Below are 284093 nucleotides of genomic sequence, written 5' to 3'. Positions count from 1 at the left end.
AATAATTTATAGCCTCCTTTTAAAATGCTCTCAGATTTATGAATGAAGCAATCCTCCTTCTCTTGCTATTGCATTCCTGCAATGGCTTTTTGTTGGAAACAAAGGATGTCGTGATAGAAGGGTGACTAATAAGCAACCTAACACCCAAAGGAATCTAGTACTAGGACAGCATGACCTGCAGTTATTCTGCTCCTCTTAGACACACACCCAGGTTTAGCAGTCATCCTATACAACTCCCTCGACTATCAGAACAATAAAAAAAAGGAAAAAATAAATAAATAAGGCATGTATTTTTTCCCAAGCTTACAGCTCAAAGGACACAAAATAATAAATTAATTCCTAACTTACAGAGCATTTATTTGGAGGAAACTCTGGGAAGGAATCCTATGGAAATTAACCCTTGCTTCTCTGGATGTTATTATTACATGCAGAGCTTCCATAATTCTCAAAAATTTCCTAGTCCTTAGAAGTAGAAAGTGCCCTGATTAGTTTCTCACATAAAAATCCAACCCATAAATGCTGGAGCCAGGCTGGAGGGAACAGTTATGCAACAGAGGCCATGAAAGAGAAAAAACTGCTTGAGGCCAATTGGCTGCTTACATCATATATTTTCATGCTCTGTTTACAACCTCTCTGTGTAGGCATCTCACAATTCTGCTGTATAAGTTCTGGGTGAATATCTCTTGATAAAGTAAGAAAAAACCAAACAAACAACTTATTGAATGTTCACATCAAATTTCAACTCAACAGTCTTTTAAGTGTCTCATGTTGAATGAAGGGTTTGCTTCACTGATAGGCTGAGTAGGATGAGTGAGGATAGGTTCTATATAACTCCTGGGAATTATTTTTTGAGACCACAAATCACACCAGGTTCTTCTTAACTCTTTGTATGTATTCTTGCTTGGTCTAGAACCAGCAGCTCTCTGTAGGAAGTGTGATGGTGTGACTGCTTCTCTCTGTGATTTCTCTCTGTGCAGCAGAGCCAGGTGAAGAATATTTTCCCTTGCTTTTCAGAGCTGCGTATCAAGGTTTTGGCACCAGAGTCAGATGGAGAAATGTGCATTGGGGAAGCTTCATCCCAGCTATGTCAGAGCCCTTCACAAGAATGAAACCTTTTACCCTGTTTGTAGGACAACAGTACTAAAAAAAAAAAAAAGGAAAAGTAATGGAAATTTAAAGTGAACTTCATGTTCAGTACCTGAAAGTATTTCCCCTTAACTTATGAGACTGCACATGAGAGAGGGAAAAAAATCCTTGTATGGGCATCACAGTGCCTCAAGAAAGCAAAAATAGCACCAGCAGCTGGCTTTAGGATTGAGTACAGAGGACAGAGATCTTGTGTTACCCACAGGATGTTGCAAACCTGGACGCTGCAAGCAAACAGCGCTGCTAGGTTCAGGCTGGTTTTCAGGGAATAAATGCAGGGCAAGGAAGATATAAAGGCTTAACATTTAAACATTAAAATAGTCTCCATTACATAAGAAAATCTCCACTGAGATTAAAGCTTGTGCTTTATGGATAGGACCACATTCATTCAGAAACAGTTCTGAATATTTGAATTACACCCACAGGCAGCAATAATGATCCGAAGGTTTGGTATAAGAAAGTTGTTGAGAATTTTGTTCAGTTTAACTACAGTGTATCCTCTTGGGCTGCAGTGGAACTTTGGATCTCTTGCCTTTTATAAGCAGCACGTCAGTCAACAAGAATTTAGCTTGGAGGAATGCATTACAAATGTAGAACAAATCAAATTAGCTCTCAGATGTTATCTGTTGATATCTCATTTCTTCCTCAGACTTCTAACCACTGGAACACATCTGGGCAGTTGGGGGAGGCAACTGTTTTACTAAAAAGTACTAAATATAGGTGCTATAGAACAAATTACAACATGCTGCATTGCCACTCCACCTCCAGCACAGGATGAACTGGGAACAGTTACCTGCTGGAAAAAGATAATTCAGTCTAGCTAACATGTCACCTTTACAGCATAAAAAGGCAACTTAATAATTGCAATTATATGCTAAGGATGAGTGACAAAGTCATCTGTTGCAGCAGTTATTTAAAGAAATCAAGATTTGGAGCACCATTTACTTGTTTCAAATTTTCCCTGCTAGAAATTTGAAGGCTCCTGAAGAATTCAATAATGCATTCCATGAAGAAAACTACAGGATTTATCCTTAATATCCTACATACTTTAACATAAATTTAGAGCAGCATTTTTTCTTCTTTTTAAATGGAAATAGTTTGCTTACCTGAAAGTTGTGATGCCCCAAGAATAGACTGGGAAAGGAATTATATTAGTTGCTTGGTCGAAGTTTTACACAGCGTTTCACCCTGATCAGCATTAAGTGATGAGCTCCAGTGACACACACTTGATGCATCAGACTGGAGGTTTTACTGCCCAACACTTCAGTGGATTCAAGAAGAGCAAATGAAAATTTACTGAAGCAGCAGTGCCACAACTGTGAGTTCTGCTAGGTAGCAATTAGACTAAGAATCACATAATAAACTGTGCTATTGATAGCAAAAGCTTTGCAGCCTCCCTTATCCACAAAGATGGTAATTTTTCTGTGCCATAGCTGAGTGCTGTGAGAAAGGAACAGGAGTAAGTTGCCTGCAGCACTAAGGTTTCCTTTAGAAGCTAAAACTTATCCACTATTGCAGAAGAGTTTAGGAAATTCAAGCTTTGACTTGCCAGTTTAAAGCCCCTGGTGAAAGTTCCTTGCTCAAGTCACCCTGAAATAGGCTAGAGGACTACATCATCTACTGCAGGCACTGACATGGGCTTTGGGGGACATGAACCAACAGACTGAGACCCAAGGCCACCATGTTTAGCCAGCCCAGGTGTGTAAAACATAATTCCTTATCAGAAAATTATTAAATAACTAGTTCTAAAAGTCTAGAGCAATTTTCATGATTAAAACCAAAGAGAAAGTCACAAAATATGCCTGCATTTGAATATCCTGATGCCTTCCCTGCGCACCTTGAGGAAGTAAATGTTCATGTTGACCATGTGCCACCCAGAGGAACACTTTGCTAAAACCCCTCTTTGTGGTGAGTCATTAGCCAGCTCCTCCTAAGGCTTGTGCAGTGCTCTCTGCAGCAGCCTGTCCACCCAGCCAGACAGCGAGCACGCCTGCCTCGTCCCCTGCTGGTGCAGGCAATCACATCATAAACTGATCAAATACCATTGTACAACTCAATAGGCTTTTTGGAATAAGTTTCCAAAATTTGGGAGTGGGCCTTTCTTCCATTCAAACTAATTTGGGCAACAATGAAAAAATTCACTCATGAACAAGGCTTCTGACTACATCTTTTTCCGTCAGTGGTTCTTGTTTTCCGCTCCAACCCACATCATCTATTCTCTTCCTTCCACCCATTCTTCCCCCCAAAAAAGGCTGGCTTGGACACTGTGCTTCAATTTTCTGCAGAACTTTCTATTTTTCTTTCCCATTCTTTTTGTTTAGCATATGAAAGGAGCTTCCTGTTTAGAAACATGGGAGTCCTACACCCTCAGTAATGATGTATTCAGCCCATCAGTGATCTTGGCATGAATGCCTTAAAACCTTAATAAGTCTGATGGGATTTTCTGTACATGTCATCATCATCAGTTCAAAAAACAATGCACAGCATTTGTCATCTTGAACTGAATCAGCTCCCTTCCCAGTCCTCTGGTTCTAGTAAGGAAAATCTAGTAAGAGGGCTTAGTAGTTTTTTTCTCTTAAGTATTTCAGATGATAGATTTCCAATGAAATCTACAGAACAGAAACAGAAGCACCAAGAGGAGAAAGTGCTGTTGCAGAATTCCCAATATGATCAATACTGTCCTGCTTTTCCAGCCCTGAATCCCTGCAGCAGCCTGCCAATGCTGACACTGATCAGGGCTTACTATAACTGAATTGTCCAAATCCCGGGCTTGTCCTGTGCTAGGGAATAGGAATGAAATATGTAATGTAATCCCTGTTCAACTTTTTATAAAACCAAACAAAACACATTCCCCCAAAACCCTACATGGCCTAGAACAAAATTATATATATTTTAAAATATGTAGGATGGATTCAAAATCTATTTATGTGGGTCAAAAAAAAAGATGGCACCAGTGGTGACTTGAAATAAACTAAAATATTTGTCTCTTCAGGAGTTTAATGTACAGAAACACCTAAGTGCAGGCAGTTCCCCTGGGCTGAATTTGAACAGCAGTGGAGTTCTCCAGTGAAGGCAGTGGGCAGCACTTGAATCAGTGGGTGCAGCAGCAGCCACCTTGTGAACCAACACAACAAGGGCTGCTCCTCTCCAAGCAGGGCTCAGCAGTGCAGGGGCCAAGCTCAGTTTATCCTATATGGTGCAATTCTTCAGCTAATTCTTCTCTGAGAAAAGCTGCCAGCCTGAAGCTCGTGCATCTTAACCTCTGACAAAGCAAGGCACATGCACTGCTTCACTTTAACTCTTGTGGGGACTTGCTCTGTGCCTACATAAACATCAAAACATATTTTGATTTTTACTTCTGGGTGAGCAGCAGAGTTAATTTAAAACTGTCGGCAAGTGTCATCCTAATTAAAAACAAATGACTAATTGTACAAGTACAGGGCCTGTTGACACAGGCTTCAAATATCAAAGCCAACAAAGCCTGAATTTGAGGAAAAGCAGCACCATCTAGTGCCCTGCAGTAGTCAGATCCTAAAATCAATTTCACAAGCCCACAGAGAAATTTCAAGATAGCAAACACTCACAAAAACAGTAGGACACCAGAGGTTTAACTCTATCAGCACTTCTGATATAAGGAATTGTGTAGTAATAAGTCTCGTTAAAAAAGAGCTCCCAACAGTGAGATGTTTTCAGGAAGAACAGAAATTCTTTAAATTCAAACTAAGAAATTCAAACTAAGAAATTATTCTGCCATCTATAAAAGAGATGCAGTCCAAAGGCTACAACTTACCAGAAGGCTACTAGTGTCTATAAAAAGCTGCTAGAAATAGAAAGCCAAGCTTCAAGAAGTTCAATAATATTAAAAGTTCTAGCAGACTGAAAACATAAGACAATATGAAGAGGCCTTGAGATTGAGAAAACTTGAGAAAATATAAAATGAAAATTAAAATAAATTATTTTTCAAACTCACCAGGAATAGATATCTTGACAAATGGTTAATACAGCAAACACATGATCAAAAAGTAGGAAGAACAATATGAAAGAGACCAGACTGCAAAAAACTTTTCAAATGCTTTGGATTTTTTAAATTTTATTTGGGGGGTTTGTTGTTTGGTTTTTTCAGGAGTTCATTTAGGGTGATGTTCTTCTGTTGTTGTTTTCTTGTTTGTGGGGGTTTGTTTGTTTGGGAAGGGATGTTTGTTTTCTTCTTTTTTTTTTTTTAATCCACATTTATGATGGAGGAGAGACTTAGACTGGCTCCTGCTCCAGATAGCTCATTTCAAATCAGAGGATCAAGGATGCTACTGGCCACAAAACAGTAACAGATCTTTATAATGAGGCAGTAAATACCCAAGAAATCAATTAGACAATAATTGAGCTGCCAACCACCATGATCTCTCACTTAAAAAGTAGCAGGTAACAAATGAGACAATTTTTAATGAGTTTTCCAGAGATTTATGTAGGTGAGCTGACTTTTCCACTGTGCTGATATCCTGTGATATAAAAATATTGTACATACAGATAATTGTGTTATGCAGGCAAATATGGCTCAAGTAAAGGGTATGTGGGACTCACATCCATTGTCATTCTCAGAGTCTACCAGTGTTATTAACAGATATGAATTCTAAAATTGATTAAGGTAGAAATTCCTGATTTGCCAGCATTTTGAGTATCATGCCAGTCCTCCAATACAAAAATCCAAGTACAAAAAGGAATGGAGAAAAAAAATTATTGGCAGACCTTGCATTCCTCACCACTGCCTCAAGCTCCAGCCTTTTATGAAGATTTCTAACTGTAGGAGAAAGTGCCAGAGTAAGCTGCTTTTGCTAACCCTACAGAGAACCTAAATAATTAAGTTTAAATCAAAAGTTAAGCTTTGTAGGAAGTGGAGACCTACATCTCTCATATAACTCTAAAACATAATTATAGCAGAAGTGTCCTTTTTTCACACAAGAAGGAAAGTAAACTGCAAACAAGGTGGGCATGGGAAAGGAAGTATTAAAAAAGAGCTTTGTTCAGGTCCTAGTGCACCTTCACTACAGATAATTTATGAGCATCCTTAGGCATCCAGCAGAATTTCATGTCTTCAAGAACTGAAACATGGTACAAACAGTGGGAAATGAATGCAGCAGGCAACTCAACAGCATGTGAACAACAACCTCAGTCTCTACTTATGGCCTTACAAACTGCAACTGTTAACAAAGCCACAATGAAAATATCTGAAAACATTGCACTGAAGCCCATCTTCCTTATCTTAGGTGGAAGATTCATATAAACACCATTTCCCTACAATGAGGATACACATCACAAATTTGAACATAGAGCCATAAATTGCAGCACCATTGATTGATGTAGTGGTGTCCCCAAAACCAGTAATCTGCAAGACTTGGGTATTAGTAAGGACAGAAGTTAAAACAAGCCACTGAATATATTGCTTTCTTTGACTGTGAGGCTGATACTACAACCTAATAAAGCACTAGCTCTAAGGAAGAACATAGACCCCCAGCAACACAAAAAACATGACAAATCAAATCTCAAAGACAAACCAAAATTTATTTAAAACAACAAAAAAAAGACAGTGCTACTGCCAAGATAGAAAAAAATTAGGGATTCTTTTACTGAATGTGACAAGGAATGCAATTTACAGCAGTTTACATTAATTCTGAGATTAGGTGGGGTTTTACACTGCTTCAATTGAAATGTACTTTCTGCAAGACAAACTGGCTCCCCTTCCCCTCCCCTTTTCAAAAGAACTGACAAAAATATCCTATAAAAAACATTTACAGAATTTTGAGACATGATTGAAACATGAACCACTGTCCAAAAATCTGGAACTTTCCAAGAAGGTTAAGTCCTTTGTTGCTTCAACCAACCCTCAACGGGGGAGCAACAAGCACAACGCCATCGCCTCTGACAAAGAGCATGGGAATATTCCTCTTGGTAGACTGTGAAGAAGGAAAGAAAAGTTTACATTTACAAAACATTCATTTCAATCATAAAAATACATCTGAAACAACTCCAACAAACACTCAATGTGCTGGCATGCTGAAGAGAACAAAACAATAACACCAAGTCTCTACATATCCTCTGTACTTTCATAATAGTTTGTCCAAATCCTGTTAGAGCTTGGTTCAAAAAACAGTCAGCAATAAACTACTTTAACAATATAACACAATGTAGTTTTAAATAAAAAAAATCTGTGAGGATAAATTAACTCCTTTTTCAGTCCTTACTTTATAAATCTCTTCATAGGTTTCTTCATCAATCTCTATTGTAGTCACAGTTTCTTCCACATCACCCAAAATCATATTTAAGTGCTGATCATATGCCTGCAGAAATTAAGTTTAGTTTACTATGTTTTCCAAAATTCAAAAATGAGTTTATTAAAATGAGAATTTTATCAAGACTTTGAGACATAAATAGTTTAGTCTGATTTTGACCAAAACATAGCACTATCAGTTCTAGTTACAATTCAACACAAACATAAACAAATGAGAACTCTGCAGCAGGAAAAAGAATGCACGACATTTACATTCACTGAAACACCTGCAGGAAATAGCTCTGAAGCATTCTATGAGATCACTTACAAGATTTCAGAGACAGACAGACTTTGTTAACATTAAACCAGCTCCACACTGCTGCCAGTCCAGCCTCCTGGAATTGACTGCCCTGGGGCAACTTACAGGGTAAGCAGTGCTACAAAACCTTATACACATGTCCCAAAAGCCTCACAAAAACACGGTGCAAACTACCTGTGTCCCTCATGGATCTCTCATTATCTCTGTGTTTCCAAAGGAGTTGAGGCCCAGTTAATTCATGGGGCAACTGGTTCTCTGCCCCAGCAGAGCACAGCACTCAGGGAGGCTGACTTAACAGAAAGCAAGAACCTGAGAACCCAGATGAGCACCTGTCCCATCACACCTCCCAGGGTGTGCCCCCAGGGATTCTTCTTTGATAGTGATGACCTCAGTCTAGAAGAGGCCTCAGGGTACATCACATGAAGAGGCCTGCAGCATTAGTGCTTATTTCACAGACAGAGAAATAGATGCCAAAAGCAGTGAATCAGTTGCTTGGTATCATTCAGGAGATAGGAAAAACAAAATACATGTCTTGATTTTCTAGGGTAGCAGTTAACAGCTGACAAAGTACTGAGGAAATGAGATTTTTCCACCAATCACATTACAGTTATGGTAACTAAGACAATTCTTAACCTACTTCCTCCAACCACTTCTGCATTTTCAAGCATGAGATGCAATTACTCATGTTTTAAAACTATTTTTTTCAGCAACCAGTGGAATATTACAGGTAAACTTGTTTAACAGACTGTTGTACATAAAGAAAAGCTGCCCGGTGCTTAGCTGAATGAACATGACAATGTTGTGAAAGTTTTACTTACATGTAATCTGCCTCTAAGCTCTCTGTCATTCCTCATTTTGACATAGATTCGCTCATCTAGACTGAGTCTGATGAGATCAAGTGGCTCCTCTACAGTATTTGTTGTTTGTTGCTAAAAAAAAAAAAAAAAAGCATTATTTGTACAGAAGCCACCTGTAAACTTTTCCATTCCTCAATGTTTGTGAGACACAGAAAACAAAGGAGTGCAAATACTTGAAATCATTCCATCACATCCTGGTGAATCTGAGTGCTGCTGATTTACCACTCCACTGACACTCACCAGCTCTGAGCAATGTGAGTCAAAAGATTTCAGTTTAGTCTGCAGCAAATCCTTCTTCACACACAGGGGGACTGAAACAAGATGATCTTTAAGGTCCCTTCTAACACAATCCATTTTATAACTCTGTGAACTTTTTTTCCTACCAGCAGCCAAAGTTTACACTGCAGGAACCAGCAGCACAGCTATGCCATGGCACAGTGCAGCTGAACGAGCAGAACCCAGGCTGACAGTGGTGCCAGCACAGGGCAGTACCCGGGTGATAAAAATGGGAGCAGGCTCTCGGTACTAAAGTGATTTCAGCATTTATGATAAGAAGAAGAAAGGCCTAAAGCAAGGGGGCCCGTGGGCCGAGCAGGAGCGTTCCTGTCAAGGATGCTGCAGCGCCAGCGCTGGGGCTTCTTTTCAGTCCCCGATGTCCCAGATGGAGAGGCACGGCTTCAGTGGGTCAGAAGCCCCTTTTTATCCTGTTTTTTGTCTCTTTGGATGGGCTTATTTTTGGATCCTTCATTTGCATGAAGGTTTAAGGCTCTTGATTAGCCCATTACAGTGCTGTCCAGGCTGGCTTGTTTTGCTTGGGGGGTGCTGCACTTCACTTACGTGTAATATAGTACTTTGAGTACCGTATTTCTTATAACTATTCTTTTAACACCTTTTACCATAACCAAACTAACAGTACATGCTTAACGATCTATTAACTATTTTACAACAGTTTCTAACCTATTTTTAACACTCGGGGGCTCGCACACCCTGCCCTGCACACTCCCCGCTCCCGAGCCCTCGCTGGGGCGCACAGCAGCCAGGCCGGGCCCCGAGGCTGCCGTGAAACCTCAACACAGGCCCCTTGCTGTGAGAAAGGCGCACTGCGAGGATCACAACGAAAAAAGGGTGAAGACCTCCTCTATATCTTCCATATGTCATGTATATCTCATATTTCCGTTCTAGCTACCTCCATCCTTCAGAGCCCAGCGCATTGCCCTCAGCAGCTTTCCCCCTTTCCCTCCCCCAGCAGTGCCCGGGGTCAGCGGGCCCGCAGCGAGCCCTGCCCGCGCCCCGGCAGCGGCACAAGCCCCGCGGCCGAGCGGGGATTTCCCCTCGCTCGGGAAGCGCTCCCGGGGCCGCGCCTCCCCTGCAGCGGCCGAAAGTGCCGAGAGTTGCTCACCTGGTCCACCTCATCCGCCATCTTTCAAACCAGCTCCCGCGCCCGCCCGCGAGACTTTATGGCCCGGCCCCTTCCCCTTCCCTCCCCTCCCCAGCGCGGGGCCGGGCCGGAGCTGCCCGAGCCCGCAGCGCCATGGCCCGAAAGCGCCGAGCATCGCCCCGGCCCGCGGTCACCAAAAAGAGGCGCTCTGGGAGGATACCAAAGGAGGACAAGGACGAGCAGGAGGAGGAGGAGGAGGAGGAGGGTGAGTGCGGCAGGGAGGCCGTGGCGGGCCGGAGCTGCGCCACCGCCGCCGCTCGAGCCGCTCCGGCCGCGGGGTCGGGGGGCAGCGGTGCCAGCGCGCCTCGGGAAGGACGAGCATGCCGGGCTGGAGGGGAGTGGTTATCGGCTGTGTTATCGGCTGTGTTTGTTATCGGCGGTGGGATCAGTGCCCCAGATCCCGGGCCCCGCACGCTGCAAAGGCTGAGCAGCCCGTGCACGGTTGTTTCATCTCGGCCGCGCTCTCCTGAGCAGCGTCACGCCCCAATTAGTTGTTGTGAGTGGCAAGCACGATGCTTGGTTTTCTGCCGATTCTATCGTTTGGACTATAGGAATCGTTAGGTACTGCTTGTGAGTTACGTAAGTATTTCCCTCCAAATAGTCTCACTGTTCACATCCTGCCTATTTGTAAACAATGACATGCTCAGCATTGTGAGTGCTCACGTTCTTCTGAAGCTGCCTCTAATGAAGTCGATGGAGATGTTGTTTCAGATTGCCATGGAGATGAAACTCCATACTTTAACATTAATCTTCATTTCTTTTGTCATATGCAGATGATTTTGAAGAGAAAAAGCCCAGTATAAAAAAGACCTCAAAAGCTTCAGCTAGGAAAAAGGGAGAAGACTGTGATACTGAAGTTTCCAACTCAGCAAAAACTTCCAAACCTTCAAAACGAGTAGAAGCAAAATCACAAATAAAAGAAACTAAAAAGAATGCTAGAAATAAAGAAAATTGTATCAAAGAGGAAACATGCAGGTGAATTTATTTATCATTCAAGTCTATAAGATCTTTTTATTATTATTTATTTCTGTGGTTTGATTGTCAAATACTCAATCTGTTGTTACTGATGCAGAGGTCATGCTTGATTTATTTCCCTATTTTTAGTCTTTGATAAACAAGCACCTCTGTTTCCTGATGCTACCACTGTTTTGATGATTTTAACAGTGACTCACTGAAGCATCCTCAGAAGGAGATGAAATTAAAGACAGAATCTCCTGTTAAAAAAGAGATGGATGAAGACAATACTGACAAGGATGATGAGGATGATGATGAAAGTGAAGATGAGTGGGAGGATGTGGAAGGTAACAATTGCATTTTTTTTCATGTTAAGCACTTTTTAAGAGCTTGTGATTCTTCAACAGCAGGTGACAAGCATCCCACAGTTATTTGAAATAACTTAGCACACACAGTGTTATAGAAGATCCAAGAGCTCATAGTTACTGGATGTGTTCTATTTAAACTTGCTTGAACACTTGAGAAGGAAAACGTAAGTTTTATCCAGTCATTAGGCTTCCCTGGTAATCTATCTCATGTTTACGTATAATTTATTATTTTATTTTTACAGAACTTCAGGAACCTGCTACAGATAAGTTAGAAGAAGCTGCTGTTCTTCCATCAGTGGGGCTGCCAAGCAATCCTGTTGAGATAGAGATTGAAACCCCAGAGCAGGTGAAGAAAAGAGAAAGGAGGTAAGAACAAGGAGGTGATAGAGGGCTGCTAAAGGCTGAAGTTAAAAATACTCCAAGTCTTGACTGTCACTGACTTGCTGTGTTCAGGTGAAAATCCCCACTTGGTGCAGACCATTGAGTTGGAATGATGGAGGGTTGTGGGATGAAGAACAGTTTACACACTGACAGTTCTATCAAAAAGCTTCAGTGGAAGTTGGCAGGAATGGAGGAGGCTTTTCAGCTTCCTACTGTCTCCATTTCCATGAAGGAACAGCAGGAGATCTCTGCAAGGAGAGCTGTGGGTGAATGACATTGTGTTACTGTAAAACTTAAACAGCCTGTCACTAAACCTTTCCTTAAATGTGCACAGAAGATTCTCTGGGATGGATTCTCTCTGTGAACTGATCCCGTTCAGGAACCAAGAAAGGCAGGTCCACAGAAATCCCACAACATCTCTTTTCTTTTGTAATCTTCTGCAGAGAAAAAAGAAAAGCTGAGTTTGAGATGTACCTTCGGAGAATGATGAAACGTTTCAGCAAGGAGGTTCGTGAGGACACGCATAAGGTATTTGTCACAGAGAACCATGGCAGGGAAGAAATTGAGCATAAAGGTGTCTGAACTGATTTGTAATCAAAAGAAACTAATTTTTATAAAATAGTTAGAATGGCTAGAAGTGAAAAAATAAAGTAGTTGTAGTCCTGACATGCTCATTAAGCTTCTTCCTAATTTGTGAATTGGAAGCACCAGTGCCTGTGTTAGTAAAATTCTAATTCAAAGCACATGAGTAGGATGTATGTTTCTCCATAGAGGGATATCTTCTCATTCTGTTGGGATTTAAACTGCCAGTCGTTTAGAGTGGGAGACACTTGCAAAGACTTCAGTGCTTTGCTGTCTTCTGAAGACAGCACTGAGAGTGCTTGGGAGGCTTCATTGTTACCTCTCTATTAAAAGGACCAGTGAAGTATTCCTTGTCATTACCACGGGCAGTAGTTTCAATAAGGAAAATCTCTTTCAAATTCACTTTTAAACTCTTCCCTCTCAGGTTCACTTGCTGTGTTTATTAGCAAATGGTTTCTACAGGAACAGGATCTGCAGCCAGCCAGATCTCCTCGCCATCGCTCTGTCCATCGTCCCTGCGCGCTTCACCCAGGTGCCTGCAGGCCAAGTGGGCCTTGTCTACCTTTCCAACCTGGTGAAATGGTAAAACTCCCTTCTGATGGAATGTAGAGCGAGGGTTCAGGGAGAGGGGTAACTGTAACTAGCAATTTTCTATTGCCTGTTTCAGTTTTTTTAATTTTACAGGGTTTTTAAATGTTACAGGGTTTTTTAAATTTTGTTTACAAGGGTGAGAGGGGCTGTCCTTTTAGAGAAGAAGAGGGTGAACTCAGAAGTTTAAGAATACAGTCAGAAACACTGGATAATAAGCAGGTGTCTTGTATTTCAGGTTCGTTGGAACCTTCACTGTCAATGATGAGCTTTCCACTGAAAAAGGAGAGCCCCTTCAGTCAACACTGGAGAGGAGGTTTGCCATCTATGCTGCACAGGATGAGGAGGAGCTTGTTCATGTAAGAGACTGGGAAGTGCAGGGTTGGTTGGTGAGTTTGGATGCTGTGTGTCAGGTCATACACAAAGTGGTGGGGCGGGTTGGATTTGAAGAAAGCAGATTGGTGAATTAAGTGGTTCTGTAGCTTCTTATTTTTCTTGCATTTTTGAGACCTCCTGTGATTAAATTACTCCATTTAAATTGTTTTGCAGATATTTTTAATTATTCTGAGAGCTTTACAGCTGCTGTGTCGCCTCGTGCTGTCTTTTCAGCCTATTCCTCTGAAGGAGACAAGACCAAAGGTAGTTTTTGTTGTTTGTGTGGAATAAGGAATAGGTCACTGATTAAGTAGGATTAAAAAAACTTTCTGGCTATTACAGCTTGCAGTGAATCACTTACTGCATGAACCAAGGTTCTGTCTACATTGCAGAAAATGCACACCCTTAATTTTTAATTTTCTTCTTTAAAAAAGCCACTCATTTCAGTGTTTCAGCAAAGATTGCTTAACATTTCAGTGGGTTTACATTTCTTTAAAACTTATATGGCAACTGTTGCTGCATGAATACACCTCTCTTCAGCCAGTTGCCTGAGGTTTTCAAGTGAATTGACTGTGTCTGCCAGCCTTTGGTCTGCATGAACCTTGGGCTGATTTCAGTCTTTTTTTTAACCATATTCTTAGCTGTGGTGATAAAAGTGACCTGGTCTGTTTCCCTGCAGGGAAAGAGCTCATCCAAGAGGCTGTCTCACAGCAGCACCTCTGAGGGACAGGAGAGTTCTGCCAAAACACCCAAAGCTGTGGCAAAAACGTGCCCCTGCAAAAAAGCCAAGCAGGACGAGAAATCCTCAGAGAGCAAAGAAAACAACAAGGAGCCAAAGAAACCTAAAACTGCCCAGGCCGAAAGGACATACAAGTCAAAGCTGACTAAAGGTAGCCAGGAACAGAAGGAATCAAATAATGAGAACAGTTCAGCAGAAAAAGATGTGCCAGTCAGGCCCAAGAACGACCGCCGGAGACGAGTGGCTTCCAAAGTGTGTTACAAGGAGGAGAGTGGAAGTGATGAGGGCAGTGCTTCAGACTTTGAGCTTTCAGAGGAGGAGAGTGATGTCTCTGATGAGGATTTTGAAACTGTCCCTAAGAGGCGGAGAAGCTCACAGGCCTCCCAGAATTCAAAGCTGACAACTGTGAATAGGTCAAAAACCGAGACTTCAGAAACAAGGCAATCAGAAAATTCAAATGGAGCTGAGACTAAGCCAGCAAAAAGTAGAACTCCAGCCTTGCCTCAAACACAGAGGAAGAGAAACAAAATCATTTCTAGTGATGAGGATGAAGGACAGCAGGAAGTGAGGAAAGCCATGGGCACAGACCAGTGGCTGGAGGTTTTCCTTGAGCCTGAGGACAAGTGGGTTTGTGTAGACTGTGTTCATGGCAATGTGGGCCAGCCCCAGCTGTGCTTTGCACATGCCACAAAGCCGCTTTTCTACGTCGTGGGATTTGACAATGATGGGAGTGTCAGGGATGTGACACAGAGATATGACCCAGTGTGGATGACCTCAACAAGGAAGAGCCGTGTGGACCCAGAATGGTGGGAAGAGACACTGCAGCCCTATGAAAGTCCCTATGTGGAGAGAGACAAGAAGGAAGAAAATGAGGTAAATGGCAATAGGTTGTTCAGGACATGCATTAGCAATCTCTTCCCATGAGGAATGAGGTTTGTATTTGAACTTGAAATGTTGAGATCGAATATAAGGGTAAATTGAAATAATATGAAAGGATGGAGGCTGTTCAGACAAGTTTGCATAGCAGAAGTACTGCACAGCTTGTGCTGGAAACTAACTAGTGAGGTTCATGTAGTGTTTAGCATTACTCTTCTCAGAGAGAGTTTTTGAAGTACATAGGTCAGGGTACACATCTAAGTACTTATTTGCAGCAAGAGTGTTTTGGTCTGTTGGCTCCTCTGCTAAGTTTCTGGTGTTTTTTTCCTTTTATTCCCGTTATAGTCATTTTCTTACAAAGGGTAGTGAAAAAGTTGTGAAATTACTCTTTTCTCTATAATTCTTACAGTTTCAAGTGAAGCTTCAAGATCAGCCTCTACCAACAGCAATTGGAGAGTACAAAAACCACCCTCTCTATGCACTGAAGAGGCACCTGTTGAAATACCAGGCTATCTATCCCGAGACAGCTGCTATCTTGGGGTACTGCAGGGGAGAGGCTGTCTACTCCAGGTGAGTTGTGCACCTAAATATCACTTGCATCTGTGATCTTTGTAACAAACTGGAGAGCTAATTTGCATGATGGTATCAGCAGTAGTCTCAGGCCACATGCATAAACAGGTGAGGCATTTAGCTGCTCTGACAGCATTTGTGTATCACTAAGATACAGCTTTTTTATTATTCCTAGTATAAGTTTATTGTGGATCTGTTTGGGATGACTTGAAAACTCTTGACATTTGCTTCTTTCTGGCCTTTTCAGAGACTGCATACACACTCTGCACTCCAGGGACACTTGGCTGAAGCAAGCTCGAGTGGTGAGGATTGGAGAAGTGCCTTACAAGGTAAGAGGGTTTGACTTCCTCCTGTGCAATCCATCTGCCCTCTAAAGCTCAAGCTCAGCTCTGTTTTGTTTCTGTCTTCTGTGGATTTCACACATGCTCTCATGGTTTATGGTAGCTGTGCTGTCTGCCTGCTGTGCCTATAGTTCCTACATCCTACCCAAAGCACAGCTTTCTTTTTTTCCCACCTCGAGGGTATCTGGCAGAACTGTTCCCTTTTCACCTTCTCCAGAGGCATCCCAGTGTTTTATAATGCACTGCTGGATCTCTGGCTCTTGCATGCAGGTGCCATGGGTTGTCATTTGTATGCAATGGATATTGAAGCTAGGAAATAGCATTTGTGGTCTCCTAGAACCTTCTCCTTCAGTGTCCTAGGAAAACCTGAAACCGCTGTCAGCTTCTTGTGATGTTCCAGGCCTGGTTGTTGCATTTGCAGATGGTAAAAGGATTTTCCAACCGGGCGAGGAAGGCGCGCCTGGCAGAGCCGGCGAACCGGGACCGGGAGGACCTGGCGCTGTTTGGCCGCTGGCAGACAGAGGAGTATCAGCCTCCCATAGCAGTGGATGGAAAGGTAGCTGGGGAAGCAGAGGGTTGGTGCTAGAGGAGGGGGTTTATGTGGAGCTCTGGGTTTTTTTTCCAGAAGTTTTATGTTTCAGATGTGAGATCAGCCAGTAATATCTGGATTCAGGATTAACAGTTTATAGGTAAATGTTCACAGGAAGAAATAAATAGTCAAAACTTTACTGAGGCCTTTCTTTTACAAGTACTCACTCACAAGATAGTGAGTGTAGACTACTAAAGTCAACATTTTGTTGATCTGATCTTCCTAGCCCATGTTTTGCCTTGCTAATTCTCTGCGTTACAGCCTGAGTAACAAAGCTTGGGCAGAGGACATAGCTAGGAAATAACCATGCAGCTAAAATCTAGGCTTGTACCTTGTCATGTGAATATTAATTGAATACTGGAGTGGAATACAGCAGGTCAGGAGGGGAGAGTCCCTGAGTTGCAGCAGGTATTTTCAGCTCTCTCCAGAAAGCAGAATTATCACCATCTGTCTTTAATCTTGCCATAACAGGTTCCTCGCAATGAATATGGAAATGTCTATCTCTTCTTGCCATCCATGTTACCTGTGGGCTGTGTGCAGCTGAAACTGCCAAACCTGAACAGAGTGGCACGGAAGTTGAACATTGACTGTGCCCAAGCCATCACTGGATTTGATTTTCACGGTGGCTACTCACACCCAGTGTATGTAAAAGCTGCTTTCTTGCACCTGTCAGATGTTGATGTCCTGCAGAATTTGTGTATCTTGTGTTAGGGGAACATGTGACCTGTTGCAGATCCTTTGAGACAGACAGTAGCTTTTGGGCTGGGTCAGCAGGCATTTGCTCCCTTTTTTTGCCTTCTTATAGCTGACAGAGAATTGTGTTCTCCTTCCTAGTACTGATGGCTATGTGGTGTGTGAGGAGTATAAAGAGGTCCTTGTTGCTGCCTGGGAGAATGAACAAGCAGAAATAGAAAAGAAGGAGAAGGAGGTGAGAATTATTTTTTGCCACTTCCTTATTGTTACATTTACAAAGTAAATTTCATTGAAAGTGGGCAGTCAAACAGGGTGTGCTGTGTAAGCAACTAGCATGAGGCTTTATTGGTGACAGTTTAAAAATCTTAAAGCTTTCCTTTTCCATGTGCATAAATACATTGAAATGCACAGTAGTAAATTTTTATCTCCCATAACAATCCCTCACAGAAACGTGAGAAAAGAGCTCTAGGCAATTGGAAGCTGCTGACAAAAGGACTTCTCATCAGAGAGAGACTGAAGCAACGCTACTCCATCAAGGTACCCTTCATTTCTATTAGTCATTTCTTTTTCTAGAGGTTATTTTAACTGTAGAATAAAATTTCCAGACTGTAGTTGCTTAAAAAGCAACTTAAAAGCACTTTGGCTGGGAAGCTCAAAGCAGAGCAACCAACTTCTGTAGGTCATTCAGTGTCACTGTGACCGAAGACAAGCCCTCTTAGAAAGGGGCAGTTACAAGTGATTCTTAAGAGTGATTTTCTGATTTTCACACCTGTTTTTTCCAGACTGAGCCATCAGCACCTGAGACAGAGAAAGGAGGGGGATTCTCCTCTGATGAAGAAGGAGCTCCAAGCTCAGAGAGCACAGTGGGGAGCACAGCCATGTATTGGCCCCAGAATCGCCAGCTAGAGAAACAAGAAGAGATAAAAACCAAAAAGAGCAAGCGAGAAAAGAGAGGAGAAGCAGCTCAATTGTTCCCTTTTGAGAAATTGTGATCACAAGCTTTTCTTTGGTGTTCTCAGATGCAGGAAACGTAGTCATTATAAAAGCATCCTTTACCAGTTAGGGCCTTAGGCCCTTCCTCTGCACTTGTATTTCTGAGCAGGCAGGGACCAGCCTAATTCAGTGTCCAGTTTCCTTTGAGATCACAGGTATCACTTAGCTATCAGATTCTTCCTTTTGTCCTTGGGAGAACAGCTGCACCTCCCAAGATCACTTTGCTTCCTTGGGGTTTTTGCTCTCTTTTGTGTCACTCAGCACTAATAGTTGAGTTTCCTGAGGCACTCCTGTCATCAACAGTCTCATTTCCCATTTTTCTTGTTTTCATTTTTCCTGCTTGCTCAGAACTAAAGCATCCAGCTGATTTTTATCTGTGTGCAGAGAGGTGGCCAAAGGAATGCTGATGCCTGCTTTGATCCATAGCTTACCCAAATCAGTGGTGAGGTAGAGTTCTGGCCTTTCTGTCTCAAGGGGGAAACACTTCCTTTAATGTTTAAAAAAAACCCCGAAAATCAGAATATGGAAGAATTAGTATTTTCTAAAGAGTACTTGCATTTTGTGATGTAAGTTTGGCTTTTGAGCCTGCCATCTTTATTTACTCTCAGAAATCTTGTGCTGTGGAAGGGAGAAGCCCTGTCCTTATTACCAGCTTAGGCTTCAGTATGTCTTCTTAAGCAATTTGAATATATACATATTTGCTTCTGTTGCTTATCAAGATCCTGTTCTGGAGCAAAACATGTAAAACTGGCTAAATCTCACTGATGGAACAAAATTCACTAGAACCACAGAATTCTTGTTCTCCAGTACCATAACATTAAAACTCTGTTGAGAGAGAGAGGAATATTAAATCTACATAAGCTTTTGTTGCACTTTTGTAGTAGAAATACTGATCTGTCTTTGGCAGTATGTATCTAAAGACCACTGACACAGTCTCTTCAAAAATGGAGGGGAAAACAATTTAGTCATTGCTGGACATTGTCACAGAGTAGATGTAAGAAAATGGCTTTCATGTAACTATGTTCAGAAGAAAATCTATTTTTGTACTGTATTTGTAGATCAAAATAAAGTTTGGCAAAAAGAGTATGTTGTCTGTTTTTGGAATGCACAGGTAACCCCCAGTCTCCTTGAAATACAAGGGGCTGTAACGGTCAGGTTGATTCATTATATTTTTCAAATTATCTTAGAGAGGCAAGGAAGCAACTGACTTCTTTGGTCAGTAGTGGGGAATAAACCCATGGCAGGCTGGCAGCAGTACGCAGACAGGAGTAGCTTCCCAAAACAGAAATATTTGCAGGAAAACAAAACCCAACAATAGGAAACTAGTTCTTGTGGAAGCTACAAACTACCTGGACATTACATTATTCCTGGATATAAAACATGCAATACTTGAATTTAATAATAAAGCCTACAGACCAACCTTTTGAAAACAGTATTTTATTAAATATATAAAAGCTCAGCACTTCTGTAGAAAATTGTCACTTCATTTCCAATAAGTAATGCTGGTTAGTGTTCTGCAGCATGGGCAAAACAGCAGCAGTTCAAAAACAGTTTCTCTCCCCTGTGGAGCACAATTCCTGACTGCTGGAGCATGAGCAGGTGTTGCTGAGCAGCAGGAAAGCTGTGCAGCACTAGTGCCATGTACAGGGAGGCACAAGGCCAGCTCCTGAACCTGCCCTTTCACTCCCTGCTCCTGCTTTACCAGGACAGAGCTGTGAGACCAAATTGACAATATTCAAATACTAAAAGAATGAAAGTAATTAGGACTAAAAAAGTCATTACAAATTCTCAAAACATTTATGATTTCTAACTCAGATTTCTATTTCAATATCACTTCTAGCAAACGTTTGCTTCTATGTATGTTCAAGTCAAATTCCTTTGGTACAGAGAACACTCCTCTGATGGTCATGAATAGATTTCATAATAGAAAACATTCTTTTTGTACTGAACTGTGTATACTTACAAAAACCCCAAAACAGTAGTGTAGGGGGCTCCATCTGGAAGCCAGACTGGAGAGACTTAAGGGTGTCTCTAACCTCAAGTACTGGTTACAGCAGATAAACATGAGCCATCACAACACTACAAGGCATTCCTCTAACAAGATACAAAACTACCAATTTAGGCTACTAAAATCTATGAAAACTAACCAGGCAAAAATGTTTCCATTACTTAATTTCACAGAGTATGTTCATTGTCCTTACTAAGTGAAATTAAAGCAAGGAACAGTATACACAGCAAAAAAACCCCAACTATTTCTAGACTACATGTTCAGTTATAAAAGTCAATGTTGTTTCAAGGCAGTAGGTTTTTATTTACACGCGAATGACCTGTGAGTATCCCTTTAAGTGCAATGTGAAGTGAATTTTTTGAAACAGTTCTGATATAGTCCAGGCTATAATTTTGGATGCTTAACCAAGAACAAGTTCAGACACTTAAAACCTGGGGGAAATCAATGTGTCCTGATAAATCTGCCCAACCTCAGAGCACTGCTAACCTGGCCACTCATTGCATCAATGACTTTGAAAATCCTCAGTCCAAAAGCAGAAGGTTTACATGAGTATTCTGTGGAATTCACCTAAGCTATGTTTTCCCTTTGAACACATGCACTGCCAAACACATCAGCCAAAGGAGTGTTCCTGACTGTGCAAACCAGGAAAGGCAGCAGAGGGAGGGTTTGTCAGAGGCAGGCAGGCACACGCATTTCCCAAGGACATCTAACAAGAGTCCATGGGATGCAGCTGGCACTTTCTCCAAAGCACACAAGGTGCCCCACCCAGCAAGGACTTGCCAGTTCTCAAATCAGGGGGAATTACTAAGCAGAAAGAGGTATAAATCTGCTTGTTCACTAACTTACCATCAATACCCACACCTAAAATGCTTTTTTTCCCCAAAGCTGGTGTCACTGACTTCCCACAAACAGCATCCCATAGTCCTGTGGATAACATGTACCAATAATCACATCCAAGCCCCCTCCCCAGCTTTCAGTGCTCGCTGCTGAGCTGTGATTTGCTGTAAGCTTGCTGCAGGAACCGGGCAGAAATGCACTTGGGAAGGTTCTAACCAGGATTCAGCTCAAGACCTGAGCACCTCCTTGTCACTGCTGCTTCTTGGGCAGAACACGGGATCTGGCCACCAGGATGGGGACAGCAGAGAGCAGCATCAGGAGCAGGGCCCAGAGCGGGCGGTAGAAGAGCCAGCCCACAGAGATGGTCAGCAGGGACAGTGAGCTGGCCACACACACTGCAAACACCTTCAGGCCAACGCTCACCAGGTCCCTCACAACAGGAAACCAGTCCACTGTAGGGAGAATTAAACATGGCAGGCAGCAGTTGGCAAGATGAGTTTAAAAAGAAGTCTGATTCATGCCTAGGATCTGCACCCTAACAGCTGCAATCATAAGACAGACTCAAACTATTTATCAAGAGCACTGGATTAGGCATTTCAGCAGAGCATCATCAAGACACTTGATCACTGAGCAACACCTAAACATATAAGGCAATGCTATCCTCATCTCTTCACATAGGAAATAATCCAAAATGAAGTCTGAAGATTTGTCCAAGGCTTGAGAGGTAGAGGAGACAGACAACCCTGCAGCTGTAGAACAAGTCTAGGGCAACTGACACAAGCTGCTAGCACAAGAATTCCTTTCTGGCAACAATAAATCTTGGAGCAGCATATATATGGATAAATAAATCAGTAAAAAAAATGGTTCACAGCTGCAAAGTGAATGATGTCTTTGATATCTGAAGTTTATGCAAGTTTGAGGCATTGTCCTGTTTTTCTGGTTTTACTCCAGCATCTCCTATAGTAAAAGAATTTATATTTATATTTTTTGCTGTTTGTTTACAATAGTGTAGAATAACCAGACACAAAAATGTATTTCAATACAACTTCAGATTAGGACCTGTTGAGGGGACCAGTTGTGTGTGGGTGCAGAAAGTATTTGTATTGCAGCACCTTGAGTTAGATTTGAAAGAACCAGCCCAACACATGCCTCAGCTTTTCATTTTGGTAAGCACTGGGCTGGGATCTTCTGAGACTGGTAAAAGATATTTGTGTGGGCTTTTCTTAATGTTTGCAAAGCAACCACTTGGTTTTGGGGTCCAGTTTACCTGCAGTTGCCTACAGTGACTTTTCAGATCAAATCAAATCTGAGTTCAAATCAGGTTTTTTCTGATCTCCAAATGAATTAACCCTCTGGAGGTTATGATCTTGTTCCTAGATCATTTTACCTGTCTGTGAAAAACTTACCTAAAGTGTAAAAGATCCTGGTCATCAGGCTGATGCCCACAAACATTGAGAGCCAGCCAGCTGCACGGAGGGCCCAGGTCTTCATGGTGTTACTCTCCTGCTCCTTCTGAAACACCTCCTGAAAGCAAACACCATCACTTGCAGCCTGTTTCTTGCTCTTTTTCAAGATCCTCTTAATTCCAGTACATTATGAGCCAAGCAGAGCCAAGAGCATTTTAGGAGCACAATTTCTCTTGCAGAAAATACATTGCAGCTCATTCTGTAAGGTCTGTGCAATATGGCAGTACACTGCAATAGATTGAACAGTGCAGCATAGGGGAAACTGGCACTTTTCATAATTAAAACAACCTAAAAAGCACCATTCAACACTACCCACAGGCAGAAAGCACCCAGGTTTTGCTACAATTGGACACATTCTCCTTACTGTGGAAAAGAAGACACTAATAAGTAACTGTCATAAAGAAGGAAGAGTCTGACTTCACTCTGAAGGAAGAAAGAATAGGCAATATCCAACTGATGGCTGAGGGCAAGGTGTGTGAAAGAGAGCAAGCTGGATGCAGGGAAGAAATCTAAAAGGCATGTGTGCATTTCATCAGGCAAAGCAAAGCATCTCTGCACAAATTCTGATTGATTATTTGCACATACAAGTACTCAATGCATTATTTGTTTGTAACCAGTTCATTTTCAATGAAATAAAAGTCTGTCTAATGAAGATTTGGAGCTTACAGCAGAGGGTTGATTCTACTGCTACTCTTTCAAGTCAGAACAAAGGCTTTCTAACTGCTTTTGGAAGCACCTGTAAACTCCTGACATCTGCTTTTCTTTGCAGCAGGGCATGGAACAATCATTAACGGAAACAAACCTACTAAAAGAAGTAAATGAATCACCAAATTGCTGGAGCATGCAGGATTTATTGAAGCATAATGCTCTGCCTGAAGGTTCTTTCTCAGCCAGAATAGTAATAAACATTTCAAACAAGCCTAAACTCCTGTTATTAGGAGCTGAAGAGAGAATAACTCTAATGGTTTATTTAATTAAACCCTGATTTTTACTATTTTTACATGTGACCTGTTCAAAAGTGTGTGCTTGCATGTGTAAGTGGGAAACAATCAAGGAGCAAATAAAAACAAAATGAGAGGGCACAGAAACAATCTTTAAAGAAAACAGTCAGAATGTGCTGAAACCTGGAAGCAGACATGGTCTACAACCTGTTGTCCAAGAAAGAGAGAGAAAAACCAATGTTTATATGAGTATCTCCTCCTCTGGAGCAGGTCTGAAGGAGACCAAGAGCTTCATCCTCTGCTGCTTCTGCACTACCTCCTCAAGTTTTAAGCCCTCACTAGAAGAGTGTGGTATCTCACCTCCACAGAGAGGTCCCCAGGGTACAGAATCTCCAGAACATCTCCAGACTTGGTATGATATGGAACCAGCTGATCACCTCGCTGCCGAGCAATCACAGTCACCTTGGAAGAGAGGGAAAAATATTTACTGATTTCTGAGTTGGAAAAGAGAGTTGCAAAATACAGAAACAGCTGAAGACTCACCCTATCAGCAGAGCCCAAATGGGGATCATCTCCACTCAAACCTGCATAGAAGAAAGAGACACGAAGGTCTCCCACCTACAAACAAGAGAAGATTGGAGTCAAAAAAGAGTGAGGGGAGTCACAGGAAAGACAACTCAGCACAGGAACATCCTTTATTTATCAACACTTTTTCTGAAAATTTATGTCAAGCAAGAGATATAGCCAGAATGATTTCCAAGCTGTCCTTTTTTCAGGGCTAGCTGGCCACTGAAACACGAGAGCTCAAATGTTGTTTTGTAATATCCCCTCTGATTAAGCTGCAGGAGCACATGATATGCTTTATTCATCCCTCATCATTCCATCTTTTGGCAAAACAAGCTGTTTGTACTCCTCAATACAGCAAAGCAGAGGTGGAACCCACCTCCCTGCACCATCCCTTTCCAGTTAAAAGCATAGCAGACTTGAGAAGACAGAGAATCAAGGAGTGGACTGGAAGCTTTCTGCAAGAGAAGCACTCATTCTCTAGGGCTGCACTAAGGGAGTCATCCTATGTGATGGTCTGCACTCCATTTTCTATACATTTCAACAGAAATGAGACATGCCCCAATTCCTTTGTCACACACAGGTAATCACTGCTTTAGTTTATCTTTGCCATCTTACTTCTGGACGCCTGGGGTTGTCGCTGTGATAGAAATAATTTTCTCTTCGGGTAACATCAGCATGGGGATCCTCCAGGTGTGACAAGCTCAGCTGCTTGAAATTATCAATTTTATCCACGAGACCTAAGCAGAACAAAGCACCAAGCTGAGGCCCAGTGTCTAACCTGGAATGGCCAATTTACTGGCTGGCTTCCTGATTATCACTAGACATGACAGCTATTGTGGAAAGAACCAAAGTCCACTGCTGATGCAACAGCAGACACAAAGCCAGTACAAAACAACCCTTACCCTTGGAAAGAACAAAGCTGCCAACCTGGACGTTAGGAGAAACAGCAGTGAAAGACTCCACAGCCATGGCACTGAGGAACAGAGAGAGTCCCTGATTAGTCCCAGAATTATGATCAAATTCTTGATTGGCAGTATGTAATATATAGAACAGAAAAGGTACTGTGGCAAATATCAGGAGAAACTCAAAGAGCTAAATGACTGTCATGGGAAACTCAAAGAGCTAAATGACTGTCATGATGTGAAAACAAATCCATCAAGAGACTGTCTAGACTGCGTACTGTTGGAGCCATTAAAATAAGTTAAGGCATCATTCTTGGAGCTGCTCTAATTTCTTTATGCCTTCCTTCTCCCAGCTATCAAAAGAACAGCAGTTTCCATCTACTGCACTCTGTTATGAAATCAGTCATTTAGCTCTCATACTTGATCAGATCCAGTGAGAGAATTCAGAGGGACTGTGCCAGATGGGACCTCCTCACCTCGGGTTCTTGTGTCCAATTTCTCGATCAAAGTTTCTGCTGTTCACAACTTCTGATTTCCACTCTGTATCTAAACAGGATGATAAGGTTGAGTAAAGGACACTCAGATCTCAGTTACTGAAGACACCTCTCAATCATTCAGTTCTAGGTTACACTTCTAGTAATACTGTCTACATCAATGTCTGTCATAGTCTGTACTGATACATAGATCCCTCCTCCTAGCATGTTAGCAGGGAATGGCAGGATTTAGGATGAAAAAAGGTATTTTTGGGATAAAATTGTAACTCAGCTTTGCTCAGCTTTTTTGTTGGCATCTTCCACGATCAGGCTTTGATTCCTAGCTCCGCTCTTTGGGAACAAGCTGGCTTTGTGATAACAAGGAGCAGGGGGAAAAGGGAGAGGAGTCTGGAGTGAACTTGAGCCCAGGAAAGGTTCCGTCCAAATGTGTTTTGCCAATACCCAAGTCAGTAATTAAATATTTATTTTAACTGACGATAAACTTTCCCCAAGGAAAATCTGTTTTGCCCATAATGGTAATTGGAAAGCCACCTCCCTATCTTTCTTTCAACTTGTCCTTCACTCTTGTCATTCCCAATTTCTTGCCCAGTCCTGCTGAGGGGAGAGTAATCAAGCAGCTATGTGGGTCCATGGCTGGCATACATAGACATTTATGGGACAGAGTCCATCAGTCTTGAGAAGACAGCTGATTTTTTAGATGGCATTTCTTTTTGTTCCCTATCACTGTGAGCCTGTTTTTCATGGCTCACAACCACCAGCTTTGCCCCTTATGTGCCTCCATGGCACAGGGTCCCCATGCTTCACGCAGCTGAGTAGTTTTATATGATCACACCCAGAAACTGCTGCACACCCACATACACATCCATGTGCTTTGATCAGAGATAAATGAAGCACAGAGACCAATCTCCAAACACACAATGACTCAGAGTGCTTTTCTGCCACTGGGTAGATCAGAATAACGCACTCAGTTCTGCTCCTGCCAAAAAAGCACTTGGCAAAAGCCACAGGGCACATCAGAAGGTGCTGGTGGTTTTCACTGGCTGGTATCAACATCTAAACAGGCTCTCAACAGGCTCCCTTCCAGGCTGGAGCTAACCTGCTTTTCACTGTCTATTCTCCTCTGCTCACAGCTGACATATTCCCAATTACTCCATGCCTAAAGTGTAATCTCAGGTGTAGCTTCAAACATACTCCCATCACTGCCCATTTCTGGTCACTGAGGACCTTATGGGCCCTATTTCTGAAGCATCCTATCTCTGGATGTTCCTCTGAACTTTTAGGGGTTTCAAAACAGTCTAAGATTTTCTGTAGCCCTTGCTTGCTGACAGCACATCTCTTTTCACCTCAGTTACCTCAGGAAAGGGAGGTTCTGTCATTTGTTTAGAAAAGAGAATTTCTGCTTATTTCTTCACATTCCTTTCTTTCCCAAGAAGAAAATAAAGGTTTTACAAAAATAAACAAAGTACACACACACATAAAAGTTCAAAGTTACATGCATAAAAGGGACTTTCTGTTGATCAACTTACTGTATGAATACTTTGTCTCTTTCTTAATCTCACCATCCTCCTCATATTCCCTGCAGAGAAAAAGGGCTGGGATGAGAACCAAACCAGTGCACACACACCCCTGCTCAGGGCAGAATACACTTCACCAATGAAATGCACAGACAGATCTCTGGCAACATAGATGTATCTTTATACATCACCTAACTCTTCTCTGAACTACCTGTTCTGAAGACAGAGATTTTTCTTTACCAGGAAAAAACTGTACACAAATGCTCAACAGCCACAGCCTTTTTATTCTCACATTTTGAACAAGGAGGTGCCAACTAGATTGATGAGGAACAACCAGAATTAAATACAGTGAGATAAAATGGCCAAATCAAGTCTCTAACAGATGCTGCACCATAAGCATGCTAAAACTGAGAAATTATTTTTCACACCTTCACTACCTCTGACCTTTTTTTTTTTCTATGACATGAAAGACATTTGGAACATAAATTCTGTGCAGTCACACCTACATAATACATACTACCATCAGTGGAATTATTAGCAATAGCAAGAAGGTTTTCCCTATTTGGGTTGCAACTATTAGCACAGCAGTTAACATCTCTCAAGGAAATTAAAGTGATTCTCTAAAGGAAAAAAAATCCAAGAGCTCTAGAATTCTCTGGCTATGAAGAGGGATTTTTATTTGGTTTCTTTTTTCCCCTTTGGTATAAGGAAAGGAAAAAAATTGTGATAGGATCTTGGTAACACAACAGCCTCAAACTACTTTTAAAGATTACTTTCACTTACTTGGAATCTTCATATTCAACCCACTGGTACATTTCCACGTTACGCTTGAGTTTGACAGCTTGGATGGAGAGCCCATAGCTGGGGTCAAACAAAGGCTGAACAAGAATTCAAGAAAATGCAAGTCAGTCTAAATGCTGTACCTCACAACCTCAAACACTGCACTTTTACTACTGAACCTATTTACATATCTCACAGTTACTATTTACATGTGTCACAGCTAGCACTATCTCACACACAGGTGAACACAGTATAAATGGTATGAAAGACAAAAAGGAATGTCTCTGGCAAATCTGACCTGAAGAATCAAAATCAAAAGTTATTGTCATAGTGAAGAATGAAACTAGAACTGCTGACTATGGGTTTACAGTTCTCAGTGTTTTTGCTGAAAGGTGCTGTGTTACCTTCAGCAATGTGGGTGGACCATGGAAAATGTCACCACTACTGAAAAGTAAAAACTTGCAGAGCTCCTGTGCTGCAAGAGCCTGAAGACTTAACAATATCATAACACACAACAGGTTCCCTCCACAAATGGCAATTGAAATTATCCACAAAAGGCAGCTTGAGGGTAAACACAGCTAGAGCTTGGCTTGAAGAAGGGGGTGCAAGGCCGTTCAGCATCTCCCTGGTTCCAGGCCAAGAACCAGAGCTTGAGTAGTAGCTGCCAATGCATAGAGGAGGGGAAAAGCCATGTGTCTTTTCCTGGATATCAAACAAAACTTTATTGGCAAAGACTTTTCCTTCCCTCCAAGCTTGAAATACTCGTATCTTCAAGATACTATTTTCTTTACCTTGGATGTACTCAGAGCTCCAGCCAAGTGCACCAGTCTCCCCTCATTCTGCTGAGAGATGCTGTGGATGCTGTCAAGAGGGACCACAAGAGAAAGCCCCTCATCAAGAGACTTGGCTGTCCTTAAAGCTCGTCCCTGCAACAAAGAAAACAGAAATCAGCTTGTGGAGAATCAACATCACAGTAGCATTTTGTGAACCAGGTTAGCAGACAAGTGAATTGATGACTACAAGGAATGCTTGTATATTCAGCCCAAGGCATATTTTGGAAACACACTTGTACTTCTCCATTCTCTGTCTGAGCCAGTTTGGGGCAGTACTTCTTAGCCAGGCTGCAGGACCATTAACATCAACTAAGCTTCTCAAACAGACCTAGATTCTTCCTACATGGATCCAAACTTACTGCTCTGCAGCTCTTACCTTGTTCATCATTCCTGCATAACTGCAAAAAATTATACAAATTGCGGTTCATTTTCCACACACCTATATTGACTCCTTGGCAGTCTTCCCTGCCTCACCATCATATCCCAATGGGCTTTTTTTCTGCAAAGTCATCAAAATTTGAAGTAGTTATTTTTCCTCTTGTAGAGGTATGAAAAGAAGTCTCTAAGTGAAAATCCACAGAATTCTGCTCTCCACTCCAAAATTGCCAAAACAAGCATGTTTTCAATGGTAGGGTCTTAAGATTCCTGGTTTACTTTTTTTTAATTGTATCTAAACCCAAGAAATAATACTGAGAAAAAACAAATAAATAACTACTCCAATTTTGCAACATGGGGTATGTATTTCTTTAAAGTACTTATAACACCACTAGAAATGAGGACCTTTTGTTATCTCAAGAAAAAAGAGGGCTGGCTCATGCAACCCTCTTACCACAGGCTGTTTCATCATCAGTTTACAAGCTTTGGATCTTATCTCTCATCACACACTGCTACTGTCTCTACTCTGCCTAGTTCCAGAGAAATACTACCTGTGGCCTGTGATTTCACTTTTCTGTTATATCCCAAGCATAAGCACCAGGTCCCCAGACAGAACCTCCTCCTCTCATGGATCAAGTAAAAATGCTGTGCACAAACACTGACAGTATTGCACTTACTTCATTGGTAAAAAGAACATAGAAAGCCAGAAGAAATGTCACAAGTCCAATCAACATGCCTCCAGAAGTCTCACTGAGCCGCTCCAGGAACCCTGGTTTGGGCTCACTTGTGACTTTAACATGCTCTTTTCTGCTGCCTGGGTCAGAGAACTGTTGAAAATAAACCAAAAGTGCAATATTGGTGTGAAAGGGGAAAGGATTCAGTTTCAAAACAAGTCTTCTAGCTTTGTTAGTACTGCTGCCCTACAGCGCAGAACCTCTTGCCTTGGACAAAAACTTTCCCACACTTATAAAATACCTTATCACACTTTTGATACCAGAAACACATTCAATAAATAAAATTCCAGCCTGCTAGGAAAAAACCTCAATTTCTATTATAGTGCTTCTATATGTTCAAGCTTTCTTCGGTCTGCATCCAGGTTCTGTATTTGGAGTCCACACCCTGCATTCAGGCCATGACAAATTGAGTAATAGCCCTGAATTCCTTACCAGCTAAAACACTGCTATAAATAACAAATTATGATTCACCTCACCAGTAAAAAAAGTGCCTGCACAGTCTAAAATAATTATATCCAGGGTAACAACAACTCAAAACAAGGCACGGGGCTAACATGAGAGCCCAGGGGTTTATCTGTGCATACACAGCTTGTGGGGAGTTACCAAATCCAACTTCAGCGCACGCACACAGCCAAGGCAGGGCATGGCACTTCTCTGTGTACGGAAAATCACGCTACAAAAAGCCAGTGTTCACAGAGGAAGCAGAGAAGTCCTGCAATTTTATTCGAATAAAGGGAGAGAGTCCACTGGGGCACACACTCGCGGGGTTTTCTCTCTCGAGGTTTCGGAGGGCACAGTCTCCTTCCGTCCTACACTCGCAGCCGCACGCTGCCCTCTTCCTTTCCCCATCGGCTGAGGTACTCGGAAGGCAGACAGAGCCTTGCCGAACCACCTCCCACAGATCCCCCTCTTGAACCTACTGTTTTACCCCAAAGTTCGGAAGTTCAGGCTTGTGGACACCCACTTTCTGTTTCACGAGTTAGGTTGTCTGGGCTCTGCAACAAACCTGCTGCCTAAAGTTCAGAAACTCAGGCTTGTGCAGAGCCACTTTCTGTGTCAGGAGCCAAGCTGTCCCAGCTCGGCAACCAAGCTGCTGCCCAAAGCCAGTAGACATTAAGACCCATTTCAAAGACATTAACACCCATACTTTACTCATCGAATTATTAGTAAAGCCATTAGCACACATCGTCCCTCTCATCTAGCTCATTTGGAGATGCCTGGCGGGCTGCGACCGGCACAGGGCCCTGGCCGCAGCCCGGGCACATCGGGGGCGAACGGGCCAAGCCGGGCGGACGCCGCACGGAGCGCTGAGCAGCGGCGGGGCCCAAGCGAGCAGCACTTACGTTCCTCGACATCCTGAGCCTCTCACTCCCCCGGGAGCCACAACTCAGAGACCGCCAGAGCCACGCACCAGCCGCGCCCTCATCCGCCTCAGGGCTCCCCCGCCCCCGAGCCGCTCCCCGCCCGCAGCAGCGCACGCCGGGACGCGTAGTTCCCGCCGCGGCGGGGAAGCCCTTCCTTCCTCCTTCCCTTCCCGCCTCCCTGTCTCTCCGCCCTGCGGCCGGGCGCGGGGCAGGCGGGAGCTGTAGTGCAGCGGGGCCGGGCCTGGCGGAGCCCCGCGGCCGGCAGGAGGTGCGTCAGCGGCCGCCTCAGGGCCGGGAAGGCGCTTCCGGAGGCGGGAGGTCGCGGCGTGGAGCGGCGGCGCGGCGCTGCCCGAGCGGTGCTGGCGGGACGGCAGGAGCGGAGCGGCGGGGCCCGTGTGCGGCGCGCTGCGGAGGAAGGCACCGGCCGGCTCCGCCATGTCCTACTGCAGGCAGGAAGGTGCGCCCGAGTGCGCTCCCAATGTCACCCCGCCGGGCGGGCTCGCCGTGAGGCGGCCGGGGGTGGGTGCGCCGCGGGGTGACTGCCCGCTCCCCGCAGCCCGTGAGGGGAAGGCGCAGCCGGAGTAGAGAGGAGGCGCGGCAGCCGCCCGCGGTCCGTGCGTGGCGGCGGCAGCGCTGCCTCTCCTCCCGCCGCGACCTTTCTCCTCACGGAGGGCGGGAAGGGCGGCGGGGTCATGAGGCTGCAGCGCGGTCCCGGGTATGGGGACGGCGAGGCCCCGCAGCGGGCCGGGAGCGGCCGGAGGTGCCCGCAGGGACCGCGTGTGGCCGCGGAGCGGCTGAGGCGTGCGGCCAGGGCAGCTCCCAGCCGCGGAGCGCCTGCTGCCCCCAGGGGTTACATTTATCCCAGCCTAGCTGAGTGGCCAGAGGTGTGGGGTTTTGCCTTTTGAAGGTTGATGGACAGGGTGCGTAGAGTGCGAGCTTATTTGTACCTGTATCATGTTGTACAGGTGGTGGTGTTTATGAGGCTTGACCACCTCTTAAAGTGGGAGCTGCGTAGATAAATGTCTGTATCTACAGATATATATATATATGGATATGTATAAAGATTCTTGCTCTCTTAAGTCATGCAAAGTGGCTGAATGTAAAATTTCAGGCTGGGAAAAAAGCGCCAATAGTTCTAAATGCCATTTGTAAGTTACAAACTTGGACATAGACTATGAACTGTATTGAGATGGTCATAACGTGTGTATCTCTTTTATGCTTTATGTTGTGCTTTGTTTAATTTTGTTAAGATCTGTAAGTTGCCTTATGCAACCCTACAATATGGCAGTGACGGGGTTAGAGTTCATGTGTTTCTCGCTCCTTTCATATAACAAATGACCGAACATTCTACATTGTAAACTTTGCTGGAGTACAATGCAGAGTTGTCAGAAAACTGTTTCTGTTTTTTAAAAGGTGTTAGGTTTATCTGTTTTTCAGACGTGTTTAAATGCATGGTTACCGAGCAAGGTTAAGTTACTGAACATCTGCTGGCTGAGGTCACACTGAGGGGCCAGGAGATTCTAATTTCTCATACGCCAAGTTACGATAGTGGCCTTTATTTGGAGAATTCTTGGGGAATTGTTAAGTACAGCAGTTCATTCTCAATATTATTGAATCACATTGAAAGTCTCATTACCTTGTGGTGTACAGCAGTTTTGTAAATGACTCTTTTCTGTCTCAGATTTCTATGAACTTTTGCTTCTTGTCTCCTCCATGGTAGGAAAAGACAGAATAATATTTGCAACCAAGGAGGACCATGAGACACCGAGCAGTGCTGAGCTGGTTGCAGATGACCCAGATGACCCTTATGAAGAACAAGGTCAGTAGTGAGCAGAAGAACAGAAGTAAGGGGTGTTACATCATACAGAAATCCAACAGAAAACAAACCCTGCATGAATTAGAAAAACTTAAGCATATTTAAAGACTGAGGGCAACAGGTTATGCAGTAAATACCCAGACCCTTGGTAGTTTTAACTGCCAGGTTAGGACATCACTAATGACACATTTTCTTCCAGTATTTATTTTTCTACACTTGTAATTTTTCTACACTTGTGATTTTTCTTAGTGGCCTGTTCAGATAATCAATCACTTGATGGCTTTTAGTTTTGGTTAGTGGTCAGAGATATGCAGGGCTACCTTTTCCTTAAGGTAAGCCTAATCAAGTGAAAATTATGATAGTTTTTCCTCTCTTTAAGAACAGCATGCAATTTTCAGAGAAGCTGGAGTGAGTTACATATCTCTGTCTTTGATGTGAATTGCTCACCTGCCTGAGAGCAGCTGAAATTGCCTAATATGGCAATCTCTGAATATCTGATTTAATATAAATTAAAATGTGGCTAATACTATAATGGTAGCAATATAATCAATATCTTTAAGTGCCACATGATGGGTAAGTTAAAATTATTGAGTTTTCAACTGTAATCATCGTGCCTTGAAAAGATAAAAGTTTTTATGAAGATTACAGTTCTTGTACAAAGTATATCTAGCCTGCAAATAGAGACTTAAGAGAGCAGAATACTTCTGAGGCCAAGACTTAGAATATTCTGGTTGTATATTTTAAATAATGGGTAAATGAAATATACTTCCAGTAATGATGATTTAATAAATGTTGCCCTGGGTTAATAATTATCATGAAAATGTGAGTTTAGGTTAATTTTTTTCTAATTTCCTCTGTGTTTGCAGATCTTTTGGTCTCTTTGCTTTGTGTAAAGGGATTTCATTGGTTTCAGCTCAACTGAAGCTGAAGACAATTCTTCAGACTCTTTGAAACTTAGTTAGAAAGTGAAAGTTAATCTTTCTAAAGTGTCTCAGAGACCTTTAGAGGGCAGCATTTAAGCAGTTTAGCAGCTGGAGCTCACAGGGTCTCATTGTTAGCTGATGTGGTGCGTACTGTAATTTGAACCACACCCTCCAATGTCATTAAAATTAACTTTTTTCGTACATAGATTTGTGTGGAAGGGTTACTGCATTTATCTGCCTGTTTTTCTGCCTTCATTACAACTGTATGTTGTCAGTTATGTATCCAAAAATTTTTCTCACTTGCACTGATAAGTCTGTTGGTCTCCTGGTGTGACATATATTTGGGTAATAAACTAGTCAAAATTAAAAGAACCACTTTATATTTGTTTAAATGCCATATCAGTTTATTGCTGTTATGTGTATTTTGCTGGACATGGAAGGGCTGTGGTCAGGAGGAGAGGGATGGGGTTTGTTTCCTAGCAGTCCTGTATTTACAGAATGTTAGGTCACTTTCTTCCTCAACTCTAGATCAGAGAAGAGAGGGGCAAAGCCAGGAGCTTTTATGTCACCTTACAGTGACAGTGTGTGTCTGTGGGATTCAAAATGAGAAACTATAAACTATCTTTAGGTACTGTCAATAGGTTTGGGTGGGGATTTCTTGTTGTGTGATTTTCTTTGTTAGTTTGTTGAGTTTTCTTCTTAGTATGTGGTAAATTACTGCCGTGTTTTAAAGTCTGAAAAACCTCTTGAATGACCCAGGGCTACAGGGCATTAGATCAGAAGAGAGAAAATGGACATATCACAGAATGTAGCAGTAGGGAGTGAGGTTTATGGGCAGGAAAGGCATGGGTAAAATGGTTTGGAATACGATGAAATGCTGAAGCTCTGGCTTGCATGGCTTTTATTTAAAAGAAAATTGGGAGGACTTTTCCTGTACCTGATGTAACATGTAGGCTTTTCTAATTTAGCTTCTGCTTGGAATAGAAGACTTGCTTTCCAGTGTTCAAATTGTGTTGTATAATTAACTGTAAGGACTCTTTTCATCTTTTCTGTTCTGCCAAAGAGAACCAGTCATATCTGGGAAAGAATAGATGCATTATATAGACCTGCCATAATCTGCATTGTTTTCTAATACACCTGAAACTTGTGTTTGAGGTTTTGTTTTGTTGTAGGGGCCTTTTTCATACTTGAGATAACCATCTAGTTTGGTATTTGGTAATTTTTGATAATTCTTATTTTGTCCCAGACATTAACAGACATTAGTCTTGAGCAGTCTACTTGAGTCAGTAGATTGGTCAGGAAAGCTTGTGTTCTGTTTCCCTTAGGATAAAAACCAGTTGTGTACTGCTCTTATTTCTGTCAATATTTTGTTGTTGTTGTTGTATCATCTGGGTGATTTTGGAAGGCAAAATGTCAATGACTCACTTTAAGCTAAAAAATTGAAAGAAAAAAGCCACAGGAAGTAGAAAGGCAGACAAACTGGAGTAAGTTCAGGTTAGGATTTCATACTGCAGTGAAGATCACAGTTCACTGTCTGTGCTTTTTGACAGCTGTGGCTGATGGAAACAAATTAAGAATTCATTTGCAGTGGTTTTGAAATAATATTGTTACTGTAAAGCATCTTTCTAGTCCTATGTGTTGCAGATGGTGGAATTTAAACATGAAAGATTCCTGGTTTTCACTGACATCTTGGCTGCCTTCAGTTCGAATAATTTTTTATTTTATTAAGCTTATATGAAGAAGGCAATGATGAGTTTTATGCATGCAAAGTGGTTTTTATTAGTGTTACAGCTGTGATGGGAAAGTTGGATAGAAGTACTTATGGAATTGGACCTCAAACACAGATTGTTGCTGGTCTTTCCCTTCAGTTTTTCCAGACTTGTTCCTGTCATCTTATTTTATAAACAGTTTTAAAGTGGTCTCAAGAGGGGACTGATGAAGCAAAACTCCATGTTCTTGTAAGGAAGAACTTGATGAATGATCAGATGTACAGGACTGTTTCTATGACTAATGATGTCCCTTTCAATCCTGCTTCCTGTCATCTTCCACTGTGAACCCTTGGCAGATAAACTTGTTATTGGATGTGTTTGTCATGTTACAGGGAAGAAACTCTTCCCAGAACAGCAGTGGGACTTCATCCCAGCGAGTCCAAAGACAAGTGTTGACACAGATGCAGGTGCTTAGATGCCTTTGCCCATGACATGAGCAGTTTCCATGAGCTAGGAGACTTTAGGTTGTGAGATGTCAGCAGTCAACTGCTCACACAAATCTTGATCTACAGTGATCTAAACAGGGTTATTTTTTCTTCCATGACTGCAGGTTCAAGTAGATTGTGACTCACTGGATCAGTGAGGTTCAGGCTGCATTTGAAAGACGTTTGAATTCAATTTTAATTAAAAATAGTGATCCTATCTGTTGCAGGCTTGCAACTCAGGAAGAGCAATGGATGAAATCTGTTTCCGATTTAATTGTGTTCTAAGCTTGCTGATAGACTTACTCATTGATGTGTGAATTCTGCTGTGATTATGAATGAGGAAATGCTTGCTTTAGTCATCTGTGTTTTTGTTTTGTTTTTCTAAAGCATGGTTTCTGTGCACAGAACTTCTGAAACTGGTGCTATTTCAGTGATAAAATAGGTGTAGGTCAATGATCTTGTGATACCGTAGAATGTATTGTTTATGGGATAGCTCACAGTAAGATTTGCATGTTTGCATGGGAGTGAAATATATGTCTGGAACTTTGTTAATCCACAGGACAAAGAGAAGTAATAAGTTTAGTGAGTTCTGTGGCACTATTTTAGGTAATGTCAAATTGTATCAAGTTTTAAATATAATTTCATATTTGAATCAGAATTAATTCAACTTTTTTACCTGCCAGTGGTATTTTCATACCTCCTTTCTAAAGGGAAGGTGCTTAAATTTAAGGTTTATGCACATGCTGTCAGCTTCTGCAGAAACTCAGCATGGAGATAAAGTTAGAAAAGTCTGCTGAAGAGGAGGAGAGCAAACTGTTCAAGTGGAGAGGAAACCAGCTTGGATCATAGCATAGTAGTTCTCTTGTTCTTCACAGATGAACATACTTGTGTATGTTCATCCCAGTAGAGAAAGGAAATGGAGATGTATTTATTGCCTTAGAGAAACGCATTAGAGGCTCTGGAAGCCCACAGGACCAAGTCTGTTATATTGAATTTCTGAAATCAGAGGAAAGGAGTTCTTCAACTTGTTGTTTGACCTTCTTTGTATAAATCAGTTGCCATCCAGAAGAACATATGCCATTAAATCTTCATCTTGCCAGTCCACCAGTGAAGTATTTCTGTCAGGACTTTAACTGTGCCAGAGCAGAGGTTTACAGCTGTTCCAGTTTAGAGTCTGAAGTGACACTTAACTCCTTTCAGTTGTGTTCTGAAGTACAATTTGGTTTCTGGCAGCCAGACAGGCAGGCTTGCTCTGAGGCTTGCTGTTCCTTGTGTTCTGTGGCACATGATTTAATCTTTACAAATACACTGATTTTTGTTTTTGCAATTCTGGTCTTCCAGTTGAAATCTGAAGGGGGAAAGTTGTGAGTTATTTTTCAGAGCTTATTTCAAACAAGAAGAAAAAAGCATCCATTCTATTTGATTTAAAAGGTTTCTAGTCTTAATACTGGATTTAAAGTCTTACTATTTGTATGGAATGATTTTAATGCTTGCTTGTTCCCCTGACAGTCTGGCAAATCGATTGACTTGACTTCCATCTGTTTTGCAGTTCCCTTAGAATATTCTCAGTGGTCTGTAGTCCAGGGAGAAGGACTTAATTCAGAGATGGATAGAGAACTAATCTCACTTGTGCCCATTAAAGGATTATACAGATCAGAGGGAGAAACAGACTGGCTGGGAAGTGAAAGGTGCTTATCAGCCTTGAAGCTGCAGAACTAAGATGGCATTATAAGTGCTTGAGTTCACACCTGCAGCCCAGCAGCTGTCACTGAGTGAAATCAATGTTTGGAAGGTGCATTAACTTTTCTTCTCTCTTGTTTGTTCAGGATTGATATTGCCCAATGGAGACATCAATTGGAATTGCCCATGTCTGGGTGGAATGGCTAGTGGTCCCTGTGGGGAGCAGTTCAAGTCAGCCTTTTCTTGTTTCCACTATAGCTCAGAAGAAATAAAGGGATCAGACTGTGTGGACCAATTCCGTGCCATGCAGGAATGCATGCAAAAATACCCAGATCTTTACCCTCAAGAGGATGAAAATGATGAGAAGTCCAGCAAGGATTTGGAAGCTGCCTCTGTGGAGGCCTCTGCTGCCAAAGAAGAGGAGGGATCCAGCTAATGAAGATGCAAGGAGGCTGTCGTCTCCATTTCTCATTTTCAGAGACATGGACTTCTGCACTGTGTCTGTCTTCTGAGTAGTGAGGAAATGTTTCACCATATTCTGTGCACTGTATCATAATAAATAATTTATTCCTGAAGGAGAAATCTCAGAGCTTCAGCCTTGGAGATAAATACTGCAAAAAGAGTGAGTGTGTGTATATACTGTGTAACCTGGTTTTGGACACAGTTAAAACTTTAACAGCTGTTCTTTACCCTCAAGTTTTCCTTGAGTTGTGACTTGAATAATGTCTTGAAGTACATAGCTTTCAATTAAAATTCCACTGGCACACCAGGTCTGTCTTCATTTCAGTATGTTCTGATCAGTAGCTGCTTTTTATTTAATGTATTCTGTTCTGTCAATAGAAATTACATTAAATGATTGTTTTTCCTTTAAGATTTCTTTTTTCCAAAGTGCTGCAAGACATTGAAAATAGTCTAGGTCTAGAATTTCTAAAATAATTTCAAATGGTCTTACTAGATTATGGTTGCATTTTACTACTGGCATCAGATCAGGACTGCCAGGAAAACGTTGAAATGCACATCTTTGATTTCGTTTACTTACTGTGATGCCTTTTGCATTTTTAAAAATGGTGTGTTGTGCAGCTGATGATTAAGATGAATGAAAAGAATGCTGGTCACTGGCTTTATTTTTGCTCTGAAAATACAGCTTTTGGGTTCCTTTGGTTATTACCTTCTCCTTCAAGGTATAGATGGGCACTTGTAAAATACTTTGAGATACATTAAATTGTTACCTGGTGTAATGATCTCAAAATAGATACTGTGACTTAAGTGCATATTAAAAAGAAAATACTTTTTACCCTCAATGGAAGTTCCTGTGTCTTTGTGGTGTGGTGTTTTGTTTGGTTGGTTTTTGGTTAACACTGGTTGGATTTGAGAACTGTTCTGTGCTGTAAGCAGATCTCAAATGAATTTGTGGCTTGTGAAGATTGGTTGCTCCAGCTTGTCAGTTTTTTATTCTTGTCTTATTCTTTTCTCCCCAGCCCGGGCAGGAAGGCATAAAAAACTTTTTCAGTAGCAGTGTTAGACTGGACCATGGACCAGCAAACAAACATGAACAGCTATTAAAATATTTGAAAATTACTTCAAAGGTACAAATAATTTAATAGTTCAGTATTGTTTAATTGCTGTAGATAAGCTATACTCCATTGTTTGTCTTTCTGAGCAAAAGATAGGCTGTGAGATTTTTTTTTTCAAATGAGATTGTGGCTGTGGTTGTTGGTTTTTTTTTCCCTTTCCTTGTGTTGGCTACCTCACCCAAAGCATAAAAGGTTGTAGTGTCAGTAATGCAGCCACAAAGTCCAGCAATGTTTAAACACTTGCCTTTCTCTGTGGGCAGCACCCTGGAGTGCTCAGCAGCATTAATTCCATATTGCACTCTCATGTCTTGCTTGCACAAGTGAATTCAGTGCCACTGATGTTTCTGAATGTTCCAGGTTCCTGAGGGGAATTTTTGTCAAGTATTACAGTGTCTTTGAGGTGTTTGTATTTCAGTGGAGCTGTTGGATCCTCAGAAAAAAGTTTGTAGGCAATTAAGTGGCTGACAACTCCTTTGTTCTGAGGGCAGTGATAGCAGGGACTCTGTGCATTGCTGCTTTCCAAAGAAACAAAGTGAGACAGAACTTCTCAGTGTGGCTCTTTCAGGGATAAGAAGCCAAGTGCCAAGTTAACCTGAGTAAACAGGCACAAAAGGAGCAGAGATAATCTTTGGCACTTAGGCAATAGATGAACACTGGGCACTAAATTAGAAAAATATCACATGCACCGAAGCTTCTGGTTGTTCAAATGGAAATCCAGTGCACTCTGTGAGGAAGCAAGCAAGAGCTGTTACTCAAGGGGTGCTCTGTTCTAACAAGTTGCCTCTTCTTTCTTTTTTGCTGTGCTTTTTTTTCCCACATTGCCTTTGTGCTCTGAAGTGTTTGGATTTATCCTCTACAACTGTATTTGTGGCATCTGTGTACAAAACATAAAATGTGAGAATCTTGGCCTACAGTGGGTAGGGACATGCACCTAATACTGACAGAGGGACTTGGGGCATAATCTGACAGTTGTGTAGGTGTGTTTAGGATGGATTTGCTGCTTTCTGACTGTTGTGGCTTGGTAACCTGTTGTGCTGCATCCAGTACAAATATAAAGTATGTATAAGGATCTTAGACCAAAAACTGTCAAAAGAACTGTGTAATGTGTTTGAAGTGTTTTGAGAAAGGAAGTCATAGCTTTAATCCTAAATAGTTCTTTGTGGAATTTTTTTTTTTGCTATGTAAACTGATGCAGTTGGGAATGCATAGACAATGTAACTCCTTGTTTCTGTTTCCCAGCATTTGCTTAATTTGATTTTCCTCTTATAGTTACATGCCCCAATTTTAGATCTAAAATCAATCAGTGGTTATTTTAATATATAATAAAGATGATAAAATGATCCTTGGCAATATGTGACAAGCTTGTGAAGTAAACAGATGGTAAGTTGCATTTTTATTGTGTGAATACAAAACTTAGAGCTGCAAATTTTTTGTTTTAATATGTTTCTTATTTAATATATATGTACTGCAGAGAACAGCAGAAAAACCACTGAGTAACTTTCAATTCTGAAAATGCAATACAGCCTGAAGATATTGCAGAGACCATACTTGAGCTTGTGTATAGTAACTTTCCTTGAGGTATGGCCTTGCTTCAGGAAAAAAATAACTTTTTTTTTTTCCTTTCTCTCTGAGAAAGGAATGATGAACAAAATGGTGGCTAGAAGGAGACGTTTATCTTGCAGGCCACTGTAGGGATCATTAGATCTGGGGATCTGGCAGGGCTGTTTTGGAAACAAGATCTATATCCTGAGCAGTTCTGACTGAGAGTGTCCTTGTTAACCTGACAGCAGAGTCTCCTGTTTATCTGAGGCACTGATCTGATCACATGTCAATGAACCTACTTATGCCTAGGGAAGTAAAAAAAGGAATTTCTGTGCTTCTAGACTCTTGTTTTACCTCATTAAAATTCTATCAGTGTTAGTGTGGGACAGTGTAGGGAAGCTACCAGCAGTTTATCATTTATTCCTAGTCAGCTCTCCTCACTGGACATGATTTCATTTTGTTGAACAGGAGCCTGTCTGCAGTTGTTTTTCAACTGCTTTTAACCCCTCTGGGGCTGATGTTTTGTTGGTGATGGTGGAGCTGAGAGAAGACACACCCAACAGAGGAAGAGTAGAGGAGTGCAGCAGTGATTATAGCACCAATGTTTGGTTTGAAAATGGCTTATTGTAAATCAGTATTGATGATCTGTGAGCAGACTGCTCAGGAAGGCCATAACAAGGAGCACAGGAGGATTTGTGGTGATTCCACAGTGCAGATTAACCCAGATGACACAACAATGATGTGAAGGGTAGGTGGATGTAGGATTTGGTGTACCCTGAATGACAGGTCCAGTTATTTGTTTCTGAATGTTACAAGTTCCTTACAGCTCCTAAGAAAGGTAAAGCATCCCCTCACAGTGCACTCATTCCCTTCATAGGATGCTGTGAGGAAATGGATGTTTGATTTCTTAATCTGTGGTTCCAAGATGTATTTCTACTAGCACTAGCTAGTAATGCTAGTAAATGAATGTGTCAAAAAATAACTTCTATTGACAGAGAAGAACTATGCAGATGTTTACCCTCCCCACAAAACCACCAGTCTGGCACAAAAAGTGGAATAGAGGTGTTTGCTTTAATATGGTGCTGACTATAAACCAACATGGAATATCCTCATTGTCATTAAATAAGATCCCCTACAGGTAAAATGGCCTCTGTTGAAAAGCACATTCCTTAGGTTAATTGTAAACCTACACTTGAATTTAATTTCTTGTGAGAGGCCCTTTGAGATCAGACTGTAAATTCATGTACAGGTCTTTATTGATATTTGAAAGAGAACTAGTTAATCTTTTTATTGTGAGACAATTTCTGGGGACAGTAAAGAAAGCAGTTGCTGGGCTCCTAATTTCATAAGGCTGACATTTCAAATTCTGCCAAATGCCTTGGTTAAAAAGTGTTTTATTGCATTAATTAAATAGCTTGTTGGAGATGCCACATTGTTGGATACCAGTTTAAGTAACAACAAATAAATTATGAAGTGAAAGGGGGAAAGCAGTGGAGGAAGGGAAATTTCCCAGAAAGGAGGGAGGAGGAAACACTAGAAACACTGTTTATATCCTGTTGAGAAACAAATTGGAGCTTTTTTCTTTCCTAAAGATCCGCCTGTCATCCATTTCCACATGAGCTGAGGATATTTCCACTGTTCAATCAATGTGAAATTCAAAGTAAAATAGCAGTAAATAGAATGGAAGAGGCTGAATTTTTACATTCTCATTGGTAAAGAGAACAAAATGATGGCTTAAGTTGTAGACTAGACTTCTGTTGTTCTGCATTAGTATTAGGGTTTCCAGGTGTCCCAGTTACCAGTCAGACAGAGCTAAATGAAAATATCTCCTCTTCCCTAGGAGCATTAAAAATTAGACATGGAATTGAAACATGCCAATGTAGCATGTGTGCTTCTCTTTCTCTGTAACTCCCTGAAAGAATATAGATTGATTCATTGGGATTGTTGCTTAGTTGAAGAGAGAGTGCTCCAACCAGCTTCATTTGGTTGTGAGTCGTTAAATGGGGGACACATCTCAAACTTCAATTTCCTCAAAATTCTGTGTTAGGGATTTAATTAGCTATCTCTTGATTACTATAGGGTAAAATTGATTGAGAAATAATGCTTCTGCAAAGCAGAACTATTTTTACCCGAAGTGCAGATGTTACCACTCCTGTACTTTTGCAGAGGGAGAAATAATCCTCAGGCACTATGAGAAGGAAGCAGAGCTTCAGCATCTTACCCCAAAGTGTGACCAAGAGAAATAAAGCACAATGAAAGCACTAAGTGCCATCGAAGGCCTGTGGTCTTGAGCACAGTTGGAGCAGCCAGGTTGCTCTCCCAGAACTACAGCTTACCTCATTTGATACATGCTCCAGCCAATCCATTTACCTCCTGTTTCTGCTTTGTGGCTTTTGTAGTGTCACAATTTCAGTATTAGAGCAGCTGCTAGTTCCTCACACTTTGGCTTTTTCCTATAATTAAGGCTTATTAGCAGTTATTGCTGTGAAACCTCTGTGGTGTTGCAGACTAAGTACTAGAGCACAGAGCTGGATTTGGAATGGAGTTTGAGCCAAGGTGGTTTCTGCAACAGAGCTCAGCACTAAGCATTGATGATACATGATGATACATGATGCACATCTCTAAAGGACACTGTCCCAAGATAAGCCACATATTTGTTTCTGTAGGCAGTGGGATAATACTGGCTTCTAGAAAGCAGCCCATTATATTGGCATAATTGCAGTCTGATGGTAAATCAGTTTGAGCTCTCTTATATGCTTATTTAGTATTATGCCACTTGTAAAGCTGAAAGAAATTGCTGCCTTTTAGTGGTCACTTATAAATAAAATTACACTCCAGTAATGGATGTATTATGAAAGCAGTTTATGCATATTAATATCAGACTCTGACCTGAAGTATGGAAACACTAGTCCATGTCTTTAGTTTGGCGTTGTAAAATGATTCTGGCTGGAATCAGGCTCAAGTGAAGAACTGACTTGTGATCTATATATGATGCACTAGGTGATTTTGTATTATAAGGCTGTGCATTTTTTTTAAAAAGTAGTCATGTCCCAAGTTTCCTGTCTAAGCACATGAAAGGAGGGATGGCAAGTCTGCTTTCCTTGCTTCAGCTAGGAGCATGTTGAATGGGAATGCTTGAACTAACTACACCTTTCACTGCAGTGTTACTAAAAGGCAAAGTCCAGCACTTTAATTTCTGAGGCAGAAATTATTTGCATCCAGTTCGAAGAATATCTGATACTTGTTTTCCCAAATATGCCTTCCAGGGTTTCACCAGGCTGTTCATGTTCACAAGGAGTTTGCCAGTCCTAGAGTCCTCCTGGCCTGCTATGAGATAGTCAGTACCTTGTTAAAAAAAAGAAAAAAGAAAAAGAAAAAGGGAAAGCCCTTAATTAGCATATAGAATAAGAAAGAACCAAACCAGAATTTCTCTATTTCATATGGATCTGGCATACAGCACCTTTGCCAATTTCCTCCAGCTCATGCATGTGCCATCTTATGTGTATAAATCCACGTGCATCCTGTCACTGCTGGCTCCTGGGCAGATTCACTGGTCAGGGCTCTGCTCAGGGGTTACAGCTACAAATTGATTTCATTCCACTGATGTTCTGCACACAGATCTGCTGGGATTTGGCAGCTGCTGCTCATGCCTTTGCCCCCCTCCTGCCTTTACCACCCTCCTTGAGCACTGTGAGCTGGAAAGCAAACATGCTTTGGTGGGGATGAATCAAAGGATGCTGCCCCAGAAAGGCTAATCACAGATATTCCTAAGCACTGTTTACAGGGGAAGCAAAACCCCCAGTGAGGATTTTGTCCTTACCAGGATTGAGAATGGGACATGTACAGCCTCTGTTGGTCCAGGATTCTGGGTAAATGCTTCTGTTGCTCCGGGCAATTTTCACTTTGCCTGATTTCAGGACCTTCTTCACTTTCACAACAACTTCTGCATGGGTCCCTTTGTCATGAGCAGACAGGATTCTTGCTTTTATTACTGCCAGAAAACATATCCAAATAGAAACCAACAATGAATTTCTAAATGAATTTTGGTTAATGCTGCTAAAAGGTAGAATTTTAACACCTTGAAAGAAGACATGAAAAATCCCCCAAAGTGCAGTTTTACAGAAAGTACAGTGCTTGTCCATTTCACTGATGGATCTTTTAAATAAATCTGAGGAATAAAAACTGGATTTTTCTTTTTATGTAGATGATGTTAACTCATCCTTTCACCATGTTATTTAGCAAATATTTTTAATGGGCTGATGTCAAACACCTGGAAATTCTAGGAAAGCATTTGTATGTGTACAAAAGGAAGGGTGAAAGACCCCAACCAGCAGCTACCAGTCTGATTTCAAGCACTATTTCTACACTTTATATTTCCAGTTAGAAAACATTAGTGTTTTGCTTTAACACTGGCCTCTCAGAAATTCTGTCCTGTGAGAAGGGACTGTCTACAGGTAGGAAGTCAAGAAAATTCCTATCAGCCACGTCACATGACTAAAACTCCATAATTGCACAACAAACCAGAACTATTTTTGTTTTGCGGTCCAACACCTGGTTGCCATGATAAATTTCTGTTCCTTTTAATTTAGTAGGATCCCATAACTTTTTGGCATGACAGGCTCATGTAGATCATCCCCTCAAGCAGGCTTTGTTGTCTCCTGCCACAAGAACCTCAAACCTCTGGATACCAGAGCTTTCCTTTCTTGCCTCATGTGATGGCATGAACCAGGTGTTTATCAACAACAGTTTTAAATGCAGTCTTGGTAAATGAGCATGGCTATTGGAACCTGCATAATGACTGCAAAAGCAAAGTTATTTCAGATGTGTTTTTTATAATTTTTTCTTGATGTAGAGGCAAATCATTCCACTGAGTATTATTCTAGCAAGCCTTGTGCTGTAAGAGGTAAATTAACTGGATGGGAAGGAGCTTTGTATGAAAAATGCTTTTAAGTTCTGATCAGAATTTGGACATGTCACTAGACAAAAAAGGCAGAAGAAATCCTACCTCTCAGGACTTAACCAATCCTGTCATTTTTCACAGCTATCAGCTAACAATATGCATAGCAGGAGCATTGTGAAATGATCATAGCTTGGGGGCATGTTGCCCACTTACCATAGGCATATTTCATTTGGCAGAAGTCACTGACACTCCCAAGCACCTTCTCTTTGCACACACACTTTTCTAGCAGGGAAACCCCAGAACGGAGAGGGTTGGAGAAGAGCCAGGACATGAGAGAGAAAAGAAGAGCAAACAATCATCAGTTGTGAAGTTAGATACCTATAGTTCCCATAATCTATATGAACCTTATGAATAAGTTGGAGAGTGAGCTCAGTTATTTGCAAATGTGTTTCTTGTTATATGATAAAATATTTACTCTGAAATCTGATCAGCACTGTCAAGTAAAATGCAGCCCACATGAGGTCTATTGTATAGGTAATAAACTGATCCTAATGAAGAGATCAGATCCAGCTGTAAATCATGTAAGTAATGAGACCTTTGTTTGATCCCATAAGCTAAGAAATGCTGATCCTTCCTGGTATTAAGGCAGTATCCATCTCAGAAAGGCCAAGTTATGCAGTAAGTGGCTCTGTTACCTCTGCCAAGCCACCAGTGATGGCAAGTGCTGATCTTTACAGGGCAGGCAAAACTGAGAACTATTTAAATACTACAGACAAGCTGGAAATAAGTGGGGCAGACCCAGTCAGGGTGGAGGGTTGAAAGAACTGGCAACCAAATGTTCCCAAACTCTGGGCTGTACCTGGGTGCCTCAGTGCAGAAAATCCCTGCTCGTGGTCGTTCCATTTCCACTCCTCTTCGCTCTCGTTGCTTGGCGCTTGGATGAGGTCGGGGATTCGTCCCCCGATGGGGACATTAAAGAAGGGCTCACTGTCATAGCTGGGGGACACACAAACCACAGCACTGCCTTAGGGCACTCAGGGGAGGAAAACAAACAAACAAACAAACAGCTGCCTTTGGCTGTGCCCAGACTGATGAGCTTGCTTTCTTCAGGTTGGGAGTGCAGATATGAGCGAGATTTCATGCCACATAGAGAGATCACAAGGTCTAGGCTTTTATTCAGGCCTCCCACTGCTGACTTAGCATTTTTAAAGTACCTATGAATTGGGCCTTTTTTGCTTATGTTTATTTGCTTTTAGGGAATTATGTAACTTAGTGACCACTTGTTGATATCACTGGGACCTGAGGACAGCTGCAGGACCTCTAGAACTGCAATTGCTCAGCAAATCATTTTACTCTGGGCACAGATGAGAGGCAGACTCTTCCATCTATTTCCAAAGCAACAATGTGTTTAAAGACCCTGCACATATTTCCATGGGGTTGTGGAAATGCCTATTATTACTGCCAAGATTCATCTGTTCAAGATTGCCTTGGATAATGCAGCGGACTTCAAGGTGTAAATGTAACCTTAAAAACCACCTATGATTTACAGCCACCTTTTCAAATTGTGCACCCTCCAATCTTTGATATTTCTGTAGAATTTGTTTCATTTCACAGAGTCCCATCTCAGAGTGACCCCAGAGCAGGGCTTCTTTACCCGTTGAAACACGTCCCAGTGCGCTGGTCACAGTCTCTGGCGCAGTCACAGGGCTGACAGCCGTTCTCTCCAAAGCCCCAGTAGCCCACCAGGCACCTGTCACAGCTGGGACCTGCCACTCCTGGTTTGCAGTAGCAGAATCCTGTCCGGGGGTGGCATCTCCAGCTGCTGCTGAACGTGGTGTTGGCTGAACCCATGGGCTGGCAGGCACAGGCTGTGGACACACAGCAAGAGACACCATTCAAATACATGGGGTACATAGGGTCAAGCTGCTTAAGTGACATTTCAGCAAGGCTGGTGAACTTGTACCTTCTTCCTCATGGTCAGTAGTTTTAAGTCAGAACTAGTAAACATTGCATTTTGGCCTACATTTGCATTTTTTATTTCTTTTTAATTTGTTAGACAAAGCAGAACAAGTACTACTGTGAGCATTTGTGTATGAAAGTCAGTTCTTCCCTGCTACACAAATTGTGATCACACAGGGTTTTCAAGTGATACCAGAAAACGTCCTCTGTGTGTTTATTTTTAAAGGGGCTTGAAGGTAATTCACTTTAAAAGTGTTTTGCAGAAAGTTTCACTAGCAAGGGCAAGGAAAAGATTTATAGCTATTGCCTACATTGCCTTTCCTGTAAACACAGAAATCACAAAACTGCTGTTTCCTCTGGGGTAGATGCAGATTATACAGGTGGTTCAGATGACCTGAAACACATTTTCAATTTCTGCCTCTAAAGAGTGCACAAATTTCCTTCAGTTCCTTTCTAAAGTGCTAAACATCACACCATGCAGCACTGTATGTGCCTAAAGAAGCTGATCATTTATTTTTTTTTACAAATGCATGAGCAGATTTTTTCAAGGATGGTTAGCAGAATGGGAGAAGACCTCTAAACTTACTAGATGTATTTTACATGTAGCTGAAGGAAATAGGAGGAAAAACCTTGAAATCTTTCAAATAGTGTTGCCAGTTTCACACCAGCCTATCAACTCAAGGCAATTTGGCAGGAAAACAGATAGTTACAGCCCCATGGGCATCTCTTCCTGCACAGACAATAAATTGTCATAATCCTACACCACTGGTACATTCCTGATGTGACAGCATCAGGGAGGGATTCACAGAGAGGTACAAGCCAGCACAGTTGACTCCTCTCCATCAGGGCAGAACCTGTCTGGGATGGCCAAGCCTCATGCCAGCAGCTCTGAAGTAAAATACAAGCAGTAAACAAGCCCACTCATCTCTGATGTTCAGACAAATTTGATCAAAATGAGAACTGAGCTGAACTCCAGGCCTTCATATTTCAGATCTCTTTTGTGTTAAGAAAGCGGCATGCCCTGACTTTTACTTGTAGCAGACTGAAAAGGTAATGCATCACTACTTCATCCATCTGGAAGAGGGCAGAAATAAAAATCTTGTGGCTAAGGCCTGCTTTTACAGAGATTTTCAGTTAAATGTTGAACACCCAAGGTGTTTAGATAGCTTGAATCAGAGGCCAGCCTTTTTGGATGCTTATTTGAACCAAACATGATCTGCAAAGCTTTTGAAGTTTGCCCATCATTGTTTCTGATCAAACTACTTTTCTTCATGAGCTCACAGATAAGAGACTAAATGAACACTCTGATCCCACACATCACTTTCCAAGGGGAAAGGGGCAAATATAGGACTAAAGAAAATTTAAAATGTAGCAGGGACAGATCCCCCTTCATCTGCAACCTCATATTTCAAACTCAGGAAAAGAAAATACCTTTTGAAAACAGTACAAGAAGAAGAGCGAGCAATTTTGTTTAAAGGGCATTTCACTTACAATCTGCTTACCATATAGTTATTTTTTTTCCCCCCACACCCTGTGTTCTTTATGCCAATAATTTCAATAATATTATTCTACTGCTGTGGATGGATCTGGGCCCGTTGTGCTCAGGGGACTCTAGCACAACAGCCTAGGGACAGAAAAGCCACGTGCTGTCATGGGCAATGTGCTGGGCACAAAGGGCGGGCTGGCGCGGGGCAGCAGCCTCGCCTGCTCGCCACAAAGCAGCCCCGACTCTGGGAGCAAACCCAGGGCTTGTGCTGTCACTGCTGGAGAGCAGGTGGAACACTGAAGTGCTCATTAGCCCTGACAGGTTCAAAGGAAGGTCTGATTTTTTGCTGCTGAACTTGATTTCAACCCCCACCCCATTTTTGCAGGGCTGACTACATCACCCTAAAAAAAGAGATTCTTAGTTTGTCAGTCACTGAAAACAATAGATGGCATAGATTTGGAGAGCAGGATGGGAAACACCCTTCCTTCATTACAGACAGGTTTGAGACACAAGGAGTAAGAGTTTGCCAACATCAGGGTCACTTGAATCCAGGATGGTTTTCACTGTAATATTGCAATATGGAGTGGAGTTTTCACTTAAAATGCCTTAGATTTCTGCAACTTCTGGGTCTGTCTTTATCCCTCTTATTTCTAGTTTTTGGGTTTCATCAGTGAGAGTCACTTAACAGATGGGTAACTCACATCATTAGACTACCCTATCCCCAGCTGAGACTGGAACCTGATTCAGAAGATGGGAACTTCTCCTACCCTATTCCTAAGGGAAAATGTGGCAGCACAGTGACTGAAAGCACTGGTAAAAGCTGATGAGGAAGCAGAAAACAAAAGTGCCTTTTTTATTTTGAGGCTACAGTTCAGTAAAAATAATGTTCCCAGATGGACATATTCTCCTGTTAGAAACTGGGACAGCTTCTGGTGCATCAGAAAGCAAGCTGAATCAGTACATGTACAACACTTTCAGATGAGTTATACAAGTGGCTTGCAAACTCTTTACTCAGTCTGTGTTTATTTAGCATTTCAGCTTGGGTGGGTACATTGTCTGGCTTCCAGAGTATTATGGCCAAAATCCCAGTTGTGATCTAAGGTAACTCCTAAAATAAGAGCCCACATGTCACATGCTGAAGGGGCAGCTGTGGATGACTGGGTTTTTATCTGTTTAACAGTACCATGGATTTGCAAATAAACCTCACTATTAAAGAAACATAAAAGCATGTTTCCAAAACCTCACCCTTTAACATTTTCCAATATTTGACAACCCTTTCCCAACTGGTTTTTGCTTCTTTTCTCTTGGCAAACCCTCATTTTCTCTCCATCCACCTCCCTGTCTAACAAAACAGCAGCCAATGCGACAATGGCCTTGTTTGTCAAAGGCATCATCAATTATGTTAGGGACGGTGTGCAGACAATCCTGGCTCAGAGCTGGGCAGTTTATTTTGGTTCTCCCTTTGACAGTAGCATAGTGAAAAACAGAATTTTACTTTAGAGTTGCCTATTGGTCACAGAGTGTCATGAATATCCTCTTGCCTTTTAGTCTCACTCCCATACCAAGTATTTGTCAGACACTACTGTAAAAGGGAGGAGACAAGAAATAATGAAAAATGAATAATTCATACTGCAATCCCCACTCAATTCCCTAATAAATCTGTCTGCCCTCAGCACAGCTGTCTTCCCCATGTAATTAGACACAGATGTAAAATATAATATTGGTTGTAACAGTATGGTCCCAGCTTACAGGAAAATATCAGGTGCTCCAAGTCAGTCAATGGCCTGTGATGTATCTTGTCTTAAACTTTTGTCTAATAATACTGCATAAGATATAGCTGTGAGCAGACTGGCTATTTGATTTAAAAAACCAGGCAAAATAAAAAAATCAAATAGTTTTTTGGGTCTGAAATATATACATGTGCATCTTGGAAGTATATTATCAAACCAGTGTGATTTTTAAAGCATGTCAGGTGTGGGGATTGACTCTGCCAATGATGTTTCTTAAATGAAGGAAATAAGATAGCTCTGTGTGTGGTCAGGGCTGATTAAGACAGACTTTGAACCAAGATGTGATGGGGCCTTTGTGATATTAGAATTAAAAGTTCACTCCCTCTGCTCAGAAGTAAAAGGATGAGAAGCAGAGCCTTTCAGACCATGTGTGTGCATGTGCATCTGGGCACATTTTAATTTTCTAGCCTCGTTCTTTGAGTAAAAAAGCTTGTTTTCCTGGAGACCCTTTTTAATGGGTCTACATGCCTGCATTACTTTTAAGCTAAGCAAAGGGTGAGTACAAAAGATGGTGCCATTTCAGAAGGATCCCTTAAGCCTTGGAATAAGCCACAGGAAAGAGCCAAGGATACAGCAGCTTTTCTAACCATTGGTTAGGAAACAATTAGGCTTTTGAATCAAAGCTCCCATACAAGTCTATATACAAACTACTTAATCCTGTGTTGTCACCCCCAATAACAGGCAGGTGTGTGCCTTACTCAGGGACTCTTTTCATGCCTTTTTTTCTTTTTAATATAGATCTAAGCAGTGTCCAAACAAGGCTCTGCCCATGACCCTGCTCTCATTCATCCCAGCTGGTAGGAACAGGAGAAGCAAAGGGATCAGAGGCAGGCTACCTCTGCAGACAAAAAGGAATAGCAGATTCACACTTCCATATCAAATTTCAGCAGATTTTTTTTTTTTGAGGGAATGTCTTTGCAGTCTCACACTGGAGGGTCAGCTAAGGGTGGTTTAGATAGTGCCAGGAGATCCAATTGTTATACAACTTTTTTTTTTTTCAGAGCAGATTAAGAGAGAATGCTATTCACTATTATGACTAATGCTTAAAGACTGTTTCTGGGCCTAAGCAGTGTCCTGTTAACTTTCTGGGAGCCTGAGGGGGATGTCACAGCTGAACCTAGACTTTGCTCTGGATGGCAGAGCACTCTTCAAGCGTGCTTTCTCAAAGGGATTAGCACAGCATTTCATTCAGCTTTTTCATCAGACTTCCTTTCCCAGCTCAGTATCTACTGTACACAAGGGTCAAGTTTTCATCTCCCATTGAAAGTTTTTTTTTCCTCTGAGCTCAAAATGGGAAGATGGGCACTAGGTTGCTCTCACCAACACCATCCATTCAGTCTGCTCTTTGCAGTTTATTACTGCTTTTCAACACTTTCTCATTGGGTGGGTCTTTCATTTAGTGTTGTTAGTCTGGCACTGTTTGCATGAATTTCTCAAAGTGAGATGATGCCTTGGAATTGGTACACTTAAATCCTAGAAACCATGTTAATCCAGAAATGGCAGCTCTTCACTTTGTAATCAGCAGGCTGAGGTATGACAAAAATCAAACTGGTGGTCTCATTGTCTAATACATTAGCAATGCTCAAAATAGGAACTTTTTTTACTGAGAAACCAGAGCTGATTTTAGGGTCACACAACCCGAACAACTCGGACCACACCAGATGAGGTTTACTGGCAATGCAAGTTTTCAACCTAAAGTATGGAGAAGAGGGCCTCTATCCTGCAGGAGGCTTTGCAGTTTAATGTTAGCTGATGATGGTCCTGGAAGAAAAACCTTCCTTCTATCAAACTGAGTCTGTTCTAACCAAAGCCTGCCTCCATTGGTGTTTCTGGTTTTGCTGTCTCTGGTAATAACCAAAGGAGGGAAGTGTTCCCTGAAAACTCTCTGCAGAGGTGCACTGGAACATGAAGTGCACACCTACACTCTGCCTGCAATCCTCATGGGGAAGTGTTCGGGGATCAGGTCTTCCATCATACAAAGTGCTACCCATTATGGGAATTGGTCAAATCTTATTGTGGGAATTCTCTTATTTGCCTTAAATTAAAGGCGAAAGGCACAGAGTAACCATCTCCTTCCCAGTTTTCTTTGAAGTCTGTAGTTATATCCAGAGTTCCTCCTGCTCCCACAGAGGTACAAGCATCGTGCACACAGCTGCTGTAAAAGCCAAGTGAGCTGCAATGCCCTTTCCTTATATCTTGATATGGCAAACATTCATAAATGCCTTTACACCCCTGGGAAAGGTCCCATTGAATCATTCACAGATAGGGTCGTGCTTACCTTTGCTGCTGAATCAAACCCATTAAATTCATCTCAGCTAAGAGAAACTCTAGTGCAGGCTAGTGACCCAGAGTACCTCTTAAGGAAATAGATATGCTTTAGAGGGCAATTCAGTCCATCTGTTTCAGGCATCTACCTTAGACTGCAATAAATAATTCCCCTGAGGTCCCTCTGTTTCTCCACTGACAGAACAAGGAGCCTAGAAAAGACATATAACTTTCAGTGACTAAAGCAGGATGGCAGCTCTCTAGGCCTGAGCATGCAACTCAGAGTGCAGACAATTGCATTTGGGGGCCTTCTGCTGGCAGCAGCACCTTCCCAGGTGAAAAGAACATTGTGCTTGACTGGCACAACGGGAATAAAGCTCTTTCAACAAGGTGAATTTCTGAACAGTTTTCTCTTGCTATGCAGAGTTTTGGCAGGGGTTACTGAGAGACCTGTAACCAGACCAGACAAGAGAGGCAGACGTAGAGTCAAGGTCTGATTTCATCTAGGCAAACAGTTCTAGGGTTTCCAGACAGATAGGCTGTATTTTCAAACAACGTTTTTTCCTCTTTGCTGCTCTCCAGTGCTCCTTGACTTTAGCAGTTATCTAGTATTACACATGATGCAGGTTACTGCACCATCTCCCTGCTGCTCAGTACAAGAGCTCATACCCAGATTCTTTCAGGTGCTATGAGATTGAAAACTAATCTCCTGGCATAATAATTTGTTCTCATTACTATATTTCCCTGTAGCAGATCTGCTCAGAGTAGAAACAGAACTGGAAAGAGGCCACTATAGAACACTACAGGACACAGGGTGAGCCAGATAAGCTCACCCTCTGCCTGTCTGTTGAGCCATGTTCTGTGATGAACACTGTGAAAATCAGAAGAAAAAGGTTGTGTAGAAGCAGTCTGCTGTCACCAAGTTCCAGTGGGAAGAAGGCAAAAGAGCAGAAACATTGGATATGTTGGGCACAGAAAGTTTAAGTAATATCACAGGACACACAATCCTAGGGAGAGGAGTAACCTAAACATTTAAGAGGAATCATGTTGAAGAACATTAAAAGGGTCAGCAAAGCTTCAAAAACTCATTATGTCAGTGGGCAAGAGGTCAGACAACAGAGGATGAAGTTCTCTATGTTGGCAACTCATGTTGAGCTATGGGGAAGGAAAATTATCCAAAGGGGAAAAAAGAAATTAAGTATATTGCTGGAAATAGCAACCTCTCAAACAGATGTGAGATAGAATCAGACATGTGAAGCCTGGCAGGATACTCAGGAAACATTTACTTTAAGTGAGGGAGATTTGGGCTGTTTGCCAGACTGGCTGGGTGCAAACTATCTTGATCCAGAGGTTGTACATCCTCTATGTGCAGCCATTAGTGCCTCTGTGCCAGAGACACACCCTGACACATTCTGCTGAAGTGTTAATTATGTAATTAATTTGGGCAGTGCACTCCATAACAGCTGTAGAGTCTGGAAATAAGTCTGAGTTCTGAGGTATTTGTTCCCAAGTGAATATGCACAGTTCCAGGCCTCCTGTATCGTCTGCATCTATTATATGTATTTATGTGCACAGATGTTGCACAAACAAATGGAAATTAACAGTAGCTTGCACATAGGCTCACACAGTCTTGGGAGGTACAGAACAAAACCCCAGGTAAATAAAAGGTGCCTCAAGAGAAAAGGAACCATATTAATTTAAAACCAAACACAAGAAGAATGTACCTCTCCCCAGGAGGCAATGCATTTGGAGAATTGAATCAGTTATCACAAAAAAGGTATCATAACATGGGGACAAAGAGACAAAAAAATCAGGATGATCACCTTTGATCAAAAGCCCCTGTAGCTTAGGAAAAGATACAAAGAAAATACAGTAATACTCATGAGTTACCTCTATAGGAATTACTGATTCTATAGAAATGATTTTGTTCTTTTACTGATTCTTTCACCATTCATTTTTCACCTCGTGTAAGGTGGTCACTTACGTTTGCAGACGTCTGGAGAAGACAAGGGCTTGCCTCTGTCTCTGTAGAAGCCAGGCTTGCACCTCTGGCAGCGATGCCCCTCGGTGTTGTGCTGGCAGCTGTCACAGACGCCCCCGCTGCGCTTCCCCGAGGCCAGCCACACGCTCAGGTCAAAGTGGCAGCTCTCGGCGTGGTTGTGGCAGCGACACTCTGGGGGGGACAGGGGAACGTCCTTCAGGCTGACACAGCTGACACAGTAATCATGGGAGCATTTCCCAAACCCTTCTGGCAGTGCTTTAAACCCTGCTAGAACCCGGAATGTGAGGGGGAGTAGCTACATGAAAATTCCACTCCCCAGTAGCCCCAGTGCAGAAGAATGACCTGCACACTGAAGTTCTCCATCAGTGATCAGCAATTTATCCCCAGTTTCTGTAATGGCACCATTACTGTAAATCACAGAAGTCTTTGTAGGGGAGCTTTGCCTGCTGTTATGGTGAGTGCTCACCCTGAGAGCCTGGGTCAGCAAACTCCCTTCCACTTACTTCTGCATTCATTAGGTGCCCCTGTTTTCCCATCTCCTGGCTTCCAAGGCTGGTCGTTGTAGAGCGGAGCACATTTCTCACAGTGGTCCCCGGCCGTGTTGTGTCTGCACACGCACTTCCCATGGACCTGCCAGGGAAAAGAGAGCACAGTCAAAGGGCCACAGCAACAGGTGGAGTCCCCAGCAGCTCATGAGGAGCTGGGACTTCTGCACAATTCCCACACAGCTGCCTGGCTCTCTTAGGAAACCCACAGAGCCTGCAGCTAAAACATGTAGCTCTCTCTTCTCACAGTTATTAATGATGTAGAATTTTTCCTATATCTTATAAAATGCACATAGCAACAATTTAACTCTCAGTTGGCTGACTAACTACTGCATTGATGAACAACCTGTAGACTCTAAATTTGGTGAGCTGACAGGTCTTATTTTGATTTAAAAGTTCAGGGCAAGAGCAGGCAAAGAGTATCAAATATACTCTGGGCTAGCAGAGCCAAGTCAGAGGAGACCACAGGCTAACAGAGCATGCTGGGCTCTGTCTTGATGTTAACACTGATCTGGAAGAGAGTCTAAATCTAGGGAAGTGAAATCACCATGAATTATGAAATTTTAAATTGTTAGATGAATGAGGAAATAGTCACGGACATCCTAGCACAGTTAAAAATGTAGCAAAAATATTAAAAATGGAAAAATACCAACCACAATGCTCCCACAGAAAAGTGGGAGAGCTTTGAGCCATTCCATGAGGAAGGTACTGATATTTTAACTTAGGTACAATAGGCACCAGCCTGCCAACTTACATATGACTATATATAAATTAGGTTAGTAGAAAAGACCCAATAAAATTTCGGGCTATGGAACTAAGAGCACTGTAACTCCAAGGGCACAAAAAATTGTACCTGCAATGCTGTGCTCAGTTTTGAACATCTTATTAGCAGATTAATTAGGAATTAGAAGAAGTTCAACAAAAACGAGCAAAAGCTGCCTGAAGTACAGGGCTGAAGTACATAAACCCAAGTAAGTTAGAAAAGAATACATAGTATTCGATGGGCAAATAAAGTGCAAAATGTCTTGACTAAGACATAGTTCTCTCCATGACTATTTGCTTGAGAAATTACTTGAAGAAAAAACTTGCTTCCTTTGTACTTACTTGCCTTCCTTGGAACACAATAATGATTTTTAGTCATGGAAATATTCAAATTTTGAAGCAGGTATTCACACCAGAAACCAAATCTTGCAAACTGAGCTAGTCCAGCCTTCAAAGAGAAAGTTACCATTGAAACTACTTCTGCTCTCAAGTAATTTTACACACCAGGAATAAAGCAGCCACTTCCACAATAAACGGTGATTTGGTGCACAAGATTCTGTAATATTAACCCACATTTATGAACAGCCTTATAGCAGGGTTTTTATGTTGTTGCTGGGTTTTGGTTGTTTGTTGCTTTTTAAAATAAATAAATAAATAGTAATCCAATATCTGTTTGCAATGCCTCAGGGAATTCACAGATAAATTTTTGGAGGCAATATCAAGCATAGGGTGTGAGAGAAAGAGAAGGGTGGTACCATAAGTCAAGTTCCACGTTTATCACAAGAGCAGCTGGTATTTTGCCAGGAGACGCTGGAACTAGAGCAGGAAATGTGCAGAAATCAGGGGCTAGACCCCTGTCCCTCCATGGGCTGCTGAGAATCCTGAGCTCAGCACATAACAAAAGCTACAGCACGTAACAAAAAAACCAGGCTGAAATTTCATTTTGACTGGCGTGTGAATTGACTTTAATCCTTTAACCTCCCCATTAACACGAGTTAGGTTTTTCCACGGTCTGTCCTGAAAGCCGGGCTCTCCCTGCAGCCCCATCTGGCAGAGCGGGTAGCCCGGGATCAGCAGAGCCGCCTTCCAAAGAGGAGTAGCAGGGATGTGCCCCCTGCCCCCAAACCCATGTGCCCGCAGCTCTCTGCCCTCCGCTGCCCGGGTGTCTGAGCCTCAGTGGTGCGGCCGGCAGGGACAGGAGCGGCTGCAGCTGAGCCATCGCCCTCCGCGGCCAGCGGGCAGCGCCTCCGCCCCGAGCGCTGGGCAGGGCTGCGGGTCTGCCCCAGCCTCTCCGGCCCCACACAGGAAACCCATCCGCGTTCAGGGCACGAACAGCGGGACAAAGGACAGAGAAAAAGGAGAAAATACTAATACAACAGCGTTGTGCTTTTCGCTATTCGGGTTTGACATTTCAGGCTTCAAGTTCTCCCCTGTGGTCACAGAAGCTGCTCTTCAAAAGGCAGAGAACAGGGGAAAGGTAAAATGAACCCGACCCCAAAATTCAGACTCCACCTGAACTTCACAGCTCATTCTACAATGGGTCAGAACAAAATCCTAGATCTCTTCACTTTCTTAGGAAATACTTCTTGAAATGTATTTCTGTGTAAAATCTGCAAGTTAGCCCATTTTATTGTTTAGAAATACATGTAATACTCCGAATACAGAATACTCTGTATTCACTATATTAAAAAATATATTTGAAAAGTGCTGAGACCATGTAGTTGGGAAATGATAGAATTAAACCATGCAATCTCATTTTAGCCTTGAATGACATGATCAAATATTCATTATTCCACAGGAGCCTGTGCTTACAGTGCACAGCACAGATGGTGTGAACACTCATGAACAATTATTCAGAAAAATAAACAGGAAAATTCAGTGAGAGAGGAAAGGAAAGGCTGAGCTATTCTTTGGAAAGTAGACGTGTTAGTTTGCTCATTGCCCACTGGTTTGTTTGAACTATAGTTTATGGCATGTTATGACCAGGACAGAGGCAGAGAAGAGGCTTCTTCCTACCTGTGATCCCTGCTGTGGAACAGCTCCCAAATCCACATGGAAGGGTGACTGGCTCTCCTGCTGGCTGTCTGCTTGGCTTTTCAGCCCTTTTGTCTAAGCCACTGAGCAGGCACAAGGAAACAGGGAAGCTGGCATGGAGCTTCTTTTACAAAAGGTTACATTTGGGTACTAACATTTTTGGCATAGGTTGAAGAAGAAGGCAAAGAGAATTGACTGGTATTGGTGCAAAGGTAAAGCAAAATGAAAGAGAAAGTAGTCTACCATGTGTATCAAGGAATATTTTTTCCATGGAGAATAATCTCAGATAGCATTCATGGGTGAAACAGCTACAGAAGAGAGCGCAACATGAGAGGACAATGAATTACAGAGAGGATTTGGTTAGGAGAACAGAGATGAACAGCTCACATTGACCACACAAGAAAAATGATTAATGGATATAAGGGGCCATCTCAGAAAGACTGGTTAGTGCAGGAAAAGCTGACCTGTGGAATAGACCTGTTACATTTGAGTGTAAGATGAAATAAGGTTAGCTGAAGTTGCTGTGAGTAAGGAGACAATTTGTTCTGTTAAAGAGGAAGAGATAGGAGAGGCAGCCAGAGACTAAAGTCCAGGAAGGAGCAAGAAGGAAATACTGGAAACTGTGAGATAAAAGAGGAAATGGGATACTGCTAAAAGACAGGAGGATATGAGAATCACATTCAACACCAGCACAAGAACAGGTGTGTCCCTGAGTTGTTATTCACTGCTAAAATAAGTCTGCACTTCTCTCACCAAAGTGTGACCAAAAAGCTGGAAAACTGCAATCTCTACCAAATGCAAGATCTCAGGATGCACTGGATCACAAATATCATACCAGGGAAGAGAAAATAATCAGACAAGTACAGAGCCAGGGCAACACCTTTCTATGCCCTTGAAAGCGGGGCAGATTTACATGGACATAATGATGATTAATAAGATTAATAAGAAGAGGAGTGTCAGGAAGCAACAAGGACCAGCTGCTCTTTAAGGGCCAAAGAGCTCCAAGCTGAGGTTTTCAACAGCAAAGGCTGGGCCCTTACTGAGGGGGCACCATCCCAAGCACAGAGGGCAGAGCAGGGAGCTGGCACCACAGAAACAAAAAGGAAAGGGACTGGGGTAATTCAGGAGCAGCAAGACACAGGCCAAGAAAAACACAACATAGATGCAAAATCTATTCAGAGGGCAGAATGAGAGACAAGCTACAGCACAGGCCAGGGAAAGGTACAGACCTAGAGCAGAGCCCCAACACCCTCCAGGAGGCTAGGCCAGAGGCAGGGATGCAAACAAGCACCAAGAGCCCAAGGCTGAGCTTAAATAGGACCCCCAAGCCAATGGACAGAGAGCACGGGTGAGAGTCCCAGGTGGGGCTGGTCAAGGATGTTAAAGTTCTATTAGTGCTTTCAGGACACTAATAATAACACTGATTTCCACTGGATTGATGTCATTGGCATCTTTAGGATATCTGACTACAAAGAACCACCTGATACTTTGAGGGCAAGAGATATTTCAGTCTTCATCTGGAGCTGGCAGTCCAGGTGGAGGAAGCTTGAAAGCAAGGTGTGAGCAACAGAGGCAAGATTCATGCCACCAGTTAGGAAATAAAACAGTTTTTAGCTAAAACCTCAGTAGTTTATGACACTGATTTATATGAATGCCTATAAATGTATTAGTACAGCAGATGAAAAATGAAGATCCAGGGGATTTCTGTATCAACTCTATATTTCACTTTGTCCTTTTGTTCCATAGGTAACACTTCATCCCTTATCCTGATCCTTAGGTACAAAAGTGTTTAGGCCTATATGGACTTCTCCACTGTGCTCACTGCTGCAATATTTGAAACGTTTGGAAACATTACGAAATTTATTTTTATGACACTTCCCTTCATCTGCTTTTCCTCATTACTCTGATAGCTGTCTTGTCTCTGAAGCTCTTTCCCCTCCATTGTATTGAGAGTTCAGTTGCTCTCACTAATTTTTTTGAAACTGGATGGTGTCTTCCGAAGTTATTGTGGGGAATGGATCTGAGAAAAAGATGCAGGCAGGCAGACTGTGATTATATAAATTCCCCATTTCATAATACCAGTCTGAAGTCCCATGTGCATCTCCTGGAATAGTTTGTGTTCTTGCACTCCTGCTCTCCAAGTGCATTCAGCTGGGGTTGCTCCTGTCACTAATGCAGGCTGTCAGCTTTGAAAGATGAAAACTGCTGCTTTAAATGCTGATATTCTGGCTTCCTCGTACTTCAAGTTTTTTAATCAATTTTGCAAAGGGTAGACATTTATAAACTGACATACTTGAATTTAGAGGGTATAATTAGTCCAGGAAAGGAAGACAAATGTTTTGCTATACTCAGTCACCATCACATTGGCTTTAATGGCCATGTGAAAGTGAGTTCTACTTTTGTGTTTTGGTATAGCAGCTGTGTTCTCAGACTGTGGGTTCGTGATCTAAACTTTTTTTGGACAATCTCAATTTGAGACATTTCCTTACTATTTCTTTCTATGCTATCACTTACATCATGCCCTGAGTTATGTATAAATTGGGCTGTAAAACCAAACCATGTTTGGAAAAAAGCTAAACTGAGAGGGTTTTTTCCCTTGGCACTAGTATTTTTAATCTGGATTAATTCCCTCATCTGTCTCACAGTACAGTCATGCTGTTACAAGTCTGGTGTTGCTGCCAAAGGCTTTGATTTGTACATCAACCACCTGAGCAGCTTTGGATCAGGACATAGAGGAGGTTATAGCTTTGTGCATTTTAATGCCAGGATGATCAGTTCCAACCATTTAGCTTGACCTGCTATACTCAGCTGTGAGTTTCATCCAGTAATTCTTCCATCAAGCTCTTCTGGTGGATTTGTAGCACATAGTACAGAACTTTATCCTGTTTTCATACAACAGTTCTAAGAAATTACATGATACTTGGTCATCTTTGCACAAAGCTTCTTCACCTGAATTCTGATTTACAGCTGAGAAAGTGAGAGAAAATTTTCCAGTTCTTTGTCCTGCAGTTTTAATTTTTTTTTAACTCTGTTCAGCTTTGTATAATACCTGAAGCCTCTTGCTTTTTCTCTGCCCATTTAGTTTCTTTACCTATTGTCCTTTCATTAAACATTGTGGTTGTTGCTCTTTCTCCTGGGCTACTCTCAGTCTGTTTGGGGGCTTTTTTCCTAATGAATGAAGGTTAAATTTGGAAGCCTTCCAGGTCAGAGCAACTGTTGCTGATTCAGAAAAAAAGTTTGCCTTCAGACTCTGTATTCACTCTGTAATGTCACCAGAGAAATTTGGGATACTGCAATTTGCAGTGACATCAGATGCTATCCCTTACCTGCTTGTAGTAAATTGACTCTTCCTGGGTCATTTTGCATGGTTAAATGAAACAGTGTCTGCTGTTCTGCTTTGTTTCTCTTACAGTTCAAATGGGCTCTGTGGTCTCTCTGAATGACATATCCATGCAGATTTATAAAAAATCCTTGAATATCAAGCCCTAAGGAGAGCACATACAACTTATAAGAGGCCAAACTAAAAATGTCCTTCAACTTTGAAAAAGTTACAAAGAGAATGGGTGATCTGGGAGGAAGTCCCAGATTACAGTGCCTGCTGTGGGCAGATGGACAGTTCAAATTCCTGCTCTAATCAGGAATGAGAAAAGCCATTATTGTCCTCTATCACTTGCTGTTTTCTGGGAGAAGGGCTAATACATGTATATGTCAGAAAACTACTACACATATGGGTGTCTTCTGAGGGAGCTCAGTTTCTGGCTCATACTTGGTGACTTTGGTAAATTAACTCTACCTGAACTTGACAGGGATAAGTAGAGCTGGGACACCTGTGGCAGGGCCACCTGAGCCCATGTGGGCTTTGATCTTCATAGTGAGTGAATGAGCTGCTGCTGGTCCCAAATTCACTGAATTGGTAATGGTGGAGAAAAACCAGTGATAGTGCTCTGCTGAACATTCAGACTGACATCCCTAAGAGCTTTTTGGACAGTAACAAGATAATATTACTCAGCCTGTAACAGTTTCAAAACACAGCTCTACCTTCTGCCTGAATTCACCTCCCTCAGTTCATACTTCATTCTGCTTGCTTATTGTCTCCTTTCTGAATTCTACCTTGATTATTATTGATTCTGGGGACTAGCTGTCCTCTTGTTTTTGCCTGCAGTGCCAGTAGCTCCATTATCAATCTGTAACAAACTGCACATGATGAGCAGCTGTCAGGCTGAAATGCAGCATCTGAGTTACAGTAGATCACCAGCTCTTGGTGAGTGTCTTAAGAATGGAGGAAGAAGAAAGAGGAATGAGACTCAGTATTCAAATATTGAGTGCCTGAATCATAGAGTGATGAGTAAGTACCACTGTTCAAATGTCCTGAAAGTGAGTGGCACCTCTTGCACCTCTGAGTTCTGGGCACAGCTGGAATCAGATAATGTGAAAACTTAGCTGGGGATTATGAATAGAACTGCACAAGATATCTGAAGAGGAGGTAGATAATATTTACAAGGCTTACAACAGCCTGGTCACCTAGAAAACTGATGTACAAAAGCAAGTTTTTCCTTATGTAACCCCCATTATGCCAAACAAGGAATCCTACTTAGAACCAGATCCTGCTCCCTTTGAAGTAAGGGGAAAACTTTCCATTTGCTTCATTGTGCAGGATCAGGCCCACAGGGAGTCTAGTTTGTCTCTGTAAACAGGATAAAGAAGCAAAAGAAACATCCGAGGCCACTTGTAAGAATTTCCTGGCACTGTAGGTACCAATAATTAACAAGTAAAAAAAAAAAAAACAAAACCAAACCCTAATGCTTTATACAAAAACATTTTCATCCACATTTGCTTTCCTCTTTCTGAACTTACTTCTCATGAGCTAGAAAGAGAATTGTGAAATGTTTGGCAAACAAAAAGGACTTTGGTCTAGATTCTGTGTTCTGTCCATGTGCACTTTCTGCTTTGTAAACTTTGTTCTGGAAGCACCTCTGGACTCACCTAAAATGAGCCATCAAAGCAGATCCTAAACCTGGCAGCTCTGTAGAAGCACACATAACTTTGTGCATCCTGCAGTGTCAATACCTGGGACAGGATTGTGTTCTGCTGCATCCAACCATAGAACAAGACTAGATGCATTCAGCTGGCTGGGTCCTGGCAGTTGTTTCACTTGTAACAGCATGTTAATAACCCCCATTAATTTAAAAAAATAAAAAAAAAAAAGACTGGGAAACTATTTGTAAGAGTTTGAAAAATGCAGGCTGTGATATTCAGACAGGAGAATTTTGCCATTAGCTACCATAGAAAGCTATTGAAGTTGGGTGAGGAATGACATCTCTGTGTCTCCTTTTATTTTTCTAATCCGAGGAAAGCTAAATAGAAACCAAGGAAACATTACTGTCAATAGCAACAGACCTCAAATTCAAGACATGTTTGTCCTGAAGTTTCTTGCCTACTTACAGTTCCCATCTTGATATCTCAAAGTTTTCCTCCTATCCAACATGATATTCTCAGTAGTTTTTGCAGGAAATGTCATCTAGATAAATTGTGTTGAGAGGGGTTCATGGCTTGTTAAAAAAAAAAGCCCCACAGAAAGAGTAAGTACTATTGTTTTGCTCCAAAATAAGAAGTCAGAGAATATTTTCATTGGATCCTATGCACCTATTTTGGATCTCACTGTATTTTCACAAACTTATGACCAGAAATATGCATGCAACTCTGTAGGATTTCAAAATATGAGGAATGATGCATCACTTGGACATTGGGTTTACAATCTGCAGCTTTCTCGTATCCATTTGTTGCTATGACACTGTGTCATCTGTGACATTGCTTCTCATGGAGCTGCATTTCTTATTGGCAGTCTCAGTGGAGAAGCCAGAAGCTGAATGGGTTGCCACAACTGAAGAGACATATCCACAATAAACTGATCATTGATAGATTATCCAACAGCCATAGCTCATCCAGTCCCTCCAAAATGGTGTTGAAAAATATTGGTTCCACAGTATCAAGAAATTTGCTTTAATTTTCTCCACTATTTAGCCTTCATGTAGTATCAGTTTAGCAGCATGAGGAGAATTACAAATGGAAGAGATATCTCTCAGAGTAGGAAGAGCAGACTTGCAACTTAACACAACAATGTATTTTCTAAGACCCAAGTGCAAAATGATCTCAGATTTTGGGCCTATCCCATATCAAACAATTACAGTTGTATTCTACATGAAATTGTTTTTGTCTTTGTTAAGTACAGAAAATAAATATATCATAGGAGGACTATGAGCAATTAAGAGGCTGAAACTCATAGTACTTAAGACTTTCTGTGGAGGTCTTTATTTTTTTGCAGCATTTCACTTAATTACCTAACAGCAGCCCAGGAAACAAAGCTGCTCTGCCTTCAATCTCTGGATGATGTACATTAAAAACTGTGTGTCTTGGGACTTGTTCTGCCCATGTGTACCTTAAATATTAGATGTGGCCTGTGGATTGAATCAGATTATTTCTGGATGTGCAGTGTTTGTAACATCTTTTCCACACCCTGTTTTATGTGGGTCACCATTACCATGTGACTGAAAGCAGAGCACTTTGCCAAGAAATTGCAAAATGGCAAAGAGTTTTTTGCAGTGTAGGTTGGCTGATGGGAACTGTATCATTGGTGTTGAACCCTCAACAACAAAAGCCTTTTCCTCCTGCTTGTAGGCAAGGAGATTGCTGTGTTTCAAGCCAAAAAGTTTCACACTTACATAAACTCCCTCATGCCAGCTGGGTAAACCAAACCTTGAGGTCTGGACCTATGTAAACTCTCCCCTCACCACTACAATATAATTATTGGCAAATATTAGTTAAAATGCAAAAGGATCCAAGGACCTGGATCTTTCAGGAATGGGTTTTCTCTTGTGTTTGAGAAAGGCTTGAGTTGTAATGTCCAAAGTACAGAAAAGATGAATACAGTAGCATGAGCATCTTTACTCCAGGCTTGTGTGATCCGGGAGTGGAATTTTAAATTTTTGCCACCCAAGGTTTCACACTTCTGTGGTTAGTACAGAAATAGAACCTAAGGAACCTTCCCATCATATCTGCAGAAGGAGGATCAACAGCTCCTTTTGGTTCTTGGGAAAGAGGAGACAAGGAGGAACCACCTTAATTTGCAGCAGAGATTATTTAGGCAGGCACTAAAGAAGAGCTTTCAAGATGTTAAAACCAGAACAACTACTGAAGGTTTGAATGTTCTTTGTCAGAAAAATCTCACTCAACAAGCATTCACTAGTGGATGGTTCAGGGGTGCTTGATCACACCTTTCAGTGAGGGCACAAACCACCCCACTTGTGGTCTTTTCCAGGCCACCTCTAGGATTCTAGAGATAGTTAAAACTACAGAAGGCTTTTCTTATTTTTTGCACAGCTGTGTTTGAATTCTTGCTTAGACAAAAACTTGATAATATCTGTGAGAATCATGTGCTGCATCCACCCTCTGTCTCCTGGGACATGAGTCACTCGTGAAGTGCATTTCATCAAAACTATTTCACCTTCTGCCCTGTGAAGTCATTGATGGCACAAAAAGATTCTATTCCCTTGTGACCAGTGGGAAAAATATCCAGTCATAGTTTACAGTGGTTATGCCAGTAACACACACAATTTTGTGTTTTCCTTTTCTGATGGGCAGAATGTTTATTTTTCTACCAGCTGCATTCACTTAGTGTGTTATTCATCTATTTGATTTCACTATGTGTCCATTTAACAGTTTGCAGTAAGGATGATCCACTCTCTAAACAGCTTTTCTCCACACAGTTATGATTTAAGTGGGTCTATATTATTTGAATCTGATAGTATCACATAGTATAGCTGAATCTTGGATTTGTACCACAGATGGAACAGATTCAGAAATGATTTGAAAGTCATACAGTCCTAATTATCTTACAACATCTACCTCTGAACCTAGGAAAGTTGAAAGGAAGACAATGAATACACGTTCCAAAATAAGAAAAACCAAAATGTCAAGTGTACCGTGTATCTAAAGGGACAGAAATTAGCTTATAATGTTTTTCTTGAGTCTTTTATGTCAGAGTGCACTGGGGGCTAGAGTTTTAAGGGTTATTTGGATTTTCAAAACCCAATACAGAGACAGAGATTTCTGGATCCAGGGGAGATATTGACTAGTTTAAAGTGGCTTGAATTCTATCTCTGATGTATGTGTGTAGATGTACCTGGATATTTGATTAGATTAAATCTCCTCATGACTGTTATTACAGTTCTCTACACAATGCTTGCAGCTAAATCAAAAAGGTGTCATCAGTCATTTCCTCTGAATTTCAATGTCTGAGTGTGCATTCAAACAACTCCTCTTGTGCACATCTAGAGTCAAATGCAGATAAAAGACTGAACAGGGAAGGGACACTCCAACCACAACAGAATAATTTTACTACAAGGTTTGGCTTTTTAAAAAAAAATTCTATCTTATTTTAAGATGCATGGATAAAAGAGTGGGAGAGCAGATGTTATTTTCACATCTTGAACGCTGCTGTCTATGTTGTGAAAGTAACAGAAGGTTGAAAGTCTAAAAGTGATGGCTGAAACCCTAAGCATGACAGAACTGCTCATGGCACACAGACTGAGAAAATCTGAGATCTGATGCTGAAATTCTGCCCAGGGCAGACTTTGTATCAAAGATATTATTTCAGTTCTGTGCAGGCATATAAGTAGGAGATTTCACTCACTATATTTGGGGTTGGATCTCTGTTCCAATTATGAAGACCCCTTTCAATTTATAGGTATCTTGAGGTTCATGGTTTTTAGCAATTTATTTGTGTTTAAGAGTTCCAGAGTTTTTAGCAGTTATTATACCTGAAACTATAGAAAGGAGTATAGGGAATATTTTTTCCAGAGTGGTGTAGGTTTCACTAATGTGGATTGACTGTGCTGCCCTTGTTTTTGGGTAAGCTTAGGGAGGCTGGGACAGGATCACACATAAAATGTACATTTAGGCTGAGGCAGCAGAAGCAAGTAGCAAGTCGAGTAAGCTGATAAATGTCTGGAACTCACCATGTTCTCCATGACTCCCGTCCTGTTGGCAAGCTCACATTCCTCTGCATGCCCATTGCAAAAGCAGCTTCCCCGGATGATCAGGTCATAAATAGCATAGTGGGCAAATCTTTGGGGTTTCTCTACCAATCCTGAGCCATGGCAGGGACATTCCTGTCTTTTCAACAGAAGCAGGCGGAGGTTGGTGAGCTTCAGGAGATCCTGGGCCTCAGGGCTGTAAGGGTCTTCAATCTTGTTGGCCGGACTTAAGGCACGATAAATAACCTGAAAGAGACAAAGTTCACACCCCAGAGCTGACAATAGTGCTCTGCATACACAGCAAATATCCCAAGATGATCTTTAGGAAAAAGCAGAAAGCCCTCACTTCTTGTAGTTCAGGCAATATGTCAAGGACAAGAGAAATCTACTTCCTTGTGTTTCTGAGCCCAGTGACACCAGTGTCACTCAGAGAAATCCAATAAATGCAGTGTTAATGCCGTCCCAATTTCTGGAAGCATTTTAGGAGCATGACTTGAGCGTGAGTTCTAGAGTCAGGTACACAAAGGCACTAAGGGCATCTATGAAAGAAGTGGAAACTGTGATCATACTTTTTTTCCCAGGTCACCCGAACTGTGGTGGAAACACAGCTTAGTTTAGGGCAAGTGAGCACTGAGGGAGCCGTGTCTGCACACACAGCCAGGTGGTTTATTACTCAGAAGCAGCTACAGAGCAGTGAGTTCACAGGACCCGAGGTGCTTGGTGCCTGCTGGCTCCCTGCAGGTTGTTACTCTTTTGTCACAGCATTTCTGCTGTTTGATAGTTCTCCAGAGCAGCAACAGCTGGGCTTTGAGCATCACAGTTCTAATCTGGTGTTTAACAGTGACTGTTGTATTTTAGCTCACCAGCACTCTACCCTTCTCTATATCTTGGGGTGTGCTTGTTTCTGATGCTTTTGGGAGAGGTTGATAATGGAGGGCTGCACCACAGTCCTGGCCAGTGAAATAGAGAACTGTTAGCACTGTTTCCAGGCTTAGATGTGCTAACTCCAATTTGACAGTAGTTTTCTCCTCTGCTTGAGTTTTTCCATCATGGCAGTGGTATTTACCCTTGGGATTCTTTGGCCCTGCTTTATAAGTGGTGACAGTGTCTGTCTGACTCACTCTGTTAGTATTAGCAGAGTGAAATATTTGTTTCCATAGGGATTCCCTTTTTCTCTCTCTCAGTTTTTCTTTTTCTTTATTCCTAGTGATCAGTTTAAATGGTTGCAGCATGTAGAGTACTTTTGCTCCTTTTTGCTTGCAGAAGCCACAAAAGAGCTTGTGGTACATGCCTAGGAGATAGTTCAGTTGCATGGTGATGGCACATGGAGAGACAAATACCCTTATTTAACAGAATCAGCTGCCAGGCTTTGCACTGAACCCAGCAAAGGCAGTGGTACCTCTCCCACCTGTCCACAGTGTTTTCTATTTTATTAACTCTGTTCTTTTTTTTCTTTTAATTCTCTTCTCTGATACTGTCAGCTACTTACAAAGCTGCAGACAGCCTTGCTTGGTGAGATCAGAGATGCTCATAGCTCCTTGTTTGATAGAGCTGTGGGCAGATTGCCCAGGCTGTGCAATGCAGGTGCCCACATTCCCCTGACCAATGAAGCCATGACAAAATAGCCCAAGCGTTTCCACCCTGGTGTCTGCATTCCCCTGGTCAATGGAACCATAAGCAAATGGCTCATTCTGTTTTGTCCAGGTGCCCAGCATTCCCCTTACTGGTGGATTCACAGGACAAAGACCAAATCTGCATATCTGTCCAGTTCCCCTAATCCAGGATGGGCTGATCTTTTGGTGGAAACCATTATATGAACCCTGTCTCTTTCCCAGTCCCTTGTGGATCACACAGAGATGGAGTGGATTCTCAGGGTCCTGAGCACCTGGTTGTGTATAGACACACACATATCTCCTTCCCATGTTATCAGCTAAACTAAGACCAAGGCAGGGAACTGGGTGGAAAAGTTCTGAAGAGCCTGCTGAGCTCAGAGATATCAAAAAATGGTTAAAAGTCCCTGTGAAACTGGGATAAACCATTTAAATTGGCATAAACCAGAGGAATTGAGGGTAAAGCAGTCTATTTAGCCACTAACTTTTCTAAGCTCACACTTTTTAAAGTGTTCTCACACTTAGCATTCTTGTCTATGGTTTCTCTAATATGCATGCTTAGTTAAGATGGTATCTCCTTTCAGACCTCCAGAGGATACCCACCAGATAAGTGGCTTGAGAACACAAATGCTAGAGGTACTTCACTCCATAAGATACACATCTGAAAGGTAATTGATAAAGCACTGGTTTCTGCAAGACCTGCTCTGCTCCTGCCAGTGACCTTCTTATACTTTCACATATAGGTAAAGCCTTATAAAATAAGGGCCTTGTTTCCCTTGTACAGTCGTGGCTCAGGCCTGCTCCTTAGGCTAAGCAGAAGGGAAATATGGGAGAATGACTCATCTGGAATAGAGGTAGAGAGATTTGAGAGCTGTGAGAGCTGTGAGAGCCGCGCTGTGGCTGCCGCGTGTCCACATCGCGGTGCTTGGTTGGCTTGGGCTTGTTGTGCCTTAAAACTGTGTAAACTGCTAAAACTGCTTAAAAAGGCCTGGTTCTTGCAATAAAGCCACTCTCCTCTGCACTGCCTGGGGACTCTGTGTCACTTTGCTTTGTACATTGTACAAGGCTGGGCAAGAGGCCTCATGTCTGTGCCAGAGATCCCAGCTGTGAACAGCTATGGGACTCCTCACAGGAGATAGAGAGGAAGGGAGAATGAGGTGAAGGAAAAGAGTTTTTACTGCATCTGTCTGAAAAAAATTGGCAGATAATGACCAAAATGTTTCTTTTTTCTCTCTGGCACTATACATCTTGATAGCATTAGTCTTGCACTGTATTATGGTAAGTGTGAAGAAAATCCTGTGCACTACTAGAAACCAATTTTGTACATGGTATGACAAGTTTGAACAGATGGATTCATATTTTGGGGTCTCCAGTCAATTATCCATCCTCCCCATGTCGTAATTGGCATTCTGAGAGCACTGAGGTCTTTAGGCAAGCAGCAGCTGTCAGGGGCTCTTCTCTCACCAAAGGGCCACTTGCTTTCACCAAGCTGTTTTGTTTCTCATTTCTTTGCTTGACAGCTTAGAAAAAGGTTTGGTTTCCTGTGGCTTTATTGTTTTGCAAATATTTTCATTTCTGGCCTTGCCTCTCTTGAGAGGAGTTACTTTGGCATTTTCCATATCCCATTAGAACACTGAACATCATTTGTGAGTAGAGACATTAATAGCTTGGAAGTCCCGTAGGGATTGTGGCATCCTTTTAAGAATAAAACAGTATTCCATTCCAGCTGAGGTACAAGAGTTTGTTTGTATGATTAATTCATGACACATTTCTGTCTGGGATAAGCTCACTGGTGAGACTGGATTTGCTTGTCCTTATTTCTCCCAAGGCAAGTCTTGTTAAGTGTTAAAGATCTGATTTGGGTGACATAACACTGCTGAGGTCTTCTGGGAGCTGCTTAAATGTTCTTCTAGGATTCAACCTCCAGTAAGGAATCAGCCTTCCTTAACTTTGTAAAAATCAAAGACATTTTGATTAGCAGATATATTGTGCCAATAGAAGTAGGTTTAGGTGAGCTACATTTTGCACAGAGGTAGCAATTTTATTTCATAATTAAACCAGTTTAGGTTTTATTTCACAAATGCATAAAACTAGAAAATGGAATTTCTCTCTCTTCTGGATGTCCCATTCTCCTTGAAATATTGGTGGTTAAAATCCTCATCTTTTGCCTCACTTTTAATATTTTGATTGAATGTTCTGTCTCACATGAAAGTGCCAGTCAGAAAGTGGTTCTTGAACATATTGATTGCTGTACTGTCAAGAAAAAGATGTTTGTACCTGTAATTTCTCCTCATTAGTCTACTACATGTATTGATTCAAATAATTCTAGATTGGGATAATTTTTTAAAAAAGAAATGGTATCTCACCTTACATCCTAGAATTATTTTTCCATAAATGTATAATTTAGCTAAAAATAAATAAATAAATAGCCAAACAAAACCAACTCTCCAAACTTTTTTCTGTGTTATGAATGCATGACTATATTTTGAATGAATGTGTTTGGGTTTATAATTCCCTAAGGAAAAATGGATAGTAAATTAAGAGAGATTGGTGGTGGCTATATATATAGGTTGACAATTTTATATGATTTAGGGAATAATTTTATTTCTTTAATAAAGGAGAAGGTATTGCTTTGGTAAAAATACAGAGTGGAGAATGCAACCATTTGGTCATAGTCCCAGCACAATTGCTCACTATAATGCTCAGCAAGTAACTGGGGCCTCATGCTCTTCTGGATTGATTTCAGTAGGAACTCAGTTTTATGCACTGTTTTCTTTCCATAAAAATGGAATATTGGTATTCAAGTACTTTGTGCAATGGGGGGAATATTAATAAACTTGTTTCTGGAAAATTCCCTAAGAATTCCTGGAGATGGATATCCATACATACAATTTTAATAATTACAGGCAAGAGATAAGAGTTTGGCCATCTCAACCATTGATGCATGAATGCATTAAAGATTAGACTATAAATGGATCTAAGTATTATTGAGCTCCTAGAGTCATGAGCTGTAAGAGAAGGCATTCCACCTTTTCACTGTTATTTGTTCCTTTTATTTCAGTTCACAGGGTTGGTAATTCTAAGGCCTATGAAGCAAGTTCCTTCTATACAGATAGACATTTGACTTCTGCCTTTTGCAGAAAAGCAGAAATATTTTTTTTTCATTTCCCAGAGATACTGTGTGAATTTTCAGTTTTCCATTACATTAATGTAAAAGATATGAAGAGAGTATAATGAAAAAGAAGTCTTTTCTTTTAATTGAGATGCAAGTTTTGAAAAGAGCTTCCCATGATTTTCACTGTAAAGCTATTTCTCATCTAATGAGATCTCTGTCTGGTAGCAAGCTCTGTTCTTTTTTTGCTGTAATGGACTGGTCTGAAATCTCCCAGTTGTTTCCCTAAATATCAGCGTGCAGCTGTCATGAAAGCAGCACAGGCACAGCTGCAGAAGAAAATCTGATGGTGACTGAGTCTGCTTAGGGACACCCTAGAAATCTTTCCATTGAACTGGGTGGAAGCTGAAGGTGTGCAGCACCTCTGTAATTTAACCCTTGGTGGAAATCCGTCCTAGGTCACGAGTTTCTCTTATAACCAGGAGCTGGCACTGGAGCTGAATGCTGAGTGGGATGTTCATGCTTATCTGCATATCTGCCATCGAGCGCATATTTGTCATTCTCATTCTCAAAAGTCAGTCAGCTGCGCCTCAAAAAGATGGTCCCTGTCCTCTCGTGACCTTCCTCCGAGCAAGGAAGTCTGGAAAATGCTGTAAGTGTGCAGAACTAAAAGGCAGCCACTGTTAGGTGACTGGTTTTGCTGTATACAAGTTGGCACTGCTTCACATTGTTTTATCAACAATCAAGAGATCATCTTCATTTCGGAGACAGTGTCTCAGATTTTTGATTTCTTGCCATAGGTTTTTCTTCTCCATTCCTGATGCATCTAATTCTGTTTTCTTAACATGATCTTCCAGACAGTATTAGCCAGAAGAGATGTGAACACAACAAATGTTCCCCCTTGCAAACTCATAGCCTAAGGTCAAGGAATATGAATCATAAATGGAGGGCAGTGCCAATGCGTGGCCTCCTGTAAAAGAGGATCTTTATGCAGAGCAAGAATTTGATATTACAAATCATCCTTAAGCTGTGTTCATCATGCTGCACACACTCAGGTTAATGAGGTGAGAAATGTCTGTGTGCTTATATTGGGTCCATCAGAAGGAAGCTGCAATAAAAACTCTCATCACTCCTAAATCCTCTTCATTAAGAGATTTTCATGTGAGTTGATTTTATTCTTAAAGGAACAGTAAGCAATTGTCTCAGAAATTTTCCTACCCAGTGACATATATCCTCTGTTTTATTTGATGGACTTCTATCTTGTGATACAGTAGTCTTTTTTCTGATTTACTGTTTGGAGCACAGAGAAAATCTAACTCTTTTCCCAGAAGGTCTATTCTCACAACTCATGGAATGGTGTTTTTTAGTCAAGATCTGCTGCTTTTCTGTCCTTCCAGAGAACAAAGCTTAGAAACCAGTATGAAATATGGTAGCTTGTTAAAGAAATAATTGTGCTTTTGATTTTTAAAATGTCTTTGATCTGGGTAAACTCAGCTACCACCAAGACAGTGGCATCCTAAATTCCTTCTGTATTCTCCTAATCAGAAAGGATGGATGTGCCTTCAGTTTGCATTTGCTTTGAGGTTATTCCAGTAATCCAGCTGATGTGGCATTTTAATATTAATATTTAGGCACAGCTGCTAATATGATTATGGCATAATTGAAGTCAGGCAAATCTAAGAGCCATGCAGATTTTTTCTCTTCTTCAAACAAATTGTATTCTGTAAGTTCAGGTTATCTGCAGATGTACATCCGTGCAGAAAGGCAAGGGTTGTAGGGAGAAGCAGTACCCTCTATGAGACAGGTAATGTAGTTGGAACACAAAATCTAGATTATTTGACAGAAAACCCTTCAGCTTTCAGTCTGTATATAGGGAATGGACAAAACTCCTTCCTTTCTATGTAGCAGCCCCTTGTGTGGGGATGTGAGAACATTTCCATGCTCCGACAAAATGCAATGTCCTTTTTCATTACAAGGGATGGTGCTTGCTCTGAAATGGCAAAGGGTGGCACAGGAGTTCTGTGGTGCAACAGCCTGGCTGGAAACTGGACTGAGAACAGGGAGACTCATCTCACTGTTTGCTGGATTGTCAGGGAAAGTTAAAACACCCCACCACCATCAGAGTCAGCCCATGTCAACCAAGCTGTGTTCTCATGGGAGAGCATCCATTTCTTGTAAGTGGAGCCATTTATATCTCTAGGTCTTGGCTGAAATCTTACACATGAACAGACTTGGCTAAATGTATAATCTCACCATGACAGTGATGTGTGGACAACTGTAGAGAAAATATTTAAGTATTCTTTTGCCTGGAGTTTGAAAATTACAACAATAAATTACTACATTTCATAGCATTTTAGGCAACAATTTTTTTCACACTTGAAACCTGGATAAAAAAAAAAAAGCAATGGCTGCAACTCCACTAAGGTTTTATAAAAAAAGGTGAGAAGAAAAAATAAGTTGGTATCTGCTGCCCTGTATGTTCAGAAGATGCAGAAGCAATGCTAAAAAACCCCACTGCTGTGTCCTTCTGGTTGATTTATAATGTTCCAAATGTTTCTGAAATGGTTCATTACAAACCAGGTCAGAGTAGGACACTTGGTGCCCTCCTCAAGTTCACTTGCCAGCGATGGGATTGCTGGGCTAGTCTCAGTCAGTTCAAATTCCCTTCAGAGACAAATCCTTGAGCCCCTTAATTCTTCCTCCAGGGAAGCAGGGCCTGGCAGTGCTATCAGCTTGTTTACACTGCTGCTGTTAACTGCTTCCTCTCAACCTGCCTCTGCATTCTGTCTGCTCTGCAGCTCAGGTTAAACAAAATGCTGAGCAGACAGCCCTAGTCATACCAGTCAGGCACTTACCTACACTAGTGACTAATCCCTCCTGGAATCCTTTCCAGCTGGAAGTTGGAATAACCTGAACATCAGGCAACTTTCAGAGGCCAGTCCTGGTGACTGTTGGATAATTGCACTTTCACTGAAGTGCAAGACTTTGAATCAATTCAAACACTAGTCTTTGAATCTCAGCTATTGGGAATTCAACCTTGTGATGTGCTGAGCAGGTTTCTTTCCACTGACCCCACTGCCATATGAGATCAGAACTCTAAGAAGTCACTGCAGCCTCAGTGGTGACCTCTTGAATTATTGATGTTGCCATTTAATGAGGGGTGTGGGGGTGTGTGTGTGCACAGGGAGTACTTCTTTGTTTATCAAAAGGTTTGGCATGAATACAGTAAAAGAGAAGCTTGGGAAACGACAGTGGGAAATGCAGGTCCTTGGAACAGGATCCATGCATCCCACACAGAGCCTTGTCCCTGGCCTGGTTTGGTGCTTGGGTGCAAGTAGTCCCCTGTGCCACAGCTATTGCTCAGGGGGTCCCCATGGAAGGAGAAAGGCAGCAGAGCTTCAGTGGCAGTGCAGAAGAAAAGACAGAGTCCACAGGGCTGACTCTGGCTTCTCCCTGGTGGCTTTTGAGGCAGACAGAACTGCACCCATCACAACCTGTCCTGGTCTGGCATTCACCAAGGGGAGTGTGTTTAGAAGAGTGATTAAATGTCTTTTAGCTACAGAGGGTCCACTCATCTTTGACAAAAGGCACTGCTGGGGACTTCTGTCCCTAAAGAGGTCACCACAGGATACAAAACGGAGAATGAACAGGTCTTCTGTGCAAGGCACACTTAACAGGTTGCCATAGAAACCAGTTCCTTAATTCAGGCATACACAATTCTTCCAGCCCCCAGTGAATTCCAGTAATGGGTTTATTATATCACACTTCATTGGTATCATCTGTCACACAGACACTCACATAAATGAACCAGCCCTTGATTCAGAACTCCCTTCCACTCACTAGACCCAGTAGGGGAAGGGTCTCCTTCTGGGCCTGGTGGTTATGAGCAGGTCAGTGTTCCACCCCACTTTGCATGCTAATGTCTTCCTTTCATGCAAACATCACATTCAATGCAGGAGAACATTTGTTTTCATTTCCTGATATTCCAGTTTATTAAAAACGTGCTCTTAATCTCTCAGATCCTCAAGTGCACGTGCTGTCAGGATGCAGGTTCAAACATTTCAGTCCCTTTTTCCCCTCACATGATGTTTGAACTGCAGCTCACTTTGATGCCTGATGCAATGCTCTGTTAATTTCTCCTTTTGTTTAGGCCAAAGTTTTGATTTATATTAGCTGACCTGGAGGCTCATTTTAGGCTCCATGACTATATAGTACAGTGTTTTTAAGTTAGAAGAACAGATGGATGGACAAGTGGGTACAAAAGGTCTCAATTGATTCATGAGACTCCATGCCAATATTGCCTATAGATGGACTTACAGATGATGAACAGACCTTGAAAATGTGATGTTGGTTTTAGTTCATGAACCAATGATGAGAATCCTAGGATTTCAGATAGATTCTATCTACTAAAGTGCTCTGGATCTGAGCAGGAGTAAGGGATTTAACAAATGCTTGAGTAAAAGAAAATGGAAAAGATGTATTAGAGAGTCATCTTCTTACATTTCTATATGAGGTGTTCCCCAGTGCCTTCTGTCTCAGATGTATCTTATCTGAGATGGAATGGAGATATGTGACCCTGTCAGAGGTGAAAAATAAGGGGCAATCTACCAGAGACAAGGGATATGCCTTAACTTACGTTCTGCTGTGACATTGTCATGTCACTCATCCAAATATCTTTTGCTCCATCCTAGTCTCCTAAAATTTTCTCTTATTTTTTTACAATTTTTTACCTTGCTTTTAGGAAGAAACTCTTTCTGGTCTTGGTGGCCAGAATGTGCTGAATGAGATGTATCTCAGTTTAAAAATGTGTGTAGGTTACTGCAGCTCTAGCACCTTCTCCTTTCATGCCTACATTCCCAGTTCTGGAAGCCAGTTGACCTGAAATCTTGTTTCATGATGTGTCCCAGCATGGGTTTAATTTTTTTTTATTCCTTTTGTGGCCTGTTAAAAAAGGAATTTGTGTCTGTTCTCAGAATGAATAGGACCCAAGAATAACCTGAGTCTCATGTGGTGAAAATGACTTCAAACCCCTCAGTAAAGAAAACTGGCATTTATGTCAGAGCATTAATTAGCACTTAAGTTGGAACAGTTTTGATCATTTCAGACGTGCTGTCAGCTTGTGATGTGAGCCCCTCAGCAATCCAAGGCTTAGCCAGAATCAGTAACTGGGTAGGTCAGAGTGGAGGTGAAAAAGAAGCAGAGAACACTGAAGGAAATCCTGGTGGGGATTCAGTCAGCTGCCTTCAAAGTCACTGGAGTCAGTGCTTGAGGGGATGCCCTGGTGACATTTGTGATATCTTCAAAACAAGGTGTAAAATTGCAGTTCTGAGGTGTGTGGGCAAAGCTCCCCTGAGCCCTGCAGTAAGAGCAGCAGTGTCACTCAGGCAAACCTGATCAGGTATCACTGTGAAGAGCTACACTCTGCCTTCCTTTATTCCAGTCCACAAGAGAATCTGCTGTGTCATACTGCTGACCTGAAAACTTGGTGCTTCTGCACCCTTGCCATAGGGACATTTCTTGGATTGATTAAGAGGTCTCTGTAAAGTCTGTCCAGAGCCTGACAACCCTTTTTGGTTAATGTGCTGTGAAGCACTATTTGTCTTGTCCTCTGTTAAGTTGCCGCACAGATTCCTGTGTGCTGCTCTAAAGCTTCAGCCCTTCTCCCATGGAGGGAGTGACCTCTGCACTGATTCAATTCATGAAAGTATTTGGGATCTGCAAGGGTAACCTGTAAATATAGGATTGCTCTTCTTATTACTATTGTTTCCTGACATCTCTTACCATGCCCTAGATTGATTAAGCACACACAGACTCATTTCAGTGTAGCTGCCACCCAAATTGACAGAATCACTTTGACACTTGACAAAGGCTTGCATTGGATGAATGTTTTATTATTTGATTTTCTGCCATCCACTTCCCAGATTTGTTGTAGCAGCAGCACATGGTCTCAATGATATTCTCCAAGGTTAAGCACAAAAGCCAGCCTAGTGCAGGGGATACTGTACTAGAGAGGGAAGGGTTATTTTGTATTTAAGGCCGAGGCATTTCCCTCAGACTCTGTATTCTGTCCCTAACTCAACCAGAATTGTCCTCTCTTACAAAACCCTTCACCTTCCTGTGCTGCTCTTTTCTCATCTGTGAAATGGCAGCAGAACCCTTGTGTGTGTGCTGAAGATCATTAGCTGGGTTTTGCAAAGTACTTCCAGATTTTTGATTGGAAGGCACACAAGAATGGAAAAATATATTACTTGCTGAGATTCTTACGTGGCAAATTGTAACCTCCCCACAGAAGACATTTGGATGCATTTGACTTGGACATGAAATGAATAATGGTAACTGACCAGCAGAATGACTACTCCAGATGATCTGTTCCAGGTTTCTAATAAGCAGAGATGTTTCTTAGCCTGTTACAGGCAGATGAATTCAATCTCTCCCTACTGCTGTGCCCCTGCCTCAGGTATAGTACCTTGGTTTCTTCTCATGTGCATTTTGAAGTGCACTGCTGAAACACTGGGTTTTCTGAAGCCTATCTGGACCATTCACCTCACAACTAAATTTAATTTGCAGATAAGTCTGAATCTGCTGACCACTTCCAGACACTGAAACCAAAAGGATTGTGACTTTTCTGAGGAAGAAAGAAGGAAGTGAAAGGACATGAAAAGATTCAAGCCTCTGTTGTGATTATAGGAATATCTTATAATCTTGCTTTGTGACTGTCTTCTCTGTAAAATGATGCCAATGATGTTTATGGTCTTTCCCATCCGAACTGTTTCAAGATTGTTGAATGAAAAGGTTCTAATCAGTAGTCATGGTCTTGTCAGAGGAACTTATCAGAACAACTGTACATTTATTTAAGAAACCCTCTTTGTGTATGATTAAAACCAAATCAGAGTATTCATACCAAGGGAGGGCTTTTCCCACCATTGAACAGAGAATCCTGGCTGCTGACTCCCACCTCTGCTTCCAAGCAGTTTTATTTCTGCAGCCTATGGCTTGATACAATCAGCCATAGTCACCACCAGCAAGAAAAGTGAAAGCAAGAAAACATTGACCTTGGAGGAATGATGTATTTAAAAGTTAGCCAATCATCTAAGATTGTTTTATATGGAGAAGAAAAAGAAGGATCATGCAGTTCATGTCATCCTAAAGTGAAAATGGTTTGGATAAATCAGACTCTACAGATCTGTGTTTTCCTACATCGACTTTGCTAGAATTCTAGTTCAGTTTTGGGCATCTGCAGTGTAAAATCAGGCAATGTTCATATTATCCTGTGAGCTCTCATAAAAGAAATTTTCTAAAGCATTTCTATCATTGATGTATATATAATTTCTCTTCTTCTTCCCCTTTATTTGCTTAGCACAAAGCCTTTAGGGATGGGATACCTTTCTTAATTTATATGCACAGTATCTCTTTGAGATACACTCTCTGGTTTTCTGACAGTCTTGAGCTGTTTGACATTAAACTTAGTCCAAACCTCAATTATTGCTTACCTCCCCTCTGGTGCAGGGCACTGCATCTGAATACCTGGAAGTGCACATGGAGCCTTCCTCAATGAGATCATCCTGGAGCCCAAAAGTAGCTGTGCAGTTGACAGAGAAATACTTGTAGGGCCTCCAAGTCTGCCCATAATCCTGGGATCTTTCCAACACCATGGCAGCTGGGCGAGGTGACTTGAACACAGCAATGACATGGGTCAGGTAGAACTCTGTTTCAAAGTCCAGTCTGATTTCTTCTCTGTGTACCCCTTGGGCAGACTGCCACCAGGAGATGGGGTTTGCAAAGAAATCATCTGTCATGTCAGCAGGGAGGTGGGAGTTATCGGGCTGGTTGATGTTGCACTTGGCACAGCGCGGCTGCCCACAGCCAGGGGAGACGTGGTGGAGGAGGTTCTGCTCTGGGTAGAAGCAGAAGAGCTCTGTGCTGTTCTGGCCACACGTGGTGCTGGTCACTGGTGTCCTTCCTGTGGCCAGGTTCCCCACGGGAGGGTTGCAGGCACGGCCGCTGCAACGGGAGGCTCGTGGCCTCGTGGAATCTGAAGGGAAAGGAGACACAAGCAGAATTTCTCAGTTCTCACTGTGTAACCCAGGTGACAACACAAACCCCCTCAATATGGGGACTGACATTTAAGGGGACACCTTTGAGGGAGAGCTGCTTCATCTTTTCACACCAGTTTTGGGACAGTGTCTCAATAAATCTAGTCCTTGTGTTTGGTGCCTAACTCAGAAACTGACCTTTAGAAAAACTTGTGCTTATGGTGCTTAACTCTGATTTCTGTTGAAAATGCAATTGTGCCAGTCTATTGAATTTTATGGTTAACCAGAGAAATCTTGTGGTTTTTACTTTCACTCTAGTAAAACTCCATATTGAAGGAGTGAATCTATTCAATGCCTTTATTTTCATGGCAATCAGAGGGCAAAGTCAAACTGGACCAGACACTGTCGATACATTAAGAAAAGGGATGATTCCTGCCTAACATTACAGACACTAATTACACATATGAACACATAAAGGAAGCCTGTATTTCTATGTTGAGTAGCTGAGTCCCTACTTTGTAGCAAAGCCGAAAATCAAGCGTGTCTTTTGTTTAAATACCTTGACATGGAGGTAGGTGATTACATTCTATTTGCAAGTTTGCAAATACTGATACGTTTTTGGTATCTTCAATGTATATATTTACTTATTTCTAAATTAGGAAATTGTAGGGATAACTACAAAATCTTAATGTTATTTGAAAATCAGTAGTGTCCTGTGAACTGGAATTAAAGGTCATTCCAAAACTTATTACTGCACTGGAGAAATCTGCATTTCCAATGACATAAAATGCTCTCTTTGCAACTTAACACTCTAGAGGAGTTAAAGACTGACCTTGCAAGGTCATAAATCTAATCCAAGAGGTCACAAGTCAGATGATTGGATTTAGGTCCTGCAGGAAATGACCCTTCCAATGATACATTGGATGGCTGTAAACCCTGGGTAATCCAGGAGCAGTTCAAAGGTCAGCTATAAGTTCAACATTCTAGGTCAAATTTTAAAATCCCTACTCCATTTATATTCAGCTTTTCCTTAGGTAAAATTAGTTTAAATATCAAGTCAGGTCAAAGAAAGGGGTCTCCAAGTCAGCCTTATGAAAGTACTCAGATTGTAAATGTTGTTGAATGAGATGGACATTCCTCTTTCCAAAAGGAAAATTTAAAGTGAAAAAATGCATTCAGCTTGCACGGTTTTGCTTCTGAGTTGATTCTGTCCTTAGTTCCTCAGTGACATCTCTGCACAGGCCAGGAAAAAAAGGTCAGACTTGAACACTGTTTTAGAAAACACCTCATGCATTTTGCATTGCTTGGTTAGGATGCAAAATAGTTATTGCATGTCCACTGAATCCTTTTGACCAATGGTTTGTACCATTTTAGCTTACATACAGTGTAAGGTAGTCTAAAACTTCAGATAGCAAGGAAGGAGATCATCCACAAATGCTCTTGTCTGCTCTTAGAAACAGGTGGAAGCCTGTTTTCCAAGGTAATTTGAAGTGTGTTGGCTGGCAATGATTTTCTTTTAGTATTGCAATGATGTCAGTCCCAGGAGCCTGGCAGAGCTCAGAGGGCAGCAGTGCCTGAATTACAAGAGCACATAACAGTCCTCAGACCAAGGGAATGGAAGAGTCCCTCCCCAGTCCCACCACCACTCCCTGTGCCAGCACAGATGTGAGGAGCTGCAGACCCATCTGGAGAGGAATGAAATGGGGATTTTTGGCTCTGTTGGTTCTGTTTTGTGCTCCCCACCTTCGGCTGAGCAGGTGATTCTCAGCACCACCAGAAGTAAGCAAAGATAGAATGAGCTACAAGTGCACACCTCAAGAGTGTCTTTGCAGGTGGCATTTAGCTTCCTGTCCAAACTGCTTGGTAAAAACTGCTGGAAATAAGGAAAGCAATTTCTGTATTGAAAGCAGATTCAGTATTAACTGATTTTGCCCAGTGCTGCACAAAGGTGTCATCTTTGCCTCCAGAGAATTTTAGTGGGACTGGTCTCACAACTGAGCTTTGAGCAGGCGTTAGTTCTGACTTAGAGTCAGGTTACTTAGTTTTGATTAATAATGTATCCGTGTTACAAATGTTACTGGATTATAGATGATTATGTATAAATATACCATGTAATTAAAAGAAAGTCCATCTCTATTGATGGATGACACCACTAAAGCTTTCATAGAAGAAATGGGATGCTGGAGTTCTAAATTAAGGAAGTTGCATAAGGGGGAGCTTTGCAGACAAGAATGTGAGAAAACAGAAAAGGAAAGATTTTCTAAAGGGAATGGCTGCTTTTTGTATTTCCCATAAATGGACTATTAGCTTTGTATTGAATTTTTAGCTGGTTTTTTCTGAGCCTTGAAAAGAAAGAAGGGTGTATTTTCTCCTGAACAGCAGTCACAAGAAGGTTTATCTGCTCTGCCTGCTAATGCAGCAACATCAATAAACAGTTCCTGTCTGAACTGCTGTGTCATTAGGAAAATGGGAGAAGAACAAAGTGCAAATTAGCAGAAGGGAGTTTGAGAGAAGGAGAGAGATTGGAAAACAAAATCTGCAGTCGATTAAAAGCTTTGTATTTAAAGAAATCAATTGGCAGAACATTGTTTGGCCACAAGGATAGGGCAGCCCGTCCATCACTCACTGGTTCTGTGGAAACAACATGAAATGTTGAGCCTGGACAGCAAGGGGAGACTGCTGCAGGAGAGAAACAGCAGCCAGGCAAACACACAACTTACCCCAACTGCCAGGAGGATTCACTGAATAATTCATAGAGAATTAAACAGTTTGATTACGCATGGGCACTGCATGTTATTATGAGGTTGATTAGCTTTTACTCCATGGAGGGTGGCTTGGCTCCATGAATGGTATGATTAATTTATTTGTTTGTTTTCTGGTCCCTCAGAGCTGTGCCACAAAGTGCAGGTCAATGGCACATGCCCAGCACGTGTTGTAACAATGGTGTTATCTGATGATTAGGGAATCATACAGTTCAGGGGAGGTCATACTATTGATATTCCTGGGACACCATTTCAAACAGAGACCTCTTACTTCACAGCCTTGTAATGCACTAAAACATTGTAGACATTAACTAAAACCAGATTCAATTATTTTTTTCTTCATTTCTTTTTCACCCTCCATTGGATACTCAACAGAAGAAAGGTCATATTGCAATTCATCCAAAACCTGCTGACATGTCTGGAAAGATGCCTAATATTTTCTGAGTGACTTGAATTAGAATTTTTATTTCTTTTCCATATGCAGATTTATGATTTTGTGTGTTCAAATCTCCTGCAGTGAGTCAGGGCAGTAAATTTCACATATCTCAGAAAGAGCAAAACTTTTGGGCATCTTCTGCTGTGTGTTTAATGAAACAATTTCAACATGTATGTCCAACCTGGATTTCACTTGTTATATATCTGTTCAACTTTATAAATGTTATTCTAAATCTAACCACCCTGGGGACTTAAGTTGCTCAAGTTTTTCTTAGTCAGACCTAGAATTTTGCCCTTTAACACTGGTTTCAACAGCTGTTCAACTCTTGGTTTGTCCGGGGCCAACATGCACTAAGTTTGGCAGGTCTTCATCCCCTTAGGAGAAGCCTGGTGTATTTCTGCACTAAAATAGTTCTGATAACTGGAGCTAATGAGCCTGGTGTCAAAATCCCTCTGAGGTGAAATGCAGAATGTGAATTTCAGTGTGTGAATGTGAAACCAAGCTGCCTCCATGACTTGAGGCATGGAGAGAAGAACAAGATCCCAGGCTGGGATCTGCCTGTCCCCATCCTTCCTGGAGCAGCAGTGGGCTCCAGCACCTGCAGCTTCACTGGCAGATGAGCTCAATAATCTCAGACAGATGAAACCAAGCCCTGCTAATAACCAGGTCCTGCAGCTGATTTTAAGCTTGATGGTAGAAGAGGCCATTTTTGGCCACATCACACCTTCTTTCCAAGGGCTCCCACTGGGATGAGACCTGGCCCAGGTGCTGCTCCCCAGGGCACTGCTCACATGGGGAGGGCTGGGGCTGAAGCCAGAGCCCAAGCTGTGGTCAGTTCCACTAAGTGTCCCTAATGCAGGAATTTCAGATCTCTGCAGAGGTGATTGGAGGGGAATAATGCCCCCCACCTACATCAGACAAGGGGAAGGATTGTCCAAGTGTCACATCTTGTGGTATAAACCCAAGCTGACTGCTCCAGCCTGATAAGCAAGGTGCTTGGTTTTTTGTTTGGGTGTTTTTTCCCCATTATGTTTAAAGGTCTAAGGAGTCAATGTTGACAACCCAGACTGTCTTTTCTGCACAGAGGCAGCAGAAGGGAAATACTGGATTGCCCACAAGTATCATGTGCCTTGTACTCCCCATAGGCTAATGAAATATGCCAAAACCATACTTCTCAAGAATGTCTCAGCACTAAATAAATAATCAAAAATTAACAGGCAACCTTTGTGCTTTGACAGGCTGACAGTTTGTGCAACCTTTTATTCAAACACCAAATACTCATTTAAGAGGACATCGAATCCTTAGCAGCATCACCTTCAATATCCAATTATTTTGCTGCTATCCACTATGTCCTATGCTATTATTTTCTGTGAGTTTATTTCCAAACGGAACACACCCCCTCCCTGCAAATTCACTTTCTAAGCAGCCAGCTGGAAGCTGCGCTTCCTTGAAGATTCATTTTCTCTTAGTGAATTGGATGCAGAACAGATTTAGGCTAGTTTGTAACAGGCTGCCTTCTGCAACAGTGTCAGCAGCTTCACAAGAGATCTCTGCAACCTTTCTGTGCTGCATGTCACCATATGGATCCTGGAGGGAGCCTACATCCGAGCCTGGGGAGCCAGGGAATGCCCAAAATAAGAGAATTAAGGCACAGGTACTCCCTCCCCTCATTCCTGTCACGCTGTGACAGCCCCTTCCCCAAATGAGTTACTGGGTCATACAGCAGGATGGTAAATTCATGAGCTGTTCAGTTATTAAGAAAATAACCCTTGCTCTTATGGAAATGTGCTGTCTGTTATCAGAGGGGTTCTGGCTAGGGAATCATCTGAGCTGAATCCACTGGAACTGGCAGGACGGCTGAGCCCTTTCAAACCTCTGCATGGGGAGTGTTGTTCCTGTCCCAACACTCTGAGCACACAGGTGAAATTTAAACCATTGAAGTGCTTTCCTGTACAGGAAGAGAAATTCCAAGACAGTATCTCAATGGAAAAGTCACCAAGGATGAACTGGTTTTTCATCAGTAATTGTTTCTATTTTTTCTGACCTGATTCCTGTAATTAATCCTTTTTGAACTTAAATATATATTAAACCACAACAGAAAGGACAAAAATCCAATGCTTTGCTTCCTTTCCTTTAAGGAATTTGTCTTCATCATAATCCAGGTATTTTTAGAACCCCATGTAAATACCATTACAGCTGCATCATTCCTATATATGTTTATTTGTACACCCACATGTATACACACAACGAATCAGTTTCTCTTTCTATTTTAATCTATTTTTCTCTAATGCAAATTTAATCCTGTCCTCTGCATGTTAAGATTTCCTAAACAGTATTCAGTTAAGATTTCCTAAACAGTATCTCTGATTTTTAATTATGCAATATTAAGTTAACAGAGAATAATTCAGATTCCTACACTGATGCTTTCCAAGGATGTTGTCATTTCACTCTTGTCCTGCCTAGGAAGGCAGTGTTTCATCCTCAAAACAAACAACCAGCATATCTCACTCCATCTATCTCTTTCTTTCTCTCTTATTTTTCTTTTGTTTTCAAAAATGACACACTGCTCTCTTTTAAGGGTGCATGAACCTGTACATCCTATGATAAGTCTTTGGAAGGACACTGACCTATAAAGCTGGGTATTGCAGGGAATAAGAGGCATTTGTATATATTGACTAACACAGATTCCTTGTAAAAATCAATCTAAAATAAAGATGTTGACACAATTTATTTTTCACAAACAGACCTGATTTCTATCCCTTTTCCCCTTGCTAAATTTAGGATAAATTGTTTCAGAATGGCAATATTGATTTATTTTGCTTACCTGCTTCTCCATGTCCAGAAATAAAATATTCCAAGAACACAATCAGCATGATGCCTTTATGCTGCATGGCTGTCAGTAAAATATTTGTCCTCAGTGAAACAAAAAAAGACCTGCAGTAATCTACAGGTTTGGTGCTTGCATGGCTTTTCTGTGTTTTCTTTCTTTCTGCTCACCTTCCTCTCAGTGTAGGGGTCAAGGCTGCTGTCTCATTCTCCTTCTTCTCGTTTGGGTCCAGAGGTGGTTTGATTTTTTTTTTTTTTTCAAGGCTCAGATGCCTTCTGGGTGTCACCCATACATTGCTTCCAATAAATAAATAAATAAGTAGCGAGGTGTTTCGGCGCCTTCACCCCTGTCCATGCAGCGGGCAGGGGACGCTCACATCTCTGACGCAGCCCCTGGGATGCACCATCGGGGGCTGATGCGAGGCGCGGAGCTCTGCTCGCTGCGCTCCTTGGCAGGAGCTCCCTCGGATGCTATTTCGAAACTTTCATTTCTGCTCCTCGCTTTCGGCGCAGTTTCGGCTCGGCTGTGCCCGGCTTGGCCCTGGCAGCCCTGCCTGGCCCGTCGCACGTCCCGGGGGCGGCGAGGGGGTGCGGGCAGCCCGGACCCCGCTTTGTTAGCAGCTGCCCCCCGGTGCCTTCTCTGCCTCCGCTCCCTGCAGCGTGGGGTCATAAGAAGAGTTGGCTTTGGTCCCTGAGAGATGATGAGAAGCAAGTGCTTTCTTGGCTCTTCTCTCTTTTTATTTTGGTTTGTTTTATTTTGTTTTATTTCCCTCCTCCCTCCGCTGTCACGGAAGCCGCTTCTCCCCCACCTCCGAGGGATTTGCTTCACACAGTGAGCGCCAGGGGAGTGGAAAACAAGCGCAGCGCCAGCTCTGCGGGGCCGGTGCCCGGGCAGCCCCCGGGGAGCGCTGCTGGAGCGGCCCGGGCAGGGACCGGGCGGGCCGGGGATGGAGCTGCGGGGCCAGCGTCACACCGGAGCGGGGAAAGGGAGAGAGGGCTGCGGAATCCTTCCTCGCTCTGCCACAGCAGGGCTCAGGGAGGGGAGTCCTGCCCTTCCCAGGGCGGGTTAGTTATCGGCAAGTTTTGTCTCTGCTCCCTTCAGCCTCTGTCTAGCACATCTCTCCGTCCTAACCGGGCACTTCTGCTCAGTTCTCCTCCTCTCTGGTCCTGTCTGGCTGTAAAGGGGATTATTAAAACATGTGATCTTTTTCCTGGGCTTTATATGTGCTGATTTTTTTTTTTTTTTTCTGCCTTAATTTAATTTTTTTTAAGGTCGGTTCCGCACCTCCTCTGGGCTGGGCTGGTCCTGGCTGGGCTCAGCCGCGGGCGTTGTTTTCCAGGCGCATCCTCTCCTCCCGCAGCCGGGCCGTGCGTGCGTGTCCCGGTGCGTGTCCGTGTGTGCGCGCAGCGGGGGCGCGCCCGCGTCCGTCTGTCCCTGCAGCACCCTCTGCCAGCCCGGCCGGCACATGGCAGCTGCCCCGGCACCCCGGGCACTGCGGATCGCCCCGGGGTCCCTGCACGGGCCGGGCAGCGAGGGGATGGCGGCTGCCCGGAGCTGGGGCGGCGCTGGCAGAATCCCGGAACCGGGAGCGGTGACTCTGGCACGCAGAGACACTCCCGTGAGACACCCCCCTTCATCAGGGGGTGAAAGTGCCCAGCCCGAGAAAACATCCTCATTCAGGGTGTTTGTGAGTTCCCCACATTTTCGTTCTCTCCTTCTTCACCAGTCTAACACCATTAACTTCTGCTGGTGTCATGGGAGAAGCAGGTCTGATGGGAGTGCAAATGCAGACAGGGTTATTCTTGTGCCCCCTGTGCGTGCAGGATCAGACCTTGAAGGGATTTGAAGAATGTAGGTTGAACAAAGAAGAATAAGGAAAGATTTATATCCCTTTGGGGTGGGAATGTTTATGTAAGGCAGGGTTATCTGGCTAGATTTTGGGGTAGAATTTTCTGACTTTAACCTTCCTTTTAAATTTTTTTGGTATGTTTTTAATATGAAATTTTTTGTATGTTTTTAATATAAAACTCAACAAAAAACTTTAAAATATAGAGGTTTTTCTGTCTCTTTTTCACCTTTGCCTTTTGTTAAGCAGCTAAAATACTGCATAATTACAAAACAAAATTCTCCTGCTGTAAATGACATTATCCTTCAGAGGGTCTGAGTCTGCTGTGTGCTCAGCTCCCCTGGGATGCTCCGAGTTCTTTCAACTTGAGCATCTTCACTGGGAGCTGGGGATGTGCAGGATATCCTAGAGCTAAAGCAGATCTGACATTAATGAGAGGCTGTCATTTAATAATTGTGCTTTGTTGTCACTGCTTGTTGATTGCTGCCTTTGTGGGGAAATGCTGCATTTTTTCATTTGCAGGTTTTAAGCTCATTTCTAACTGAAATGCTTTGCCCAGTTAATTTCACCAGGCTTAAAATGTGGCACTTGTAGTTCAGTGGATGTAATAAAGGTCAAGAAGCTTCTGTATATTTCAACAACAAGCCAGAATGGAGAGCAAAGTTCACGTTGCACTGTTAAGTGGAAAAAGTTAAGTACATTCATTTACCTGTGATGCCTGGATGGCAGTACAAGACTTTCTAGCTGTTGTTGACTGTAGGGTATAAAAGTGACATAGGATTGAAAGCCTTCATTATTCCTCCCAATTATTGCCTGTCTTGAGAAATCCACTTCCAGTGCTAATGAGTACATTTCCAGTTCAATGCAATGAAAATGCATTCATGCCTGTGAGCTGAGAGGAGCTAACACCTAAGGGGGAAATTTTGCTGTTATGATGACCACTGCTGCTGTCTAGAAGATGAATTGGTGAGATCTGAGGAAATGCCCACACCCAGGGGTGTCAAACAGAGAGTGCCCATCTTAACTGAGCAGTTAATCCTTAAATTTCATTACTTCCTAAACTATAGCAACATAAATGAAACAATTCTTGATGTCTCAGTCAATATTCCTGCTCCAGACCACAACTCTCACGTGAACATTGGGGGAATCAGGTTATTTGGAAGGTGACTGAATTTCCTCTGATGCCTGAGCACGGCACCAGTTGACAAAGCACCCAGAGAATAATCAAGCTGTGAATCATTCATTTTGGGGGAGGAGGGAAGAGCCAATGGCATGGCACAGAGCAGGGAGGTGTGTCACCTGTGCCACCTGCCCTCTCAGCCTGACAGCCCTGGTTGCCAAAGCCAGAGGACACTCTGTCCTCCTGGAGATCCCCCTGGAGTGGTGGCACATTTGAATCGTGCAGCATCTTCATTTCCTGCACCTCTTCCTTGTACCTTTCCTCATACCTCTCCAGTTTGCCTTGCCTTTCCTCCTCCTATTTCCTCAGCAGCTATGACCAGCCTGAAGGAAATCTGTCGTGGCCTCCCTCTAAACCCCCTGCCTGAAAACAAAGGTCGGAGAAAAGGAATACCCCATGCACCCGTGAGAACACCCAGTCTCTCTGCCCAGGAGAAAAAGGTAACATGGGCTTTCACAGGGCCTCATTTCTCTTCCTTTCACATAAAGGCAGCTTGGGGCAGCAAATTGCCTCAAATGCTTTTCTGAATGGGAAGCTAACTTTGTGTCAAATGTATTTCCTTGGTGTTATAATTCACTGTGTAATGGGACAAAGGGCTGGAAGCCCTTCTGCTCGCTTCCTTTCTTCCTCCTCCAGAATAATGGGGTTGATAGGAGGGAGATTTTCTGCACAGCACCTTCCATGACTTTAAATGGCTAAACAAGAAGCATTAGACTTCAATGCTATCAATCCAGCATTGTTTCTCAGAGGTGAAATTCAGAATGCTGTTGCAAAACCATTGCATGTGTATGTCAGTGAAAGCTAACCCCTCCAATACATTAAACATCAAAGGTGATGAATCAGCATCATGGTAGCAGCTACACATCTGTATATTTGCATAAAAAACCCCAAAGATGATTTATTTTATACAGAAGTCTGAGCATGAGTTTCAGGTGAGTTTGTAGGGAGTTAATGATTTGTCTTTAGTTGCGTAATTATTTTCCTGTCTCTTTTTGTTTAAATAGTCTTCATACACACCAAAGTAATCGTTGCATTATTTCATGTTCAAGACTAAAAAAATCAGCAGCAGAAAATAATGGTCAATGGGTGGAGATGCTTAGGAATTTGTGTGGGAGAGGACAAGGTGGGTTCCTTAGCTTGGAAGCCTGTGCTTCATCACGTGTACCATCACTTACACTGAGACATTCTGCTCAGAGCACAGAGGTTCCTTCCCCAATAACAACTTGCACACAACTTCCTTGCCTTCGTGGGAGTTCCCCACTGGCATCAGCAGTCAAATTCTTTCAAAGTCACTTCCACAAACAGAGGAGAGTCTAGTCAAAGGGTGGAAAGAGGAACAGCTGTGAGATATCCAAAGAGGATTTACTTCAATGTCAGGAGCATTCATGGCTGAGGCATCCTGCCTGTGCCTGGGACAGCTCAGACCCATGGAAATGTGGTTACTAAGTGTGCAGAAGGGCTGTGGTGATGGCTGTGAAGATAAAGGAGTGGGGAGTGAGTCTCACTGCATGTCAGAACATTGCCAATCATCTCTGTTTTATTCCTTGCCTTTCCTAAATCCCTTTCCCCAGAAGTCTGATGTAGGGAGTCCCAATTTCAGGAGATGGTGTCTCTGAAGAAGATGCCAAACCTTGCTCTCTAACCTGTGGAGGGGAAGGCAATGGCAAGGTCTTCCCTCCCTATATAGAAACTGGAATGGTTTCCTGCCTCCTTTAAGGTTTGGAGCAGTTGACTGATTTTCTGTCCCCAGCTGACTGTGTAACATCCCTCTCTCCATTTTACCTACTGCACATGATGAGAGGTCATGCTAGTTGGGTATTTCATTAGACTATTAGAGGTTTCAAGGCTTTCTTTATGATTTACTTTATGGTTAATCCTCCACCTTAAACTCTTAAGAGAATTAGAGGCTCAGTTGGTATTTTTTTCATATCGGAAAAGTCAAATCTCTTTTTTTAAGAAGTGCTCCATGCTTAGAAAAGCATCTAGATGGAAGATTGTCTGTCTATAAGGTTTTTTTAAGTCATCTTGAGACAGGCTTCCAGATGTTGTTGACAGTGTGTAATGCTGAACATATTATAAGACTTATCTTTATATATGGCTTCATGTTCACTTTCTAATTGAAATATTCAGGGGAAGCTTTGACAGAAGTGAAGTTAATAATGCTCTGGTGATTTCCTCTGGATTTCTTCATCTTTTCATATGCCTTCATTCCAGTTTTAGTTCTTGTAACAATAATAAACCTTACCACTGCCAATGTTTTATTTTCTTGGGCCTCATTTTGTGGTTATAACAGAAATCCTGCAAGTGAGATTTATAAAGAACTGTGTGTTTTGGGACTTGCTGAAGAAGTATCTAATTCTTCCTATCATACCAGCTTTAATCTTGGATAAATTGAGCCATATCTCAGAACTGATTCTGATTATATGTTTCCTGAATTCTCTTCCTTCAGCATTCTTTGCCTGAGGCCTGAAACAGCCACATCCTCTCTCATTCCCTCCCTCCACAGCTCAGGAAACCCTAGCTTTCTGTTTCTCAGCATCTGTATCTTAATGTAAATATGCCTCAAAGAAACAACCCTTAAAATCTAGGTGTGGTGTGTGCTTTGCAGAACAAGGGTGTTGCATGCTTTGTACTCACTGACATTCCAATAAAGCTGGGGCAGCTTGGGAACAATGGGCACTTCTCTGTGTTGCTCAGGATCAGGAAAAATGGGATGGCTTTGTCCAGACAGGAATTCCCTTACAGATCTTAGAGCCTAGTCATGCTACAGTCCCCCTGCTAATCCCCCAGCAGGATCCTCTCTGCCCTGATTGCAATATTCTGTGTTTCTGGGGCAGCACTGAGGTCAGGAATTGATGACCCTGATGAGCCTTTCCTGAGGTCTCCTCCCACACCCTCTGCCCATAGGCTCAGGGGCTCCATTTAGGCTGAGGGCTGGGGGTTAGTTTTAGCTCTGCTGCAGATGTTTTTGGTTCTGCTCAGGGTGTTCCTGTACTCAGCCATGGCCCTCCTGGGTCTGCTCTCTGTCCTGTGGCTGACATCCCACTCTGAACCTCTCTGGGACTCTCTGTGCTCCATCTCTCCATGGCAGCATCACCAGACCTGGTCCTCACTTGCATTTCCAGTTTGGTCCTGCAGGTCAGCCTGGTCCTGCCTGGTGGCCAGAAGTGCTGGTGGGCCCTGGCTGCCATCCCTGGGCTGCTCTGCTCCTCCCTCAGGTGCCACAAGGTGGGTGAGCTGCCTGCCCTGGCTCTGCTTGGCTCCCAGTCCCTGGGAGCAGCTGGGGCCTCCTGCTTGGGCACATCTTGGGATGAGGAGCTGGAAACCAGAGCCTGAGAACTCATTCAGCACCTGAAGCTGTTCTTCAGCCTTCTGGTGGAGAAATGGAGTGTTTGACCTCTATGATTTCTTTGCACATCCAGAACTGAGGCTGCTTCAGTGAGTTTATCTGTGGTTTGGGCAGGCTGAGGCATTAGCTCCTCTTTTGGGACATCTGGGGGATAAAGAACTTGGTTAAACTTTCACACCCATTTATTGCAATGACTTGTAAGAAATATCCATGTTTACTTCCCAGCTGAGCTGATTGAAACTGGGACCTATCAGGCAGAGTAATAAAGGAAACAATCTTAGTTGCTGCTTAGAGAATAGTGCCACCAGAGATCCTGGGTCTGGATGTCAGCAGGCAGGAGATTGCAGGTGGGAGGGAAGCACCATCCCCACTGGAAAAGGGGCAGAACTAAGAATGAAATTGTGGGGTTAAACCAGTCACTTCCTCTCCTTGTGCTTCCCTTTCCCTCAGTAAGCAGGGACTGCAACCCTGAATGCTGGAGTGTCTCAAGGGTCTTAAATTGGAAGTCCTGATGATCCATTTCAGAAAATAGAAATGAATGACATTCCTTCTGAAGAGGCTTCCTTCTGGCTCTTCAACAAACACCAATTAACAAACAGGCTGGTTTACTTGATTTCTCAAGAGAATACCCCAGCAAAGAAATTTACAGCTGATTGATTGGATTACATGGGCTGTCTTGATTATATTTTAGCATTGAGAGGTCTAAATCTTGATTAAATAGCAGTAGAATCCTGTTATAATTTAAAAATTCTAGGGAGTATATAAAAAAACCCACCCTAATAGTGATTATAGCTTAAACACAAGAACAGAATGTTAAATCCAGCTGGCAGATTTAAGAGGAAGACTTCATTTGCTTACATTGCACAGAGTTGAATTAAATCAGTAACTCAGCAAATTCAGAGCAGATAATTTTTTAAAATGGCCTATGAAACTCAGGATTATAACTGCAAATAATATTTTTGACACCAGTGAACTCTGGACCTGCTTTTTCAGAGGTACTGAGTGTGTGCAGCTTAAGCTTCTGTCAATAGAAGTTATGAAAAGGAAGAACACCTAAATAGCAAATGCAAAAAAAATATTCTAAATACAATGTGTCAGAGGTAAATAAATCCTTCTAAAAGGCTAGGTTAATGGGGTTTTATGGTGCTTTAATTAAATATATTGTCTGCCCACAAAAGCATAATGATCAGCCTATTTGAATTCCCTCCTTGAGTGTCTTTCTCAGATTATTCAGTTTATTTGTCAATAATGAATATGTAAATTTTTTCCCAATGCACATGGCCATTGCCCTTTCATAAAGCAGTCAGGTTTCATCTAAGCAATTTTGAGCACCCTGGCTCTTTTATTGAGAGATTGTTTCACAGTATCTTTCATTTAAATTTTTCTAATTTCAAGACTACATTTTTATAGGTAATTCACAGCTATTTTTTCCTTTCTAGCATTTCCCTGAAGCTTCTTCTTGCTTTGTCATTTATCCTGCAGCAATCAAATATCACCTTTATTCTGTTCAGCTAAACAAGCCATAGTCTTAATCCTCTTTTATAAGACCTCTATTGTCTGTGCAAGGTGCCTTTCCCATATTTCATGTAACATTCAAGTTCATGTTTCATTAATGTTTGCATCATCCAAATTCAGGCTTCTGATAATGTGTAACATTAATAGGAAAGAGGCTCAGTCTAAGTGAATTTATTTGAAAATCAAACCAGATTTTTCTTGCTTCAATTAAATGGTGAAGAAAAATATTTGCCCATCAGTTTCATTTTAATGCAAAAAATATATTGATCAAAGACTGTGGGTGATCCTTGCCACAATGGAAGCCTTGTAGTTCTCAAAGGCAGCCAAAATACCAATGTGTGCCTCTTGGTTTTAGGGATGCAGGTGATTTTATTTTTGCTTTAGAAATTTCTCGTATCTAGAACCCTCTGTGACGGCTGCTCACCTCTGAGACTGACTTTGGAAATCCCTGTGTATTTTGTCATTTTGGGGGTATAGGTGGGGTTTTTTGTGTTTGTTAATAGCATACCCTTGGAAAATGACTGCTTATCTAACTGGAGAAGAATGAGGTGGTATTAGAAGATGGAATTTGCATTTTCTCATCTGGTAAATAGATTTTTTCCCCCCTCATCATTCTCTGTGCAGAATGGCAATTCTAATTTGTAGAAGCAAGCCTGATCTCTTTCTATCCTTTCCACAGCCATTAAAAAAGCAGCCAAAGGAAGATATGAAATTCCATATGATTTATGAATCTTTTCATCTAAAAGTCCTTTGGATGGTGTTGCCATTTGCCAGGGAACTTATAAGATCTTTGCATGAAACTGGCTATTTAAAGATGACAAAATCTTTGTTCTCATTATGGTTTTAATCAAATGAAACACAGAATACAGAGACATGCCTTAATAGGCTGTTACTAAAGATAATGATTTATTTATGGGTTCTTTCATGCAAAAGGACATATTGTACTTTGCAAACCATGGCTAATGTCTTTGAAGGCAATAGGGAGTGTGAGCCACGTAGTATCATCTGTAGGATTTAGCTGAGTGCCTAGTAATCACTTCAGCTAATTTGGAAGTGATAGATGTAGCATCAATAAAATAATGTAACCCAACACCCTCTGCAATACATTAAGATGCTAAATGGAGTGAATCTGCTATAAAACTTAGCCCAGGAACATCTTCATCTGGGAGTATGTCACATAACTCTGGGCCAAGGTCCTCTTTGGAATGGAAAGTACTGCAGGATCTTCAGCGTCTTGGAGTTTAGGGATTTAGTTTTAAGGATTTCTGAACAATGTTTGCTTTGTAGTCCAGTGCCCCTGGCACTGCGAGAGAGAATTTGTCTGTGTCTGATATTGATGAGATTGAGCACTACTCACCAAATCCCCAAGGTCTCCTCTCCATGCAGGTGTGGGGAGGCAGGTGGGAAGGGGATGGTCACACATTTACCCTAATTGAACCTACCAGGAAAGAGGCAGGTAGAAACACTTCAATAGGGCAGCAGGAATGAAGCTCCCCTGGTGTGAGCTTAGCCTTTTGAACTGCATTGTCCTTGCAACAGCTTGGGCAGGCTTCCAGCTGAGTCTGGTTAAAGTTCAGGGCCACCCACTTACCTCCATCTCTCTTGTACCTCGTTTTTTCTCCCTTGTTTATTTGTGTGTGTGTGTTTTTTGGCAGCTAGCTCTGCGCAATGCCTTGCGTTATTTCCCACCTGAAATCCAAAAGAAGCTGGCGCTGGAATTTGCTGAGGAGCTCAGGCTGTATGGTCACATCTACATGTACAGATTCTGCCCAGATATTGAGATGAGGTGAGGACTGGATGGTTCATGTTGTATGCAGCTGCCATTTGCTTGCCAGCTTTCACATGTGGAACTGACCATAAAAGAGTGGCCTTGATGCATCCTAATTTACCTCTGGTAGAAGTTTTCATAGCATAGTAATGAAGCTCACCATCTGATCATTTGGATGTTCTGTGTACTGCAGTGATTTCATTTCCAGGGAGGGTTACTGTGTGTTTTGGGATGCTTCATGGGACTGGGAGGGAAGCAGAGTGTTCCCTTCTGGGTAGGCTGTGGTGGGCCTGGGCAGGGTCACTGCTGGAGAGCTCAGTCAGCCCAGGTGAAGGGCTGAGCCTGGCTGTGTGTGTGGCAACCCAGATTTGCCCCACACAGGGATCCCAAATGCTCTGCCCCATGGCAGGGTTGGTTTCCAGGGGCCAGTCATTACTCAGAGACCTCCAATGACAACCTTGACAGGAAACTTGCAATAGTTCTGAGCTGGTGCAAGTCCCAGCTGAACCAAGAAGTAAGACCAGGTGTGTGGCTGGTTGGTTGAGCATGCTGTCAAGGCAGAGGAAGCTCTCTGGGCTTGAAAAGTAAGGCAGTGCATTTTTTCCATTGGGACCTTTAGGTGACCCTGGTGTGTAATAAGCTGTGCCTGTTGGTCTTGGACCATCACTTCATTCTAGGGCTGCTGGGTCTAATGTTTGTGAAGCAGAACAGATTTAGTGAGGGCTGCCAGGGGCTAGTTGCTTTTTTTAGACTGATTGATTCCTTTTTGCATCAGCAGGGGCCTGGTTAATGTCCATAGAGAAATCTGAATAAAGCAATAGAAAGCACTCTGATTTCCACAGACAACCATGTTTCTATGCTGCTCATATTAGCCTGGGGTGAGCTCTTGCAGAATTCAGCTAAGGAGTGGAGAAATAGAAGACTATCTGAAAGTTTTTGCAGGGCTGGACTTCAGAGGACCCTGTACTAAACTACAGATGGTGACACCTTCCAAGTAGGCTTAGATGAAACAGTCCAGCAGCTTGTTTCCATCACTGGCATCAGTGATCCTTTGACAACTTCAAGTATTTTTTTATTTTGTGATCATTTCACTGATAGTTTTCTAACAGATTGTTGTATTCCCACAGTGAGAAAATGCCTTTTGATCTCTGTAGTCTGAGAGTATTTGATTTTTGTTTTGTATGTCCCAGGGACCATGGCTCCATTTAAGTCATGTTCCTATGCCAGAGCACTCAGCTGATGTTGGGTTTCTTATGCTCTGAGCAATATTATGTGTAAATATCTCCTCTAGATGAATTGGTATCATTCCACAGAAATGCTCTTTTATCAAGTTTAGAACAGCAGAAATCTTTAATAAAAAAAGCATTGTGGAAAAACTCAAAGGCTTTCCCTCCTGGTTTGGCAATGACTACAAGGCATTTGTTTTAGTATCCTGGTGCAAAAAGCCAGGATGAAGTGCATGGGATCATGGGAGGAGCCCATTTGCTGAATCTGTGGAATATGCATTCCAGATCTTGGCTCATGAGCAGGACAGTGGATGTCCATTTATTTTTTTTTTTTTGTCATTGGCACACTTCAGCCTGACCTTTTCAGTGTAACTTTCCCTGCACCAAGCAAGTGTCCAGCCATTGAAGATTCAAGGTCCAATAAAGGGAAGATGATTTAGAAACCATGCCAAAAGATCCTGTCCCTCTTTAGGAATTTTCAGCCTCGGTAATGGTGGTGTTGCTTACAGAAAAGGAAGGACTAAAACTCTTGATCTGTGGTCCTACTTCCTTCAGGTGTCATTCCTTAGAGGCATCAGCACCATTGTACTAAAAGCAGTGCAGACACAGCAGAGGAACTGTCCCTGCCCTAAACAGCCACAGTACAAATCCAAGAGTAGGAGTTTTAGAGCAGTTTGATACACAAACAGATGGGGAGGAGAAGATAACGATGAGATGATCACAGCAGGTGCATTAAGGACACCAGTGCCAGGCCACCTGAGCTGGGATAACTCCGAGACTGTTTCCCATGCCTCACCTCTCAGCTTGTGGATGAAGTGAAGTTTAGTGAAAAGGTCCATATTTCTCCAAACTAGTTCAGTTTTTGAGAGTTTCTTGGAGTCCAAAACTCAAGCTGAGTGTTTTTCTTCCTTAGATACAATCTGAAATAGCAAGGGTGGATGAGCCTGAAGGCAACTTCCAGTGATGCTGCTTTCCTTGGCACTGCTTGGCCTGGCAGCTGTTGCAGAGGCCACTTCCACCACCCCTGAAAAAAATTCAGTAAAAAGCAATGACCATTCTTGGCCACCACATTTATCAATTGTGATTAAGTAATTCAGCAAATGATGAGCCAAATGCAATTTCTTGGTTTTGCTTAGTTCTGATAAGAGTTAAAACCTGATTTGCCTGTTAAGGTACATATGTAACTTCAGATCTGCGCTTTTTTTTCTTTACTCTTCCCCTCTGAATAAAATCCTGCAACCCAGACAAGTCTGAGTATCCTTGGCATGCAGAGATATTTGAGTGGGGTGTGTTGTTCTGGTTGCTCTTGTGAGCTGGAGTTTTTCTTGTAAATTTTTGTGCCTGCCCTTTCAGAGCTTACCCCATAGGGGAATACCCTTGCAAGACCAAATCAGCTGCTGCCATCATGCTGATGATCATGAACAACCTGGATCCCTCTGTGGCTCAGGTAAGGTACAGTAAAAGGAATCTGGATTCATAGGCAGCAGCAAATGGGAAAAATACTTCCTGTATGTGTTCTCACATAAAAACTGAAAAATTTAGACATACAGGCCCTGTATACAGGAGCTTGGTCACTGCTTGAGACACAGAGCTCAGCTCTTGGCACATTGCTTCTACAATTTATGTTGAAAAATTAGTGCTGATGCTTCCTGTGTCGTTGGAAGCTCATCCCAGTGACAGTGTTAAAGTAACAAACACTTAATTTTGAAAAATAACATTAATTTTTTATTTCTAACTTACTGCTTTTACAATGTTAATTCCTGATTTCAAGAACGTAGAGAGTTTTGATGCAATAGCCTCTAGAAAAGATTTATTACTGAGATGGCAAAAATAGCTCAGAGATGCAGTAAAAGGTTTGAGAAAAGTGCTTGCCTTAATGTTGATTTGCCTTTTTTTAGTTTCCTCAGGAGCTTGTCACTTATGGAGGAAATGGGCAGGTCTTCAGCAACTGGGCACAGGTAGGACATTGCTGGGTTTGCAGTTTGCTTCACAGAGCCAGTTCCACCCTCCCCCATGCGCATTCTGCTTAGGCAGTTTGGGATCATTCTTGGCAGTTTGGGATCATTCTTGGCAGTTGTTGCCTCAAAATACTCCAAAACATCCTGTTTGGACAGGGGAATGCTCAGTTATGAACTGCGTGGATGGAGAGAGCTTTATTTAGCAAGGAGAGCACAGACAGCCCCACAGAAATCCAAACATGACACCATAAACACACAAAGCTGTGTAGGATGATAAAAGGCCTGTTCTTTGTCTTTCTTTGAGGCTTATGTATGGGCCTGAGTATTTACCACAGATAATTTTAGAGTCTAAATCTAGAAAACAAAAAAGTGTATCCTCTGTTTGTGGTACTTTTGAAGCATTTTTCACAAGTAGTGGAATAAGAAAAAGGCTTTGATTAAAGAATGTGCCATTCTGAGTCATTTTTCCAGGTAAATCAGATTAGCTGTTAGTATTTGTGCTAGTTTATGCTGCAGTTAACTATGGACATTAACCTTTACCTTCTAAGAATAAAAGCCTGGTTAAAAGCCTCTCTAAAATCAGAGAATGTTTTAAATTGTGTTTGTATAATCTTTGTTCTCTTATATTAAAAAAGGTCAATAAATAAACTCACTTTATTCTAGGTGGTGCAAAATGCATATGAGAAACACTTTCAGGAGATCTTTGAAATCAGCAACATATTTAGAATTCTGTTTGCAGTGCAGGTCAGAATCAGCACAGGTAGGAAGCTTCATCCCCTGGAGAGCAGCATCACTCAGTGTTGGGAAGGTTTTGAATTCTGACTGGATATGGCAAAAGCTGACCTAAGGAGGCAGCTTCTGTCATAAAGAATCACACATGCACCTTGCTGTGGCTTTATCTGAATCTGGCCCCTTGATTACTAAAGAGCCCAAGCAAAACTAATGTGTGAATGAAGTTCCTGACTTAGGGAGAGGAATGGATTCCTCACTCTAGCATGGGACTGAGTGTCCTGGGATTTCTCCCCAGCCTGGGATTTCTCATTTCTGATTAAAGGAAAATTCATGTTTCAGTTTCCTAATATGGTAAATTTAATCTAGAATTAAATGGAAGCCTTAGGTAGATTTTGAGGCAAAACTGCTCTGCCTTTTTTTTTTCCAAAGAGAGGTACCATGGCAATGCCCACCATTTCTTTATTCTGTGCATTAATTAGTAAATGCCAGTTATTTATTGCCTGTTGCCTATGAGTGTTACAGCATTTCTGGGGTGAGCAGTGCCAGCAGTTTATTTATTGGCCTTTATTGGTCTGACAATCCTTAGGCAGCTGCTGGGCTGCAAGGTGAGGTAGAAGTGCTGCCAAAGTCAGAAATATTATTTTCTCTTGTTCTCATCCAAGACAGTCCTATGACTTGCAGTTGTTTCACAGGAGAGCAAACAAAACCTTTTTATTTTTGTTTACTTAGTGTAGCAATCACATGAATGATTCAGTTAACAGAACATTTTATTCTGTTTGTGCCTGAAAACAACATTAAAAAAATTAAAAAATTCTAGCATTGCAAAACTCACAGTAAAAAGGTTCAGTTTGGTTTATATCATCCATGCAGACCTGTGCTTTGTTCTGGATAATTTCAAATGAAAGAATTATGTCCTGAGCTAACTTAACAGGTCTTCCTCCTTGCTAGCTATGCCTTTCAATGCCAAAAGACCCATTTATCTTACAGCTTCTAGTTTTATTAGGATGTTTTTTCCCAGACTGCCAGGGAGTTGAGAGTTCAGCACCTGTTCGGTCCTATGACATGAATTCAATTATTCAACATTTTTCATAAACCAAACAATAAAAAGTAAGACAGTAACTTGACTGACTCTTTTTTCAGTTCAACTGAACCTGCAGCTTGGGGAATTGGCTGTGTTAGAAGGGACTGGCTTCAAATCTGTACCATTTTTAAGTCAGATCCCAGCCTCAGAGCTGAAGTGCCTGTGTTTATTTGTCACTGATATTGCTGCCTCCTTGATCAGCTGTTCTGGGGGGTTTTTTCCCCTCAAAATTTTGTGTCCCTACAGAAGCTCTAGTTTCAAGTAACTGTTGAATTCCAATATTGCACGGGGGTGTTTCTCACAGGCCTAGCTGACACTTGCTAGAAGTCCTGTGGAGTTTAATGGGCTTTGTCATAGACAATGATGGATTGCAGTTAAATTTAAAGACAAATTAGATGGTCAAAGTGTGCATTTTGGCATTAATCAAGAGTAACTATTGAATTATGCAGACAAGACTGAAATACATTTGTGTATTCCAGGATGCAGCCTGGTTTTTCTTCTGTGTCCACAATGAAAGCTGATTTTTTCCCTTGAGAAGAAAAGCTATTTCATTTGGAAGTGCACATTATAAAAACCATTTATTGCACTAGAACATGCTGAATTTCAGATTAGGATCAACAATAAGCAGGAGTATTTAATCCCTTCTATAGGGAAAATTTTGCAATTTGGCTTTGGAAGGAATGCCAGAAAAGTGCCAAATACAAGTGGTTAATCTCAAGATAAAATTAGAATGGCTTTAAAAGTGAAGGATATCTGGGGTTTGTACTGGAGAAATTATTCTGGAACTTATTCAGACTTTTGTTAGTTGATGATTTGTGTTTCCTGGTGAGTGATATCCCTTAAAGGACTTTATTGAAAGCAAGAATGTGTTGGGAGCTCTGTTATTCCATATGTGAATGCACCTCGTTATCTCTACTGCTGCCTTCACTCTCAACGATGAGCAGCTTCACAAAAAACAGGAAATGTAAGATGCAAAGTCTCTCTTTTCCTTGCTTTTCATTTCAGTTCTGGTTGGTAATGCAGTATTTGTCAGAGATGACAGAAGAGCAGACACTGGTGATGTACAGTGGGCATCCCCTGGGGCTCTTTCCCAGCCACCAGCGTGCTCCTCGTTTAATCATTACCAATGGCATGGTGGGTATTGGCACCTTGTCTTCTTTTCCCTCATAGTCCATTTCCTTTTCAAGTGTTGGCTGAGTTAAAATATGATTTATACTGTCTGAATTTACTGCCACACACAGGAGAATCTGGGGTCCAAATTCTGCAGCATTTTTTCCAGCACAGCTGCTGTCACCTCATGGGTGCTGCTCTGTAGTGATGGAGGGAACAACCTCCTCCTCATTAGAAAACCTCTGTTCTGAGTCTGAGACACTTCCTTGCCCCATGTAGTTCATCTATGCTCACTCTGGAAGGTTTAAAAGCCCTCAGTAAGCAAACATGATTATTAATCAGAGGCTCAGATATCTGGCCTGCTTTGCTGGGAAGGCAGGGTGGCCCAGTGGAAATACTGGTTCCTTGCCAGTCTCTTGAGCCATTCAATGTCCATTCCCCTGCAGGTTGGGTTTGTGTCTGGGGAACTGCTCTCCTTAAAACTTGTGTGGCAGTCACAGTGCCAGGAAGACCAGACATCTTTTTTTCTAACACTAGAATACATGAAATAAGACACCTGGATTACTCCTCCTGTTTCTAATGTTTTTCTGCTTATGTAATAGTTACAGAAATAGTTAAAGAAATTTAGGCTGTTTAAAAGACCTGCTTAAATCTCTAATTTGCTTATGTGGATTTTATTCTGGTTGTTTTCTTAGGTTATTCCCAACTATTCCTCCAGAGATGAATATGAGAAGATGTTTGCTTTGGGTGTAACAATGTAAGAAGATAGCTCATTATTAAAATCTATCAAATACTTGACTAAAATATAATTCAAACATCAAGCAGTGGCTGGTTAAAATTTCCAATGCAGATGCATTTCAACTGTTCTGTATGAAGTACTGATGCTGCAAAGCATTAATGCACACTTAAATGGAATTACTTCAGGGTTTGAGTTATGTTCAGCCACATATATAAGGATGTAATTGAGGTCTGTTAGGAATTAATATTGGGTTTATGTGTGAGGCTTGGCTGAACAATAGCCTAAAGTCTTAATCATAACCCACTTAAAGCACTTGCTAGCTCTAATTTTCAGTGGTTGTTTTGCAGTCTATGGAAAACACAAGTTGTAAAATATTCCTTCATGCTAAAAGAAACTTTGAAGTAGAAAGTGATCATTTTTTAATTATTTTTATGTACTCTTCTACTGTTGATGAGCACAAGATTGTCATTCTTTTGTGGACCAAGTAGAGAATAAATTAAAACAGCCAAAGAGCTGTCCCACTTTTCTGAGAATTTAGTATGAATGTGGTCAGCCATTCTGGGCTGAAAGCTTCCACAGTGGCCCTGTGTCTGAGAGGCAGGAGTGCACTGAAACCCAATGACACAGAGATTCCAGTGAGGTAAGAGTGTCCTTTGGTCTCAGTCACTGTGTTGAACACCAAGACAAGTTTACACTCAGGTTTCAATCCATGTACTTTTGAACCCAATTTAATGAGCTAAACACTCCTCCAAAAATATGTCGGTGCATTGCTAATGGTAAAATTCTTAAGTTGAGAATTTGGTAACAGCAGACCTTTAACAACGAAGTGAAGCACAGAGGGTTTTTTGTTGCCCTGGAAACAGAAGCGGACAAGTGCAAGTGCCACTCCAGGCTGAGCAATGTGCGCTGTCACTGTGTCCCTTGCTGTCCCCAGGTATGGTCAGATGACTGCAGGGAGCTACTGCTACATTGGGCCTCAGGGAATCGTCCATGGGACCGTGGTAAGGAGCTGGGGAGAAAGCTCTGTCAGCACTTCTTGGAGGAGGCTTTCTCCCCTGGTGGCTGGCTATGGGAGTGGGCTGGATTGCTGTGAGAGAAACTTCTACCTACTAAAGAAATTTTCATTTCCCACTCCACAAAAAAATTAATTTTTCACTTAGATATGTCTTATCCAGAACACAGACTTGAAGGGATTTGCAATCAAGGTCTCAATCTGAGCTCATATTCAGCTACAATATGTGAAGTATGAATTGATATATGTGTTTTATGTATGTGTTATATAAAAACATTTTCTTGGCTGTTTTCCTTAGCTGTCCTTTGCAGCCACCCTTAAGTCTCTCTATTGCAAGAACAGCGTGTTAGGAACCACTGACTATTTTATTTCATGGTGAGCGAAATAAGCATAATGAGGACAGATGGTTTCACAACACCATTTTGAAACATATTTCCTTCTTCGAGGATTAAAGTGTTTCGTGGTGCTGATGACCCCAGGGTTTCAAAGCCTGTTTGCTGAAGGGACAGAAGCTGTTTAAGTGCCAGGGCTGCAGTGTGAATGCTGCTGGTGACGGCTGTGTTTGCTGTGTGCAGCTCACGGTGCTCAACGCGGGCCGGCGGTACCTGAAGGCACAGGACCTGTCTGGGAAGGTGTTTGTCACCTCTGGCCTTGGGGGCATGAGCGGGGCCCAGGCCAAGGCTGCAGTCATTGCTGGCTGTGTGGGGATCATTGCCGAGGTGAGAGCAGCGCCCCTGTCCTTCTGTCTTCTCATTCTTCTGATCTGACAGGTTCCTCAGGTAACCCTGGCAAACCAAACTCAGAAAAGATTCTATTTTCTAAGATAAGTCTCTTTTCCGTTACTGAACGTTTTTCACTGCTTTTCCACTCTCTATTCATTTGCTCATTGGATCAGACTGTGAGGATATGGACTTAAAATTGCTTCACAAATGATGCAGAATGATGCTGTCAGATGAGCCATTTGAACATTTGGAGTGGGAGCTTGGCTTTCTCAGCTAAAGTCATTTATAGACAGCTGGGAAACCTCTGCTGTGGGCATGTCACATTGCAGTGGAAAGAATAAGAATATCACAATCTGGCCCATTTTAGTTACAATTAAACTTCAAAACATAGTGGGTCAGACTGCCCATGTCATGTGCAGTAACCCTGGCTGCTCTGGCTGCCTCAGGTCTTTGGTGGAAGGCTTGGGCTTCATCAGCTTTACAGTAAGGGTGCAAAGATGGTTTTGTTAGCACCTGGATTTTGCATCTTTGAGATCTCATCAGGTACTCCCTGCAGATGAAATAAATTTATTCAACGTACTATTGAATAAGTTAATAACGAATAAATTATCTTTATTCAGACTTCTGTCATCATGGTCTTTCAAATGCTGAAATACAAAGGAAAGATTTCAGTGAATGCCATTCACAGCCGTCCTTTGTCCTTTTCATCTCTATGGCTGCAGATGATTTTGTTCAGGAGACTGAATTTTGCCTGGTTTTTATCTCCTGTGAGATGATCCTTGTCGGAAATGAGTCTAAGGAGCACATGTGGATAGCTATATATATGTGCATATTATTTATTTTAGGAACTATTTATGCAAATGACATTGAATTGTGCAAGAGATCATTTTGTCAGCCAGGGCTTCTGAAGCTCTGACAGAAGGGATTAGTGCTGCAAGTATATTACCTCTCCTGTTTGACAGGAAGCTGATTGTAATTTTATGCAATAATTGTGTGGAGGGCCAGATATCTCCTCTGAGCTGCACTGGGCTCTCTGGGATTACACTGGAAGCAGCATTAGCTCATCCTCTTCATGCAATTTTTTAAATTACTGAGATGCTGATCCAAAAATGAGCATATTTTTGAAAGTGTGGTTCAAAGGAAGTGAGTTTTTTGATCCAGCAAGTCTGTGAAAGACTAGGAATGTCAGAGGGAGCTAGAGTAAAACATGTAGGATGTGGTAACATTTAAATAGACCTGATCTGTGTTATGTGGGGATTTAAATGAACCCAATTCCTGTAATTCATACAGACCACTTAATATTTTTCCTCCTGTGCTGATTTAAATACCTCAGAAGAAGCTGTCCCTCATGGCATCTGACTTTATTGAATAATTCCATTGGCAATGACCCTGTTATTATCATAATCTGGGGTTTGGGAAGGATAGTCTTCATTACTGATGTGAAAAATGATGGATGGTGTCCCATGCTAAGAATAATTGGGAAAGAAAAGGTTTCCTGGTGTTCAAGCAACTCCTGAATACAGAATTTATTTAATTTACATATAAATACCTTCTTAATGAGAAAGAATTAAAATGATGGGGGAAGATTATAGAGAAGTGAAAAAATGCTTTAATGAAATAGTAGAAGATGCTCAGGTTATGTGTTCTTGTGCACACACATCACTGTGGGGGGGGTTATATCTGTTGCTACCACAGAATATGGGTTTAAATTAATTTTGCCTCTTGCCTTATGCCACTGATAGCTCATTATAAATGTATTAATGATGTGCAAGCTTGTACATTGGACCATTGATATGGAATTTGTGCCAAAGCCTCCATCGTTTGTCCATCCATTTATATTTTTTTCCAGCTGTCTCTTAGGCACCTACACACTGGCACACACAGAAGCTGAGCCCAGGATTTGGGATTGAGCTTACTTGGAGCTTCCAAGTTCAAGCAAGAGGGAATTAAAGACACAGTTTTGTTTTGCTCTGTGCTATTTTTCAGCAGCATTAGGCAGCTGGGACAGGAAAATGCTTTCCTCTTTTCTTTCCATATTTGGTTGAGGTTTTCAACCAGCAGTCCAAGAACAAAATGAGGGTTAATTTTATTCAGCAAACTATAGCTTCATCTTGGGCAGCCTGGCAGAAATGTCTCTCTAGGCTGATCAATGAAAATAGTTTCTTAATATTATTTTCACAAAAAATACCCAGATTTGAAAAATAGATTTGAAACATTTTTGCCTTTTAACATAATCCTGAAAAGAAACAATAGGAATACTTAATACTTATATTATCTCTTAAACAATTTCAATGATAAATTTTGAATGATAAAATATTTTGAGAAGTGATTATCAAAAAATTTTATTTCTTGCTTTGAGTGTAGAGTGAAAGAGAACAAAGCTTAAAAAATCAGAGGTGGAAAATAAACATTTGAACAATAGCCATATATGTATAATCTATATCTTTTCTATATATAACTCTAGGTAATAGTAGGGCTATTACCTTTACTTTTTGTTACTTTTTTCTGCAGGTTAATTGAAAAACTAAAGGTAAGAAACGACTGCATGGGGGAAAGAGGAGTTTTAAGATCTCTGCTCTTTCTCTTAGGTTGATGAAGCAGCACTTCTGAAACGCCACAAGCAGGGGTGGCTGATGGAAATCTCCAACAACCTGGACCACTGCATTGCTCGCCTTAGGTATGACTTGCAGCCTAACTCTGTGAGTTTAACTCTGCTTCCTAACCCTGCCCTCACAGCTTTCTGCCCTGTGCCATCGTAGTCTGCACTTAGGAGGGGTTGAGGGACACCTCTTCTCATTCCAGGTCTGCTTTGGAATGTGCATCCAACTTCCCAAGCTGCAGCAGTCTTTATTAGTGACTACTAATGCTGCACATCATTTGTACATGTTAAACGTGTCTTCATTTAGTTTAATGAATATGCATGGAGCAATTACAACTAATGTTACACTTGCAGCATCACTCAAGCTTCGTGGAATCCATGATTAACAATTATGTAAATGTTGAAAGATTTGTTTCTGAGATAAGTGCTGGAAACAACACACAGCTTTTTTGTTTTTGTTTTTTTTTTCCTGGGTTTGATTCTGTGTGTGATTTGTACATTTCAAGATAGAACAAGGTGCATTTTCTTCAACCAATCTTTTTATTATTTTCTAGAGAAGCAAGAAAGAATAAAATTGCCCTCAGTTTGGGTTACCATGGGAATGTTGTAGATCTGTGGTAAGTAGTATGAATAGAAAATGAGTACATATAATACCCTTGCTTTTTGGTCAAGGTGGAGTTAGTTCCCAAACTTGGCAGAGACATTAAACATAGTGCTGAGTACATTACTGTAGATGCTCATGAAAATGTGCTGTCAGAAAGGAGATCTTCACCCCTGTGCTCATTTTCTGTCCTCCCCAGGGAGAGGTTGGTGCATGAGCTGGACACAACAGGAGAGCTGCTGGTCGACCTGGGCTCTGACCAGACCTCCTGCCACAACCCATTCAACGGGGGGTACTACCCAGTGCAGCTCAGCTTTGAGGAGGGAAAGCAGCTGCTCTCCTCCAACCCAGGGAAATTCCGGACACTGGTACAAGAGAGGTGAAGGTTTTGATCTTCCATCTTCCCAACCTTTGGGTTTGGGTGCTCTTCAAGCCATGCAGTCAGGGGGTACAGTCCACTACTGGAAAGAAAGGGTAATTTGGGCACTTTGGGCCAAGGTAGAGGACAGAACAGTGATGTTCTGTTTTTCAGTTTTTTCTCTGCTTGCTTTGTGAACTACTTAAACTGTTCTGCAGTTTTGTGCCAGCTGGTTTTTGTTGTCAGCTTCCATCCCCAGAGCTGGCTGTGTTGCTTGGCTGAAAGATGTGACACCTCTTTGCTATTTAAGTTTCCTCAATGACTGTAAATCCCTTCAGGATTTGGGGATAACAGGTGCTACAGAGACTGAAAGCATCTCAGTTGATGCCTTGTGGGTTTATGTCTGAATTTATCTGGGGTCTTTCCCTTCCCTCTGTCTCCTCCTACTCCCATGCCTTTGGTTAGGTAATGATATTATCCTTTTTCATACTTCATCCAGAATAACTGTTTCATTCTTTATTTCAGTCTGAAGAGGCATGTGGCTGCTATTAACAAACTAGCTGATAAGGGCATGTTTTTCTGGGATTATGGCAATGCTTTTCTCTTGGAAGCTCAGAGAGCTGGTGAGTAGATCCTGGAGTTGTAGGCAGAAACAAGAACAATCCTGCATGTATCTTCCCAGCTGTGTATGTTAACTAGGACAGGGTTGGCCACTGTAATTTCAATCTTTATTCCTTCTTTCTCTCTTGTTCCTTGAGACCCCTGGCCCTCCCTGGCTGAGATGCAGCCTTCATAGGATCTTGTGTGCAGTCTGGTTTTGCATTTTATAGTTTTCCACCATCAAGTGACTGACTATTAAAATTCTTTTATAGGTGCTGATGTTGCAAAAAAAGGAGCAAATAAGACAGAATTTCGATATCCTTCCTATGTTCAGCACATCATGGGGTATGTTGGGCAGAGTTGGGAATATGCTGTCAAGTACCTTGTGATTCCCTCTGTTCAGAGGGAGAGTACTACAGAGACTAGTGCAGACTGACAGTGATCTGCAATGATAAATGATCAAAAAGAGGCAACAGCAGTAGAAAAATGGCTCTCACAAGTGTTATGCCAGAGTTAGTGTAGGCTAGCCATTGTCAAATCAACACTCTTCACTCCTTTATGTGAGTAGCTGCATTTTGTCTTTGCGTGACTGTTCCTTAAGCAGTTCTGCTCAAGAAGAGCCAGGTCACAGCCTCAAACTGTGACTAGAGGCAACTTCACTTCTAAGTGCTAAAAGCTGAGGACTTGTCTCTTCAGAGCAGTAGAGACCAATCCCAAATCATCCAAGCCTTATATGTGCCCTGAAGTTAAAAGTCTGATGGAAACAGGACACTCTTCTGCACCAGCTGTGCCTCTTACCCACACTGTACATGCTGCTTGTGGAAACAGCTGAGCTCAGGAGATCTGCTGAGGGACTGGATTTATAACTCATTTTCCTCTGACTCATGTTTAGCTTGCCTATGCCATGTGAATAAGAGCCTGAGCACAGAGTAAGGCCCCAGCCAGATTAGATCTTTTCTTCCGGCCCTCAAGTGAAGCGTGTCCCACTATTGCACATAAACAATGTGGACAGCAAATGAGTCTGGGCTCAGGCACTCGGTCAGAACCTGCCCTTGTCTGACAGGGCAGATGCACTCAGGGTTAGCCTGGGTTAAGGACACACAGACCAGGCAGCAGGGAGAGGGTATTTGATGAAACAGAAGAAAAGCTGCAATTCATCTGATGATGCACTTGATTGAACTGTCCAACATGACTGTCAGAATTCTGGCCTGACTATACTCTTATATACCAATGGATGGCTGCCTGAAGCACCACTGTTTAATTTCTCAGTTAATGGTCCTTGATGCTTCTGTTTAGATTAGTACACTGAAAATATTTCAAATTCTTCTGTCTCCAGCTAATGAAAGAAAAAGCACTGCTAGCAGCCAGGATAAATAAGGCAAGAATTTCAACTATCTCTTAATGAAACATGTTCTCTTCCCAGGGACATTTTTTCCCTGGGATTTGGGCCATTCCGCTGGGTTTGTACCTCAGGTGACCCACGGGACCTTGCTACCACTGACTCCATTGCCATGGCAGTGCTGGAGGACTCCATCCGCCAGGGAGGTGAGGCATCATCACACCAAGGGCTTTGGAGACAAAAGGAAAGCCAGAGTTGAAATGTGTGCTAGCTTTTGGCTGCAAACATGGAAAGCAGGGTCTTCCAAGCTCCATGGAAGCAGGAAGTCTTGCTGCTGTCTAAACCTCTAGTAGGAGTGCAGCCTGTAGGTAAAACAGAAAACCACCAGGGATGTTGATCTCAAAGCAATTCTGGCTAAGAGCCTTTCTTTTTAGTTGTTACAGGTGTTTTTAAACTTTGTTGCCTTGAAACCTTTAGGCAATAGGCATTTTTCACCAACAGGTCTCCAAGAGTAATTTAAGGAGTTAAATTGCTTTGCCCCGTCTCACAGGTAAATGAGGCATGAAAACCTATGGAGGCTTTCAAAAGGTTAGCAAGGAGATCAGTGACAGGAAACCCAGGTTTCCTGGGTGTGGTGCTCCATCCAGTGTCATTTTTTTGTGATTACAATTTTGAGATTTTTTTTTTGTCATTTGTTAATCGATTGACAGCTATTTCTACTGACTGGTGGAACCAGTTTGGAACACCTGCATGGCTCTGTGTGATACGCTAGGATCTAGGAATTGCACTCTTCCACATCCCTGAAACTGATATTACTGATATCCCCTGCTTATGAATGGGAACTGAGACACAGCTAATTTTGTGTCAGCAAACATTAATCCTGGTGTCCCAGGATGGAGAGGAAGGCTCTGCCCCTTTCCCTGCCCTTGCACTTACCAGACAGCAGGGTCAAAGGCTTGTCAGTGTCCCCAAGCACTGAAGTCCTCAGCTCTTCTGTTTTGAGCACCAGATTTTGTGCTTTCCAGAATCAACAACAGAATCCTTGAATTCTGAGGAGCTCTTCCAGATCAAAAGGAAATGGATCAGAAACCCAAACCATATTTTGAGAACAAGAGCATAATAATTTTTTCCCGGGTAATATTGAAATATTTGTTGCTTATTTTCAAGAAAGACATAGAAATACAAAGAGAAGTGTGAAAATTTTGAATGCTCTTCTATTTGTTCAGGAACAATAAGCACTGGGAGAACACTGGGTGGTATTTTTGAAAAGGATATATCCTGTTCAGATGTCTCTCATTTGGAATAAAGCTACTCTTCTCCTCCTATGATGTAAGGCTGGTGTCCAGCCCCCTTTTCCTCCCAAGAGGTGAATTATTGGTACAGTGGGTCTGACCTTGCAAGGTCCTTGGTTCTGTCTGTTCTCCTGATCTTTCCTTAGGAGTCATGAGTTGTGTTTAATGCAAAACCAGCACATTGCAATAACCCAGAAGTACCTACTCTGTTCTGTGGGTATTGAAACTTCCATGTTTTTAAGCCTGGTCCCTTGGCTTTATTGAAGGGAGGGTGAAATCCATTGCTGTACTGCTGGATCTGTCTTCAGAAATCTGCAGTAATTTTTCTGCCATGCACTGCAGATTCCAGAAATCTTCTCTCAGGACTGAACCATTCTATGACCTTTGGATGGTTTGCATTGCAAGGCTGGGAAATAATTCAGTTATTCTGTGTACAGGAGTATGTGGGTGTTTATATGGATGTAATGTAAAGCTGGGGAGAGAAGTCTCTTGCATAAACAAAAAGCATTGAACAATTACTTGTATATTCCTAATTTAAATGAAAAAAATGACATATAAAAAAATCCCAACAGGTGAAAACAGGTTTAAAAGCGAGGCTATTATTTGAGGCTATAATTGTTAAATTTGACAGGAAAATAAGAATTTGATTCAAAGAAAGAAAACCAGAATTTTATCAGAAAATAAGCAGCCATTCATGCATACGTATTCTTGAATAATCCACTTGTAGTCAGCCTTCTATGAAGCCTGGGTTTGTACCAAATTTTAGGGTCTGGATAGCCTCACACACATACATATCTGAAATCTGAGCCTACCTTGGAAATTTATGAAAGAATCTGTTCTAAAAACTCAGTGAAAACTGCACAAAGCTGAACTCTGTTGCATTCCAAGTCTAAACTTTTAACTTGGCCTTAAGTCCCCTGTTAACCATTCTTCTTTTGTGGCGATGAATTTCTTTCAGAGTTTGTGAGATTTATGTAATTTTATTATCTGCTTCTACTTCTAAGCTACCTGAGCTTTTAAGAATGCCTTTGCATGGGAGATGCAGCGCTGATGATTGGGGTGTGGCTTGGCTTTAGGACCTCTGTGGTAGTTTGAAGGCTGAGCTGATGCAGAACAATGTAAATCTCTCTAAGGGAGCCTGGTTTTGTGTTCCTTGGGACAATTCCTCTGGGTCCACAATGCTTTTCAGTATATTTTAAACCCTAGGTGTGTACAAGGGCCTATGAAATACCAGAAGCAATACAATTGCTTGCCTGACTTCAAAACACATTCCTGTTGGCATGGGAAGGTGGAGGCAGCAGTTTAGCAAATGAGATAGATGGAGTTACTATAAAGTTCTTTTAAAAAAAATGGTGAGGTTTTCTCAATTGCAGGAAATAAGACTAAATAAAAGGGAGTATTCTTCACTTCCCCAGGGATAACTGATGAAATCCAACTGTTTATTGGAGCTGGCTGGAAGAGGCAGATGTGCTGTGTTGAGATAGGTCCTTGTAGCCAGTATTCTCATCTGGCTTCTCTTCTGTAGATCTTTTCCTCTGTCAGATCTTTTCTGTAAGTCTGTGCACCGTGAAGTACAAAATATGCTACATGTTCTCTGACAGAGCTTATAAAAGTGATAGAAAGGAACCCATTCTCTGTTGTTTTGGTTTTGTTTTGTTGGGTGTTTTAGAGATATTCCAATGAACTCCCATTACATGTCTATAGTAACCTAAGTGAACAGTGCCCATTACCTTCTAGAGGCTGCTTCCTCAAAGCTTCTGAGTGGCAGCACAATCCTATTAGGCCAGCACTAGCAGCTGTTTCATCTTTCACTCCCTGCAAAGTGAAGTGCTGACATGTTAATCCTCACTGCAGAGTTTAGGAGCTCTCACTTGAAGCCAGCCCCTCGAGCACTGACAGGTCTCTTTAGGATCATTGAAGCTCTTGGTATGGAAGGCCTGCCTCTGCAGAAATGAGCATATTTTTCATTTCCCTTAAACAATGCGTTTAACACAGGTTCAATGTGAACTTCTTACATTTTCCTCTTTCCTTTTTCTAGTTTTACCCTGCATAACTGCTGTCACACTGCCTAGTGCAGCAGAAGTAGTCCAAACACTCTTCTCAGGGACAATTTCAAATTAGCAGTGAGCAGTTTCTCCAGCTTGACTTCAAAACAAAAGTTGTCTGTGTGTTATAATTTGCCATGAAAAGGGGTGGGAGCTGGAGAGTAACAGAGAACATTCTGCCTTGGCATCTGCAGAGATGCTGTCCTTGAAGCTCCAGGGCATGAACAGGTCCCTGTGCTGTCCCTCAGCTGAGCCCTGGGAGCTGAGTGTGACTCTCAGGGCAAGGTAATGTGGCACAGCTTGGCCCACAGAGAAAGAGCTTACAGACAGTAACTTCTTCAGGCACTGTAATCCCATCTGAGCTGTAAAACCTCCTAAATGAGGACAGCAAAACACCTCTGTCCCATTACTTACCCCTTGTCCCTTTTGTGACTCACTCACTACAGATGGTGCTGTGCCTTTGGAGGCAGCTGATTGTGCTGAGGTCACCATGTGACTGATATGTGCCATATTTCACTGTCTTTCACTTGAAATATATTCTTGTTCCTTTTTAGTTTGGCTGATTGAGGCGGAATGAGACAGATAGAAATGAAAAGAGAAGCTGGAGAATGCTAACATATATAATATTAAATTATATATATTAAATTATATATATAATTGACATTACATATAATTGTCTTCTTAGGTAACATCTACATCTAACCAAGGTGTAGGGTGGATTTATGCATAAAGTAACAACTGCATAATAAATTTTCCTGTGCAGTTTTTGTTCCATAGAAATGTGAGGCAACAAACCTCTTAGTTGGATAAAAGACCTCAGGTTTATCTTGGTACAAAAGCATCCAAGGACCAGGTTGTACAGAATAACTGCTGTGCTGTAAATCTGTGCCCCAGATATGGTGTCCATTGGTGTAATTTATCAAGTGTGTGTTGCAAGCTGCTTTTGAGAATTTCTGCTGGCTGCCTCAAAGGAGTTATTCACTATGTGGTACAGGACTGGATTGCAGCACCCAGTGTCATGGAGTTTGATGAAATGACTAATTTAGCAAAGATCAGTAATAGATTGGTGTTTAGTAGGCAGTAAAACAGGTGACCAAAAATGGACAGTACATGTAAACCACATTTCCTTTTAATTTAATTTGCTGATGATCCAAATGGGAGTTACCATTCCAGCTGTGCCCTGAGTGGCATCTTGTACCTTTCTCTAAATATACACTGCAGTTGCTGCATCAGCTGCACAGAGAACTTTATACAGCATTTTCTATATGCACGCTTGTATCTGAGAGCAGAATGTGACTTCCTAGTGTTGCCAGATGAATTAAAGTAAATTTAGAACATATTGCATTAATTTTCAAGCTGTATTTTTCCTCATTTTCTCTCCCAAGTGAGCACATCTGTGAAGCAGCAGTACCATGACAACATCCGCTGGATTCGGGAAGCCAGCAGGCACAGCTTGGTGAGTGCACAGCCTCCTGCAGCAGATGTGCCTGCTCCTGGAACTGAATGCTGGGGTGAAAAGCAGGGATGGACAGGAATGAAAACACACCCTGCAGCTCTTGGGGCTGACAATTGAAACCCTCCTCTTCACAGCAGGATTTTAGGTTGAGCTGAAGCAGCTCTTCCCCTTCACTTCCTCATCTGGAAAAGTTAAAATAATTCAGCAATATCTACTCTTGTATCTGGAGTGAAACATATCTGTGATTCACCCTCCACCCCAGTTGTGACCACCTTTCTTTCACAGTGCTATTCAAAATATTCCTCTTGGCATGGCTGTGGACCAAGCTCCTCACAGGTGCAGCTCCCAATCCCTTTCCCAAACAGGAGACAAGGCTGAGGAGCTGCCATCCTTCTGCCCTGTTGGGAGCAGGACACCAGTGGGTCATCCTTTGATTTCCTCTTTGGGCAGGCTCTCCCTGTGAAGCCAACAAGTGATGCTGTAGAGCTCATCTGTGCTCTCCTGATCTGGAAGCACAGCAGAGCTGTGCAGGACAGATGTTCTTTGCCACATTTCATTTCTCTTCCAGCCCACCATCTCCAGTTCCAAACCTCTGCTTCTCAGCTGTTGGTAAGGGATTTGTTGATAGGGGGATTATAGCTCAGCAATCAGGTTGAGTTAAAGAGTGGAATTTACTGGGCAGTGACAGCTGAATACAGAAACACATCTCATGGATTGTGTGAGTGAAGATAAAACTAAGTTCAATGAGGGATTTTAATTTTTTTCTGGAAGCTGGATGTTGGTGAAAAAATAATCTGCACTTTCTTCTATGGAAGGGAAGGGGTCACTCCTGTGACTCCATTCATCTGGGACCTGAAGATAAGCCAGTGGCAGAGAACCTTATCCCTCTGTCATTCTTCTTTTGCAGGTCGTTGGCTCTCAAGCCAGAATCTTGTATTCTGATCAGAAGGGTCGTGTGTCCATAGCTGTGGCTATTAATAGAGCCATTTCTGAAGGGAAGATTAAGGTTTGTCTCTTTTGTGTTGATATGCTCTGCTAATTGTGTTGAATATCTGAGGTCAGGGAGGCAGGTGGGAAAGGAGAAAGCTTCAAGCACTGAGGGCAGCAGAAGTGCCTGGCATTTACATGGGGCCAGTCTGTGTTAGAGCTCAGTCCTCCCTGCCTGCCCCCACTATTGTGCTCTGTCACAGGAGAGAGGTGGGTTTAGAAACTGAAATTTTGTTTCATGATGAGACTGTTTAATTTTCTGTTCGGGCACCTACAAGCACAACGTATCATTCTGTGATTTGCAGAGAGCACAAAGCAGGGACTGTAAATCCTTAGCAGGGCCCCAAATATTAAGACAGAAATGAATTGCGCAGATAATGGTCCTCAGTGGCAGTGACAATCTGAAGGATTCCACTGACTTCTCCTTGGCTTTTTCCAGGCTCCAGTGGTCCTCAGCAGAGACCACCACGATGTGAGTGGGACTGACAGCCCTTTCAGGGAAACATCCAACATTTATGATGGATCAGCCTTTTGTGCAGGTCAGTGCAACAGCTGAGGCTTGTCTGCCTGGGCCAGCAAGGAAATGGCTTTAAAACAGAAATAGCTTTTTTTTTTATGCAACATTTTTAAAATGTTTTTGTTTAAAAAACACCTTTTAATCCCAATTAATCAGATTTCCTGAGAAGCTTTGTGGGATTTAACAATACAGACACAAATGTGGAGCTGGTTATATAGGAGAGGTCCTGAACACTGCTGGAAATTCCATGAAAATGCACCAGATGTATCTGAATGCAAATGGAGAGCAGTCTCAGAGGATTGTGTCCTCTGTTTGATTTTAATTTGGAATCTCACTATTTCAAACAGGTGATTTGATTACAGCCTGGTTTCCTTGGAATCCACAAGCTCAAAATCAGGTCTATAATAATATTTTGCTGAAAGCAGAGAGCTTCACAGCTGTTTTCACTCCATTGCCTGAGGACTCAAGAAAACTGTCTGGAGTTTCTGAAAGGAACTTTTCTGGTCATGAGGAAATATTGATAGTAAAGGCCTAAGAATAAAAGCCAGGCCTTGCTGCTTACTTAAAGTGGACTGTGGGCAAATGTAGATTTGCTCTACAAAAGGAGCTTTTAAATCTGCACAAATGACCTGAGCTAACTAGACTCTGCTTTTCAGTTAGTGAAGCCATCTTTTAGAGAAATAAACCCAAGAAATACCAGGTTGGAGGCTTAAAAAAAATGGATAAAGCACTAAGCACTTTTTAATCCTAAATCTTCCTCAATTTTCCATCTGTAAAGTGGAAATTAGGTTAATAGCTCTAGCCCCGTGGTGTTTCTCTGTGTCATGAGCTGACAATCACAAAGAGGTGTGAGATTGGAGGATCTGCTGCTGTAGAAGGAGAAATTATGATAGAGGAAGCTGAGCATATTGAATTACTTCCATTATGGGAATTCATAATAGAACCAAATTATGGCTCAATTTCAAGGAGAAAAGTTCCCTGTTAACTGGATTTCCTGGTGAAATGAGGCTTTTAACTGTGTCCATCAGTGCCACTTCAACACTTCTTGAGCATGTTGGCTAGTTCTAATAGAGCAAATAGATGCCTTGAATAATGTTTGTTTCTGACACACTGAGAGAAAATGGTGCAGCTGCACAAAGAACAGAAATTCAAAGTAATGTCTCCATCTTAGCAACATAAGTAATCATCAGGCAATGCCCTCAGAAGAGGGCAATAGAAACAAGGCTTGCTAAACCCCATTGCTTATCATGCTTTGTGGTTTTCTTTGCATTTTGTGATTTATGTGATCCATTTGCCTTCTTCAAGGGCTTATCTAAAGCCTGTTGGCCACTGATATCACTGGTCTTTAGAACCCAGCCTAAATCTGTTTTACCAGATGAGCCTCAGGAGGCAATAAAAGAACATCATAGTTTTCCTCTCTCCCATCTATCCTGTTCTAACACAACTTCTGAGCTGGTTCAGGTTAAACCGGCTCCTCTTTAACACACAGAACATTTCCAGAATGTTTGTTTGTCTCATTTTGTTTTAAAGTACCTCAGCCTGATGGGTCATTGCTGCTCAGCAAACTGTATTTCAGCACAGACATTTGCAGCCAGTGACCTTTATCAAAGCCAAGGAGCAGCAAGTTATTGCATTGTTAGTTCACCCCTTGTCCAAGCTCCACTCTTATCAGGCCAGTGGCTGAGGAGAAAATCTGTACATTATAGAAGATGGTGACTCAAATCTCTCCCATTCAATCTCGACAGCACTGTAATTATGATAATTGCATTCTTAAAGTGACATAATGTCAGATAAAAGATGCCATAATGAGGCTTTTGAAAGGGTTTAACATAGATTAGCACTCAAGTAAACTCATTTTTCCATCAGGCACATAACTGTGGGTTTGCAGATGTGGCTGGTGGGGATATATTTTTTTTTCTTCTTTTTCCTGTTAAAAATATGGCAAACTATGTATTGAATCTTTCCTGAATTAAATCTGGATGTTTTCAGTAAATTTTACTCTTATCCTCTGTGTGCACCTCTTTCCACCTCCTCTCTGGATATATGCTGTAGCTGTGAGTATACAAAACTCTAGTGAACAATTTAGTGGAAACCATGCATTAATCAAACTATATTTGTTTGCTAAATTATATTTCTTTGGGTTTTTTTTTTTCTAGACAAACCTACTGGGGTTTCAGCAGCTCCTGTTCAGGGTAAAATTCCCACATGTTCAGAGAATTGGGGTGGATATAATTTTCATCCCAACTTTGTCCCCAAAATGCAACTCCTTAGCCGTAGGCTGCCTTTCTGCACAGGGCTGAAGTAACTCTGCACTCCAATCAGAAAATATCTCAGACTTGTGAGAACTGCAAGGTGTGTAGTGTTCCAGGTGTCCTGCCCATATTGAATCCACACACCTGGATGTGTCCAGCCTGTTCTTACATGACAAGGTACCCAAAGGAGTGCATTCTATTTCTCTCCAGCCTGAAGCATCTCAGAGCTGAAGAGTGGCAGCTCCTTGAGCTGCCTGTGTGGGAGCACAAATGCAGGAATCACCAGCACCCTCATAACCCACAGTGTAAAACTGGCATTTGTTTCCTCCAGTCAGGGCAGAGTGGGAGACAAATCTCTCTTGCCTGTTCCTCCCAGGACTGAGATTTTCAGTGTGTGTTGCATTCGCATTTTCTGAAAAAATCCCTTTGCCCAGGATTTTTCTCCTGGGAAGCTGAGAAGCCTCAGAGAAAAAGGAAAACAATTATCTCATTTGCTTCTCCTGTGTTTTGCTCCTTTGGAATGTGGTTGGAGATTTACCCACAGGAGATTGTTTCATTGGATTCTGGTGTGAGTTGTTTTGACTCAATGGCCAACCAGTGCCAAGCTGTGTCAGGACTCTGGAGAGTCATGGGTTTTCATTATTATCATTTTAGCATTCTGTAAGTATCCTTTCTGTATTCTTTAGCATAGTTTAGTTTAGTATTCTTTAATATAATATAGTATCATAAAATGATAAATTAGCCTTCTGAGAACACAGAGTCAGATTCATCATTCCCTCCTGCCATGAGGGTCCCTGCAAATACAATAAGTGTCTATCTGTGAGAGAAGCTGTGAGTAAAACCTGCCTCCAACCCTGCCTTCCCACAGCCCCAGTGGAGGTGTAGGTGGGAGGAGGGAGAGCACAGGACAAAAATGAGCGTGGCCCATGGGCAGTAACACCTGTGCTCTCCTCGCAGACATGGCAGTGCAGAACTTCGTGGGAGACGCGTTCAGAGGAGCCACCTGGGTCGCGCTGCACAACGGGGGCGGCGTTGGCTGGTGAGAGCTTGTTTGTGTTCCTAAAGCTGGGCTCTGGATCCTGCTCCTACTGCTCTGTGTGTGTGTATGGGGAGGAGAGACAGAACTGCTGAGAAGATGTGTAGTGCCAGAGGAGAAATCATGGTGGGAAGGATGGTTTGGCATCAAGGACTGAAAGGACAAATTATACAGCTAAGTATGGTGTTGTTGTAGGACTCTCTTTCTAATTAATGCTCATATGTCCAGGAAAAGTATTTTGAACACTGGCCACAGCACAGTTTGAAGAACTTAATTTGATGAACAAGGACAGTCTGCTGTGGGCTTTTTGAACAGATCCTGCTTCCAGCATTGTCTTCATGCAGGCACAGCCAGAGTGTCAGTGGATGGATTGTGTTCAGGTCTCCTCTCAAGCTGTATTTAAACCTGTGACCTTAGGACCCCAATAGAAGTGCTCCTGTGCTGCAGTGCATGAGGGGTTATTGAGACAAACCAGCTCAGGTGCCAGCAGACCCCCCAGATTTTCTCTCCCTGCTCGTGCTCAGTAGCATTAAAGACCACAGCCAAGTAAACACCTCCTTCACTTGACATGCAGAGCTAAGGCAATTGCTGAGATGGAAAAGCAGAATGAAAGAAATATTCTATATGGAGATGGAAACTAATCTCCTCCATCTGCCACTGAAAGGCTACCTGGGTTGGCAGAGCTGCAGCAAGTGGGAAAGCCTGGCCACACTGCAGTCTTTAGTTCTGGTTTGTACTTTGCAGCATATTCCAGCCAAGCCTCTCCCATTTTACAGTCATGTCTTCATTTGGTGGTGTCAGCAGTCAAAAGAGGCACAACCCTCTGTTAAAAACTGTGGTGAACTCTCATACTTTCCTGTTTCAAACAGTGCTGGGATATGCCAAAAACAGCAATCCAAAGAACTTGTAGCAGATGTTGTCCTCAGAGATATTTTATAATAATTAATTGTTATTCATCTGGATGAGCTGAATCTAGAAAATATCCCTTTAGGTCAGCTGAAGAACTCCCTTGCTGTACTCTTAATTCCTTTGGTTTCTGTGACATAAATAGTGCATAGAAGGGTGCAAGACAGCAAAACTGAACAGTAGGAAATGAAAACTTTCAGAGGACTTAAGCACATGGAGTGAAGATTTGCCTTTGCTGATTTCAGTGATAAGGAGTCACAGCCATGATTTCATTCACAATTTCCATAATTCTGAATGGAAAACACATACCAGAATGTCTCCCTGCTCTGGTCATCTCAGTCTGAGGCTCCAAAGGCAGTAGCAGACAAGTTCTGTCTTAATTTCCTCAGCTGAGTTTAACCTTTTAAAATATCTGCTTATGAAATACAAGCAAAGAAAATCACTTTTCCCAATGTGTTGTGCCAAGTATTTGGGATATTTTAATGATCATTATAATTAGTATAATTGCTGAAAATAATTGCTTATGCCACAAATGTTCTGTGCATTGAGGATGCTTAATTCAAAGGATACAAATGATCCTATTCCTTTCTGGTCTCTCTAAGGCAAATCCTTCTAGGACACTTTTGGCCCTCTCTGCCATTCAAAGACAGCTTGGCTGAATGGTGAGACTGCCCTTAGCTCCAGAAAACTGGCCCTGACCACACTGCAATTTCAGTTTACTGTTTCACTTACTGTTTTAGTTGTTTTGTAACTGGAGTTACATCATTAAAAGAAACTTTGTCCCAAGGCAGAGCAGATTTATGCTGTGATTTATGTAATGCATCAGAAAATTAGAATGTGGCTGTTCAATGAAATCAAAATATCTCTGGAAAGAACAGGGTTTGGTTCTCCTTTTTGTTGTTTCCTTTGGCTGCTTGGGGGCTTGTGACTGCAGAACAGTATCTGCTTGCCTTGTTCTTGGAGCAGCATGGCCCTGTGTGATTAAATTACTGTGCCTCAGAGGAGAATGCAGGGCCTGAAAATCAGGTGTGTGTCTGCAGAGCCACCATGCTGAGGCTCAGCTGTGGTGACCATGTGGTGTCACTGAATGTCCTGGCCTGGAGAGCCCCAAAGCCAGGCCAGGCAGGTGGCACCACCTGGCAGGTGAAAGGGCTGCACCCTTTGCCTTCTGAGGAGACACAGCAGTAATATAAAGGTGGCAAAAGAAGAAAAACTAACCCCAGCCATAAAAAATTGCTTTCTTCACCTGGAAAAGGTAGATGCTTTTAAGTTTTTGACCTTGTTTTGCTTTTTCTCTGGAGCACTAAAAATCCATCTGATTTTGCCATAAAGAAATCTCCACGTCTTTGATAAACACTTTTTGTCATCAGCTGGTTTGGAAATGTGAAAGTGAAAGTTTATATATATTTATAAAGAAAAATACATGTGATTAGAGTGAAATCCAGTTGTCATTGGCAAAGTTCTGCCCTGGGAATTCAGACATGGGTAATTGCACTGAGTTTAGCTGCCAGTCCTTCCTGCAAAGGCTGGGCTTGCCTGGAACTGCTGGCAGATCTGCTGTGTCTTCCCTCTGAGACTGCACAAGTGCCTTTTACATGCTTTATTTTCTGTTACGGCCTTGTGGGACAAACAAGAAAGGCAGGATTAATATTTATTTAGCTGGAATCTGCATCACATGTACTCTGGGAGAGACTTAAGATTAACATAGTCTTGACTATAATTACAGCAAATGATTGTTATTCACTTTTTGCTGCCTGTTTGTTTGCAGCAGAATGTTTATTAGCACAGGGCTTGGATAACCTGTAGTAACAAAAAGGCAGAAGCAATTTAAGAATCCATCTGCACTGTCGACAGTGTGACATCTTGATTGTGAGAGAGGCCTTGTTTTCTTTGATCATCTTAGGAGGAGACATCTGGAAATTATAGGAGGTAGCTTAGGTCAAAATGCCACATGTTTCTTTAATTACCTGAAAATGTGGCCCAATGCTAATGAAGGCAGAGAGAAGTTTTTCTAGAAAATCCATCATAACAAACATTGGCATTTAATGTAGGAGTGGTTTTAGGCAGTAGAACAGATCCTGGTGAGTGATTCTGATTTGCACTGGAGTAACTCCATGGAAATTGATGGGAAGGATTTAAATGTACCTTTTTAAAGGTAAATTTAAAAATTTAAGTATTTAAAGTGCAAGTAGATCAGATGCTCCTTGTTCATGCTTAAGCTTCACATGATGATCTTTGGGATTCTGTGGACAGAGGGAATTTTTGCCACTGAAGGAACATCATCTTCCTATATGGAAAATCTTTATAAAACACTGGTCCAGAGGTTTGTGTGGCTTTGGACTCTGACAGCAAAGAGCAGTGCTCTGTTCTTTGGCCTCTGTACACAGGAGCAGCAGAGTATGGTGGGCTAACTGGCCCTGCCACAATTACATTTGTTGTCATCCAGTCTGGTCTCCTCTTTTGGAGAGGACAGTAACAACATGAGCTATTAAAAAAGTAGAATTTGCAAGAAATACAGATGTTTGGATGTTTGTATTCATACCCAGATGAAACTAAGAGCAGAACTAGTGCAAGATTTCACACAGTAAAAACATCCTGGGAATTAAATTTTGGGCTGAAAAGAGTTGACAGCCTCAATCCAAAAGAATAATTTTATTTTGAAGAGTCAGATCTTACAATATTCAAACATCTCAGTTGAAAATATGACTTTGTTTCAAACTTTCCAGTTTAAAAAAAAAAACCTAATTCATTCAGTGATGTTCTGCTGTGGGAACTGTCACTTTCAAGACAACTCTGCCTTTCACAGAAAATGCATTGTAATAGTGACATATCTGATAATGGAAAAGTGGAGGGAATTCAGAGAATGAATTTGATGTGATGATGGTGAGATCTGGAGCCCTGAGTTCCTTGTTGAGCCCTGTGATTGGGTCCTACTTAACACACAGGTACTGTATGTGAGTAGTGGTAGAAATGCAATTAACATCACATGAGTAACAACATTCCATTGAAACTGAGAAAATGTGAGCTCTAGTTTCAGGAAGTAGATCTCAGGTTTGTGAGGCTCTAGTTTAGCCTCAATTCCCTGTTTCCTCAGAAGCTCAAGTTACTGCTAGAAAATGCACATTAAGAAACAATACCTTCCTGGAATGGAAGACTCTCAACTCTTATCTGATTAATGGGCATGTCAGATGTTGTTCTATGTAAATTTTGTAAACTTATATTAACTATAAAACTCAGAGGACAGCATCCTGCCTCCAGGGATTTCCATTAGTGTCTCACACTGTGTACTGCTGCATGAAATGCCCTGTCCCTCAGGTATGGCTGATGCTGAGCTCCAATGCCAGAACTCTCACAGATTTACAGCAAGGTTAATCTCCCAGCTGCATCCACCACTATTCACCATATGCCATGGAGTGGGAGCTGAGCAGGCCAGATTCTGAAGTCAGACAAGATGCTTTGCTCTACGTGTTTTCCCTGTCCCTTATAACCAGACTGTTATTTCTCCCAAGAATAATCTGTTCGTTTTAACATATTTCTGTTCTTCTCCTGCCAATAAGTCTGCTTCCTGAAAAGTTGGCACTGAATGTCTTTAAACATCTCTGTATCTCATACAAAATGAATGATGGTTTTGGAAATGATTGAGGCAGATGTGCATTAAGTGGTGGTTAACAGTTTTTTAATAAAATGCTTATGCTCTGTCATTTGTCCCAAGAGAATATAAATAGATCCATCTGCCTGCTGCTGTAAGCACACTGTCACCCTCACGATTCTGGCTAGATGTAGTGCAGCAAACATGAGGAGCTGAACCTTTAAAAACACCCTGAGACAGGTAAAGCCCTGGCCCATGAGATCTGTTAACTTTTCTCCACCTGTTTTTAGAGCCAGTACACAGTGCAGGACTCAGGAGATACAGAGCAAGCTGAATTTTTGGTATCCCTGCTTGGAGCAGATCCAGACTCCCAGCTGGGCATTACAAGAAAGGTGGACTAAGTTTGCTGCAGGTCAGGAAATTAGGCCTTTGCCTGCTAAACACTCTTTTTCTTTTATCACAAGTATAAAACATCACTGATAGTCTCTTATTCAGAGTAATTTCTGTATTCTCATCCCTCTTCTTGCAGTACAACTGAAAAAATCCTGTAAATTTTGTGGTATTGGTTTGAATTATTTTTGTTTGAATCTCTTACACTTTTAGGGGTGAAGTGATAAATGGGGGATTTGGCCTGGTTTTGGATGGGTCCAAAGAAGCTGAAGAACGAGCTAAGATGATGCTCAGCTGGGATGTTTCCAATGGAGTAAGCAAAACTCATATATATGTATACTTTTAATTATTTTTTTTTTAATTTAGGGAATCTTGCTTGTACACAGATGAAAACACAGAGTTTTGCTGATGGAAAAGGGGTTTATGATTTCTCTAGCTGCCGGTAGAATTTCATCCTTACATGCTGGCAGAGAATTTGGCTCTTTGATTTCATCATTGAAAATGCATTGAAGTGACATTTTCCTTTAAAAATATTTATCCAACTACAAAAGGGATAAATGACTAAGGGACTGCTTAAATGATACTGTTATCTAAAGCTAGTTCTAGTTTTACAGAGCTGGGATGGAGTGCACAATTATTTTTGGTGAGGGAATTTTGTACGTTTACAAGGTACCTGGCTCTGCCAGTGTTTATCTGTCCAATGTTATGCATGGAAAAGTACCACATCCACCCAAATAATACTCATAAAAATGAAGTAATACAAAAATTACTTGCAAAATCAGAAGGGAAACTAAAACCTGGCAGAGGGTTGAAAGATTTATTGTCACGAGCTGGGTGCCAGTTTTTGCCCAAGCATGGTGCAAGGTGTGTGTGGCAGGAGCAATGTCTGATTTTTGCCCCCCTCCTTTCTGCTGTCTGACAGGTCGCCAGGCGCTGCTGGTCGGGCAATGCCTTTGCTTATGAAACCATCTGCCAAGCCATGCAGGAAAATGGCACCCTGAGGGTGACTCTCCCTCACCAGGTGCTGGATGAGAACATCCTGGAGCAAGCTGTGAAGCATTAGTGGTGCTCCAAGTGCAGTGTTGCTCCTGCAGATATATTTGATGTTGCTTCCTTGATGTCCTGTTTTGCTCTCTGGCCAAATGATAAAAGCCTTGCAAATGTCTGTTCCATGTGAGTTCTTTTTTTCCTCTCTAACTTATTAATGGGACAAATCTGTTTGTGACAGGTCCACCAAGAATAGTCTTTTCACCGACAGATTTGGAACAATGTTTGCAATAAACGTTCATGATGGGAATTTTTTCCCTAAAAATTGAATGGGAAAAAATTCCTCAACAACAAAACAGTCACTTATTCCTGATAATATATAAATTAATGTGCGTACAAAAGTAATTCTTAGCTGTCCTGTCTCATGCTAAGCATGTTCCTTGCACAGCACATGGGCTTCATTCTGACACACAACAGTGGCACCAGTCCCTTCCCCTGTGGACTTGCTCTGGAATGTCCCTCAACCTCCTGGCACTGTGTCCATCACCACCTCTTGGAATGGCAAGGGGTGTTACACACACAAACCTGCCTGTGCTGCTGCAGAGGGGCTGTGATGGGCTGCAGACTCAGGACTGTGAAACTCCAGCCCTGCTGGAGCCCATGCACCCACAGGTGAGCACTCTGCACTCCTGCACTGCCTCTGCTGCTGAGACAGGGAAGAGTTTATTTTGAATCACGAGTTCTTCACTCTGTTCACGTACTGTGTCTCTCTCCAGATGAACAGTGAGAGTCTGGCATCTGCTTGAAGCTCAGCCTTCTGTGAGGTGCAATCTGCAGTTGGTAGGAATTGCTTTACATTATGGAAAAAACCTGCCCCCATTGCCAGTCCATATGATTGAGATGGGAGCAGTTGTCAGGCAGATTTGACAGCCTTTGCTTTGACATATGTTATGCATTACCTTATTAATAATCACAGTGGACTAGGTCCAAAGTTTGGGTATTGGTATTGTATGAAATCATTCTAATCTTCATAGCCCCAAAACACTGCTGGTTCTTGCTTTGTCAAGAGGAACAACCAGAAAATACACTGGCTTTTCTTGCACCAGGAACTGTAGAGCTGTTCCATAGACTCATCTTAGTTCTGAGTTGAAACAGCCCCATAGATGAGATGTTGAAGAAATATTTATCACAAAGTCTTCACCTTTGTACTATTCAGTACTGAGGTACCTGCCAGCATGTTCACCTTTACATTCCAGGCACAAAAGGAAACTTATTTTTGTCCTAGTAGCCTTATTGCCCAGAGGACATAACCTTACCAGTATAGCCATGATTAATGTCTCCCTGGGAGTTTATAACTGGGCTGCCTGTAGGGACACACAGAACCCATTTGGATGAGTGCTATAAACACCCACAAGCTGAAATTCAGATTATGAAATCTATTAATGAGGCAGCATGAGTTAAGGCAAAATGGGCTACAGGGAGGCAGAGGACTGGTGAGCAGTTGGTCTTATGTATGACTATTAATTGGAGTTTATTTCAGTGATGTGGTGTGTAGTTAAATGTGTATGTTTAAATCTACTTCGGTCTTTTAACTGCAAATCTCAAGCACTTAACAAATGTGAACTGGCTGAGGTTTACAGTACCTTTGGGAGGGCACAGGGAAACACTAACCTGTTGCTGTCAGGGATGAAACAGAAACCATAAACAACCCCAGTGCAAAGTTCCCTTTCTGAGCCCTGCTGAGCCTTGATTTATCTGTCTTCTACTTGTGTGCAGAGAAGCTGAGACTGTGAATAGGCTGTTGTTGTGTGGGGGTGCTGATGTCATTTTTAGGTAGCTGACCTCACTGCTGGACAAAGCCAGTACAGGGAGAGGAGTTGCAAATCCATCCATCTGTAGGCATTGCATTGGATCTGATCTGGGCAGGGGCTGCACAATCAGTGAATTTCTGCAGTGCACTGAAGCCTCAAGCTTGCCAGGCTGAACCATCCTTCCTATGAATCTCAGCACCTTAACTTTCCTAAAATCCAGACCCTTATCCTGACAATCTGCATGGTTGCAGATGGAGGCAAGAGCTTGCTGACAGGTTTTACATCCTGCAGCCAGGGATGCACCTTTGTGTGAAGCAATAAACTCGGGTGCAGACCCATCTTTTTCTGGGAACATGAAGGAAGGGACTGCAAAGACCTCCATAGGAAGATTGGGATGGCTGGGGCTGCCAAGGACAGGGAAGACCTAAGCTCAGTGGAGCTCTGGGTGTACCCACAGCTCCAGCTTCCCTGGAGCTGAATGTGCCTGGCCCCAGTTCACAGCCTGGCTGCAGGAGGTTTGATGCTCAGAAAGGAGGAATTATCTGAGCAGGAGAAGGATCACAGCACCATCTGCTGGGACGGCTCGCCAGTTCCACAGCAGCAGGGAGCTGGTAAACAGCAAATACAGGATTTTACATTTTCTTTAAGTGTTGGAGAGCCATAAGGTAACTGAACATTCTCCCAGAGAAAGCTTTCTCCAAGAAAAAAAAATTAAAAATATATAAGCACTTGCTGAATTTGTAGGATTTTTTTTCTTTTTTTTTTTTGGTGCTGTTCTATCTTGGGTGATACTGTGCCATGGTCATGCTTGAACAGTGACTTTGCATTGCCCAGGCTTGGCCTGTAGCACTGTTTCCATATTTGCACTCATGGTGTGCAGGGTCTCAGAGTGTGGCTGCACCCTTAGCAGATCCTACCCCTTGTGAGGCCACATCCAGGATGCTGTGTCCCGTTCTGGGCTCCTCAGTATGAGAAAGACACGGAGCTGGTGGAGAGGGCTCGGTGAAGGGCCACAAACGTGATTTGGGGTCTGAATATCTCTAATGAGGAGAGAATGGGGGAGAGGGGCTTATTAATTCTAGAGAGAGGGGATCTCATGATCCATACATGTATCTCAAAGTTAGCTACGGGATGGTGCCAGAGTCTTTTCAGTGGTGCCCAGCAACACGATGAGGAGCAATGGCCATGAACTAGAACACGAGATGCTTCACCTCCACGAGGAAGAACTTCTATACATTGGGGGTCCCTTAATTCTGGGACTCTCCCTGGCCATTAGCAGGGACACGGGCACACTCCCCAGTCCCTGCGGTGACTCCAGCCGTGCCAGTTGGATGTCGCAGAGCCTCTCCCGATGTGCCACCCCCGGGCCGGCCCTGCCCCGGGGCAGCCCCACTCCGTCCCGTCCGCCGCTCCGCTCTCCGGGTTTCCCCGGCGCCGCCCGCGCCGCGCCCGCTCCGCGGTTCCGCGCTCCGCGTTTCCGCTGCGGCCCGCGCCGGCCCCGCCCCGCGGCTCCGGTTTCAGGCGCTGCTACAGGGACCCCCAAGATGGAAACGCAGGGGCTGCCGGCCGCGGAGGCGGCCCGGGCCCGGCCCGCCGCGCAACATGGCGGCCCCGCCGCGCCGCCGCCGCCCGGCTGGGACCCGCCGCCCGCCGCCGCCTCCTCCGCCGGCAGCACCCCCGCGCCGGGCCTCTACGTGAGCTTCCCGGTGCTGCTGCTGGAGGAGAAGCCGGAGACCGGCGCCAGCCCGGCGCCCAGCGCGCCGCCGGCGGGGCCCGCGCCCGACAGCGACGGGCTCTTGCTCGTCTTCAACGTGGTGCGCGGCGCGGCCGAGCCCGGCGCGGGCGGCGGCGAAGCGGGGCGAGCCCAGCCCGGCCCGCCGCCCGCCGAGCCGCCGGAGGAGGCCCCCGACTCGGCCCCGCCGCCGCAGCCGCCGCCGCCTCCTCCCCCGCCGCCGGCACCGCTGCCCCCCGCGGGCGGCGATGGCGGCGATGGCGGCGGGTCGGAGGACGGCGCCTTCTCGGGGACCATCACCATCAACAACCAGAGCCTGCTGGTGCGCATCGAGAACGGCGTCCTGACGCTGGGGCCCGGCGCCGAGCAGCCCGCGGGCGCCGCGCCCCCCGCCGCCGCCAGCCCCGCCGAGCCGCCGGGCGGGCCGCGGCCGCGCTCGCCGCCGGCCTTCGCCTGCCCGGAGCCGCGCTGCGGAGAGGCCTTTCCCCGCAAGCAGCAGCTGCGGCTGCACCGGCTCTCGGCGCACGGCGGCGGCGAGGACGGGCGGGGCGGAGCGGCGCGGCCCTTCGGCTGCCCCGTGCCGGGCTGCGCCTGGTCCTTCGCCACGGCCTACAAGCTGCGGCGGCACCTGCACTCGCACGACAAACTGCGGCCGTTCGCCTGCGCGGCGCCCGGCTGCACCAAGCGCTTCACCACCGTGTACAACCTGCGGGCGCACAGCCGCGCCCACGAGCAGGAGGCGGCGCACAAGTGCGAGGCGTGCGGGCAGCGCTTCCCCAGCGCCGCCCGCCTCGCCGCCCACCGCCGCCGCAGCCACCTGGAGCCCGAGCGGCCCTTCCGCTGCGACTTCCCCGGTAAGCCGCCTCCGGGGCTGGGCTCCCTCCCCTCCCCTTCCACAAACTGGGATCATCCCTGCCCTGAGGCCCTGCGGCGCTCGGCTCACTTCTTCTGCTTCCCCTTCGTGGTACCCCAGAATGTCAAGGAAGGTTCTCCTCCAAACCACCTCAGTTACCAAAGGAAAAGTTTGGGAGCTGGAGGGTGCTGTGCCTTTCCTCCTGTGACTTTGTGCTGGTGCAGTGAAACACCGCAAGACACGGCGCCAGCGTTCAGTGCGCCTTAAACCAGGCTGTTTGCCCACCTTGGCAAAACAGTTGTAATTCCTGGGAATAATGTGTAGGATTTCACTGTTAGGGTTTTTTTTTTCCATTTCCCTCGATGCAATATGCTGAAAAACGATCCTGAAAGTACCTCGCTAAAAGCTGGGAGGGAGAAAAGAGAGCAGTTTTGTGACTGAGTTTTGCCAAGCAGATGTGCTATTTCCCTTTTCTCCCCAGGCTGTGAGCGAACGTTTATCACAGTGAGTGCATTATTCTCCCACAATCGAGCCCACTTCAGAGAGCAAGAGCAGTTCTCCTGCTCATTCCCTGGCTGTAACAAGCAGTATGACAAGGCCTGCCGACTGAAAATCCACATGAGGAGTCACACAGGTATTCACAGGGGTGATTTGTACATGGGGAAGTACATGGAGCATAGTATGTGGAAAGTGGACTGCAGTGTGCTGGAAAAACTGAAAGGAAGGGTGACATTAGTTATTTGGAGTCAGAGAAAGCATTTGATTCTTGGCCTTCTGGGGGTAGGAGCCCACTGAATCGAGTTGTCATATGCAAAGTAGTAAAGCACATATGCAAAGCTGTGGCTTTTGTCATTGTGTGTTCTGTCCAGAAAAAGCTATCCCAGCTCTATTTCCAAGTTCATAGATGTCCAAAACATAGCATAAATTTTACTCTTGATATGAACAAACAGCTGAAAAACTCTCAGAGCATGTGGAATGTATGTACTAAGGTTTGGAACAGCAAGAAGATAAATTTCAGCATGCAAGCATGCCTGACTTGCAAGGACCACTGCAAAACTGAAATACAGCCTTGTCATGTTACTGGTGTGCCCTCTCTTTTCCTGGTTTCATGGTTTTACAGTTCTGAGGTTTTTTCAAGTGTCACTTGAAGTTCATAGGTGTGATGGAAACCAAATCACATACTTCACAGTCTTGTAATCAAGACACAGTGGCAGATCATGAAAACAGGAAAAAACAGTTCAGTTGTGTTTCTGTTTTGAGTGATGCTGTTACTGACTATTGAAGCACCTTCAGGATGTGAGGTGAACTGATAAATACTTGTGCTCTCTGAAGCAACGGCATGGAGTTAAAGAAAGCCCAGATTGTAGGAGGGGGAAGGGACATGATAGTACTCTGCAGTGTATTGCAGGAGGGGCTGGTTGAGTTGTCTTGTCTTAAATTAATTCAACTTAAGCAGGTTTTAATATTTTCTAGTAGCAGTATGTGTTTGGTCTTAGGTTATTAATGTAACATCTTCTATTCAAGGTGAAAGACCTTTTATCTGTGACTTTGAAGGCTGTGGCTGGTCTTTTACCAGTATGTCCAAGCTTCTGAGGCATAAAAGGTAAAGGAAACTTTTTCTGTTTATGCTGTCCTAAGCTACCGGTTGTTAGCTTGTCTTTGTTTCTCTTCCAGTAGCTAAGCAGTAATGGATTTAATCATGCCAATGAGAATTTCCTTCCCTTGTAGGAAACATGAAGATGACAGGAGATTCATGTGCCCAGTAGAAGGCTGTGGGAAGTCCTTCACAAGAGCAGAACACTTGAAAGGCCACAGTATAACTCACCTTGGTACAAAGCCATTTGAGTGTCCAGTAGAAGGTATTGCTCCACTCTCTTATGTGTTTCCTGGTAACTGGTGTGTATTTTTGTCTAAAGGTTATGTGTGCATGGTACAGGACTGGAACAATTAAGAGTGTCTTCTAGCAGGGTTTGAAGAGGTAAAATTAAACAGACATCGTGAACAAGTGATCATTCCCAGAGTTAGGAATGACAGAGCAAACTCTGTTTCATACTGTAGCTTGACCACCCTCACCACTTCAGTGGGACTCCACAAGCAAAGATTTTTGGGTGTGATCTGGATTATTCAGCTCTACTTGATTTTTTTCTCCCTTTTATGGTGTTTCCAGCAGTTGTCATGAAAAATTTCAGATGCCATGGTGTGAAAAGGTTGTGCTTTACATTGAATTTCTGAAGAGTTTCATGTTGTCAGAAACAGGTTGTTAAACTGTCCTACCCTTTGACAGGCTTACTTTCTTGTGGTTCCTCTGAGTGTATGCACAGCTGCTGCAAAATAGCAAGTAGAGGATATTTTAATTTGTTAAGACATTAAATATGAATATTAAATTGAAACTTCATTAAATTTGAAACTTCAAAGCCTTACATATCTTCTTGCAGGCTGTTGTGCAAAATTTTCAGCACGAAGTAGTTTGTATATTCACTCCAAAAAACATCTGCAGGATGTGGACTCGTTAAAGTCGCGGTGCCCCGTTTCCAGCTGTAATAAACTGTTCACTTCCAAACACAGCATGAAAACCCACATGGTCAAGCAGCATAACTTCAGCCCAGGTAAAGAGTTTGTCTCTGGCTATCACAGTGCAGTGGAAAAATTAAGTGCTTTATTAAGGAAAATGTGTAATTTACTGATGTTGAAATCTGAGTTCCATTGATATGAATGACAGAATCTTTTCTGAGACTGAAATCGGTTTCACGCTCCTCTAAAATTCAGTGGGATCTCTGAGTATCAGAAAGTGATACTTGAGGATGACCTCTGAAATTGTGAGAAATTGTAGCATTTTTCAGTGAAGCAGAGCTTGTCCTTTTCAATGCCATCTGTAAAATATGAATAAGGACTAAAAATATTTCTCTTTTCACCCCTTTCACTCCTCTACAATTAATACTTAGCCTGCACTGCATTAGTGTTATTTTTTGGCAAGTGCTTTTATAAGCACACTTCTCAGTAAAAGAATGAACTTATTTTGGTAGGCTGCCTTTCCCTAAATCTGCTTTCAGGGAAGGTGGGAAGTATTTTAGTAGGCTAAGAATATAGAATTTTATAGAATTTTAAGCTTCCTTTTCTTCCTGCTGTCTGTAGAAGCTCTCTTATAACCAAACCCTTCTCTCTCAGATCTCCTAACTCAGCTGGAAGCAACCTGCTCCCTCACCCCCAGCAGTGAGCTCACTAGTCCAGGGCAGAGTGATCTCAGCAACATGGACCTCGTCTCCCTGTTTTCCAACGTGTCCAGTAACAATTCTGGAATTGCAGCGGACATGGCGCTGGTGAACTCTGGAATCGTCACCATCGATGTGGCCTCGGTGGGCTCCACGCTGGGGGGGAGCCTGCCTGTCAGTAACAGCTCCCTAAGCCAGGCAGTTGATCCCTTGATCCTGGTGGCCAGCAGTGACATGCCCCAGAGCCTGGACAGTTCTCTCCTGCTGGGAACCAATGCAACGGTTCTACAGCAAAGCACTTTAAATTTGGATGATGTACAGACTGTCAATGCCGAAGCCTTGGGTTCGCTGGCATCTCTGTCAGTGAGGAACCCCAGTCAGGATGTGCACGGGCTGACATGCAGCAATAATTTAACAATGGACACAGCCACTTTGACTCCTTCCAGCAGCCTCGGCAGCACCAACGTGCCTGAGTTACTGACACCAGTTAAAGCTGAACAGAATTTGCTCCCCAGCTCGGATGTGGTTGGTCAGCAGGAGGGCAGCAAAGTCGTGACACAGTTTGTGTTCTCCAACCCCCCAGGGAGTTACAGTGCACAGAAGGAAATGGATCTTGGTGCAGTGACTGGCAGCTCGTTTTTGGTATGGAGCAACTGTATTCACTTCACCCCCAGATGAGACAGCCTGTCTTTGGGGGTATCCCTGGCTGCTCACACCTTATTGGGAGACCTTTCAGATTTTGCAGATCGTGCATTTTGTCTCTCTTCTGATGAAAGATGTAGAATGATGTGTTGAGTAGTGTGTTTTCACAGGTAGATTCAGTGTGGTGACAAGTTCTAAGAAATACTGAAATTCTGGTGGGGACAGTTCAGAAAGAACCTTTCAAAATAAGCAGCTGCCCATCTGAAATGGAATTTGCAAGACCACCCAAGAATAAATGTTACACGTGTTACTTGTTCATTTCATTCCAGGGAAAGATTTGGGCTGTAACAGGAACTGCAGCATTTTCATTCCAGTCTGCATTCCTCTTTTAAGTACTTTTCCCTTTCTGTTTTCACTGTGTTATTGCAGACTTTTTGTTTGTGTTATGAAGTACATGTTTACACTCTTAAAATCTGAACACTTACAAATGTGGAGCTAACAATTTCTTGTGTGGAACTCCAGATATTGAGTAGATACAGGGAATTTATTGAAATTCTAATCAGAAGATCAGGGGAAACTAGAATTCAGTGTTTGCAGCATAGAAAATAAGTGCATCTGAGAACTCATTAGTGTGTGTTTTCATTTTCTTGTTTTGCTCTTAATTCCAAAAACCTTGCATCTCTGGGCTTTTTTTTTTTCCTTTAACTAGGAGAGCAGTGGGTCTGCGAGAACAGACTACAGAGCCATTCAGCTGGCCAAGAAAAAGAAACAAAAAGGGAATGGCAGCAGTACAGGTGAGAAGCCATTAGTTCTGTTACATTTACTGAATAAAAATATTTAGTAATTTTGGTAGTGCAGTGGGAGCAGGTTTCTGAGTAACATTCTTAAATGTCCTGTCCGTGTTTATTGATAGTTAAAATAATTATGCATGTGGTGTACCATTTGTTACTCAGGATAATCACATTCTGTGGAATATCAGATCCACAGGAAGTTTACAAAGAAAGCTGTGCCCTATGTTTCATGATTATTAACAAGACACTAGCTGTCCATCTCTTCATCTGCTTCTTAGTAAAACTAAAAATTATGTTACTGTGCTTTCTGTTGTTTGTGCTTCTGGTCTTATTTAGGGGGTTCTTTTACTCAGTATAGGCAATGGAAATTTCACCTAGATTTTGCTTTTGTGTTTCACTTAGTAACAGTGAAGGAATTTATTTTTTGATTATCTAGATATACTCAAACCTCTCTCTTGTACTTCAGCCTTGTAGAGCGTTCTTGTGCAGGGTGAGTTTAGGTCATGATTCCAGATGTGTCCTCTTAGTTTCACTCAGAGCCATTTGATGTGAATAATAACCATTCATTTGTCAGATCAGATGTGGTCCATGGTTCCCTGGACTTGCATGAGCTCAGGTGTTTGAGTTGTGTCTCCCTTTGGAGCTGGGGTAGAATATTATAGATTTATGATATGTCAAAATCATATACCTAGAGTGAGTTTAGTGCTGCCTTGCTGTGTCTTAGACCTCCCTCCTCTGAAAATCAAGGCAAAAGTTTTTGAGGCAAGACTAGTTCTGATTTGAGTACTGTTTTGTTTGTGTGTTTGTCAAATGCACATGTGCATACATTCTGTCTGGTTCAGCAAATCATCTCATGGAAGGAGAATTGCTTTATGAAACTAGTTCTAAGGGGCCTTATATTATTAAACACATGCAGGTATCATCAAACATGTCTTTTGGATATTAGTTTAAAAAATATGATTGCACTTTGCATGACTCCTAAGATGACCTCAGAAAATTGCTGTTTCTGTTCCTGTTCAAGACTCCCAATAGTCCATTTTTCACCAGCTGTTGCCTCAATGGAATGCTGTGCTTCTCAAAGAGGTCTAGAGAGTCTTGTATTTCTGATTGGTTTAACTAGATTGAGTGAATGCTGTAGAGGGAAGTTCAGGGTTTAAATATAGGTTATCCAAGCCCTTCATTTATTACAGATTTTTTTTTTAAATCCAAACAAAAACCTGAACTGACAGGACTGTATTCTTATATTTGTTTTGATTAGGATTTTGGTTTTCAGCTTGTGATATAGCAGCTGGTTCATCCTGCTTTAAACTGAAAAGAAGCTTAAGGTTGTGATAGTTGTACTTGTGTAGCCTGTTCTACCTAGTAGTCCTTGAAATCTTCCTGTAAATAATGATCTTCACTATACTTTTTTTACAGTTTAGAAAAATCATGTGCATGACTTCTCAGGAAGTGAGTTGCAGAATGAAAAATAGAAAATGCAATCCTACCTCCTAATTCCTTTCTATAACACCACGAATATGCTGATATTTCTGTGCTACCCCAGGGGAAGGCCCTAAGCTTAGCAGTTTGTGATTTTTCAATGGTGTTCAGGTGTAAAGGTGCTCAGTCAGCAGCTGGAGTTCACCAGCTGAGTGCTCTCTGCCTTTTAGCAGTTGTCACATGTCCTTGATTTTATTGCACTGCTGTGGGCATTTGCTGCGTGCTCTAAACAGCTGCAAAAAGTTGAAAAATACTAGTAGAAAACTTTAGCAAATTCATCTAAATATTGAAATTGCTTTTTTTTAGGGGCATCTGGTTCTGGTCAGAGGAAAAGCAAGGGTGGTAAAGTAAGCCCAACCAACTTTTCTTCCTCTACTCCTGGCAGTCGACTGGGTGGTAACATAGTTCTGCCAAATGGAGGGCTGACAATAAGGGACCCTGCCACTGGAGCCCAGTATGTGCAAATTCAGCTTCTTCAGGTAAGGGCTGAGGAGAAGAAAACGTGCTCAGCTTCTCTGTTATCCAGAGTTGCATTTATGGAAGAATTTGAGTGTTTGTGAACTCAGGTCCTACTGCCCCTGGATGGAGTCTTGAGCTCTGCAGTATTCTTACATTATTCCACCTCTTATTTAAAAAGTAAATAAGATGGACATGAAAATGATCCTGCAAAAAGAAGTTTCAGCCTAAACTGTTATTTCTCTTATCTGTTGAAATAAAGCTTAAAATTTAAAAAAACCCAAAACAACCTAATAATTGGTGGGGGCTGATTAGTGGTGCATGGCAGGTAATAGGTTTTTGCCAGGTGCAGCTGTGTAGTATTCAGAGAAAGGGTCCTTTCTCTGTTCCTTCTCCTTCATTGCTAACAGCTCTGTTGTGGAGAGACCTATGGGCTGAGTTCTCCGTTGATCTGTTTTTTGATGGGTGTACACATTTGTAACTTTCATGTTGAATATCAGGTTCATGAAAACATGTGAAACTTGTTGCATGTTTCTGTGTTGTTAGATGTGTTGAAAGAAGAACCCTTCCTTCCTCTTCAGATCTTGCCAGTGTTCCAAGTTGATGAGGACAGGATAATAGGTTGTACACTGAGCTAGGTTCAGATTTAAATTGTAGTTAGCTTTCCACATCTTTGTGGAGCTGGGCCTTACTGGTAGAGTGCAGTGACTTTAACAGATATTTTAAGATTGTGAGACTGAGTGAAATTTGCCATATTGTGCTGAGCTACCTGGGGGTTGTGTAACTTGGTCATGTTTCTGCATTCTCAGGATGATTCCCCAGGAGAGGGAGATCTTCCCTTTCAGCTGAGCTCTCAGTCTTCCTCGTCACATTCTCAGCTTACAGTGGATTTACCTGTTTACATACTTCAGGTACAGCATGTCAAGCCACTGGGTTTTATTGCCTTGCTTGAATGTAAAGACAGTTTACTGTGAGCACTCTCATGTTCTGCCTGATGAAAATATCTTGTTTCCCACTGGGAGCTGAATTCCATTCACAAGGCAGAGAGCTGCACTGCACAGTGTATCTTGTGTCTGTTATCAACCTTTGGCACATCAGAAGTAGTTGGTTTTTTTTCCCTTTGTTACTGAGTAATAAATAACTAAATGTTACTTTTTTTTCTGAAATGCCCCACCCTTGTTTTCCTGATCCCATCCTGCAGATACTAGGTGGCTCAAGAAAGAGGATCAGATTTGGAATGTTGCAGGCTACAGAAAGGTGGGGTGGGAACTGGGAAATAGAATCATGAACCTAGATTTTGGAGTGGTGCCCTTATGGGAGTGTCAGTTAAGTTTAGAAGTCTGCTTAGGGACCTCATTTTTTATAAACTCTGCAATGTACCTATTCCTGCCAAGTGGGTTTCTCCTGGATAGAAAATAAATCGTTTTTGTTGAGAAGGGTCACTTTCCTCAAAACCTATAAGTATGAGAGAAGTGGGATTGAGTGGGACATGGTAGAGAGTTAAAGGAGGAAAAAATTATTTTAAATCTATTTCCATTAGTAATGCTCATCTGAAGTGTTCCATAGAAAAACTGTGGCAACACTGTTTGGGTGGATCCCAGAAGTGAAGAGCTTTGGGTTTCCTCTGAGCCATTCCAAGCATTTCTCTGGTGTTGAGTAAATGTCAAGATATTCTTGCTGATAAGCACTGAAACCATCTAGAGGTGAAAGTAGTTCATGCTGTCTGTTTGCTTTAACAGGAACCACACAATTCCACCGAAGATGATGCAGGTTCTGATAACTCTCAGTTCACTGGAAGCACAATAAATTTACAGGATCTGGAATGACGATTATTAGGAGCAGTTACTTGAAAACAAATGGGGCAATCATGACAGAGTGAGATTACTGTGCGGGTCCTTTTCCAAGGAAAATATGAAAAGTAGGAGAACTGAAGTATGGTTGCACTCTTTGTGATTTGCTTAAGACAGTTGCAGCTGAAAGATTTTCTTTAAAAATGTAAATCCCACTTGATGTGCCTGTGTAAGATACCCTGTCTGCCTGGTGGTTGGGAGGCTGAGGCAGACTGCTGTACAGTGTTGTTTCAGGGAGAAGTACTTTATTACACTTCAAACTGAGGTAATATTTACTGTTTTCACAGGAAAGCAAGTATTCTACAGCTAACAAATGCAAATTTATAATCCTGCCTGCGACAGTTAAAACTTTCCTTCCATTGGTCTCCTCCTGAAGCCAGTGGCATCAAGGAATTAAGAGCTAAATTTTGCAAGTGTTTTCCACACACAAAGAAAAGAATTGTTTCGGCCTCTATGTTTGGCAGAATACCAGAATAAAGTGTCACATGTAACAGAATTAACGTTCTATGCCATGAAAATGAGATGCTCTAAAATCTTTGTTTTAGAAAGCTAGATTCTAAATGTTAACTTAGCTGTGAATCAGTTTGTAGCTCATGTTGAGTTTCTCCCTTTCCTTGCTCCTGCATCCCAAATACTTTGCTGAATTCTTCCAGCAAAACTTGAAAAAGAAAACTGCAATAGAACTGTACTCACTGTAAGTGATTTGCTAAGAGTCCAACAGCATCTGAGAGAGGTTTGTTTTATCTTTGTGTTCCCTTTTTTGGGAGGAATGTTGACCGTCATGTAAATTTAAGCACCTTGATTTTTATCTCATCTATAAACCGCTGCCAAGTTACCTGTGAACTGGTCACTACCTTTTTATTTAGGGTTGTTTGGTGTTTTTGTTTTGTTAATTGAACACTGTTAACACGTGTTCTTTATTGCTATCCCAGAGTGTCAGATGCACCTGGAGCTGGTTTACAAAATATGCAGTTGTCAGAGTATTTTATGAGGGGGAAAGAGTTGTTACCCAGGAAGATTTGCCCCTGAAAAACTGCAGTTTCTCTTGGGGGTGGGGGGAAGAGGTTGTATGTACTCTACTTACCTGGATTGCAGACACCTAAATAAGTATAGGGTTGTATAGGGGAAAAAAACCACCTTTGGTTACATTTTAAGGTAGTAATTTAATTGTTTCCTATGGTGATGTTCTGAATGCCTGTAAAAGTATGTATAGGAGTTTGATAAAAGACTGTTTGTACTTTTTTTTTATTCTCAGTGAGGTGTGTGTATGCACGTATGTGTATTTTCTTTTTTTTTTTTACAAAATAAGATATGTCACAGAGGAGAACGTTGTGATCTTTTTAATCTTGCACATATTTATTTATTTTACAGTTATACTGATGTTAAATTCACATGAGGTCGTTCAGAAATGCTTTTACTTCCTGTGCCTTTTGAACTATGTATGTGTCCATATAAATGCTTTTTTGATTGCAGACTTGGGGAGGAAAAAAAGCATACAGGTTACAGTGAACTTCAGCTCCTGATTTGTAGGCAGTATTATATCTCTGGTTGAACCAGCTTTATTTTTCTATCTTTAGCCTAACTGAGCGTTGAGGTCTCTCTGTTCCTCTCACTCTGAGTTTACAGCTTACATCCAGGGAAAGTCTGAACCCTCTCAGGCTGGGTTTTCAAACCAGTTGGTAGCTGAGATCTCCTGGTGGCTGTGGCTGCAGCACAGAGTCCCCTCCTGAGAGGTGGAAGGATTGAGGAGGAATTGTGCTGAGGGGTCACTGTGCTCTCCCTGGAAGCTGAGACACCTCGAGCTCCCAATGCCTGCATTATTCTGTTCTCAAGGACCATACCAGTTTGTAATCCATTAAAATGGCCAAGGAACACTCCATCTTTTTATGGGACTTGCAACCAAATCTTTCTACTTCTGAAAATGTACCTCACTCAGCTTTGTAAGTGAATGTAAAGTGCTAACCTCTTGAGGGCAGAAACTTGGATCACTTGGCTAGGGCTCCATTGCTGGCAATGGATACCTGAAGAACTGCTGGTGCAAAAGGGTTAATAAAGCTTTTTTTTTTATGGTCACTTTGTCACTGGGTATTGTTCTTTGCATGGATGCATCTGACACAGAGCTAATTACTGGCAGCTTGATTTCTGCAGAGAGCTTGTGGTTTTCCTTCAGTTGTGTATTCTTCACCATAGTGGGGTAGAGTCTATAAAGGCTTTGGATTGGAGCATAGTCCTCTGTTTTTATAGTCCTTCAGAAGACCTGTGATGTTCATAAATGTCTGTGAGGTGCCTGCCTTGGCTGTGCCTTAACAAAGATTGTCACCTAGGACTGCATAGATCTCACTGCTCAGGTTTGTACAGAGAGTGCTATTGGCATCAAAAACTGAATGAGAAACTGGTGCTTAGCAGGAGCTTGAGAAGCAAACTGAGAGATTTTTTATTTATTTTCTTAGGCAAAATACCAAAGGAGGGGAAAAGGGGTTGTAAACTTTTCCTGGAATCTTAGGGCAGGAGAAGGAAATTTCATGGGACAGTTAAGTTCAGCTGAGCAAAGACTGACAGATTGTAGCACTAGAAAAGACTTCTAGAACAGCATCAGCCCTGGAAGCTGTGGTTAAGGCTGTGCCATCAGGAGAAATAATACAATTGTTCTTCCTTATCTATTTCCTTGGCTGTTCTCCTTCCTGGCAGATGGGTTGGAAGGCAAGGCCATTTTCTTGTGGTTCTGCAGAGGAGGAAGAGGCAGTGCATCAGTGGTAGGAGTCTGAGCAGGCAGCTGAAGCTGCTCAGTGCTGCCAGCCTGGGAGGGGCTGTGCCCTTGCCCTGTGCCCAGGCAGGCTGCAGGGTGTCTGCTGAGTGAGCTTGCTGTGCTGGGAGGTGAGTGTGAAGCACCTGAAGGCTGTGTGTGTGCTCCTGCTTCAGCTTCTGCAACTCACTGCTGTGCCTACAACTGCGTTCTGACTAAAGCCTCATTAGTCCTGTGCCAGGAAGAGGATGGGAAGTTGGAAATCCAAGGAAATTTTCTCTATTTTCTCTTGGCTAAAGGAGCAGGAACTCGTGGCCCCTGCTCTCAAGTCACCTGTGCTGTCACTGTGACAGAACCAGGGTCTCCTGGTGGCTGTGTTGCCCTGGGGAAGGTGCAGCAGCAGCCATGGCAGGAGCTCTGCATGAGCCTCTGAAAGGGCCAGAGCTGAGTTTGGGAGGATGTGGAACATGTCAGAAAAGGTGTGGTTTGATGTGGCTGAGCTGATCCAGGGCCTTGCTGCTGTTCTCAGGAGTGTCCTGCTGCTGCCCAGCTCTTCATTTGCCAATTTTCATGCTTGGTTTAATACAACCAAGTTCATGAATTGAAATGAGCTTACTGAGAACTGGCAAGTAGTGGAGGGGGTCATGTGGTTGAGAGAAGGATGATGGAAGGACCCTGAGCTGGAATCATGTGCACTATGGCTGACTTCCCAGCAGAGGCTTAAATTACATCACTCCTGTCAATTGGGTAAATCTGCAAACCACACCTGGCTGTCGGTGCCACCCCCACACACACAGCTGTGGAGGCCCCTTAAAAATACTTTTCCCTTGAACATTTGATATTCAGGTAGCCCCAGCTTCTCCAAAGTGAGCTGTTGAGGTGGGGTGTTTCCACAGACCCCTGCACTTACCTTTTTTTCTTCAGGTACCTGTGATCTTTCCATGTCCCTTTTTAATCCTTCATCCTGCTGCTGCCTTGCTTGTTTCTGCTTTTCCTCTCTGAGCCTTTTGAAGAGAGGGAATAAAGGCTGGGTTAAATGCAGCTTGCAGCTGCACCAGCTGTGCTTTTGACACACAGCACCAACATCTAACATAACACCTTACATCACACCTTCCATCTAACCATTGGAGCACAGGGGTTGGGGCACACCTCCTGCTGGAGCTGGTGGCTGTGAAGGGTAAGAGGGAAGCACTGCCTGCAGCTGGTCCTACTCTTTCTGGAGTGATGGGATGAAAATGAAGTGCTGGAACAGGAATGGGCTCAAGCTATGGAGCACTGGTGCAAAGAAACTGCAGTCTTAACCATGTAAACTTGAGGAAAATGTTTAATGCTCTTAGTAGGGTTTGTTGTGTTTTGGTTTTGTTGGTGTTGTTTTTGTTTTGGTTGTTTTTTTGGGTTTTTGGGGGTGATTTTTTGTTTTGGGGTATTTTGGGTTTTAAAAAAATTTTTACTGTTATTTGGTATCTTTCCTTAATTATTCTCCTCCACCCCCAGCATAGAATAAATGTTTTTCATACTTATTTTGCAGTTTAAGAGTGCAAACCTATTCACAGAACACCAGGAAGAAGCACCATACCTTTTCTACTACACAGCTGAATAATGATGCAGAGAAAGAGAATAAGCAGAACCAAAATGTCACTGTCTGGCTTTAAATCCTCACGTTAATCTGTCTGATCCACATGAGGATGGCCAGATGCAGTTAGTTCAGTTATCTTTGTTATTTGTGAGGTGAAATTTTGTGTAACTGGGTCTACAGGAACGTGTCTCATCTTGGGACTTACACTGACTGTTAATTGCTACTATTTAATCTAGTAATACAAATTAAACTTAAAAGTTTTGTAGAAGAAACACTTCAAAGCTGGAGTTGTTGACAAATGCCCTTATGTACATATTAAAGTCTAACAAAATATCAGGGCAAGGCAGACTGTGTTAACTTGAGGTTTAATTTTCTATTTATTCAGTTTAAATTTTGTTACTGTAATTTGTTTTCTTAAAATGATGATTCTCATAATAGAATCTGGTTTTGTTTGTGGGTTTAGTGTTTTCTTTTTTATTCTTCTACATTTTTCTGCTGTAGTTTGCAGGTCTTTTCTAATGTAGCTGTGGGCTGCAGTTCACTGATGAAGAGATGCAAGTACTGTGAATGTAGAACCCTTACAGAGGTAAAATTGGATGGATTGCTTTATTGGAATTTCACGTTGCTGCTACAGGTTTTTTTTTGGGTTGATTTGGCTCTTTCAGCTGTCAACACTTAAAATAGAGATGTTTTCCAGAAGAAGGTCTTGTCTTACCTTGCCCTCTGTTCCTTTCTTATGTCTTTCACAGCCTTTTCTATCTTTGCTGGTGGGATTCTCTCCACGCTGTCCAGTAAATCATTGAGCTGTTTTTCTATGACCTTTAACATCTCTACTGTTGGCAGGTTTGCCTCATTGTCTCCAGTGCACTGGAAATAGACTTCCTGCACCTTCTTGTTCAGGCTTGTGAGCATTTTGTCCTGGAGGTGACAGGAGAAATGGTGAGTGCCACACTGAGTTCTGCCAAGTGGACCCATAATATCCCTCCAAAACCAAAGGGAATCTGTGAGGGAAACACTTGAATCCCCTCAATAAGCCTCAGTTGCTTGTGTCCTGATTGGCCAAGGGCAATGGCAGGAACAGATGGCTGAACTGAGCCATTCTCCTGTTGGTGTCCCCTTCCCAGCCTGGCTGTGACCTGGGGCAGCTGCCCAGCTGTGTCTGGGAGCCCTGCTCCCACCTGGCAGCAGCTGCATGGAGCAGACAGGTTTGGCCCAGCTGGCTGCCTCAGCAATGCCCCACACCAGCCTTTCCATTGCTGGCAAACAGCACTGATCCCTCCTCAGAGCACCCCTGTGTGCTCTGCTGCCAGGATGGATGCGGCTGGGGGAGAGGAACCACTTGTGCACATGTGAACCCCCCTGGCCTGGATCCCAGACTGTACCTGGTCATCACCTTCGTGTTCTCCAGAGGAAAAGAGCTGAACTTTGAGCTTCAGCTCGGCTACTTTCTCTTCTTCCTTGGCCACGGAGGCCCGGAGGGTGTTCACCTGCTCTTTCAGCGCTGCCAGCTCCTTCTCCCTAGAGGGCAGAGAGAGGAGGCGCTTGGGAAGGGCAGCCCTGGAGCACACGGCTCTGCTCTCCGCAGCCTGGGCTGGTCCCTCTGCTGCCGGCAGATGGAGGTAACACTTCAGCCTTTCCTGGGAACTTGCACCCACAGCCCTGAAAACACGGGGAGCTTCGGGGTTTTTTAATGGAAAAGCAGTGACTGTGCTGGTGTGGGGGAGGGAGAAGTTGCATCGCTAAACATTCAGGATTTTTTGGTAAGTCAAAGGAGGATCCAGATTACCTTTAAAACTTCCACAAGGAGATAAACTACATTTTAAATGGGAATATATAGATCTACCTGCCATTGACACTGTAGATTACAATGACACTTGGGTTCCCTGCTGCCTTCCTGTAGGAAGGTTTTGCACTGAGTCAGCATTGGTGCTGCTCTGGATCATTCCAGGAACTGCCTTATTTCTTTCTTTGGCCTTCCTTTGTGAGAATTACACTAACATTGACTCCAGGATGCTCAATGCATCATTCCCTAGCATGTGCCTTGAGGACTAAGGAATTAGTTCCAAGCTCAAGTCTTACCTCCTAAATTAAGCATGTATGGGACACTTTCCTGGGAGCTCACAAGGAAGACCCTGCTGTGTGAGCAGCCTTATGTGTGTCTGACAGTGAGGTGTCTGTGGGGACAGAGGGGTCACCTATGTCTGGAGGCTGGGCCACAGGCACTTACACGCTTTCACGTGTGCTGATTAAAGTCTGTTGGGCCTTGTTCCAACTCTCTGCAATATCCTGGGAGTTCAGGACAAAGCATAAGTTCTCATCCAGCATCTCCATGAAAGTATTAAGCAATTGTTCAGGATCAGTGAAGTAGAGCTCAGGCTCCTAGAGAGGAAAACACATGTGATGAGTCTTTTCTCTCCTTTAGATTCTGTTCCACTGAACATGTGGAAACACACATGGACATCCTTCCTGCTATGTGTGTATCTGTACTCTGCCTCAACAGCTCACCCCCAAAACAAATTGCATTTTGGGGGGTAAAAGGTATTGCAAACATCTGTGAGTGGGAAAACTTCCATTTCAGACATAAGCCAGTAACTGCATTAATTGAAAAATCTTTCATTTTGTGATGTCATATCTCACAGGAGGATGGCAAGCTTAGAGATGATGGTAGGGTTTTGGAAACTGAAGGAGGAAAGTTAAACTAAGGTATTTATAATATGTGTCACCAAAGTGAACATTCAGGAATGTATAAATATACATTTATAATTTGTAACTACAGTAACTCCTCAAAACTGTAACTAATGGTTAGAAGGTGAGGGAAATTAGTAATAATTGGTAAGTGATACAGGACAAACAGAAAATACAAATTTTTCAACATAAGACTTCTGACCTCATCTTCGTCCGAGCTGATTTCACTCTCTGCATCCTCCAGTGAACTTCTGAAAAAGCATTTTGTGTGTTAGGCCCTTAGAGAAATGACAGCTCAGAGGGGATCTCATTAGTGACATAGGAACATTGTTATTGCTCACTGTCCCTGTTTACTCCTCTGCACGTTCCCACCTTTGCCTCCTGTGGGATATTTGGGGGTCAGTAGGGTCCAGGGACCACACAAACAAACAGCACAGGAGCTACTTCTGTCCATGATCCAACTGCCTTTTGTGCTGCCCTGGGCTGTGCTGGCCATGGGGCTGGAATGACACATGAACCTGAGCTGAGGGTGTTGATCCAAATGCCTTTAAACTCACTGGGAGTGAGTGTAACTCTCTCATTTGTTTAATGCTTCTTCCTCTACACAAGAGATGGAAGAGGGAGAAGTGATTCTTTGCTGCTGTTGGCAGCTCAGTCTGCTCATCACTTTCACTTGTACCTGTGCCATGAAGGGTTAAAAACCTCTGTTTGCACTGTCTTGGTGACAGCCCCACTTGGGGCAGGCTCTCAGCAGAGGATCTGAGGATGGAGCTCACTTGGAGCAGGCTCATGGGTACTGACTGGCACACCTGACAGCTTTCTGTGGTCTCTGAGTTTGTTGCAATGAGCCCCAGACCTTGGAATGCCCAGCCAGGATCAGCAGTGGGATTCCCCTGTCCTGGTTCCCAGTCAGCTGAGTGCTCTTTTCAATCCTTAATCCTTTGTTTGCATCATCTGGTACTTACAGGTCTCTTGATAGAAGAGGCTTCAGGAAGTGTTTAAGCTGTGGCCTGACATCCCGTGCCCTGAAATCCAAACTCTCTGAGAACAGCAGGGAACTCGGAATATCCGTGAAAGTGGCACTGTGGCCACTGGGACCCTGCTCTGGAGACAAGAGGAGGTGCCCACTTAGAGCCAGGGCTGTCCCAGGCAGCAGCAGCAGCAGCAGCAGCTCCTCTCAGCTGGCACTCACCCTGCTCTGCAGTGGAGGGATGTGAAGCACTTCCTTCATGAACTCTGGGTTCCCTTTCCTTATCCTTTTCTTTTTTGTGCCTTTTTCTGTGCTCCTCCTGCCACTCTTTTGGAGATAGCTGGTAGAGGATGTCCCTGTACATCTTGTACTCCTGCAGGGTGTCCTCAAATCTGGAGATGTCACTGGGGTGAGAGAAGTGGACAAAGGTTGTTAGCAGGGATGGAAGCTTCTGTTTGAACAGGTTCTTTCTCACTCTGGATATTCAGTTTCATCCAGAGAAGGGGAGAGAGGGCACATTTTTTCATGGATATGCAAAGGCAAAAGGGAACCTGTGCTCTTTGTGGTTTCTCATGTGGAAACTGAGAATCAGTCATATTCCCTGGTCATATCTCTTGCTATGGAACTGAGCTTGTTAATTTTTGAATTTTTACTTGAAAAGGAATGAGAAGTTTTTCCAGCTCAACTCATAATGGTAATTATACTTTTTTTTTGTCTCTCCCTAGCTCCCCATTAAAATGCATTGCTTAGTTTTGTTTGGATTTTAATCTGATGCTAGGCATTTAATTTTGGGGTTGGAATATATATATACTTTTAAAAAAATGTAATTAGAGAACTAGATTAGTTGTTTTAGAAACAAAGCCAGCATCTGGAAAACAAAAGCCAAAACATTTTGATCTTAAAATGGAACATTTTAGAAATTTATCCCTTGCAAGGACTGTGAAGCTGTAGCACTGTAGGGGCTGTTGAAGGTGAGGCAGGAGTAATGAGCAATCTTACCTTTGGATTTTCTTTATTTCAGTTGTGAGTCCCTGGATCTCTGTTATTTTCTTTGTCTTTGCTGAGGTTTCTCTTTTGGCTCTGGGAAAGGATGCACAAACAAGCCATTAAACAATTCAGTAATGAGAAGTGAATTGAGGTGCCTATGAAACAGCGAAAAAGATGTGATATGAGCCCTAGAAATCTGTGTTATAGATATATGCCAGGACATGCTTGGCTCTGCCTGAAGACCCTCTTGTCCTTGGCAAAGTCCCAGTGTTCAGGCCTCCCTCATCTGCCTGCTGCTGAGCATCAGCTGTGCCCTTGTGATACCTGCAAAGGGCCAAAGTGCTCAATTTGCTTCACTGAAGGGCTGGGCAGAGGCATCTCCCTCCAGTGAAGGGTGTTGTGAGAAGAATGGAAGTGGTGGAGGCACCAGCAGGTTCCTTGCTGCCCCCAGAGCAAGGGCTTTTGCAATGAGGGAATTGCCTGGATGTTGTTCTCCTTCCTCTCTTTTATTGAATGTGGGGAGAGAAAGGTGCCACCAGAACTGTAGCTCTGGGAAACTCAGAGTGTTCAACCCTGCAGGGAGGTCAAGCAGCAGATTCCTGTGCCCAGAATGAAGCAGCACAGTGGTGGTTCCCTCAGTGCTCCTTACTTTCTCAGTGCTTCAACAGAATTATTGTGGTTCTCCTTCAGGAAGGCATCAAACATGGCAGCGTCCTTCTCCATCCTTCTCTCAGCCTTTTCCAGCTTTCTTTCCTCATCCTTTGTTATGCTCTCCATCTTTTCAATCTCCCCTCTCTTTACTGCAATGGTGTGCTGAAATGAGCCCCAAAGGCAACACAGTCACATCAGCTGGGTGGTTTTAAAGGTACATTTGTTTAGCTTTCCAAAATTCCCTGATAGTTGTGGGCAGAGAGGGAAAGGATTTCAAACTTAGGTGTGTGACTTAGTGCAAGCCAGGTACATGGAGGCCAGGAGTTATTTCAGAAGGAACATAGCAAATAAGCAGTGAATCTAAAGACAGAATTCAGAAGTCCCAGCACTGCATTAACTCCTGGCTGCTAAAGATTGATTCAGTTGTGTTACAGCTCAATAACAGAGATGACTAATGGGAATGTTTGAGCACAGTTACTCCATTCCCTCGTGTTGAGTTCAGAGTGGCTCCCAGCCACATGTACAGGACAGCAGGAGCCAAAGATCAGGGTGACTGTGCATCTCACAAATGGGATGCTTCCATGGTGGCTACTGAATGATGGGAATGACCTACATTCCTTTATTTCTTGGCTGGGAATTACTGGGCTACAGATTCTGAGTGGCTGTAAGGCAGGACTTGGACAGCCAGTTCATGAGCTCTGATGTGTGCCACCTTGGAAAGATCTCCAGGCATTGATCTCGGGAGAATAAACATCAAAACAAAGGGAACACAGGGAAGAGTAAATAATGAACAGAAAGTAACGTGCTGAAAGCCATGTACCTCAAGAAAAAAGATCTGTTTTCTGTCCTGTAGGTAGCCATGGAAGGTCTCCCTGTCGAATTTATAATCTGAAATCAGAATATAAAGTTGCTTAGACTAGAGAGGGGGAAATATGGCCAAGGCAAAACACAATGAATATGCAGGCTGCCATGAGCATGGATCTGGCATGCTCAGAGTCAGCACTACTAATTATTGTATTATAGTTATAACCTTGTTTAGCATCAGTTTCATATGGATTTTCATGGAGTAAAACCAGGGAGAATGGAGTGGACAATCTGGTCCTTGTCCTCTAGACACTAATGACAAATCTACTCATGTCAGAGGCAGAAAATCTAGGCCTGTATCCATTAAAATCCAACTTTACGTTGGCTTAGTAGAAAGGTTTCCACCACACAAGGTCCTGCAACCCCTCAGCTGGCTGCCCCTCATTGCTGCAGGGCTGGTGCAGCCCAGTGAGGGGCTCTGAATGCAAATACCTGAGCTGGAGATGGCTCAGCCCCGCAGGGCTGGCGAGACCCAGCACAGAACTGTGGGCATGGCCTCCCCAGAGTCAGCCAGAGCCAGCTGCTCTGCCCATCCCCTCTCTGGCCTTTGCTCTAGGCTGTCACCCAGCTGAGCAGCCCCACTGCAAAGACAGTGCCCGTTCTCCACCTTTTTTCATGGCTAACTTCCGTGAAAGCATCTCCTGAAGATATTTCAGTCTCTCTTCACATGTCGCCTCTTTTTTGCTCTCCTCTTCTTCCTCCCTTTTCAAAGCTTTCCTCAACCCACTTTTGGCCTTCATTTTAGTGGAGTAAGTAGTTTTCTCATGGACTTTCAGAGTCTTCCTCTTTTCGCGTTCCTGTGAGAAGTCAAATATGTGACTGTTTGATCCTGTGCTTTGTTTGCTGTGGTTTTTAAAGACATGAGTAAATTATTGACAGCCTGGAAATTTGCAGTGGTGATACCCTGCTGATGCATATTTGCCTAGTTTATCTGGCTAATCCCAATAATATTCTCTCTTGAAGCAACTGAAACACTAAATTTCTTAGCCCTTGTTGTCATTATTTTGTTGATTTGTATTCTGCATCCATTCCCCAGCTGTGCCAGTTTGTATACACTCAGTGTCCTCATTTTTCCTTCTTGGGTTATTGCTGTGAGCAAATGGAAATTTTCTGAGATTCATCCTTGGAGTCCCCTGGTTAAAGGGGGACAGACCACAACTTAAACCAACTTAGTCCAGCTTCTACAAGGACATTTAAACCATTAAGTTCAGATTGAGAAGATCTATTCAAACCCAGTTCAGAACCTTCTGGAGGGTAAAAGGTGTTCCTGCTCAGTGCTTTCACATGGACTGAAGTGTAATTCAGTGCTGTCTGCCCAGTTCGGGCCTGCTTTATGGTGAGGACATCACTCAGCAGACATCCTTAGTGCACTGCTTCCTAAGCTCTTCCCCATAATTGTCTAGCACCCTTCAACCCAAGCAAACACCAGACTGTGTCAGCCCCCAGTGTGAGGTGAGGAGGCCTTGCTTTACACCTCCTGCTTCCTTTCACACTATGCCAGGCTGTGCAACAGTCAGTCAAGACCTCCCAGAATTCACAGAATCCCAGAAAGATTTGGGTTGGAATCTTTGGGATCATTTAGTTCCAGTGCCCTGCCATGAACAGGAGCACCCCACTAGACAAGGTTGCTCAAAACCTCATCCAACCTGGCCTGGAACACTTCCAGGGAGGGGACATCCCTAATATCCTTGAGCAACCTGTGCCAGTGTCACCACCCTCACAGTAAAGAATTCCTTCCTAACATCTAATCTAAATCTTTCCTCTCTTAGTTTAATCCTCTCCCCCTTGTTCTATCACTATCTGCTTGTGTAAAAAGTTGCTCTTTTGTTATAAGAACCTTTTGAGTATTGGAAGATCTCAATCAGGTCTCCCTAGAGCATTCTTTTCTCCAGGCTGAACATCCCCAGCTTTCCCATGAAGAGGTCTTTGATCTCTCACGTGCTAAAAATTTTGGTATTCTGTTGGGTAGGTGCCTGCCTTAGTAATTGCTTATTATCCAGTTTAGCCTAAAGCATGTGTACATACCTCCTGTGTCTTCTTAATTTCCTTGTCTCTCATTGAGAAAAGTTCAGTATCTGTTGGGACCTTAAATGGATTTTTCATTGGGTTTCTTTCATCCTCTTTTGTGCTTTCTGGGAAAAACAAACAAACAAACAAAAAAACCAAACCAAACAGAAAAAAAGCCAGGATGAGGATGTAGAAGATGTGAAGCTGAATATCTGGACCCAGTGCAAAGGGAGTGGGATGTGCTGTGCCACACCTGGAGTGTGGGCAGATGTCCAGCAATGCTGGATCAAGAGCAGGGTGCTGGATAGGGCTTCTGGGAAGCCAGTGACAAAACTGAGACCTCTGTAAGGTTTATGTCACTTGGCCATATCTGATGATCAACAACAGCATTTCAGACAGGGATTTTTCTGTCTGTAACTGCTTTACCCATTTCTTCTGTTTTAGGGCAGAAGAACTTTGGGTCTCTCCTCTGAGCTGACAAGGAAACATTGCTGGAGCATTGTGGCCTTACCTGACACAAGGTGGGTTTCCATTTCAAGTTTGGAAGAGAGACTTCTAGATGTTGATGCTGTATGTCAGGATGGTGTCTTTGACCCTGGTTCAAAGAAAATCATAAATCAGTCAGCTGAGATCTGCCAGTAATTGATGTGATAAGTTTTACAGCAGTGACCGGCCTAGGGGCTTTCTGTATCTTAACCACCAAGCCTTTAGTGTCTGTAGCAATTAACAAAAAGCTCCATTAATCTGGAAACCACATATGCTCTGACCTCCAGAAGGAGATGTTCATCCCTGCCTTGTGTGAAAGCTGTGTAAAACACAGTCCTCCTTACACACAAACTGATGGGAAAGCAACAACAAAACAAATTTGGAGACAGCAAGCAACCCAAGTCCCTTGTCTCTTTTTCCACCCAGTCACCAGTTTTGATCCACACCCATGCTTTTTCATCCTCCTGTCACTAGTTCACAAGCTACATTTTTACTCACTAAAGCTCTTCCCAGTAATTGCTTCAGCATTGTGGGTTTTCTTGCAATAAGCATGAATGATTGTTGGACAGCACAGACACACTTTACAGAACTCTGTTGCCTTTCACTTTAGGTTGGCAAACTGTTGAAGGTTATTTTTTTGTTTCTCTGACTCTGGTCTTTTTGTAGTTTTTGCTATGGATCCTAAGGGACAAGGCATAGTGGGAATGATCTCACTTACAAAGAACAGATAGAGCATTGTTAAAGCTGTCCTTTAATCACCAAAGGCAGCAAGCTGGGCTTAGTGAGGTATTAGCTCAGTTGATGCAATTCTGCTGCTGGCACCATTCCTGACCTGCACTGCTCTAAGATGCTGTAGAAAATATCCTCTTCTGCTTGCACTAGTTTTAGGGCTATTTTAGAGCTCCAGTTTTTGCTCTGAAGAGCCTCCAGTTTTTATGTATTTTGAGCTAAACTCATCTGGCCTAATTTCCATGTCTGTCCTTGGTGCTTTGTGTATTTCCTGCAGCTGCCCAATTAGTACCTTATTCTTTGGAGGTGTCAAACTTTCACTGCTGATGAGACACAGAGGCTGAGGTAGAATTTAGGCTTTTGAATATATCCCAAGTATTTTCTCTCTCCTTTTCAGCTCTTGAAGTACATTTTACCAAGAACCTCCTTGACTGTTACTTGGAGTTCAAGCCTCTCTGACTTTTGCTTAATATAAGGGGATATTTTTCTCTAGGGTCTCTCATCTACGTCCTGGAACAACATCAGCCCTGCTGCTGATGTGAGTTTTGGAGAAAGCCCCACCAGGGCAGGGGTGGGCAGGCAGTCAAATGCCTAAGCACAGTTTGTGAACCTCACAGAGCAGTTGCAGCAAACACCTGGAGCTTCAGCCCCCAGTGCACACCTTGATTTCTGTAATCTAAAGCCTTTATCACAAGAATTTTCTTGTTCCTGTGCTTGATTTAAATTCCTCCTGCAGGTAATGAGTCTGAAAAGCAGGACTAACCAGTGGCATGTGGAAAATAATTGTCAGAGCAACCCTCAGAGATAAAAAGTGCTTTATAATAGAATTTTAGCTAAGTATAGGAAACTGTATCTATGATTAACTTATAAATATTCATTTTATTAATATATTTTTTGTTTGAGGTTGCTGGTTTTTTTTTATAGGTTGTTTGCACAGCACTTTGGAAACAATGCTAGAAGCTACAGAAGCTCTAGCTCTGCTAATTTATAATTATTAAGCTCAATAATGCAAATTAAAAAAGCTTCATTGCTAGAATAATTTGGCATATATTTTACTGCCTCTGACATTATATTCCAGTAGCTGTGTACCAGTAGCAAGTGAATCAGTAGATAAGGCATTGAGGGTTTTAAATCACTGAAACCTTTATTCAGTGCTTTTCCCTAGCATCTGAGTAAAACAACTGCTGAGTAAAACAACTTTAAAAAAAAGCCAAAAACCCCAAACCAACAAAACAAAACCCCCACCAAACAAAACAAAAAGCCACAGTAACTACGCAGACAGATCTGAAAACCAGTGCAATAAATCCATCAGCCACGCTCCCAGAGCAGAGGGTGTCACACATCTGTCCCTAGCAGAGTTCTCTGCACACCCTCCTTGCCCGCTGTTCCGCGGTGTCTCACACAGAGGTGCCACCCAAGGGTGTCCCTGTCACCCAGCAGTGTCACCCAGAGGTGTCCCTGTCACCCTGGGGTGTCACCCAGAGGTGTCCCTCTCACCCAGCAGTGTCACCCAGCTGTATCTCTCTCACTCAGGGGTGTCCCTCTCACCCAGAGGTGTCCCTCTCACCCAGCAGTGTCAGCCAGGGCTGTCCCTCTCACCCAGCGGTGCCCCTGTCACCCAGGGCTGTCCCTCTCACCCAGCAATGTCCCTGTCACCCAGTGGTGTTCCTCTCACCCAGCGATGTCTCTCCCACCCAGGGATGTCACCCAGCGGTGCCCCTGTCACCCAGGGCTGTCTCTGTCACCCAGGGCTGTCTCTGTCACCCAGGGCTGTCCCTCTCACCCAGGGCTGTCCCTGTCACCCAGGGCTGTCCCTCTCACCCAGGGCTGTCACCCAGGGCTGTCCCTGTCACCCAGGGCTGTCCCTCTCACCCAGTGGTGTCCCTGTCACCCAGGGCTGTCCCTCTCACCCAGGGCTGTCCCTCTCACCCAGCGGTGTCCCTCTCACCCAGCGGTGTCCCTCTCACCCAGGGCTGTCCCTGTCACCCAGTGGTGTCCCTCTCACCCAGGGCTGTCCCTGTCACCCAGCGGTGTCCCTGTCACCCAGTGGTGTCCCTCTCACCCAGGGCTGTCTCTCTCACCCAGCGCTGTCCCCTGCTCGGCCCGGGCTGTGGCGCTCGGAGCGGGGCCGGGGCAGCGCAGCCGCCGCTGTTTGCGCTGCCATGGAAACGCGCGCTCCCGGCGCTCGGTGCGCGGGCACGGGAGCGCGCACGGCACCGCGGGGCTCGGCTCGGTCCCCGGTTTGGGGGATCCAGGGGCAGCTCCCCGCAGCCCGGCTCCCCCAGATCCCGTCCAGCCCCGGCGGGATGCGGGGTGCGGGATGGGGATGCGGGGTGCGGGGTGTGGGGTGCGGGATGCGGGGTGCGGGGTGCGGGATGCGAGATGCGGGGTGCGGGGTGCGGGATGCGGGCGCTCGCTGGGGTTCCCATGCGGGTCTGAATCTCCCTCTAAAAGGGAGAAAACTGCTCTGCTGAGAGAGGTCTCCCTGCCTGGCTGGGTTCTCTGTTCTTTATTTCATTCCCCCTTATTTCAGGCCTGGGAATTGGGTATTTAACCCAAGCAGAGCAGAGGGTTGAGGAGATGGGAGCTGGGGTTCCTGTTTGTGGAACGAGCGTAATTTTTCATTTCCTAATCTCTGCCTTGGTCTGTCTTTTTGCAACGTGTGAACAGCCACAGTTTGGAGAGTATGGGATGGGTGAGCAAACTGCCATTTACTGAAAGCTGCCAAGGAAAAAGTGCTATAGAACCCCCAGCACCACCTTCTGAAATACCATATAATTCTATAGAGGGTTTGACAAAATATTAGTGGGTAAAAAGCAATGTTTAAGGATCTTTTCCTCTATGTTTAAGGATCTTTTCCTCTATATTTTCATAGAGGAAAAGGTCCTTAAATCCCCTTATTTAACCTTTTCTGTTTCTGAGAAGACCACATTGGTTCCAAATGGATCGTGTTCCTCTTTAGATCCTTTAGAATCTCTATCAATACAATTTCAGTTCTCAGAAATAGCAGTTTCTTTCATTTACTGATAGATTTCCAAGCAGCTTTCTCTGTCTGAATAACTCATGCAATAAATAGCCTGAATTTCTGTAAGTGCAAACTCCCATTTGATTGTTAGAATTCTTTTCTATAATTGCTGATTATCAAGAGACTGGATTCAGGCAACAGAAGAAAAATGCTTGTACAGAAAGAAATTTTTTTCTGCACATGAATGCTTTGATTTCTAGCAGTGATGCAGAAAACCATAGTGCTATCTTTAGTATATTTTGAGATATTTTCCAAAGGCATTGAGGAGTATGCATAAAAAATGACATTACAGAATAATTTCTATTACAAAAAAAAATTAAAAAAATATTCAGGAGTAAATTGTAGTAAAGATGCATATTTTCTAAAGGCTTGATATGAAATGGTCTTTGTTCAGAAAAAAACAGTTTATTACAGAATTGTGAACTTGTTGCAGTGGAAACATCACAGAAATAGATAACAGAAACTGAAGACATTTGAACAGCTCTGGCTCTGTCTGGCACAATCTCTGTATCAATGAATTAAACATTTGTACACCCATTGCTCTGTTCTGAGCTATCCTTGCTAACCAGTTATTTCCCAAAAGCAGAACAGAGATTATTTAAAAGCAGAGATGTACTTTGTGAATTCTTGGAAATGTGCAAGCTCTTCACATCTTGGTTCATTATTGGTTCACATGCCATGAGCTGCTTAGGCTTTGCATTTCCTTGAGGGCAGAGAAGTTTTTAAGGCCAGAAGGACATCTGGGGTCTATTCTTAGCCACCATTAAGTTGGTTAATGAATGGAATAAATAGCATGTGCAACATCATGGGAAAATCTGCCTGCGAGGAGCAGGCTGTGCAGCTGCCCATGCAGCTCCGCGGGGGCAAGGGTGCCCCAGGGCACCCAGCTTTTGGGGTTAGGAAATGTTTGGTGCCCAGCTGAGGAAGGCAGGCAGCTGGCATGGTAAGGGCGGCAGTGTCCCGGTCCCCTTTCCTTGGCCAGAGCCAGCCACGAGATGGCAGCAGCCTCGTGTGGCCGGGCCGGGGCTTGGCTCCTTCCCGCCTTTCCCGCTCCGGCTCCTCCGTGCCCCTCGCACATCACAGATGAGCTCTCCAGCTCTGACGGGCACCAAGAAACCTTCTTCCATCCTCTGGGTTGAAGGAGAAGCGACCCCGAGGAAGGCTCTGAAAGAAGATCTGTGAGCTGGGCTCCCATCTTTGCAAAGAAGCCGATGGAGCAGAACCACCCCGTGTCCTGATCCCCAGCCCCCAGGGCGTTCATGGCGTGTCTCATCCAGAGTGAATGTGCACAATTCCTTCAAGAGCTCAGGTTTCAGCCTAGTGGATCAAAATTGCTGAAGTTTCTGAAGGGCCATATGGAAATTAAGTCCCTGTCATTCTTCCTTTCACTGCAGCTACTCAGGGCTGCTGTGTGATGACTTGGACAACGAGCAGCAGGTGCTCAGTGATTTGTATTTCACACTTGTTCTTGCTGAGGATGCAGACTCCTTCCTGCTGAAGAGAAAATGTTCTGCAGTCTTCAGCCTGGGATCCTGGCCAGAGCTGGGACAGTTTCTTTTGCAATGCAAAGCTAATTCTGGTGTGTGCTGAGACATCTGCACACAGATAAGGTGTGTGCTTTGCTCTGGCTCCCAGCTAGCACAGCCAAGGCCATGGAGAATTGGTTGGGTTTTGCTCCCTGGCGTGTGGCTCAGGCAGTGTGGGACTGCTTGGGGCTGCTGTGGCAGAGCCTCCTGCAGATGCAGGGGAAGATGAGAGAATCCCAGGGTGAGGCTGTTGGAGAGGGACCCTGGAGGGCTCTTGCCCAGCCTCCTGCTCAAAGCAGGGATAACTTCCAAGCCATACCAGCCTGCTCGAGGCCTTGCCCAGCTCTTTTGAAAATCTCTGAGGGTGGAGGTTTTGTGAAGTCTCTAGACAATGGAGGCTGAGCCTGGGTTCAGTGGGGTGACCCCCCTGGTTTGCTCTGGTAAGGATATAAACAAACAATATGGTTGCAATTTCAAGGCCAGCTCTGAATAACCACGTAGACCTGGTCCCCAGATGAAAACTGTAACTAGTTCCAGACTTCCCTCTGAGCTCAGTTCTTTTGGGAACTAGAGATTGCATTGGCCCACTGTGCAAAAGAGAGCCACAAAGCTGCAGCCAAGGAGACTTTCTTAAACTGGACTATAAATCCACATTATTTGCACGGACAAATGACCCAGGAACCTGAGACTGAAACTTCATGATTTTGCATTAAGCTCTTGAGGCACAGTTCCAGCCTTTTTCCTGGCTCTTGCTTTGTGGCAAAACTTCAGCTGCTGTCACTGCATGGGAATAGATCCAGCTGAAAAATACCCTGCCTGAGGAAAAGATCCTTTTTTATCATGATCTCTGTGATGGCTTGAGGAAGAGGGACACAAGGGCTGGGGAAAGATGGAATTGCCCCTTTCAGTGACAGCCTGTGCTTTGATCACTTTGGGAGATAGTGAAACTGCAGCTGGTAAAAAGGGCTGATCCTGCAAGTCCTACACACAAATTTTCTTCAACAGGAGCTTATGGAGCACAGCAAAAAGGATTAATAAACCAAAGTTATGGGTTGAGCTGCAAAAGGAAGCACATGCTTCACAATTTCAAGCTCTTTCTGCTCATGTGGAATGGATTAAAGATAAAAACAACCCTGTTATGCACTTTGCTCCTGAGCAGTTTCAATCCTGTCTGTCTTCTTCTCCAGAGAAGCTTGTGCAGGAACTATTATCTGTAACTCAAAACTGTGGCTCATGTTCCCAGGGTAGCTCATGGGATCCACTTCTCCTTGCCAGAGAATGAGGCATCCCTGGGTACCAGCTGCAGTGGTTCAGGAATGTTTAGTGCCAGCCTGGCTGTTTTCTTGCAGGATCTGCCTATTTGCATCTGTATTTTGAGTATGGAATACTGGGCCACACAGAAACACAGTGACAGTGCTGATGCTGGGCAGGGGATCTCCTGTGGGACAAGCACCAAATCCACGTTTGATGTCTGTTTAGCTGGAATCATGGGCAGCACAAACACACTCCTCACGCAACAGCAGCTTTATTACTCAGAAATGCTTTGAAATTCCAGATCCTGTTCCTCTTCTTTTTGCCTGCACCGGTGTGAATGACCGCTGTTCTCCTCCCCACTGAGATGTCAGCAGATCCTGCAGGTTGTTTTCCACTGAAATGTCTCTTCTTAGGTAAATATTACATTGGGGGTTGCTTTGCCAGTGGCTTTCCTACCTGGAGTTTGTACAACAGGTCAGTGCCCTGCTGGGAGATAAGAGGAATACTTGCTGCCAGTGCTGTTTGCTGCTGTGAAATGCCACCCTGCTCTTCCCTCATCAGTTGCTCCTCCAAAGTTTTTTGAATGTTGCTTAAGTCCTGGAGGTTTTTGCAAATTGAGGGGAATTTAAGACAAGATGTCGAATGTTTGGACAGAACAGAAGGACTTGTTTATTGCAACAGCCATGACTTGTAAATTATTCATCTGTGTGTAATTGAAACGCTCAGATCCTCAAAGGTCATGTTACAAAGAGTGAGGTGAAGGATCAGCAAGCTTCCAGCAAAACAGGAAGGTTGGCAGGTCCTGGGGAAGCCTCCTCCATGCACCTGCATCTGCTTGGTGGCAGTGCCTTTTTGCAGATGACAACTGAGTTTTCAAGAAGTGGAGCAATGTAAAAACACGTGTCTGGGAAGGGGAGAGGCCCTGTATAAAGTACCTTCCTCTGTCAGCTTTCCCTCCAGTGGGAAGCACAGGTTTGAAGCCTGATGCAGTGAAACATCTCTACAGTCCGAGGGCACAGCCCAAGAACCAGCACACACACAGTGGACCCTGGGCTCTGTGAAATGGAGGAGAAGTTCCAAGGAACAAGAGGGACCAGAATAGCTGTGTAAGCAGAAAACAATCCAGTGCAGCTCCACTGAGCAGTCCTGTCTCCAGACAACACCAAACTTCAACTAATTAAAAAGAGCAGATGCTAGCTGGAACGTTAATTGGAACAGCTATCAACTTTTCTCTGTGCTAAAATCTGTATTCTAGCTCTCTCATACCAAGTCTGGAGAGAAAAAGTTAACCCTTCAGGTTGTTGGTTTTTTTTTTTTTTTAGGCACAGCATGTCCTTACAAGAGAGCATAATGAAAGTTCTATGAACAGGTTTGGATCCAGGTTTTTTTCAGCTGAAAAAAATTCTCTGCCTAATAATGCAGAACCATCATCACAAACAGCACTCTCAACCCTTCTCTTTCACTGTGCTGTCAGTAAAGTGATCTTGCTCAGCTTTCAGAGGCTTTGTAGCAGTGCTGGGCACAGAGCCAGCTGCTCTTCTTCCCTGTGTGTATTGTATTAGATGGACACCTCTTCGTTAACCTGGGCTCATTTGTTCCCCTCAGCCTGTATTCCTTCTCATTAGACTTGATGTATGATCAAGAAAAGAAAGTGCAGAGAGCTCAGCTGACATCTGATACACTTATAAATAGCTTTTCTGCCCTGCTGCAGCTCTGTGGCCATCCCAAGGGGAGAGAGCACTCGGTGTATCACACTCTTCCTGGAACTGGGCTGCTATCGAAGATTTTCCTCTAAAGCAGCCAAATTTGGACTCTGTTGGAGACTGGGTGCTTGAATGCAGGCACCACTGGTCTGTTCCAGATTGGCAGTTCCTTAGACTTGTCCTAATCTCCAATTCTTCAGAGATCAGGCAAAGGCATTTTTTGAACACTGAGGCTCTTCCACTGTTCCAAGCGCTCCCTGTGACAGGCAGAGGCTCCCTCAGCACAATGACTGGACAAGCCCTGGGCTTTTTCTACAACTTTGCTCACACTCCACCCCAAGCTCCTGTTCCTCCATTCCCAAGCCCTGTTTCCTCCCTCTCCCTCAGGGCTGGATCCTATCTCCTCCCTGGGCTCACTGAGTCCATCACAGGTCTGGCAATCCTTGCTGAGATGTGTCCTGAGTGCTGTCATGAGCACCAGTGCTCCCATCTAAACACAATCTGCTCTGGCTTCCAGTGGATGATGAGGAGTAGATCCCTTAACCCCTTTTCTTTTGCTGACCTCCTTGGGTGATAACTATTGTCACTTCCCACACCTCACTGGCACTGAATGGGCTCCCAAAGTCATTGCCATGGAGTGATGAATTGAGGCAGGAGAGCTATGGAGGATTACAGGGCTGATTGAGATATTACAGATTATTCCTGAATCACTTTCTTGTAGGTCTGATGAAAGAAATGAGTCAGATCCTTCCAACACAGTTTGACCTAGCAGATGCAGCCAGCTCAGAGGCTGTGTGAGCAGCTCACAATGTTTTGCAAATGGAATAAAGTTCATTTAACACAGCAGGCCTGTATTTGCTGTTAACTCAAAGGCCTCTCACCTGAAAACAACCTGCAGATCACTTACCCCATCACTGCTCCTAGGAGGAATTAGCTCCTGAGAGCTGCTGTTGGGGAAGGAGGTGGGTATTTCTGAGAGATGACTCCCTTTCCCAAGGCAGGGTAAAGGTCTTTTTCCTGTGATGCTGAGTTCATCATTGAAATACTCACAGTCCCTGTTCCCTTTTTGGATAGCCAGAACTCTGCCCCAAAACCACTCTCCTGCCTCTGAGCTGTCTCTCTCAGCAATGCTGCCAATATTGATCTTAATGTCATTTTGCTGGGTTTTGGCTGCTTTCTCTTCCTAGGTGGGAATGCTGTCACCACCAAATGATGCCTGTTTCCCATGGGTCTCTTCAGCCTATAGGAAAAATGTCCTTTCCCCCTAGTTCAGCAGCAGGCAGGCACCTCCTGGGGCCAGTGGATCAGGTAAAGCAGCTCCTTCTGACTCAGTTCTGCTGCTGAGCTCTCAGTGCCTGTCTGCCTTCTTGGATGTGCCTTGTTGACTACTGACAGCTACAGGTGAGTGGCTCACACCCCTACTGATGGTGGATTTTAAGACATTTAGAGGTTAGGAGGTGAAATGGGAGCTTGTTTCCTATTGTTTGCCTCCCATGTTCTGTCAGCATCTCCCCCTCAGCCCCCACCCCAGTGTCACTGCCTGCCAAGTCTCTGCTGTGCTCTGTTTTCCCTCTTGGGCAGGTTCGAGTTTAGACTCTCCCAGCCCGTTTGGTTCCAGCAGAGACGAACCTGCCTGCATCCTGCACAGCCCATGCCAGCCCCGCAGGGAGGCTCTGCCCCGGGGCAGCCCTTCCCTTGAGCCGTGCTTGCAGCTCAGCTGCCTGCAGAGAGCATCAGCATTGCTGCCTTCTCACTGCTCCTCGACTTGTTCTTTGTGGTGCTCACTCTGCCTTCGTGCCCCAGCCGTGTGAGGTGTGTCCTGAGGCCAGATTTCCCCCGTGGAAAATGGGGCAAGGGCTCTCAGAGCCTGCAATGGGAATTTCTTTGGGGCATGGTAACGATCTCACCTGGCTGAATGCACACTTGTGCCAGGTTAAGCCATCAGCCTTGAATGCCTTCTCTGTTCTTGTTCCAAAGCAGCTTCTAAATTAGAAATCCTACCACCTGCATTTGATACGGGCAGGGATTTTGCAATCCTGGGAGGCTGAGTCAGGCACAGAGACAGGAGCCATTCCTGCTGCTGAAAGGTTCTGGTGCATTAGGTACCCACTGCAATAGTTCCCCTGCTCACCCCATCTCCCCAGGGGTTGAGCAAGCCTGGCACACGTGGTCGGCTCAGCACCAGAGGAGCAGCTCTGGGCCCTGGGCACTGGCTGACTCAGCAGGGACCCTGCTCCCTGCCTGCTCCTGGCTTTTCCCCTGTCAGCAGCAGCATGGCCAAGGTAAATTGCCTGGTTTTGGAACAGCTTTGGCTCCTGCTGAGGTTGGCAGCCTCTCTCTTACTGTGAACCTTTGTGATACAGCAGCAGAACATCATCCAGGTATGGAAAACAGGCTGACCCTCTCCAGTGGCCTGCCACGTGTGTGTTACATTTACTGATCCAAATTTCCCTAGGCTGTAACCTGGAGGGAAAGCATCTGATTCCTGTCCTTCAGATCCAGGCCCCTTTGCCAGTTCCCACTTCTAAAACTTCCCTGATAAAATCTAATGGAGCTCATGCTGGGGTGGCTCATTCAGCTGTGGGAAACGGTCTGTAAAAAAAAGACTGTTCAGACTTCTGTTATCCTCCTTCTGTTATCCTAACTTTTCAGTGCTTTCTGAGCCTGGCCTATGGCTAAACCATGCTCAAGGGATTGGTTAAAAGACTTATTTATTTTATTGATACTTCTTCTAGAATCTTGTTAGTAATTTTCTGCTTTTGACACTGATAAATGGGGAATCAAGGGGTTCTATCAGTACAATTCATCCATGTTTTGTTGCAGTAGAAGTTCCTAACTGAAGGTGTTTTAGGTTGTTCTGAATTTCAGTGTTTGAATACACAGCATTGCTTTGGGCCAAGCCCAGTGAAACCTCCAGCAGCTGATTCACCTCCCACTCTCCATACACTGTGCTAGACCTGGGATTTCATGCTCTGCTCATGTCACAGCCTGATCTCTTTCAGGTGGCAAATCCTGCAGCTCCATTAAGGTATGGCTGCTCAAGACAGCCCCTTGCAGCAGCCCACGAGGCTCCTCAGCAGCCTGCAGGCTTGGAGGCAGCCAAAGAAGGCTCCTGGCACATTTTCCTCTGGAAATTGGGTGTGAGGGAGGAGGAGGCAGCAGTTATTGAGCTGACAAAATTTCTTGTCTCCTGCCTGAGTCTCAATGGGCTTCAAAAGAGGGTTGAGAAATGCCAAGTCCTCAGGCTGGCCCTGTCCCATGCAGGGGCTGCCTTCCAGTGTGGCCCAGGAGCCTCTGCTCAAGGTGATTTTTTTTCAGCATTTTTATTTCTTTTGCACCTCTTGTTTGGGTGACTGACACTTTTCTGCTGGCTTGTGTTTTTATGAGGATTCTTCTCACCCACTGGGCTCTGATGACTGGGCCACCTTCCTGCTGCTGGTGTGCAGCAAAGCCATGGCACAGCTGAGCTCAGCCTGTGCCTGCTCCAGTGCTGTCCTGCCTGGCTGGAGCTCCCCCAGCAGCTCTGCTCAGCCTCTCATGGCAAAAGCACAGCTCTCATTCCTTTTCTGGAAAGCCTCCAACCCTCTCCATTCTTTGGCCCAGCTTTGAGCCCAGTGGTTCCTCTGTTGCCTGGACAGAAATGTTGGCCCTCAGCATCCTCCTTGGAGGTGACAGCCCATACCTGGGTCCAGCACTGAACCATTTGCCCCTGGCATCCTGGGAGTGTCCTGGGGCTTTCTGTGTTCCTTTGGCTGGATTGGAGCTCTTCTGTGTGCTCTAATTTTTTCCCTCCCACCAACTCCAAAACCATCACCATCTTCTGGCTTCCCATCAATTTCTCTTGATTCTCTTTCCTGGACAAGGCCTCAACATCTCCACACACTTGTGCCAACCAATGGGTCCCTGGGATATTTGTAGCCCTTATTTCTCTTTACCAAACCCATTTGTGTTAGGCAGTGCCCCCAAAAGAAAAAAACAAATAAGAATTATTGAAACTTTCTCCTCTACCCTGTGCAAACAGCCCTGCCTGCGAGGGCAAACTGATCTTTTGTCCATCCTTTTGCTGCTCCACAGTGACATCCCCTCTTATTTTGAAATGTTTTTGCTTGGAGGCAAATTATTAAACAGCTTTTTGAGCAGACTTGCACCAATTTCTTTGCCAAACTCCTGCCATTCCTCCCCACTTCAGGCTGATGCAGGTGGTGCTGAGCTGCTGGAGGCAGGGATGTGCCTGATCCCTGAGTAAAGCCTGTGCTGGCATTGCACAACGTGCCCGTGCTCAGGGGCCATGTGCAATCTCCTCCTGGGACAGATGTCTGAGCTGGATCCCTCTGGAATGACGTCAAAGGCTGCAATCCTGTCCCTCTTCCCAGGGCTGGTAGTGGCATTCAGCTGTCACCAATGCCAGCACGGGTGGCCCCTGGCCCTTGGGGATCTGCTCACACACCCAGAGCTTCCTTGCAAATTCCTGCTCTAGAAACAAACCTCTGACTGAAAGCAAACAGGACTTGATTTTGGAAGGAGCATCCTCCACTGTTGAGCTGTGAGCAGATAAAAGTCCAGCAAACTCACAGCCCTTGCAGTGCTTGGGACACAGGCTGGCACAAACAAATGCCACTTGTCACAGAGCTGCAGCAGCCAGCACAGCAGAGGGGATCAGTAAATCCCTGGATGTGACCTGGCACCCATCTCTGGGGTGGAGGATTAGGAGGACAGGAGTTATCTGTGTGCAGCTATTTTGGATGCCTGTGTGGAGGGCTGCTGAAGGCAGCAGCAGCTTCAGCTGGTACCAAAACCGCCGTGGTGACATGGGGTGACACAGTGCTGCACCTGACCCTCTGCCAGAGTCAGGGAAGGTTTCCCAGTGCTGCAGGGAAGGAGGAGAAATCCCTGGGGCAGGATTTCCCCAGGCTCTGCCCTCCCTGGGGGCTGTGGCAGGGCAGGGGCTGTGACAGGATGTGATTCATGGTGACCTCCTGGCACCAGTGCCAGCCCTGCCTGCTGCTGAGGCACTGCTGGCATCCCACATCTGCCAGACCCAGCCTGGAGTGGCTGCATCCAGCCTGAGCTCCAGGAAATGCTGTTCCTGATCCCATCAGCTCTGTGCTGGCCCCAGCCATGGTCCACCTTGACAGCTCTGCACAAAGGTCAGGGGTGTTTGAGGAAGGAGTGTTTGACATTTCCAATTTTTTCTATAAATGCCCAGACAGTTCTTAGATTCTTCTTAAAATGCTGATGACGGATTAAGAACAGCTCCCAACTTGGAGTTTTGGAAATCCTGAGGTTTTCCAAGTTGCCAGTGCAGCAGGAGGAGTTCCAGCATGCCTGTGGCTGTGTGCAGCATCCTCTCCTTTAGCCAGCTCAGGGCTGCTGGGGGTAGCTGGGCCCAGGATGTGGCCACATGTAGGGTATGACCTGGGGAAAGTGAGAAAAGAGTCTGTAACATTGGCAAGAACATTTTTATTGGCTCATGAAATGAAATATCTATAAGATGTAGAAAGCTATTAAAAATTGCTAGACTTACAAAAATGAAGGACATTGGTTTTTAACATATAGGTGCAGAGGTGGGTTATCTTTAAAAATCTGTAATTTTGAGCTGGAAATATAACTGAGACAAGTCTTGAAATGAGATATTTAATTGCCAAATCAATTTTTCCTAAAAATATCCAGAGTTTGCAATTGATTTCATTATCCTCTGCTGAACCCCCCAGTGAAATAACCCTGGTTAGAACTGGTGCTGCTGTGTTGGTTTGATGTGGGTCCCATCAGCAAAATATTGTGATTATAACAGCGTTTGCATGGTAAAAGTGAAGAACTTGACATTCCAAAAGCAACATCCTTTCTGTCTTCTCTGATAGAGATAACTAGTTTATTCCTAGGTGTAAAAGCAAAAGGATTTTCCTTAAGTGGCTGTGCTAACAAGGCAGGGAGGAGAAGGGCTGGTGTTGGCAATGCTGCACACTTTGCAGGGCAGGATTTACCTTAGGGGCTGTGATATTTAGGCAGGAATTCCAAAGAGAACTACCACAGTGAAGTTCTGCTGACTCTGACAGGTTTGCAGGATCAATGCCTCACTGTAGTGAGAGAGATGCTGCTTGCTGATGGCCAGGAGCCCTAATGGTATCCAGGGAAACCTGAGTGCTTGCAGTAATTCACAGGGTGGTCACTGTCACGTGGAAATTTGTGCAAAACCATCTACATGTGGCTTGATCTTTGGGGTAAATTGGCTTTAGAGCTGAGGGCACTTGCTGTGCCAGCCTCTGCAGCAGACAGATTCCACTTGGACAAAAACTGGGTGATTTGCAGTGGTTTAGATATCTCTTTTCCCTAGGGAAAAGAAGAACTAGCATGCCATTAAGTAGAGGTTGTAGAAGAATTAAACCACTCAATAAGATGTGATGTTCTCTCCAATTCAGTGATTACAGGCTCTTCTCATAAAAGCTGCCATATTCCCTCTGCCTCTAGCACAATTCAGATATCCTGAAAAAAAGGACTTTCTCATCATCTTTTTTCTATATTTTCTTCACCAGGCACTTGAAATCCATTTTATGAACATGAGTTTGTTCTGTATTGTACTTTGCCAAGATTATTATCCTTAAGGAACAGGAGGTGAAACCACAGAGCAAGGAGATGAGGTGAGTCACTTCTGGCCATATAGACATTTAAATAGTTGCAGAATTGGGAAGGGACATATTTTCCTCTCAAGCAGTGTTTGTGGAGAAAAAAAAATGTATGGCAGTAATCTGAATTTAGCTCTCCATTATTGCTTGTAACACCACCAGGGATAAATATTTTGCTCACAAACACCTACAGAATAAGAAAATGAGTATCTTTAGATTGCAGAATGTGTAATTAATCTTCCCCCAAAGTTTCAGACAATATAATGTGGATGAGAATGAAAACACTATGATCACATCTGTATTTTAAGAAAGAATAACCAGGCCTGAATCAGTGGTTTTTCATTGCTTGCATTGCTCCTAAGGACCCACTAGATGAGAAAATAGAAGATTGCATCACAATGGATACTTTTTGATATGAGTGATCCAGTTGTTTGGGGTTTTTTGGTCTGTTTTTTATTATTAATTATTCTGCTGAGAATATCTGCCCTGGGACAAACAAAGCAGTCAGCTCTCAACAGCAGCAAAATAAATCTCAGTCCAGGGCAACACAAACTGGGAAGAAGCTCTGGAGAGTGGTGCTATTTGAAATAAATTGAGGAAATATTTTTAAAGCTTGCATAGAGGAGCAGAGTTTTGCCAGCTATTACAATTGGACTTCAGAGTAACTGCTGAGTGGGTAATTAGTCCCATGGGAACACAGGAGTCTGGACAAATGTAAAAAGGAACAAGAGGGGGAAAAAGCGTATGAAGAATTAACTTTGGAAAACAAGCTAGAACATTAGTCACAGGAGAGATATAACTCAACTTCCATTTAACATTTATTTCTGTGATGAACAGGAACATTGCTTTTAACCCTGTATAGAAGCAGAAAATACAAAACTCGCTGTTTAACAGCTGGAACTACTTTATTGAAGTTCATCTCTTTGATAAGAGGGTGAAAGGGAGTGTAAAGAGATGGTGAAAATACTGCAAACCCAGCAAACGGAATTATGTTCACGTGGAGAAGGGAAAAAGTAGTTGTGGAACTGGTCAAGATATTAGGTGGGGTCTGTTCTGCTCTCAGAGACACCCCCATCATGAAGACAGAGCAGTTAGGGAAGGTTTAAAGGATCATGTCTCCACCAACCTTTGCTCACAGCCTGCCTACCATGCTGAGTTGAGAGCACCCCAGCTGGAAGGAGGTGATTTACCCACCTGATGAGCCATAGCTCTTTGCACAACTCTTTGCTGGGTTTAGATAGACTTGGTGGAACACAACTAGAAAGAAAGCTTGAAGCATGTGAGACACTTCTGAGGTTACCTGGGGCACATGTGGTTGGTTCTGCCATTCCAGAGCTCCTGATCCACAGTCCTGTGCTGTAACTACTGAACCAGAGACTTATTTATAGAGTTTGTGCACTTGGCTTTTGTGGTTCATTGCTCCCATTATTATCTCAACAGCGGTGATTTGCTAATCAGTCCTTTGTAGGACAGGACTAGTATTGCTTTGGCTGTCTGATGTTTAGAAAAAAGAAGAATGTAATTCCAGTGCCCCTGGAGGAGCAGGAAGCTTTGCAAAATCTCCTCATATATCTGGGTGTGAATCTATGTAAATGGGTCACATTAACTGAACTGTGTGCCTGGAGCAGTAACAGCGACATCACAGCTGAAGGCTCAAGACCAGGAACCAGACCTGGATCTTCCCAATTTTGAGGACTTTCATGCTTTCTCTGCTCTAAGCCTCCAAGGAGATTGAGTTGACCTCTGTGCTGGGCTCCCACTGTTTCAGTGGCCCAGTGATGGGGTCCCAGCTGCCTGCTGTGCCCTGGTACCCCAGGAGCTCTGTCTGTTGGTGCCTGGTGGTGCTCCAGCTGTGACCTGAGCCAAGGTTACCGTGTTTGCATGTAGGCTTTGTGTTTGCTGTTTAAGGTGAGCGAGAGGCTCTACATTCCCTCGGCTGGGTCACCCTCCCTGTTTCCCAATTGAATGCAAATAGCCAGACAGGCAGGCAGCTCTTCCTTGAAGACATTGAAATTCTCGAGAGGTGTGCCAGTGTCTGGCAGACACGGTGTTGGCAATGCACGGTGCACACAAGGTGGTCACAGATGTTCATTCTGTAAACATTGTCTGCAGAACCAGCGTCTCCTCTCAGCCCCTCCCTGAGCCCGCAGTGCTCAGCACAAGGATCCTGCAGGAACGCACCCAGCCCTGGCGTATTCCTTCCAGGAGAGGGCAGGGGAACACAGTTTATCGCAGATCCACTCCTGAACTGGAGCCAGCCTCCATCCAATCCCACATCTTCCTCTACGTCTTCTTGTATATTTTCCTTTCCCGAACTTGGATGAGCAGAAGTGGGTTCTGAATCTCCTCCAGGTGAGTCAGTGGGTTTTGTCACATTTACAGACCTGCCTGTCCCTGAGTCATCTTCGGGAGGGGCAGCTTGGGCTGGGCTGTGCCCCTTGCTCTGGAACCCCTTTCCATGAGCCTTGTGTGTTCCATTGAAGGCATCGCCTGCTGGGCAACTTCAGGACCAGGGTGGAAAGAGCCGAGCCCCAACAGCTCTGTTGCTTCAGCTCGCTACCAAGCCAGGGGAGGCAGTGATGGGACACCTCGTGTGTCACACACTCAGCACAGCCCTGTCCCTGCACTGATGGCACACCTCGTGTGTCACACACTCAGCACAGCCCTGTCCCTGCACTGATGGGACACCTTGTGTGTCCCACACTCAGCACACCCCTGTCCCTGCACTGATGGGACACTTGTGTGTCACACACTCAGCACAGCCCTGTCCCTGCACTGATGGCACACCTCGTGTGTCACACACTCAGCACAGCCCTGTCCCTGCACTGATGGGACACTTGTGTGTCACACACTCAGCACAGCCCTGTCCCTGCACTGATGGGACACTTGTGTGTCCCACACTCAGCACATCCCTGTCCCTGCACTGATGGGACACCTCGTGTGTCACACACTCAGTATACCCCTGTCCCTGCACTGATGGCACACCTCGTGTGTCACACACTCAGCACAGCCCTGTCCCTGCACTGATGGGACACTTGTGTGTCACACACTCAGCACAGCCCTGTCCCTGCACTGATGGGACATTCCTGTGTCACACACTCAGCACAGCCCTGTCCCTGCACTGATGGGACATTCCTGTGTCACACACTCAGCACAGCCCTGTCCCTGCAGTGATGGCACACCTCGTGTGTCACACACTCAGCACAGCCCTGTCCCTGCAGTGATGGCACACCTCGTGTGTCACACACTCAGTATACCCCTGTCCCTGCACTGATGGCACACCTCGTGTGTCACACACTCAGCACAGCCCTGTCCCTGCACTGATGGGACACTTGTGTGTCCCACACTCAGCACAGCCCTGTCCCTGCAGTGATGGCACACCTCGTGTGTCACACACTCAGCACAGCCCTGTCCCTGCACTGATGGGACACTTGTGTGTCACACACTCAGCACAGCCCTGTCCCTGCAGAGGGGGCTGATTCCCTCGATGCCCATGATTCCAGCAGGAACAGCTCTGCTCCGTGGGTGCTTTTGCCAGATTAAAGTGCAGGGGTTACACATGGAAACCCGAGACTGGAGCTGGACCTGGCTAAAGATGGCTTAGAGAAATGCTGACCAGAAGGTCAGCTAACGTTTTCTCTCTTAATGAACAGAAAGTTTGGGAGAAAATCAGAAACTCTCCCCAGGTCCCCCCACTGTCTTTAACAGTCAAAATCCTAATAGCATAAATAATCCTAAAATGAGTTTCTTCCAACTTATCTCCCCCTGGACCTATGATGCTGACTTGAAAAGACAACATAATTTTCAAACCAGTGGAGGAAAGAAAAAAAACCCAAAATCAATCAGCTGTTGTCCCTGGAGCACAGATGCCCTGGCAAGGCCAAAGAAATTAAGTCCTGAGATTGCTGTTGCTGTTTCCACCTTGTCCTGCAGAGACACAGCCAGGGATAAACATATTCTTTGTGTCAATATTTCTGTAGTACTGAGAGAACTTACAGTCCTTATCTGTGAGTGTCAAGGACTGCTAAGTTAATGTGATCATAACATTACTGGAGAGTCTGACAGGCTTTTTTGTTCCCTTGTAACTGTTCTGGTGCTGAAAGCCAAAGCCCAGTAGATCTCAGCTGGATGTGACCATGGGCTTTGTGGCACATGGAAGGGATCCATCTGCAGGAGACTAACTTAAAAAAAACAAAAAGACCTTCAAAAAACACGCAAAACCAACAAATAGATTTTGAACTTCCTTTTTATTTATTTATTTTTCTTTACTCTGCTTGATTATTTTTGCTTCTTTCAACCTTGATTTGTAAATCAGATGGAAATGTGTGAATAATCAATTCAGGCTGACTAACCCTTGTTTTGCCAGGTGGCTGGTTGGCTCATCAGATTACTAATAGTTTGCTGCTGCAGTAAATGGGAAATAGCAAAGGCTGAGGCAGAAATACCACAGGTGACCTCTAAAAACAGCAAAGCACTCACCAAATGCAACACAATCCCTCCTTTTGTCCGTCCATGAAGATCACTTTTCTTTCAAGTCCCCTTAAAAATGAGGAGTAATTTGTAACACAGAACTGTGCAAGCAACCTAAAAAAGAGGAGAAAATCATAGGCAGGAAAAGTCAGCCTCTGTAGAGCATGTATGGAAAGGCAAAGTATGAGCAGAGCCAGGCAGTTCTTAGGTGTAAACTGCTGAGTGTGGAGGAGCCTTTGCTGCCTTTCCCACCTTTAATGGCTCTGTGCTATGTGGCACCAAGCAACTCATGAATAGTTCAGCCTACGGCTCCTTTTTAACTTTATAAAGCAGGGCAATTATTATCTACAGGAAAATTTTTTAAAGCTTGAATGATGAGGTTTATCTGCCTTTCCTGGCTAGATCTTTAGCACACAGCCACCAGACATAAGCCACTTAAAAGGACTTTAACTCTGTGTTATCACCAGTGTTTGACTGGGCTGTGCCAATGCCAGAAAGGCTGTCTGAGCAGGGCAACCAGTTTGACTGAAGTTCTCTCCTGAAAGGTGGCAAAAGAGAGAATGGAAAATGCCCAAGTAATATCAAGGGACAGAAGTAACTATGGATTTTCAAAGGAGTTGTTGAAGGGGTGAAAAAAGGGAAGGAAATCTCTTCCCGATGCACAAAATGGACGGGTTGGGAAAATTCACATGTATTTCACAGCATGGAATGAGGACTCAGTTGTGCTGTAATACCAAATGAAGGATGCTGATGTGAGACATCAGTCATAGATGCACAAAAATTCATTCCCAAAATCTTGTCCCAGCCATTGCTGGTTCTCATGAAAAGTTGGCAGAAAAAAGGGATCAGAAGTAATTATATTTGTCTAGATCTGTGCATTTCCCCTGCTGTTAATAAAGGCTTGTAGTGTTTCCAAAGCCTTGAGCAAAACTTAGATGTGTGTCAGCTTGCTTTCACTGTCGTGGGGCTCAGAAGAATTAACCAGTTCACAGCTTGAGAAGAGCATGCAGAGATCACAGAGGGATGGAAAAGGGGCTGAGTCAGCTCAGAGACTGCCACCTGCCACTGGAGCTTGTAATATCCAGCTTTGGGTTTATGCCCCAAAGTGTGCCTGCAGACCTCAAAACCAGGTCTGCAGTTTGAGGCACTCTCAGCAGATTCATGGTTAAGAAAATATGATCTAGCTGAGAAAGGAAGTTTCTCTGTTATAGTGTTTGCTCAGGAAGGATGCTGTAAAGGATGAAGCTGCAGGGATGTTTCAGCAAGGACAAGCCCAGAATGGCATTCTAGGAGGCAGTGACTTTTGTGCATTTCCCCATTATTCTCTGCTGTACAGGTTTGTGCTGTAGTGAGGCATCAGAATTTGTGCTATTGTATATTGTGTTTGTTTGGTTTTAACATGTCCTTGTGTCTGTCTAGAAATTCTGCCTGAGCAGAAAAGAAGACTTTGGATATTTGTCTTGGGTGTACTGGTGTCCAATGGCCTGGTCAGGGCAGCAATTTCTACAGGAGCTCTGGACACCCAGGGATGCTGAAGGCAGTCTCTGAGCCTACACCCAAGGGCTGTGCTGAAGTTTCCCCTGGATTCTGTGTGCACAGCAAAGGGGATCAGGACACAAGCAAAAGGTTTGGTGCATCCAGAACTTGTCACACTGTGTGAGTGAGCTTGGGCCAGGGATCATTCTGTGTGCTCTGCACTCTCTTCCCAGGTGCTGTGCACTGCCTGCCTGCATTTCTAATACTTTTTCTTTGTTTTTTTTCCCTCATAGGGAAATCTCAGTGAGAAACACAGATGCCTTAGTTACACTTTCCTGATATTTTCTATTGCATTTCACCGCCCAGCAGTATCGAAAGGCTGAGATGCTCAGGAGGGTTCTTCAGATGTGAAAAAGTATCAGATCCCTCCTCCATCATGACATGCAGCCACACAGGGGCAGGTGCTGCCACAAGGGATGGAGGCTGTGCATCCCCTCCCACAGCAGCATATTTGGATCTGCTTGAGCCCACTGAAAATTCTCACCTTCCTCTCTCCAGCCTCAGAAACAGCCAACAGCACAGCCCTGAAGCTGCACAGTGGGCAAAGGACCCAGCCTCCTCCAGTGGTGCTTTTAGGGAAGTGAAAAGGTTGTGGGCCCAGTAAAACAGATGAAACTTGAAAAGCAGAACTGGGAAAACACCGTTTTATTTCCACATAAGGTAAATATGGGACTACACTGCATCTCTAGCAATTTAAAGAAAGTTCAGAACTACTGTGACTAAAATATGAAGACATTGCCTTTTTCAAGTGGAAAAATGCAAGTTAGAGAAACCTCTAACATGTCCCAGTGCCTAGGTAGGTTGTAGTAATGATAAAATGAAGATTGCAACTTTTAGTTGTTTTCATGTGATAAACATTACAAGGGAATTTTGTATGTGTTCAACTCCATTAAAGCCCAGCCTTGTTGGCTTAGATTTTAGCTGTATCTAAATTTCATGTCCTTTGCATTGCTAAATCACACTAAACTTCACCTACTCAGGAAACAAAGGGGTTTTAATTGAGAAAAAGCAGTAAAGCGAGGTTTGCCAAACATCTATTTTGGGTAAAAATATTTAAGGCCCACATTTTCACCAACGTAATCCTTTTTACGTCAGTGAAGTTACACTAATGCAGAATTTGGCCCTGATGTATTTGTACAAATATAGTATCCAGGATTTTGATGAGTACGTATTCATGCATTATTCATTGAGACAATGTGGAGAGGAAGAACGAGGTCTGTGCATGAGAGCAGAGCCCTGAGCACCCCCAGTTCCTTTGATGGTCCCCAGCAGGATGAAGGAGCACCTGTAGGGTCACCCCTGTGCTGCTGCCTGGCCAGGACTTGTTGAGGCTGAATGTCCCCTTGGGAAGAGACTGGTTTATGTTTGCCAGGCTGTGGGATGTGTTACAGGCAACTCTGAAGAAATGCAGATGGAGGATATTTTTGCGAGTTTAAATTGAGCTGGATTTGGAAAGAGATGAGATTGCATCTTGGTGCTGCCACAGACCTTTTGTTTGATCCTCTGTGCCTCTGTTTCCCCATAAAATGAGAATAATACTTCATTTTCCCTGCAGGACAGTGAGGCTTACTGTGGGGAGAAGGAAGGGTGTGCTGTCCCATGTGCCCTGACAAAAGGGTGCACAGACCTTTGTCATAGGACTGCATTCTGATATCCCAGGCTACACCTTCCCAAGAAATCTGAAGAAAGGAAAAACTGCATTTGGAAAACCACTGACTGAGCAGCAAAACTGATTGCTCCTGCAGCTGGCCCCACTGTGAGCTTCCCCTACAGGAGCTGAGCATAGATCCTGATCCCTACCAAGTATTGCAGAGCTATAGTGTGTTTATGTACGTATATACATATACATAAATTATTATGTGTGTTTGTATGAAGAACTAGTGATGTCTACAGTAACAATGGGGGGTGTGTGTGGGACACTCATCTAGCCGGCTGGAAATCCTCTCCATCAGGCTTTGGCAGGCAGAAAGGGGCAGGTGTGGGGCAGGACAGAGGCAATGGGGCTCGTCACACCTCCCCAGGGACTCGCTGATCTCCAGGAGATGCCCAAAGGCTTGCACACTTACAGACTCGCACAGTGCTTGGGGTTGGAAGGGACATGAACAGGCCACCCAGCCCAACTCCCTGCAAGGAGCAGTGACGCCTTCAACCCGATCAAATTGCTCAGAGCCCTGTCCAACCTGACCCGGAGCGTTTCCAGGGATGGGGAATCAACCAGCTCTCCGAGCAACCTGCTCCGGTGTTTCCTCACCCTCACACTCTTCCTCACACGGACTGCCAAGCCACCCTTGTTTCAGTTCAGCCCGTTCCCCCTGTCCCGTGAGGCAGGCCCCTCCGGGCCCGCAGCACCGCCCCGGGGCCGAGCGCGGCTCCCATTGACGCCGGGCCCGGGCCGGCCCCCGCCGCCGCGGGGCCAATGGGGGCGGCGGACGCGGTCGAGCCTCTCCCCAGCCTCCCCCGCAGCGGCCGGGAGCCCGTCATGTGAGGGGGATATAGTACTACGGGAGCGGGGCCGCGCTCCGCAGCCGCGCACCCGCCTCCCGGGGGAGCTGCGCCCGCCTCCCGCCGCCGCTCCGCGCTCCCGGCCGCTCCTGCCTCCGCGGGCGGCTGCTCCGGGCTTGCTTCGGTCTACTCCCGCGGTTTTGTTGTGCGTTTGTGCCTTTTTAAATTTTTCCTTGATTTTTAAAAATTATTATTTCTATAATTATTTTTTCTTTTTAATTTTTTTTTTTTTTTTTTTTTTTTTTTTTTTTTTGTGGCTTGGTTGTGTTGTTTGGGTTTTTTTTTTCCCCCTCGTTCTCGTTGTTGTTGTTATTGTTGCGTTCTTCTGGTCGCCCGTGGCCTTTGCTGCCCCCCGGCTCGCAGAGGAGTTCAGGTAAGGGTTGATGGGGGCGCGGGGGCCGCGTCCCGCCGGCGGTGCCTCCGCGGCTCGGCGGGGCCGGGGCTGTGCCCCTGCTGCCGGCAGATGAATTCCATCCCACCGGGGCAGCGGCCAGGGCTGGGGGCTGGCTTCGGGCTGCAGCGGTGCCGTGCCACGGAGTGACAGGCGGCGAGGGGGGGCTCATTCCCGATCATCGCGACCACGCTGCGGAGGAGAGAGGGGGAACTCAGGCCCCCAAAGCCTCCTGAAAAGGGATGAAAGGAAAAGGAAAAAAAAATACATAAATAATTTTTTAACAAACAAACAGACAAACGGAACAAAAAAAAACACGATTAAAAAAAAAAACAAACCCGACCAAACACGTTTTGCAGCCATGGAAGCCTGGCTGTGCTGGTGCTGGAGTGGCAATTCCGTGTGTGTGTCCCGCACCCCTTTCCCTGCCCAGCGCCGTGCCCGCGTTATTGCGGGGTGCGCTCCGCCGGGGCCGCTGCCTGTGCCCGCCGCAGGTGAACCGCTGCCTCCTGTGGAAGCCAAAGTTTGGGGCTGGAGCGGGATAGTTTTCAGAGAAGAACGCTTTGGGAATGTTTCTGCGGCTTCCCAGGAGCAACGGGTTTGAGAAAAACAAACCTGAACACCCCACTGTGTCCGGGGAGCAGCACAGCCACCTTGCGGAGGAGATGAGAGCAAATGGGTTTACTCCTGGCTCACGGCTTCTTTTTATTTATTTTTTTTTATTATTATTATTCTCCTCCTTTGCATTTCTCTTTTAATTTCTTAGAAGCTCTGGGCTCGCTTCATTGCCTTGTTTATGGCTCGCTCTGTGGAGCAGAAGTCAGCCTGAACAGATTTAGAACAAGAGAAAACCCTGAAGAGATAAGTCTTAAACTAGAAAAAGCTGTGGCAGTAAATGTAGGAAATGACTGTCAGCGTCTCATATATGCTGTGTGATCAGTTGTGCTGGGCTGACTGTCCAGAAATGACAGGCTGCGAAATACATCCCCGTGTTTCAGCAAGTTCCCAGCACTTTACATTTTAATGTTGCTCTGCGTCAAAATATGTCTTCTCTGGTTTGCTTTTTGTCGTTATTTTTTTTTTAGCTGGCGATTAGATGGTCAGGTTTTAAACAGAACAACATGTTTTTGGCAGAAAGGACATCATAACAACCCAGGGAACTCTTAAAAAAAAGTTGGAGATGGTGGTGCTGCCGAACAGCTGCTGTATTTCACTCCAGAAGAGGCTGTTTCCAGTGGCTCAGGCACTGCAGTCCCACTATAGGTGCTTACATTTCTAACATGTTTTCAGCGTTCCTAGAGATGAAAGTGTGTTATGGAAACAGCATCATTAGTTTTCGTGGCCTTCACAGCCCCGGCTTTTTTTGGTTTTGTTTTCTAATCTTCTGTTTTTGGCCGTGTCTTCAGGCAAAGTAAGGATAAAAGTATTTTGGTTGTTAGCCTGGCCTTTAGGAAAAAAATATAGCCAGGGCCCGATCCTGCATTCCAGGCATTCTCCAAAATCTTCTTGGCTGTTCTGCAAGTTTTGAGAGCGCACAGAAAGCAGAACTGGCCCGTAGTGTGCCTGGATCTATTTGGCTCTGACAGTCCTCTCTTAAAAAGCCTCTGGTTACATCGAGTGACATTGTTCCTTGTCAAAAGAGATGGGAAACAAGCCTGCTGGCTGTTTTCTGCTGAGGTAACTGGCCCACAGCAATTGCTAGGGGTTCATTATTGGTTTTTTTCCTCCCTCATTTAAGTCCTAATTCAAATTGCAGTTTAGTTCTATTCCCAGGGAAATATATTGATATTTTGATAGTGGCTTCCCAGCTCTTGCAAGCATTTAAAGAAATCTTGAACATTTTAAGTTGGTTTTTTTAAGAGAAGTTCACCAACTGCTTTTGGTGCATGCAAAGCATGCCAGCTTTTCTTAGAAAAGCACATGTTTCAGTCCAGATTTCCCTCACAGCCCCATTCTTCAGAAGTTTGGGCTGGAATAATACAGACATTAGAGGAAGAATCAGAAACCATCTGAGGGCAAGTCTTCCTTTCTGCCCTGTGTTTCTCAAGGCAGTCGCCAGTTTTTGGTGCAGGATAGAAACAATCAGCTTGGGTGAATTCTTACCAGATGCCAATACTAATTTGTCAGAAGCAGATGGTGCTTTCTGTTTCAAAACTGGAATAGCTCAGTTATAGGACTTCTGCTGGGGGAACTTTCCAGCAATATAGAGAGTAAAAAAAAAAAAAAAAAAGTGTGTTAGAAATAGTGCAGTTCTTCTGACTCTTTGCTTTTACTATAAGACATGATTATAGACTAAGGTCACAAAACAGAGCCACTAACCTCTGCTTGAACTTCCTCGTGTTCAGCACATGTAGGTATTTCATTATTGGTTCAGAGGCACAGCTGACTGACAGGACACACAGACCAGGAAAATGTGCAGTGTTACTTTTAGTCATTATTTCAACCTGTCCCTGTTTCCTCCATGTGTCTGTGAAGGAGGAAGACAAGTCTTTAAGAAATGTGGCTTCCCCCCACTCCTTTCTGGGAAGTATTAATAGATGTTGCCAGTGGGACAGAGCTCTTTAAGGGTGTTGTGTAAAATACCTCGCTTTGTGTTCGCTGCAGCACTGAGCATACAGACACCTTTTAATTTTTCTCCAGAGAAGGAAAGGCAGGGCAAATCTTGGAGATGAGGCAGCAAAGATGCTCTGCAACAGCAGTAACAACCATCCCCTCGGCTGCACAAAACTGGGAGCTATTGACTATTCATGGCAAAGCGTCCACAGCGGCAGAGCCTGTGGAAAATGACAGCGTGTAACAAGATTGACTGGCATTTCCTTCACGCTGGGTCACATGCCTCCCAATTCACACACACACACAAGCTCACAGGCTGATCGAATGACTGCTATCTCTGCACTGCACATACCTTCCACAGAAAGAGTTGTTTTATTATGCACATGTACAGCTCTGTTTCCAATCAGTCACCTTGAGCAAGTGACTGAGGGCCAGCGTTGGCTCCATCCCGAGCTCTCTGCCTTTGCTCTCTAAGGGGCACAATCTCCGTCCGTAAGCAATTTCTGTTTGTTTCCCTCGGGGAGGTGGGGAACAAAAAAATACGTGGATGTCCCTCCTGCCTGTCCCTCCCCAGTGGCCTTTCTAGGAAGTTTGCTTGTTTTAGAGGGTGAAGTGCGGTTCAAGCGCGGCTGTCAGCGGGCGCGGGGTGGCTGCACTGGCCGGGGCGGGGTTTGCTGATGCGGGTTTGTAGCGGGGTTAGGGCTCACGGAAACCGGGATGTGCGGGATGCTGCAGGTCGGGATGCCGTGCAGCCCTCCCGGTGCAGCAGCTGGCTCGGGGCTCAGCTCAGCAGCGGGGAAAGCAGCCACCAGCTGGCTGGCAGGGCATGGTAATTAGCTCAGTGCCAGCCTTATTAAGGACAGTGCAGGTGATGATGACGTTGGCACACTGATTCATTACATCTGGAGGGGAAAATCCACCTAGTAAATGCTGAAGCACAGTAAATATTTTTGGCTCCTGCCAGATTGATCCTTTCATTATGCTGAACAGCCTATATTTGTAGAACTGAGGAAGTGAAAAATAAGGTTGGTGGAAAGCTACAAGATAGGGAAAGGATTTGCATTTTATGGTCACCAGCAATAAACTTTTTTTATTTGTTTCTTTTTGGTGGTAAAAATTTCAACACTTTATTTTTTCTTTCCCATTCCCTTCTTTGGCTCTGGATTTCACTGCTAGGTGAAAGCTTCTTATTTATTTTCTCTTGCTGGTAATATTCTATAAGGGAGCTGTAAATCTGGAGCACACACACGGTTGGGAAATGATTTCTGACAGCATTCTTTTGCAAATATGTGGTGCAATCTTGCAAAACGCTTCAGCCCTGACAGTCCTCAGGGGGTGGTGCAGACCTATCAAAGCTTGTAGCAGCCTGTGTACCCAGGGAGGCTGGATGCTCTGGACTTTCCTGTGGGCTAGAGGGCTTTATGAGTTTCAGTTCATGGAGATAAATGATTAAACCAACTTCTGACTGTTGCTGTTTTGTTTTTCCTGCACTTAGGCTCTCACCTGAACTTTGGTTGCCTGGTATATGCTGTTGGGATATCCTTAAGAGATCATCCAGGAATGGTGGATCACTTGCTGCCTACTGATGAATCCTTTTCATCAACAAGATCTTCCCTTGGATACTTTGGGGACATGACAGCTGGAGTGAGGTCCTACCAAATGCTGCCCTCTCCCCTGTCAGAAGATGACAGTGACTCATCCAGCTTTTGTTCTTGTTCCAGCCCTGACTCCCAGGTCCTCAGCTCCAGCTATGGAAGCACATCCAGTGCAGAAAGTCAGGACAGTATCTTAGACTATTTATTGTCCCAGGCATCTTTGGGGAACACCACTGCATCATGGTGGGACAAAAGGAGACTTCAGCCAATAGTGAAAGAGGAGTACTTTAGGTTGCCTGAATTTCCTGTGGATATGGAAGACTCAGGACCATTTCAGCCCACACTTGAGGAAATTGAGGAGTTTTTGGAGGAGAACATGGACTTGGAGCTCAAAGAAAGACCTAAAAGCGAGACCAAGGACTTGAGAGCTTGCAGCCAGGTTTCTGTTGCTTCTCTGCAGCAAAAAGACCATATGCTACCCAGTACTAGTTTAAAAGAGAGTAAAAATGAGCAGTTGACTAGCTCAACGGAAGGTGGCCAAGCTTCAAATGGAGGAATGACCCTGGAGAATGGAATACCTGTTATGCTCCAAATCCAGCCTGTGCAGATCAAACAGGAGTCCAACACGAGCCCCACTTCCCAAGGACCAGCACAGGAGAACATTAAAATTGCACAGCTCCTAGTCAACATCCAAGGACAGACATTTGCCCTTGTGCCTCAGATAGTTCAGTCGTCCAATTTGAACTTGTCCTCTAAATTTGTCCGCATCGCTCCCGTCCCCATCGCCGCCAAGCCAATTGGGCCAGGGGGCATGATCCAGGGGCAGACGGGAATCATCATGGGTCAGAAATTTCAAAAGAACCCTGCAGCTGAACTCATTAAAATGCATAAATGTTCTTTTCCTGGCTGCACCAAGATGTACACGAAAAGCAGCCATTTGAAAGCCCACCTGAGGAGGCACACAGGAGAAAAGCCCTTTGCGTGCACGTGGCCGGGCTGTGGATGGAGGTCAGTATTGGGGTGCAGCTCTGCCCAGTCCCCCTTCCCCTTCTTGCTCACTTGACCTCACTTGCTGAGCAAGTAGGTTTGCACTCAGATTTATAAACTGTTCCTATTGCCAGAACTTGTTTGGTTGGTTTTACAATGAAGACCTTTTTTCTTCCTGTTAGGTAACGCAGGGGTTCTGATAAATTAAATAGCACAGCATCACCTTCTGGCACCAGCAGCTTTAGTGTCTTAAAAAAAATTAAAGTAGTCCATCATAACTTGTATTTCATTCTAGAGGGTCAGATGAAGCTTGTTACCACAGGTAAGACCTGGTGTTTGCATTGGTGTGGCTGCAGCACAGCAGCCCCAGCAGACCTGTGGCTGGCGCCAGCTGAGGCTGAGTGAGCTCAATGGTTTGGGGCAGAATTGCTGTGCACAGCCCTGTGTGGGACTAAATGTGGCCAGCAAAGGGCTGTGATAAGCAAGTATGGTTAAAAGCAGTACTCTGTGCACTTTCATAGAAAATGCACTCCATCCCACTCCTTCTTAAAATGCTGGCAGTGACACTCTGGCATACTCTGGGTTTTATTCTCTGTCTTGATTCAGAAAAATGCGTGGGTGCCACTCAAAGTTGCAAAAAAGCTGTCAGATGTAACAACATAACCAGAAGGCTGAGGTGGAGTTAAGGATTGCTTGAATGAAAGATTGCAGGTTTGATTGAGAAAATGTTTGGCAGAAGGATTTTTAAAAATATTTTATTTTATTTTTAATATGAATTGAAAAATTTAGTCTTTTTAAAAAATATCAGCTTTTTATTTTAAGGAAGCTTTGACAGGTGCCTTCCTCCCTCTTTCCAGTTAGCTGTATTACTGGCTTGCCTGCTGGCAAGTGCTAATGTACAGCACCACTAATGATGATGGGAGAAAATATAATCTTAACTGTCTTGTGTTAAATTAAATTGAATTTCTTGCAAATAATATGCTGCAGAGCTTCAGTGAGCAATGTCTAATGAGAAAATGGGTTGTGATCATGGGCAACAGATGAGGTAAAAAGTAACAGGAGAATGTTGTATAAAAATGCAAGTATGTGAGACATGCAGCAGTTAGAGATGGCTGGGTTGGTTTGAGGGAAAAGGTCACAGGGGAGCTGAACCCTCTCTTCTCCAGCTGGACCAGTCTGAAGTTTGTTTCTCAGAAGGGCTGGGGAGATCAGATTATGGTGGCTCTACAAACTGGTGGTGATTTGTTTCCTTTTGTCCTGGTGGCATCTCTCATGGGCTGTTTGTTGCTGCTCAGGGTATCTGCTCACCAAAGCTGCATTTTTCAGCTGATTGGTCCCAGAGACTGTGAGCTGGGTGCTCCCAACCTGCAGGACAGGCGCTTGCTGCTTTTTATTTGGTTGCCAGAGTATGTGTGCACAGGCAGCAGATGTGCCTGTGGGTGTCATGCTGGCTTTCCTTGCATGTGAGCACAGCTCTCCTTTTTGTGACAAAATGCATGTGGCAGTGAGGGTTTGTCTAATCCAAACTGAGATTTGTACCAATGCTCCCAGGGACTTGTGTGGCTCAGGATCAGGAGCCCGAAGCATTGCCCGTGGACGACCTTCTCCAGCTCTGTCTTATCACAAAGCTGGTGTTCCCCAAGATACAAAACCAATGAGAATGTTTGGGAAAAATAGTAAGTGATAAAGGTTGATTAAATTTACAACAGGTGCCTCTCTTCTCAGAATGTTGTGGCAAATGATTTGCTGCCTTGGCTGGAGGGCCAAAAGAGGTGCAGGTCCCACAGCCTGGAGAACCCTGAACTTTCAGCCACCACAGCTTTTTAAAGATGAGCCCAACAGGAAGGAGAAATTAATCATAATGAAGAACATGTGTCTTGTCCACAAACAGCTGCTGCAAAGGGCTTTTCAAACTCTTGTGCTGTTTGTCTTGTTGAATTTCACAGCCTGGGCTGCAATCTCAATCCCCAAAACCCCCAAACTTTGGAAGGGCTCTGCTACAAGAGAAGTTTATAGCCAGCAGGAGAGGCCTCCTGTGCTCACAGCAATCCTTAGCACCAGCCTGGGATTGCTGCACATCCCCTGCATGCTGCTCCACGTCAAAGGCCAGACCCAACTGAGCATTGAATTACTCAGTCCCCTTTCATCAATAAACCATGTTTACCTTCTCAAAAGTTCAGTGAGAGCTGTGACTTAAGTCTCACATGACTTAAGTCCACTGCATCTGGCCACTCTGTTTGCTCCCAGGTCTACATAATCTCAAATGAATTTAAGCACTAAAACACTGCTGGGCTCTGCTTTCCCCCTTTTTCCCTGCATTCTTGTGCTTGTGTATTTATTTTTTCACTGAAGACACTTAAGAGCTGATCTCACTGGAGATAGTAATTTCAAAACCAAAACAAAGTGTTGCCTAGCACAAAGTGCCTGAGCTCAGTGGGAGGGTTAAAGGTTCCTCAGCACTCTGTGCATGATCTAAATTCACCAGGGTTGGAGTGTGCACCCAGCAAACCCTTTTGCTCACCCCTAGGATGGCTGGAGACCCCTAGCACCTCTCTGATGGAGGCTGAACCCTGCTTGCTTGTGCCCTTCCTAGGCACAGGGCAAGGGCTGTTTTTGGCAGTCTGCAGAGTGGTGCTCACTGGCAGTGGCCAGTGACCCGTTGTGCTCCCTGGACGGGTCAGGGCACTGATCTGTGTCCTGCCACCTTCTACCTTTGGCACCCCTGGTCAGCACTGCTCAGGCCAAAGAGTTGAGCTGCAGCAGGGGCTGGGCCCAGCAGCTGTGTTATGGCTCAGAGCAGGAGAAGCTCCTGCTTCCCTCCCTGGCACAGCGCTGTGCAAAGCTGCAGCTGCTGCAAGGCTGGGGGGGAGGCAATGGCCTTTAAATGCCCCACTGCATCTTCTGGCTGCTGACAGCCACGAGCTCTGCCTGGCTTGGCAGGGAGGGTTTAAAGGCTTGGTAACATGTGGCCTGAGTGGCCATGGGCAGTACCACACGTGGGGCAGGGCAGGCATCTCGCATTGGCTTTTCTTGCTGCTGCTGTGCAAGGGGATGACAGGTGCTCAGGAGCTGTTCTGGTTCCTTGTAGGAAAGCTCTGGGAATGGGCAGGAGGAATCTGTGTAGGGCCTCCCCTCCACTGTGGGGGAGAGGTACAGCCTGAGTTGGCCTCAAAGGCTGGTGGCCATGGCAGGGGCCAGGAGTACCAGGCTAAAGCTATTGGCCTTTCTTGCCCCATGAGCCACATAGGAATGTCCCCATGTGTCTGGGGGACACAGGACATGTCCTACACATCAGGGAGCTCTAGGACTTTTCTTCAAGGGAGATGCAGTTACAGTCCCTTGGGGTCCTGCCAGATTGAAGGATGAAGAAGGCTCTTTTAGTTGCTGTGGGATTTCCCAGATCCCTTCACTTTCTTTCTTTCTTTTTTTCTTTTGAAGGAGGAATCCTTCTGGAAATGGCAGTGACAGAATAGTGAGGTATTCCTTGGGGCTTCCTTTTTTTTTTTTTTCTTTTGAATTTTGCATTCCACAGTGGATTATTTTCACTTTCTTTGGGTTGATCTCAGTGCCACAGTGTGTTGCAGATATTTCACTGCAGAGCCAGACCGCCAGATCCTCCCGGCTTCCTTGTCCTAACCTTTGCGTTGTTTTTTTGTAAACACACAGACAGCTTGAGGTTTATTTCTGTGGGCTCTGTAAGTTGATCTTTCCGTCACTGCTGGGGAACAGTGTTGCAACATTCCTGCCTCTTCAGCTAAGGACATGGTTATGAGGCAGAGTGTATTTTTATCGATGAACTCATCCAAGCTCATTCCTGACATGTGCCTCTTTCTCCCCCACCGTCCGTGCAATTCCCCTCAAAATGCACTTGTGAGGCTCTTGTGCAGGATTAGCCAAGTGCTACTGCACTTCTGTTCCAGATGGTGACCTTAATGGCCAAGGACATAGGACAGGACAACCCAGCCACATCTGCTTTTACTTCTCTGAGGTCTGTATATAAGAGGATGGCTCTTTGCAAAAGTGCTTTTCCTCTTTTCCCTGGATGTGGCACAGTTCTGTTCCTTGTCCAACACTCAGTCCTGTTGTGGCAGTCTGCACAGGCAGCATCCTACACTCTCCAGACCCACTCACCCACAGTCCTAGCAGAGCATCCCTACAGGGATCTGGCCCTGGGACTAGCTCCCTGCTAAGGACTTGGGAGAAATCCCTGACCCTGCTGCTCCTGGCTCCAGACTGTGGTTTTAGGAAGCTATGGCTGAAAGGACCAGGGGTGTTAGAGAAAGCAAACATACAAGTAGAAGGCATGTAGAGAAACTTCTGTCATAGCCTTTATGGAGAAGAGTCATGCCAAGTGGACAGTTCCATAACAGCTGCCTCTTCATCATGGAGAATTTCACTCTTTTGCCATGGAGCAAGGAAAGGAAGAAAAGCAACTGAACAGGTGAAAGAATCTCCCCTAGAAATGCCCCTGGGACAGATGCCCACACCATACCTTACCCATGGTGAGTGCCTGGATCAGTTTTCCAGGGGCTGAGTGCTCTCTGGGGAGCATGACCAGTCTGAAGAGCTGTAGCAACTCAGGAAATCATTACCAGCTTTCCCAGTGCCTATGCCCTGGTCCTCAACCGTTGGCGGGAGATCAGAGCTAATTAAAACCTTTATGTGGAAACTTACTTTTCTTGCATGAGAGATTTATTCATAGGAGCCCAGCAGTTCTCTTTTCTCCCTTTCATAAAAATAGCGTATTCGCTCTGTTGGTGATGTGATATTTTGCTCCAGAAGGGCACATTTTTCTACATGTTCTTTCCCTGATTTGTTCAGCTAGTGCCCATGACTTCACTTATTTATTGTAAATAAACAGCTGATACCATTTCTTGCAAGCTCTCTTTCTGTGCTGCTCTTTGTTACTGCTCTGGCAACAAAACCCTTAATTGCCCTTTGTCAGGCAGCAAATTTTTTGTACCCATCTGGACAGGGCTGTTTTAGTGTGACATTGTTAATTAACCCTCTGTCTCCTAGTTGTGTCCAAAGTGGAAATGGAGCCAGCCCTGCTCTTAAGGCCAAAGGATCAGTTCATTTGGGTTCAATAAAGCCTGTGGGATTCATGGTGACTATTTGGGGATTTTTCTGTGGAGATGGAAGGTGGAAAATATCTAAAATTAAAAGATTATGGAACACAGTTTTGGTAATTAAAGGCTCATTCTTAATTTAATTTACCCATGCTAACTATGCAAATAACTATGCAAATGACCATTGGGGCCCACCTGAATTTCAGCTGTTGGGAATGCTGAGCATCTCTGGTGCTATTAATGACTCTTTATTTAGCCTACAGGAGCACCCATGGAAGCCAATTTTTCATGTGGATCTAATAAGTCATGTTGTTTCTAGGTAGCTCTGGCTGGATTTATCTGGAATCCCTCTGAAACTGGGTGCACTTAGGGGGTGTGCTGGTGTCAGTGGGAGATTGAAAAAAGACCTTACCTGCAGGACAGTGGTGGTTGTCTTTGCTTGAGGAGTCTGTGCTTGGATTTGCAGGAGAGAGATGGTGGGGGTGACTTTGGAGGGGACTGCAGGGGGATCGAGAGCAGCGCTGCTTTTGTCAAGCTGTACTCATGCCGTGGGGTCCAGGACAAGGCTGGTACCAATGCTGTGTCCATGCATTGCCCTGAGTCCAGGGCTGGTAGCTCTGTGTTTCCATCATTGCTGGGACCAGCCCAGCCCTGCTGTGTTTCCCTTTCACCTCCTGGAGTCTCCCAGTGTCCTGGGGGGACGTTTTTTACCTCTCTGTGCGACACTTAGCACAACAAGCCCCCATTTATCTGACAAGGCCTCTCCTCTCTTGCAGGTTCTCCAGGTCAGACGAGCTGTCCCGGCACAGGCGCTCCCACTCGGGGGTGAAGCCCTACCAGTGTCCAGTGTGTGAGAAGAAGTTTGCTCGAAGTGACCACTTGTCCAAGCACATCAAGGTGCACCGGTTCCCGCGCAGCAGCCGCTCCGTGCGCGCCGTGAACTGACGGCTCCTGCCCTCCCTGCCCGCCAGCCGTCCCCAGCAGCCACCACAGCACTTTGCTCACCACCTTCCTAGTGATAATTTATTTGTCTCCACAGAACAGTCCATGCTGTTACTTGATACCACCGTGTTTGAGTGCCCCATGTCCTTCAAAGATGATTTGAGAATGAAGCTCTTTTTGGGTCAGGGGAGCGGGGCGCTTCTTCCTTTTTTTTTTTTTTTTTTCTTTTAAGGATATTATTTTCCTTTCCTTCTATCTGTCTCTCCTTTGCTGCTGCTTCTTTTGGAAATTACAGTGTTTTATTTTTAGCTGTTTTCTGCTGCACAGGAAAATGTAAAAGTTGCTTGCTGCTAGTTAATTATAGCCCTGGCATTCCTGAGGGCTTTGCTCATGTACAGGCCACTCATTGTGAGTTTTTATTAAGCTGCTCTATTTGTCCAGTTTGGAAACAGCAAATTCCTTTTGAAATGAAAACAACTCCTTTGTTTTTGGGTTGCCTGAGCCAAGGATTTGTAGGGGCTGGCCATAGGAGGAGGAGCAGTGGGAGTTGGGGATAGGGGGAGACAGGGTTTGGAGAGCACTGGAATGTGCCTCCATGCATCTCTGATTTTCCCAGCTCACATTTACCTTTCCCTTGGCTAGGGCTATATATAAATATTTATGTATATATATTCATACATACATACACACATATATATATATATATATATATATATGTTTAAGGAAAGACACATCCCAAGCAAATCCAGAAGCTCAGGCTGGATGGAATGGCTTGGAGTGAAGCCTCTGGAACTGTGTGTGTGCTTCTGTCCTGTGCTGCCAAGGGGTGCAAGGATGCCCAGGCTCCAAAGGACACTGCTTTCCTTTGAGGCTGGTTTGCAGCATCCACTTCCTTTAGCAGAAGAGCTGTTGTCTGCCCACAAGGCAGCACAAAGGTGTTTGTGAGAGCCTCTGAGCTCTGTTCTGTCTCTGCTGCTGCCCTCTTGTGTGACCTGGGGGCGAGAGAGCAGAGCCCCAGCCCTGGGGGAGCCTGGTGAGCACTGGGCTCATCATCACAGCATCCCCACATGCACTGAGAGTCAGGGCCTGGCTGGCTGGAGCTCAGTGTCTGTGTGCTGGCAGGGTCTGCAGGATGTGCCTGTGCCCACCCCGAGCTGGTGGGACAGTGCTGTGAGCCCGAGGTCTGGGGGTGATCCTCAGTGCTAATCCTCTCCCTCCTGACAGCCATGTCAGAGCTCCATGCAGCTGGGGTGGGCAAATGGGTGAGAACAGCAGCCAAAAGAAACAAATTTGTGTGATAGCTGGCTAAGAAGGGAATTTAAGCAAATAATCAGATGGTAGCAGGCAAGTGATTTTATTTGTGTTTCTTCTTGTTTTGTTTTTCCTTTTGAACTCTGGCGATTGTAAGAAGCTTTAGAAGAAAATAGGATTCAGTAATTAGGAATGATTTTATAATGGATGTTGCATTTCCTTTCCATTTGCAGACGGCATCTGTTTGTCTTTTCTGTTGGCAAAATGGGAAGTAGGAAAGTGTGATCCTAGAGCTAGGCAGAGCAGGAGCCCATGCTGTGTGAGAACAGCAGGTCTGGCTAAAGTGAATGCATTCCTTTTGTCCTCTAGAAATTAATATAAATGAACTATCATCTATTGACTGGTTTATATCACATCCTATGAATGTATGTAAATAAAACTGTACATAGATGCATATCTATATAAAATATCTTTTAATAACATATCAAATTTGTGTAAATTGGAAACAAAAATACCTATAAAGCCAGTGTACATAAGTTACAATTCTGTATATTTTCTTTTGTTCTTCATAAAAATATATTTACTTTGACAATAAAATGAAAATGGAAATTTTAAATCCCTCCTTGAAATTATTATTCATTAATTTCCTTTATAGCCAGCTCTGAAATTTTGGTTCACCTGGACGTAACTTTTCAGGTGCTGTGTAACAGGGAGAGGATGGATCAGTTCTGAAGTTATCTTCAGTTTTTCTCATCTCAGAAAGTTCTTGGGAGGCGTGAGATGTCTCAGCTGCCTCTCTTCACTGGAGCCCTCACGCCCTGCCTGGCAGCCACGCTGGGACACAAATGCCTTCCATGGCTCCTGACTGCTGTGGAACAGGTCTACAGATGCAGTAAAGCTGTGGTTCATAAAGTAGAGCAAGCAGGTTTGGAAGGAATTCCAGCTTTAGTGATTAGTGTGGAGGAGGAAGGGCTTCAAGGTCTGCTTCAGACGGTGATGCATTGTGTGACCCAAGACAAAGGACTCCATTGCCTGTTCTGCACTTCCCTTTCTTGTAAAAGGGGGATAATAACACATGACAATGATACTGTGGGACTTAATTTGCCTTTGTGTGATCCTTGGATGGAAGGAGCAAGCAATGAGACCAATAGTCACAGGATTAGATTGTTAAAGAAAGGCCCAGCGTGATGGTCTTGGTGCCAGGGCACCTCAGTTGGCTCTGCTGCAAATCCCACGCCTGACAGAGTGATGTGAAGGAGCTGTGCTAGGAAGAATTGCCCCAGGCCTGAGGAGAAGACGCCCTGTTCTGCAAAAGCCATTGCTTCCATTTGTAACAACGGGGGCATGAGCACCATGCTCTCGTCATCTGCAAGCTGGGACATGTCTTGCACTGTGCTTCTGCTTGCTTTGGCCTCCGCTGGAAGAAGAAAGCAGGAACATGACTGGTGTTAAAGTCACTTCTGAGTCTCCATGGGAGCAATGGTGCAGTGGGTCCAGATCTTCTCCCAGCAAGAACCATTCTGACACTAGCAGGCACTGAGGGATTAAAGTCTCTCCCTGAAGAACAGACACCAAAAAGCGCCAGCTGATGAGCCAGGGCTCTCCAGACCCCTGATTATTTTTCCCAGAGAATCCCTTTGAGTCTGGCAAGAGCACCAAGGGATGAGGCAGACTAAGTTCTGTGCAATCCAGGTTATCTCCTGTGGTGTAGCTTGAAGACCAGAGTGCTCAGGACAGTGGTTTTAAGTTTTAATTAGCAAGCCTGCACCAAGAGGATCTGCAATTCCCTTCTGTTCTCACCCTATCCACTTCATCTATTAAACCAGCTGCTTTTTTTTAACCAGCATCTCAGTCTCTTCCTCGTCTCACCTGGAGTTCTGATATTGCTGTAAAGTTGGGCAACTCACCCTGCAAGGCCTTTGGGGCAGAAGTTGCAATTTTTCTGCAAGAGGTAATACTTGAAGTGGAGTAATGCAAAATGTCTACTGTTGGAGCACAGCAGGGCAGAAATCTAAGTTTTAGCCTGCAATATTGCAATATTTTCCATGAAATGTGTATTCTCTCTCTATTTTCCTTTCTCTCTTGTCTGTTTTAAGTATGGGTTTTGAGTGTGAATCGTGTGGGTTTTTCTAGTTAATACCTAAGGAAATGTAAGTTTATGTAAAAATTGCAATATTTTGCTGAAAAGTGTAGGTCCATGTTTGCTGTGAAAGCAGAGTTAGTTTTGCTTGAAATGATTGACATTTCCAGAGTTTTGTCCCAAAAAAAGTAGAAATTTCCAAGAGAGATTTTGATGTTTGTTTTATGTGGAATTACTGGCCTGGCTGGGCCTTTGCGGATTTATGAGAAAAACGTGGCCCTGCCTTAAGCCTGGCTAATCCACCTGAAGATAAACATATATTTAAGTGTTTTAATGCCACAGCTGGATAAGTTGTCCCAACCTCAGCAACTCTGCATGGCAAAGCACAGTTATACATATGCCTAAGCCTCATGACTTCAAACCTCTGTGAGTTGGTTTCTGAGGTGTGTGCAGAGGTACAGCCTTCACAAAGGGATCATGATCTGGTTCCTGATGCTTGCCAGAACTTTGTGTGTTTTTAAAAGGTTTGTAGTCCCTTTGTAGAGCCAGTGGTGAAGGAGCAGTGTTAGGACAGGTAAGGAGCTGTCAGCTGGGGAGGTTGTACCCAAGGTAAGGACTAAGCAGGAGGAATGGGAGTAAAGTGATCTTTCTGTAGGGTGACCTGACTTCTGTGACCTGTGGCTAAACACAGAGCAGTGCAGTGATGAGTCTGAGACCACAGAACAGCACAGAGGGGAAATGGGAGCGGAACCAAGATGTCCTAAATCTCCTTTGCCCCAGACAGTGGCACAGACCACATGCCAGCCACACACAGGAGGCAAAGAGCCCCAGGACACGTGAGACATCAGATAAGCAAAGAAGGATAAGGACAGGACATAGGTAAAGTCAGGTTGCACTGATAATGTGTGCTTTTGGAAAGGATGCCAAGGGGAGAGGAACGAGGTCTTGCTTGCTGGTGTGCCACACGTGGGAGTCACCAGGTAAAGCTCCCTAGAAAGAGTTCTGGCCCCTGACCTGTGTTATGTGGGGGCTTTTCACCCTGGTGGTTTTGAGGAGAGCTGCACCCCTGTGGAAGCAAACCAGCCCATGTTGTGATGGAAGGACTGGCAGCTCCCCGAGGGAGTGCTTGAGTTTAGATCCTGTGATATTTGCCACAGTCTTCTGCTTCCCACCCTCCCTGGGGGTTGTTTTCACTGAAGTCCTTGTGCCAGGAGCCTTCTCCTTGTCTAAATGGCCACTATACATTTAATCCAAACAACCAGGTGACTCCAGCACAGAGGCAGTGGCAGTAATCCAGAGTTAATGATTACCCTGGGCCCCTTGGGTTATGTAAGCCTGGATGTGCTGTACTGGGCTGGGACCTGCCCTCCCCGTCTGGGAGAAATACCAAGGACCTGCCAACACACATAGAAAGCTCTTTGGAGCCAGCTGGGATTTTCCTTTTGACAGCACCTATGAAACCCGTTATTCACTCAGTTCAGTGACTGCCATGCCATGCTTGCTTGTTATTCAGAGACGTTGCTCTTAAAGAATGAGTTGTGCTAAGCTCCCACTGGCTTCAGCACAAGCCAAAGACAGTGACTGCCATGGCTTATCCAGGGAAAAAATTTCCCAGCTAAGGCAGGAACTGCAAATCCCAACAGATCCTTGGCTTCCCTTGCTCATTCCTGCTGGGACATTTGTGTTTTTGTGGCTTTTAATCTCTTGTTCCATTGGTCTTAGTTTTGTTCTTGCCTATCTTTTGGGGGGGTGTGGGAGGGGTGGGCAGGGTGGGAGTTGTTTGAAGGTGTGTGATGTGTGAAAAATAGTAATGAAGAATATTCAAATTGTTGAGACATAATGCCTCTTCTGGTTAAATCATCCAGATCATGAGGTTTGCAGCTCCTCAGTGCTCAGTGTTTCACAGGTCTAAGCTTTCATCTGCTCTGCCAGATCAGTGCAGGTCTTCCTCCAGCTGGAGCAGGAGCACATCCTTCATCTCTTGCCAGGTTCCCTACTATGCTCTACTTTTCTGGTAGTTTTGTGGTTAGGCTGGCTCAAAGCCCATGTAAGTACTTGATCTCCTAAAGAGATAAGGCTGGAGGAACCTCAGCTCTTGGAGAAGTCTATTGCAGAGACCTCTCATCAGCTCACCCATCCTGCCTGTGGGGTGTGTGTGCCTTGGCCAGCATCTCACTGAGCCCCAGACTGCTGGTCAGTCACCCTGAGGACTGGAGCAACATCTGACAGGGCTTGGCCATCACGAGAGGGGGCATCTCTGCCCAAGCACAGCAAGGCAAGGTTTTAGGAGGAGTGGGAGTGAAATACAGGAGTGATGAGTGACTGTGGGGAAGGCCAGCTCTCCTCCTGCTCACACTGGTGCGCATGTGGTAACCCTTGCCCTGCTCATGTTGGATTCAAAAGCATCCTGAAAGGGAGAGAAAATAGAGGTGAATCTGGCCTATGGTTTTCTATGAGGGAGCTAAGGAAGGAAAACAGAAGCTGGAGCGAGTTATGGCGTAAGAGGCACTGTTCTGTCTTTTCCAGTAAAAAGAGAGCCATGGGCTCTTTTTGCAGAAAGGGCTCTGCTGGCAGCCAGTGTCAGAGCAGCTGCTGTGCACTGCTCTGGGGCAACAACAGCTTTACATCAGGAGGTCTAGTGAATAATAATCAGAGGGTTGTGCCTTGGACCCTTGGCAGTCACAAAGAGAAGGGTTTGGGATTGCTCGCTCTCGGTCCCTCAGGTCCCTTCCTTGTATGATTCTGCTTTTCTCCTGAATCTGTAGCTGATTCTTGGAGTGGACTCTAGGGATTCTTAGCACTTTCCAAAGCAGAAATATTATTTATCCATATAAACCAGGAACCTCCGTAAGCAGTCCAAGGCATTTAGTAGAAAGATCTACCCAGGAATTGTTTTGCATGTGACTGAGGGTGGAGTCCAGTAGCCCACAAAAAGAGAAGTAAAAAGAATTACTGTTATGTATCTAAAAAAGATTCTGGCATCTGCTTTTCCTACTGAGTCCAGTGGGCCCCAGCAGAAGCCCTGCTACTTATTCCAACATTTTGGTTGCAAATACAGGAATTGGGCTATTGGGCTGAAAAGCGTCCAGACATTTAAAAACTCACCTTCCATAAGGGAGTGACGTGAGTATTTGAGTTTGGCTGCTGACTGCTGACTTTTTCTGAGAAGTCTATAAACAGCAGCCAGGTAGTCTCTCACTTTTTGTTTCTCTGGTGTGTTTTGTTTTTCCATGGACAACATGTTCTGGACCTCAGAGAGTTGGCTGGAGCTAGATTCATTCAGATCCTGCGTCCCTGGTGGCAGATAATGCATCAGGGAGGGCAAAGGGCTTGGAAATTTCGTTATGTCAGAGCAGTGATCCTGCAGCCAGCATGGCTGCAATCACACCAGGCTGTGCTGACGGTGGCAGTGCTGGAGCAAGCAGCCCCATGGACCCCTGCCCGTGCTGGACCTCAGCTCCCCTGTGCTGGTTCTGGGCTCTGACTGGGCCTCTGTGTCCCCAGGGAGCTGGGAAGGGCATTGGGCATCCAGGGACAGGGCTGGGGTGGGAAGCCCCTGGCTCTAATGTGCCTTGGCTGGTGTAGGAATGGCCCTGGTGTGGGCTCACCACTGCTGCAAGGGGCAGATGCTCCTGGGGCAGGTCCCCTTTGGCTGGAAGGGGAGCTCAGGACCATGAGCAATCTGTCCCCTCTCAGAAAACCAAGTTAGTTACAGCTGACAAGTTTGCTGGTAGACTCTCCCACTTGCTCCTTCGGAATTAATGGCACAACTGGAGGGTGTTCATTTACCTGCCACCCAGGACCTTTAGTCTCCTTGCAGGGTGTTGGTATTCCAACAACTGATAAATAAACACACATTAGTAAGGCATTGGGTGGATTTTGTTTGGTGCTGGAGCTCCAATTGCCCTTCTCCAGCACAGCCCTGCCTGGGCCCCTGAGGACTAACCCCTCACTAGTGTCCCTGGCACTGCCTGGTAGATAAAACAGGCTTGAGATCAGCAATAGCCATGAAAGTTTTATGTGAATCAATCTTTGTCATGCCTAAATGAGAGATTACCAAATTAGAACTGGTCCTGATGTCTTCATGCAAGTTACCTGACAGCCTGTGACTGATCCCTGGTGGGTGGAGGACCATGAATCCAGGAAGAGCTGGAGCTACCTTCCTAGCTTTGCTTCTGCATTTTCATGCCAATCTCATTGAATCAAATTTGCTGTTGTAAATGAATAATGGTATTTGGCAGCTCTCTAGCATCTTCCAGCTGAGGAGCTGAACACACTTCCCAGTGGGCAATTAAGCCTTTCCTGTCCCTTGAAGAACAGTTGTCACTTTCACTATGCAAAGTCAGAAAAAGGATTTAAATGATTTGACCAAAGGATTTAAATGATTAGTCCTTGGGGAGCTGTTGAGGAAGTCCAAATGTACCGGTTCCTCCTCAGACCCAGACATCAACCACAGCTTAATGATTTGGAGCCATCTACACCCTGATGTATAGATGCACACTGGGGGAGAGGTGGGGATGCTTTGTAGTCCTCTGGATGGGCTTAAGACTTGCATGAGATGAAATTCAAGGAATGAGAAACGTGCTTATTTTGCTGATGCAGCAGGAGTGATGTTGGTGCAGGTGTGGCCCTTGCAGCTTCTGCAGGACCTGGGGAGCAGAAGGGGAGCAACTTGGCTGTATCTGCTTGTGACTTTGGAGTCACTGCAATGGCCCTTGGTGACCTCTGCAAGATGGGTCAGATGGGGTCATGATCTTCATCTTCTGTGGAAACGTGTTGGCTCCCACAGCAATTAGGAAGAAATTCAGGTTTTTTTCTTGCCTTTATCACCCCATGAAGCACTCCATGCTGCTGAAGCTGTCACCCTTTTTGGTGTGACCAAGAGGAGGCTCTTTAGCACCCTCAGAGGTTTCCTTGCATTAAAATTCAACCTGCACCTTCTACCACCTTCCTAAACATCTACTTACAATCTTTCCTCCTTAACTTTGATACTTTCAGCTTGCTGTTCTCAAACACATTTGTTCTAAAGAAAATTACCTGCTGATGCACGAGCTGTTATCTATTAACCCAAACATTTTAGATTGCATAAGAGTGCATTTAGAGTGCATAAGATAGTACAGAACTACTCCAATGTAATCTATGTTGTTTATCCTGCTCTTTTATTCAACTTCTGGAACTAGATAATTTGTGTGGGAATTAATAAACTATACTCCTTGTTGTGATAAGTTCTAATTATTGCTTTCCAGGCAGTTTGTTTGATCAACAAATAACCAGTCACTAGAGTGATATGCTGTTGGCAGAGAGAGGTTTCTACCTTGTAGTGACTAAGGAGGTGTTTGTAACCCACAGAGAAGCCTTGCAAATAGGGTCTCTGCTGTACATTTGCAAAGCTAATAGCCTGAGTCAGCTGTCAGTCTAACAAGATGCACGGGACTTGTAAAGCACTTTTGGGGCTGTTGAGAAAAGAAATAAATTCTTTCTCATTAGGAAAAAACTGAAAGTGTTCACCAAAAGAGCAAAGGAGGCAGGGGAGACAGCAGGACTGGCAATGAGGTGTCAGACAGTCACTGGGGATGCTGGCTGTGCTGCTTTGCTGGTCCCTCACTGAGGCAATGAGACACCCACACCTGCCCATGTTGGCTGGTTTGAGGTGGTGCTCCTTCTTCCTCATTTTCCTTCCACTGAGGCTCCCCTTGTGAAATGAAGAAGTTGTGATTTTGTCAGAAGGGTTCTATGACTGAGCTAATGTTAAAGCAAAATAAAGTTTCTAGTGCAAAGCATGGCAGCCAGCTGGGGGGTTATTTAAGTGAAGTGCTGTTTGGGGACTTGTTGTGGTCACACAACTGTGCAGAGACAATGAGGAGTGGAATCTTCTCTGAGTTTGTCCTTGAAGACTCCTCATTAAGCCATAGCTAAGACTATGTTAGCAAAGAGAAAAACTCTGGAGAGAGGAGATGTTTAAATATTGAAGGTGATATTCCTGGTCATTCCTAAGCTCAGCCATTCTCTGCCATGCTTTGCTGTCTTTGCTCAGCTGTATTGCTGGGGCAATGCAGAGACATTTGCTACACTAATTTTTTATATGGGCACAAGGACAGAGGTGGATAGACCTCCTTGCTAAAGGTGAAACAGCAGCTTTTGATGTCCTGCCTCATGTTTAATGTGGGATCCTGACAAGCAGCAGCACATGGATTTGGAGCCTCTCCTGTCCAGGCTCTGGCTACAGAGAGCCACACAAAAAGAACTCTGACCCAGGAGAGGCCTCATCTCTGTCAGTGCAGGAAAAAGCCTCACTGAATTTGTCAGAGCCATGGCTTCATGCTCAGTTTGCCCTGAGACAGCCCTCCCTGCCCAGGGCTAAGGACTCTCCTTGCTGGGCTGGCCTGGGAGCTCACCTGGGCCTGGGTCTAATCAGAGGTCTCAGCAGAGGAGCTCAGGTGAGGGGTGGGATGGTGATGGGGTGCTCAGGGCTGGTTAGAGAGGGAGTTTGGGTGTAGAAACCTTCAGGGAGTGATAAAGGAGGGAGCCTGCAACAAGGAGGAGCTGGCCTGCAACAAGGTGAGAGGCTTTGAGGAATGAACCTTCAGCAGGTACTGTGTAGGGAGGGCTGAGATTGATGTGGTTGAACCTTTTGGGTTTTGTTGAGAAAATGGGTTCCATTCAGGTGTGAAAGGGGCTTGAGGCTGGTGGATAGAGCCTGTTTGCTGGTGTTGGAGCCCAGGCAATGATGAATTGTGCTTGGCTGGCAGGAAGTCATGGTGCTCCCTCAGTGAGGTGTTTGAGCTTAGTTCTGTTTGTGTTTGGCTCTGCTCAAGGGTGTAGGACAGGGCCCTGGCTCAGCTCAGGTGGCTGAGCCTGGGCTGTGCCAAAAGTCATGACTCAGGGGATCGTGCTCCTTTCTGGACCTGTTCTCGTTTTTCTTCTCCTGGCACAGAAGAGAGGGCTTCCTCCTTCTCCAGTGTATTTTCTCCTTCTCTGGATTAAAGAGGCTGTGCTCTGAACCACAAAGACAAGCACACAGGCTGTTTTTTGTGAGGTAAGGAGGAGCAAACACAGCTTTGCCTCTGAGCTACAGAGTTTCCTAGTACACAGCACGGTCCAGATTTTTCCACGTGTGGGCTTGAGCCCAGACATCACCCTGACAACATGTGAGAACATAAATACAAACAAAAATAATTTCCAGATGAGGGATGTATGCAATGTTTTCTTTTACTGGCATTTATGCTTGCTTATTTGGCTGGATTTGACAAGCAACTCTGCTTGTTGCAACAGGGCAGCAGGAGGATGCTCCAAACTGTGAAAGTGCCTCTTCAGCTCTGTCTGCATCCCCAGAGGGATCCAAAACCCAGACACTTTGGGAAGGCTCTGTGCAATTTTCAGAGGGAGGAACCAGAGGGTCCAGGAACCAGCAAGAATGGTCTTGTCAAAGCAAAAGCTTTTGGGGGACCCTGATTGACCCATAAGCATTCAGGAGCTCTTGCATCTCCTCGGTGCTTCTTGTCTGGCTGTGCTGTGTGAGGCCCCCTCCTTGTGGTGTGTCCTCATGGATCTGGGGAGGATTCCATCCTCAGGAAGTGAAAGCAGTGCCCCAGGAAAGGAGGTTTTGCATTTTATCTTCTTTCACTTGTGAATAACACAAGTGGGTTGTTCAAGGGGGTTTTATTGCTGGGAGAATCCCTAAGCAGCCAGGTCTCAGTGGGATAAGGGTTTGTTTGGGTTGAATGCCCATCATCTCTCAAGATTTCTGATGGGGGAAGAAGGGGAGAGATACCAGGGGCTGTAGCCCCTTGTTTCACTTTGGCACCAACTTCTCCTTCCCCTCTGCTTTGGGTGGCTTCTCATGGGCTTCCTGGTCTGCTTCTGATGCCCCCTGAAGCTGGGGGTACAAAAGCCAAATCTCAAGCTCGTTTTATCCCAGAAGATGAAACCATGGCCTCTCTCATGTGTGTGTATATATTCCCATAGAGAGTGCAGAAAGTTGCTGCTCTAAGCAATGCAATCAGGATGCCCAGACACGATGCTCTGCTGCAGCCCTTTGAGGGGTCCTGCTGTACCTAGGCACTGCATTTCTTTCCAACTTATCCCCAGGGCACCATGAGGAAGGACAATAATGACAGCAACTGGTGAGTGGAAAGCAGGGCTGATTTGTGCTGGCTGCCCTTATAGCTATGTTTCCTTTTTTTTTTTTCTTTTTCAAATTTTCTTTTTCTTTTCTCTCTCTGGAAAAATCAGTCTTGAATGTAGCTTCAATATATTACAATAGTCAGCCATTGATGTTGCTGCTTTGAGGCTGTACAGCTACCAAGTCTAAAAATAACTAAATAAATCACTCAAATGAGGCAGTAAGCAAATAGATTTGCCCACCTGTTTATTAATAAACACATGCACATGAACCTATATTTCTATATTAGAACATGGCTCTGCATCTCCTCTGGGTATAAAAAGAAAAACACCTGGCAAAGAGCGAGGGCAGTAAGGCAAGTACAAAGTTTCCACAGTAAACATATTTGTGTTTGCTGAGCAAGTGTTGCCTTAGGAAGGCAGCGAGGGCAGCAGCTCTTGCTGCCTTGCAGAGCCTCAGATTACTGAGCACAGGGAGAGAGATGAGTCCCTGACAGCTGCAGATGTGCAGGGATCTGCAGGGGGATCACACAGGGGAGCATTTCAGAGATGGGACAGGCAAGAAACGCTCCTGCATGCTGACTGTAGCTGTGTGAATTCCAAATGCATTTCCTCCTTGGAGTGTGCAGCTTGGAGAAAGCAGCCAGGAGATACCACCACCAAAGCTCACCTCTGCTGTTGTGCTTTGTTTTGTGGGGGATTTTTAAATTATTATTTTATTTATTTGTTTTTTGGGGGGGCTGTTCCTTGGGAAGGCTCAGAGCATGCCTTACCCTTGCAGAAATATCTCTGCTGGCTTGCAGAGCACTTGTTTCACAGCATCAGTTAAGGGTGATTCAAGCAAACCTCTCCTGGTTGGTTTTGTGGTCATTTGTGTCAAATGTAGGGATAAAGGATGAAGGAGACCCAGGAGGAAGCTGAGGGAAGAGTGTGCCCAAGGCATGCCAGGCCCTGGCAGAGGGTGTCTGGGAAGGGAAGATCAGGGTCTCATGATGACAGGTGTCATTCCTGTGCTCTGAGGTCAGGGTGGCTGAAAAAACTCCAAGCGGATGAATCCATCACCATGGCTCCTGTTCTTCCTTCCCATTCCTGTTTGCAAGCTGTGATGTGCCACCCTGGCAGCCACACTGCTATTTCTGCTCCATCACAGGGTCAGCTGAAACATGCTGAACAAGGGGCACTAGGATAACAAAAACACTGAAGCAAGGTACTGTCTAAGTGGGACACGTTGAGACGTGTGGGTGGGTGTCTCAGGTCTGTCTACACTGCTTTCTAGCTCTGCAAGAGACCCAACAGTTTAATTAAGGATGATGCCTCTTTAGATTTAAACAGATAGTCTTGCACTGGATTAAGACAGCCTCCCACCCCACTGCCTCCAGCTGTCCTGGTGCAAAGGCAATGTCAGGTTAAAGCCTGAAAATGGAGCCCAGGACAGGCAGTTACACCTGGGCTGGGCTCCTTCAACATATTTCTGAAGCTTTGGGTCCTCCCACTCCATCAGCAGTGGCAATAAAGATTGTGAAGCTGTTGGGTAACATAATCAGCTTCACGGCTTTACTTGAAGGGTGATTTTGCTGACCATTAATGTGCAAACCTGAATGTTGGATTTATTTGTGTGGTCTTCACTCTGGATTTGACATCTAGGGGAAGGAGGATCAGAAGTATAAGGAAGTGCTGTGATTCACTGATGGGTATGTCACTGCACTTGGTTGCATGACCTGCATTTTTCTGCCTGTGATCGGCTGCTATTTAATCAGAATCACAGAATTATGTTTAATTAGATCACAAATGGCAGTGAACTGTCATTTATTCTGTGTATTAAAAGCCTTGAATAGCCTGGAGAAATCCCATGAGGTAGGCTTGCCATGCCCTATCTGCTCTGAGAAACTGCCTTTACCTTGGGACAGGGCAGGCTTGAACATTACTGTCCAAATAACTCCTGGTTGTGTGTAAATGATTTGTATCAGCAGCTGCTACCTGCAATGAGATCTCCCAAAAAGAAACTGTAGGCAGAGGAATGCATCCAGGGCTGGCAGAACTCTTCTTTGAGCCAGGACTGCCAGTAGGAATTAGAGAGGCATTTTTTCCTCCTGGTATTTTCATTAAAAGTTATGTCCAGTTGGGATGGGTGTTGTCAGAGACATGTGGGCCCTGGTCTGGCCATGAAGCCACAAGAAGTCACTGAAAGCAATGGTCTGCTGAGGTCCTTTGCTGTCTGTGAGCTGAAGAAAGTGTGTGTGTGTTCCTGAAGCAGGAGCTGACCAGGTGAGGGCCATCTTTGATGTGTTCTTGCTCTGCTGGTGGACAAACCTAAGGCAGCCCCAGTCAATAGGTCCCTCCTGGCTGTCTACAGATGCTATTTCATTGAAGAAAACCAGCAGCTAGCACTGAAAGCTGGGCAAAGAGTGGCCTGCCAAGCACTTGAGACAGCAGTGAGGGAGGCTAGACGTGTTTAAGCAATAGTAGGGGATGGGTCATGTAATTTTGCCACAGCAATTTATTTCCATTTGGTTCTGCCTGTTGGGCCCAAGGCAAAGCATAGCTCACCCCTGGAATGGTTGTCCAAAGCACAGAATCTAGTGAAGCCAGAAAAAGATCATGCTCCTTTTCTTCAGCTCTTAAAACAAAATAATATATAATGCCAATAAATTGTGGAAATCATTTAAGGTGACAAGTGACTGTCAGACACAAAAGATTAGAGGAAATAGGTCTCTACCTAAGCATGTTGTTGCATGATTTCTGGGAGGAAGCAGCTTTCAGAGCCTGCCCCACTGAGGAACTGAACATTATTTTGGGACATGTATGAAAATTTTGGTCATCTCATGGTTCTACATTTATTTTTGAAGTAGGTCCATGAGGCAGCTGCTAATACAAGTGAGATGCATGTTTTTAAACAAATAAGAGAATTTAGGTTAAATATTAACTTTTGGTCATTCCAGCTCTGATAGCTTTGGCCTTCAGGCCGATCATTTAATGAGCTCCTTTCTGTTGCTACAGCAACTGCAGCCCTGGCAGACCTTGATGTTCAAGTCAGGAAAAAAAAAAATTAAAGCTTGTTCTGAAATTTGCTTAGGCTTCTATTGATAAGTGTCTGTGCTCAGAGTCAATTGTTCAGACAAACAAGGCTTGGAAATGTACCACAGGGTTTAATGCAATCCTTGCACAACCCCATTCCAAGCCACGGGCTCTTGTGCGCTGTTAAAAAAAACCAGCAACAAAACAAACCAACAAACCTTAAATTCTGTGCCCTCTTCTGACACGCACTGAGCCATTCAGTGATGTTGTTTTAAGAGAGCAAACAGGCTGGTTTGTTCTGCTTTCAGAGTTCTCTTGCTCCACGGTAGCTGTGCCCTCGTGTGCAGTGTGAGGTGTGGGCCGGGCTGGCTGTGCAAGGGCACAGCTCCTTGTGCCCCCATCCAGCACGTGCTGAGCACGGCACACAGCTCCAGGCCAGATCCCAGCTGCTTCTTTGCCATCCCTTTCACATACAGCTTCTGCCTAGAAGGCCCTTTCTCCTTGGACCTCTCCCAGACTTAAAATATTCCAATTTTCCCCAAACGCTGGGTCCATTTTACAAACGCTTTTTGTGATGACTTCTAAGCAGGTGTGAATCAATATCACCTTCTTGAATTCACAGCAAGTATGCCACTTAATACCAAATGAGGGTTTGGCCACTTGTTTTTGCAGTGATAGAAACCTCCTCAGTTCTGTTTACTTCTCTGAATGTTTGCCTTAACAGTGTTGTTTGAATTCTCTGATTTTCAAGGTAATTTTTTCTTTGTCTGGGCAATTGCATCTCCATCCCTAATATAGGCAGAGGTCTAGAATGAGACTGTGAGCAGTACACACATTTTTCTTTCTAGGCAGAATGTTCCCACTCTTTCTTAGAGAGGTATAAATATTTTAATGAAATGTGGAGCTGCAAGTGTACAGCTGAGTGCTCATTGAAGCTCATGGCAGAGCCGCTGTTGTCTTTAGTGTGCAGCCCCGAGGGCATCCTGTTTGAGTCATGTTGCACAATCCCTTTCAAATGTAAAGCTTTATGGCCCAATTTAAAGTACAGCTGGGAGGAAACGCTTTTTCCTATCCTGAAGAACACTTGAAACCTTCAAGAAATAGTCCTGCTCCGTGCTGAGATGGACTGACAGCTCCCAAACTGGAGAGGAGAAGCAGCCCATTATAACCAGTTAAAGCCCCAGTAATCTGGATTCTCCTGGAGGAGCTGGGAGGTGTTTAAATCCACAGCCTGAACTGACTCAGCCTGCTGCCTCAGGGTGGATGGCCTGGCCAGAAGCACTTTGCTACTTCATGTTTTCTCTTCCAGCTCTGGTTCTGAAAAGTACATTGTGGACCTGAGATAACAGCAGCGTTTTCACTGAGCTGTCACTGTGAAAGCTATTCCCAGGAACTGTTTCAATTTTAGCAAGTCTGCATTTTCTGTCAAAATAGCATTTTGTCAAAAACCTCCAGACTGTTTCTCATCCAAAGCCTGCTGAAGTCAATGAAAAACATACTTCTTCAAGAGAATTTAATTACTATTAAGAGTACCAGAATGAAAGTTAACCACATTAGAAATTTGCTCTCTTGATGGAGGTTTATATTGATTTTTGATTTTCTGATTTTCTGGACTACTGAAAATTGGGAATGGGGCTACTGGATAATGATCTGGACTTTCCCTTTGAAAAATGGGGCATAAGACCATGCCTAATAGAAAACATGTGTTTCTTTGGTTGCTGCAGCAGTCTAGCAAGGGGCAGACTGTCCTAATGGACAGATGGACAGACGTGACCACAAAGAAATACCCTGGTCAGATATGTGTTAATAAAAATTCACTCCCATACTTTTTTTTAATTTTTTTTTTAGCAAAAAATAAACCCTCAAACAGGAGCACAGCCCTTTCCTCCTCCCTTGAAGCTTTTGGCAGATAGATCATCAAAGATTTTAAAGATGACTGAAAGAAATTCAAGAGGCAACAGTTTCAACACCACAGCTTTTTGGTTCTTTTTAAGAGTGTCTAGTTAAGAATGCATGACAATAAAAGACAAATGAAATCACCTCTCCACCTAACTCCTTCCAGAGAATGCGTGTGTGTGCTCACACAAATATCTTGGTGAGTTATTGGCCTGGAAGTCACTCAAGTCTTAGAACGATCCAATTCTCTTGAAAAGAAGAAGAAAGTAAAGCTGCCAACTTCATGCTTCAAGTGGAACAATAATCCTGAACTAAGGGAACGGCTTCCAAGTCTTCAGATGGCAAATTATTTATCTGCTGACACAGAACAATGCACACTTTGTAGTTGATGTATGAGGTTCCCTATGTGCACTGCATTAGAAAGGAAGGGGGTGTGGAGTTATACAATTATACTTTTTTATTAATGGGGAAACACCCGCTCCCTCAACAGCTTTAAAATCTATAATTAGTCACAAGGGAATCCAAATGCCTTTGGCAGCCCCTTTTGAGGTGTTTGACTATTTTGTTACTCAGACCAAAGGATGCTGCTGGCAAAAGTTTTCCGAGTCAAAGCTCTGGGATTATCTGCCAGTCCCTAGGACAACTCTGGCAGAGTGTCCCAAAGGACCCCAATCAGTGCACTCCAGTTGCTTTTTAATTTTTTCCATTTTTCCCCCTTTTGTGTTCTCATTTCTTTAGCTTTTATATTGACTGTAAGTCTTTAATGTGGGGAATCTTGTCTCCAAGACTGTCTGTGAAACACCTTTTTACCACTGTGCTGTTGGGAGGATGGCAGAAACATGGTTTGTTTCTCAACAGGGGAGAGCCATTTTTGAAAGCCAGTCTTTGTTTTAGGATTGCCAAACCTTGGCCCTGAAGCTGAGGTAACAGGCCAGGGCTCTGACTAAAGGCAAGTGCTTTTGGGCTTTCATTGCCTGAAGCCCTCTCTGAGCTGAACTGGGCTCATTTCACCCAGGAACTGTCTGAGCTATCATGACTTTGCAATGTCACCATAAAATAAAATCTATATAATTAGCACTGGTTATCTAGAGCCAAAAAGACTTTGTATCTCAGCACAAATGTTGTTTGATTCAGCTTTGAATTGCTTTAACCTTTGTTGAAGGTAGGTTTTTCTGTGGACTGCTCGCATCCTTGTCTGTGATCAGTGAGTGGGTATTGCTGTGTGCAGCATCCTCAGAGCAGGCAGGATGCTGCTGCATGAATTGCCAGAGGCCAGCCCTAATTCTATCTTTCCATAAAACCCCCCCACTGTACAGATTTCCTCTGTGCCTTGCAATGCCAGGTTATGAGCCATAAGAACTCTTCTGGAGATGTTTAGCAGTGTTAAACAAAATTCCCTCCTGCTGGGAATGAGTTCATGTGCCCAATCAATAAATGTCCTCTGTCTGGTCATCAGAGTGGTGACATTACCTGCCCTCTGTGCTGGCTTTGGCCCTGGAGGGGCCCAGTGCTCAGCCAGAGTGGGCAGCCCTGGGGTCAGGGCCAGGGCACGTTGTGCTGCTGTTGTCTCTTAGGGAGATCAATACGGGACTTCTGCACCTTTCATTGGAACAATCCTCACGTGCATTCACCATGTGAAAAAAACCCAAGTTCCCATTCAGGGTAACCTGTGTGTGTCCTGCCAGGTGGCTGGCATGGAGTGGTTCCTGTCTGGATGCATTGCCCCTGCTCCTGGAAACTATGGCTTTTGCTGTTTATCCCTCAAATTGGAAGAGCAGCCCCACAGTATGTGGGGGAATGAAAGAAAGATCGGGGCTGTAAAACCCATTTCATGTTCAAGTGTGAATTACCTTAATGTATCCATTTCCAGAGGGCAAAATGAGGTGTTTTTTTAACAAAATCCCGTGGGCAGCAGGAAGCCACTGTCAGCTCTTGCAGTGTCATTCAGAGCAGGAGAAAGCTTCAAGGAAGTGCAAGACAAACGTGGTTTGGTGTTGGTGGTTTGCTGGTTTTTCCCCCTCCCTGATCTAATGTTAAGACTGGTTCTCATGAACAGTCTGGGGTTTACTGGTGCTGAGTTGGCAAGACATTCTTTCCTTAAACAAGACAGAAGACCAGTTCCAGTTATATTAACTAGGCCAAATGTCAATGAAGCTGATTCAGTCCATTCCCTCAAGCTCAGCTCCCTTGGCTGTTTTTTGCAAAGTATTGATTATGATTACTGCTGATTACCTTTTTTTTTTAATAACGGTATTAAAAACCACAATTTTATCAAGAAGTATTAGCTCCAGCAAAGGGAAGAAACACAGATATGAAATTTTACACTGTTTTCTGTATTGAGTCAGCCAGCTTGATGCAGTAGAAGAGCTTAAATCTATGTCTCTTCAGAGCCTTTGCTTCCTTGCTTCAGCAGTGCAAACACCTGCAAAAGCTTTGGCAAATATCTAATCAGGACCTTTATGTGACTGAATGGCAGGACCATTCCCAGACTTTATCACCTTCAGTGGCCTGGCCAGGGATTACCAAAGTTGCTCTTTGCCTTCACTTTCTTTGAGCTTACACAATATTGCTGTTAAGCACATTGCAGAACAGCCTGGTGACTGATGAAATACCTTGCAGAGATGACAGGACACTGCGTAGATCTTCACACTGCACTCTCCCAGGAGAGAGGTGCACGTTGCAAAAGGCCAGGGTTTGTCAGGGTTTGACTGACATATTCATGCTACAAATGATATTGTGGTCTGATATGTTGAACAAGAAAAACTCTGACCTTGAACTGAATTCAGCTTTGCATTCAGAATGGCTTTTCATTGAAGCTCTAGACATTTTTATCTTAAGAGCTTTCCATCCTGTGCAACTGGGATCCCAGCAGAGCAGAGGCATTTTGTGGTACATGTTCAGAGTAACAATCAGAGCACTAAGCCTAAGACAGAAGTGGAGGGCATTTGGTTTGCTGGAACCATGGAAGGCCTCCTGGCTCTGTAGAGCTCAGTACAAATAGGTCTTGTTTTGTCAAAATAGGGGTTTTGGCACACACCCATGCTTGTGCTGTGCTGGTAGGACCAGCTCTGCTGCAGGCTCAGCAGGAGCAGTGTGTGCAGGAGCTCAGCTCAACACTGGCTCTGTGGCATTCTGGATTGTGCTGCTTCTTACACCCTGCCTCGCCTGGGCCCTTTGGAAGGTGCTCAGTGAGGAAAGCAGCATTTTGCCTCCTTGGAGATATGTGTTTTGGGGCTAAGAGGGGCAGTTCCTCAGGAGCAGGAGTTTGTACAAAGGGCTGAGGTGCTTTTCTGCTTGTTTGCCAACCTTGCCCAGCTGGTGACATTTCTACACATGGAAAGTGGGCACAGAAGTAGCTGAACCTGATATTGTGTTTGTTCTACCATTGCTGCAGGTCACTGTTTTATAAACACTTCAGCTCTATGAGGAGGGCTTTATTCTTCTCCCAGCTGCAGGTTGCTGCATGTTGTAAGATGATCAAGCAGGAGCTTTGCCCTCAGGAAAAGAGGGACAGGGCTACCTAGTTTGGCCAGGTGCTTGTTTCAGTCATTTTTAAAGAGATATTCTGTTCTGCACTTATTTAAAATATGGCTAAATTGTTGGCAACAAAACAGTTCAGTGCTTGCTGCAAGAAATCTCTGCATATGTAAAATAACACAGGTAATTCTGTGATGTCCACCTTAAGCTGCCTTTTTTTATATTCAAGTGGTATGAGCATGTAGGTACCCAACTCCCAAGAGGTCAGACAGTCTGAAAGGGAAAGATTTTCTCTTAGCCTTGCATTCTTTCCTTCATTGCTTCCCTTTCCACTAATGTCAGCCACTCCCTGATGTCTTTGCCGGCAGCTTCCTCTGTGCCAAGAGGCAGTGATGCAGGGGGAGCAATGCAGCCCTGTGGCCACCCAAGCAGTGACAGCACCTGTCAGGGTGGCTCTGCTGGAGCAGCGTGTGGCTCTCAGCAGAGCTGGCACCTCTTCCAGGAGCCGTGTGCGTTGTGCTGTGGAGTGGAGCTGCTGCAGGTACTGTGGCAATGCCAGGCCTTGACAGATCCAGAAAACCTGATTCTGAATTTGGAGGAGAGTGTGTGCCTTTCTGGGCTTGGATCTGGTAGGAATCTGATTCCAAATCAGCATAAAAGCAAAGCATTTGTGTGTCCAATGCCCTGAGTTTTGGAAATCTCAGCCTCCAACTCTCCTTGGTGTGTGTGTCTGTTGTCCCAAGTGAGGCAGTGCCCTGGGACAGCTGACAGGGTTCACTGAACTGGAAACTTGACCCTCGGTAACTCTTTTTGGACCCTGCAACTGCTTAGCAAGTCTTCCATTTTAACCAGTGGCACTCATGTGGCACAGTTTTAATCCTTCATTGCTTCAGGAGAACGGTCATTTAAAATGCAATCCTGCCCTCATAGGAGCTGGTGGGAATTGTGAGCTGCCCTCAGCCAGGCTCCAGGCCTGCTGTCCCCACAAGGGCACAGCAGCAAGCAGGGGGTCAGCAGGAGGAAGTCAGGGCTCTGAACTGTGCATGGAGCTGCTGCTGCTGCTGCCAAGGGCCTCCTGCCAAGGAGGGAAAATGCCCTTTGCATGCCCCATGCACACAGTCTCTCCTTGCTCGGCGTCAAGGCCGCAGCGTCCCGAGCGCTGCCGGGAGAAGGCAAAGCAGGCAAGTAAACAGCAGCTGCCTTCAGCTCCAAACTTGTCTCGGTTGGTTGCTCCTGTTTTCTTGTCAGGGGAGTGGTTCAGCTAAGGGAAAGGTGATTGAACCATTACCAGAAGGGAAAAAACACCTATTAAAACTGAAATAATTCAAAATACTGGAAGTGGCTCCTTTATGTGAGCATACCTGTTCGATTTGGCCACTGACCAGTCCTTAGCAATCCTTTTATTTCTGTGCTGCTGACAAACCCATGTTCAAGAGCTGTAGGGTGGTTCCTGACCTGAAGGGAAGCAGAGCTGGAGGAGTGTCCTTGTCTGTAGTGGCACACAGGTGAGTTGGGACAAACAGTGACAGTGACAGGATGTTTGACCCAGCTGCAGGGACCTGGAGGCTGTGGACACTGAAGGGTATGGAAAGGAAGGGAAAGGGGTGCTACAACTGAGCAATGGAAACTGTAGATCTAAATGTCAGGGTATATTTCCTAATAGTGATTTCTGTCAAGTTGTTGGATAATCCCAAAGGGAAGTGGTGGAAATCTTGTACATGAAGATGTTTCTCAGTTTGGATTTTGATGAAGGCAGCAGAAAATACATACTTACATAAAAACTCAGTTGAACTAGATAATCTCAGAGTATTTTCCCATCTCTAAATTGTGATTTATACTATAAACACTGCCAGACCCTGCAAACTAATCTGTTATACTAAAAGTGACTCAAACACGACTGCTTATATTTTTATACCCCTCATGATGTTAAACATTTGGTTTGCCAGGATGAGTGGGAGTATCCAGGACACACTTTACTGTGAATGGATTTCATGAACTATAATTACTAGGCAATAAATCCATACAAATGGGAAATGTCTCAGGCCTTGTGCTGGATAGTAGGAAAGGACAGGACCTGATTGTTTTGGGGGAACACATTTTTGTGTGAACTTGGAAGGAATTAAAACACCAATGCTGCTTTTGAAGGGCCAGTTAGGGCAGGGGCCACAGATTTGTTCTTTACATTAACAGTAAAAAATGTATTTGCAAAGCTGTTTCTTGGATGGGAGCTCTCACAGAGACAGCTGGTTTTAATTAGGCAAACAGATGCAATAGCTGTGCAATTACAACTTGATCATGAGCCCATGGAAGGCGAGGGGATCTTTAGCAGTCTGTACTTAAACTGCTTGTGTTTTAGACCTGCAGATGAGAAACCCTGCACCCACCACAGCAATCCTAGGAAGCTGCTGAGAGTAGGATATTTTTCCCATGGCAGACTCCATTTGTGCACCAGCATTCCTAGTTCTGGTTTGGTGGTGGGCACAGGTCTTGGGGTACAACCAGCTCATTGGCTCTGCTGTCATTTCTTCCTGTTTTCAATGTGATAAAGGATGGGAGAATATGATTAGTTCCCTGAGCAATTCCCTGGCATCATTTTAGGGGAGAGTGCAGGTATTTCTAGTAGGTTGCCAGAGCAGTTTGCTACTCATCATTACAGAAATTATTACCAGTGGTAATTATTAAAATACTCCAAAGGAGTCTTGTATTGCTACAAATGGAATAAAAAAAAGATTTTCTTGCCAAAAAGAAATAAAAATATGATCTCAAATGAGGATTGATGAATCTGTGATTGAGACACAGATCCCCACAGCACCAAAGAACAACCTGGGCTTATCACTCCACTGAAGGCAAAAGTACTTCTGGTTTTAGTGGCAACACAAGGGGTTAAGCCTCTACAATCTGTGACTCATTATTCAGTGTCTTTAAGTAGTATTTGTTATATAAGTGATATGCCTATTCAGTGTCTTTAAGTATTATTTTCCTCTCCCTGTTTTTTACAGAGGATGTGCAGGGTATCAATGGGTGAACATATAGATGTGCATATCTGTGTGCATGTCCATGTGTGAAACATGCTCATGTACTTACAATTACTTTCCAAAGAAGTAATTATAAGCTCCCAGCAGTCCAAACTCTGCATTATCTTATTGTCATCAGCCATTGGGCTGTAGCAGAACAACAACCTAGCATTGCTGAGAAGGATAAATACAAACTCAGCAAAGGAAAGACAGGCACTTGGTCATTCAAGCAATTGTGGTACCCTCAGCTTTACCTGCCTGTCATAAAAAGCCATAAAAAGCTTCTGCAGGGGTTTTCTGTCCCCTCCCCTGGCACATCCTCAGATTCAGAACAGTGCAGAGCCTGTTCACTCTGCCCAACAGAACTGAGAGGAAAATCTCCTAAGTCAGAGTCCAGGCTCCAGGCTCTGGGTCTGACCCTGAAAATAGCAGCTCTGGCCCAAGTGAGGCTGGGCCTTTCTGCCTCCTCACTCTGTTTAGCATCACTGACAGCTCTGAGGAGGAGGGCTGCTTCTGGCATGCACAAGAGTGCTCATGAACCTCTGCTCTGCTGATTAAAACATGTGCAAAACAAACTGTGTCAGGTCCTGCCCTTCCCTTCCTTGGGGAAGTCTGCCCAGCCAGCTGGGACCCTCTGTGAGCCTGTGCTAGAGAGAAGAGAGGCTGGGAGCCACCATCCCATGGCTTGGAAGGCCACTTTGTGAGAGATGGACCCAAACTGCTCCTCCACCAACATAAGTGTGACGAGCTGGCTGTCCCAAAGCTCTCTAATCTGGCAGTGTCTGGCTTGGTTTCTCAGTTTCTCAGTTGTGATGCTGCTGGAGGAAAACCTACAGGTTTCTGCCCTCAGGCTGGGCAGGCAGCCTGCCACGTGTTTGTGAAAATTACAGCTGCATCCCAGCTTGGCCAGGCTCCCCCCTTCCCCCAGCTGGACCCGACTGTGAGGGGCAATGCTGCTCACATCTGGCTTACAAGTGTCTCCCTTTCCTCCTCCTTCTCCTACCCTCTCTAGTTCAGATTCTCAGATCCCTCCCTGTGTGTCAGAGAAGGGAATGTGGGGTGCCCCAGGCCTTTCCTCCAGAGATGGCTGGGTGCTGTTTTGAGCCCTGCTCACTCTTGTCTTGTCTCCTTCTGCACCCCAGCTCCACTTCTGTCATGACCCAGACACAGCAGTCTCCTTTTCCTCCTCACTCCTGTTTGAAACCTTCCCCTGGACACAAGTTCTTCCTCCGTGGGTGTCCTCACAAATTGCATTTGATGTGTTGTCCTAGGCAAGGAGAAGGTACCTGGTGGAAGGAACTGGTTTCACATGCAGGACTCACCAGACTCCACATTTGCTTAATTCTCTGCCACAAGATGTTGGGCAGATCCTTAACCTTCATTCCTTCATTTGTGATGGGAATCATTTGCAGCTCACTTCACATTAGAGTGGTAATCCCTTAATTCCTTCCAGAATTACACCCTTGCTATCCAAACATCCAAAGTTTGAGTTCCATTAGAGATCCTAGACCAACCTTTATGTCATATTGCTTGAATACTGAATTTCTTTCTGTGGCTAGTTGCTTTTTCATTGCAACTCCTGCTATGACTTTCCCAACACTGCCCTTTTTTGTCAGTCTAAGTGTTTTTCTGGTTGGAACTGTAGATCTCTGGATAAGCAGTATCAAGTATTGCTTTGAATATTGAGCAATTACATGACAAAAAGCTCCTCCACAAAGCCAATGAAATGGTCCCTGGTGCACATACAGATATCAACAGTGCTTTGGTGCTCTGTTCCCTTTTGCTTTATTAACCCTGGCCCTGTGGGCATTGAGCAATGATCCAGATCCTATCTGTGCTGCACGTACAGTGCATTCTGCTGGCCACTTCGAACCAGCAAGGCAGCACAGCACATTTCTGAAGCCCAATACTTTACTTGCAAACACATTTTCATCAATAACATAAATTATCTTATGCTTGCAAGCATCCATGGTGCATACATGACTTTTCAGCCATGAACTGGGCATGTTCACACTAACCTCAACATGGACAATTTGCTTCTCTAAGCAGATGTGCAGTATCCTGCACCCTCTCTAGCAACTTTTATCTTTCAATTAAACTAATCTCTCAATTAGTTTTTTAATGCTTCTTTCAAGTGAACTCTAGGGGATTTGTGGTTTCTTTTTGTGAAAATAAACAAGATGTTTTCTTGACAGGGATTAAGAGAATGGTAGGAAAAAGAGCTGTCTGACACTCTCATGCAGAAAATATGATTTCAGTATCGTGCAATGGGCTTTAATTTTACTTCTGATGGCATCTTTGGTGCTTTGTTGGCTACATGACAACAACAGATGAACAGTGTGTTACTCATCAAAAGCTACCTGGCATGACTAGCTAAAAAAAGAATAGAGCAGTGAACAAATACAGCAGAGAGGGAAGTGATGACAGCAACCACATTTCAAATAAGATCATCTTTGTCTAAATGGTGTTTTGATGAAGAAAGATTAAATGATGTGCTGGAATGAGTGCAGTATGACTAATGAGAGGATTCACAGTTATAAGTGATAGGAAAGAAAAGTGTCAGAAGGGACATAAACCATCAGGCATCCACACACTAGTGGATTGTTGGGAAAAAAAATTGCTGATTGGCCAAAAATATTGCTGTAGGCTGTTTTTTTTTATCTTCCTCTGAGATGTTTCAGCCCATTAGAACTATCTTCAGAGGATCCAAAGATGAAAATCTGTGACCAGAATTGTTTTGCAGCAGCTCCAGGCTATGACTGCATGAGCAAGATAAATTGGGGCTGATTTCTGGCTTGTCCCAGTAAGAGCCCAGCTGCCCACTATGGCACTGCAGAAGGTAGAAAGCATCTTCCCATATTTCCATGGCCAAGGAAGCACAATGACATTTGCCCAAAGGGGGCAGTTTGCAGGGTGGCCAAGTCACAGGGAATTGTTTGTGTAGCTGTACTTGGGCAGGAGGGAACAAAAGGAGCATCATAACCCCTCTGGTTTTCCAGAGGAGCTGAATTTTTCAATTATGTGATTAGTATTAGCATTGTATTTCAAGTCTAAGCGCATTTCCTCATGAATTTGCCACTATTTATTAGGCCTCTTAAGATGGGTATGAATTGTGTTAGTGACATTTAATAATTAGTTCTATTTTTACAGAAAGTAAAACTGCAGCAGAAAAATGGCCTGGCAGGTGCTTAGCTCAGGGCTAGAACCAAATGAGTCCCCAACAGCTGCCTAAGCAAGAAGCTTTACTGCCAGAGTCCTTGAGATGACAGAGGCTTTTTCTTTCCAGCAGTTTCAGATTTACACCTCTCCACTGTTTTGCTCCTGGTGTTTCCTTGGCTAAAGCAGAGCATAACAATGGAGAGGACTGAGAAAAGATTCTGGGTGGCTGCTCCACATGCAGTATGAGCAAACAGTTTTGTTATATGGAGTTGTTCAGACAAATACCCAGAGGTCACAGCCCGTTTCAGTTGGATATGGCAGAACTGGCCATGGGGCTCTCTCCTTCCTCTGTGCAGAGCAGGCACAATCATGGTGGGATTGGAAGGCCTTGGAGAGCCCACAGCAGAGGGAAGATGGAGACACAGCACCTGGCAGCTCAAACCAAGCCCTGACACCAATCCTGAAGCAACCACACACAAAACAAACCACTTTTCCTTCCTGCCAGAGATTTTGGCCACTGATTGTGTTGGCATTTGACATGCAAAGGATTCAAATGGCAGGAAAAATGCTGCAAGAGAGGGAAGAGGTCTCTGCATTTATCAGTTAAGTTGTTGTATTTCAAGACTTATCCAAAATCTAATGGATCAATGGGAATCCTTCCAATAATTTCTGCTGGGATTTTATAAGGCTTTAATTAGTGGTCTGGATGCTGTGATTGTGAATGTTCCTCTCACAGTACCACTCAGAGCTGTGCCTCCAAAACAGACTTAAGCAAACAGGGCTCCTCAGTCAACATTTTGCAAATGAGAAGAAATTAACTCACTTGGGAAGTTCTTGATAACAAATATTTGTCTCCAACTGTCCGAAAGTTGCCTATTATAAATGGAGGGTGAAGAAGCCATTTTTGACCCTGTTTCTAACTGAGTTCCAGCTGCATTAGGTTTAGGGCTAGTTTTCTGATAAGGGGTAAACATTTAATATTAAGAATAAAAATGTCTTAAAAATAAGGAGCTCCTAGTAATTAATGTGAATGTTTGGCACAGGACTGCAAACTGCATCTGACTTGGAGGAGAAAGAACATGCTCTAGTGTAAAGGTTTAACTTCTCCTGGAGTTCTCATTTTCCCCTGGGATGTACCAATCCAGCTGCTACCCTGATTCCCCAAGATTCTTCTTCCTCCTTGTGCATTTTGAGGAATCTGTGCCCTCTCTTTTTTAACCACACTGCTTATTTGCTGAAAAAATTCTCTGTTTGCCCACCCCAAGTCTCTTCTCCAGCAGCCACAAAGTCAGATACATTCCTTCAAAGCCAGGCAGGGTTTTAGTAACCAACTAGTCAAGAGAGGCTGGTATTGAGTGGTAGCTTGTGGGTACTCATATACCTGCTTGCACCCACAAACATGGCCCTGCAATCTCGGCCTTATGTTGGAAAATAACTGGGTTTTAAACCACAGAGCTGCAGACACAAAGCTGTGGTTGGGACTGGGCTGAAAGAGTGAAAGAGCAGTGCCTGTCCTGGAGAATGTCACTTTGTTTATGCCTGGCTCTCTGTCCTTTCAGTGATGTGTGAGAAAAAATGGTAGTATGTACTCTGTAGGAGTATGTGTATATGTGTGTGTACACTCAGAGACAGGCACATTTATAAACAAACCACAGAACACATTGCAATGCTTGAAAACACTCCAGTGTGTCTATGGACATCTTGTTCTCTCCTTCTGTCCTTGAGGTATCAGGTTTCCTTGTTTACAGTCTGCCTCATTCAGGATCTGGAATTCCTAAAGAGCAGCAAAACCCTCTCATGTGACTGAGCACTGATTTCCAGGAAAAGCGGAAGGGGTTCTAGGAAAGGTCTGTTCTCACGTTTTCAGTTGTTCTCTTCAAGAATACAGGATGAAAGAGATGAAGACAACATTAAGTCCCTGATCCTTTGTCTCTCTGTTGAGCCTGGAATGAGATCTAAAGGAAAATCCTGTGCTTGATGCAGAGTTCCTTAAGCTCCACACGCTTCCCCCTCTTTGACGGTTTACTGACATGGGACATTTCACACAGAAGTGGGAATTCTGCCCCCAGGATGTCAGTGCTCCCAATGGCTTCTTTATCTTCTGAAGTGTTGTTTTAGCATGTGCTGTCACAAGTGGTCATCACCCTGCTTGTGACACCACGAACAAGAACACGGGACAGATCCAGGCTGCAGTACATGCAGGGAGAACTACATTAACGTAGTAACAAAGAGCAAATAAAGAGGAAACTGCAAACAGAACCAGCAGCTTCAAGGTCACATATTCCAAAAGCATCAAGGAGAGCGTTCCTAAGCCTGTCTTGTTGGGCAAGAGCAGGAGCAGTGAGCATTGATTAGATGGGGTTATCTAGATGAATGGTCTCTGGCTGGGCTGGCTTTGGAGACCCTGCACTATAACACGGCTGTAGGGCCCCTCCTGGCTGTGCCCCTCGGGTCCCAGGACACGAGAATCCTTCTCTTTGTGCTGGGACATGCCTGACTTACTGCACTGTGCCAGAGTTTGTGCTGGGTGAAGCCGTGGGCCAGGGGTCTCTGTGCTAGCCAGTAGGCTGCTGTGCTGCCAGGCTGTGATTCCATGGCAGCCTGGATCAAGAGATCTGACTTTTCTTTTTGCTGAGATCTCACCTGGTCTGCTATCAGCTTGGATCCAACCTGGTGGATCAATGAAAGTTATGACATGGTACAGATTTGCTTTTCAGTGGCATTGATGAAGCAGTGTTGCAAGATCCTCAGCTCAGACTCAGAGTCTGGCTAACGGACGGTTGTGAAATTTCCAAAGGCAACAAGGGAGAAAAAAGCAAAAAAGGCAAAAACCACTCTCCCCTGTGTTGCAACTCTAACTGCAATCAGTTGCAAACAATAATTCCCTCTTTGGACACTCAGATTCATTTGAGTTGGGTCCACAGAAAGTAATTTCTATATATATCAGCAACATGTCTGACCTGAGGGTTAAACCAAAAAATATGCTTGCAGAGAAGTTGCGAATGCCAAATTCTGGCATGGCAGTCCAAATTCTGCCTTTGGCTAATATAGATTGTCTCAAAATTGTGAGCATGTTGAGCAATTGTTCAGGGGAAGAGATCTTCCCCATTCTGAAGAACCTCTATAAGATAAAACACCAGCAATGAGAACCAGAAATGGAAATACTTGGTTAGAGAGCAACACTGTAATGAAGATTTTTACTGTGAAATAACTCCTGAGACTGCTCTGGTGCTTCAAAGCATTCTTCCTTGTCTTCTTGGGCAGCTGTTGTTTTAGTTGCTCTGTGCTATTGATAAATGAGAGGGCTCCATTGCCCTCCATCAGTGTTTCAGCTGCTTGCTTTGACTCAAAGCGTGGGCTCCTGGCTGAAACACGAAGGTGCAGTGTCTAATTGGGTCTGATTCCCACACTGAAGCATCTCTGGTGTTAGTGGCACTTCAACCCCTGAACATGACACTGAGTCAGAAATGCTCTAATGAGTATTCTGAGATGTTGATTGATTATGGCAGAGCAGAGGACCCCCAGTCCTGGGCTGTGAAGGGATGTACAGGCAGGGGACATTCAGGCAGTCCCTACCTCAATAAACCTGGCAAGAGCTGAGGAGGACTGCCTCTAAACACTCAAAATTCAGAGAAAGAGGCCAAAAGAGAAGCATCAACACAATTTGCACCTGGGAGTTGAGGAAACAACAGAAAATCTCTAGGAAATTCTGCTCCATCTCTTTCTCCTATGAAGAATGGATTCAAAATGTGAATTCAGGTTCCCAGAAATTCCCCACAATATAAGCCAGAAAAACATTATTCTAATCTCCTCCCATCTAAAGTAATTTAATTTCTCAGTACTGTGAAATGTCCATAAAAACGTTTAAAATATTTTTAGTTCTTTTAAGTGTTGGCTACCTGCAGGATCATGTCATGCGTACCATTGCTATATGGACATTTTTTCTTAGTGGAATTTTCGTTTAACTGAGATAAATTACAAGAGGAAATGCTTATTAATGATAGCTACACCCAAGAGAAGCCTCATGAAGGTTTTTTTATTAGGATCATTGCAGCAACAATAGGATTGTGCCATGCTGTGATGATCTAATGATCACCCCTTTACTCACTGTGGAATTGCCACTGTGGGTGACCTTTCAGCCGTGGTGAAATGTAGCACAGAGCAGGCTCCTGATTCACCTTCCCTTACCTCAGTGACCTTTCCAAGGAGGAGCTAAGCTGGTCCCTCATCTGAGTCTGGAAGATCTGGTGTAAGAGCAGGCCAGAGCCCTTGATAGCTTTTCATGCTGTAAATAATGTTGCATATGCAGTGTATCAACCACTGAGAGCAGTGCTTAACACCTCAGGTAGTTTCCCAATTTTCCTTGACAATTACCTTGGTTATCAGACTTCTGTATTTGCAACTGATGCTACATTGGACTCTGAATATCAAAACTAAAGCCAAGGGAAAGCGACTCAACATTTTCATCAGTGCTGAGCTGAGTGACCCTGCACCAGCTAGGGCAGGAGTCGGATCCCTTTGTACTTCAGATACTGCTTTGAACCATAAAATCAAATGGGGTCATGCAGATAGTGAGGTGCAGAGTAAAGGTGTCACAATCTGGCACGTGTCTGCAAAGGGAGGTACAATAGAAGGGTGAAGTGTTAATAGCTCCTTTGAGGTTTTATTACTCCCGTTTTACAAAGAGTGGTCATGTGCTCTTGTTTTGAAATTTACTCTTGTTTTTTCTATTTCCTAGATCTACCTTTGTGATGGCCACTCCCAGAGCAATCAACCTGGAGGAAATTGATGTCTGAACTGATGAAGCTCAGTTTTATTCTCAGCTTCTCATTGGAAATATGGAAGTTTTTCTTCCATCTGCATTTTTCCCAACGTGTTCCTGATTAAAAAACTGTGGTTAATTCTGTCTGCTCTGGTGTCAGCTCTTCCATGTCATCAGCACATACCTAGGATCAAAAAGCCACATGTGAAATGTGCCAGGTAGACTTTCTGTTGCCTCATGGACACAGGACCTGTGTTTAAATTCTGAGCCGGGCGTGATTTCAGTGAACCAGGGAGTTGTGATAACACCATACATAGGGGCTTTAGAAAAACTCATTTAAGCCAAGAAGAGCTGAGTCTGCAGCACTTGGTGCTGCCCAGACCATGCCCTCATCCCTGGTGCTGGGCTTGCTCTGTTGGGTGGGTACAATGTTAGGTCAGTGTTAAGCTACTGAGGATGGCTTGTGTCCACACAGGGTGAGGACACAAGTATTATATGTTCCTACATTTCCCATTTGTGTGCAAAAATGTTTTGGGACTCTCTTCTGCTTGTTGAGAGGAGGATTTTGATGAGCTCAGCCTGGTTTCTCTTTCCCATTCCTTAAAGGATGGTCACAGAATTACATTTTAATTCTGGAAAGAGAACCTTTTAAACTTCCCATCTCAGCTGCAGACTCTATCCTGCACAGAGTGAACAGTGTCAGCAAGAGAGGATGAGGTCTGGGGTTATGAAAACAGCCACTCAACACCAGTGAGGCCAAGAGTGGACCTCAGGAAAGCTCTGTGATCCTACAGAGACAGAGCTGACATGCCTCCACACCAAAGCACAGAAGCTGGCAGGGACAGGAACAGCACATTTTTTGATGGATGGAGACTCCACATTATGACAACCTTCCCAAAACAAGGGAAAAATAAAGTGTTTCAAAATGTGAGCCCAAAGGAAAAGCAAATTGACGTCTAACAAAAGACTTATTTTCTTCTCCATAGAGAGGTATCTGCCACTTACTCGAGCTGGCAAGGCAGGGTCTCAAAAGGCAATTTAACCAAATTGCATAAGGCCTTGGCTGGGTGGCTGTAGAAATACAGGGCCTCTTATCTGAATAAGAGCTGGCCACAGCTGTTGCAGATCTTGAAGGAATTATTTCTGTGCCTGTCAAACATCTGCTTTGTAAGCAAACAGAGCAGCTGAGGCACTAGTGGTGCACATGACACGCTGCAGCTCATGGGGCAGAGCCAGCAGGCAGTAAATGGAAACTTTTTTCCCCTGGCATCAGAAATATGATTTCCCATGAGACTCTCAGATGGACAGATAGGCCCTAAACCCTCTGTGTTATACAGACCTGTGTCTTGTCTTGGGAAAGGAGCCAGTGTGGTCCAAGCACTGATCTCAGTGTCTGCTAAGACATAAATCATCGACAGCTGTCAGGAACATTCTGACATATAGCCTACAGAACTACATTTATTTGCTTTCTCACCACCCAGGAATCATTCCATATAAACATGTGTCGACCCTAAAAGGCTGATGCTAAAAATCAGGATGTACATTGGAGCCCTTTGACATTAAATATCTTCTTCCTCTCCCGTTTTTCCTCCCTTAGTCATCGCTATATTCTTCCTCTACAAAACAGTCACAGTGCATCCTCTGTTAACCACACCAGCTGCCTTTCTGTAGCTCTGGTAGTCTCCCCATTACCAAAACTCCCCCACTACACAATAAATACCCTCTGAGAGCCTGGCCATGGGGAGTGGGGGATGCCTGTACACTGGGTGACCAGAACACTTCTGCTCCCCTGAGTGTTTTTAGGCTGCCACCTAAAACCCCATAAAACCCCATGATAAATGCTTATTGCTGTGTTTCTTTGCATGTGCAATGTGAACCTGGGTCTGGAACATGAACTTTCACTCTCCCAAAATGTAGATGCTGTGGGAGAACCCAGTCCAAACGTAAGGACTGGCCACCACACAAGGATAATGATTTTGTGTTTTGTTCACTCAAAACTTTCCTTCTTTGTGCTCTGCCAAGACCCACTAGCACTTAAAGAGGAGGATGGTGAATGTGAATAGATGAACAACCAGATGAATGAATGTAAAATGCTGACCTGAGGTCTTTCTCCTCTGTTTTTCCCCTGGCAGAGTTCCAAGTGTTCCTGCAGTGTGTTCCTGAGCTGTTTATCCACGTCTTTTTGAAAATATCCTAGTTCAATGTGACACAGCTCCACATTTTCTTTATATGTATAATCAAATGCAAACAATTAAGATTGCCTAACTGAGCTCTGTGCCAACAGGTAACTGCAGTTCAAAGGGCCTTTTACGCAGTTAACACGTTGGACAGCATTTCCTCCACACCCTTCAAACAAAGTTATGGTGTAACAACTAGCAGAACTTTCCTGTCAAAATCTCCAGTTCTAGGCTGAGCTCTCAGGGCAGCTGCCTGATCCCCCAGGTAGCGAAGAACACTTCTAGGCTGAGCAGAAAATCAATGCATGACATGAAGAGGTGGGAATGGATCCATTTCAGGCTCCATGCAAGGCCTCAAAGCCAGTTCTCTGCTGTCAGCTGGAAGCTAACAAAGCAATATCACCTTGCAATGAAGACAATCTTATCAAAGACTTCCAACTAATTTCCATTCCAGTTATGTTGCTGCAATTTTTATCTCGTTGTTCTCAATGACACTGGGCAGAGGAGGTGCTAATATAAAGGAAGAATGTGTTTCTAGTCACAGCTTAACACTATGGGCAGAGAGAGTTGGCTTTTGTTATAAGCTTTGCCATGGATCTGGGTTGATTAGCATACCTTTGACTCATGGCTTTTAAACTGCAGTGTGGTGTGAGCAGTCACACTTAACTGTGAATTTAAAATCATCGCTATATTTGAAGTTCTTTTTCTGGAAGATGCAGGTGTGGGTGGCTTGGCTACACTTGTCCTAGGAGAGATCACCTCCAAGTGTCTGCTCAGACACTGCATTTCAAAGATTTGCAAAGTCAAGTTTGTGCTCATCATTCACATGGGTAGCTGGGTTTAGCTTAGCTGGGGCTGGAGGTGGTGCTTGGCCAGACTTGTGTGAATGGAATCTCAATCTTCAAAGAAAGGAGAGCAGCAGGGAAGGGACTCAGCCAAGATTGGCTGTGAGCTGTGGGGCTTTTCAGCTCCCAGGTTCAAATCCAAAGAAGTTAATAGAAATCAGATGGCTTTCTTGCCATCTGGCAGCCAGTTGGGAGCTTGTGTGCATTCTATAGGTGAATTTTACTATTAAGTTACAGGATAAATGACTTCATCAGCTCTAAGGACAATCTGGGAACTGTGAAGAAAACTGAATAAACTCCATCAACCTAGGGCAGTGGTGTGGTACTTTAAAGGAGTGATGTGTGGGAGGAATGACTTAAGTCTTGGTCTTACAGCTTCCTTTTTTCTTAGTCTTATAGCTTCCTTTTTAGCAGAGGAGGGCAGACTTTACAACACCAAGGCTTCTTCCTGGGAAGTTGAGAAGGTCAGAACTTTCGGTCAACCCTGTGGTCCTTTCCATGAAACGATGATTCAGATGCATCAGGGAAACTCACAGCCCAAACCACACATTTTCTTTGGTTTGAGAAGGCAGGTTAACCTCCCCATTAAACAGAGTTTCATTTATTCTTCATGCTCACAGTAAAGATGGATGTGAACTCAGGGGAGAGCAGAGGCAGTTTTACAGGATGGCCAGAGCAGGGTGTAAAATCACACAGTGACTTGTGGCTGTGCAGGGATCCTATAAAAACTGCACTAATGGTGTGCTGTGGCCTCGTGTCACCTCATGCTTTACAAAGCAATGCAGTGCCTCAGCTGGTGGCCATTTCAAAGTAGCCCATGGCTTCTTCTGTACTGCAAGAATACAAGCCTTGTAATGCCTGAATACTCTGCTAACTTGAAAACAGATCCCAAGACACTTCATGCTTTACCAGGAGGAGAAAGGGGCTTCCAAATTTCTGCCCATCTCCTTCTCAGCCCTGGGCAAAGCTGTCATTTCCCCACAGGCTGCAGAGCCTCCTTGTCAAAAGTGATGGTGTACTTCTCTGAGGGAGTCAATCAGCAGCCCTGGGCAGGGCACTGGGAGGAAGGTGACTCTTTTCTAGCAATTTCTCACTTTCCTTCTTCCCTTGTGAGAGCTGAGGGATGGCTGAGGTGTCAGGGGCTGTGGCTGCCTGAAATCACCCAGGGGCAGCAGCTCAGGTGGTGATGGGCTTTGGGGCAGGAGCCCCCTGGCCAGCAGAGGTGGGTGGGCTCAGTTTGCAGAGTGTTTAAAACAGCTGAGGTAAATTGCCTTGAGTTAGGGGTGAGCAGCTTGGCTGCTCTGGGAGATGGAAACATTGGTCTTGTCCCCTCATCCCAAAAGTCTCTGGAGGAGAGCCCTGCCTGTGTGGAGCTGGTAGGGGAAGGTCCAGGGCAGCAGGTAAGGAAGGCTCTCTGGGCTTTCTGTGCTCATTTATCTCAGTGTTACCTTGCTGGTGCAGACCCTGCTCACAGCATGTGTGTGGGAGCAGCTTGTTTCACCCTCTGGGTGTATTTGCAGAGCTGGATTGGGCCAGCTGAGCTGCAGCTCCTGGCATGTATTTCTGTGATGTTAGGTTGTTCTTTTTTATTTGTATTTGCAATCCATCTTAGTTTCCTGTTTGTCTCCACTTACCTGGAAACTTGTAACACCTCTTTTTGTGGTTACAACAACTCATTTTCCTTAGGATAACATTCACATTGTTGTCTGGCTGGAAGTGAAGTACCAAGAGGTTGTTTGGTACAACTGATGGCAAGAGAAAGGCTTGGCTGTCTCAGCACAGTATTGGAGGAGCTTTCCTTTCTCCATGTTTGGTTTATGAATCTCTTTACATTTCACAGGGGTCATAGAAGCAGAATTTGGCTGATGCAGCTGGCATGGTTGTTCCACATGAAATTTTATGATTGGGAGAAAATTTCTGGGCATTTTCAGTTGGAACTGCATGTCCCAAGCCAAGGCTGGGGCTTCTGCAGTTGTTAAAAGGAAAACAAAAAAAAGGCAGAGCTTTTGCATGACATGTAGCAGTAATTCATGGGAAGTGTCCCAGATTAAAAAAAGAAAGCAGCAGCACCACCACCCCCCAAACTGCTGCCCTGCACATTCAGTATTGGCAAATAAGATTTAATCTCGTCATTGTGTAACTGAGGAAACTGAGGCAGGGAGTGACCAAGAAATCATTGAGAGAGCTTAGAATGTCTTTTAAGGGTTCAGGGTGGCACTTTTGGTTAGAACTGATGATTTTGAGTGTCTCAGTGCAAGACTTCTAATAGAATCTGGTGTGTTTTTTTGGGGGTGTTTTATTTGTTTGCTGTTTTGGTTTTTTTTTGCATCAGCCCTGTCTGTATACCCCACCTTGTTCCCTTTCTGCACTGCAGGTGTGCAGTCCTGTCTGTGAGGTATTTGGTGCCTTTTCAGTGCACAATTCCAGGTGCTGTGGAAGTGAATTGTCTGAATAATATATGTACTTGAAAAATTCATACCTTGCATCCACCTTAGGCAAGAAAGAAAAATTCTTACCTTGCACCCACCTTCTTCCTCCAGTAAGAAAAAACTACCTGCGGGGAAATAGTTCCACCTACAAGTACCCTAAAGCTAGAGGCTGATCCGGAGAAACCTACTTAGCTTGTGTCTACTGTAGTAGGGCTCAGGTGAGAATGGGCTGCCAAGGAGGTGGCTTGCTATTTCTGAAATACACCACAAGCCTCGTGCAAGGAGCAGCAGATGTAGCTCCAAACCTGCCAGAACTCATCTTCTTTCTCCGTGCTGTTGGAACTGGGTCTCGCTTTAAGGCAATAGCAGATGGGACTGTGAGAGGGACAAAGAGAAGTAAACCCCGGCGTGTTTGGCATGTTAATGTGGGCTCTGAGAGCTCTGAAGGGGCTCCCCCAGAGGCTGTGCTGCTCAGCAGCTTTGGCTTGCCACAGGTAATAAAAGTCTGCGCTCATGAAGAACTAAACTTACAAGTTTATTAAAACACGAGTAGACTGTTGTCTTTCTCGAGGAAAATTTCGTGTCCTCTTTCATCACACTTTATAGAGCATGTTGAGACACAATGGAGAACACTGCTGTTCTTGTTCAGGAGCAGGGAGTGTTCCTGTGAATGGGAAAGCTCCATTTGAATTAATCATGGCTGATTAGGCATCTAATAGGCTCTGCAGCTCTTTAGATCTGAGGTCTGCAGCAACAGCTGATGCAAAAGTTGTGTGTGACCGTGAGTAAGAGCATAGGTGCAGCTCTCTACAGGATGCACAGGGGTTTCGTTTCCATGGCCTTGCAGTTTCATACTTGACCAGGTTATGTCTCACAGCTGTCTGCATCACCACTTATTCTTTCCCTCAAAAACAGGGTTAGTCAGTGTTCTCTGGGCTTTTTCTGGGAATTGCAATGAACTAGGGAATTGTCAGGAGTGTGTATGTGTCTAGAAATAATAACAGTAAAATTATCACCCAAAAGGAAAGATTGAAATTCACAATATTGTGTGTGTGTGTCTCCTTTTATGAGCAAAGAACGGATGCATTAAATAAATTAACCAGACACTGTTGGGAACATAAGTGAAATCTGTGTTTGCTCTGTGTGCATGTATTTGTCTGGGTGACTTTAAGTGATGGGAGAAGAAAACACAGAACCACTGCTTTGTAGAAGTCTCCCAAAGCCTGTTTCAGCTCTAGGCCTGCTTACCCATCTATTCAACCCCTCCTCTGGGGAGTCCCATGAAAGAACTTTTTTCTGCTGGCCATCTCTCTTTATGCTGCTCCGTGTACTTATTGTGAGGAAGAAAGATCTTGTCTCACATCTAAATATCTATTTCAAAGTGAAGTCAAAAGCATGCAACGTCTTTTTGTTCAGCATTTGTACAGCTCCTGCTCAGCAGGACTGCTTATGATTGAGATCCTTGATCTCTATATCAGTACAGAAAGCCAGTGAAATAAGCTGCTACCTGGGGCAGCCAAATTCCTACATCTGACCAATGCAAAAAAGCAAAGCTCTTCAAATGCCAAATAGTCCATCTGTTAATGTGCTGTGCCAAGCTTCTGGAAGACCATCAGTGCAACTCAGATTGTAAAACTATCTAGAACATTGAATAGCTAATTGTTTGTGAGAGGAAACTTTTAAAGTTGTGAGTGAAGCTGTGGAAGGTCCTGCCATGGAAGTCGCAGTACCTGGGACGGGAGCAGTCAGACAGGAGCAGTTCAGAGGAGTCCCCTGAGCCCTGCTGATGCTGCTGGACGTGTCCCAGGGCCCGCACTTGGGGAGTGGCAGCTGCACTTCAAAATCTGCGCAGACCAGAATGTTCTACTCGACCGTTCTATTCATGCTCTCGGAGAGAAACTCTGATGGAAGCACCTTTACTGAGACTCACTTGAGCACGGTGAGTCTGCTGTAATGATTCATACACAGGAAGGCGCAGATCCTTGATCCCCTCTGAGCACTTGTTTGCATCCTGATGGCTTTTGAGAATGAATAGACTATGAGGTGCTAAAAGCTCAGCCCAGGCTGAGTGGGTGGAGGAAAGGGGACATTGCTAAATGAATGCTGTGCTATTTATTGCTGAGTGGATGCCTCCCAGATTGTGAAAAACAAGCCTATTTTTTTTCTTTTTTTTTTTTTTTTTTTTTTTTTCCCTTCAAGGCTGCTCCTGGTAGGTGAGATGCACCAGGATGAGTTCGGGCCTGACCACAGTGAGAAGGTGGCCACAGCCCCTGCTGGAAATTGCTGCTCCAGTGTGCAAACTGGGATTGGGAATGCTCTAGGCTGGTGCTCTTCATCTGAATGCTTGTGCTTCCCTAGTTCCCCTTTGGTGTGATTATGAGCTTAACCCTTTGACGTTTTGCTGTCGTATGTACAATATTTGAATACTCATTAAGTGTCCCATGTGGATAGAAATGGAAACCCCTTCAGACCGCAATTTTTCCCCAAATTAAAGAACCAAAGTAAACAGTTATGGCAGATCCATCCACTGTGGCTTTACCAACAGGGTTGGGTTTTTTCCCTACAGTTTCTTCTCCAATTGTGTGACCTTACCTTGCTCACTTCTGTCTTGTGGAGGGAGATACTTCTCAGCCCTCGCTCCAGTAAGAGCCGTGGCTTTGGCCCTGGATCTTCAGATGGGAGTGTGCCTACCTGAGTTTCCACAATTGTGCTACCAAACCTGCTGGTTTCTGTACTAAAATCAAGTACAGGCCGATGTGTTTGTATAATTGGGGCCTGAGAACTGAACCAGAATGTCCCAGAGAGTGTGTGTTTTTTCCTTTGTAACCCTCTGATGTGTATGTGCTTTAAATTTTTTCTTGAAATGCATTCACTTTGCTGTATCTGAGTGGGAGTCCTTTTTCAAGGAAAAAGGAAGGAGAACAAAAATATTTTAGGTTGTGATAGTTGCTCTTGATAGGAGATGGGATCAGCTTCTAAAGTGATGAGGTGATCATCTGTGTCTCACAGGGTCTTGTTCAAGCACATCAATGTGAAGGGATTTATGGGCACAGATCTTCAATGTCAGCTAAATAATGGCTGTCCTAGGGTCATCTTGGATATCTAATGAATGTTTGCTGCTTGTTTCCAATAATACTGGAGAAAAAAATGTTGTCTTGGATTTTAGAGGCAGTAAAAAGCCTGTGGAAGGTGTTGATGCTGCAGAGACTTGAAGACAGACCTGCATTGTGCTCTGTCAGTCAAAAAGGTGACAAAGTTAGTTCAGACCACTCCAGAAAAGGGGAGTGACTGTGATGCTTAAATCTGCTTTCAGATATTTCTTTCCCCAAGTTTAGGCATTTACATCCAGTTCAGATGGAGATATAGCAGTTCAAAGAAGAGAGACAGCACCAAAACCATCTACTGTTCCTCCTTGAAGTCTGGCAGAAAGTGTCTTTGTGCTGTGGCAATCCTGGGCATTTGGACTGAGGGCATGCAAACAAATACCAAGGAGTGAGCTTTCTGCTGCTTTCACACTGATTTGTTTCCTGTGAGTTCTTTAACATGTGGTGTTCATGGCAGAAACACATGACCAGGAGACACCTAAATGGAGTGCAGGTTGTACCACTGCTGCTCAGAAGGCAGCAGGGTCTCCTGGTTGGGCAAGGACCTGTGTGAGCCCTTCTCCCCATCCCCTGCAGTCACAGGCATTCGTGCCTGTGTGCTCTCATGCTGCAGAACCCTCCTCACTGCAGAGCATCCGTCATCATGTGTTCAAAATAATTCAAAGCTAAAAGGGGAGCATTCCCTTGCTCTCCAGCCTGAGCCCAGAGCAGGCAGCAGAGTCTGTTTCAAAGAATTGCAAGTAAATGGTACAAGCTCCTGGCACTGAGAGTGTTTGGTGTGTGCTGCCCCAGCTGGGGAGCGGCTGTGGAAAGGATCAGGGGACTCTCTGCAGGACTGAGGAAGATGCCAACATAGAAGCCCAGCCTGTGCTGCCAAATTCCTCTCCTCAGTGACTCCTGGGGTGCTGGAGGAGTGAATGTAGAGGAGCCCTGATCTTCAGATCTGTTTTCCTTATAAGGGGTTATGTCAAACCACAAGTCTTCAAATGATGCAGAGGAGCAATTTTCCCAAACTGCAGGGTTCTGTTTGGAACAGGAGAGGTGCATGGCAGCAAATAAAACATGTTTAACTCATGGAGACCACAGCAAGACAGATGGCTGCTGGTGGATCACTGGCTGCAGGCCTGGGAATGCCAGCTTCTGGGTGAAATGAGAACTGAGAAAGTGCTCAATTAAGCATTAATTAATTAATTAATCAGAACCAGAGGGAACAGTCTCAAGCTATGTGAGGGGAGGTATAGGTTGGATATGAGGAAGAAATTTTTCACTGTAAGAATAATAAAGTACTGGGATGCTCTTCCCAGGGAGGTGGTAGAATCACCATCTCAGGATGTGTTTAAAACAAGACTGGACATGGCACTTGGTGCTACAGTCTAGTTGAGGTGTGAGGGCATAGGTTGGACTTGATTCTCTTGGAGGTCTCTTCCAACCTCATTATTCTGGGGTTCTGTGATCCCTCTGGAGCCATGAGCTGCTGGTGCTCACTGGTGAGCTGCTGTGGATCCCCACTGTGGCTGTGAGTGTGTGCTGTACAGGAGTGATTGTTCTCCAAATAAACACCTTCCCTCTCAGGCAAACAAACCAATTTGTGCTCAGACAAGTATTTGCAGTTCTCCCCTTTTGTAATTCATTTTTCAAAATGCTGTTGCCATTCAGCTGTGGAGAAGAAATAATGCCATCCACCCACAAAGAAAGGGCAGCAAAGGGTCCAGATATCCTCAGGATAAATATTGTTTGTTCAAAAGGTTTGGCAGCTGCTTTCAAATATCAGCCATCTTCACAAAAGCATGGAATGGGTGTGAGGTGTTTGGTTGGGTTTTTTCAGCCTGTTTCCCTTGTACCTCTTGACCTGCCTCTGTGCTGTACCCTGCCCTTAATGTGCACATCTCTAAATCCAGGGCCATTGCACATAAATCCAGGGCCATTGCACATGAACAGCATGTGCTGGGTGGGACAAGTAAGGAGAATGTTTTATTTTAAGGCAAAGAGAGTGCTGGTAGATGTTGCCTTTGATCCATTCCCCTTATGCCACTGTAGATGAAATTCTGACTTCTCCTGGATATGGCAGTGGGTGAAGGACTCACCAGATACCTGTGTTATTTTATTTGGGCTGTGTACAGCACTAGACAGCAGCACCAGAGGGGTAAGGCAGGTCCAGAAAGCTCATCCCAGACCAGTGAGGGTACCCAGAAAGCTCATCCCAGACCAGTGAGGGTACCCAGAAAGCTCATCCCAGACCAGTGAGGGTACCCAGAAAGCTCATCCCAGACCAGTGAGGGTACCCAGAAAGCTCATCCCAGACCAGTGAGGGTACCCAGAAAGCTCATCCCAGACCAGTGAGGGGCCACCACAGACTCCTCTCCATGCTGCTGTCTGCACCATTGCAGTGAGCACATGTTGTCAGAGTTCCTGTGTGCAGCTCTGCAGGTAAAGTTCCCTCCAGCAGGGTTTGTCTTCTGGTGCACCCATTCTTTCCAAACACCTTGTGCATATAATCCCTTGCTGCTTTTTTTTCCTAAATAAAGTGAGCAAATTTCCTGCTAATTGTAGCAAAATCCAGCAAGACTTTTCCAAGATTCTCTCTCTCCTTGGCTTTTATTCATGGCATTTTTAATTTGTCCGCAGGGAACTGTTAACTGAGCTGGACCTAATTCATCAGGTGCAGCCCTATAAATTGCTACTTGCTACTGAATTCTTAGCACTGCTGGGAAGCACAATTTTGAATGACAGAAGGTTTTGAGCTGGGTTTAGTATAGGAACAAATTTCAAATGGAGATGGGAAGGGAATATATTGTTTGGGTTTTTTGGTGTTTTTTTTGGTTTTTTTTTTGTTGTTGTTGTTGTTTTTTTTGGTTTTTTTTTTTTTTTTTTTTTTTGTGCTTCAGAAGCAAAATGGCCACATACAGCTTGAAGGTTGTTTGACCCTGCATTATTTTATTTTATAGCAGTTTATTCTGTTCTATCCAACTGTGAGGGACAGGTTGTTAACAGAGAGTTATGAGCCTTGCAGCTGGGAGTGGATTCAGCCCACTCTGGCTCTCAAAGGTGGCAGGTACCAGCTGGTAGGGTCTCTTCTGGAAGGGCTGCTGGTGTCCCACAGGAGATGTGGATGTGGTGTCTCCTTCCTGCTGAGCACCCCTGGTGGCAGTTCAGGGCTTGCTGCTAACCCCACTTCACTGAAGACCTTCCTGCTCGGCCACAAAGTTAGAGCAGGCAGAGGCAGGAGCAGTGTGCTCCATCCTGGGTGAATCCCCCTGTGCAGCCTGGCCCAGCTGAGAAAAGGCTCCTCCATGGCCAGGTGAGGGCCTGGGTTCCTCACAGTGCCAAGGATTTCCCTTGGAGCTTGGGCAAGCAGGCAAGTTTGTGCAGAACCTGATGAGCATGCATCAGGAGGTGTAGATCTTTTCCAGGAAATTTGCTTTTCATAGTGAATTCTGGTCTTTTCCTTAAGCTGCTGTACTCCCTGGCTTTAGGTAAAGAAGAGGTTTCAAACTAAAATAGCCACAGCTGCAGTAAAGCTTTGTGTGTCTGAAGCACAGGAATGCTGGTTTCTTTCTTCCACCTTAGTACAGAGAATCAGTCTAGAGGGGAATGGGATACAAAATACAGTGACCAAAAAAAGTGGCTGAAATAGGGAAAATAAGCATGGGCCATAATTTTTTCTATCACCCCTTCAAATTCTGAAGATTTAAATTGAGACCTCTTGAAGGCAAGAAGGCTTTAACACCCAAACTGAATTCTTAATCTGTGGGGAATTATGTTTTCAGTAAAACTCGGTGTACACAATTACAAGTGCAAATCTTTGCTGGTGTAATTATCACAAGTTCACTAACTGATGGTGACCCAATTCAGATTTGCATGCATCTCCCTTCTGCTCCATTTACACATTGCTGTACCTCAGTTTTATCAATTCTGTGACTGCCAAGTGACAGAGAGAAAGAAGTCAAATGATAGAGGGATGGTTCTGTGGAGGCTCCTTGAGTGCTGGACTTCAGAAGCTTCTCTGACTCTTTCAAAATCACACTTACTTTGCAGCATCTATCATTATGCAATGCATTCTTTTCAGCCCTTATAAACCTTTAAGGGCTTATAAATTACTATACAGGACACAGTAATATATTGCCTGCACCAGAAATTACACAGCAAGCTGCTGATGGAATTAGAGTGGAATTCTCTGTACTGAGAGTGCTGTCTGCTATACAATAAATCATTTAATGCTCCTGTTTAGCAACACCTGATTGAGCAATAAGGTTCAAAGCAGCACATGATTAGATCATTTTATGTATGATTTAAAACCCTCTAAAGCTATAAGGCAAAGTAGGTATCTTATATTTAGAGTGACCTGAGTCACTCTAAGTGATGCTGACTGCCCACATTCCACAGCTCCAGTCACATTGTGGAGGTTACTGAATCAGGACTTGTCTGTGGATACCTTTGTCTGTTTGAGTAATAACACTTGTTAACAAGGTGCAACTTCTGGGAATTGGGTCAGATCAGGCCTTGTAGGATGTTTTGTATCATAACATGTTGTTCCATTGAACGTGAACTTGTGCTGGTGCCTTTCAGTGCTGTAATAGCTGTAATTAGTGGCAGCTCTTCTCCCATATAAACATCTGTCTTTCCCATGCAGGTTTTCTGGTTAATTCTCCTGTTGATTTTTCCCAGGATGTCTCATGGGAGAGGTGTTATGCCACTTCTGAGCAAGACAGATGTGTCAAAACATGCTGAAGAAGCATCTTTATATTAACGTGGTAGGAAAGTGTCTCTGAATATGATGCAAAAGTCAAAACTTTAACTCTTTAGACTTAATGAGCTGAGATGTTTGTAAGCAACCAGAATGTGGTGAAGCCTAGGAGGAGAAAGTGTAGTACAGATGGGATTAGAAGCAATTAAACCATTTGTTCATATGCATAAATCTCTGCTCTTAAGTTTTGAATGCTGCAGTGGCCAGCCGCAGACTGAGGTGCCATACCTGGCCCTGTGCTGCTCAGGTGTGCCTGGGTGAGGCACCAACCCCCCTGATGCTCCCCTGTCCTGGCTCACAACCCTCCATCCCTCCATTTGGGGAAGGCTCAGCCCTCAGAAGGAGAAGCCAAAACAGTTCTTCAGTGCAGAGGGGTTTGGAGTCCTCCTCAAACTCTCAATAAATGTTTGTACTAGGGGGTGAAACAGGAAAGTTTTTGTTATGTTGTTTTGGCGTGTGTTGGTTACACAACTGTACCCTGCTGGAATGTGTGGCTGGATCCCAGTTTACCTCCTCTGTCATTGCATGTTCCAGCTTCTCTTGGTGGAAGGAGGCTTCAGCAGTGGCCACTGCTCAAGTTTTGCATTCTGCCTGCTCAGGTGTGTTGTAAAAGCCTGAGGCCAGGCTCTGCTTTCCTGGAGAAGCTCTGTAGCTCAGCTGATTGTCAAAGTGGCTGAGGCCAAAGCTGGTGAGCACAGCACAGTGAGCAAAAGTGTTGGAGGAGCAGGAGCTGCTCTGAGAGGGCCAGGTGTCGTTGTGACCTTGCTCCATCACTGCTTTGTGCAAGTGCCTTTTGTCAGGCAAATCAATTCAAACACTGCAGCTGAGAAATCACACCTAGTGTTTGCTGCACCTGCAGGCTTTGGGGGACTGCCTCAAACAGAGAGGATTCTCTCCTGAAATGAATACTGTTCAGGTCAAATTGTTTAGCTCCTGGATTCTGCTGGGTAATTGTGACCTGTGTGCAGTGGCCAAGAGGGCTGTTCCAGTGCTCCTTTGAATCCTTTGGTGACCAAAGCAAGCTGTGTGCACCACAGTGGGGAGAGGTGGGGAAGCTGTGAGGACTATAGAAACTGCTATGGGAGCACATTAAAGGAGGAAGTGGGAGATTTTCTGTTGCACATGCAACTTCCTGAGGTTACCCTGCCTAGGGCAGTGCAAGGGAGTGGGAAAAGTGCTGAACTGGGTTTTAAAGGCTGCTTTGATATGAACCTGTGTTATGCTGACTTAATTCACCGAGTTCATTCCGGTTCTTACAACGTGCAAAGCCTTTGTAGCCACTGAGAACTGGGGCTTGCCCTGCTGAACTACTGTGGGCAAAGTATTTAAGAACACAAAGGTCTCCAGAAGTTTGTTGTGATTGCTTGTGTACTGTGACATTTATTTGTTCTCTCCCTTTCCAGATTTTTGGTCTGTAGTTTAATAAACACAACAAATTTACTTTCCTAGCTGTTTCTAATTGAACTTAGTGAAGCAAATTACTCTCAAGAAGTAGTGCTGCCTTACACAAATCTGGTCTTTCTACTGCATTCATTATTCTCCATTCCCATGTCTTGACCCCTTCAACAAAACATTTTCCTTCATTCCTCCACAGACCCTGCTATCCTGTCTTTCTCCTTAGCAGTTAGAGAACAGATCAAGGTAATAACTTCCCTTAATTTAATCAGGGAGATGGTGAATTTTTTATTAGCCTTTTACACACTCTCTAAAATGCATTAGCATACAGAGGAAAAGAATTGCTCAAGGAGCAGCAAGATCAAGCCTAATGCTTGAAGTAGTTAGTTAAAAATAAATTGAACAATGGACAGTGAAGGATAGATATCTAGGAAAGGAATTCTTGGCAGTTGGGAAGCTCCTTGACAATTGCTGCATTTTTGCTAAAGGGTAAGATGGAGTTGGTTAAACCAGATGCATTTCTAGGGCCAGGCTGTAAATCTGGGATCCAAGAATGAAGTTTTCCAGAGTCTAAAGGCTACATTCTGGAAGGCTGACTTAGACCTTTCTCTTTAAGACTGAGCATGACTTTTTTTTCTCATTTTGATTTTTTTCCAAGGAGCACATCCCCAGTGCTGTGTTACTGCTGCAGGGGGCTGAATGCAGAGGGAGGAGGCTGCCCTGGTGGATTGCTACCTTATCTCCCATTCTCCAAGCCTGCTGCAGCCCTAAACTGAGACATCTCAAAGGGACAGGGTGGTAGAAAGTGCTTAAGCAACTTCACCATAGGCTTGAGACTAATTTGTGCTTTGTCTCTTGAGTAACAAAGGCACACAGCATTTCCAAGATGAAAATACAGAGTAAATTTTCTAACCAAAGTAACTTGAAGATAAACCAGTGCCTGGTCCTTGCTATATTTTTATATTTGCAATTGGTAACATGATAACACTAAAGTTACTCAAGAGTTTTTCAAAATGCAAACTTTTCTATAGTAAAGACAGGGATCCACAGACAGCAAGCACCTGATTTCTTTAGGATGCTGCTGCATTAGATTGTGTTTTGTGGTTTCTAGGAGAAATAGTGGGATGGAAGGAACTTGAGCCCAAAACAAGACTGAAACATCCTTTGAATGGTCATGTACAGCTGAACTGCCACCAAAATCATCAGTCTTCTACTGAAAATATGTATTTCTGTGCATTTCCCCTGTAGCCCAGTGTTGTTTGCTCAGGGGCTCTATTTTTTGTCACGATGCAATTTCAGTTATCTTCCTTGGATCTGCAATCAGCTGAGTGGGAACAAAACTCTGACCATCTTTTCTAGTGATTGAAGGTGCTGCTAATTTTCTCTAGGAAGTGACCTCAGGTTTTATATTTTATATATATACATATATTTATACTTATATAAAAAATATATAAAATTATATATATATAAATTATAGATACATAAATTATATATATATAATTATATATACATAAAATTTATTCTCAGTTTTTAAAATCTCCAAGGTAAGAACCAAGGACTGGATTCCTTGGTTCTCAAACCAGAATTGAACTTCCCAGTGTGTGACATTTGCAAAAGCTTTTTTTGAGGACTGGCCTCGAGCTGTGTCCATGGGCTGGCAGGACCTGCTCTGGTGGCAATTGGAAATCCCTCCATCTTTTAACCTCAGCTGCTGCCATAGTGACACCTCCTCTGTCTGTGAGTGACAGCATGTCCTGACAGCTGGCAGCACTTGTTTCTAAACCAGCAAACTCCTTCCTGGGGTGTTGCAGTTTGTTGCTCTCTTCCTTCTCCCCCATCTATCCAGGCCAGTGTCAGTGTGGGTTTGAGTGTGAGAACAGAGTAAAGGCTGAAATCAGGGAGCAAACCCAGCCCCATGGTACCCAGAGACCAGCCAGGTGCTCACACTGGGCCTGAGGAGTTTGGCTGCTCTTGCTGCTTTGTTACTGAGCCTGGAGTCAGTTTGTGTTTCTGCAAACACATCAGGAATCACCTCCTGGGCTTCTTGGTGCGGGGAGTGTTCCAGGCACTGCTCCCATTACTGGTGCCTGTTTGGTGGAGGCTGGCTACTGGTGCAGATACTCCTCTGGAAAGTGAGGCTTCCCATTGCCAGGGGAGTGAAAAAGCAGGAGGATGTACAGCAAATGCAGCTACTTGAAGGAGAGGTGTGATGTGCTATCACAATTATGCATTATTCTTTAAATGTACTTTACAGCATCTGCTCCTGTCATTCCTAATTCATGTGTCAGGCTTGGATGTGCCTTAAGTTGTGATAATTTGAACATAATAAATCTGGGCTTCCTTCTGTTTTCTCTTGGTTCCCACATGCTGACAATTTTAGGAGGTTGGATGTGAGTTGGGTGGCACCTCTGCTGTGACACAGGGTATGAGGCAGCTGGAATGAAACACCCATCCTGAAATCCCCACAATTCCCTGTCTCCTCCTCTCCTCCTGCCTCCATCACTGAAAGGTGCACCAGGAATGAGGAGTGAGGAGGAAATGAGATGTGTAATTCTTCTGTTAGTCCTGGAAGTGGATGTGTGTGGGGCAGAAGGGATTACAGACTGGGATATGTTTTCTCTGTTGGCTTTTTGCCTCTTGATAGGAGGGTTTGTAGCCTTGTGAGATGGCCACTGTTCAGGGGATGAGAGCTGGCTGGATGTGTTACTGAGAGTGTAAAAGGGAGTAATAATGGTCAATATGAGAAAAACTTGAAAGGTTTAAATAATGAACATCCACGCTGGCCTTTAATAGAAACTGTGAGCCACATTGATCAGGTCTGATGTGGCCTGGTGGATAGGCAGACATGGTTCACCTCTTCTTCCTATCTCAGAGCTGTTATTTTGGTGGCAGATATACTGTTTGAGGTGCTTTTACTCTTCCCCTGGGTCCCACCCACTCTGTGATACAAAGATAGCTGTTGACCTAGAGCATCCCTTGCTTCTCATTCAGTTTTTATGCTGTAGCAGCTATTTATCTTTAGGCAGGAAGTGACAGGGTTAGTCCCCGATGAGCTGTCAGATTAGCAGAAGCTATTTGAGAGAAATCTGATTTACACAGTAGCTGTAAAAGGGAATGGGGACACAGAAAGGAAGGATGGTCAAAAACCCCAACTCCCTCAGCCGTTTATTGTATGATTGACTTGCTAAACTCTTCACCAGCTTTGTTGCCCTTCTCTGGACACTCTCCAGCGTTTCCATGTCTTTCTTGAAGTGAGAAACCCAAAACTAGGCTCCAATAAACTGACTGCAAGTCACAGAATCCATAAATAAATGCCTTTTTTCATCTGCTTCTTACCCATAAGAGAGATGCTTTATCTGGAACTGAAGCTAAGTTAGAACTCCCAGAACAGCAACCATTGAGCTTCTCCTTATGGGCTTATTCTGTGACCAGCTATAAAAGCATTTCCAGATGCCTCTTGTTACAATCTGAGCTGATGCTGGATCCTGCCACACCTTCTAAGATCAACTGCTTGTGTTTCAAGGAGGGAATTATTTCACTGTCCCCATTTCCTAGGAGATCCAACTCCCTTGTCCTCTTTCTGGTGATGAGATTGGTGCTCCTGGCAGACCAGAGCTCTGGAGAGGATTGCATGAAATGAGAATTTCTTCTCTGCCCTTAATCCCACCGCAGGTGGTTGGGACCTCTACTTCAAGGAAGGTGAAGGTGCAGCAGCACTGAACGTGGGCAAAACTTGCAGATGGTGGGATGAGGACTGATGGTGGGTGATGTGGGGACACCTGATGAAGGCTCTGGGGCTGCAGTGCTCTCTGCTGCTGCATTGCAGCTCAGAATATCTATAAAAAAGAGCTGTTTGAGTTTCAGTCTTCGTAGCCTTGAGCATTACCCTGGACAGTACAAATAACACAAAGGAGGTAGTGGAGCTTAAAAGGACAATTATCTGTTGCAAAAACAAACAAAAACATCAGGATGTCAGACAGCTGCATTCCTTTCACACTAGGCCATAAGTCAGGAAAAAGAAAATGATCATTTTCTTTGGAGCAGTGGAGCTGTTTACCCTGCTCACCTTTCCCCATGGCTGCATTTCTTCAGCAATAGGATGGGGCTGTTTATCAAACACACAATTTATGGAGGTCCCTTTTCTTTATGGATTAAATGTAGGTGGCCCATCCACCTCAGTCCAAATCTTTCTTTCCATTCCACCTCTTCATATGTGTTTAAGGGACTTTCTTGCCCCTCTGCTAAAGCTGAGTTCATTACCTTGGAGCTTCCCTGAAACAAGGTGCTTGTTCTTAAGGAGCTGGAAGTACCTCTTTTGGCTACTCAGAATGCCTGCTCTCTCTTTAGAGGATGTGGAAAGAAAGATTGCCTTGAGAAGAAGTTGAGGAAAACATTTTGAGGACCTTGGAGGCTGTTGGATGGCTGTGTGATATTGGAGAGTCCAATATTTGCATTTCCTTCCTCATTGTAACAGAGGAATTTTCAGTAGTCTCTACAGGAACTGTTTATCTAAAGGCTGTGTAGAGAGTTTTGAAATAAACATGTGTTTTGGCTACAAGCTCTTTATTGCTTTTTTTGGTTTTAATGCAAGACCTTAAGGGAGATGGGAGAAGCTGCAGTGATGAGATCAGCAGATAGAGAGCTGGAGATTTGGAGCTCTGTCCCAATCCCAGAGCCCTGGCCAGGTTGTAATTTGTGTAATCCCATATTTACTTCCCCTCTGTGTTTTCAGCTGGTTGGAGCACTCTTTGCTTTCTGGTAACAATCTGCTCTTTATTGCTTTTAAGGTAGAGGAGGAATTCTGCAAGGGGGAGGCTTGCAAAAGCACTCTAGAAAGAATGTCAGGGCATAGCTGCATACAAATACTGCTGTAAATAAAAAGCTTTTCAGCAGATCTGTGCAGTGTAAACCTGACAGTTTTGTGCAACATTTGACTGAACCATTCACTGAATTAGTTTGGAGACCAGACTATTTGTTGCCAATGTCTGATACAAAATTTGTTACATGTCTGTATTTTTATCAGGTCTGGAATTTTGGCTTTAGCTGGACCTGTTCAGGAATTGATTTTTTTTTCTTTTCCCCAGTATAATTTAGCACAATACAGTTAAAAATAAGTTCACTGTTACTAAGATTTTGTATGCCCTTATTGTTCCCATGTTTCACTTCTGGTATCAAACTGTATCTGAAGTACTGAACTTTACAAGGTGGACTTGAGACTGGAAGCAGATGGAGTAAATTCTCTTATTTCTGTCAGTTTGTGTTTTTTTAAAGGGAAAGAGGAATTAATTTCATCCTTTCTGCCACTTAAGCTTCAAACAGTGATAATTTGGAACATATGGTGAATGTAAGACTCTGGTCCCTTTTGCTGAACTGTTGTAGAGAAAATTGTATTAAGATAAATAAGGGTGAATCATGCAAAGTATCAAAAAATCAGATTTTTTTTTTTTAGTTATTCTCCAGGGGAATATTGGCTTTTCAAAACCATGGGAATAAATGAAAATATTATTTCTGAGTCTATGTGATGTCAAAGCAGAAGCAGCCTAATTGTTATGCTGTTCAAGGCTTCTCCTGCCATTCCTGGTCAGTAAAATCCACAGTGATAGATTTGTTCTATTAAGAGTAAGTCTATTCTAGTAAGTGTAAGCACAGTCTACAATAATGATTTCAATTCAAAGCATCAGAAAAGGAGAGGAAATAAATGTTATTTGACACATCAGTCTACCTCTCTTTTTTTTTAATCTTGGGCTGTTTTTCCCACAAAAGAGCAACGTATTTTCTAAAAGCTATGGCTTCTAGGTACTGTGAGATCTTAAATTAAGATATGTTTGTAATTCAGTTACACAAAACTCAGCATTTATACACTGAGTGTTGCAAAATTGAAAACACATCCATCTTTTGTATGGGAGAGCAATAGTTAAAATTTTAAATGTTGTTCTAAGTCCTCCTTAAATATTGCTGGCTTGACTATCAGAACAGTGATTAATGAAAAACTATGGAGGAACTGTAAGAAAAAAATCGAAATTAGCTTTTGGAACTGAGAGGTGCTTTCAATATTTCAAAACATGTTTGCTAACATTTTTCTTTGGTGGAGATATTTTTCCACAAGGAAGAAAAAGAAATAATAGAGGATTTTAACACCGAAGTACAGTGAAAAGAAGTTTTTTTCTCCAAAAAGAGTTAAATGGGCATCCTATGGCTTAGTCTTTGAACCATTTGGGGTTTAAGGGTACCATGGGATTATGTTGTTCTCTAAGGACACTGAAATTAGACAGTGACTTTTTAAAGTGGAAGCTGGGACTTGCTGATAATCACAAGACAGAGCTGATCACAAGCTTCAAAATGAAATAATGACATTTGCAATGCTGTGAAAGAAGCTTTTTTTTTTTTCTTCTTTGACAGTGGGGAGTCAAGTGTGTGATCTGGGCCCAGATGAGATCAAGGACTTTCCAGAATGTAGCACAGCTTTTTATGATTCATAGTCCATGGTAAAGCAATCAGTTTGTTGTAATCTCTGAAAGGGGCAAATGCGAAGTAACTGAGTGAGTTTTCCTCATAGTGAAAATCCTCTAGACTCAAAAGTCAATATGTGAAACAACTGGGTTTTGCCAGCTTTATGCTCCATGTATGAGCCTTCCCTCAAGGTTGTGTGTGATGTTTAATCTTGACATCGTGCCAAAGATGACACAAAAAATCTGATATTAATATGTTCATCTAAAAATGAAAGATTTACAGATTTTGAAGTTCAAGGAGTGGTTTAAGAATAATAATGTGGCAGCCCAAGAAGAGGTTTAAATATTTGTGGTATTGGTTTTCCTGTGAGAAATGGATGTGAGCACAAGGAAGTGTTCTCTTGGTGGGAGCCGATGGCACCCCTGGTATCCAGAGGAGTGTCCCTTAGCCCCCTATGCCTGAAAAACCAGCAGTTATGGGAAGAATCTGGACATAAAGAAATCCTGAGCAGGGACAAGAGCATCACTCATCAAGCAGATCATATTTGAGCCTCTCTTGTGCTCTCTGTATTGAAATTGTTCAATGTATGTCACTTGGTGGGAAGCTGATTCTGTTTCTCGACAGAAAAGGCCACTGTACAAAAGCAACTTTTCTTCTTTGTTTTAAATGGAAGTAAGTGGGAAGCTGCATGTAGAACTCCACTGTTTTCTCTCTGAATATAATTTCTCATTTTGTTCTGAACATCTCATCCTCTGAGAAAACTATTTCCAGAGAAATAAGATCTCTCTCCATCCAGAGTTAAGATGTTATTGCCGCAGTGAGTTTTGAAATTCTTCCATTTGGAGGAGGAAATTCTGTCTTCTGACCAAAAGACAAAAAAGAAGAAGAAAAGAAAAATTATTGGTTTTTCATTGGATCCAGAAGATTCCTTTGAAAAAAAAAAATTAAGGAGCAACTTTTTCACACAAAATTTGCTTTAGAGACCCTGTTTCTTGTGGAGAACATTTGGGAGAAGAAAGATGCAACTTACCTCAATTATGTGATGAGCAAGTTTCTTACTAAGTTTCAAATTCCTCTGTTAAAAATTTACCAATAAATAAGTAGAAACTAAGCCAACTGATAGAAATAATTCAGGAGGAAAACTTCTGACACAGTCAAGATTTTTCTCCATTCTTAGAGATGCAAAAATGTGCACACTCTTCCTAGTACAGAGTTTTGGACAGATGCCCTGTGGTGTTAAGAGCAAGCAGATATAGAAATCCACTCCTAAGGGACACCAGAGTGTCCAGCAGGCTCTTGGGCCAGTGTTAATGGCTTGCTAAATATCCTGTAAACAATAGTGCTGGTAATTGCTTCATGTGTAGTTTCTTCATTCCCAGAGTACCAAACTATGAAGAACTTCTCTAAATCTGATTTTTATATCTAAACCCACTGATATGATTAACTGTAACAGTTTATTCTGTCAATTGTTGTGGATGTTTCATGTCTTGGAGCTGTACTGACAGTGAAATGTGGTCTGTGCAGGTGCTGTTGTGGTTTAACCCCAGCTGTCAGTTAAGCACCATGAAGGGCTGGTGGATGGGGAGGAGGATTGGGAAAAAGGGGTGAAACCTGTGGGCAATTATTTTTTTTATTTATGTCTGATAGACCTTCAAAAATAAATTGTTGTTTAGAAAACTAAAACAGGCATGACCTTCCTCTCCACTCCCTCAAATTATTAAGGGTGATTCTCTTGGCAGAGTGATGGAGCCTGACTTTCTGAGTCTCTTCTTAGACTAGTTTCAGCGGCTTTGAATGAAAATTTCAAGGTATATTGAGAGGGGTACATACAAAAACAGAGGGAGTAGAGAACAAGATATAGTTTGGTATGAATATCAACAAATGCCAGTTCAAACAGAACTCTTGGGCTTGATGAGGAAGCACAATTCAATATGCCAGACTACAAATAATTTGACATTTTGGTTGGTGCCTTGGCTGTTCTGTAGTCAGAAGGGAGATGTAGAGAACTAGCAGCAAAGCAAGAACAAATAGAAAAGTATTTGCATAATAAATATGAGAAATTAGCCCAGCTGACAACATTCTAACAAGCTTTCTGACAACGTGAAAAACTAAAACTAACAGCAGTTTTTGGGTAAACTGCCACTGTTGACAAGGAAACAGGGAGCCTTAAGGGTAATGGAACACCTTTTGCTTGATGAGGGCTGGCCCAGTTTCTTCGTGTTCACTGATTTTTGCCTATTCAGCCTAGTCACTAATGTGATACAGTGGCTCAGTTATTTAGTTACTGCTTGGTTTTGTGATTTCCTGTTGTTTTCTGATGTTGCAAGTTCTCTGGGTCCTGTTCATGTGGGTGCACATGCACATAAATTTGACTACCCAGGAATGGCACTCACTGATAGTTCCACCCATGGGCTCAGTTTGGAAGATGTTTGCATGCAAGAAATCTCTGGTTTGGTCTCAGCCACTGAAGGTGGTGAGTAGCAAGGATCAAAATGATGACCAAGAGCTTTGTGCTTTTGAGATTAATGTTAAGGCTCTGTTTCACTCCCTGGTTAAGTCAGTGACCCCTTGAGGCCTGAAGGACTCACTGCCCTGTGTAGATACCCCTACTGAAAATTTTAGTCACGTTAGAGTTTAAAAAAAATAAAAGGTCTACCTGTTCCAGATTTTTGGGGGTAAAAAAAGCTTATGAATCAAATGTGTCTGTGTCCAGTCTCTCATTTTCAATGGACAGCAGTTTGAACCAGTTCTTTGTTTATTGGAAAATATTTGTGTGCTTTTGGAGGCCACTGAGTCAGAGAGCCATTTGGAGCAATTGAAATTACAAGCAAATATTTTCCTCTTTCATGAAGTTAAGTGCCTAATAAATCCCTGTAAACATGAGCTTTGCTAAGTGAGACAGCATCAATAGGCTTTATTAAGGCAGACTTAATTTACTCCACAGCCACCCTGGGAACATCTGGGTGTGAGGAGCTGTGGTGGTGTTTGCAGGGGTCTCAGGATGAGGGAAGAGATGAGAATGTTGACTTTATGTTTCAGAAGGCTTGATTTATTATTTTATTATATATATTATATTAAAGCTATACTAAAAGAATAGAAGAAAGGATTTCATCAGAAGGCTAGCAAGGAATAAAAAAAGAAAGAATGAATAACAAAGGCTTGTGGCTCGGACTCTCTGTCTCACAGCTGACTGTGATTGGTCATTAATTAGAAACAACCACATGAGACCAAACTCAGATGCACCTGGTTCATTCCACAGCAGCAGATAACCATTGCTTACATTGTGTTCCTGAGGCCTCTCAGCTTCTCAGGAGAAAAAATCCCAAGGAAAGGATTTTTCATAAAAGATGTGTGTGACAAGCAGCAGCCCTAGGTCTGTGTGGAAGCCACCAGAGCAGAGTGAGGGCAGCTCAGCATGGAGGTGGCTGGGCTGCTGCCAGCTGTGGCCCTGGGGCTGGCTCTGGAAATGGGGGCTCCAGGAGCTGCTCTGAGCAGCAGAACTCCCCTGCCTCAGCCAAAGCAGGAATTGCAGAGTCCTGCTGCATCTCCTTGTGCCTCTGCAGCACCTGGGCTTGAGGAGCAGAAGAGGGGATGGTGCCTCTGCCTTTCCTCTACGCCTTGAGGGTGTCTGTCTGTCTGTCTGTCTGTGCCTGTGCTCCATGCTGCCCTGGCAGAGGTCATGCTTCCACTCTGGGTGTCGTGAGGCCAGGCTGGGAGCTGACTGATGGTGGGAAGGGAGGAGCAGGGAGCCCTCCACAGCTGTTCCAGGGACAGAGAATGCATAAAGGAGAGGTGTGTGAATGTCCCAGGAGTGTAGGTTCTGAAAGTGTCTGCATGAGGAGGGCGAGTCCTTGAGGCAATGGGAGAAACTAGGAACAGAGTAGAAATGACTGATCATAAATCCAATTGTTTTTAGGTTCCCCAGGACCTTCTTCAGCTGACAGTGCTGTGGGTACCAACTGTCCCCTCCAGAATTCACTGTATCACAAGAGAAAAATGGCATCAATTCCATCCTTTTCTTGGAGAGGCAAATTGGATAATTTTCCTTCTACTGAGGAAACTGTGCACTGGCTGTGGGAGCTGGATCATGATTTCAGTTGTTGTCTGATCCCAAAATTCCTGTCTGGTATGGCTCTTAGTGCTTTAAAGTGTGGAAGTCTGATGGTGGTGTGGTGCACAGGGATGTACCTGGTGATGCCAGGGCATGACACATCCCTCTCTTTTCCCCACTGCTTTTCTCTCTCTCTGCTGCTCTTGTTGCTGTGCATGGCCCCTTCCCCTCCACGGGTTTGGAGTCAGAGCTGTGCCCAGGTTTTTCAAAGCCCACATTCATGAATATGGACCTAGACTGACTACCAAAGAACTTGCTCATGTGGGGGCAGAACTTGGCAAGTTTTTAACTTTATCTTTTGAAAGACCAAAGATGCAGACAGATAACTACCTTTTTTTTTCATTATTATTCAGTGCTCTTACACATCACAGGCTAAGCTTAAAAAGTATACAACTGATAAAAATAAAAGGTGGCAAGAAGGAAGATTTTTACACTGGACTCATACAGCGTATCCAAAATCTTCTGGTTTCGTTTCTGGCTGCTTTTAATTTGTTTATCTTGATTAAGTTTTCTTCATCTAAGCACTAAAGACAACGTCCAAGTTGATAAAAATAACTGTAATTACTGACATCTTTGAAGCTTTGCATGTGGGAGAAAAGTTTCCCTTTTCTTGCTTCTCAGAAAGGTGTTTCCTACAGCTCAGAGCTAAGGCACACTGGATTAGAAAATGCATGCATTTCTACACCCATTTCCAAGCAAAATATTATTAAATCTGGGGAGCTTCTTTACGTCAGTTGGCGTTTTTGTCACAATTACAAAATGTACTTTTAGACTGGCTGAAAAGTGCACTGAAAAAAAAAAAAAGCCAAACAAAAAAACAACCCCAAAAAAGCATGCTCTTTAATATGCAGACATGTAGGGAAAGAGCATGGTAATGAATTTGGCTCAGTTTGTTGAGCCTGGGCCAAGTTCTGATCTCAGTTACGCTGGCCTCAGCTGAGCTGCTCCAGATTTTCACCAGTTGACTGAAGCCAAACTGTGTTCTCTTTTGTCCTTTAGTATTTATTAATAGTTTAGGGGCAGGAAATGGGGATAAGTTTTAAGTGTAAGGCTTTAAGAGTCCTGTCCTAAATCCATAGTTTCAAAATGCTTCAAAATATGCAATGTGTATTGGTCTCACAGGTGAGGTGTTCCAAGACTTCCTACATATTCTACATTTGTATAGAAAACACCTTTTGCACAGAAGTGGAAAAATCCATCATTGTATCTGTATCAGCTGAATGCCATGGAAGCTGTGAAAGCTCTTCCTGAAGATTTCAGCAATTGCCTTATTATAGAATGTGGACTAACACATCCCCAGGCAATGTATGCTTCTGTATGTTTAATAGCTTTAATCCTCCCAGCTATGTGCAGCCCTTAGGACTTTACTTTTGAACAGTTTTGTCTTTAAAGTACAGTGTTTATACATAAACTTATCAAATACAAGAAATTATTCTACAGCATTTCTGAATTTTTAAGGTAGAGGGTCTGTAATATTATCTTAGTGTGAGTTTGTATACACACCATACTGGGGATATTATCTCTGCTTTTTTGCATGGGTACTTACACAGTGGTAGCAGGAGAAAAATCTTAAGCCCTTAAGCCTTTATTGATGCAAAAGCATGTTAGAAATGTTCTCAGAGATGGCAACTCACTAACCTGTGCCTTTGTATTATTGGCATTGTCCCTGGCATGCTGCTGGTCATCCAGCACTCTCCTAAACCATTCCTTGGCATGGTTCAGGAGTCAGTGCTCCCTGGCACCAGTCTCCATAGGTGTCACCAGCCTATTCCAAAAAGGAAATGAGTTAATGGTGTCACTGTGGAAGGCTGCCATGCTTTGTTGTTAAAGAACAACCCCATGTGAGAAGCAAACCAGGCCTTATATGTTTTATATTAATTAGCTTTTTTTTATACTAGTAATATAATCAAGAACAACTCTTGATATGTTGGTGATGTTTCTTAAACCAGGGCACAGTTAAAAAAATCCTCCCACAACCCAAAACAAAAGCAAAAATTCCTGGTACCTCTGTGGGATGTATGGAGCATCCTTGAATTCCTTACTCCAGATCCAAGTTACTCAGCAAAAAATAGATTGGGTTTTTCAAGAGTAAATCAAGAGTGCTAGAGATTACCATGGTGAAACAGCCTTTTCACAGAAAGGATAATAATGATGTTGTACTGCTGTGTCAGCCAGAGGTTGACTGAATTCAGCTGTTGTCAACCACAGCAAATGCTCTTTCCCAAAGATCTTGCAGCCTGAGATTATTAGCTTTGTTGTGGGGGACAAAATATTGCATAAATAAATATATATATATATATACACACATATAAACTCATACATACATTTATATACTGTGCTATATACTATATTCACAATCTCAGCCCATTTCCTTTATTTTGTACACAATAGTTTGAGAGAGAATGATGTCATGATGTCAGCATTGCAGGACAGAGCTCAAGATTATTACTATATAATAATTTAATTAGTTGGGTTTTTTGGTTGGAGTTTTATGGTTTTATTTGCTCTTGTTTCCTTTCCTCCCCACTCCCTCCTTGAGGTTTCTGTTTCCTTATTGTCATTCTTTCAGTTCCATATGATTTTTTTGTTTTTTTGGCAAGCACTACAGCTGGCTTTCTTGGAGGCATCAACTGTAAAAAAGTTTGAAAATGAGATGCATTTGCAGAGTTTTTCACCTTTTCAAGTGGTCTGGGGGCTGAATGGAGGGGCTTCAGGGCTGAGAGCCTCAGTTCATAGAATCACAGAATGGTTTGGGTTTGAAGGGACTTTTACAGGCCATTTATTCAGTTATTTACTCTGCCTGTTTACATAACCTACAGCACTGGTAACAAACTGTGATTGCAGTTACCCTGGAATAAACCTGGAGTCATTCTGGTGCAGCCATTGGTACTTTTATCCAGAAATCCAAGTCATAAATGATCCCTTCATCTCCAAGCTGGTATCAAACTAAAGACACAAGGCAGGGGACTCTTTTCTAGCTGAATTCTTTAGGACACTACAAAACCTCTTAGGGACAGGTCAGCCAATGGAGAGAGAGATTCGTGAGCAAAGACACAGTTTTGTGTAATAAAGACAGGGGGGATGGTACTTAATATAAAAAATGTCTCCAAAGGACCCTCAGAATAAAGGAGCATCTCATCTAGACTGATCTAACTTGTACAACTTTGCAAAGGAATAACCCTGTAGCTCCCATTCTGATCTCACTCTTAGATTGGTTTAGACATGAAACTCAATTTTTTTCAGTAATCCAGGGTGTAAATTAAACCAAACTCAAGTCAGGCACTTGGGAACACCTGCAAAAGAAAGCATCTCTTTCTGCCCTTCCTTTCCTTTCCCTCACATTAACAGCTGTGGGTGTGTTCACATTCCAGGCTCTTGGACTGAGGCTCTCTGCTCTAGGATCCTGCATCTGTAGAGAAGTGCATGAGAATTGTGGTGATCTTTCCTACCCAAAGAAAACAGTGTTTTTTTTGAGGGTTTTTCTATATTAACCCTGCCTTCCTCCTGACTATATCATATGACAGATCTTAAGGAATAAGCCAAAAAAAGGAGGGAGTGCAGGTGGATGGTGTAGTACAAAATTCAGACTGTTGGCATGTGTTTGCACAGAAAATGCCCTGGTGAAAGTTACTGGTGACTGTGCATGGAACAGTTAAAGGATGTTAATTATAAAGCAGTGGAGGCCAATGCTATCACTGTACCTGTAAGAAAAAGGTGGTGTAATGTTTGTGCAGACACTTATTGCAGCCTGTGCAAACCACCTTGAGTTGTGGAGGACCTGATCTCTGCACTTCCATGCAGCACCCAGGATGTGGCAGCTGTCTGAACACCCCCTGTGCATCCAAATGTTGCCTACTCACAGCAAATTAGTGCTGCCAGGGAGGAAAATCATAGTAGGGTCAGGTTGCCTATATTAAGGACTGTGCACTGGTCTCTGGCCCCTCTTCTATGTGTATTTTTCACTATTGAACTTGCTTGCATTTATAGTAAACAAATGGAAGTCCAGAGTAGTTTAGGAAATGTGCACTGGAGCTGGAATTGAGCCAAGAGATTATGGGTTTGCTGCACTGTTTGCCATTCTAACTGAATGTTATCCACTACCATTTCTCTGTCAATACCCCAGACATTTCTGGTAGCAAGAGGACTTTGTGTACACAGAGAAGTCAAGACAAATGCAATCACAGAGGCTTATCTGACCTTTTCAGGCAGCTTTTTAACAGCAGAATTTAAGGACACTGGTAAGATTTGTCTGGTAACTGCTCCTGGTATTACCCAAAGGACATCTCAGTCCAGCCAGAGAGCTGGCATGTTCCCACAGTGTAAATGTTCTCTACCCTTTAGTACCACTTTCACCACTTTAGATGGATTAATGTAATCTCATTTATGGCTTGAATACATTCTTTCTGCAATTTTTTTTGGACATTAGGTACCAGCTTAAGAGCAGGGATGGTTTCTCTCCTGTGTTACCCATAGCTGTTACTGTGCAGCTTGGCAGGATTTCCTGCTGTATTGTCATGGACTGCAGCACAGGAGGCAATGTTTGGAGTTCTGGTTCTCTTTGATGATTTGCTCTGTGAATTTTGGACTTTATCTCTCTCTGTCTGCTCCTCTTTTTCTGTTGCCTCCTTCACTGGTCTTGTTTATTTAAATAAAAATACCTTATGGCAGGGAAGGCCTGTTACTGTGGGAGAAATGCTGCCTCTGCTGATATAAGCAACAAAACCATACTTGAATTGATTTTGGAGGCCAAATTTCACCCTGTGTGTCTTAATGAAAAGAGACCTTGATCTTTTCTGGAGCCTTGAGGTTCTACTGAATTAATAGTAACAAAGGAGACAAAAGGAACACATGGGAAAGAAATTGCCTTTTGGTTTTATGTTTTGCTGGATGCCTGTCCATTTCTTTCATGTTCTGGAACTTCCTTACTCTTCTGCTCACCATTTCCTCTTGATCCCTTTCCAAAGGCACTGATTTCAGCTTTTGACTGTGCCAGCATTAACGTGGCAATGAGTGAAGTCATTCCCAGGCTACACCTATCAAGCTGAGTCTGCATCTGGGAGCTGAGTGTTATCCACAGGGCATTGGTTCAGGCTGATGGCAGAAAAGCTGCTGCCCTGTGCCAGCCAGTGCCTGGAGGGATCAGAGCTGCTTCTGCTGTGCAGCACCACTGTTCCCATCACACACTGTGTGCTGTGCCACGGGCATCCTATCCCTCACTTTGTTGGGGCATGAGTAGGGTAACTTTATCTTTCTGCTGCTCCCCTTCCATGCATTCTCAAAAACTCCCTGTTCCCATCATGAGAGAGATTCCTGATTTTACAGATAAATTCTCATTTATCATTCCTGTCTGATTCTCAAGAGTATTTCAGTGTATCCTCAGTCTTAGAGAAGACTTCTTGGGTTTGACAAGCTCAGCTCCTGTAAGAACCAGAGTTTTATTATCAAACTCAGATTGAACTGATGCTAGAAATAAAGCTGGCAGGCTTGGGCAGTGCCACATACATGGTAGATCACAGTGACATTAATAGCAATGCATTTTGCAACCACTAGTGTTGAATCACAAACCTTCTCTCTCTGGAAGAGCCTTAGTTGAATTTGCAGCAATACACATCCTGGAAAAGGGAAGTTCTCTGAATGCTGGTCTCAGGGTAGCTTTATAAATAAACTGTGCTATCTCTGTGATTCCTTGGAATAGAAAGTGTGGTGCCCAGTGTATTTCTGTTCTGACTGAGCTGTGTTCCTCTAAATGCCCTCTTGCAGTAGTTGATGCAAGAGTCTTCTGCCAAATGTGCTCTCCAGAGCATCTCACAGGTTCATTTCTGCTGGCCTTAGTCTGAAGTTGTTCTCAAGCTCACATCATGCTTCTTCATAAAGACAAATACTCCTGACACTTGTTTCCAATAAGAAAATACAAAAAAGATGTTCACAAAGGAGAGCAGGAAAGGGCAGAACTAGCCTAGCTGGTGGAATCCTGGCTATTCCATTCCTCTTGTTTTTTCATCAGTTCCCAGATTAGTGACGTCAATCTCTGACGTGGCTTTTTTTTCAAAGCATTCTTCTCTTCTGCTTTGCCAGGCATTTCTGGTCATTCCCCTTCATTCATTGGGGCTTCCACTAAAAATACCTGTTTATAACATTTGTGTGCCTTTTAAACAGTATTTTTAGCATATGCATTTTTTGCAAGTAAATATTTCAAGTTGACGTGCACTGTGTTTCACCCATGAGCCTATCTAAATTTTCCTGTCACTTCATTAGTCAATTGATGACACTTTGAAAATTCAGTTGAGTTGCTGTTTGGCTGGGATGCTAACTTGACATCAGACAGGTTTTCATGGAGCTGCTCCAAACTTTCCCAATGCTAAAATGATCGTGTTTGATAGAATACTGACAACAGGTGTCCTGTTTTTGCCAGCAGTGGTCTCAGACTGGCTGCCAACACACACAGTGTTTGCCAGCATACCACATGTCTTATGCTGGGCTATTTTAAAACTCTGTTCTGTAAAAGAGCTGAGAGGCTTTTAAAATACCTATTAGCCTTTAATGGAAACTGCACATGACAAGAACATGTGAAGCTGTAAAGCATGGTTGATATAATCTTCGTTATGAGTTGTATGCTGTTCTTTTGTAAGGCAAAATATGAGTATTTCCACCCTTTTTAACATTAGTTGGTCAAGCCAGGTATTCCATCCAGTATTTTAACAGATGCTTCAGAGCATGGTGTAAAATCCTATTAAATAATTATATGGCATCATTACTAAGAGACATTTTCCTCAGAATTCCTGGCAGTTAATGCTTGGCTGGTACCTGGAGCCTGAAGGTAGATATCTCACATCCTACTTAGTATCACAGTGAATATTTTTCTCATTATCTATATAAGGGTTGGATCCTTCTCTCAGTCCTTCAATGTGTTTCATTGTATCTCAAAGAGCTTGTTTTACTTTCATGCTGTGCTGTCCTGGGGGAATGTCTCACCAGTTGGATGGAGGGGATGTGTTTTGTGCAGGCACAAATAATCTCCCCCATTTCAGCTCTCCTGACTCATGACTTTGCCTTGTGTCTTGTCCTCCTGTAACAATAGGAGGAAGCTAAAAGTGACCAGATGGAAACTGGCTATTTCACACTTCTGGAAAAAAGCCCACCACTGTGAACATCCATAATGCAGAGTTGCAAACCCCTTCCTTAGATCTTGACTCCATTTCAGAGAATCCCATTGTCTAAGGGGAAACTATCCATTTGTATGAACTGCTGCAGGAAAAGCACTGAAAAAGCTGGAAAGCAGATACATCTACTGGCAGTGCCTTCTGTTTTCTAGTAAAGACATAAAGAGTGCAGTGACCCTTTTAGCAGTAACACATTTCCACAGAAAAGAAATAACTTGAATATATTACAGATTTTTATCCCAACTACGATATTTCAGCACAGAGAATGGGTCACAATCAGGATAGAAAACAGATTATTGATAACAACAGGTGTATTTTACCAGTTTGGTCTGTAATTTTTTTAATGTGTTTTTCTAGGGCAGGTCTAATTGGTTGTCTTTGAACTGAGATTTTTCACCCTGTGCAACTTTTATCAAACTCTCACCTTTCCTATCATCCCTAACTATTTTCTAAAACTCACAACATGGAGGTACAGATAAAGAGATGTGTCCTTGGTGGTGGAGGAAGAAAAAACTTCAAAGACCAGAATCCAGTACAAATTCAGACAGAGAAAATGTAACTTATAATTAATAAGTGTTGGATTTTTGTGTTGAGGTTGGAGGGCCTGAAGTACTGCACTTCTAGTTCTGAGCTAATATCAGTACAGCCAAGTGGAGAAACTGTGTTTTAGAGCAGAGAACCTGAAAAATGCAGTTTGTTTCTATGTTTCAAGTAGTTTTTATAGGTTAGGCTTTTGTTAATGCCATTAGGTTTTCTAATCTCATTTCAGCCCAAGCATTTATTTTGCACAGTGTAGTAATGCCAGAGGATTAGCCAAACTGGGGTTGGCATTGCAGCCTAGAGGCATTAACTTCTTCAGTGCCAATGGCAGCAGCAGCAGGAGCAATGCCAGAGTGTGCCTGCTGAGAGCCCATGAGATGCAGCACTATGTGCAGAACTGTGGTGGTTCACAAATGCCAGTGTGCTACTCCACAGAGAACATTAACGTTAAATCTGGAAAGAAATGTCTTTCTGCTCATTTCTGTCTCTTAGCTAGTTGATTTATTTGTTACAGATCGTTTTTTTCTATTCCCAGAATGGCTTCTCAGCATTTGAATAAATCTTGTAATATAACTCAGCTTGAGAAATGAAAAAGGAAGCTGTTTATTTCTCTCTACCCAGCCCCATTGGATGTCCACAGAGGAGTCTTTTAAAGAAACTGGGCACATGCTTAAGTTTTCAAGTAGCTCAAATAGTAATTGTGCTGTGGGTTATTGTTAGAATTACAATGACAGAGGCTAATTAAAAAGAATGCTGTAGCCTTTTAGGAAGAAAAACAAGTTTAATTGGTAACATCCCACATGTGCTCTGCCAGAGTCTTCCTCTCATCTTTTCCTAACTGGTTTTGATTAATGTAATTTTAACTATAATTTCTCTGTGTAACTTGGCTTCTAAGATTCTTTCTGCCAAATTGCATTATTGTTCTCTGCTTGATGGAACTGTTTACAAGTGTCATTTTCAGAATACTGTTGTGGGAAGGCACTATGTTCTTGCTGCTGCTCAGTGTTCTTCCTCACAGCAAGGAGGTAACCCGAAATTTAAGAAATGTAAAGAAAAGAGAAAAAAAAAGGCATCTCTTTTCTGTGCATCCTGAAGTGTTTACTCTGCATTTGAGGCAACTAGCTACAGGGTAACTGTAAGCACTCTACTTTTGCTTTGGCATAACCCACAGATGCCCAGTTTAAAGCAAAGCTTTGTCATGAGCAGCAAGGTGGATGCAGACGCAGGTTGAGTGTTTACCTCCCTTTTTCAGCTCCCTCCCCTTAGCTGCCTTTGTTCTGATCCTGCAAACCATACTGATCTTTTCCAGGAGCCAGGTTCCTCTGGTCCATCCTTCTCTCTCTCACCTCTTTCCTGGGGGCTATCTTAGATGTGGCTATCTAGTGCCTGGAAAACGTCTGTATTAAAGCAGATTTTTGCAGTGCAGAGTATAGGTATGAAAATGTGATGGTACCTGATACTATTTCTAGGGAGACAAGGAAACAAAACACTAGCTAGTGGTACTTTAGTGTATTATGTTTTGATTTCTAGAGTGAGAAAGGTCTTACCTGTGCTCTAAAACTGCAGTTCCTCACTTATAATGAGTGCACTGTGGTTAAAATACAGTTTTCATTTAATTGGAATCCACCATAACAACTTCTTCACCTCAGTTGGGTGAACTTGCTTTTGGGGAAACAAATTACCAGGGTTCAGTGACTTCATGTGTTGCAGATGTGGCCTCCTTCCATAAGGTGAAGAATAACCAAATGTGGTCCCTCAACAGCTTGTGACAGATGTCTGTGTTAATGGTATGCAACTTGCCAGGGTTTTGGAACAAAATCAAGCTTTTCATTTTCTTTGACCTCCAAAACTCCCATCAAAGTTTAGGTGGGACATAGACTGAGATCTGGGTTCTGCTAAGCTGGAATTCAGGTCCTGCAGTTCTGTTGGCTAATCCACTAAACAGACAGGTCAGCATGAGACTGACTTTCCAGGTATCTGATGGATAGAGGGCACAGCTTCTTGGCACATGGTTTTGTTCCTGTGCATCCAGATTTTTATCATTCTTGTTCCTCTCTCATCCAGTATCATCTGGGACCTTGCTAAGAGACCTTTCATGCATTTCTACACTACTGGAGCACTACTCAGGACAATAGAGACCAGGCAATGAGAAAGTTTCCACTGTAGGTTCTTTCTCAGCTCACTGGGGATGTTGTTAGCTTCTCCTCCCCGTGTCTTTAAAAACAGAGAGCCAAAAACAACACTGAATCACTCCAAGCTTGCTCTTCCCCAAAGCACAAGCAGTGTTCCCCACCCACATCCAGGGATGTATTGCTGCACAGAGCTCTGAGAAGGGGTGCAGGCTGCTTGCTGAGCCCATTTCTGATGATCCTTGCATATGGGGTTTTTTAGCTGCATTTTGCATGGTTCTTTTCAGCACAACATCTCTGCAGGTGCTCCATCCTGCATTGCATAAGGAAGGGATTGAAAGTGATGGGGTTGTAAAGATCTGGTGTTCAAACTGATTTGGCTCCTGTTTGCCTGGGTTGAGGAGTCCTTGCCTGAGCAGCCTGGCTGGCTGGGTGCTGTGAGCAGCTGTGGTGCATTCAGGGCCATGATGCACCTTGGGAAGGATGTTTCTGGAGTGCCTCACTGAGCACATCTGGGCTCTTTGCTGGCTGGTTGCCTTCCCTTAGACGTACACATAGAGAAGATTTGAAAGAAACCTTCGTGTCACTGAAAGCAAAAACTGCTACCCACAGAAGTCTGAATGTTTTGTGGACTTTTTTCCCCTCGCTTAGAATATTTTCAGACTGGATTACAGGGACATGGTGCAAGAGTTGCACTGTCCAATCCATGTGCGTGGCATGGGAATAGAGATGGGCTTGGAATGGGCCGAGGAGAAGGAGCAGACTGGGGAGAGCTTGGCCAAGGCCCCTCACCAGGGGACACTTATTGCTGAGGACAGCTGGGCCTGTGCCCATCCCCATGTACTCAGGGGATGTTTCAGCTGCCCCCAGCCCCAGGGAAGTCCTGCAGCTCCTACCAAGAGGAAGCTTTACTTTGATTCAGTATTCAGTGGCACATGATTTATGAGCTGTGCTCTCTGATTTATGATCTGTATGGCTGGCAAAGAAAGCAGGATCAGGCACTTGGCTATTGTGCAAACAGGGATGACACATAATATCCAAAGAACACAGGAAAGATAAAATTACGCAGATTGTTGAAATACTCTCCTCAATGTGCTGCTCATGGGGATGAGTAAAATAAGAATAAGGGTTGTTAGGATTTGTGTGCAAGCTGGCTTTTTAAACTCCATTTTCCTTCTTCATTGCCTAGATCAGCCCAGCCAGAAATGCTGGACTCCTTAGTGTAATTTGCAAGTCTGAATTTGGGCATCAAAAATTTGGGTGTAAAACCATTCCTTGGTTGGATTTCTACCAACTAATGGAATTGTTTTGTAATTTCACTTCCCAAGCTCCAAATAAAATTTGCTTTCCTGACACACTACAAAACTCAGGCTTCTCACTTGCTGGACATTTTATTACTTTATTAACATTTTCCTGAATGTTTATTTGAAGAATGGCCTTTTTCATTGGGTACTTGTTTAACCTCAGCAGTGGAGATTTGGCCATCAATTATGTGAGACGAACTAAGCTGGGGTGGGAAGAATTACAGACTTGGGGTGTGTGCTGTCCTGTGGAAACAGTACCAATTCAAAGTGATTTCACTGAAACCTGTGGTGTAATTGAGAGTAGAACACCATCTCTTTAGTTTCATCAAAGTGAATACCAAGTGATCATAATCAATATAATCCTGGACTGAGTTCAATCATACTTGATCAGTGTTTTTGCTGTGAGCAGTGTGGCAATCACTGTCCCTTGTTTAACCTTTTGTTTGAATAAGAAGTTCCTCTTTATTTCTAAGTAAGGATTTCTGCTGAAGCAAAGCACTTCTTAGTTTTTTTTAAGCAATTACTCTTAAAATGTGAAAGTGAAATCCTTTCCTTTAAATACCAGAGTGTGCATGTGTGTGCAAGGAGGAAGGTCAGTATTGAAGGATGCCTTGCAGAGCTGAAAGCAGAGAGACACAAACACCCAGAGTGGTAAGAAAGATTTTGAGGAACTCAAGAACTTGGGGGAATGTCAGAAGAGCTAGTAAATGCTAAAGTCCAAACAAAGATCTGAGATATTCAAGCCTAGATTTTTCAAAGGATCCAGCTCACTTCACATTTAAGAAAGGCAAAATACCTAAGTATCCTTAAGGTTGTGGGCAGAGCTGGCACAATGCTCTCTAGGTTATAGGTGGAGTTGGAAACTGTGATGGGAACAGGATCAGGCTGTTCTTGCAGTGAGAGAGACATGATAAATGCCTGCAGCTGAGGCTGAAGGAGGAGACTGGGCTGGGGGCACCAATGGCTCTTCTCACAAAACTCCCCTCCCATTATCTGCTATCAGCACCTGCTGCTCTGGGTGCCTTATGCCCTCCCTCAGACAGCCCTGTGCATTTCTAGGCCTGTAGCACAGGGAAAACAAATGCTCAGAGCATGAAACTTTTACCTGGCCTTGCCTGTTGTCCTTGCAATTACGCCCACGTCTGGCTTCCTATCCCAGGATCACACAAACAATCCAAACAACCCTCAAATTTCCCCCAGTGCCAGCAATCCTTGCTGACTGACAGACCCACCCTTCACTTTCCTTCCCACCACACATGCAAAACAAAAACAGTGAAAGTGAAGACAGAAGAATACAGTCTGCCCTTAATGGTAAAGGCAAAAATCCATTTACTACTGTGTGCTAATACTGCTGTCACCAAGATGTGTGACATGGCCTGAACCAAACAGCAGACATGGACACAAATTGGAATGAACAGCCCTTTTGATGTAAACAACACTTCCATGGGCAGGATGTTTTGCAATTGCCTGCAAAAAAGAGGTAGAGAGGGTAATTCTGTGTCCCTTTATCACAGAGACTCTGCTAAAGAGGGCAGTGGGCAGATGCTGAGGAGCAGAAGGGCTGGGGCAGATTTGGGAAGTGAGGTGAGTGCCTGGCCCCTGTGAGATCCCAAAATAGCAGAACTGGCTGCTGCTACCTAGCAGAGAGGTGAGTGGCTGACAGCAATGTACTGCCTCCCTGAAACACTGGGACTTCAGCTCTCAAACTCTGCCCTGCCAGCACGGCCGCCTTGTCTGTCATCATCCTCACCCTCTAATTTTGGAAAGAAGGCTGAATTTTTTCATGGCGCCCATGAAAGGTCACTGACCTGAGGTTTTAGTCTCTGCTGTGTCATTGACTGGCATTTGGCTGGTAACATTCATTCTATTAAGGGCATAGTTAAGAAAAGTGTAGTGAAAGTGGATCAAACACTTCAAGACAGCAGCTTAAAATTTTCCATTTGCTCTTCAGCAGATGACTAAGTATTGAATAAAATAAAAGGTGTGAAAATACCCACATTGCTTAAAAGTACTTTTTTTTTTTAATTTGTGGACAAAAATCCACCCCCTTTACCCTCACTCACTGTTTCTCTCTTGGTAGATAAAACCTGAATGTTTTACCCCAGGTTTAAAAAATCTCAAACCCTAAACTTGGAAGGACTGTCCTGGATTTCTGGAACGTGAAAGATAATTAACTCTTCAGGAACTAGCACTTCTCTCCCACAGGCTTCCAATCCCTTGGGTGTATTGAGAACAGCATATATTATAACTGAGCTTTGTGGTGACAGTATTTTACACTTGTGTAATTATCTTGCCAGAGGCAAAGGATATTCTGGGAAATCAGCCAGGAGAAAGTCAAAGTAAGCAGGGCAAGTGGTATAAACGTAAGAGAAGGGTGGGATGCTTGGATGTGGAAACAGTTGGCCTGGGATTGTGTTCAAACTTTGTAGCAGCCTCAGAAAAGGAAGAATTGAGTGAAGGCATATATATAAATGTTTAGGGCTCTGTATCAATCTATCCTATAACTTTAAGAAGCTTGAGGGGACAAAAAAAGATTAAAATGTCGCTCTTGGGCCATAAAGGCAGTTGGATCAATGCTGATTCATAGACCATCAATATCCAAGCAAGAAGAATCTGGCTCTCTTTGACACTGCTCACATGACAGAGAACAGCAAGCCAAAGTGCTATAAAGAAATGAGGAGGGAACACACGTTCCAAAGCAGCCAGGATTTCCAATTTACTTGTCAGTGTTCCTTTATTTCTGCTTTCTGTGCTAGAATAGAATGAAAGAGGCAGAACTTGTGGCTCTGGCCAAATGTCCTCTCTTCACTGAACTTTATGGCTTTTTTCACACATGGACAGGAGATCCAGATCCAACATGGATGAGATTATCTTCAGGCATGTAAGTGCATCAATTAGCAAGTTGAGTGCACAACAAAAGCTTGGAAAAGAAACAGGTTTAATTGTTTTAGTGTGTATAACTGTGGATATTGGAAGGACCATGCATCTCTGCTAAACAGAATGCCAGAAGATAAAATTTCTCACAGAGAAAAGCAGGCATATGGAGAGAGAGTTGGTCTGCAAAGTCTGCTGTTGGAGAAAGCAGCTGGAGGAGAAATTTCAAGGAATAGGAAAGAGAACAAATTAATGGAATCTGTACATTCCAGGCATAACATTGCTTTTAAATGAAAAAGCTTTTAAAATTAGGAAAATTGGAAAAAAATTGCTTTTAAATGAAAAAAAAAGAAAAATAATGGTATTTGGTGAAATAGGGCCTTATGTGTTTCTCCAAAACCACCAAACACCTTCAGCTCCAGTTCCTTCTCATGCCAACTATGCTGAGGTAACCACTTGGTGCTGTTTGAAAGTTCTCTCCTTGAAGATCTGTGTGATGCTGAGGCTTCATGCCTGCTCATGTCCAGTGTTTGCTGGTTAAGTTGAGGCCCTTTTGCACAGAGCTCAGGATGGGGCTGGCACAGTCCCCAGATCAGACAAGGGGTTTGCTAGATGTCAAGTTTGTACCCTTAGCACTTCACCCAGCGTGGCCCCTTGGTTCTGCATCCAACTGGTTAAATTCTTCTCCAGTGTAAAAGTCCACCTTCCCACATGCTGTCAAAGGATTCCTGTTCCCACTTTCATCACTTTCCCTTCCAGCCTTCCCCTTCCCTCATGGCATGCACTGAAGCAGCACCCATTCAATGGTCACAACTCCACCCTCACCAAAGCCACAAGGAAATGTCAGGGCTGGCTCCTGCCTCAGCTGCTCTCTGGGGTGTTTTGGGGAAAATGCTGGATCTGAACCTGCAAAACTGCAGATTGATCTCTGTCTGCTGTTATTCAGCCTCTTTTTACTTGCTGCCATTGGTGCCAGACCCTGGAAGTACAGCCAGTGCCCTGGGCTGGGTTGTCAGGGGTTGCAGCTGCCTCTGTGGCTGCTGCTGCTCAAATGCAGTTGCTGGTGAAAGGTTTCCTTTTTTGATGTGTCCTGGGCTAATGAAGGGAGCACACTGACTGGGCAGGGATTTGAGAGCTGAAGGAACCCAGGTGTTGCTTTCTTTCTTTGCCCCATTTGCTCTGCATGAATAGGGGGATGTATGAAAAGTGTAAAATCTTTGCACAAGGAGGCTTCATCCCTGTGACTTATTCAAATGAGCAAGGTGCAAATGAGAAACGAAGAAAGAGGAAAGAAACCACAGCTGTGTTACTCCCCATGTTCCCTTATCCTTCTTCAGAGATGTGTTTCTCCTGCTCTTTAGTCTGAGTTCATTATAAAGTTAAATCCCAATTTGCTGTGGAATAACCTTCATTACATTCTTCTCCTTAAAAAGAAGAGATGGTTGCAAAGGACAGCTTATGAACAATCAGTTCTAAAAGTAACACAGGAGGATGAAATGAACTTCCCTGTGCTTGAAGTGAATGTATGAAATTTGTGAACCTTAAAGGTTGTACTACTGTGGGAGTATTGTCCAGCCTTTAAAAGTTACAGTAGAAGGAGGGCTGTCTGCTCATCCATACTGTGCAACTTATCCAAGTATTAGTAAATTGGAAATACTGTAAACTTGAACATTGGTTTCAGCTGCTGAGTAGATTCTTTCCCAATCCATGTCTTCCAACCTTGCCATGCAGCTGACCTCTAACATGGATTACTAACAATCTCTGCTTTTGGTGGTGCAGACAGATGCAGGACACATTTCTTTTCCTTTGCTTCTGACTCTGTTTGTTCATTCTTCAGAGGACAGATCTCTCCACTCATTAGTTGTCTATTATAGGTAGTGCACACCAGTGTAAGGAGAAGGTTGAAGCATTCAAGATGTTTTCTTGATGTTCATGCCAATTTTGTTTGTACGCCTCTGACAAGGTGGATTGATTTTTCCACACTTTTTTTTTGTTGTTGTTTTTTTTGCTTATAGTGGCCAATTGTGCATGTGGAAGCATTTTGGGATGCATGAAGGGAAATATGATCTCCTCTTTCTTGCATAGGAAGGAAAAAAAAAAGCCATGAGATTTAATCTGGATTAAAGAAAGGGAAAACACTAGAATTACATGTTCTGCCTATGACACACAGAGTTCAGCTCCTCTTTGTTTTGATCCACATTACACCTTTGCTTGGCAACAGGAAGTAGGTCATCAAAATAACAGCAGATGCAACTGGGACACTTTGGAATTTTCTAAATCCTTTTCAGCTGGGCAAAGCATATGTGTCACTGATGATACCAGATCATCTCACTTCTCCTGGGAATACATAATGATTTTTACGATCCTTTTATTTCATCTGTTAGTCAGCTTTGATATGTTCGCTGCAAAGGGCTCTCCAGGACACCATGGCAGAAATTAAGTTGTGTTTGGGAGCTCACTGTTCTTAGTGAGTTCTTAAAGATAATTTGTCTGTCCAGCCCGCTGCTTCCCTAAAGGCTCTGAGGGGCAGCTGGAGTCTCTCAGCATAGACACAAGGCTGGTAGGAAAGTACACAAAAACCTTCCACCATGCAAACACAACAGCAGCAGTGGAAGGATAACACTTTTCAGGAGTACTTTAAATCCGATCTTAAAATTACTTTAGGATTTTCTCTCCTTGTTGCACATTTAGTATAATTGTCCATGCTAGCAAATCATTGCCTACAACCTCTCATATACTGTTTAAATGTATTTTTCTGAAGCCATGTGACTTAGATCTTTGTGTTAGGCCTCATTCTCCTGCTAGGAGCCCTTGGTAGATTCCAGCTCTGCTGGACACAGAGATATCAAATTGTTGTCTTTCTACTTGCGTCAGAGAAAAGCAGCTCTGAGAAAGAAAGAAGGAAAGGCAAGTCTGTGGCATCTCTGAAAAGGTGTCAGAGAAGCCACATGAGAAGATCTTGTGAGAGATACCAGAGAAGCTATGTGTCATAAATGATTAAGTGACACCAAGTGATCTGCCACCAGGATGGCACAGAAGGCTGTGCACGACTTGTTCCAGAGGTCATGGAAGCCCTTGCCAGACTCTTGAAAATGTTTGATTTCTTGGATAGCCTGAGCTTAGATTTCGGTTGCCTTCTGAAAAGATTGCCTTTTTGCATAGATTGCTTGTAAGGCTGAATTTTGGGTAAGGCAATAGAAGGCAGAGACTGAAAGACAATTTAAGCTGATTAGTTATGGACTTTTTTCTGTGTTTTATTGTGGCTTGGACAGATTTCTGTATAATATGAATACTGCTTAGGATATTTTTGTTTTGCCTTTTTTTTTAACCTCTAGTTGCTAGTTCATAGGTCCTTGGAGAGCTACTTAACAAGCTGGAAAAAAACAATCAAAATGAAATAAAAAAAAAGTGGAAAAGTTTCACACATCCTTGATGTTTAATGGAGTAATATTTCAGTTGCAATACAAATGATTTATTTACCATTGAGTCATTCTGTACTGATAATAAAAGCACATTTCCTCTTGGAACAACCAGTTACTGTTTTCAGATCAAACCCATTCATTCATAGAGTTTTTCTTCTTGCCTGTGTCTCATGTGTGAGCATCATTAGGTGCCAAATGCAATCAATATGAATTCTGCTTTTGATCACACTGGTATCAGCCTCACCCAGAGGAGAACTTGGCTTTTAGACCTTGTGTCACATTTTAAGAAAAATAATATTGACTCATGTTATTTCAAAATCATTGTTTATAGCCAGCAGATTTTAAATCAAAACAGTCAGGCACGTTTTCATTTTACACTCATTGTTAAATAAGCCGTGGAAAAGGTTTCTCTTTGCAGAGCTGCTTTCCCTTCTCCAAGATTATTACATTTCACGTGTTCTAGTTCATCCCAAGATTGTGCTATTGTTCTCTTCAAAGTTTCCTGGGCCATTAATCTCTCTCTTTTGTTTCCATTTGGCCTCAGGACAGGTCAGCTGGAAATTGCATTGTTGGAGAATATTCTGGTCTTGAGAACAAAAAGAAAAAGGAGCAAGGAGAGCCTCCAAATACTGTTGGTTCTTCATTCAGAGTGTCCAACTAAGCAATCCCATAAAAGCTGTGTTACTAAATCCTTTATCCCCTCAAAGCCAGTGGAATATACTGGGCACCAGGCACCATGTTCAACAACAGCTCCTATTCTCTTGTTTAAGAAGTGAGTCTTTTCACATCGCATTTCCACGCTTCTCTCTTTTTTTTTTCTCTGCTGCCTTTAACTGTCCACCAGGGCCCACTATATTGGACATGACAGTTCAAAATGTACGTTTAAGGGCTGGTGACACACACAGAGCCAGGCTGAGGCCACAAAGGAGCAGTCATGGCCACGGGGCCGTGCGAGCCGCGCCGGAGCTGCGCGTCCATCACTCTTTCCATTGTGACTCCTCCTCGCTCCCGCAGGATTTATAGGCACATTTTTGAGAGGACTCCAGTAACTAAAATAAAGATGTATTTGTCTCCACAGAAATGTTGCAGCCACATACGTGGCTATTTGGAGAAAACAAAAAAATAAGAATGGAAATCCCATTGAACTCACGCTGTAGGGGCTCTACGAATGGATTTTCAAAGTCTTGTCTCAAAGCATAAGATTTTTACCTATTTTTATGTCCGTGTTTACTTTTCTGACTGCCATGTGGAACAAATTACAGTGTTTCAAGCAAGGGCATGTGCTCCTTAGGACAGGAAAGGTTAATTTGGCAACTTTGTGAATATGTTACGCAGTCTTCAATTGTTCAGTTTCCTTTCCTGACATCTCCTAAGATCTCTGCTTCAAGACACAAGGTGTGATTGTCTGGGGCAGAATTTGTGTTGGGCAGAGAGGCAGGAGTATGTTGTGAGATGAAACCAGGCCAAGGGGTGCAGATGATACAGGAGGGTGTCCTTGTGAGCAGCACCTTGCTGGGCTGGAGCCTGTGCCAGCTCTTGCCCCCAAAGCTCTTCCCTGTCACTAGGGAAGTCATTTGAGCCCATTTTTGTGGATGGGCACTGAAAGTGTGCTCCTCACGTTATTGACTGGTCCATTCAAGGCTCTGGCACGGCAGTTCCAGCCCCAAACCGAGGAGCTGTAATTTTTACACAGCACTTTGAGCACTCCATCCAGAAGAGCTCTGGCTGGAAGCTGGGTGAGCTGTGCCCACATCCTGGGCTGGCTCGGTGATGGATTTCCATGTCACAGCAGGGCTGTGCCTGTGCTCATAAACCCTTCCCTCAGCAGGGGCTGTGGCATGTTTGCAGCTGGATTTCAGTTGCCAGGGAATGAAGGGGCCCTGTGAAAAGGACATCAGCTGAGGACAAATGCTTTTACTTCCCTGTTCACTGATGTGGTCGAGGGAGAAAGGACACAGCATCTCTTTTGGAGTTCACAAGGGGAAGATCTGGCTGGAGGACATTCCCAAAAATCTCGATTGCCCAAAAGGTGCTGGGTTCTGGGCATTGCCTGCACACAGGCCTCCTGAGAAAAGGGTTCATGGGACCCATTTCTTCTCTTTATGCACAGGGTGACCAGGTTTGATTTACAGAAGCAACTTTGCCACCTCAGCATAACAATGTTCTGATTTTTGGAGGAAAAAAGTCTCCCACTTATTTATGGATGAACATAACAGAATGCTCATGGTGAACACTACAGAAAGCTCATGTTTTCCATATCTAGTGCAGCAAGTGTGTATCTGAAGGCAGTATTCACTGGGACTGCACTGGAAATGGTCCCAGCACTGTTCTCTGGCAGCTGGAAAGGGGATCTGCTGAAGTACATGGGACAAATATGGCCTTTTGAGTCTGGAAGCCCTATGAGCAAAACTTGGGAGTGCTAGAGCTAAGGGACATTTTGTGTTCACTTTGCATCAGAGGTCTGTGATTTGGGAGACTGAAGTCTAATGTACAGATTGTGGTGCTGGGTTTATGTAACTAAATCTTGTTTAAAAGCCCCCAAGCAAACAGCTCATATATCTATATATTTACATCTCTAACCTTTTATTTATTTATATATATATATACACACACACACACACACACACACATATATATTTCCCCTTTCACCTTAACCTTTATTTACATACTGTTCTCTAAGGAACAGAATCGTTTTCTGCAGACTGGGAACTCTTGCTCCTGGGCTCCAAGCTCCTCTTACCTAGGGAAAAAAGGATGACTGATGAGCTCTTTTAGCTTCAGTTGTTATGTCCAGACTGCCAAGAAATGTCCTTGTGGGTGAGCCCTGATGCATGTTCCCTGGGTGCAGCCTTAGGCTACAGCCCCTTGTTACATCATCCTCTAACACCAGGCATGTGCCTCTGCTGTGGACAACTTATGTGTGGATTTCAATCTGTTCCAGGTCACACATGCACCCCTCTCACATGGCTGTGCTTCAGGGTTGATATTGGTGTCAGATGCATGAAATTCAGGCAAATGTGCACTGGTGGAATTCATCTGGACTGCCCAGAGCAAGTGGAGGTTGGGGCTGCAGACTATGACTAAGAGTGGCTGCAGCCAATAGAAAGGGGTGAATCTAAGATGTTATCCCTCATTTTCTTGCTCACTGCCTTTCATAAAGCTGGCAAGATCCTAAGAATAATTCCAAATTTTACTCTATCCCTTAAACCAGAAACTCCTTATCTTAGAAGGAAAATACCAGAACACTTAGGCGAGATTGCACATCTGCTCTGCTTTCCTATGAACTCCTTCCACTGCGAGGTTTGATTTATGATCTATGCAGAAATCCTCATTTGAGTCCTAATCTAGCACTTAACCATGCAGTTCTTATTTGTTCAGAGCTCTTTCTAGGAAGGATCAGTCTCATTTAGCCTCCAACAATCTTTCTTTGTTAGCAAAATACTCAAGTCATCTGGATTTCAGCTGTTGCTCTTTTTTCCCCCCCAAATTCTTGGAGACATGGCGATTTCCAGAAAATCTGAGTGCATTGGCTGTACAGAGAGCCCATTGTGCTGCCCAGTCAAAGAGAAACCATGTGAAACAAAACACAGCCTGGGGAAAGCAGAATCTGATGCACACTGGTGTTTGCAAACTTGCTCTTGGTCTGCTGGAGCAGATGCAGCCCATAAATCAGCTAATGATGAGTTAGGATCAGCTCACCAACACAGTTTGAAGTGAGATACTTGTATTTTGAAAGGGTGGTGAGGTTTGGTTGTGACTGACAGTACAGGTGATCATTTTTTGGTTGTTGGGGTTTTTGCTTTTGTTTCTGGGGTGTCCCCTTTGAACTGGTAATCTGCATCTGTGAGTTTGTGACTGATTGCTGTGTGCTTAGAGTTCCAAAGAAATAGGGAGGAAATGTAAAACTATATAAGAGATAAGCAGCATCAGCACCTTGTGTACAGTAACCAGGTTAAATGGCTGCAAAGAAGAAACTCCTTAGCTTTAGTCCTGGTATTTTGGTTTGGTTAAACTGAAAAGCAAAAAGTGATGCTGCAGCCTCCAGGGCCCTTTTCAATAGTGAGGTGCAGAAAGTTTGGCATGTTCTCTGGAAGGGTCATTTGGGTCTAAAATTGGTCTGAGGCACTGTTTGCTTTCCCTTGCAGACAAGCTCTGAGAAACAAGTGCTGTGAGCAGAAGGAAGCTCCTGTGATGGATGTGGTTATCAAAGCCAACAGCGAGGTGGTTGACTCAGTGTGGTTGAGTAGGAAGCAAAAATAGACCAAAATGCAAGGTTTGATTTAATTTAGGAAAGATCTCTTGTCCTGTACAGCAGGGAAATTTGGTGGATGTGGAAGGTGCAAAACAGAGCAGGATAGAAAAGCAGTTTCATCATGGGGCTCTGAGTCCTCTGGTGTGCTGCTGCTGCTTTCATGTGGAATAGGCTCTCTTTTGGGGCCTCTTCAGTTAATTAATGGCATTCAGAACCAAGCCTGCAAAAAAGCTACAGCCAACAAAATAGATCTGTCCAGACTGTTTTCCTGGAATGTCCCTAAACAAAAGTTAGCTCCCTGGAGGGAAATGCTTTAGTGCCCTGTTGCTCGGAAATCATCAGATTTCAGCCTTTTTGAAAATCTGTAATTGTAACAAAATTATTCTTTCCAAAAGATACTTGAGTTGTTTTCCACCCTGCTCAATGAGATCCATATTCCATGGCACTGACTGTAAGTGAGTGGTTTAAAGATAAATGCATGTCATGTCATGAATGTGTTTCTACTTTGTCATGGGGAGACATCAGCCAATTAAATTCTGAAATTATGGATTTCTTATTTATTTCCTTATTAAAAAAAAATATATCTCTTAATCCTTTAGGGAAAATGGCATTTTTAACCCTGGTTTGGTTATTACTGAAATAGGAAAGTAAGCTAGGGACAGAAATTAGGTTTTATTTTCAACTGAGATTTCTGAGAGTCTTAAGTTACTCTCAGTTTATTCATAACTTAGCAACAATTTGAATTCATTTAATAAGACACCTAAATTGTTGGCAAAGAAGTGTGAACAATTCTTTAAATGAGATGGTGTAGTATGTGTTGCTGTGTATGCATGAATGTCCGGTTCCTGATGTTCCTAAGGATGTTGTGCATCCTACCCCAGCCTCTGGAACTGGGATGGAGATTCCAGATTATCACTTACAGTGCTCCTTGCTGTACAAGTTGCTGTCCCTGTCAGCTGAAAGAGAGGAAATGGAGAGCAAAGGTGTAGCTCATGCAGGAAGTGAGAGGAAGAGAAGACTTCATCCCTCCCCTGTGAACCCCAGGATATGATCAAAGACTTTTCTAGAATCAAGGTCTTGAAACAGTTTTAAGTTCGGCTCCAAGACAACTCCATGCTGCTCTCAGTGGGTTACTGTGGGATGTGGGCACTGTGAGCCCCTGGGTAGTTGTACTGGTCAGTGGTTGTGAGACCTTCATCCAGAGGAGCAAGGATATGAACTGGAGGTAACAAAACAGTAAAATTTTTAAATGCCCTGTTTCTCTTTGAAAAGTGCAACTTGTATATATTTGGTTTTCCTATTCCCCTTTGCCCTCACAGCTCCAGCCTTGCTAAGGCACCCTCAGGATGAGGACAATTCCCTACTCTGGGTTCAGTTCAGCTCCTAGTCCCAAATGAATTGGCTTTTTTCCATTTCTTCTTTTGTGAATCACAAATACTCTGAGTGATCACTTAATCAGAGGCTCCTCTGCAGTTTCATAGGATTATCTTCCACTTTTAGCATGTTTCCAAATAATGTCCTACTCTTTGGTTCTTGGTGCTGGATCATCTGCCAGCTTTGTCAGGGTGAAATGTGGACAGTGGACTCGAGGCATTTTCATCCAAAACTTTCTGATAATTACAAAGTAATAAGTAGATGATTTTCATCATCCTTGGAGAGTTAAGTTTCTGCAATTGCTGGCCAGGTTTTTTGATGCAACAAATTCAGAAAAGCAAAACAATTCCTTATGCTGAGGAAGGAAGATCTCTCTCTAGTTTTTGATGGCTAACAGTGTTGAATAAGAACCGTGTCTGACAAGTATTCAGATATAACAGTCATGTACAAGCTACATGTTGTTCAGTTTGTAACTCTACAAATCAAGACTCTGAAAAAGCTGCTAACAGCTGTCCAGATTTTATTCAGCAGTAAAATTGGAAGATGAGGATGTAATTTAATGGCAAACCCCTTTCTTAGCAGCTTGAGGCTTCCTTTTGAATGGGATCCTAGAAATAGTTATTCTGGCCCTAGTAATGCTTAAAGATAGGCCAAAACATAAGGAAATAAAAAAGAAGGGGTTGAATCAAAATCAAATCTCAGATCCAAGCTCCCTGAATTTGGGGATTGTTTGGAATTGGATCCAAACTGCGTGTCTTGAATTTATTGGTGATAGGAAAAAAATGGTCCTAACAGTCACTAGTTATTACTTATAACAGAAAACAACCTTGTTTTTTAAATTACTAAGTTCTAAATATGCACTGAGAAACCATTGTTTCATGTGAATTTATCCAAGTTATTAAAACACAGCTTTAAGAACTCTGCAGTGGCCTTTCAAGCAACACACCCTAATTTGCCCATTACCATGGTGCACCCACAGCCCAGAGGACCAAGAGCATCCTGGGCTGCTTCAGGAGCAGTGTGGCCAGGGAGAGGGAGATGATTCTGCCCCTCTGCTCCACCCTGGTGAGACCCTGCCTGGAGTGTCCAGCTCTGGGACCCACAGCATGAGGAGGACATGGACCTGATGGAGCAGGTCCAGAAGGGTCCACAAAGGTGCTCAGAGGGTTTGGTCACCTCTCCTGTGAAAACAAGCTGAGACAGCTGGGCTCATTCAGCCTGGAGAAGACTCCAAGGAGACCTCATTGGGGCCTTTCAGTACCTTAAAGAAGCTTATAACACAAGGGAGAGAGATTTGTGTTATATAGGTAGCTAATGACAATACAAGGGGAAACGGATTTAAACTGGAAGAGGGCAAGTTTAGATTAGATGTTTGGAAGAAATTAATTCCTGAAAGGGGAGTGAAGCACTGGCACAGGTTACCCAGAGAATCTGTAGATGCCCAGTCCCTGGAAGTGTTCAAAGCCAGGTTGGATGGGGCCCTGAGCAACTTGATCCAGTGAAAGACATCCCTGCCCATGTCAGGGGGGCTGGAATTAGATGATCTGTAAGGTTCTTTCCAACCCAAACCATTCCACAATTCTATGGTAGTTCACTATCTACTTGAATAGTTTTTAATGCTTAATTTTAACTCTTAGTTATTATCTGAAGATCTTAAATCCATGAAGAAAAGCTCCTCAATGGTCTACTAGCATGGTATAATTCAGTAAGAACTGGCTAAAGGTGGCTAAGGACTTTGTTCAAAGTTTCTTTACAAGACTTTTAATCAACTTCAAAGGATTTGGGGTTAGTCCCTCTTTTCCTGGTGAACTAAGGTGACAGAGCCATTAACAAAGTGTGGTTTTGCTGCATGTAAGGGACAGAAATGGCCCTTAAGGAAAATGAGAGCATATACACAGATGGGCAGGGGGCTGGGACAGACTCAGTGAAGCTTTCATTTTTTGCCTACTTTCTGATTCTCCTCAGTGGAGGAAAACCAGGGGAAAGTACACCCAATTCAAGCTACTAACAAAGCTTGTCAGCTGTTTGTGCAGAGGGGCCCTGTTCTGCCATTCTGGTTTCTTAGACAGGGTTTCTTAGCCTTGGTTGGGTAAACATGCCAGGGGTAAATGAAACTGCTGCATTTTTGTGCTGAGTTTGGAGTTGTTCCCTTATGTGATGATATCCAGGTAATCCCATTTGTCCTATTTGGAAACCACTGCTCCATGGGGTTGGGAGGAAACTGGAACCAGGAAGGAGCTCCCATGCCTGTTCTCATGCAGATCCTTGGTACAAACCTGTGTGTTTGCAGTTTTCTGTATGCTGTCTCAGCACTTGATATACTTAAGTGTATCATCCTAATTTTAAAAGTCATAAAAATAACTGTGCTGAGAACATGCCAAAGGGCCTCCAGCTTAATACCCCATCTCTAATGGTGTCCAAGTGCATACTCAGGGAAGATCAGGAACAGGACAGACACACATGATATCCTGCCCAAGGCAATCTTTTAACACACAACTATTTTCCCTGAGACATGAGCCTTCTGTGGATAGTTTAATTAGTAATCTTGAATGGATCTTTCTCAAGTAAATTATTTCCATTGAGCCTCTGTGAACTTCTTGCATTGCCAGGGAATCACACAGATCAGTTACCTGTTGTGTCAGCAAACACACCCCCTGAGTTGTCTGCCTTCCTCAGAGAGAACAGACATCTGTTATGGCAGGTCAGGGTGGTATTTTGGGAGGTGTTGTTAGGAAAACAGTCTGAAACTCACTGATTGCACTTTTACAGATGAAGGAAAGAGTGGATGTAATCTCCACACTCAAGAGCACTCTCAGTTCAGAGGGCTTACACCAGTGGGACATTGCAGCATGCATGGAAATTGAGTCTGTTACACATAATGGATGATGTGTGGAGTGAAAGGAATTGGAGGGGATGGGTCCTGGCAATACAAAAAGTTTGCATTAGGTTTTTAATTGCTTTCCTTGTGTTATCCAACTCTTTTTCCATTTCTATTCACAAGACTCCTTAAAAATGAAATCATAATTTTCTGCTTGTCCTAGCCAATATCATATGTGTTCAATGGCACTGAAGGCTGGACCCAAATCTGCTGGTAGATAATTAGATGCTAATAAGAAAGTGACTTTTACCAACCTTGGCGGCTTCAATTTTATAATTGCTGGTTGGAGGAGCTGACACAGCAGAGCTTAGAAAACAATAAACCATGTGTCCTCCTAGCAGGAAGGAGTGTTCTTATTTTTACAGTGCATCTAAATTGCCAATTTTAATACCCTACAAGGCTTAGGAGGAAAACTGAGACATGAGTAACTGAGAGTGGAAAGAAACTAAAGCCAGGAGAAGATGAAGTCTGAGAGAGACAGAGGTGAAGTATGCAAAGACTTACACTGTGAAATTAAACACAGGTAGATTTAAGTGAGAAATTTTGAAAAGCTTTTAACTCCATGATGATTTAAAAACCAGAATTGTTTACCAAGGAGGTCACTGAGGACTTGTCAGAGAAGTGTTTGGGTAAAAAAGATTAAACACTGAAACCTGCTTGAGGCAGATAATGAAAGGTGCAAAAAACCACCTCTGCTCACCTGCATCCTACTGACATGCTGTTGTTAAGAAGCTGCTTTCTGCAAGTAAAAGAGAACATGGAATATCTAAAGAAGATTACGCAAAGCTCTTATAAGCTATCTGGGTAATTCCCTGACACCTTATCCTGCTAAGAGGCCCTTAAAAGAAAGGACTAGAATCTATTTGTAGAATTTGTGTGCTTTCAGTGCTGGGTGATGATCCCATACAGGAAGGGACATGTTGTTATTCTTGACGGTTGTGCTCTGATCTGTAGAAGGTGTCTTTCATCTCCAGGGACTCAGAGGTTAACCCTTCTCTAAGGGTTCTGGGTTAATGATGGACATTTTTTAAATACTGGGCTGGATTTTTGCTGGTGTGAATTGTCAGTGCTCAACAAAGCCAGGAGAGTTTCCTGCAGATTGACAGCAGATATGACACTTGTCCCCAGCAACTGCCTCAGGGCTCAGTTCTGAGCTTGACAGATTGAGTGGTGACTCTTGGGCCCTCCTGTGACAAAGTATTTTAAATTCTCCCAATTCATCATCCTCCCTAGAGCTAGACAAAAGCGAAAGGCTGACTTCCAGCCAGGAGGCTGACTGAAGCTACAGCACTTGTTAGCCAGAAAGGAAAAAAGTGAAGAACAATCAAATCAGGCTTCTGGTTAATGTAGAGAAAGATTAAATGTGAAAACTGCAAACTTGTGTAATAAAATGTGTTTGAGCACTGAAGATTTTTCATCTGAACATTGAAGTATTTTCCCAGCACACAGCTGTCCATATCCCCAGGAAGATGTGAAAATCAGAAGGGCTGAAGTCAACAGTTACCATATGCTTTATGTAAATAGAGCAGAGGAGAATTGGGCCTTTTCAGTTAAAGTATTTCTCTGGCCGAAATCGTGAGAGTTGCCAGGACTTGGTGCCAAATTCAGTAAGCCTCTCTAAGAATGTGATGACTGTACTCTTCAACCACTTGCACTCCTGTAAATCAGCAATATCTGATTAAAAGACAATTAAATTACTGAAGTACCAGCTCAATTAAAATAAGAGAATGAAAATATTGTTTCCGTATTCATGAGTATCATTTCTGCAAAGAAAGTTCTGAAATAGGTGAAGAGGAGGAGACCACTTGCAGACAAGAAAAAGCTCTGATTGCAGTCCCTTTATTATTGCTATTATTAATTGCATCTTATCTAGCCTGAATTAATTTTTAATTTATTAACACCAGTCAATCTTCAAGTACATGTTTATTATTAGAATGCATTTCAAAACTGTCCTGTATGTAATTGTGTGTTTGGTTTGAATCAGCAGTTTACAGTTTGTACAGAAGTAACATTTGCAATACCAAGTCCTAGAGGAATTTTTCAAGAAAACAAGGTTATTTTCATTTGAGCAGTCAAAAAAAAAAATCAAAAAAATTACAAACATCTGTATTTTCTCAAGGGAGACATAGATTATTGCTTACAATGGTGTGGGCTGGAATGTGCCTCTTTCAGCTGGATGAATCCATGTGCCTTTGCCAAGGCAGTTTTACATTTCCCATTTTTCCTCAGCTGCTGTATCCAGCCTTGGCACTGTATCTACTTATTATATTTATTTCTTGGATGTGCTGGTTCCAGCTTTGTCATTTACCACATTTCTGTATTTGTCTCCCTTCCTCCCTGTCTGACATCACTCAAGTGAGATCAGGGTGGGAAAAAGCCCACAACTTGGAGAGTCAAGTCAGGTATAATAGTAAAAATAAGAGCTTACGTAGTGAGAAAAATGATAGACTGTTGGCTAGCTCTGACCTGGATTGTTCTCCAGGAGTTTTGCCATTGTTTTCAGTGAGATCAGGACTGGGCACTTGGCTGCAGTGAGAAGTGGACCTGAGCCAATCACAAAATGTGATTTTTCATCCAAACTGCTCCAAAACTCAGGAGTGTTTAAATCTGGCGTCCCCTTGAATAGAACATGCAATTCTTGTTTGTACGTGCACGAGTTGAGTTTGAACATCCCATGTAAGCAGAACCCTTGCTTTAACATTCCTCAGCAGAAGAATTGTGATCATCTTTAGCTTTTGAATACGATGCACAATGCTGCCACCTCCTTGTTTCTTCCTTTTCCAGCTGTGCCTGTCCCACGCAAGGGCCAGAGACAGTGTGGCTCACTGTGGTGTTTTTATAAAGCTGTAAATATCCAGCTGTTATATTAAAAAGTCGGTGCTTAATATATTTTCAGGAAGACAATTCCCTATTTGAGCTAATTACTTGAAGCTGCTCCTGTATAGCTTGTATTCAAAGAAAAGAGCCAAGACCCAAGGCTATTCTGCTAGTTGCTTCAGATTCAGAGCAATGTTCTCTAATGCAACAGTTATTCTTGATCTTGGCCCTTTCATAATAGTGATTTGATTTATTCAAATCACTGTGAAAAATCTGCGAGGCTGGCAAATTGCATTTCTTTATTCCCTGATTAATTTTCCTTAATTTTTTTAACAGAGAAAACGAAAAGAAAACAAGCCTGAGAATTGATCTATGGTGTATGCCACAGCCTCGTTGGGCTGGCAACATGAATCAGGCACACACGCCTCAGATATAAATCACTCTGCACCACAGGGACATTAAGGCTCTTGGTACAGATGTACGTGTTGGGAAATTGTTCTGCAAATGCTACATGTACGTGTGCAGTAGCTAATTTGCAAATCTGAAAAACTTGGCTTGTTTACATCGTCTCTGAAGTAACCCAGGGTGCCTGGGCTGTGTTGGGAAATAAGCTGCTCTGCCAAATGAGGCTTTAAAGAAAATAAATTTTAAAAAATGTCTGTTGTAGCACAAAATGTCCCAACCTGATAAACTGTTTATTTAATTTTGAGTTTATTTTTAGCACTCATGAATTATTGAGACATCTTTTTCTCTCTCAGGGTGGAGCAGGGGATTCTCTGTGTGGGCAAGAGGGGCTGAGCCCTGGCACCCATTCAGGGCCCAGTGCAGGGCACAGGGGAGCATTTCCATGTGCTGAGTGTGCAGTACAGAGATTTTGCTCACTCTCTAGCGGCTCTTAAGCTCAAAGAAACTGAGCTTCCAGCTTGAGTTCTAGCGACAAATCACTCAAGCTCCGACGATCTTGCTGTGATCCCTCACACATTGGTCAAACTGAATGCTTTACCAGTCTTTTCACTGAAGATTTCTGCAGAAATATTTGCTTGTGTGGGGGTCAAATCTGCTTCCAGCCTAAAGCCCTGATTGCTAACCTTTATTTAGATGTGATTGGGTTTTTTTCTCCCCACAAAACTAGGACTAAATTGACCAGTTTCATTAGAGAAAAGAACAGGAGGAGGATGATTTTGCAGGGCTTTCCTTGCCCTGAGGTACATGTAACTAGTGGCTCATAAATTATGGTGCCTGTGGGCCAGCTGAAAGCCTGGTTTGCATCTTCTGGGGGAGCTGCTAAAGCCAAAGGCAGTCTCTGGGTAGACTTTTTGGGATATGAATTTATCTTTATTTGATAAATTGAACAGTTGAACATCCTATCTGCAAAGAAGAATGGCATATCTAATAATTATAAGGGGACGTGTCTAGAAAAGGAGTCCAAATTCAAGGATGCAAAGAATGAATCAGTAGTTAATTAAAATGCAGTATTTGGATGATTTAATGGAACAGTAGTATAAAAATGCTCTTTCTGGTCATTTCTATCTTTTTGTCTGTCTGGAAAACAAATAAGTACCACATAGTAATGAGAGCATGATTGCTTGCATGGTACCCTCATGCTCAGCTAACGTGCCTGTGGGTTGCATTGCTCAGCTCTTCCCAAATCACAGGGAAGACAGAGATTTTAAATTAATGTCTTGAGTTTAACCTCTCGTGTGGTTGCAGGCAAGGGCAAGGAAGCCAAATTGGGATGTGAGTACCAAAGGTGTCATGTGGTTTTTAAACACAGTCCAAAGCCATATTTTCTGTTTTATGGGTAAGTGAGGACTCTGTTGGTGGCCTGAAGTTTCTAGAAGTTGGTAAGTTCAGCCAACAAACAATATTCTACATGGAAATAACCCTCTTATGTGGTCATAGATGTTTGTAAGTTGATCAGAGCTGTATTTGATATGACTTAAAATTCAAGCCTAACATGTCTGTAGGCTGAAGTAGTGTGTAATGTGATATTAGGAGGGAAAAAGGGAGGTTTGAGAGAGGTTAGACTTCAGTGAGATTTAAAATACTTCATCAAGTGATTTTGAGTGATTTAGGCACCAAAGCTTTTGAATACACTTCAGCATGCTTTAATCTTGAGGATGCATGTAGCCTGTAGTGTTTGCATGATAAAATATTGTGAGCAGTTGAAATAGTTCCCCATTTAGATGTGCAGTCATAAAGACTTATTCTGTTTGATGATGGAAGTTTAATAATATACAAGCATGAATGACAAGCAATTATGTTTCTGCTGTATTATTTGCACAGAGGGACTCTCATAAAATTACTATTCGGTACCTGTCATTTGCAAAGAGAGAGCATGAAGCAAACTTGTAATAATCAAAGGACAATAAATATCCTGATTTCAGCAGGAATGTGGCAAATTCTGGCAGGCAGTGTGGTTTCTAGAACAGTCATGTCATAAGAGAGCAGTGTCCTTTTTCTGAGTAAGTACTGCCTTTCTCTATTGATCCACTTAAATGCCTACTTGCTAAAAAATCAAAACAATTTTGTTCTTGCCCGTGAATATCAGGGAATCACATAGACATGGCATTGAAATTGTGGTTATTCAAAATGTTAATAATTCCCCAGTGGGGGTGTCTGTGCAATGAGTTGAACTTTAAACCAAAAGAAAATGTTGAAGATGGGGAAGAAACGTGCTGCTTTTGAGTGAAGCAGGGAGAGGAGTGGAACTGCACAGGGGCTGCTGGTTCAAGGTTTCCTTACACCCTTGCCCACAGAGGAGTCCCACAGCTCTCTCAGTGTAGTCACTGTTCCTGCACAACCCAGCTCTTGTCCCCGCACAGCCGTGGTGACTCCAAGATGTTAATTACGTCTCTCACACCCAGTAAAGCCCAGCTGAGCTCCCCTCCATCCCCCAGCGCTGCAGATCTGGCCTCGTGTCCTTCGTGCTCCCCACACCACCTCCCCCTGGTTGCACAAGGCAGCCGGCGAGCCAAGAGAAACCTCGGAGCTCTCTGGCTGGAGCAGAGCTTGGAGGGAGCCAGGTTTCTGCTGTATCATCCCTCATCCCTCCAGGGGGCTGCAGGAAGGGCCAGGCCTGGGGCTCGGGGCGCTGCTGCTTTCCTGGAGCTGAGAGGGACTCGGCCCTGTCCCCAGATCCTGCCCTGGCAGCCTCTGCAGCGCGGGGCCCGCGCTCTGAGCAGGATCTGCCGCCTGGGGCCTCTCTGGACGGGCCTGTGGGTGTGAGAGGGCAGGACCGAGGGGTTTGGGGTGTGGGATGTGTTCACCAGCCTGGGGCTGATCTGTCTCCCTGTTTGGCTGGTTTGTGTCTCCAGGTTTTCCATCACGCTCCAAGGCACCGTGACAAGTGTTTGTTTATTGCTCCAGGCCTATTCCTGACCAGCAAAGCATAACACACAACATCTAAACAAAGAGAGTAATGTGGGCTAATTGATTCCTGATTCGGGAAACAAAAGATAAAATCCTAAGTAAACTAAATTTCCCTAAAGCTAAATAAATAACACTTCCCACCTACTTCCTCCCCTCTTGTGCTCCTCCCTGTGTACAATAAAATGGCCACTCATGAAACACACAGCTGAATTAAAAACATACTGGGCTCAGCTGGGGTTTGGAGGAGCACCAAGAGATGATCTCCAGGTGGTGCTGAGGAGGATTTTGCTGGACACCACATGGTACAATGTCTGAATGGGAATGCTCCAGTGACACCCTCCCCTGGGAGATGGGGCTTTGCTTGTCCAGGTCCTGAGCTGGGGCGTTTGGGCTGGTGTGTTCCCAGAGGAAAGCTCAGCTCCTGGGACTCAGCTCTGCCTGGCTTCTCTGAGGCTTCTGCTCTCAGTGGCTGGAGAGCCTTCTTCAGTGGACAATTCAGATTGTATAAATCACTATAATAAATCCTATACTGACTTTACTATCAGAGGGGCTTATGGATAGAAGTTTTTTTAAATGCCTCAGTGGACATCTTCCCTTCTTCAGGATCACTCATTGCTGTTGTAGGAGCCCAGGACAGGGGATGACATCAATTATAGACATTATACAATATGTGTTGTGTGTCAGATGTTTGTGCCTACCTCTGTCCACTCTCCATAAAGGAATCCCTATGACTCTAAACTCTTCTTCCAGCAGCAGCTGGCACCAGGGCTTCCAAGAGAAAAAATTTGTCTGCCAGGTACTAGCCATGGAGTAGAAAGATGGCTGCTCACATCACGTTTCGTGTCTTCAGGGTGGGGTGGAGTACACATCTCTTCCCTCTGCTCTGCTCCACAATTCCCCTTAACTCTGTGCTTGAGCAGGGATTTGTATCCCCAAAATATTTCTCCATCTCCTTGAGAGAGTCCCATAGGGTAATCTTTATTGGTGACTGTAAACTGACTGTGAAAATCTGGGCCTCCTGGGCTCTTTCCATTTCATTCTCTATGGAGCAAATCCTGAAGGCCTTTCTTCCAGTTCCTGTAAGTCCCATAACTGGGATTTATCTTTCCCAGATTTGCTAATATCACTGTTGCTGGAGGGTATTCATGAGCTGAACACAAGATATTGGTGCTGGTCCAGGGATGGCTGGGTGATATTATATGGGCTGTTTTATACTGGGGCTCAGAAAAGATAATTTGTTTTTTAAAACTTGGGTTCAGTGGGAATATCACCTGTCAGCATTTGGCACTGTGAATTGCCGTGTCAGTTTGTTGGCAGAAACTACGAATGGGACTAAAAGTGCCCCTGATTTACACCACTCAAAGCTGATACTGTTTTTTGTTAGCATCACAGGGTACACAGGAACAGCTAAAAAACTATTCTGGAAAAAAGTTGAAGTTAGACATTTTCTTCCTACTCATGGGAGCTGAAAACTCAAACTTACTGTAAACAGCCTTGGAAAACATTTTATGTTTCCAGAGTTCTGAATCCAAACATTTACATGAGGCAGTGACACAGTTTGAGAGTAACGCGCTTCTTTTATTTTTGTTAGTATATTTCTTGCAGTAGGTGTACAAGTATTTTAAATACCCTTCCTGCTTTTTGGGATAAACATCTCTCTTCTCAGAGCAGATTTCGGTCAGAGGTGGGGAAAGGGAAATGTGTACTTCCTTAAATAAATACCTATATGTGGTTTTAGTGTTCCTGAGCATTTCATTTTTCAAGCAGAAGCTTTCCTCTTTTTTTTTTTTTTTTATTAGCCATCATTTAGTGCTATGGAAAAATGTACAAGGTTGTTTTGGCTGGATGGAGCAAAGCAGTGGGTTAAATTTTAGCACATTGAGTAGCACAGAGATCTCTCTCCTGTGAAAGACAGGATTGTATTATGTAACAGCCAGGCTGCCAAATACTTGTGCTGGCAGTGGTCAGCCTTCTATGCACCATTGACATCAAAACCCAATGAGGTTTGATCCAAAGGAGGGATTTGAAAGGACGTCTTGTTTTCCTTCAATCTTTACAAACTCAACTTGTTTAAGAAGAGGGTGAAAAAAAATAGATACAGAGTCCTGCTTGATAAATGAGGAAAAGCAGTGTTTTTTCTCCAAAGTTTTGGATGTTTATTGGTTTAACAGCTATTGCTCAGAACAAGTCGTGTCTATTTACGTTGTTTATCATATCAGCTAACCTGGGGTGATGGATGGAGGGGGCTGGAGGTTGGACCTGCATGTGTTTGCTCCACAGGGGCTCTCTGACAGCTCACCTTAGGGTCTAATATTTACACAGAGTCATCCTGAGCATTCAATAAACAGGACTGAACAAATGTCCTGCTCCCTATAATGTTCATGCTAAGTAAAATGTATCAGCAAGGACAATAAACAGTGTGCAGGGGTGCTGAGCTTGCTGAAAGCTGCCACTGAGCTAGAAGAAATATACCATGGTGTTGTCCCAGAAGGAATAATCTTTTGCCAAAAAATAATTCTTACTAGCTTACCTAAAAATGTAAGGGTATGCTACTGGGTGAGAGCACAAGTTTGTCTAAACTGATGTTCTCTCTGGAAGTGACTGGTGACAAGGGCTGGAAGGGATCAGGGCATGTGTTCAGTGGTCTATCCCTGACAGAGCACTGACTGGCAGGTTAGCCCATTTCTGAGCTGGTTATTTTAAAGCCTGTGACCCTGTGAAAGTGTTTAATCCCATTTTGAGCTCATGTGGTCATAAGCTCCACAGCTGGCATTGTGTGGAAAACTTCTTCCTCTGGTTTGTCTCAAACTTGCTCTCAGCTTACCCTGACTGAGGCTGCTTTCTGCTGATGGTTTTGTGCAGGAGACCCCTGGCTCACACATGTGTGCAGAGTGCTGCTTCAGACACCTCCTGCTCGTGATTTCATTGCAGTGCAGTCACAGCTGCTTTTGGCACAGCACAGGGAGTTGTCAGCTTATGAGCTTGCCTCATCATCATCATCATGTTTTAGGGTGGCAGAATTGCTGTGATGTAAGGATTTAAATCAAGAATGAGATGGATTTTTAGGCGTTTATTAGAAGCAGCTTCCCACGAGGTGTAATATAGTTTGGGCACCCATGGAAAAAGGAGTATGAAGTTTCTCAATTAAAATAAATAGCAGAGTTGCTGGCACTAGCAAAATGGAGACAGGAATTCACATGTGGGTAACATATTGATTATTTTCCACAAGTGTGGTACTTGCCTTGGGAGCAGATGTCAGAACACAGATGCTTGCCTTAGCCTCACCCAGGAAGTTCAATATCCTCCTGTTCATTTGCCAGTGGGGAAATCAGGGGATAAATACCCCAAATGAAATAACTGAAAAAGTCAGTGGCAGAGCTGGGGTTACAGTCCAGGAGCAATGTCTTTCAGTTATGTATTTAGTCTCATGCCTCCATTTCTGGAAAAGTATTTCTGGTCACAATATTTATTAGAGGTGTTAACTCAAATGAGTTTGACAGTTTTGCTTGTATTTCTATTTTCATCTTGAAAGTTTCAGGGCTCTCTTGTCTGTTCAACAAGTCCTGTCAAAGCTGCTAAAGGGAAAACTACAGAGCCTGGGATTATTGGCAGTTTTTTCTTGTTCATTGCTTTAGCTGATGGCAGAGCTCTTTGATGATGGTCACGTGCAGGAACAGAAACATGCTGATAAAGTGCAACTTCAGTGTCTGTGGGCTTTACTAACCATACAGGAGTAGAATATGAATGATAAACAGCATTTCCATGTGATGGACTGCATTTCATGTGCAGGTCTCAGCATCCCCTTCTCTCCCCTAGAAGAGGATCTGCCAGGATCCTGGAAGTTGGTTGCTTGTAAGGTAACATGTTAGAAAGATTAGGTGTCTTCCCCTCTCTTTTTCTCTCTTTCTCTCTCTCTATTTTCCTTCCAAAGGTTTAGCATGTTTCAGATCAATGCTGTGCCAATGAAAACTTCTGCATTTAAATGTGGCATATGGTAAATGTAGTCTGATAGCACAACACTTCAGATTTCTCCTGTTAGGAAGGAATAATTCTGCTGAAAGCTCTCTGGTCTAACACTGAGATGTGCAGAGATGTCAGGACAGACTCAGAAAGCACCAAGTAAGAGCTTGACACCTTGACCTGATTTTGATATTTTGAAGTGCACAAGTTCATGTGACTTTCAGGAACTCTGTATCTCAGCATCTGTAAAGGCAAAGTAAATTACTGAAAGATTCTGCAGACACCACCTTGGAGGAGGGACTCTAATGATGGGCCACAGAGCAAAGACTAATGGGGGCAAGACTAGCAGAGACCCTTGGAAAAGGGTGTGAAATTCCATCCATTTTGCTATCACATCCATTTCTCCTTTTCTATTCCAACCAAGATGGGGATAAAGAGAAGGATTAGCAAGTTATGCTTGTATATCCTGAAAATAGCAACTATACCCCTATATTGACAGCTCCTGTATTTGTAGGAATGGGTAGTTCAGACAGATATGACTGAAACCTGAGCCAAATTTATTTATCTGAGGATCAAATTTCAAAGTTGTTTTGTCCCCTAGGAAAGCTGGTTGGGGACACAATTCTTAAACTCATCATTTTCAGGCTGCATTCACAGCTGAAGATCTTGGGATAGGGAGACTTGGCTAACCTGCATGCCCTGTTTGTGTTTAGCTCAGGTTTGTGTGGGGGTTTAGTTCAATCTCAAGGAATCCACACTTGGATTGTGAGATTTTTGATAATAAACATCATGGAATGGAAAAATTTTGTAGTTCAGTCTTGTCTTCTTAGTGAAAGTAGAAACTGGTTAGCGATGGACTTAGAAAAAAGAGAGTTTCCTCAAAGCCTGTTTTAGCACCCCAGTTTGGTCTGGCTCCACTGATTGTGGAGGAGTTGTATTCATGTCAAAATACAGCGACAAGAGGATGAATTATGTTCTGGAATTTTTAATGCAGAAAATATAATCACAATTTAAGTTGGAGTAATTTATAAGTATGAACCTATTCCATCAGTGAAATTTGAAGAAATAAGGGTGTCCTCTTTCTAACAGTACATGGGCCAAAACCAGAGAGCTGGGTATCCAAATAGTTTTTCAGAAACCTGGCTCAGTACCCTGTTTTTGGTACTGCTTGACAACTAGACTCTGGTGATTGGTTATATTAATGTATAATAAAACAGGAAAATGGTTGGGTTTTGCTTGGTAATTAATCCAAAAATGCTGGTGTCTGTAAAACAAGATGTTATTCAATACAGGTATTGCTGCAGGACAAAACAGAGGATATTAGCATAGCACCTCAAATGCACTCAAACTTTTCCCAAATCCATCTATATGTGGCCACCATGGGCTTGGGAGAGTGGAGGAAAAGCCCCAGACTTGGCAAACCCCAGAATGCAGGTTTGGCTTCCAGCATCTGCAAACCAGCTTTGGTCAGTGCCCAATTTGCAAGCCAGGCAATGTGCCTAGACCCCAATATTTTGTTCTGCGCTCGTTCTGGGAACAGGGCATGTCCAGGAAGCCAAGGCAAACATGGTGTTTGCTTTTGCAGGGTTATGTTTGGCTGACATTTCCTGAAGGAAAGAGTTCAGGAAAATAAATCCTGATTTTTATTGAGCATCATAATAAGAATAATACAGCTCATTAAACAGAGCAGTTGCATTTACCTTACTTCTGAGAGGCAGTGTGGATTATAGTGGAGAGCAGAGATTAAATCTTCATGGATCAGGCAGAAAGTAACAGTTCACACAGAACTGCTTTTGGAATTAGATATACTTTTGTATCTAAAAGCTGAGCTAGGTACCCCAGATCTTGTATGGCTTTTACAGGAAAAAACAACTTTCTGTAACTTAGTTCTGCTCTTAAGCCATTTGAAACGGCCACATCTCAGCATCTGTCCTACACAGGGAGCCCAATGCAAGCAGGGTCCTTTCCAGTACCCAGGAAAGTCAATAGAAGGACATGATTTGTTTTTTGATTTGAACCTCAGACAAATTAAATGAGGGGGTACATTATGTGGCACTGTGGCATCTAGATTCCATGTGATTTGTTTATTGTAAATACTGCAGATATAAAAAAAAGCCTGCAGGCAAATTTTGTAATAGCTGTAAATTCATCTCTTTCAACCACAGAGATGCAATAGAACATCTGGAAAGAACAAAGTGTTCCACAAACAACAACTGCCTACCTAAATCAGATGTGTAGCATGAGTCAGCCTTCATTTTATCAGCTGAATTCTCAAGATCAGTTCAGTGGCTGGAATTATCTGCCTCTGCTCCTGGATGTAATCTCTGTGTTTGCTTTTGCAGTGCCATCTCTGCCATTTAGATGCCAGTTTTTTCTCAGAAGTCTTACCTCTCTGGGATTTTTCTTTTCACTATATTAAGGACCCTGGATGCAAAACAATAATAAAAAAAGAAAACTGTTTTTTTAATAATTAAGGACTATTTGGGGATAATTATTGCTATTGTGGCTCTAGAAGGTTTGCCCAGAAAAGGGATCAGAAACCAAATCCAGTAAAATGTGCAAACACCTTTGCCTTGTGTAATTGTCTTTGTGGCTATTTAATTCCAGTAGCAACAGCTCCCTAAGGGGGCAAAAGTTAAATATTTATGATTTCCTATGGGCTAACATAGGCAATTCTGCACTGCATATTGGCTCTCATGAATTTCACTGTTGTACATGAACCCATCTAACATCTAGCTAACAGTAAGCACTGCAGAGCTGGCCTTTGCTATTGGGAAACAAAAGGTAAAATCTTCATGTTTAGCAAATGTATAAACAGGCAGGATAGGAGAACTGCATTGTGGCACTGTGTGTTCTGAAAGGAATCACAAATTGATTAGGAAAGCTGGATTTTAAATTATTATTCATGGAATCTGCCTTTAACTATGCATTTATTCTTGGAAGGTTTGCCCTCTTAGGAGATTTCAGGATAGACACACTGAAATTAAGTCCCACTCCCCTCAGCCATATATTGTGATTTTCAAATGAAATCTTGATGTATTTATAACTGGGGGAGGGGGAGCCCAAACCCAGCTGCAACAAATTGTTCATTCATGATACAAGGAAAGATAAACTTTTATTGGTTTATGGGTTTGCTTCCCCCTTGTCACTTGGCTGCTTCTCAGGGTCATAATCAGTACCTTTTATCACCAGAATGAAGCAGATTTGGTCCATATGTTTCATCCTGAATATTGCTCCACTATCTGCTCTAGCTGTGCCCATAGCCCAGTGACTCCCATGTCAGTGCTGCAGGAGCCAGCAAACTGCAAGCTCTTGGCAATAGCAGCAACTATTCCCCCTGAAAATATTGCATTATATTCCCTGGCAGAGGAGAACATCTAATGGAGTACAGATGATGTGAATTAATCTTTGAATAAGCATTTAATTTGTTGGCCAAAATCTGATTGCCCTTTTTTTTTGTAGTGTCCTCATAATGAACATAAAAAGATTACAAGATTTGTGAATGTAGTCAGTCCTCTGGAAGCTCTGGCAGCTGGCTAAGCTTTGACTTCTTTTTTTTCTTCTTTTAGTAATTAAAAACACTTCTACAAATTCAGAGCCTAACCATCATTAAGGGCACTTCCAGAGCAAATTATAAGATTCATAACTAAATCACCTCAGATCCTGCTTTCCAGAGATGCTAAGGAAAAGTATCCTACTGAGAATTTGTTTGAAAAATGTATTTCTTGCATGGGTCATTAGAATTGAACAGGTTGGCTTGTCTACAAACATATGAATTAAAAGTATTGCTATAGCTGAGATACAGGACACTTAAATTAATCCTTCCTCTTGGGTAAACCCTGCTTTCATTAGGCTCAACACAGAGCACACTGCCAGGGCACAGAATCAGTCTCACTCCCAAACCATCTCCAGAATGATGTGCAGGATAGCAAGAATAGATGCTAGTAATTACACAAAGGTTTGGTTAAAAATACTTGGAATATATTTAAGTATTCACAAACTCATCCCCAGAGCAGAAGAGGAGGACCCTGTGGTTTTCTGTACAACAGAAAGGTCTTGCACCAGCTGAGGTTTATATCTGATTCCATTTGTGTCATGATGGAGAGCATGTGGGAATAGAGGGAGCAATGAAAGAGAGAAGCAGAAAATCCAAAAGGATTATTTTGAGCTGGATCCCAGAACCAATGGGATATAGGCAATACATTGCAGGCAAGGCTTGAATCAAAGCCTTGCTGGTGAAATCAGAGGGCTGTGGGTGCTCCCAGTAGCACTGCACCAGCCTCCATCCTGTTACATGTGGGATCTCATATTCCTGATGCAATCCCCAAGGCTCTGCTGGGCTGGGACTGCTCTCATCTCCCCTTTCCATGTAGGGCAAGGGGCTGGAACATCACACACTGCACCTGGTAAGGTCAGTGCCATGGGCAACTGGGGAGGCTCCATGGGACAAGCGGAGTTTGCTCTTCCCCATGGCTGGGAGTGACCAAGGGCTGAAGGAATGGGGATGCAATCCAGATCTTGGCATTTAAAAAAGGAGGTGGTGACAGGAAGATTTGCAGGCAACAGATGTGGAAGGAGAAGGAGAGTTCAGGGGCAAGGAAGATGGTGCAGTTGGTTCAGGTGCAAAAAGAAGGTGGCTGGAGACAGTGTGGTGGCATCTGGGCCACTTTTGAGAGTGTCTTCTCAAAGGCTGTGGATTTTTATTTTTTTTATTCATTGTTAGTGTATGTGGCAGGTTGGCAGAGCTCAGAGCTATGATTAGAGACCAAGGGCTCTTGTTTGCAGAGGAAGTTTCTCTTGAGCACATGTCTGCAGGACTTGTTTTAAGAGGTGAAAAAATATGGCCTTGGGCTAAAGCCAAGGAGTGGAGCAAAGATAGCTGGGGTTTATATCTGATTCCAACACAAGTGTAAAGTTTGCAGGAGACATTTAATCTTCTGTTTCCCTTAATGTAAAATAGAATATCTAAAAGGATATTTTAAGGCTAAATTCTTTAGTGAAGCACTTCTAAGGTAAAAGCTGCTGGTGAGAGGTGAAAAGCTTTGAAAGCAGTGTTAACACACCCAGGAGTCCTGTCTTGACTTTAAACTCTACCCCAAAGGACATCCACGTTTTGACATCTGTCCTCCTGTTTTACAATGTTTGTGCAAGTGTGTTTGCTGTTTTCCTTGGTGTCAAGGTCAGATAATTTCTTGTCTGATCCAGAAATGTCAGACTGACTTTGACAGCAAGCTGCAGCAGGGCCAGCCATGGACATCAGGTGCCTTCTGCAGATCTCCCCACTCTGCAGCAGAGTGGTTGGTCTGGGTTTGGGGCAGTTTAACCAACAATTAACTGAAAACATTGATGGAAAGGAAAACTGAGCAACTCTTTTACAGCAGGAAACAGTGACAATTCACCTGTTTCCCCTGTGAGTATCTTAGGACAGAAAAATTCCCAGACCATGCATGATGCTGAGTACTCCTGTTTCCTTTTCCTTCCAAAAGAGAATGAAGACATTATTTTTTTTTACTGATGGACTGATTTCTAGCAAGAAACTACAAGGATGAGAAATGCAATGGCAGCATGAATTTCGCATATTGACATGATGCAGGAAAATCTTAAACCTTTTGAAGTCCTCTTGTTCCGTCAAAATCAGCAATTTTTGTGTTCACCAGAGTACAATCCAGTTTGCATTATGCACTTTGCTTTATGTACCTGGCATTTCTCAGATGTCTGTCCTCTCCTAAATATGAAAATGGCTTCAAGTACTGACTAGGATTGTCTGTCAGGAGTGGTCAGTGTCCTGCTGGGCTGAAAACCTCTATAGATCAGAGAAGAAACCCGAGCCAGAATGGAGCACTTTTGTTCCTGGTGTATAAATGGGAGAGAAAGGCCCCAGAATTATGTGACTTTCTTGGGATTGTGCTGGATGTGTGTGGCAGAGCT

At 43.6% G+C, this 284093-nt stretch overlaps 9 protein-coding genes and 1 long non-coding RNA gene across 17 annotated transcripts; 6 read left to right on the top strand and 4 right to left on the bottom strand.

Annotated features, from left to right (window-relative positions):
• Positions 1–6680: 6680 nt before the first annotated feature.
• LSM3 (LSM3 homolog, U6 small nuclear RNA and mRNA degradation associated) lies at positions 6681–10050 on the bottom strand. The gene is made up of 4 exons (XM_054640231.2): positions 9981–10050; positions 8543–8653; positions 7380–7475; positions 6681–7091 (listed from the first exon to the last, which is right to left on the bottom strand). Exons 1-4 carry the CDS (start codon positions 9999–10001, stop codon positions 7011–7013), a joined length of 309 nt encoding a protein of 102 aa, XP_054496206.1. The 5' UTR covers positions 10002–10050; the 3' UTR covers positions 6681–7010.
• Positions 10051–10054: 4 nt separating this feature from the next.
• On the top strand, positions 10055–19151 carry XPC (XPC complex subunit, DNA damage recognition and repair factor). 2 transcript variants are annotated; one of them, XM_077184816.1, is made up of 16 exons: positions 10055–10219; positions 10794–10994; positions 11184–11320; positions 11584–11707; positions 12166–12250; positions 12729–12886; positions 13131–13251; positions 13442–13531; positions 13947–14879; positions 15292–15452; positions 15700–15781; positions 16215–16349; positions 16854–17023; positions 17217–17310; positions 17523–17612; positions 17858–19151. In XM_077184816.1, the coding sequence occupies exons 1-16, from the start codon at positions 10113–10115 to the stop codon at positions 18065–18067; spliced, it is 2898 nt and encodes a 965-aa protein (XP_077040931.1). In that variant the 5' UTR covers positions 10055–10112; the 3' UTR covers positions 18068–19151. The 2 variants fall into 2 exon arrangements, with proteins under 2 accessions (XP_077040931.1, XP_054496265.2); XM_054640290.2 differs by having other exon boundaries at positions 10055–10224; positions 10793–10994.
• Positions 19152–19489: 338 nt separating this feature from the next.
• TMEM43 (transmembrane protein 43) lies at positions 19490–30996 on the bottom strand. The gene is made up of 12 exons (XM_054640205.2): positions 30863–30996; positions 29463–29612; positions 28369–28503; positions 27581–27675; positions 26810–26859; positions 25266–25335; positions 24790–24860; positions 24503–24624; positions 23864–23938; positions 23681–23782; positions 22320–22437; positions 19490–21365 (listed from the first exon to the last, which is right to left on the bottom strand). Exons 1-12 carry the CDS (start codon positions 30872–30874, stop codon positions 21163–21165), a joined length of 1203 nt encoding a protein of 400 aa, XP_054496180.2. The 5' UTR covers positions 30875–30996; the 3' UTR covers positions 19490–21162.
• A 213-nt stretch (positions 30997–31209) lies between these two features.
• On the top strand, positions 31210–38797 carry CHCHD4 (coiled-coil-helix-coiled-coil-helix domain containing 4). Its single transcript, XM_054640206.2, has 3 exons — positions 31210–31340; positions 32604–32702; positions 37643–38797. The coding sequence occupies exons 1-3, from the start codon at positions 31319–31321 to the stop codon at positions 37930–37932; spliced, it is 411 nt and encodes a 136-aa protein (XP_054496181.1). The 5' UTR covers positions 31210–31318; the 3' UTR covers positions 37933–38797.
• A 2867-nt stretch (positions 38798–41664) lies between these two features.
• On the bottom strand, positions 41665–87564 carry LOC129124921 (netrin-4-like). 2 transcript variants are annotated; one of them, XM_054640118.2, is made up of 10 exons: positions 86165–87564; positions 79600–80141; positions 67370–67633; positions 55518–55644; positions 54997–55185; positions 47167–47380; positions 46372–46508; positions 45726–45794; positions 44433–44603; positions 41665–43957 (listed from the first exon to the last, which is right to left on the bottom strand). In XM_054640118.2, the coding sequence occupies exons 1-10, from the start codon at positions 86229–86231 to the stop codon at positions 43821–43823; spliced, it is 1917 nt and encodes a 638-aa protein (XP_054496093.2). In that variant the 5' UTR covers positions 86232–87564; the 3' UTR covers positions 41665–43820. The 2 variants fall into 2 exon arrangements, with proteins under 2 accessions (XP_054496093.2, XP_077040932.1); XM_077184817.1 differs by having other exon boundaries at positions 86338–87562.
• An 872-nt stretch (positions 87565–88436) lies between these two features.
• On the top strand, positions 88437–125537 carry UROC1 (urocanate hydratase 1). Its single transcript, XM_054640186.2, has 20 exons — positions 88437–89633; positions 95713–95843; positions 98405–98498; positions 98950–99009; positions 101828–101956; positions 102628–102689; positions 103606–103672; positions 104259–104402; positions 106994–107082; positions 107559–107621; positions 107805–107984; positions 108489–108586; positions 108836–108908; positions 109987–110108; positions 114625–114695; positions 115603–115701; positions 116122–116221; positions 119409–119490; positions 124586–124685; positions 125295–125537. The coding sequence occupies exons 1-20, from the start codon at positions 89286–89288 to the stop codon at positions 125433–125435; spliced, it is 2253 nt and encodes a 750-aa protein (XP_054496161.2). The 5' UTR covers positions 88437–89285; the 3' UTR covers positions 125436–125537.
• A 3152-nt stretch (positions 125538–128689) lies between these two features.
• ZXDC (ZXD family zinc finger C) lies at positions 128690–140255 on the top strand. Its single transcript, XM_054640158.2, has 10 exons — positions 128690–129756; positions 130237–130389; positions 131280–131358; positions 131484–131614; positions 132191–132361; positions 132921–133606; positions 134316–134400; positions 136183–136355; positions 137142–137243; positions 138072–140255. Exons 1-10 carry the CDS (start codon positions 128715–128717, stop codon positions 138156–138158), a joined length of 2709 nt encoding a protein of 902 aa, XP_054496133.2. The 5' UTR covers positions 128690–128714; the 3' UTR covers positions 138159–140255.
• Positions 140256–140592: 337 nt separating this feature from the next.
• Positions 140593–154081, bottom strand: CFAP100 (cilia and flagella associated protein 100). Of its 4 annotated transcripts, none has more exons than XM_054640159.2 (15): positions 153962–154081; positions 151177–151260; positions 150684–150790; positions 149266–149455; positions 148615–148682; positions 147793–147956; positions 147156–147236; positions 146379–146560; positions 146152–146290; positions 145389–145437; positions 144729–144880; positions 143884–144019; positions 143217–143419; positions 141836–141929; positions 140593–140904 (listed from the first exon to the last, which is right to left on the bottom strand). In XM_054640159.2, exons 2-15 carry the CDS (start codon positions 151196–151198, stop codon positions 140836–140838), a joined length of 1656 nt encoding a protein of 551 aa, XP_054496134.2. In that variant the 5' UTR covers positions 151199–151260; positions 153962–154081; the 3' UTR covers positions 140593–140835. The 4 variants fall into 4 exon arrangements, with proteins under 4 accessions (XP_054496134.2, XP_077040606.1, XP_077040607.1 ...); XM_077184491.1 differs by having other exon boundaries at positions 153943–154006; XM_077184492.1 differs by lacking the exon at positions 153962–154081 and adding an exon at positions 153924–153942.
• Positions 154082–165543: 11462 nt separating this feature from the next.
• LOC143695022 (uncharacterized) lies at positions 165544–173891 on the top strand. Of its 2 annotated transcripts, XR_013183894.1 has the most exons (5): positions 165544–166023; positions 168121–168360; positions 171898–172134; positions 172248–172674; positions 173570–173891. It is a non-coding gene; the product is annotated as an uncharacterized LOC143695022 (long non-coding RNA). The 2 variants fall into 2 exon arrangements; XR_013183893.1 differs by having other exon boundaries at positions 171898–172674.
• Positions 173892–174478: 587 nt separating this feature from the next.
• Positions 174479–187920, top strand: KLF15 (KLF transcription factor 15). 2 transcript variants are annotated; one of them, XM_077184598.1, is made up of 3 exons: positions 174479–174661; positions 178956–180063; positions 185888–187920. In XM_077184598.1, exons 2-3 carry the CDS (start codon positions 179021–179023, stop codon positions 186054–186056), a joined length of 1212 nt encoding a protein of 403 aa, XP_077040713.1. In that variant the 5' UTR covers positions 174479–174661; positions 178956–179020; the 3' UTR covers positions 186057–187920. The 2 variants fall into 2 exon arrangements, with proteins under 2 accessions (XP_077040713.1, XP_054496227.1); XM_054640252.2 differs by lacking the exon at positions 174479–174661 and adding an exon at positions 174745–174889.
• The last annotated feature ends 96173 nt before the right edge of the window (positions 187921–284093 follow it).

Source organism: Agelaius phoeniceus, chromosome 11, assembly GCF_051311805.1.
Source record: "Agelaius phoeniceus isolate bAgePho1 chromosome 11, bAgePho1.hap1, whole genome shotgun sequence".
Classification (NCBI taxonomy): domain Eukaryota; kingdom Metazoa; phylum Chordata; class Aves; order Passeriformes; family Icteridae; genus Agelaius; species Agelaius phoeniceus.
Note: the sequence above shows the minus strand (reverse complement) of the source record. Positions and strands in the feature narration are given on the sequence as shown.

Bases quoted from the DNA above. Each gene is read 5' to 3' on its own strand.
- LOC129124921 (XM_054640118.2), bottom strand. From the start codon at position 86,231: ATGCAGCATAAAGGCATCATGCTGATTGTGTTCTTGGAATATTTTATT. The intron at 67,634-79,599 runs GTAAGCAATAAT...TGTCTCTTTCAG, and splicing joins TGCCCTGCACCAGAGGGGAG to GTTATTTATCGTGCCTTAAG. The intron at 47,381-54,996 runs GTAAGTGACCAC...GTGTGTCCACAG, and splicing joins TTCTCCAGACGTCTGCAAAC to CCTGTGCCTGCCAGCCCATG.
- TMEM43 (XM_054640205.2), bottom strand. The intron at 25,336-26,809 runs GTAAGTTGATCA...CATCCTGTTTAG, and splicing joins AGAGACAAAGTATTCATACA to ATACAGAGTGGAAATCAGAA. The intron at 24,625-24,789 runs GTAAGGGTTGTT...TGTTCTGCTTAG, and splicing joins CAGCTTTGTTCTTTCCAAGG to GTCTCGTGGATAAAATTGAT.
- ZXDC (XM_054640158.2), top strand. From the start codon at position 128,715: ATGGAAACGCAGGGGCTGCCGGCCGCGGAGGCGGCCCGGGCCCGGCCC. The intron at 130,390-131,279 runs GTATTCACAGGG...CTTCTATTCAAG, and splicing joins CCACATGAGGAGTCACACAG to GTGAAAGACCTTTTATCTGT. The intron at 131,615-132,190 runs GTATTGCTCCAC...ATCTTCTTGCAG, and splicing joins ATTTGAGTGTCCAGTAGAAG to GCTGTTGTGCAAAATTTTCA.
- UROC1 (XM_054640186.2), top strand. From the start codon at position 89,286: ATGGCACAGAGCAGGGAGGTGTGTCACCTGTGCCACCTGCCCTCTCAG. The intron at 98,499-98,949 runs GTAAGGTACAGT...GCCTTTTTTTAG, and splicing joins TGGATCCCTCTGTGGCTCAG to TTTCCTCAGGAGCTTGTCAC. The intron at 119,491-124,585 runs GTGAGAGCTTGT...TTACACTTTTAG, and splicing joins AACGGGGGCGGCGTTGGCTG to GGGTGAAGTGATAAATGGGG.
- LSM3 (XM_054640231.2), bottom strand. From the start codon at position 10,001: ATGGCGGATGAGGTGGACCAG. The intron at 7,476-8,542 runs GTAAGTAAAACT...TAATTTCTGCAG, and splicing joins AGCTTAGAGGCAGATTACAT to GCATATGATCAGCACTTAAA. The intron at 7,092-7,379 runs GTAAGGACTGAA...CCTTCTTCACAG, and splicing joins CCTATGAAGAGATTTATAAA to TCTACCAAGAGGAATATTCC.
- CHCHD4 (XM_054640206.2), top strand. From the start codon at position 31,319: ATGTCCTACTGCAGGCAGGAAG. The intron at 31,341-32,603 runs GTGCGCCCGAGT...CCTCCATGGTAG, and splicing joins GTCCTACTGCAGGCAGGAAG to GAAAAGACAGAATAATATTT. The intron at 32,703-37,642 runs GTCAGTAGTGAG...TTGTTTGTTCAG, and splicing joins TGACCCTTATGAAGAACAAG to GATTGATATTGCCCAATGGA.
- XPC (XM_054640290.2), top strand. From the start codon at position 10,113: ATGGCCCGAAAGCGCCGAGCATCGCCCCGGCCCGCGGTCACCAAAAAG. The intron at 10,225-10,792 runs GTGAGTGCGGCA...TGTCATATGCAG, and splicing joins GGAGGAGGAGGAGGAGGAGG to ATGATTTTGAAGAGAAAAAG. The intron at 11,708-12,165 runs GTAAGAACAAGG...AATCTTCTGCAG, and splicing joins GTGAAGAAAAGAGAAAGGAG to AGAAAAAAGAAAAGCTGAGT.
- KLF15 (XM_077184598.1), top strand. From the start codon at position 179,021: ATGGTGGATCACTTGCTGCCTACTGATGAATCCTTTTCATCAACAAGA. The intron at 180,064-185,887 runs GTCAGTATTGGG...CCTCTCTTGCAG, and splicing joins TGGCCGGGCTGTGGATGGAG to GTTCTCCAGGTCAGACGAGC.
- CFAP100 (XM_054640159.2), bottom strand. From the start codon at position 151,198: ATGGAAACCCACCTTGTGTCAG. The intron at 148,683-149,265 runs GTGGAGAACGGG...TTCTGATTTCAG, and splicing joins GAAGTTAGCCATGAAAAAAG to ATTATAAATTCGACAGGGAG. The intron at 144,020-144,728 runs GTAAGTGCCTGT...TCTGCCCTCTAG, and splicing joins ATCAGCACACGTGAAAGCGT to GGAGAAGGAGCTGGCAGCGC.